At 40.4% G+C, this 204421-nt stretch overlaps 2 protein-coding genes across 34 annotated transcripts; one reads left to right on the forward strand and one right to left on the reverse strand.

Annotated features, from left to right (window-relative positions):
• The first annotated feature begins 941 nt into the window (after positions 1-941).
• On the forward strand, positions 942-71204 carry CD247 (CD247 molecule). 6 transcript variants are annotated; one of them, XM_005502614.3, is made up of 8 exons: positions 951-5480; positions 51395-51501; positions 54619-54672; positions 56121-56204; positions 56918-56953; positions 57967-58023; positions 59313-59354; positions 60821-71204. In XM_005502614.3, the coding sequence occupies exons 1-8, from the start codon at positions 5423-5425 to the stop codon at positions 60884-60886; spliced, it is 504 nt and encodes a 167-aa protein (XP_005502671.1). In that variant the 5' UTR covers positions 951-5422; the 3' UTR covers positions 60887-71204. The 6 variants fall into 6 exon arrangements, with proteins under 6 accessions (XP_021143473.1, XP_064933229.1, XP_005502671.1 ...); XM_021287797.2 differs by having other exon boundaries at positions 953-5480; positions 59316-59354; XM_065077176.1 differs by lacking the exon at positions 951-5480 and adding an exon at positions 5529-8178.
• On the reverse strand, positions 64020-186728 carry POU2F1 (POU class 2 homeobox 1). 28 transcript variants are annotated; one of them, XM_065076930.1, is made up of 17 exons: positions 186609-186685; positions 158044-158102; positions 118738-118803; positions 111186-111280; positions 108101-108154; positions 106251-106460; positions 104410-104589; positions 98233-98359; positions 91119-91213; positions 88688-88861; positions 84832-84973; positions 82724-82869; positions 81652-81831; positions 78938-79043; positions 78173-78512; positions 77238-77326; positions 64020-76067 (listed from the first exon to the last, which is right to left on the reverse strand). In XM_065076930.1, exons 3-17 carry the CDS (start codon positions 118793-118795, stop codon positions 75757-75759), a joined length of 2307 nt encoding a protein of 768 aa, XP_064933002.1. In that variant the 5' UTR covers positions 118796-118803; positions 158044-158102; positions 186609-186685; the 3' UTR covers positions 64020-75756. The 28 variants fall into 28 exon arrangements, with proteins under 28 accessions (XP_064933002.1, XP_064933058.1, XP_064932988.1 ...); XM_065076986.1 differs by having other exon boundaries at positions 98233-98350; positions 106341-106460; positions 186609-186683; XM_065076916.1 differs by lacking the exon at positions 158044-158102 and having other exon boundaries at positions 98233-98350; positions 186609-186728.
• Between the last annotated feature and the right edge of the window lie 17693 nt (positions 186729-204421).

A 204421-nucleotide genomic window follows, 5' to 3' on the forward strand; every position in this document is an offset into this window, starting at 1 on the left:
GTTTCTATTTGTACAGTGCAGCTGCAAGGAGCAGCGGTAGTCAAGTGTTTTTGCCTTGGAAAAGCAGCATTTTCACACACAGAGAAAACAGTTGTAGTGAGACCAACATCTCGTCTCCCTGTTGGGAGCTGAAAAGCAAGACCTGTAGTTAGACGCTGTCGTCTCTCCAGCTCTCAGTTTGCAATACTGGCAAAAGTGCAGGGCTGGGACTAATCCTCTTGGAATGCATCAATTATCACTAAATAAGTATTAATTGCTGCATTCCAAGGGGTTTAGCACAGTTGGACCCAATTATAGTGAAGCAAAGCTTTACTGTAAGGCACTACAGTGTATTGAAATGCAGTGAAGCGGTGTGGGACTGTCAGTCCGCAACATTTTGTCAATAAAAATTGTGGGCTTGCACACTGTAAACAGCAGACTTTCTCTTTGGTGTATTAAGTCTACTGTGTGAATGGCATACCTTGCTGGGGGCTACAGCTTGCTTGCTGGAGAAAATTATTGCTTATTTAACACCTGTTATCTTTGCGTGAATGTCTCCAAAAATTGTTTTGATACTTGAGTTAGTTCTAGCACTACAGCTGTCACTCCCCGCTGGAGCGGGGCAAGTCTCTGCAGTCTGTCTGGATTCTCCTGTTTCTAAAGCTGGCCATCTCTTCCATCAGGTGATACAGGCATTAATTTTGCCTGCAAGAACTAACCGTATCAAATAGGCTTAGGAGAACTTGTGGTGACCGACCTGTTCTCAGTCCCAGCAGTCTGTGGGGATGATTACAGGCAAGCTCTCTGTGGTAGCCATACAGGAGCCAGAGGGCAGTGTGTAGTTATTTTTTTTTTTTTAATCCTCAGCTTAACTGTGGTGTGGGTTTGTTTTTTAGTTTTCATTTATTCCCTTTTAAAACTGCAAACCCAGCTTTTTTTTTTTTTTTTTTTTTTTTTTTTTTTAAATAGTACAGTCAAAGCATAACCTGTAAGCATGAAAAGGGAAAGTTTTCTGGGCATGGATCAGCCCTTTGCATTAGAGCTGTTCCAGGACTTCTTGTGTCCAGAGAAAGAATGGTGTATTGATACACAGAACCAATTGAATGCACACCTTTGTATTTTATGAAAGATGTTATCCTCACAGATAATGAGCTGCACTGCAACCAGTGTTAAACACAACTGAGTTGTACTTGGAGACCACTTCAGTTCCCTGACCTATTGTGTTTCAGGAACCATGATCCAATCTTGCAGTCTTCCCAGTGCAGGTCATTCTTAAAATGGCACTTTCCTCCACCTGTATGTTTAAAGAGTCAAGTTTAGCTGAGAGCTTTTCTTAACCCAGCAGGGAGGGTTTTATGTCTCCACTGTATCCTTGTCTGTATTGAGAAAAATAGCTGCTGGTTCAGCTGAACTGGTGTTGACATTTATTTCTAGTCTAGTTTTAACAAAGATCTTATGATCTGGCTGAAGGGAGTAAACTGAAACATCAGTGTGGTTTAAACTGTTGGAAAAATGCACGTATGAGATTGCCTAATACACAACTTGGGCTGGAGGTGCTGAAGTTTTTGCTGCGTGGTTCCTAGCAGTGCAGTGACCAAATAAGCTGAAACGGAGACCCTAAGAAAATCATTCCTCATCATGTAATTGCAAGCAGTATGAACACAGAAAAGCTTTTTCCTAGAGAGGAGACCACTTCCTCTTATCTTTTTCTGTACTCCTCGACTGCATGCAATTTGCATCTCCCATGTGGTGCTTGTTGTGAGAATAACTCATAATACAGACATGATTGCTCTTTTCTATACTTTCATTGTACTTAGATTGTAATTATAAACTTGCTTTATTTCAAAAGCTGAGGGATGGGGAGGAGAGAATTTCTAGAGGCACTGTCATGCGAAGCCTTTTTCTGACTCTAGCCACACTTGTAGATGAAGTCCATATACTCTGTTCTGCTGACCTTTCCCTACCTAGACATCAAAACACAGTGGCCCAACTGCTGTTCTCCCAGTGTGCCTACTGCTGCCATTAATCTCCATTTCTTATACAGCTCTTCATTCCTTTTCCTTACCTTTGGCCTCAACTCTTTATTCCAAGTGATAATTTGCTGGCTTTCGGCTGAAGGGAGAAGCTATGATCAATAACGGGAGGAGACAGGGGTCAGCAGAATAGTGATGAGCAGTGCCATTTGCTCCTCTGAAAATACTGTTACCTAAAAATATCGATAACTAGTATGATATTATTTTAGCTTTTGGATAAGGTGTCAGTGAGATTTAGGCAGCCTGCAGTGGGAGCACAGGGGTCTTTTTCCTGTCACTAATTCCTTATTCCAGCCAGTCTTCCGTTACATGGTGAAGTGGACAGAAAGGGCTTTACTTGGCTTATGTCGGGCTATGGATTGTGTACCTGAGCACAGCCATTTCTGGGACTAAAGACACCTTTCAGCTTCGAGGCGTGGTTGCTCTCATGGGCAGTGCTTTGCCTTCTGCCTGGCGGTGGGTCAGAGTCCATCTCCAGGCTTCCCTTGCAGCTTTTGAGGTAGAAGAGCCACAAATGAAAACCCCTCTGAGGCTAGGCAGGGAGCAGAGGCTCAGTAGTGCTGTCTAGGTATCACAGAATAGCATGCAGTGCTAAGTTCTGGTACTAGTAAAATGAATAATTTTTATATTGGCTGGTACAATATACAATAACTATTTTTTTAAAAAGCATAATCCTGTTATATCAGTGTATTAGCCTTCGTTACTCCAGACAGAAAGGTGGCAAATTTATTGGTCTCTTTCTTCCAAGAACTTCAATTTACTTTGCTTTCAAAAGACTATAAATCCTTACTTCTTATATGCACAATAACTCTCACCCTGCCAGTAGTCTTCATACTATTGGGAAATAGTTACCACCAGTCCTGTTCCTGTGCCTGCTGGGAATGCATTTTCTTCTTTCTTTTGGAAAAATGTAATTGTTCATCAAGATACTTGTGCTTCTTCCCAGCCTAAGCTCTGATCCTGAAATGCATTAGTAGTATTACTGTTGTCATCACTCAGCAATCTTCTGTTGAGCCAGTTATATTTTGATGGGGAGGAGGCTGAGATTTAGGATTTAAGGTACATACAAGTAGTGTTTCCAAGCTTTTCTAATTCATTCTAAAATGAACTAGTTTCTTCTGTTAACAGAAGTGAAAGTTTTTATTCACATTTGAAAAGAGCACAATAATGTGAGATTTCTTACAAAATGAGAGTAGGCATCACTGTGTCAAGTGGTGTGATTTTCATATAAATGCTCTAATGCTTTGCTAGAGAAATCAGAGAAATCACTTCTAACACTTCTCAGGAAGATTTTCCTGAAACTCGGGGTTTTACCTTTCTCAATTTCATCTCATTATGCTGGGTGTCTTCTCCGCTCTGTTGCCCTAAATGAATCCCTTTATTAGCTGTTGCTGTTTCTTAATAATGCAATAAGAAATGTTGAGGAAGAAGCACCCCTAACCACACCTTGGCTCTCCCCTTCTTTTCTTATGCATTTAAAATTTCTGTTGTTGTAAAGAAAACCAACATAAAAACCCCCAAACAGAAAAACCGAAAAACTCCTAGATGTCCCTGATTCTCTTCGCATTCTAGTGTCTTGTTTTTCCCTGTTTCCCTTAAGACTTAATTTCTTTATCTGCAAAAGCTTAACTGCCCTGTCTTTATTAAAGCTAATTCGAAAAGCATGGCAAGGTCCTCGGGTAAAAGCATAATGAAATGATTTAATATTGTTAACACAAATCAGATTGTGTTTTTTCCTGCTCATAGCGCGCAGTGTTCTCCAGAGTGACATTTGCTGGGTTGCTGTTAAAGTGTGCTTGTTCTGTTGCCTCTGTGGTTATCCACGGCTGCCTACAGAGCGCTGCTTTAACACCACCTGGTTTGATCACTGGCTTGGCTTCACAAGGAAAGAAACCTTGAGATTCTCCTGGCTCAGCCTGCTACCCCAACTACTTTTGGCCTGGGGGGGTCAACATTGATTCAGCTAAAGAAAGGAGACTCAAACATAACCTGTTTGTACTTGTGGTTGTATGTAGCTAGCTGCAGTGATCTTCGTTTCCTCAGAGCAGCAGAAAAACTGGGGCATTTTCACTTTCATGCCAAGCTAGTCAGTCAGTACATATATGTGCTACCCAGGGCTGTGTGCCCAGCCCCGCAGAGCCAGGTTCAGGAGAGCCAAGGGGTGGCAGGGGCTTAGGGTGACATGGGAGTCACTGCAGTCATTGTGCTGGATGGAGAACGTGGATGCATGAGAAACCAGGCTTTGCCAGTGCGGCTGCTTGGTTTTGTGTGGCTCTGAGGACTGTGTTCATGGGCGAGCCTGCAACTTGGGGTTGGAAAGCCTTGTTAGCTCCCAGACCACAGCCACCTTCAAACTATTCCTCCTACTCCTGAGGTGCGCTGGTCTGACGTGGAGTCTGTGGCTGGAGGACAGCTTCAAGCAGCAAGAAGGTTGAATCCTGTGGCCCGTTCCATGGGAAGGAGTGGCATGCATACCTAAAGGCTGCCAAGCTCTCTGTTCCAAGCCGAGTGAGGAGGAGATCCATCCTGTGCTCTCCTGCGGAGATGACACAGGCTCCCTTCCCTACGGGCTGCAGTGGCTTGGAGAACAAAATGGCTCCAGACCTCTGCATGCGCTGGCACCCTTTCAAAATGCAAAGGTGTGGTGTGTTCACATCAAAAGACATCTCCATTTCATAGATGGGTATGACTGAAGTGAGCCAGGCAGGGCCAGTCGTGTTGGTGTTTTAGGTCCTGCAGACGCTGTCTGCAATGAGAGGCAGAGCCCAGCTCTCCTGGTGCTGGCCACCCCACAGCCCTGAGAGAGCAGCTAATTCTCAGTTGCTCCTGGTAAGGCCATATTCCAATTAAGCTTAGAAATGAGCTTTATAACTTTACCACTTTAGCTAGCTACTGTTTCAAGAGTGGCTGTAACTTACAATTTTAAACTTCTATTTATGCCCCACTGCACGGTGGGCATAGTTATCTAATATCTGTTTTGAAGTTGGACTCTATGTTCTTGAGGATCTCTTCCAACCAAAACGGTTCTGTGGTTCTATGATTCTAAGCATGGCCAAATTTGACACCGGATAGGCTTTCTAGTCCCTGGCAGCTGCCAACAGGGATGACCTAGGAACCACCAGACAAACTGGGAAAACAAAATAAAACCAAAACCAACAAAAAAAATCTTGCAAAGAGGAAGAAGAAAGGAAAAAAAAAATACAAAAGGAAACCCCAATGTAAACCTCAGCGGCAGCCTGGCTGCGAGGCAGAGGAGGGTGCGTGCTTCGGTGGCGCTGCCGGCAGGTGGACTCCCAAAGCCCTCATAGGAGCTGAGCTGAGCTTCCTGCAGGGCCGGCAGACGAGTGAAGCCTGTGGAGGTGCCCCTTCTTGTCCTCACCCCACGGCCTCCTGCTCTCCAGCATCGCAAGATGAAGTGGAGGAGGATCGCCATCTTCGCCCTTCTGCAGGCACGGCTCCCGGTCACAGGTAAGGCAGGCTTCTCTGTTACAAGGAGCTCTCTTAAAGCTCTTCTGAGGAAGGAGCGTTTTGTTTCTGTGGTGTGTTCGCCACCATTTTGGTGGGCAGGGAGGAGGAGGAGGTGAGGACAGCCATTGCTGGCAATGTGGCCTCTTCTCCCACCGGAGCGACTGCCACAGCTGAACAACTCATAATTAAATAAGGCTCTGAGCAGCTTTCCTTGAGATTTGAAAGGGGAAATTTGAGGCAATAATGAACATTTAGTCACTTCTAGTAATCTGCACAAGAGAGGCTTTTAGTTTAGTTAGGTAAAATTAGAGCTGGTGTGGCTTGTAATGGTATGTTTGGTGGCTGGTTTCCAGTAAACCATATGCGCAGCAGACTGGAAAGAGGGGCTTGTAGGAGATAAAAGAAAGGACAGGGTCCTTCCTTTTGTGTCTCTGCCTTCATGCTTGTTCCTGCTAGACGGTGTAAAGTGAACTCATTTTTACCTTTATGTATTTACTCTTGGTGGATACACTGGCTCTGCTTGGGCAGAGAATGGAGCAGCTTTGGCATGCACACATCTTCAAAAGTCACGTTAACTTTGGGAGAGAGGAAGGTACTTCTTAGTAGGTTTGTGGGGGAAAAAGAGCAAGAAAATTAAGTTTACATCCAGAAAATGGCTTAGCCTTTGCCTAAGTTTGGAGAAGTCAGACAATATTAGGAAGCTAAGCTTGAGCATGTATTAAAGCAAAATTCAACAGAAGAGTTTTCCCCACAATGTACACCCTGAATGTACTTAACACACCACCCTTACTTACACAGAAGAGCCTTGGTTACTGCCACAGCCTTTTTATTTGAAAGTTTTCTGGAGATTAGCGAAGGGTTTCTTAGCTACTCGCTACTAGTGCTGGGGGACCAGTTCTGGTAGTTTGTAGAGGTTACATTTCAGGAGGATTTTAATCAGGGCCTTATGCTGTGTGGTAGGCATGCCTTCTGTTCATCCTCCACCCAACCTCTGGGCCTTGCTCCCTTCCTAAGACCGAATTATGACACTGCGCTTTAGTATGATACTTCTGGTACTTATGTTTTTCACATTGCTCTGTATCCATAGATGTGTATAAGGCTATAAAGATATGGAAATTAGTTTGGGTCAAAATGCATCTGTAAAAAGAAAACACGTGAAGATTTTTTTCTTCTGTCACAAGATATCAGTAGTTCAGGCTCTTATTTGTACATTTTTAGCTTAAAACTTTTATTGAAAAAGATGGATAAAACCGTTTGCAGATGGGTAAAGCTAGCCCTATAGGCATATTGGGGGCTAAGCCCTTAGGGGTATTCACACTCACAAAAAATATGTGGGATCAAATTTTGCATGGGCTACAGTTACCATTGGTTTGGAAATCGTTGCCTGTCGATTTGAGGGGAAAGTATTTTTGATTGGATACCTGTAATAGTTTGAAGAATAATAGTATTTAGCTGAAGAGTATAGGTAGAATAAAAGAAATGTAGCACGAAACTTGTGGAATTGTTGCTACATTATTGTTGTGAAATGTACAGTAATAAAAATGTAAGATCACCATGAATTTAGTTCAAATATGAGACCAAACAGATTGCTTCTCTTCATAGCTCTGAGCTGAAAAACCAAAGATCTGCTGCTGCCTGGAATGTTTTCAAGCCTTCTTAGGGTGAACTTTTTTTTCATAAAACAAGGTCAAAGTGGACAGAGATTCAGTAAGCTGTATGCCACCTTAGAGTGAGTTCATTCTACTTCACTAAAATGTGTTTTATGCTTATTCTTCAGATGGTCAATTGAACAATGCTACCAAGATTGGGACTGATGAACTTGCAAAGCCTTTCATTTTGATCTTTTGCGTACTGAAGTAAATATGCCAGGCATGAGAAAACTTTTGTTTTAAAATAAGTAATTCTAGAGATGGGCCACAAATTCTGATGTGAATTTTGAGTTATTGACACCAGACCACAAATTTCAGAATGCTCAGACTTGGCCTTGGAGCAATTACAGAGGGAAGCCGTATCGTATACACATTTAGTTTTCCATGTTTCCCCGCTCAAAGGTATGAAAGTGTTTATCTGGAAGTTTAACTTGATTAATCATGTTGTTTGTTGAAACATAAGAAGAATATTAAAAGACTTCTACCCAAATATCACAATTAAAATGGGAAAAATATTTGTATAGTTTACAGAGCTTTTAGTCTCAAGTATGACAGACTTCAATGGCAATAAAACAATGCTGTGGGCAATATTGTAGAATTATTTTTTTTAAAGCTGTTGAGATTACACTTCGATTTGTATAAATACACAACACACATATGTGTATAAATACATCTGTGAGGGTTCTTCAAAGACAGTCCTTCCCTGTTTCTCACTAATTTACAAAATCACTTTTCTCGGAATCATCTGCTAAACAGATTTGGACCCTGTCCTGTTTTTTGCTAACTCTGCGGAAACTAAAACATGTCAGCCTTTGGCTGATATTACTTGCACGGCTTATTTCACAATATCTTGCTGTTCTGCATAACTGTGTCTTCTGCCCATTGGGCGCCATGGTGCGAGGAGCCTTTTTTTAATCGGTTCATGGACGGGTAATGGGTCTTGGAGTTCATTTGTTCCTTCCCTTTTACCAGATGACTTAGCAGGTTCACAAACTACCAGATTTGTAAACTGGAAGTTGTTTACAAGCTGATGTGGGAAATGTGAACCAGTAAGTACAGGCTATTTTGGCTAACATCCCTATGTCCTTGTGTACTGTCTTAGATTCTTCTAGCTGAATTCTTGTTAGTCCTAGGGAAGAAAAAAAAAATCTGAAGGCTTACTTTTACATGTTTTATTTCCTTTTTCTCCTGCCTGTTCACAATGATTCATTAATAATTCATGGAAAAAACTATTAACTGACATGTTGGTGAATGGAACAAAATGTAGGCAAATGTAGCCTTTCTTTGTAATGGGACATTTGTTGAGCTCTTGCAGTACTATATTCAATTCTCCAATGCTTGTTATAGAGTAAGTTTTTCTCTCTGAACCCTTCAAAACAAAATTCCTAATGAGTGAAGTAACAAGTTAACAATTGCATTCCTTTTGGTTTTTCATGTGCGCTAGATGGGAAGTATATGCAAAATAGGGAAAGCTATCTGAAAATATATTTATATTTTTCCTATGTGTGTTCTTAAGTAAGACTTTGTGGATAAAAAGCCAAAGTGGGGTAAAAATAGCAGGTTCACTAGCAGCTTAGAGGGGATGAGAACTTGATTTATAAGTGAACGTTCATGTGAGGAACGCTTTGGACAGCCATTTTCTCTTATTCACACAAACTTGAATTGTGACTAGCACCATGAGAAAACCTGCAAGCAAGGAAAAAAACACATATATCTATTAAAAAATAAGTTGTTTTCTTACTAGCTCCAAACTGTTAACAAACTCTGTTTAAAAAAGGAAGAAAAAAAAATACATGGTTGCATAGCTGCAGATAACCATTGAATCTACCTCCCCTTGTCCAATTAATCGTATATTTGAATGTCTATATTGTGTGTAGAACTGTAAGATGTGTCAGCAATTCTGACATGACAATATGTTTTTAGGGTGGCATGAATGGAAGATACAACTTCTTAAAAATACATAAAATATTTATCCTGTTAAAGATATTTACTTGTATACATATTGTTGATTTTCACTCTCCTGCCGATACGATTTCGTTTGATAGCTAAATTAAAGTTCTGCTGATGTTTCTTCTTAGCATTAAGAAAGCAGTTTATGCTCTTCCAGAGTCTTTGAGAAGCTGAAATTCTGCAGATTTTTCTGATTTCATTATTGCATAACATAATATTTTGAGCATTTCTTAATATTGTTTTCTTAATCAAATTCCGTTCTGCTCCTTTTAAAAATATACGTAATATTTTTAGCTTTTAAAATATGAGAGTCCAAATCAGATTATTGTTTTTCAGGAAAGCAATGAAGGCATTAAACTCCACTTTGTCCTATGCAACGGATTTATAACTTCACATATAACAGATAAAATGTGCAGGCAAATGAAAAGCTTAGTTTGCAGTTCTCCAGTCTACTGAAATGCACAGATCTCGGGAGACAGCGCAAAGCTGTGTATTTAGCCACATACAATGGGTATATCCATCTTTATGAAGGTTAGACTTACCCATGTGTAGTTCTTTCAGTCCTTTGACAATTTAGCTATTAAAAATAGAAGTGAAAACTTGTAGCTCCTAAGCCTCAGAGATGACAAGCGCTGGTGTCTATGCAAGTTCTGTTTAAAGGACAGAAGCTGTCGCAGGTTTTGAACCATATAGATTGGCAATACTTGAATCCCTACAAGCTTCCTCAGAATAAACCATCAAGCTTTGGAAGCCCTTTATTAATGTTGTTCTCAATACTTAGTTATATGTCTGTCAAGTCTTACGAGAAGAACAACAAGTTTGGGATTTTTCGTCTTCATGGACTTTTGGTATGTGAGAGTATATTAAACATTGTACTTCTGGCAAGTGGGTTCTGAAGCCTGATGAAATGCTCGCACTATTTGGCCTATTCCTTTCACGGGATGCAATTGTAATGGAAACATCTATATCCTGACTCTTTCTAAGTAGCAGAACACTTTAAATTTGTTATATTTTTAAGTGAAGGAGAAGCCACAATGGTAGCACAGCTCTTTGAAAACTCAGAGAATATGGAGGTGAAATGTATACCAAACCAGATTTGATGGACTCGACAAGGAAAAAATGTTGGAAAATTTTCAATGAATGAGAGCGTAAACTGTAGTAGGAAACACTGTAGAAGTCTAGTTTTCAACACCTGCGTTTTTGTTTTTCCTTCTTGTTTGTTTGTTTGTTTGGTTGTGTTTGGGTGATGGTGGTTGTTGTTGTTTTAAAAAATCTCACCATATACAATTTACTTAAAATTCAAGCTGTTGTCTTAAGTGAAAATCTTAACTTACACCATAAATATATTTTTCTAGTTTCCTAGTCACGTTTTCTAACCTGTAAAGGAAGCCTGGAAAGTGCGAGCCTGCATGGCCCCAGAAACAGAAAAGAGCAAACCATCTATATATAACTTGTCACTTATAATTATTTTTCTTTTTAAGACAATTGCCATTTTAGGGGGTGATAGGCCAGACTGCCTCAGGATGCTGCAATGCTTGTGGTTGGTAAGCATTGAAAATAGTTTCTTGGTCAAAAAGAAAAGTGCATCAAGTGTTCAGAATTAGAGAAGCTTTCCTAAGAGCCTCAAAATTCGAATCATAAAAACAAACAAATTTTATTATTTTAAATAAAAAAAGTAATGGGTTGAAATGCTTTTCTAATGGGATAAGGTGCGATATCTGTGAAATTAATGAGGCAATACTAATTTAGGTGGTGTTTTATTTCAGGTAAGTGTACATTGGACATTGAATAAAGGAAAGAACTGTGTGACTAAAAAACTGTTTTCTAGTTGTTCATCCAGATTTTATAAATGGTTTGTTTGCATCCAGGGGCATGGGTGTTTTGCATTCATTTCACTAACAGTGTTCCTGTCATCCGCGTGACAGCCAAACCTGAAATAAACAGAGCCAGATATTTATAAAAATGCTTCCCAAATATTTAATGCATGAGTATGTACTGTAAATTCATTCCGATTCTGCATGATGTCTGTCTCCTCACAAAGAGAACTGAGGCTCAGGAGGGGTAAAACAGAGCAACGTCCAGTTGGGAGCACTGGGATGGGTCGAGCGACCCCTCGTACTTGCACAGACCCTGCAAATGGATTGAGGCTCTTTGCGTGGGGAACCACATTTGGTTTGAATTAGTTAATATAGGATTCATTTCAAACTAAAATTTAATAAACAATAATTTATTACTTGCCAGATTGATTTGAAGCAAGATTTTGGTGTGGTGTGACAATGTCACTTTTTGAATGCTGTACGGCAAATGTCATTTTGGTGAAAGAGATCAGCTTCCTAATGTTAGGTACTGCATGTTCCTAGTTATCAAATGCTTGTTTTGTTATTCAGAAATAGCTGAATGGTTTGAATGATGTCTATGAAAAGTATACATAAATTGGATTCCTGTGTCGGAACCTGATAGCTCACAACAATACAGCAGAATTTTAAACTTTTGCAAAGGAAAATTTTGGCTCTTATCAAATTGTACATGATAGCTATATCATTACTAAAATATTAGATTTCTTTTTTTGGTTGCGTGTCAGCAAGCTTCAGTCAAAAAACCCAACATCAAATCTTTGGTAGGAGAAGTCATTTTGGTATCCACCTGCTCTGTGTTCTTGCAATTTACATTGTTTCCTGTCCAGCCATCAATTGCAAGAAAGAAGTCTTACTGGAATTACGTGGAGTCATCTCTCTTTTTCTCTCTATTTCTCTCTCCATGATGTGAATTTGCATGGTATCATCATCTTGGGCTTTTATGTAAGTAAGGAAACTTCAGCAGCACTTGGTTTAAGCATGCAGGTGCATTTCTGGAGATTAGAAAGTAGAATAAGGTCTTACAAGTTGTGTTAAGAATCGTGTTCTGAAGGAAGGGAAGATATATATCTATATATATATAGAGAGAGAGAGAGAGAGAAATATTGTGTAATTAATATCTTACAAAAAAAGTCTGCCTAAGCTAAAGACAGTTTCTAAGAAACAGACAATCCTATGAATTACTTTGAGTATAGTTGCTCTGTTCCTAAAATGTCTTGTATCGAGTTAGTTTATTTTGATAATTTTTTAAAAGAATGTTATTTCAAGTCTACAGATTTCTTCCTAACAACTTACTGCTAATTTTCAGGATTCATTTGCTATTTTATGTTATTTTATGGTTTATTACCCAAAGGTATGATACTGAGTTAGTGTGCACAGGTGAACTCATTCTTAAAGTCTCAGTCATTATTAGACTAGAACCTGTTAAGGGAATTTGTGATAGAAGATTTTCAGGCCTGGTACTATATGAAGCAATGTGAGTATGCATTTTTCTGTTTGAATTTTTTTTTAATTAGAACTTTTTATTTCCATATTTCTCAGGAAATGCAAAAAAAATATTGCTATTAATACTGGTTCAGCACTTAGTCTGAAATTTGAAGAGTTACAAATGCAACACAAAGTAATCCATGTGATAATTAGCTGGCTTTGGAGGCTTACAGTAGTGGTAGATTTGTCCTCATGCTTGTTTGTTACCTGCAATTTTTTCTCCTCATTTACCTGTAACATTTACCTTCATTAGTAATGAGCTTCTGGGTCTTCCAGTCTCTCTCTGGACATGTAAATTCTCTGCTTAAGTTTTGCTGGGTGGTTTTTCTTATGAATAAAGTGTAAGAATAAATCTTTGCATGTGGTAAACTTAAAGAGAATTGGTGAAAGTAAAGGACATAAACCCACCATTTTCAACAACCGTCCTCTGATTTCCCTTTTCCTGAGAAAGAGAGGGAGTAATGCCCCATCACAAGTTGCCTCATTTGTAACTTCTTGAAACCATTGATCTTTTAAATGTAAAACTGAGCATTCATGTATTATGAGTGTTGTTATAGCCAGTGGACCAGAGAAGATAAGCGAGGTTAACTCATCTGAATTTCAAGCAGAAGGCCAAACACCATTCCAGTTTTATTAGAAACTGAGCATCTAATATAAGCCGTAAAGCCTTCCTGGAATTTAGCTTTTCAAATTAAGCATCTAAAAAGAAAAAAAATAAATAAAAAAAATCTAAGTCTCTTTCAGTAAAATTAGTTTTAATTATGCTTTCAGTAGGGCCCGTGTCTATTTGAGCAGGGAGGTGATGGGAGCTTTACCTACACACGCACACCATGATGTGTGTAAGCAGAATTACGCAGTGAACGCCGGCGCTCACCGCACAGGGCAGCAGCTGGTCTGTGCGCCGCAAGGCACAGAGGGGTGGCCATGGGCTGCCAACGAGCCCTAAAATGCACTTGCTTGAAAGCCCAAACTGCTGCATGGGGTGATTGGTTTTTTTCAAACCCAATTTTGATAGATGGCTTCTAATTTCTGCATCAAGCTCAGTACAGTTTGCTGAGAATATGGATTTATTTTTTTCCCTTGCAAATTAGGAATAATTTTATTGACAATGGCACACAACATTGTAGATTTTCTTTATACAGCAAGTTTGTGAGAGAAGTCAGATTAATTTGTTTTAAGGCAACTACCCTTCCAGATGATTATCAATGCTGTCTTAGATGTGATCTAAAGTTCTGATGAAGACAGCTTGTAACTTCAGAATTACGGTCCATCCCCAAAAGTTTGAAAATACCTACAGATCTTCAAGAGTTTTGTTTTTTTTGCAGGAGCCTGGCCTAAAATATAATGAAATGTGAAGAGTTATGCATAGTGGGTTTGTTACTTGACTGTTTTTTTTAAGCATGCATTTTGATCACGTTTCCCACTGTTTCTCCTTGACTTAACTGTTAAAAAAATCCCAGGAGATTCTCACAAAAATTACTTCTCTCTAGAAGAAGCAGCTTTAATTTACCTCATTTGGAATTCTCTCTTAAATTTCGGGTCTCCAGCATTAATGTGAACTAGACAGAACTGGAATTTCCCCTCTCCTGTCTATTCGTGCAGCTAAATTAATGTCTTGTCTTCTAGTAACTTGAATGTTATTTTACTACTTGCCTCAAAACCAGCAGTGCTGTAATGCATTTGTTGCTGCTGTTAGCTGTGTCTCTTCTGATGGAAAAGCAGCGGCAGCAAATTTTCAGGCTTGAGACAATTTTTTTTTATAACTCTCTTAACTTACAGATATGAACCTTCAACCTTATCTTAATGTAGCATCTTTTCTAAGATGTTTTTATCTGGTTTTATCTTTCTCAGCTGCAAAGTGGTATCTAACAGGTTTGCCCCCTTTCTCGGTTGCTCTTCTTTTTACATCTTGGGCCAAATGTCTATTTGTTAGTCAAGATGGCTTTAGTGGAATGAACATTGGGTTTAAAATAGAGCTTAAAGGGAAGAAACTTTCTGTGAAGTTTCTTTCTTGCAAGATTTTTTTTTTTGTTTTCCACTGGGGTAAACCAAACACCTCCAAAGCATTTTTGTGAGACACCAAAGTCTGTGAGCAATTAGTATTCTGTGTTTGTGAGGAGGGAAACCTAGATTCAAATTCTTGTTGTGTCTGACTCAGATCAGGAGCTTGAACAGGACTCCCACGTGCTGAGCCATTCGAGAAACACTCACTGGTTTACTGGTTTTGATGAGAAATTCTAATGTGAGTCTAGAAACATTCCCCGATTAATATGCCATCAGAATTTGTGCTGGGAAATGTTTCTGATGAACAAGTGTTACCTCAATAAACCTATACAATAAAAAAGAAAATTAATCTCAACTTCAATTGTAGTATTTTATATGGTCGGTTTAATCCTTTGCAGTCAATTAATGGAGTATGTGTATTTTTGTTCTGCAGAAGACTCAATTATGTTTTTGTATGTTTTGCAGAGCCTTATAGTAAGGGCAGCGCTACAGTGCGGAGTGTCTATGCAAGTTTCCCCATCAATCCTTGCAAAAATTGTTGTGCTCTCTTTAGTAGTGACTGCATTTCGGCAGGACCCGAGTCCCTAAGCAGCGTCCTGTATGTGAGACTGTCGGCAAAGTGGGGCGTAGAGGTTGTGCTGCTCTCTTATGCGTGGATATGTAAGAATAACATCAATACAAGTACTGATAATATATGATTATATGTTGATGATTCTGCCACTTCTGAAATCGTGTGTAATTATAGAGAACTGGAAGATTTAGAAGAAGGTCCTAGGCTACTAAATCTTAAGGATTTGCAAGGATGTGAGGGAATCAGCGATATGAAATATGATCAGAAGAGGCAATCTGAGAAAACCCAGCACATGTGCTGACCTTTCTTGAAGAGGATTATCTGGAGACAGAAAGGAGGGATTCAGGTAGTTAAAAATATTTGGCAAGTAGCTTCATCTCTGAATGTGCTGTCTACCTGCTGCAACTGTAATGTGGGGATAGTATTTAATTCCTGTCAAACTTTCTCCTTCTAATTGGGTCATGTCAGTGTTTCAGTAAATGCTGCTCATTTTAACATACCTAAACTAGCTTGAAATAGTTGTCTTGTTTAGGCAGGTCCCCAGTGGTGTCAGTAGGAGTTTTTCTCCAGGCAAGCTGCTTGGGCATTTACCAAACTGCTCGGTGAGATTTTTGCAGCTCACCCAAAGACCTATGCCAAAGGAAATACACTTTTATCAGCTACTTGAAAAACAATTTAACTATGTTTTTGTGAGCTGCTGCTGCCTCCATGACTGCAATGTATACAAACATTTTGGAAAGAAGACGGTTTCCCATTCTGTGCCTTTGGGTTCAGTGGGGTCTTCACCTCCTTTGAAGCTTCAGAATCATACTGTAATAAAAAGCATAGTAGTGTTCAGCATCGTGCATAGTTAGAGGGTGTCTTATACCCAAGGAAAAGAGTGCCTCTAGCCATACTAACTTTTATTTGTCAATTTGCATATATGAATGATTTTACAAAGTGGTTTTATTGAAGTCTGCAGTTTAATAATGTTTTATTCCTAAAGCAGTTTTGTTTTGAGGTTTTCATTTTCATTGTTTTCTGATTAGCTCCTTATTATCATGTTTTGTTGTAGTTCTGAATATTTGTAAAGTATCTTCTGGTGCTTTTCAATCTATCTGGTTAGGAAGATTGCTATTACAATTCTAAGAAAAATCACTATGAACAGATGTAAGCTTTTCAAACTGTGAAGTCTGAACTTTGGGATCTTGTCTGAAGGGTTTGTAGATAATTCTGACAATTCCTCTCATCCTTACTGCTCTATGAAGTCTTTCTCCCCTTAGTGAAACAGTGCTAATTTTTTTAGATAAAGCAAGAAAAAGGAAAAATGGGGTTGCAGGCTTTGTACTTTTAATTGTGGCTGATCTACAGTGTAACCTGTACAAAACCACTGGAATGTGAGTGGGCTTTCCGATAAACCAGTGTCCAAGCTTAATCAAGATGGGCTGCTCTGTTAGCTGTTTCTGTTAAATTTAATTTGCTTATCTGATTGATGATATACAAGTAACACTTAGTGTTAACACATGGTCCCAAAGACTATACTCTATTTTAGTATTTGATTAATCAACGAAGAGGTTTATTTGCGTATTTCATGGTGGCGGTTTGAAAACAGATCTATTAAGTATCCTTAAGGTCCTCCAGTGTATTGTCTTTTATATATAGGAAATGAAAATAGTGGCTGTGTCTAATTTGCTACTACATTCACAGTGACCTTTACTGCTTACAGGACAGCCTTTGCTTGCATTGGGAAAATGGCCAACCTTTTCCCTTCCCTCTCTTTGAAAAACTTTTATCATTCTAGATTCAACTGAAGGGATGAGAGAAATGAAAAAGTAAAAGCGCAGTTAAGGACACGCCATTAGCCTTCCTGAAGTGGAGAGAAGGAGGAAAAATAATGTCCTGTACAGGCTGTGTGTTATTTCACGTTTACAAAGCATCTTGAACTCTTTAGGAAATGTGTTCTATTGATGAAAAACATTTATTGTGTTCCATGCAGCACACGCATGCTGTCACTCTTCATGCTAGTATGGCTCTTAATGTGTTTAAGCTATTTGGCACCTGAGTGTTATTGTTTAGAGACTGCAGTATTGGGATTGTGAATACATTTGAACAACTATTCTAGCCACCTTTTACTCCCATGAGAACCTGATGGTTGCTGTGCCCAAATATCTCATTTGAACTAATTAAAACATTATTTTTAATGGAAACAGTTCTTGCTGTTTCAGTAGACATTGGAATTCAGCTCTCAGCAGAGATCCTATAACTGCATGCTGCATTTCTCACAGGTTGCTCCTGGCGACGGAGGACTTGCCCTGCGCATTAACTATTAACCAGGCATCAAGGCAAGCGCTCCCTTTGGGGGCTGGCTGCAGTTTATTTGCTCGGTGTGCGTAGCCTCTTTTGCCTCAGGTGCCGAGTAGAGCACCTTGGTCTTGAGCTTCCTGGTCTTTGGCTTCCGAGAGGCAAAGCTGCCTAAGGGGAGCTATACTTCAACAGAGCTGAAATGTCTGTAATGTGGCTTGGAAAATGCTCAGTGCATAGCTCTTATCTATTATTTGTGTCATATGTGAAAACCAGAGGGGTATGAACTTGTCTGAAAGCTGCTTTGAATTTATTATTTTTTTTCCAATGCCTTTCAGTCTTGGGGTCTCAAGCTGAGAAGGGTGGAGGGAAAGTGAAATATTTGGCAATAGAGCCCTAAAGGCAAGCACCACATTGGAGCTTATGTATAACTCGTCAAAACATTGCCTCTTCAACATCTGTATGTAGCATGTAAAAGAACACCCACTTGTGTATTTGTGCAGAGGGCTTGGGAGGCGGGCTGATTGCTGTCTGAAATACACCATGAGGAGAGAGGATGAATTGAAAATGAGAGTACACAATATGAAAAATAGCTATGAACTGGTTGCTGAATTGCTTCAGGGAGATCAGCAGAAGAATTCACAGTATCAGAATAATTTTGGCATAGGTTATTCTTGGGGCAAAGGGGTTAGAAACTGAGTTCTTACTTGGGAACAATTTTTTATGGAATGGGCTTTTTCAGATGGCTTACTGTAGGAGCAAAAGTCAGTTTGCCAAGAGGCCTTCCTCAGTCCTTTGTTCCTATTTACATATTTGAGAGGTACACAAGAATACCCAATGTTTAATCAAGCATAGCACAGATATATTTATGCAATATAAATTAATGGCTAGATACAAACACAGATACTATTGACATTGCACAAGTGTGTGTGTGGAGACCAGGACAAATGCATGGATGGGTTTGTAAGCACATGTCACAAGCAGATCTGCACAAACCCATTAAGTTCATATGTACTATTTGGTATATTAGCATTAAAATGTTTTGCCTCTATTATTGAAGCCATTTTTAAATGTAGATTTAATACAGATCAAAGATGATCTTGAGCAAGGGTTTCTTTACCGCTATATGGATATGTATTAAAATTACAAAATCTATTTATAATCTTTCATCTTTTATCAGATAAACAGCAGTTATAAAAAAGTGAAGTTCTGCTATTACACACATGCAGCCTGAGGTGGGGGGAGCAGTATTTTCTCAGCACATGCCAGGAATAATGGACTATTTATTTTTTTAAGCTTGACATTATTATTTCAAAGATAGTGAATGCCATTGCTGTTGGGACCTCCTCTGTTTGTCTTCCTTTGCCTTGCTGAGTTAGTCACAAAATCCACTACCTGGATTTTGTCTTTTATGAGCCAGAGGTGTGGGAATATCTTTCTAGTTGTTTTCTTGCCCACCAGTGGCATATCTGAGATTTATTATTGTTTCTGTAATAGTAAAGACAAATCCAAACAGAAATCAGGAAATCCGGAAGTGTGAATTCATAAATACCTTTTAAAGTTTCATTGTATTTGTCTTTTTCTGACCACACTATGTGTACGTCACTGGGTGTTCTACACATACAGGTGTAATGTCTTGCATCTGTCCAGTGCAAGTCAGTTATTCCCAGGTATCCTTCCAACCTGACATGCTGCTCATAACCTCATCACTTCTTGAATGAGCAACACAAACTTCTCTCATCTGATCCATTGTGTTAAAGATTCTTCTGTCCTGATTCAGCATCCCAGTATGAAATTGCAATTTCAATATTTATTCTGTCAGCTAGTTTCCAGATGCCTTAATCACCCTATCTGAGGAGAAAGTCTTGTAGACCCTGTTTGAGTTGTTATTTATTATTCATCTTATTTATTCACTTGCTATTTTTCAATACAAATCTGGGATCATGGTAACTGACCAGTTACCTTATCTAATTCACACAAGAGGTGTAGTCTCAATAAGAACTACTACAATTAAACCAAATTCTTTAAGGTATTTATGTATTAGAATGATATGCAGGTCTTGACTAAACCACAAGAATTTTTGCTTGGCTAACAGAAATATTAATGAAATGGGAAAGACTGATAACATCCAGTTTACCCTGGTCTGTGAAGCATAATGTTAATGTAATTGTTGAAAAATAAGATCAGATACAGTACAACCTTCTAATATAAAAAAAAAGGCTTTATGTGTGTTCCTGTCACCTTTTAGAATTGCATTATTGGAAGTTAAGGTCTGGCAAACTTCCTGGCTTTAAAATATTGAATTTGTTGAATAAAAAGAGCCTGCTAGGAGTAACACCTTTGATATTGTTTTAGAGAAATGTGTAATTTCCCTGCTGTAAGAAAGCTTTGAGAGAGAACAAAATTGTCTCAGTCTCTCCGTATGGTCAGATTTGCTTTATTATCCCTGAAGGACAGATTGGGAAATGAAAATACAAAGAATCAAAACGGCTTTCCTCAAACCTCATAGCGGAAGAATTTAGAATGGAAGAACTAAATTATTGTTACTGAGGATAAAATAATTATTTGACCTGCTTGCTGGGTTTTCCGTTTCAGATGATGTTCATATAATCTAGTGAAGTACATTCAATAAAGTGTGTATTTTAGGTGAGAAGAGTATTTGAAAGTGGTTATGTAAGCAGTTAATTTATTCCTCTAAAGATGCAGCTGTCCCTTCCTGTGTTATTTCTCTCTCCAATTTTTCTTCCTTTTGGTGTGGAAGTAGGTTTTTTGTTGGTTGGTTGGTTGTTTTTTTTTTTTATTATGGTTGGCTTCATGTGTCCCAGTTTCTAGAATCTAATGCTGTATTTCAGTAGCTATTTATTTTTAGTGGTGAAAATAGTAAAGGAAAAATAACTGGTTAAAACTGCTGCTTCAGGAGAATTTAAAACTGAGAGTGGAGAAAGGAATAGTACAGATTTTTTTTAATGGAACTGTGAGACACAGGGTTTTTTTTTCCTTGCAAAGTCCTTTGATATACAGGCTCTCTGAACTGTCAGTGGTGCGGGAAGAGCAGTGGTAGTTGCAATTAAATTTAAAGAAAGAGCTTTTCAGCAGCCTCTTGCTTGGCTTCGTCAAACAATAATAGACATGAATATGTTTAATGTCTGAATTTTTATTGTTGATGACCTTTGTTCAACAGCTTACAAGTAGAACATAAGGCAGCTCTGTGACATGCAGGCTCTAAAATTTACATCAAAACCCACTTTCCTGAATCATAACAAGTCTGAAGTCTGTAGCATAGCAGTAACTGCCTCTGCAGTTGTAATAGCATCAAATGCAAACAACTTGTCTGTTGAATTCAGAATGAAAAAATAAAAAACAAAAAACAACAACAACAGCAAAACCACAAATTTTTTTCTGTACTTATTTTAATACTACTTCAATAAAATGTTTGATTTTATGACAGAAGATACCTAGGCAGTTGGTCACAACCATGGCAATTCTGTCAGCTCCGGAAAGGTGTTGATGGGTCGGTTTCTTAGAGGAGAACGAAGACAGGAAACCATTAAACAAGCACCATCCATCTACTTGGCTGTAGGTATAAGAACTGAGACACACTGGGCTACAAGGAGGGAGACGTGTCTCATGCGTTATGCCATCTGATAAGGGAGGAGTAGGGTGATGCTCTGCCATAAAGAAATACACCTTTGATGTGTCTCTCTTGATCTGAGAGGCCTGTTCACATTGCTTGCCCCAATGTGTAGGTCATTGCCATAGTTGCTTTCCTTCTCTTCCAAGTGGACCACTGGTGGTAGGTAGATTGGATGGGGTCATGGAAAGACAGAGGCCTCAAAGCCATGTTCTTCAGTGTGTGAGATGTCACTTTCACACCCAACATCAAGTATCAGAAACTCTGTGAGTGTTGCACCTTGTGTATGAAATTAGTCCAGATTGGCTACACTGGACTTTTGACCATTATTAGCACCTCAACACGTATCAGTGTTGGAATAAGAACGGGAAAAGCAAACAGGAAGAAGCCACTGTGTAAAATCAGTCAAGCTATGCTGCAAAATCAGCTTTTTGATAGTCGTCATTGCAGTGTGACTGACACATTTTGGTCTTGCAGTATAGACAGGGCTGTGAATTGTGTCTTCACCTTGTCCCTGAATTATGTGATAGCCTTTGGTTTTGGTTGGGCTGTAACATGATTTGGGAATGTGGCTTGGCACCATCTACACTGCAGAATAAACTGTGTTCCTAGCAGGGTTGAGCAATTATCATCTCCTAGGTACCTTCTCCTCCCCCAGCATGAACTTTTTAAATCTTTTAATGAATCAGCACTTGCTACTAATCATACTACTTTCGTTAAGCTAATGATTTCTTAGAAATCTGAAGTGCTTCGTAAGCATTAATAGGTCCTCGCACTACTCTTCCGAAATAGTATGTTCCTGTAATTTCTATTCTAAAGTGGCAAATCAAGGCACAGAATGGTTAATTGCCTTTCAGAAAATTTCTGCCAAAGCCAGCAATAAAACTGCCAATTGTTTTAGCCATTAGCTGTCGTATGTTACCATGTCTGAATTCATGATGGGTAATAGAGTGGAAGACTAGACTAGAGCAGACAAGAAACTGTTTATGAAAAAGTGTATTTCAGGACCCTTGATTATGAGTTTTCAGCCAAAGCAAAGGGAGGGTTTTTCATGTTGCTATTTGTGGAGGAAAACACCAATATAAATAGAAACCCTCGTTAAGATAAGAAAAGTATCTGCACACTATCTGTTGCAGCAAGAATGAAAAGGATTGGAAGATAAATGAAGTGCTGAAGCATGTAGTAGATGAGTAGTAAGATATTCTACGTATCTTTTAAACCATCAAATAAAAAAAAATCAGCCAAAGCAAAACCTGATTGGCAGAACATAAGTACCACACCCAGCATGCAAAGGCCCAGACGTAGCAGCGTGACCTAGAACATGGTTAAAATCCATTTGGTGCTTCATAACAGGATGCTGGGGATGCTGAAATGTTACTATACAGAAGAGTACAAAGGGACAACTGTAAAAAAAACGTGGAAGTAAGGAGCGAATGAGATTCATCAGTTACTATTTAGGTTAAAATAGAAAGGGCATGAGGAAAGGGAAGCCTTACCTGGCATCAGATAGAAGATTTGAGCCATTGCTAAAGACATATCTTTCTATGATACTTTGTTACTGGAATGCTGGAAACCACGAGAGTAAGGCAGTGTGATTTCTCTTAAGCAACTGTCTGTTGGAGGGAATCAGCAAAGTTGGCTTTTCCTTTAAAGAGCTGGACATCAACAACTGACATTAAAAGGGGGTCAAGATGAAAATAACCACCAAAAAACCTGGCATGAATGTCTTCTTCTGTAGCAAAATGACAGATTGTTGTGTTATGGCCAGAAGGGAAATCTTTTTGCTTTGAGTCTGTTATTCTCTTGAAATGACAATACAGCAACTGCTGCATTAAATTAAAGGCTCCAGTGGAAGGAATTGTATCAATCCACCTTTTTGATTTATTTCTTATTTCTGGCAGCATCTTAATAGAGGAGTGTGTTTTTGTTTTGTTTCAAGCAAAATACATATGAAGAGCAGTAATAAGGTCTTGAGTTCCCAGAGGATTGCCATGAGACTGGATAGTGAATCTGCATCAACCCAGCATTAGTGTGGGGCAGCAAACCCTCAGCAAGGCTGCTGCTGATGCTGCCACAGGGTGATGTGCAGTTGACTACCTCCATGTTGGTATCTGTAACTGAAAAAGTAGGTAAATTTAAGATGATAGGGGTTTTCCAAGGTCTTCAAAAGGAGTGGGGAGAGTGGGAGGTGGAGGAGGCACCATAAATTTTCTCCTGGCACAGAGGCTGAAAATGCTTTGAATGTCTTCCCCGTTAGACTTGCTGGGCTAAGTTAGTGGCAAGAACCAGAGGGGCTTTCAGGAAAGCTCTGTGTGGGTGTAGCAAATGCAAACACGGTAAGGCCACAGTTTTCAAATTCGTACAATGGATAAGTTCAATAATGTCATAGGGTCTGAAGTTTTGACATTAATTCCCTTCTTACACAGGAAAATAGCAGTGTCTCCCACTTCTGGGTGTCACACAATGCTGTCACATACCTTTCCCGTTTGTGGTGGGTTTGGATCGAGGACTGTCACTGATCTGCCACATGAACTTCAAGTGGCCGCTGCCTCTTTCTGCATCTGTGCCCCTTACCAGCCTTCATCACTTGTTTATTTGAATTCTGACTGTGTAGCATCTCATACAGTCCAGAAACTAATGCACTAATTTAAGCTAAGATTAAACAGAAACACAAGTCTTTGCAGGACTGAGGTACTTTTGGGGGCAATTGCTATATTTAAGCAGTTACACTGTCTGTGGTGTTACAGGTCTAATCCAAAAACTACAGTGACTGAGGACTGGGGCCCTAAAGGCTATTTAATGACTTATGGTAGCAATCAAGTCTCGCTGTTACCATTTTATGGGCACTGAAGAGCCATCAGTGAGCTAAACACAACCTCTATAGTAAAGTAGGTTGCTACTGGGAGTTTCACATGAAGGCAAACCAAATAGCTGAGTACCTCTGTCGAAAGTCTCTCGGTAATTTAAAGCAAGAGAGCTCAATCCATTTGTGTTTCTGTTTTAAATTTTCTGTGCATCTCCAGAGACAGCGGTGTTTTCTTGTAAGAGCACCTTAGAAACATCTTCTCTTCCACTGCTGATTTGTTTAGGGCCAGAGAGATGTTTCAGCACTGAGGCTGACCCCTTTTGTTTTCAATGTCTTTTGTGCCCGGCCTCCGAAATGCATGAGTTTCAGGCTGCTTTCCCCTCAACTCAGCAGAAAATATTAGCGCTGCTGATCTCTGTGACAGAGCAACGGGTGACAAACTGCCTTGTCATTTCAATCAAAGCCACCCACACTTGTCATTAGATTTATCCAGGGTTAAACCGTTCATTACGCACCAGCCTGGGCTGCCTGGGGTAGCTGTTTTTCTTAATCTCTTGTCATAACTGCTGTAGGTTGAAGGCGGGAATGAAAGCACCTGCTGGCTGAAGTGACAGCTTTATTCTAGGAGCTGGGGACTCTGCTGAAAGAAAAAAACAAATGAGGACACGAATTACTGGGCATGCAGTTCAGAAGGATAATGAATTTTGTAGAATCAAGAGTTTGTTTAAAAGAAATTATATAGCAGTTCGCATCTCTTAGTTCCTCTATACTGTGCTTTTTGCACATTTTTTCGATGTTCCTTGTCTCCTTTTCCCATGTGAAACTGCCTTTTAGTGTTGTGGTTTGTTTTTTGTTTTTGTTAAGAGACTTTGCTGTTTTAATTGGAATATATTCAACAGCACTCATTACCAACTCTTGTGCCAGTTTTTGTTTAAAAATGCAAATGTATAAGAAAAGATGATGTAGACCCAGCCGGTATAATCGGTTCCACATTGTAATAGCACAACTCCAAATGCGTTTTATTTTTAATTTTGTCATCTATGTCTCTGTGTTAACTGTCTCTGTATTGTTAACTTATTTTTCTTCATCTTGTCCCTATAGTGTTAGGGCAGTACAGTTCAGTGCCTTATCTCTTGAAAGTGCAAATCTTGTTTTGAGTCTGATACCGACTTGCTTTGTCTCCCGCTTACCCCACAGCTAAATGGAAATAAAGATTTTTTTTTTTTAAGAAATTACTTATTTTTCATTAAGTACCATGCTATTTGTGGTAAAAAGCCCAGCTGTACCCCAGGGAGACAGCTATTCCCTGAGTAGCTAAGAGAGAAAAGAATAATTAGATTTATTTTTTTTTCTTTCCCCTCAGCCACTGGAAATAAAATGGCTGTACTTGAGTTACTTTGAGTGAATACATTAGACTTTATTTTTATCTGATAAAATATACTACAGATACATTAGACCTTTAATTGAATTTTCATAGTATGTTCAAATGCTAGGAATAGTGCACATATTTTTTTATCACTTAAACCAACTAAATTCTGGTAAAATTACTAACTATTTGTTGCTACTGGATAACTTTTGATGACTCAAACAACCTGAACCATTTTAATTTTAAGGGGGATTGGACTAGATGATCTTTCAAGGTCCCTTCCAACCCCTAACATTCTGTGATTCTGTGAATTTCAGACACCCAAGTTTTAAAACAATATCACCTATTACAGAGTGTTTTCTTGTTTTCTCCTAGTTTGGCGAACCCTGTATAGATAAAAGAAGCATTTAAGGTAATAAATATGTATAATTATATCTATCACTATACATCTATTTTAGACTATTTTTAATATATATTATTGATATATATATATAGTATCTATATATGCTGTAAGCTAAAAATGAGTGTATTCTAATATTGTCAAAGCTTTCCAAGAGAATATAGCATGCATCTCAAAGCTGTGCTCTGGAGTAAGTCTTTATGATTATGGCCATTAAAACAAGGGCTTCTTTTCATAGGGAAAAGCAGCATTTGTCATCTGACATGCATCTTTCCCTCAGCACTCTGCCCAACAGGACTTGTTACTAGTGAAGTTTCTCTCTGCAGGTGGGAACGCAGCAAGTAGACTGGCATAGTTTTTAGGAATTTCCTAAAATTTTTCTGTCGGGTACCTGGTTTGTTCAGATCCTAGTACGGTGTAGCAGACATATGCAGAGAGATTTTGGAGCTGTTTGCTTCAGATCAGCCCTCGGGGCACTGTGCGTAGCTCAGCATGGTGGCACTGCCAGCACATTGGATGTGTCCTCTCCCTGTGCAGCCTGCAAATACTTTGGGGCCTTTGGGAAAAGGACAAACCGAGGCTGTGCAACACTCCTCCTCTGCAGGTGTCCTGCAAGATGACAAGTCCAGGGTACCCTCAGAGAGACTAAGGAGAGCGAAGTGCCAGGAGAAATTGTTATAATCACTTTCTTTCACCAGGAGAGAGCTTGTGAGGACTGCTAGGGAAGAAGCGAAGGAGAACAGAGTAATTCCAAAAGATTTATACGATGGTTGTCAAGAAAAAGGGAGGCAGGAGCCTCCACACCTGAGGGGAGGTGAGATAGTTCTGAGATACAATGGGTGTCATCAGGTACCTGTTAAATTATTTATAAGGTAGCAGCAGGTGAATCTTTTGGCCTGATGCTGTGAGGAGATTGGACTTAGACCTTCCATTGAGAAGAATAAGGGCAGTGAGACTTGGTGGTTACTCAGAATCAGGCCTCCTGCAGTTACATGGGATTATGTGGCTACTGATGCCCTGTTTTGAGTTTGATTGTAACTTATTATTGGGTGATTTAAAGTTGGAGAGCCTTTCTGTAAGATGTATGTGGTGGGGGGGAAGGGGAAGATGAAAAGAAGGGGAGGAGAGAATGAGGCAAATATTCTGTAAAAGGTTAAACTACTTGCAGAGATGGCCAATGTGGGAACAAAAGAGAAAGCATCAGAGGATAAGCAGCAAAGCATAAGATTAAGGGGAGAATTGTAGATATGATGGCCCAGTAACTTACCTTTATATCATCCTCTTCATGTTAGAAATGATCCTGGGAAGCCAAGCTGTGATTCAGAGACAAAATGCAATTCAAACACTGCTTTGATTGTGACCTCTAAGGCAAAAGTGGACATGACCTTCCTAAAGTTTTGCTTACATAGATGAGGATGAGCACAGAATCCCACAGAGAGCTCTGGAGTAATTTCATACAGATTGTGGTGGTTGAATTTCACACAGCATGAAGCTGTGGTAGCAGTCCCTCCCTTGCAGGTAAGTACGTAGATTTGAATAAACATCTCTGTTGTCCATCTGAACTGTCCACACCAGGGTTTGTTTTCTTCCCTTTTAACACTTTCTGTCTCATTAATGGTGTCAAATATGAAGCACTCAAATATCACTAATACAACATAGAATCCCGTTCCTTAAGTGTGCTGCTCAATTCAGAGAGAGCAGGACAAGAGTCTTAGTCAAAATTGGCATGTGTGGTGCGTTTTTTTTGTTTGGTTGGTTGGTTTTTTGTTTGTTTGGGGTTTTTTTGTTTATTTCTTTTCACTGCTGAAGGCACAATAAGTTTGCAGGAAAACATGGTTCTTGGAAGGAAGGTGATAGGTGAAAGATGGTAAGTTGTCTTTATGTCAGTGCCTAAGACTGATATTAATCCCAGTCTCGCTATCCGCATAACTACAGTCAGTCCTGGAAAATATTTTTACCTGGTTCTGTTACAGAACTGTCAATATGTCCTAATTTTGTCAAGTATCCTGTGATTTTGTTTTTGTTTATTTCTGAATGCAATCTAATTACTTATATAATCCTGACTCGTTTTTGTTTTCCAAGCATGCAACGTTAGCAATTCAGCAGCTCTACTGTTTCCACCATGTCCCGTTGAAACTTGCTTGTACCTTGTCAGTAGCTGATCCCTGCCTGCCTCTGTAAATGCTTTCTGCCCTCCTGTAGCAGATGTTATGAGTCTTTGCTGCGTACGTAGCTTTAGGAAGTGCTGAGTGCCTATTAATGGTCACCTGCACTGTCTCTCTTTGACCTGAGTGCATCCTCTGGTTTTTGATCTGAAACTTGCAGATGTGCTGATGAGCTGGAAAGCTTTTCTGCAGTGGGCAGGGGTGTCCCGGCAAACAGGCTGGCCATCAGACTTGGGTGGAAGAAAGTACTGGTGCCCAGAGCTGTTCTGTAAACACCTCTGCGTGTCACAGCATCGCCAGGTTGCGACTCGGCGCTGCAGCTTGGGCAGCAGAACATACGTAGCTGCACCGCGGGGACGGAAAACAAGCAGAAGAAAAACCCACGTAGCGTCAGAGAGACGGTGACTTCTGTGAACTTGTGTGTTTCCGCGTGCGAGGCTGCCTGACTCCCGAGGGGTCCGCTGGTGTCTTTTATCGTAAACGGCAGCACACAGCTGAGCTGGTGCTTGCCAGGCAGACCCAAGCCACCGAAAACTCGGTTTTGACTTGTTGGTGAACCAGCTGGGTCATGTCTACAGTTTGATATCCTCTGCCACTCATATGGTTCTGTGCAATAGAGGCGAAGGTGGTATATCCCCCACAACAGACGCTTGTTGGCTAAATCAGGGAAGTTTTTAAGTAAAATTTATTTCTGTGCTGTACAGCCATTTAATTTTCCTCCATCTGAAACTTCAGAGACTAAATTTAAAATTCAGGCTGTTTTAAGCCTTGTGTATAATTGCAATGAATTAAACTGATAAATATTGATCTTTTAATACCAGTATAGCAAAGAGGTGTTACTGAATGATACCAGAACAAGAGATCTGATACTGAGGCTTAAAACTTTTTTTCTGGAGTTACCTGGAAATCTTTTATATGTTTTGTTTTGTTTTTCAAAAGAGTTTCCTCATAACAGCCAGAAGATGATTTGATTTTAAAAAGAAGTAGTGTGATATTTTAAAAAAGACTTGATGATAATTACAAATGAAATATTACGTGAAAATGTATATAGTCTTATTTGTATTTCTGAGATGTTAGGAAACCAAACAAAAATGATAACAACAAAAATATTTTGGTTTTAATTTTTCAGAAAGAAAATGCATGTTAGTTGTAATCTATTCAGAGTTGTTGTGCTCTATAAGGAGAGAAAGCTTTTTCTTTACTTTATCTTTTTTTTTCTTTTAAATAACTCAACTCTATGGATACAAGTTAGCGGCATGAAGTATTAAAACTATATTTTTGCCACTTTTTTAGTGCCGTAAAAGCTTGTTTCTTTAAAATACAAAACAACTGCAGTGTTAGCAGTGAAAACATCGTTTTTGTTTATAGCACGTCTATAAATGTAGCTTGAACTTTTTAGCATGCAAACTCAGCTAACAGTCTGGGGCACCAGAAGGTATGAATTTCCATCACTAGAGTGACTTAGATCACCCATACAATTTTCTTCAAAGTGCACTAAGACAAAATAATTCAGCTTTTCAGCATTTTTGGATGAGTTATCGGGTTCATCTGATGGTTGAAAAGGGTGTTCAAGCAGGCAATTAACTTACTAGTGTAAGTTAGAGTTTCGGTTTGCTGCCTTGAGGAGGTTATAATCTGAGCCCTGGGCAGTTCCTTCTCTTTTAGCATAAATGAACATGTCAAGTATGAAATTTAACACGTTCTTATTTCTGCAGAGAAAAATGTTCTTGTGGTAACATCGCATAAATATCAAGTGCAACATTTGTCCTCGCAATCGAAGACTTTAAGATCAACAGAAAATGTAAAGTAAATACTTTATTTTAAAAAGTTTATTATTTTGAAGTCCTTTTTGTCTGCTCTCCTGTTAACAAGTTAGTACTTTTTATTACAAATGTTAACAGGTTGTACTTTATGTACTTTATCTTCTTGTTTTATGGGGCCCTGTAACTAACTTTTGATGTCTAAGGCTTTGCTATCTGTCAAGGCAGTTTTAGGTTCACATACTGCACTATTTTCAAGGAGAGATGCAACATATGGGAACACAAAGACTAGTTTTGGCCTATTGATTAACTTCTTGGCTTCTGTGACTGTGGTGACTGGGCTTTATACCTGGAAGTCAGGAATACTATAAATTCTCAGAGAAGGAAGCAAGCTGCTGATTTTATAGCTTTTTTCTCCACACAGTTAAGATATTAAGCACAGCTCTCTCTAATGTACCACGCACACTCTCTAGTAGCCTAAGATACCATATGCTGAATTCATTTATTAACCTGTTTGGGTTTTATTTTAAACTCTGAAGAGTATGTTTCTGACCTTTCATTAATTTCTCACCTTTCTCAAAAAGGTGGTAAGTCTTCTTCAAACCTTGGTTAGTGGGGTTCCTGCAATTGCCTGTATCTTTAGGGTTTTTTCTCCAGAAAAATGCAGACACTGTTTTTTAACTTCTCAGTGACAGAAAACCTTGAAAGTGTGAGTGGCAAAGACTATGATTAGAGAGAAGACAGAAGATGGTGCTCTCTGTCATGATCTTGTGGTGGGATTGGGAATGTAGTTTATAGCATATGTGATTGCCTTTCTTAATATATGTCCCAGATATCATATTGCTGAGATACACAACAGCAGATTAGACAGGTGTGAGTACTAACCCATGCATGTTGTTTTAACTGTAAGCGTTGTCCCTGACATGCTCTAGCTGGCACTCCAGGAGCACCCGCCAAGCCCAGGCAGTATGCAAAAAACCATCACACTCTCTTCCAGAAAATTACACATTTTTGGCTGGGGAGAATAGCCCCGGCCCTCTTCATGAGTCGTTTCCTTACTGTGTGCCTTGGGCATTAGCTGTGCCTGGGCTGTGCAGGCATGTTCAGGGACTCTTCCCCAGCTGGAGGCAGGGCTTGCCCACTGAAAGGGGTGATTACCAGCAGCCAAAACATGACAGAAAATGCTGAACAGATGAAACAGTTTAATTTTCCACTGTTTTGTCTGCATTGCTTGCGTCTCTTCCTTTAAATACAGCAAGCAAATTATAAATGAATCTGCAGTACCCTCTCCACTCAAGCGGAAAAGATGTTATTATCTGTTTTTTCATGAATCCGTTTAAAACTGCTTATTCTTCTTTTCCGTAGCTACTTTCTGACTCTCTCTTCTGCTGTTATCCAGCTGTTTATCACCCTTTCCCAAACTCCCTCCACTCATCTCCTACCAGACACTGGTGTGAAAGGATGCTGAAGGTGTTTTCACGCTCATGATGGGCACGCTCTTCCAGCACAGACCAGAGGGGAAGAGACCCTGCAGAAGGAAACCCCTGGGGAGGTGGGAGCCCTGTGCCGAGACCCCTTTCAAAGGTGGCGTGGCTTTCTCTGTGCTGTGGTCCCCGACACCCTCCTTTGGTGATGGGGAAGGCAGCGAGGCTCACCTGCAACTAGGCAAAGCAGGGCAGGTGGCTTCCTTCTTGCTGAACCTTTATTTTTCCTTTCACACATGCCTCTGTCTGACTGAAAGTCACTGGTGTCACACAAGTGTCTTGTCTGGCTGAGCGTCGTGCCTGCTCTGGTCTGTAACCCACGGAGGTAATGAGAAATGGCTGGGGTGAGTGTATGTAGATGTATCTATATATATGCACACATATGGATACATCACACAACCCTCGTGTGTGTGTATATATGCACGTACACCCTTGGTATATAACATTGCATGTATGTTTATATGAAAGGGAAAGACAGTGAGCATGTTGCACCTAAGTGAAGAGAAAATGGCCATGGGTGAACGAAAAAGTTTGAGGAGCTCATTTAAACTGAACAGTATAGCTGGTTTAGCCAAGTCCTACAGCTCTGGAAGATGGCATCAGAGTAGAATCTTATTATAACTCTGTATTCATTTCAGTATATCTGTCACTGGCTTATCAATAGTCCCTTCAGGAGCAGAATGCTATGAGGCAACATAAATGCAAAATAATAAGAAAAAGGCAAAACCAATGTTGTGGAATTGAAGATATTTATCAAAAGTTCAGTATAGATTTTTATTTTGATTATTTCAGCTCCACCATGTGTTTGGAATGAGGTGGCATAATCTTCTTGAATAAGTGGAAGACCTTCAAATAAAACCATTTTGTGATGCTAATACCAGAAGTTCTAAAATACTCAGCTCTGCAAGCAGTGCTGTATTTTGTGGTTACCTAGAATTTGTATTTCTTATGAGAAAGATATAGCCTAACCTTGTAAGACTTGAAGTTAAACTGCTGGATGTTTATTTTGACTTCTGAATGACAGAAGCCGTGTTTTGTTGCTTGCTCATGGGAGCCAATACAGTATATTCCAGAGAGCACAAACAGGGCTTTTTTTGCCCTTTGACGTAGTAACTTAACTTATTTTTCCCTAAATCTATAAAGTCAGTTATTCAGATTGAAACCTTCCAGTTCCTTGTTAGGAAGGAGTGGGAGTTGGCAAGAAATATTCAGAAAATTCATGCTGCTGTTCTTGGTGCCTCTTATAAAAGAGAGGGAGAATTTGTGTATCAGTGGTTGCTCTATATGGATGTGAATTTGGTTTTCCCTCTGGCAATTTCATTTTTCAATTCCAGAGTCGAAGCTGCCTTCTGAAAACAGATCTGTGTTTTGCCTTTAAAAAAAACCAAACCAAAACAAAAACCAGCCTTGTAGCTTTCCCTTTCTGTCGTAACCTGTCAGGCAACATTTGCACTTACGCTGCCGTGTTGCACCTTGAGTCTAGCTGTGCAACACAAGATCGTTTAGTGTGGTTTTCTTCTCCAGGCTCCTGGGATGTGCTGAGAGCTGAATTCTTCAGCTTGGGCAGCAGAGGTCCAGGATGCTGTATGCTGAGGCATTCGGTTCTCTCTGCTGAACTCTCCAGTCATGTCCCATTTCACTGATGAATGCAACAACTCCTGCAAAGACAGCCATGTTTTGAAAACAAAAAACCCCTCACTACCACCATCTTGCTTTTAAAAAAAAAAAGGTGTGCGTTGGTGTATAAGATTGCGTCATATACGTATTGCCTTCAGGGTGTCGAAAGGGCTTTCTTCAGAGCCAGGTACTTCAAAGGAAAACCAGTCCCCGCGTATGCTGTAGTAGTGGGGTTGGGCTATGCCTGTGTTTGTGTGTTTGTCTGAAAACCTGTGCAGTCTTTTTCCAAGGTCTGACACTTGACAGAGGTGGGACATTGATTCCAGATGTTACTGCTGCTTCATGTGTCAGTGGGCTCACCTGTCTGATCATTCATGGAGTTTTTCAGGGGATCGCTTCCTCGCTCCAGTCTCCTTTAAGTCTGAAGTTTGGGAAAAGGATGCCTGTGATCCAGATTTAAGGAAAACACGATGTTGGTGTTGCCCTGTTTTTGTCAAGCACTTCTTTTTGTGTTCCCTCCCGTAAAAAGAGAGGCTGAAGAGACCTGAAATTACAAAGCCCTCTCGTACACTTACTTTACTGTGAGGTAACGATTTCTAGCTTGGTTACAGCAGCTTTCAGCTACTTTGAGCAAGTGCTTTCTCAGACGCACCTGGTATTGCCTGTCTTTGCTATCAAAAGTCTCAGATGTGTGTTTGCTGGGGCGGGTGTGTAGGGGGTAGATTCATATCTGTCTAAGGGAAGCGTAATGTCTCGCTTTGGGGCTTCAAAGGGGCTGGGGTGTACGTGAATGAGGGACCAGGAGCTCTATTTTGTCGCTGCAGCTCATAAGAGAAGGGGACTCAGGTCATGGATGTTGTGGTTGCTGCCAGAGAAGCAAATGGGGCCCCCCATGATTCTCTCAGAGCACAGGAACAAATCTGTGTAAAAAGGATGTTCAAGCTGATTCATACTCGGCTTTACAGGTGGGTCTTGGAAATAGTGTAAAGGCTGCTGGAAATCGGTTGTCCTGAATAAGGAAGAAAGGTTGAAGAAGTGGAATAGGAAAAGAAACACACACACACACACACACACACACACACACACACACACGCACACACACACACACACACAAAACAAACAGACAAAACCCAAACTACTTGCCCTTACCAATATTAACATGTCCCAAGAGACAAAGAGGATGGAAATTTCTAAAAGAAGCAGCCAGCTTGTGTTGTGCTGCTGGGGTGCAGCGGGTTGTGCAGCACTGGAGGGGGAGCAGGCTTCCTCTCTCCCTGACCTATTGGCCAGTGAAAATAAACCAGAAAAATCACAGGCAATCTGCTGGACATACAGTTCCTGAGAGGTTCCCAAAGTGGCCTGGTAGGCCTGACCAGAAATGATTCTGTGATTCTATGACCCTTGTGCTAAGGAGAGCTGCTCTCTGTGCTAAACAGTGGGGGATTTTCTGAGGCTGCCCCAGGATGCAGCAGCAAGCTGTTGGAGCAAGAAAACACATTTCGTTTTCTGAAAGCATGGCGTTGAGCTCTGATTTGTGTGGTTCACACTGAAATACAGACCTGATCCTTTCTGATCAAAGTACAGCATATCTAGAATATAAAAGATGGGCAAAGAGAAGTTATTGAGTGTCTATAGTACCTATAGAGAAAAGCATCTCGTTAACAAAATCCACTAAAAGGACAATTAGTGGGCAGGATGGAAAGCCATAACACAGAGGTGAGCAAGTTTGATAGGTGTAAGAAATGTTATTTGTCTGTCTGCAAAGGATAATAAACTAGTCGTTTGCTACTTAACTATGGCTATAAAGCTATTATTAAAAACAGATTGGAGAGTATCTAAAGTGCAATGTCCGGCGGGCCAGCAAACATCAAAGGGTGTCCTTGGTTGATGTCACGGCTCTGCATTTTCTGTTCCTCTCTGAACTATCCTGATCAGTATTGAGAGTATCGTTAAACTGCAAATACTTTTTCATGCTTAGAAGTCTTTTGTCTTTTTACAGTACAGTTTAAAAGAACAGGAGAAAGCCTGAATGGTCTGTAGGTAACTACAGAAAATAATTTCATTGAGTCAGTTTAATGATTCTCTGTCATTTTCCACCATTGATATTGTCTGCATAAAGCACTTGGCCTTTTGACGAGTACTCAGGAGGTTTGTGCATCAGTTGTTTGGGTAGAATTGTTCGAATTTCAACACATAATAAACGCCTCAGTGCTTGTTCTATAGATTTCCATTCCTGTGTAACCTAATAAGCTTATAAAGTATATTTAAAAATAAAGTCAGACATGATTTTGCTGAAACTGCTAGGGTTCTGCTGTTTTGACTTAGAGTGGTGCATTTGTAATTTGAGGAACTTGGATTCAAACAACTGTGAGAGCGTTGTCAAATTCTCTATAATATCGCAAGCAGCACGCGGAACCAACTTTTTTCACTTTTACTCTTTTGCTTAATAATAAAAATAAAATACAATTGTTGACTGAAAATAAGTATATTAATTTTGCTTCATCAGCTGCAAAGTGGGTAATTACTGAACAAAATGGCTATGTATGGATATATATATATATATATTTTTTTTTTTTTTCCCATGAAAATGCTGGTGTCATCAGCCACACTAGAATAAGCACAAAACATTTCTGTGGTAATTTGTAGTCAATCAGGGTTTCTGGAAGTCAGAGTTCACAAGTTGACCCACATGTGTTAATAACTTTGATGACAGCTTTTATTATCAATGTCAACACTGATAGTGTACTGCATGGATGGTAAAATTTAGCCGCTCATATGCTAGTAGAACTTGATCGTATGTCTGCCCAGAGTTTGCAGAAGAGGAATATGACCCTGATTAGAAGAAAGTTTGTATGCAAATGGACAAATGCAATCCCTTCACTAGAATTGCACTAATACCCTAGGATGAGTTCAAATAGCATAGTTCATTTTGTTTCTAAAATACGATTTACTGACACTTCATAAAAAAAACTGAAAGTGCAACCAACTTTGAAATATTTTATTTTAGTCTTAATTATTCAGTTCTGCCTTGAATCACAAATCGGTTGTGCATGAATTCTAATCGTGCCTGATGGCAGGTTGTTCTGCAGAATTTAATCTAATCTCTTAAAAGCTGCAGAAAGTACTAATCTCTGAATAACCCATCTAGAGCATATTTCCATGCCATAGTCGGCTGAGAATTTTAAGTGAAACAGGAGATACAGTGTGATACTTTATTTAGCTGTACCCAAGTTACAAATCTCACCATAAAACTGTTATCCATTTACTGCTCCGAAAGAGCACACACTAATTTTGCCTAGGATTTGTTAAGTATTTTTTTGCTTTATATGCTACCAGTATTATAATAGTGCTAGAAATGTGATAGGGGAAAGAGAAGAAATATCACTTCCAAGCTTGTAAATGATGTCTTAAAACCGTAGGGTGGATCGCTGATTGTCAGCACAGTAATAAAATACCTGAACAGATACTTTCCCCGTACCTGGTGATAGGACTTTTTTAGGGACTTCAATTGTTCTGATCATAAACTCAAGAGACTGAGATGTATAACAGTGGGGCACTGGAGGAGAATGAGGCTTATAGTAGGAAAATTTGGCTTTAGGGGGCTTACAGCACTAGTTTGCTGAACAAAAATTATCTTAAGTCTATGCAGTTTTGCTTTTTATTTCTCTGTTGAAATTTTCTTCAGTATTTTCTCTAGTATGTCAAATGCAAAGTAATTGTTTAGTTTAAAATCAGTTTTGTTCTATAGCTGTATTTAGAGTTGTATGTATCTATTTAATTTAAATTAAAAAACCACTATGTGACAGTGTCTGCCATCATATTCTAGAAATTTCGGTGACTGCATGGAATCTGCTAGGCAATGACTTTTTATGTCATATTCAAGCCGAAAATTGACTGACAGGACAAACACATAATGAATTTTCCCCCATTATTTCATGTGAATCGGTTTTGTATTTTAAACAATATCAGAGCAGGTGACAAAGCTGCATTTCTTTTGCTTCATGCACAAGGACTTCTATCTTAGACCTTTGTATCTTATGCATGTGCTGTCCTCTTCCTTAATGAAATTGTTTGGAGAGTTGTACGCGTGTATTCAGTCCTGTGCGATCTGGTTCTCCCTGCTTATTTTTGCCTTGTAGTGAATCATTCTCATGTAGCTCTTGTAATGAACTTTGAGTAAATCATTGCAAATTTTTATTGATAAAATAGAATTATACACTTTGGTGTGCACTTCTATAAAAATAACGAGGGCTTCAGAGACAACTTATTCTTTTTCCCGGCTTTGATGTGTAGGCATTTGAAAGTGAATTGCAAAAGAACAAGTTGTAAAGTTACTCTGAAAGCAGGGTAGAATACAGCAAAACTAAAGAAAAGAGTAAAGAAAAGTTATTTTCCAGAATAAAAAAAAAATAGCATAATGACTCCCCAAACTTAAATTTGTTACAGTAAGCAAAGATTTCTAGTATAATGAATATTGTGTTAGAAAAAAACATTCGTGTCTATCTTTTAGTTATTGCTTATCAGTACATGTTTCTTGTGTGTCCTTTAAGGTATGTGCATGTCTGCTTTGGGATTAAACCTATTCTCATGGAATTAAATAGCCTATGTTGACATCTGTTGAAATCAATGGTGTGGAGAATTAATTCACCCCATTACAAGATCTGGTCTTTAGGGGGAAGAGAACCGGGCCATTTATTTACATTCACTTGTGTTTCTTCCTCCATTTGGATGCAACAAACCTGAATGTAATCCTCTTGATTACTATTAGTTTGAATAGCTTTGCTTTTTTTTTTTTTTTTTTTTTTTTGGTATGTAAAACCAGGGTAACTTCTCCAAACAGTTTTCAAGGGGTGGATTGAAATAATTAATGCACATCTAATGGATAATTTGGTGGGATAACACTTTGCTTAATGGGATTAATTCCATGGTTGCATACACGAGAAACTCCCTGGAGGCACAAATGAGGCTACTGCAAAGCACTTTAAAGTAGTATTTGTTCCTAGTCCCTTCCCTCTTCCCATCTATCATATAAGGAATACACACTAAATCCAGATGTGAAGGAATTATGGATTAATCTAAACTAATCTCAAAAAAATTCTTTTGTATTAAGGGGGAACAATGTTTTGTTTTATACAAGACCATGCATTTATCTGGGCAGCCCAGCTTTTCATCACATATATTAAGCAGTGCAATATACTACAATATACAGTTCTGTGGCAAGAATAAATTTTAACAGATAGAAATAGATGAAGGATTTTCATAGAGAGTACAGAGTAAAAGTAAATGTAATGCTAAGGATCCTTTTCACGTTTAGGAGGAAACTTATTCCCTGTGGGCATTTGATCATTTGGCAATCTTCCACTCCATCCAACAGTTCTGTAATATCACTTTCCAACTTTGTGCTTTGAATAAAGCTTACTTAAGTACTTACTTAAGTGTTACAAAAAATGGAGCTCATAGAAATTTCCTTTGCATTCTAACTCTGTGTCAGCTGCACACAGAAAGTAAATAAACACAGTTTCTGGGCAGTCTTTTTTATCCGTCTGCACATCTCAAAGGCTTCCCGATAAGGCTTTTTGTGGGGGATGTTTAAAGTAAATATAACTTTAAAATTTAAGTCCATTTTAGAAGCAGCATTAAAGGCCTTAAAAACCCCGTGGTTTATGAGACTGATAAGCAATTAGATCAGTGTACCGATTGTGCAATGCATAATTCTACACTTAGAAAATTAGTCGGAGTGAGAAAAATCAGAGTGAACATAATATCCCATCTTAAGTGGCTGTTTCAGATATGTGGTTTAAAACTCTAAGGTATGAACAAAACTGCTCTGTAAATTATATTTGTTAAGCGACTGAGAGCTACTAGTCTACATTAATACATAAGTAATAAATACAAGGAATCTAAATGCTGTAGAAATGGCACAGACATTTCTCCAGGAAACCCCAATCAAATGAAACCTAGTCATAAACAGCAAGGTGGGATTTCTGTGTGCGGTGTTTCCGGAAAATCTTTTCCTGAAAAATCCCAAAGAAAAAGCAGTGCGGGAAATTCAGTGCTGTAGGTGAAATTAGTTTAAGTCGCTGATGATAGCTCACCTTCCTAGGTTACTTAACCTGATTTACATGATCAAGACAGAGCTTTTCAGAAAAGGTCCCCTCCGTTTCTATGTGCCTTAGAAAATACGATGTGTGCATAGAGTGAACTTCACAAATAAGATCATTGTTCCAGCTTGTAGCAACACGCACGTTCTTACCAGGCTCATTTCTTAATGAGATCAAGCATCTGCACTCACGGTCTTTATCAGTTGGCCAATTTAAGAGAGAGGTTGGGGTGTCAATAGGCGATGCAGTTTCTCCATGTTTCACGAGTGGGGATGGCTGGACGGAGGGAGAAGCTCAAGGCGGTGCCCGGGTGGCACCAGTGGGAGCTCGGCAGGGAACAGTGGGGCTGGGCTGCTGGTGGCTGCCTGGTGGACCTCCCCAGCAAACACCACTGCTGGGCAAGGCTGGAGCTGGGTGACCCATGGGGGTATGAGGCAGGGAGGAGGTTTGAGGGGTGTTAGGGGACGCTGGGATTATTCATTTATTTATTATTTATTTATTTTCCATGTAGGCGTAAAAACAGAGGGAAGAGAGGAAGCAGAGATTTGTATCTGGGGATACAAACCATTCAATACAAATGAGTATGACCAGTGATTTCTATAGCCTTTTTTTTATTCCCCCCGCAGCTCCCCCCCGCCCTGATGGTGCTGACTTAAAATGTCTATAATTGAACCCCATTTTGGTTTAATGCAAATATAGATCAACCTCTGAAATCCCATCTCTATCATCATATGTGCTTGACAGTGTAAAAATAATAGATCCTGCAGTGTTTGTTTTGGTGGGCTGATGTCAAACTCCAGTACTCACTGGTGGATATAGTGTCACAGTAGAATATTACCTTTTATTTTTTTCTTTACACAAAAGATCTGTAAAAATCCAAATGTGTTAATGTTCAAATACTTTTTTCTTCTGCCCCTCTGAAACCAGTACATTCAATAAACATACAAAATCTCAGGGTCTTTAGTGCATTCCTGTCATCATCCTGTCCTTTATTAAGCATGCAGAACATTAGATGGTTATTTCGTCATGAAATGCTTGCGAGAATTGACGGAGATGTTCTGAACAGACGGAGAGTAGAATCTGGTCTGTTCTTTTCAGACAAGCTGACCCAGAGCTTTGCTATGGGTCACTAAAGCTTCGTGCAATATTGTCTGTAATTACTGGTAGCAAATGAACTCTGAAGTTGATCCTCTTTTGGAAAAGGATTTAATGTTATTAATATATCTGCGATGTAAGATAAATACAGTGTGGTCACCTGGACTGTGAACCACATATAGCATTGAAAAATTAAAAACTGAGAAAAGAAAAAGGTCTTTCAGAAAGCCTGCAATACTGAGGATTTTCTGCTTTACAAAAAAGGCAATTTTAGTACGCATATTATACATCAACAACAGAAATGGTGATTATTTTTTTTACTAACCCTGCACCATTATATTCTTGAATTCTTACTAATTTTACATAGCTTTGCTTGGAAGCTCTCATATTCCCTTTCAGCACAGTAGTTATGACCACTGAACAGTTACAAAAATATAATTAATACAACAGAAATTAACTACCAGAATAGATATTAGGCATGACTGGAGACTCTACTTAATATTTGCATTTGATGGCTAATGGATACCTCTGTTAACACTTCTAATTTGTTAGTGGTGATGTAGACATATGTTTTACATTATACATTGAATACTGGAATTAACTTGATAAATTTTAATATTAGCTGCATGCACTGTACGTATGGGTAGAGCATAATGGTTTACTTTCAGTCACAAATACTGACATAGGAAGGTTTGAATTCTTACTGTAAATATACAGGAAATTTTCTTCGTGGCAAGAGCTTCAGATCCTTTTTCTGTCCTTGTTTTGCTTTTTCCACAAGTCTATCTCTCCACAGAGAAGCAATTAAGAAGGTATTAATTCATAGTGTCTGAGATTTTTGAGAGCACTTAAATATTTTGACAGCTAAAAATGTAACTTCTGTTAGTCTTATGAGTGGCAAAATAAAGGTATTAATGATAAGGAAATTCTTTCTTCCTATTTCCCCCACCCCAATGCACCCTACCACAGGAGTGCATTGCTTTTTAACAGTCTTTAATTCAGTCAAAATCTATAAAGAGACTTTTCATATTTGCCATTTCCTACCTATGTATGTGAACGTGTGTCTCAAAATATAACCTTTTTTTTTCTTATCATGTAATGCAATCTGAGATAAGGCTTTCTAAAACTGGTTGTAGTCCCTTAGGTGGCTTGTAATAAAATGTCGTGATGGAGGTGTTGTAGCCACAGCTGTATCACTTGATAGAGCAGCACGGGCCTCAGCAGCGACGTGTTAATGGGGAAGTCAAGCCACGCCCCTGCACCCCACTTGCAGATCCACAACTAATACTCTTTCTCTTTATCAGCGCTTTACTTTGCCACAGAATTTTAGATCTACAGTTGCTGCACACTATGAAAATGTGAACCCTCCCAAATTAGGGGAAGAGCAGTTCAGGGGTGGAAGAAGTGATCCCATGTTTTCTCGAGGGGAATACGTGAAGGTCCATGGAATCATAGAATCATAGTTTGGGTTGGAAGGGACCTTCAAAGATCATCTGGTCCAACCCCCCTTCCAGGAGCAGGGACATCTTCAACTAGATCAGGTTGCTCAGAGTCACGTCCAGCCTGGCCTGGAATGTCTCCAGGGATGGGGCATCTGCCACCTCTCTGGGCAACCTGTGCCACTGCTTTACTGCCCTCGTTGTAAAAAATTTCTTCCTCATGTCTAGCCTGAATCTGCCCTCCTTTAGTTTGAAACCATCACCGCTTGTTCTGTTGCAACAGGCACTGCTAAAATGTCTGTCCCCGTCTTTCTTACAGGCTCCTTTTAAGCACTGAAAGGCCACAATAAGGTCTCCCCAGAGCCTACTCTTCTCCAGGCTGAACAACCCCATCTCTCTCAGCCTGTCCTCATAGGAGCAAAGTGTGCTGAAGAGTTCTGTCGAGAACCAGGCGAGGTTTGTTGTGTGTCAAGGTTTAATTGCAGGTTGACAATAAACCATGGCAGATGCTCTCTGTTAATCTCCCCACACCCTCTCCTTATAGGAAAAAGTGATAAGAAGGATAAGGAAGAGAGACTTCAAGTTGGAAAGGTTTTAAAGGCTTTACTAATGCTACTAATAAATAGAGAAAATAGTACAAAATATACAAAATCACTCTTGAATGTCCTGGGGTAGAGCAGCTTTGCCTGATGTGGAGTTGGTGTGACTCCAGTGGCTGCAGGGTAGGCACCTGAAAGTCCCGGGTGGGACTTCACAGAAAACCAGAACTGAATTCAGGGATGCAGGGATGACAGGCAGGGTGCTCTTCAGATGCTGGCCATGGTCAAAGAGAGCGAGACCCTTGCGATCTCCCTCTTTTATAGGGTGTATGATGTGTATGGGATGGAATACTCAGTCAGTCAGTTTTAGTCACCTGTTCTGTCCGCCCCTTCTTGTTTGGGATCATTTTCAGAGAAAGGCGCTAAGCTTTGTGGAGCAATGCTGCAGGGAATTAATATTAAAATGAACCCTTAATCAACTTTTATTTTCTCTTTATTCAGTACATGGGTGCTGTTGGATGCTTTTTTTGTCAGTGCATCTTCCAGCAGAGGCAGGACAGGACACACATGGCTCTCCATTAAGTGGGTCAGCAGCAGGGGACTAAAAGCCTGCTCTGAAACCTCTCCCTCCCCGATGCGTGTAGCTACTACAATGATGTGTGTAGCTACTACCAGGAACAGAGCCTCAGCCGTTGGGGCCGGTGTAACCTTCTTCCTGCCTGATAACCTGAGGCCGCCGCTGCATCTGTAAGATGATTTAACTATTTCTCTGCTTGACACCAAGCTTCACTAGTTATTTTTCCACCCTCAGAGGCCTTCTTGCAAGTGGATATCTATACAGGGACTGCAATGAAATCATCTTGAGACTTTGCGAGACTTGACACAGTTTGCTCCCGGTTGTCCTGCTGGATGAGCTAAGGGAAATCTTGCAACTTTTCCGTGGCTTTGTATATGTCTACCCTCCTTACGATTCAGTCACGATGTTTATCTGCTGGAAAACAGTATATGAGGAATGTGTTGAAAGCCTTGGATGGCAGCCACCTGGGTTTTGCAAAATGTTGCTATAGGCTTTACCCAAAAATGTGGATGGATTTCATTATTTGGGGTTTGGTGGCCTTCCTGGTACTGGCATTTCTGTCACGGGTTAGATCTGGTGCTGTCAGTGATCACAGAGAAAGGAAAACTGGTTTCATCCCAGTAGGATTAGCTGTGATGAGTTTACAGTCACAGCTTTCTCTGACTATACGTCAAGGACGGCTCCTGTAGTTGTTGCAGCTTTGGTCCACATTGCCTGCAACAAAAGGAATTGCTCACAGGCCAATTTCCGTCTATAAAAACTGCACCCTTGTAGCTGCAACTCTGGCTCCAGCACCTCTGCCCCCAGCCTGTGTTGTTGTGATGGAAGAGTTTCCTACTTTTCTTCTCTGCTTGCAGCTGACCGAGAGAATTGAAATTGAGCTCAGCCTGAGAAAAAACAGTCCTGTTAAGTCTCTTGTTGGGCTTGTGCATCTCTGCACTTAGGTTAATGTGAGCGGTGAAATCAGAGTAGTCCCTCCCTGCACTAATACAGAGACAAGAAAAAAAAAACACTGGTAAGTCTGTGCTTGCTGACTGACTTGGAATATTTTGTGCACAGATATTTCTATTAGTTTATTAGTCAGCTAATAGAAAGTCATTTCCCGCCAATAGCGATAGCCAGCATAAGCTGGTCTTTGGAAGTCTGAAACAAGGATAAAAGGGAGTGAGGGATACCTCATAAATCTCCCAGCTGGAAACTATTCTTCATGTTATGAGTGTATTTGATTACTGGAAGCCGTTCTTCATGTTATCAGTGTATTTGATTACTGGAGCCATTGGCAGTGAGCTAGCTGCGAGCTATTTAGCATAACCGTACTTCCACTGCTTTTTGTAACCGTACTTCCACTGCTTTTTGTAAAGTCTTAACTAAAAAGTGCTAATTTAAAGCACTAGGGGAATGTCTGCCATGTCTGTGAGGTGCTCACTGAGCAGAGAAACACATCTGATTGTGATCAACAGCATCTTGTGTCTGACTTGGTGTCTCTTTCTTCAGCCTTGCAGCATGTAGTCTCTTTGGGATTCCCAGTGAGATGTGTAGACTGAATTCTTTTAAGCAGTCCTCTGTGATGTGCATTGGGTTGTAGAAGCTAAACATGAAAAACCCACCTAATAGTAAATCAGTCTGGAGTGAGTTACTGTTGTGGGATGTGCGGAGAGAATTGGTGGGAGAAGGGAAGGGTAAGTGCCCTAGAAACAATCTGCTGGATCATGTGTTGTCTCTTGGGACATTTAACACCAGGTCAGATTAGATAATAGAAAAGTTACAGCGGGAAACATCTTTTGCATTAACTAGATTAAACTGCTACTATCCCTGGTGAAGACAGGTACAGTAAGAGCACATGTGTCCAATCTAAAACCTCTACGCAAGCTGGAAGAGCTGCATGGCTTGCATCTGTCACCCAAGCTTGTTGGATATCCAGGTTCTGCAATTGCCCTACACTTCAGGAAAGCCCTTTGCACCAAGTTTCTTGCAAAACTGAGAAGTGAAACTAGTTGCTTTTTCTGAGAATGACTGACTGTTTTGATGAAGCGAGGAGTCCCCTTTCAGAGATGAGCAAGGCACTCCTTTCCATTTCAGATGAGGCTCTGGAAAGATTCAGAAGGCAGAAAGATTGCCTTATTTAATGATATGTTCAAAGTTCATCTTTTTCACCTTCAGAGTGGAAAGGTAGACCATTTATTATTGTTTTCTGCACAGACCGGGTCCTGTTTCCACAAATCAGACAGCTGTTGGAGGTACCCTGGACTTTTTGTTAGAGTCTTTATTCCATGATGTGCTAGAAAACATTTGGCCCTTTCTGGTGTTATGATTTTTCCTTCTTTCGAATCTATTTCTTCCCAAATAAACCAGACGGAAACTTGCATTATTTGAACTTTGTGATAGTGCCTCCCTGAAAGGGATGCTAGCAGGAGCACGAAGGTCTAACCAGCATCCTAAAGCACCTTAACTCAACCTCATGTTTCCATAGTACTAACATCCTTTGGCATGAAAAAGTGGAAGTTAATGACCTGAAATATTTTCCTTTTCTAAATGTAATTTTTCTGGCTGCCTAATGTCTGGTATTGTAACCTGAATCCTGATCATATCAGCCATTTACTCCTTGGCTTTAAAGCTGAGGACAACAGCAAACCAAAATGTTGAACTTCATGGGCACAAGCTGTGCTTTTGGCCATGTTGTGTTTCATAAATATGAGATGGTGTATTGATAATAAAACCAAGAGTCTTCCTTAGCTCTAAAGGAGATGGTGGTGAGGAAAAAAATCCAAACCAGTAATGTGAACAGCTTTTAGCTTTTTTATTTTTTTTTTTTTTTTTTACCAAGGCAAGTGGCTGGTGTGAAAAGACAAACCTGGAAATTTCTTTAGGCAGCAAGCTCAATGGCATTTTGCTGTGGTGCGGTTATCGTATCTTCCTGTGGCAAGAACCTGCTGGCTTTCCTTGGGTGTCTTGGTTTTTCAGATATGGTAGTGGGAAAGTTTTACATTGAAAGTGTTACTTGGCCCTGTAATCTTAATGTAATATAATGATCAGCAGCACTGTATTTAGTCTCTGCACAAAGTGAGAAGGCTACTGACTTCACGTACTTGGTTTAATGCAAGGGATGCCTTTCATTTCAACTATTTCTGTTAACTGGTTACAGTGTATGTCCGACATGTTAATATACCATGCCTGGTGTGGTCCAGGCCTTTTCTTCCCTCCATTGTTTGTGCTCAGATTTTACCACTGATGTCACCAAATGATGGCTTGGAGGAGCCACTCCTTCTGCGAGGGAAGGAGGATTTGGCCTCTGTTTCTTCAGGCTCAGAGTATTCCAGGTTTGTTGATTATTTATATCTATGAGTAAAAAAATATAAATGTATAAATAGAAATAAATAAAACCCAGGATAGGTATGTTCTTTACGAACAGGATAGTCTTTCATAATTTTAGGTGTCTTAGGCATTTACTCTGGGCTGTCTCTTCAGATACACAAACCCCCATTGAGAAAATCCAGTGGGAGCCTGATGTGTGGTGTGGTGGCACCCACAGCTCTGAAAGTCTGTCCCCCAGGGGGACCTGCAGCAAGAGGTTTTTGGAAGATGAGCGGTAGAAGCGAGGTGAACAGCATGCAGTGACCGTGAGTCCCTCAGATCACTGCTGATAAAGGACAATGGCACCTGAGAAATGCTGTCTGCTTCGCCTTGGCGTGTAGCTGCGGTAGCTCTCGGTTGTTTAGGACGAAGTTTCTACCTTTAAACAGCTTTGTATGTAGCTGCAGTTGCATCGATAAATCTCTTTTGTTTGAATTGGTTTTCATGGGCTTCACTGAGAAACTCCATTTTAGGGAAGATAAACCAATTCATTTATAACTGTGTTACTGAATTTTGGTAACCCCTAAAAATAAAGCTCTGAAATTAATCATTTAATGGGGGCCATGGGAGAGACAAAATTTTATGGCAGACAGATTTGATCTGAATTTACAAGTCGTTCAGCTTTTACAGTCTGTCTCTCTTAAACTATTACCAGGAATGATGGTCTAACTTAATCCAGATGCACGTTAAAAATGTCGAAGGGGAAAAAAATCCTATTTAAAAGAAATGCACCTGTGTGTTCCAGTGTCCAGGCTGAGTTTAAGTGATTCACGTCATCAGATCCCCATTGGGGCTGGCCACACTGAGCCAGCAGTGGTAGCCAGCCCAGGGTGCAGCATCCACCCATCGTGCCAAGTTTTGGAGTGGGTCAGATGCCTCTGGACATGGGTTTTGGGACTCTCCATCTGTCTCTGAGCCTGGAGCCAAGGAGTGGCCGGCAGCACATGCAGGCAGCGGGCTAGAGATAAACCCACATGCAGGAAAGCTGGTGCTGGGCCTGAGACGGGGTGGGGTGGTGAAGCTGCTCTCCAAAACCACAGGTGGGTGCTGCAGCGTGGCCTCCCTCACCAGCCCCGGGCTTCCTCTCCTCCAGCTATCGGCGTTGCTCTCAGTCTGGTGCTGGAGGGGATTTTTCTCACTTGCTTGTCACTAGCAGCTGGCATGAATTGCTTTTTTTAAAAAAAAAATTGTTTTTCATTTTTCAGTCTCCATCTCCCATAGCTTAGAACCCAAAAGGCCGCAGCGGGTTGCTGCAGGGGTGCTGGCAGTGGGACGTATCCCAGATTGTGTGCCTGGAGCTGCAGTGGCACAAGAGAGAGCCTGGGCACAGAGAAGGGCAGGGCTGCACCGCTGGGTGGGAGTGGAGAAGTAGAGGGGAACAGAAGCGCAGGCTTTGGGAGGAGGAGGTGTTGGAAGGAGACTTCTCAGCGGCAGAAGCCCAGTTTGGGAAAGAGTCCCAAATGTGGTGGCAGCCACCTGGGGTTTGGGACTGAGAAGGGCTGGCAACCTTGCCACAAGGTGCAGCAGTGCTCCCATTTCTGAGTCCATCTCCTTCCCTGCTGCCTCATCTGCTGTGGCTCTGCCAGTCCTTATTCAGCCCACGTCAGCTCCTTGCACAAAGCTTTCTGTAGCTTCTCCTGTACAAACTCCTAATGCTGTAAGTTCCATGATTTCTTTCTGGTTTTCCTTAACAACCCAGTGGTCTGTAAGCAAACGTTACCCCTGTTCTACAATAGGAGGCCCAACTGTGCAGCTGCTTGTGTAGGAGCATGTAGTGAGCAAGAGTTAGTGCAAACTTTCTAATTGTTGCTCCTTCAGAGCTGGTTTCCCTCCCAAGCAAGAGAGAACCACTTTGACCTCATCCTTAAGCCCTTGTGTATTTGTGTACCTAGATGTTAACTTGTGACTCAACTCCCTTTCCATGCCCGGAGAGACACTGTTTGTCTGAACCACGTTTAGGCAGTAAGGTTGATGTCATTTACAATGCAACGTAACTATATTCCCTGCCAGCCCGTGCCTTGACATTGGCTGTGCCAGGTGCCTGTATTTACACATCTTGCTTTAAAACCCTGCTGTATTTTACAGGACTGCTGAAATTTAGACTGGTCAAACACCAGTATATGAATATTGAAAAGGCACTGTGCAACTCACAGCAAGTGCTGGGTTATCTGTAAGGTTGAGAGGGAATTACCAGTGAAATGTTTATGATTATATTTGTGCTTTGCTCTGTGTGGGGCAGCTGAGTGTGACTGCTCCCTCAGGCCCATCAGCCACCTTGGCCTCAGCCCCCCAACCCTCAGGTGGTGCCTGAGGGACTGGCTGCCTGTTTGTGCCTGTTGTGCAAATAGTGAAGAGGCAGTACCGCCTCCCCTAGCAATTCAAAAACCTAAACTGTTAACACAAATAGATGCTATCTGTTTTAACTGCTGCTTGTTCATTACGCTTCATATCTCTTTGACCTTTGTTTCAATAGGCTTTGTATCTTTGGTCTTTTTCTCTCTCTCTCACTTTCTAATCCAGAAAGCTGTTGCAAATGTTATTATTTAGAAAGAGCTTTGTACCTTTTTTTTTTAATAAAGAAATCAAACACATTAAGGAAGGAGAATACATGGACTAATTAATTGTCTTGGTTTGCTTCTAAACGTTGGACTTCATTATTGTCTCAATACGTGTTTTTCCAGGAACCATCACATCCAGACCGCGTTTAGCGGGACTTTCCTCATTGAAGAGCTTCAGTCCATTACCTGGAGTGCAGGAGGCCAGGCTGCCCCAGATGAGCAACCTGTAGGCCAAGGGTGTCAAACCCATGTTCACCAGCAGCCACATCAGCCCCGTGGTTGCCTTCAAAGGGCCAGATGTAATTTTAGGACTGTATAAATGTAACTACTCCAACATTTTAGGACTGTATAAATGTAACTACAGTCCTAAAATTACATTTGCCCCTTTGAAGGCAGCTGTGAAGCCGATGTGGCCCCCAGTGGAAATGAGTTTGACACTCCTGCCATAGGCACTCAGGGGGCTCTGCAAAGTCAGCCAAGGTTGGCCACAGCCGACATGGAGCTACAGCTAAGTCCCTCACACTCCTGGCTTCTCCATAGTCCTCTGCTTCTGCTCAGGTTCCTCCTGGTCTAGGGAGTTTATTAGTGCTGGAGGGCAACTGGGCTTGAGTTGACAGATGTGAACATGCCCTGTTCTTGTACAGAAGAGGGGAGTCGGGGCCAGGATCCCCAAAGCCACCTCAGCAGCATCGCAGCCACCTCAAGGCTTCCTGGCTCTGGCTGGCCCTGTGCTGGGCTACTCCCCTTCCTTACGTTGTATTTCTGATCCGGCTACAGCGCTGGAAAACCCTGAGCTGCTTCTGGAGACATCCAGGTTATGCTGCGGCAGGCTGCTGAGTTACTGCTAGAAACAAATGGCCTCTGGATGCTGCACAGCTGTGTTCCCAATGCTGCATTTTAGTTACGAGGTCTAGTGTGATTCAAGCTGGTTTTGTGTTGAACCAACTCTAGTGTAAAATATTGTCCTGTGACTGTTTAGAAGGAAAACCCTAGACAACTAATCTCAGCTTGTTTGTGGCTTTAGTACACATTGTCAGGCAAATAACTTCATCTCTCTTTATCCATTTACCACATGTATATGAGGTTTTAGAATCCTGAAAAAAATGTGGTGAAGGCTATTGTTTATAAAGTGCTTTGAAACTTATTTTTTAAATAAAAGAAATAGAAAGGGAAGAAGGAAAGCCTTCCAGGATCTTACTTTATTTCCACGGATTTGTTTCTAAATACATGATTTTTTTAAAAAAATGAATGCAAACTCCTAGTTCAGACAAGCAAACAAATCTACTGTATGGAAATGTGGTGGTGCGTTGTCATTATTCTTGTGTGGTGGTTGTTTTTGTTTCTTCTGGCTGTGTTAGGCTCTCAGAGGGAACAGTGATTGTATCATCATCTGCTTGATAATTTACAATTGCGTTACCAAGTGTCCAGGCACGGCTTTTCAGCCGTGATTTATACAAATTGCACACTTGAGCAGCGCGACAGGCCGTGATCATTAACTTCATTTCTGTGAAGGAGACTTCCCCGCGGTGGTGAGGGCAGACTGCCTGCCTGTCACCTGCAAGTTGTTTCTGATGAGATCACCGGCGTGTCCCGATGGGCCGAGGAGAAACCCCAGCGTGCAGAACGGCCCCGCTATCAGCACCCTGAAGCGCTGCACCCAGCGGTTCGACAACCCCCCCGGCACGTGCGGTTAATGGGAATTGCCGCGCTTTGTTCACCTGAGGAAGGACATGAATCATACCCATTCTTTTCAATTTATCTTCATTGAAGGGCTTTGCAGGCTCTTGATCATTCTTGTCTTTCTCTTTTGAACTCTCTCCAATTCTTTGTACAAAGCACATCTCAGATTCATTGTTAAGTGATTTTTTTTTTTTTAATAACTGTACAATACAGCTTTTCCTTTGAGGATGGACCTGGAGCTGCATATTTGATGTATAGTTACTTAGGCTTCTAGAGCTGTTTTGCTTTGATTTTTTTTTTTAAGCTACATTTGTGAACTTGCTACATGTCTATGAACTGACACAAGGGCAGTTTCATCAATTTTAGATGCTGAAAACCAACACTATTACTCTGCCCTGCTTGATGCAATCAGTGTATAAACATACACAATGTTGGTTAGGAAATAAATATCAACATCTTCTCAGCAACAATTTTATTGAGTGCTTAATTAGGGTAGTAGTAGATTTTTCTCCCTCCCATAAAAGTTTTAACAGTTATTTTAAAAACAAATAAAAAATAAAATTATTCTGGGGGTGACCCATCCAAGAAGAGGTAGCCAGTTGTAGTTCCTGTACAGGGAATTCAGGTTTAAAACCTTCCTCTCAAACAGAAAGCGCATCAGGGTGTCTCATGAGTATCTCATGGATGTGTCCTGAACATCTAGGGTTAAAAGTCTGTTTCTCCTGCCCATAGTTCCCGTCTCATGATTAATGGTCTCCAGCATCCCCAAACTGGGAGCCCAAGGTAACACTTGCAGAGAAGACACTGCAGCTTTACAGTTGTAATATATAACCTGGAGTATGAGAGGCACATTTTCAGATTCCTCTTCTGAACAGAGCAGTGATTTCAGCCTGGAGCTCCAGCTGACAACAGTGGTGTCAATCGGTCTTTACATTTAACACAACATTTTGTCCTGAGAAGCCCTTCCCTAAAATTTTGTCCAAATGGATGTATTTTCTTGCCCCTGCCCCCCCCCCCAAGTTTTAAATGATGAAGGAATCCCTAACCAGGCCCAGTAATGGATCCCTGCAGGAGGTGCTACCGCGTTTTCCCAGAAAACAGATACTCTGTGTGAGGCTTCTTTGCAGTACCTGGGTGTTGGGGATCCTGGGTTGTGTCCCTGCAGATCCTGTGCTCATTCTCTGACCCGGTCCTGCCAGCTGCAAGGAGTGTAGCCTGGATTCTGAGAGTGTAAAATGTCCTGTATTGGATGAGGGAGGTTGCAAACGTTTCCATCCTTGGAGATACTCCAGCTCAGCTGGCTGAGGTCCTGGATAACCTGGTCTAACTGACCCTATTTGGAGAGAGAGTTGGACCTGCAGTGGTTCCTTCTGACCTAATGAATCCTATGATTCTTATTCAGATTTCCATCTCCTTTGCAAAAGGACAGACTTGCCCTCATACTGGCTTTTTTTTCAGGAAGCACCATGTGGCATTACCACATTTATGCCATCAAGCATGCAGTGATACAAACGGCCTTGTTTGTTGATGTATCTGATGTTTCTCCACAGATGCTGTACCAGTTCTTGGACTGACAGACCCGAGACTCTGCTACTTACTGGATGGATTCCTCTTCATTTACGCAGTCGTCATGACAGCCCTTTTTGTGAAAGTGAAGGTCAGTCTATCCAAACACAGATGCATTTGGCTTTGGTGGTGTAAATAAGCTGGGCTTAGTGGGAAAGTGGGGCTGGAGAGGAAGCATGTCTCTTGGAAGGAGACCTTTCAATTTATTTTTTTTTTCATTTTCTCTCCTTTTTTTTTTTTTTTTTTTAAACTTACTTTCTTTCTTCTACAGTGCCAACCTGAGCAATCTGGGGGAAAAGAGATTATGAGAGTATTTTCATAGAATCATAGGATAGTTTGGGTTGGAAAGGACCTTCAAAGGTCATCTAGTCCAACCCCCCTGCAATGAGCAGGGACATCTTCAACTAGATCAGGTTGCTCAGAGCCCCATCCAGCCTGGCCTGGAATGTTTCCAGGGATGGGGCATCTACCACCTCTCTGGGCAACCTGGGCCAGTGTTTCACCACCATCACTGTAAAATATTTCTTCCTCATGTCTGGCCTGAATCTCCTCTCTTTTAGTTTAAAGCCATTACCCCTTGTCCTGTTGTAACAGGCCCTGCTAAAAAGTCTGTCCCTTTCTTTCTTATATGCTCCTTTTAAGCACTGAAAGGCTGCAATAAGGTCTCCTCAGAGCCTTCGCTTCTCCAGGCTGAACAACCCCAGCTCTCTCAGCCTGTCCTCACAGCAGAGCTGTTCCAGCCCTCTGATCATTTTGTGGACTCCTGGCCCCTCTCCAACAGGTCCATGTCTTTCCTTTACCGAGGCTCCAGAGCTGGATACAGGACTCCAGGTGGGGTCTCACCAGAGCAGAGCAGAAGGTGCTACAGTTATGGGTGCAGTCAAGGATTCTGGATACTGTAGCTGGGAAAAGCCTGATGTGGTTTCTTCTACTGCTTTGTCATTGGAAAGAGAAGAGGGGATGTACAGAAAAATCAGGATAAATGCCAAGCTTGCAAAGGATGTATTAAAACATCTCAAGAAGTCAGACATCTTTGATAGTATGAATGTGATGATGTGAATAATGTAATTCCAACAACCACAGGGAATGAGTCAGGGGAACAGGACAGACAGAACTTGCTGGGCTGTTGTTACCATCCAGCAGTTGTTCAACATCTAGGGAAACACATGGTGGCTTTAGTGCAATTCCACAGAAGAAGACAATGCAATGCGATGGAGGCATGTGCGTTTCCAGATGTGTCCACGCTCTGAGAGCTCTGCTCATCCAGCAGAGGAGCTGCCTGCCTCTCCTCGGCACAGGACACTGATGCAATGGTGCTTTCAGGCCAAAAGGTGCCTTGTCTGCCCTCGGTACATCTGGCTCAGCCACCCCCCAGAAGCAAAGGCTGCGATTGCTTCTGACCAGGTGGTGTCTGGGCTCACCAGCAGGAGCCCTGACAGGGTGATGTGGTGCTGCTGCTGATGCCCCAGGGGCTCTGGGATCGTTTCTCAGGGCAGCAAAGCCAGTGCTGAACCCAGAGGGAGGGATGTTTGGAGGAAATGAGCAGAACTCGGTAACGGTGAAGGAGAAACCTTTGTTGTTGCTGGTGTAGATCCTGACTGCAGATGAAAGCACCGCTCTGGGACTGGAAGCCTTTGTGAGGCTGCGGGAGGGACGAGCCGCTGGGGGACATGGAGCATGATGGAGCCGTGCCCCTTGCCTGGAGCAGGGCGAGACCACCACACTTACGGAGGGCTCAGCAAAGCATCTGAGGAGGAGCGTGACCCTGGCACCGGGAGCTGCCGCAGCTGCGGTGCCCTTGCCAGCCACCCTTCCTCCTCCACCAGAACCTGTCGCTGCTGCTGCACGGGCAGAAACTCTGTGGTTTCTGCTTCTGGGGCTCCCCACAGGGGCAGAGCTGGAAATGGCCCCTGGTGGGAGGCAGCGGCCCTCACCTTTCAGTCTGGGAGTGCTTGCTGTCCTCCTGGTGCTCCTGGCTGGGAGCTGGCAAGCCAAAAGCAGCAGAGGCGCTGCAGCTGAGACACCACCATAAAGCACCGAGAAGCTGGTGGGGTGTTTTTCACAGGGCCTCCCTCTGTCTTGTCCCAAACCTAGGACTTTTTTAGAAATCTTCCAAGCTGTGTTCTATCTCTAACCTCACCTCCTGGCCAGAAGAACTGTTTGTGGAGGCTATTGCCAAGGGCAGAGCCTTGTCTCTGTTGTGAGCCTTTTATGGACCACATGGATGATGCACATGAACATTTAGGCAAGAAACGTGAGTTAGATGCTTGGTAAATTACTGGCCTCACCAAAGCTTCAGTGGTGATAAAGGCACTTTCACAGGGGAAGTAGTCAGGTAGGTAACTTGTAAATACTACAAATGTGATTTTAAAAAACAAAGTCAAGTTTATCCTATGCCTAAAAACAAACCCATCTAGAATGTTGCTTTTAAAAAAGATTTTATCATACAATAATAAATACACAAGGTTAAAAACAGAATCTAGTTTGGCACTGTTTTTTGAAAGGACTGGAACACAAAGTATCTCCTCTCACTGGCCTAAAGCTGCCCTTTTTCCCTGAAAGTCTAGCTCAGCAATTAACTGCTTATGAATATTGTGAGGAGCACAGTCAAAGACTATCTACAGAAGGGAAATCCTCTACATACTCCTTTACATACCTTACCATGGTGGTCCTGCAGGCCTGTAAGCCAGGTGCTGCTCCCAAAAGGCGTGGGGAGCCCCAGTGCCCTCTGAAGCTGAGGGCAACCAGGAACTTTGCAGGCACCACTTTTGGTGGAGGACCTGGGGTCTTGTAGGGGTGCTTTTGGCTGCCAGCAGCACCAGATAACCACATTTTCTTAATATAGGCTGAAATTACGTTTTTATAGCCTGATGGAGCTACTTTCAATAGCACAGGTTTATGATATACACAAAAGTGGGGGGGGGGTGAGAGGGGGCGCAAACAAACCAAACCAAAACCAAACAGATGCTTCGAATAGTAGTGAACTGGTGTTATGTGCAATTAAAGTGGCCTGACTTCTGAGAGCATCTTGGTGTGTGGATGGAAGTGCCAGTGCAGCAGTGGCTTATGTGGTCCGTAGCCACATCAATCCACATCTGGCCACTTATAGGGTGCCCTGTTTCAGAGGGGAGTAACTTCTAGGAGAGAGGGAAGGAAAGGACTGACTGGAGCTGCTGTCTCTCTGCTCACAGTATGGTCTCTCTTCCAGCTTAGCCAAGCCTCTGAACCACAGCTGCAACCAGGCCAGAATGATGTGTATAATGTAAGTAACTACTGGTGTTTTTGTTTGTTTGTTTTCAAATCTGCTTCCCAGACAGACCTTTTTTGGCCCTTATAGATGGTGAACAGCCCGTGGATCAGAAAAACTCGACGACCCAGCTCATGAAAGCCATATACCCAAGTGTGCAGCACAGCAGCTGTAAGGAAGAAAAATAAAACCCGACAATGGCAACTTCTGTGGTCACTTGTCTGGCTGTATGCTGGGTAGATACGTGGGCTTTAGGTTCCTCATTTGATCCACTGGGCTGAAGCTATACCAGGAATCCAGACCATTTTGGAGGCAGTGCTCAATGTGCTGCACCGTGTAAGATGCCTGCAGGAGCTCTGTGTGTCTGTCTATGTTTGTCTGTCTGTGTGTGCGTGTAGCCACCAGACTGTCATATGTGACGTGCAAACCCCAACTCGGCAGCTGGCTTGCAGCTATGACCCATTGCCGCTCCTCAGGTGACTTGCAGCCACACCTCCTCCCATGTTGCCAGCGGTATTTGATGTGGGCTGGAGAAAGGGCAAATGCCCAGGGATGCTGTGTTGCTGACTTAGGGCGACTCTTGTAGCATCGGGTGTGTGGAGCCCGAGTCACCATAGCACGGCTGTCTCTGTCCCTCAGCTTTCCTGTTTCCCCCCAGTGAAACCTGTGGTACCAGATGGGACTTGAGGTGTATCTGGTCTGATGTGCCCTGGTGGCACCCGGCATCAGGTGGCTCCTCAGGCAGCGGCAGAGGACAGAGAAAAGACCCTGTCTGTCCTTCCTAGTTAAACTGCTCACTCATGCTAGCATTAACTCTGGCTATTTTCGCTATGTCTACTTGGCTTTTGATTTTAATTTTTTTTCCTCTCACGCTTTTGACCATAGCCACATCCTGTGACAAGTTCTACTCTTTAACCATGTAATGTATGAACACCAATGCACTTTTTTTTTCAGTTTAAGAAGTGTTGCCTGACACCTTTTCAGTAGCGCTCTGTCCGCTGTGTTACTCTGACCTGAAATCTCTCCTTTGCGCTCACCCAAGGTAGCCGTTCCCAGATGAGAAACGTGTTGCACGTAAAATTTCTGCAGCCAGTTGATATGAATTTAGACAAGCTGTTCTGCAAGAAAAATCAAGTTCGTGGATCTTCACCCACCAGTGGGAAAGCATGAAAGTCAGAGTCCCACCCCCTCGTGTGCTCTCATTTTCAGCTCATTTCTACTTAAGAAAGGTTCTTGATGCAACGGCTTGCAGTTTTGTGCTGCACAAACCACTTTTTGTTGTTTGCATGGCTTGATTATAGAAAGTTTTATTGACAGTTGCATTGAGGAGTAAAATAATTTCTAACTCTGCTATACTACTCATGAAGTCGGACAACAAACCGAGTTCCCATTCTTGTGTTAAGTCGAGAGCTGCTTTCTCACTATCACAATGTCCGTCACTGCTTCTCGCTTTCCCGTTTCAGCAACTGTCTCGTGGGCGCAAAGATGAGTATGACGTTCTGGGGGCAAAGCGAGGTGCAGACCCTGAGCTGGGCGGGAGACACCAGGTAACTTCCATCCACACGTGCACCTTTTTTCTTTTCAGTCTGGTTCCTTCCTTCTCACGTCTAACCGCTGCTCAGACATGCAGGCATCCACCACGCGTTCGCTAAGCATCAGCGCCTTCCTGGAGAGGGAACGACAATCTGTGTAGTAACTCAGGCGGCTGGCGGTGTGGCGGGGACAGGAGCAAAGCTTCCCCCCTCCCCTTTGATCTTGGCCCCTCGCCCTCCCCCTGTCACTTTGCTGAGCGCCTGCAGCCACCCAGGGTAGGAAGTGACACCCAGCCGTGGGGCGGATGTGGAGCAGGCAGGGCAGGAGTGGGTGTTTCACGAGAGCCCACTGCACGTGATGCCGCCAAACAAGTTGCCAACAAAGCCAAGCAGCAGCCAAAACAACTTTCTGCTGCAGGGCCCAACAGTTTCAAAGGAGAAGGGAGGGGAAACCTCCTGCATCAGCAAGTAGGGCTTGCCTGCAGGTGACAGCTGTAGGGATTGTGCAGAGAAGAGCCAAGTTTTATCAATTATTTAAAGTAAATTGATTTTCCTGAGAACAAGTTGTCTTAACAGAACCTTATAGGTGGAGGCAAGATGGGCTGTAACAAGCGTGGCATGTCCATGGAACTATAGCTGTGCCTTAGAGCAAATGTACGGGCACATGCAAGGTGGTGGGGAATGCTGGCAGGGCAACACATGGGCAACTTTCTTATTTTGTTTTACAGCAGAGAAGGAGGAACCCTCAGGACACTGTCTACACTGTGAGTAGAGGGAGAGGAGAGGGAGGGATGGCTGGAAATAAATAAGAGTTTCTATTTCATAGGAAACTTTTTTTCTCCTACCTAATTGCAGCTTTGGTTCAAACTTAAGAGCTGCTTTCCAAGATTTCTCTTCCATTCTACCCCCCCACACACACTTTTTTTTTGCTAGAAAATTTCTGTTTCCTTCTCCATGACAGAAGAGAAACATTGGCAGCTGGGGGAAATCATTTGGATTGAGATACCGGCTGATCTTTTTAGGTCAGCCATTAGTGACTAACCAACCTTCCTCCCATGTCACTGGTACTGCAGTATTTGACGTTCATGTTCTCCTGCTTCTTTGACAAAGGCCAAACACCAGAGCATCTGAGAGTGACTGCTTAGGAGCCTCTTGATTTAATTGAGTCAAATCTGACTAAATGTGCTCCGAAGGATAGATACATGACTGATAAAGCTTGCGTCTTGACTCGGAGCTTTCTGGGTGTTCAGTGCTTGCTGAGAATGAGCTCATTTCCAAGACTTGCCTTCATCCTTATTGAATCAGACACTCTGATGACAGCTGGTCAGAAGCATTTAGGAACTGCTTCCCTGGGTGGAGGAAGGAAGAGCTCCTCCTTCTTAGCCTTCACCCTGCAATGTTAGACTTCCCTTTTCTCTGGGCCTGAGTTGCATGTTCAGGTTTGTCCCCCCACCAAATGCTGCTTAAAGTTCTTTTTGGACAGCTTTGACTGTAGCATGTCGCACCAGTCTGGATAAATGACTTGGCCAAAGCAGAGTTATATTAATTTAAGTGTTTGGAGATGAGGTGGTATTGATGTGCTAAGCAGATTTGATCATGCGTAGCATTAACTTAAATGCACACTGGTCAAGTCCCACCGCTGTGTCTTCATCTCTGGAATACACTGAAGCTCTGAAGGCAAGGTGGGCCCAGAAGCACAGGCTTGAAGTGCAGCCACCTAGGGGCTGCCCTGGCTTTTCTAGTAGCATGCTGACTCTTCCCCCATCTCTGCTTGCAGTCACTGCAGAAGGACAAGATGGGCGAGGCATACAGTGAAATCGGAATGAAGGGGGAGGTGAGTCCTAATTTCCTTCCTGCTGAAAGCGTGGGATGAAAAGCCCCTTACTGCTGCCCCCTCGCAGAGCTGTAGCCCTGGCTGCACGTCGCTGCCTTGCACAGGGATGTCCCTGTGTTGCACAGCACCTACAGGCACAGCTGCCAGCAGTTACCTACTTCCTGTAGTAACCCATGTGTTGGGTGCAGCAGTAAATAAGACATATATAGCTATGGCGTTGTAGTAGCCATAAACCAAGTTGGAGAGTGGAGAGCTTTGTCCCGTCAATATTAGACACACAGCCTGTATACGAGCAGTGTCCATGTGCGGATTCAATAGTGTCAGCTGAAAACATTTCAACTTTTGGACAGAAAACTTCCAACAGCTGCCCCAGCTGAGGAGGCAGAGGGTATGAGGTGGATGAGGAATAGGGGGGAGGCTGGTCTGCTTTATAGACACAAATAAGTGTTTGCAAACTCCTCCTTGTGCCTGTCTTCAGAAAAGTGATGGGGGGGGAAACATTCTCCTTCCTCCACTTCCACTCTCAAATATTTAAGAAGGAACAGACCAGTTATGTCTAAAGCCAGCAGCAATTGGATACTTCCAGCTCTGTGCACCACCTGCTGGGGGAGGGAAACGTGTTGAAAAGATGCCGGCTGCGGATGCTGTTTATGGCGAAACGAAAAATTGCTGTGACCTACACAGGTTCTAGATAATGTCATGGTGTCTTATATATAAATTTTCCCTCTGAAAAGTGGAAAAAAGGGCATTTCAAAATAAAGTTCAGCATTGAGAAATGCTGAAGTGACACCAACATTTTTTAAAAATTATTCTAATGCCCTTCTGCCATCATGAAGCTCAGTTTACAAGCTATGGGTTTATGAAGTCTCACCATGTTTTTTACAAATGTTTCTATTTCTGGAGGAAGGGGCTGGGAACACCAAGACTAGATATGCAACCATCCTGCAGTTTTAACTGCAGCAGGAGCTACCTCTTGCCACATGTTCGTGTCACAGTCAGCACCCTGGTGCAGCAGGGCAGCTGTGACCAGCCAGGGCTTGACGTGCCAGGCTCCGGCCAGGGCTGCCAGCTCTGCTGTCCCTGGTTCTCTCCTGCAAATCGCACTCGGCCGCTTTGCCTGGCAACTCCTCATGCCCCTGGGAATGCAGCAGCTTTCCCTCCTGCACAGAGGGTGTCCAGGCCAAGCACGGCTGCTGACCCTTGGTCCAGGATGGGCAAAGACAGGGTTATTTTCTTTCGCATGATGGGAAAAGCACTCATTAATCGATGCTTGTTTTTCTTTCCCAAAGCAGCAGAGGCGGCGAGGCAAAGGGAATGAAGGTCTCTACCAGGTAGGCAACACATCCAGCAACTGGTCCCCTCATCTATCTTCACGGCTTAATTGTAGCCTCCAGTTTCAGATCTCAATGCATGATGAAGCAGAGCTTTCAAAGCAGCTTTCTGAGGATAGTCACACAGATTCAGGGCAAAGACCACACCACTGGTACTTTACCAAAGTGGCACCATATTCAAAATACAACTGGCAGAAACACTTGTTTAGCTGCGCTGGTGGGAACCTTTTCCACAGTCCTACATCTTGGAGAATCACCTTTTGACTGGGGCAGATGACGCATACAGTTCTGTCTCCAAACTGATTATTGCTGAAATGGAAACCTTCAGGTTGCCAAGCAGCTGTTGTAATGCAAAGCATCAGTGGTTCAGCCCATCTCACTGTCACATACAGAGAACAAACTGGTCGGCACTGCCAGTCCCTTGGTGCGCTGGGGTGTTTCAGCGTTGCACACATGTAATGGAGGGCAAGGAGTCCATCAATAAGGCCTTATTTGGGCTGCCATGCATGTTCCAAAATGCACTTTGCTGTCTATAGAAGCCTGTACATTGCCACCAACATCTCAAAATGACAAAAATAAAATTTATATTAAAAAGTCATTCTGATGCAGCACATGCCCAGGAGTTTTTCCTGTAATACGGCATATTTGTCACTAATGGCGCTTTTCTTTGAAACGTGCTCTACTGAGATATTCCCATGCAGCTGATAAGCAGCAGTATCTGATCAGGGTACTCAGTATGCTGCTAAGTAGTCATGGCAGAGGAGTGAGGGGGAGCTGGAAGTTTTACAAGCAAGCAGCACGTGTCTTACTAAATCCTCACTCTTGGAAGTCTTGGTCACCTCCTAGGCTGAGCTGGGACTCTGCCACATCTTCCGCTGCCTCAGTCTTGGAGTAGTTGGTTCTGTGGCAGCAGCAGAGATGTGCAACTCACATGTTACAGCTCACTCGCCCTGCTAGCGCAGGCTGGAAGGAGAAGGGGTGCTGAGCCTCAGGAAGGGGGTGGGAAGAGATGCTGCCTGGGGTTTGCAGCCATCTGAAGCCCTGCTGGCAGCTCACCTGGAGTTATATTGTTGGACTTCTCTTCCAAATTACAGAGAAATCCAGAGAACAAAGTTCCTGAGTTGATGGCTGTTCATTCAGCAAAGTTCACTCAAGCATCAGTTTGCTCTTAATGGTCAATAATATGCAAATAAAATTTACCCTAACACTCTGCGTAACTGGTCAGGATGAGCTGCTGTAGTCACACGTTCATAGCAGTTATCCAGGATACACCTTGCCTTCAGGCAAGTGGCAGCTATTGACACTGTACAAAGACTGAGTCACTCATGAGTAAAAACCTATTTGGGGGAAGCAAAAAAATAATAAAAGAGTTATGCTACTGAGCCCCTGCTGCCTTGTTCCTGAGTAGTCAGCTGGGGAGAAGTAACCTCTCACAGTGGTACCTCACCTGTTTTTCTCTTTTTCAGGGACTCAGTACAGCAACCAAGGACACGTACGATGCTCTCCAAATGCAGCCTTTGCCCCCTCGCTAAACAGGAGTCATGGAGGGGATGGGCAAGGGTGAGATGCCCACCAGCTTTGGGGAGGAGAGGAGGGAAAGCCTTGTTCATCCAAAACAGGCACTGTGTATTTTCTCACTGCAACAACCTACTTCAGTTGGTGCACAGAGGGAATATGTCTGGACTTGGTCAGTGCCTTCTCCCTTCCCGCTTGAATCATGTAACTGCAAGCTTTAGCCATTAAAATGTACATACTTGTAAAGTTATTTCCAATAATAGGGGTTATTAGGCCGATTTCTTGTAAGATTTGTGTTGTGGGACCAGACCACGCCTGCTACCACAGCTGTTTCATAGCTCTTACTTGCCTTCCAGGGCTATCAGGATGTCAGTATGAAAGAACTTGGAAAGATAGGGCTATAGTTATTTCTTGTAGTATTTATCTTAAGGCTGTTTGACACAGACCAGCTAAAGGGTTTGCTTTAAATTTTCCCTTTAAAAACTGCTTCAGTGGGGGTTGACTTCTCAATTGTAGAAAGTGACATGATGTTACTATAGTGAAGGACAGAGGCTAAACGCAGGCTTTTCAGTCTGAAGAAAACAAGCACAAAGCTCCACCAAAAGGTCAAGCGGTGGCATTGCCACTCATCCAGCACCTGGAGCTAAACACAAGTCAGGTATAACCTGCATGAGACACCTCAGAAGGCAGAAGCTACCCATTGCAAAGAAAATAAGGAGAATGGACTCTGCTACAAAGACAAAAATACTGGAAAAGCAAGAACTCACCACAGAGAATCACATCTTGGCTGAAACTACTGCCTCCCTCACATAAGCAACACCTGCAACTGTCACTGCAGAACAAGCTCCCCCTAAGAGTTGGTGCGGTAATTCTAATGTCAGAAACAGACAAAACCGATTGTTTCTGGGCAAGAGAAACTGTACAAAAGCCATTGTCAATGCAGTTTCTAAAACAGCCTATCATCAGGGTACCTCCAAGAGATGATGCAGGTACCATTCCAAACTGATAAGAGTTCAATAATGTAATGATTTTTGATTAATTAATAAAGCTAGTGCCAAAGACCTCTGTGTGTGCGTGATCAGCTGTAGGAGTGGTACAGGCTCATCAACTGCTGCAACAATTCACACCCAGCAAGCATCAACTCCCAGGCAAGCTGAGGGGGATGGAATTCTGACAAAAGCTTCTAAACACATCCTGGGAGGTGGGATGGGATGTTGGGAAAATGCTGTGAAGCCAAGTACAAAAAGGACACTCACCTCCTGCTGCATCGTCATTTCATCAGTGACTTGCACGACTGTGCAATGAAGCCTGTAAGCGACTCAGCAAGGACAAAATTAACTGGGGTCAGGAGGTGACCAGTGTGTTCCACCAGCCCTGACGGAGGGAGCAGCACTAAAGCACAGCTGGGGGATGAAAAGCTGCTGCTGTGGGCACTGCCCAGAGGAGGTTACATGTTTATTTCTTAAGGGACTGGGTTAGCAGCACAAAAACTTGCTGAAACTGCTGCTATTTGAATTAAGCAGTAAAACTGTACCTGCAGTATGTGCTTGATACTTTTAAATAATATTTCAAAGACACTAAGTTAGTTGTTTTTTTAAAAAAAAAAAAAAGTAAACCAAGATACTCCATGCATGGCAATGAATGTTCCTTGCCAAGAATTTCCTAGATCGTTCACTGTTCTGCAATAAGAAAAATCTGAGAATTGGGTGATATCTCAAACAGCTGAGCTGAAATTTACAGTGAAGTTCCTACTGCAAAGCACTCTTTTTTTGATGCAAAGAGTACTGATTTTTCTATTTTTAAATCAGGATAACCATATTTAACCAATATGTAGAAGTCAAAAGTTTTGTCAGTCATAAAATACCAACTACTAAACAACAGGGAAGAAATTCTTAGGAAAAAAAAAAAAAATCACATTTATATCACATTTATGCTCTTCATATATAAATGGATCTTGATTTCAAAGAGCATCCAGCATTTATTTCAGGGACACTCACTGTCCTTATGAGAAGAGTCTTCTATCTGCATTCATGGGAAAACTGAAGCTACACCTTCTTTTAGGAGAGGAGCTGATAATACAGAACAAACTAGTAGAATGAAAGCTTCAAGTAGAGTGCAAAAAAACGCTGGGCTCTCCTCAGTTTTGACAGGACGAAGTGCATGAACGAACAACCTTCCGGCCCAGTTTGATGCAGCCTGGGGGAAAGGGAGTTCGCCTGGCCCTGACACATTTAAAGAACCGCAAACAAGTGCATACATGTTAAAACACTTGGAAAATGGTTTAATGATGTTTACAACAGAAATGAACTGTACAATTACAGTAAGTTTAATATATATAAAAAATTACAGCAGACAAATGCATCTACACAAAATCTACCTTTCCATTCTGATTTACTGTAATCTACACAATCTCGCAATGCCTACAGCTATCTGTAGGCAACCACTGGGAAAATAATAATAATTAATAATAATAATAAAGGACATCTTTAAAGAGACAGCATTTTGCCTTCCTCCTCACCCCTAGTGTGATCAGCGAGGTTTTGAAATGTGTGGGACTCTCACATTTCAGTCTCAAGAAAAGCCTGGGTTGCGTTTGGGTGCGGGTACTCCCATGTAGCCCTCGATTTCAAGTGTTCTGCTGACCTGAAGCGTACAAATGCAGTACGGGAAGAAGGGCAAGAGCAAAAACCTCCCAGCCAGTGTAAGCAGGCAGTTGCACAGCGTAGTGACACCGTTAAGACTGAAAATTTCTCTTCTTTAGAAACGAAGCAAGAAGGGACTGCCCAGACGCTACAGACTTCGTTCTCTCTGAAAACTATTGCCAGATTTAGAAGAAAGGGCTTGTTTTTCAGCTCCCGATTCTTCATCCAACGGGTTAGCTTTCAAACTAATGCGTTCAGTATTTTTTCGAAAGACAATTTAAGCTACTTCGTCTTTGGCCCATCCCTCAAAAACACTGAAAACCCCTTGATGCTGAGAAAGAACCTCAGCCCAATGGGGAAAAAAAAAAACATGCTGTCTCTTTAAAAAGAAAGAATCCCAGTTGGGAGCGGCCATCAGTGAAAATGCGATCCAAATTGGCGGTCTGGTGGAAATTCCTCATGGAATATTATGTACAGTTTAAAAACCCTTAGTTTGTTGTGTCATTTTTTTTTCCTTTTTTCTTTTTCCTTTTTTTTTTATTTATGAACACCTAGGCAGTGAAAACTGTTATGTTAATACATACATAGACACACCCAAAACATACAAAAATACTATTATTTCAAACTACTAAGAATAGGACAAGTTCAGTTTTCTCCATGCTATGACTTTAAGAGCATTACACTGAAACAAACAAGAATTTAAACGACAATTTTTTAATATCCCAGAAATATACCAAAATATACATCTAAGCTTTGGAATTACTGAGGTTAGACTAATGCAAGTGCTGGGTAATCGTACTTAATACACAAGTCTAAGGTTCTGCAGGAAAGAAATTATCTTTGGTATCTGCATCAGGCTAATAATATTAACATTTGGATTTTGCTTTGGGATAGAGCTTGTATGACCCTAGAACCAAACACCCCCCAATCAACTGAGATTAAAAAGATCCATGTAAAAAGTTCCTCCATTTGCAATCCCCCCCCAAAAGTTAAAAAGTCACAGGCATCTACCTAGCATAAAAGGTTGAGAAATACAATGCATAGTTGCACAGTGGTGCTGCAAAAACAAAAGAAATCTAGAAAAAAGGAACTAGAGGAGAAATGAAAAGCTGCTTTTTCTTCTTTCAGGGATTCCTCACAACAGGACAGCCTCTTCCAAGCAGTGACGGGGGGAGGGGGGAAGCTCAGAAGTGCACCTCAGCGTGTATTAATCAACATCACCCAGCCCCCAGAGGGTTAAAGCACCCAGCAGAGCAGCCAATCCTGCACCCAAGTCTTCAGCTCCTCAACCCACCTGCGAAGCCCCGGCCGCCCCCTCCCAGCGCCCGCCTCCCGGATTTTGCCCCAGGGTGGCGAGTTTCTTCCAGGGGCATCGTCCCCTTGCCAGGGGCAGCCCAGGCCCCAGCCCCTCCAGGCTGGAGGGCAGAGCCCTTGGCCCCGGGGCAGGCCGGCCTCACAGATGGGCTTGGTGCTGAAGACGCCCTTTGTCTTTGGTTTGTTTGTTTGTTTTGAGTTTATACAATCATTAGGAAATCTTTGGTTTTGGCTGGAAATTTTAAAAGAACAAAACAAAACAAAGAAACCGCCCCCTCCCGACTTATAGCAGCCACCGTGACCTGACAAAGCTTCTCTTTCCCAGGGGGGTAGGGGAACTACATTCAAATAAAGATGGACCAGGTTAAGGATGCAGCTGCTGGCCAGGCTGGGGAGTGGGGAAGGAATACAGGATTGTCAAATAATAAAGAAGAAAATAAAATATTTGGAGATCTATTTTTTTTTGGTCATGTTAAAAAGCGAGTAGCATGTACACGGCACTGGGACAAGAGTGCCTCTGGGCCCTGGAGTTCAGCGCGGCCCCGGGGACGCTGCCCTGGGGTGGGGAAAGGCAGCGCAGGGCGACCCTTTTCCATGGGGAGTGGAGGGGTGGGGGTGGATATTCACAGACTAATCAAGAGGACCCCTTGTAACCAAAGGAAATAAGATAAGATTGCAATTTGCCCTCACTTTGCAGTAGCTTTAAGCAGCGACATTCAGAGGCGTTGGGGGGTCACTCCCCAGGTTGCAGGTCACGGGGTGCTATAGGCCAGAGTTCAGTGTTAATCAAAGGAGGGAGGGCAGGACTTGGCAACTCTGTAGGGTTTGGAGAAAGTTAAAGCAAGTTACTCAGTTACGAGTTAGAAATGAGGTATACGACAGCTCCTGTACCTGTGGCGGATAAACACCCCACACCTACTCACACCTAGCCTTAGATACTACCACAGAGGAAGGAAATGGAACAACAGCACTGGCACGGACGAAGAAACTACTGCCCGGGTCCTTCCCACCGATCGCTGGCACGCCAGGTGCCCCATGGGGACCAGCGCTGCCCCAGACCTCTTCAAATTGCCTGCGGGGGGCTCTGCAGCTGTCCCATCCCTTCTTGGTCTTGCAGGGAGGCCCAGTCCGGCTCCCCAGAACTCATGGGGAGCAGCACTGATCTCCACATCTTTCTCATCATGTTTTCCCCTCAGACTCGCTCGGGTGCAGGGAGCACCAGGGTCACAGAGGCCGATAGAGTGAATGGGGGAAGAACTAAAGGGTTTGTCTCAACTGCCTTGTTCTCAGGACACTGCCACGGGTGCTCTTGTTCCTAAATTGTTTCTCAAGGGGGTTGTGTGATCTCCGTGATTCACCCCTCGGCATGCCATTTCCAATATCTTAGGATTCTTTCTTAAGAGTTTCAGATTTCTGTAGCACCGCAACATGCCGGCTTCATCTGCACACGACATTATCACGTTCAGGGAATAGGGCTTAAGTAGCTGCTGCTGCTACGAAATTCAGCAAAGGCAGTATGAATCCTGAAGTGGGGTCTACAACAGATAAGAGAATTTTGGGAGGAAAGGGGAAGCTAACATGATAAATTAAGTATCTTATGGTTTTATGTAAAGCTCTGCAGGAGAATATTCACCAGCAGACCGACACAGTTTTAAGACAGATCAGCATTTTGGTCTGAGCTACTTGACAATGTCCTGTTTGGTAGAGAGATGAAATAAGGCAGAGGGGGTATGTTCCAGTTCTGGGGCTGAGCCTCAGCAGCACTAAGGAACGCCAAAGGGTATCATCTTCCCTCGCCTCCCACAAGCTGTTTCATTTCCTTCCTCAGATTTGTTTTCCTTAAAGCACACCTTGTTTTCCACTTCTTTTGTTCCAAGTGCTCTTTTCTTTGAGAAGTCATTTCTTCAATATCCCTATTACCTATCTATAAATCTAACTAGCTCTTTGAAAAGTCACACAATATTAATACCACTTTTACATAATGTCAGAACAACAATTCTATTAGTAAAGCTTTCAGTGAAGTTCTGCAACCCGATTCGTGTCCGGAGGAAGAGTAGCTGGACAACCCACCTCTCCCCCTTCCTCCCTCCCTTTCTTCACAAGAGCTCACCAAGTTCACCGATAAAACAACTCAGCCCAATAGCACGATACATGAACATGTACAAGGCTAATTTGGGGAGCAAAGAAGGGAGGCTTCAAGGTCCCCCCCTAAAGAGAAGGACCATAAGCAAAAGCTGTTGAACAGACTCTGACCTTGGACTACACTGCTTCCACATTCGAAGGAAAGAAACAGTTTTTCCCTGACTGTATCCCAACATCAGCCTCAGACCTGCAGCACTGGGCAAGCCCCACACGCCGTTTGTCTTCACAGAGCCAAGGCAACTCTATGCAGAAAAGGTGGGAGTACCCACGAGAGACGAGGTCCTTACGGAAGGGACACTGACCCAAAGCTCAACAAAACCCCACGCAGCTCCTCTCTTACCCACTCTGAGAACAGCAGAGCTGACAACTATCAGTGCCTTTGGTTCCCTACGAGGCCACTGGGAATTCTCCCGCCCCAGTGGAGTCGAGCTCCTTTAGAAAGCCCCCTCTCCCAACCACCACGCACAGCCAGGCGCACGCGTGTGCGCTCACACACCCTTGCACACGCACCCACACACGCCCCTGCCCTCCTCCATGGGCCTTGACGGGAAACGAGAAGGGAGCCTTGGGGTCCAGGCGGAGGGGGCTGCAACACTCTCCCAAGGCAACAACCACTCACTCTTCTGCTACTCCTCCTACTGCGACACCGAGACGTATGCCAGGAGGACAACCCGCTCCCTCACCAACAACCCCTCAAAGCTCCTCTCCCACGACTGTCTCACAGTATGTCGACCCTTTCAGGCAGACCAGCCAGGTGTTAGGAGTAGGTTAGCTTTCACTTCTCAGTTTGGTTTTTTTCTTTCATAGTTTTTGGTCTAGACAGGATTAGCATTGCTATTAGAAAAGGAAGTGTTTAAAAAGTTTTCCACCTATCATCAAGCACTACAAGCCCTACATTCAGTAACAAGACAAGGGGGATAAAAGGAACCTGTTTCACTTTTGCTCTCCCAGATAGATTAAGATGCGACAACCATTCTTCTCCCTCCCTGAAGTCAAACACAACAGACTCAGTTCAGCTCGGGTGCAACTCAACTAACTGACATGGATTTACACCACCCAGGCTGATGTCAACCCAGTACAGCCACCTTCTTTCCCTTGAGCCTCCCGGGTACGCGTTGCCTCATCGTTAGATCCCAGCGAAGGGCAAGGAAAGGCCAAGAGGGAGGGGAGTGTGCGCACACTCGAAAGGACCCTGAACAGCAACCCCGATCAGTAACCTGCATGCCACCACGTGCTGTGCTGCAGATTAGACCACAGATAAACCAACCAAACAACAATCCCAAACCCAGGAGCGACAAAATGTTTCCTTTGGCAAGACAGATACAAGGAAAAAAATTCATGAGCAAACATTTTCCTTCTAACACAGTCAGCCCCCTTCTCTGCCCCCAACATCCACCCACCCCCACCCAACCCTATAAAGTTGTAACCTATAAACAAGATCTCAAATACATACAGCATAATCATGTTTATCAATCATAATAAACATCAGTTCAACTAAACTCTACAGCTAGAATTATCTCCACTATTTATAAAGTTTGCTTTTCTCTTCTGATTTTTTCAGTTTAAAACCAGTTCTGCGACAATGCTAAGCTATGCTGAGGTATTTTATGAAGGTGCCAGAAGCCAGCTGCTACCCACAAGTATTGTTCTCAGAGCCATATGGTGCTACCTTTTGCTGAGGGAAATGGGAAGGAACGAGGAGGGAGAGGGGAGGAGGAAGGGGGCCCAGATTATTCCAGTTACGGACAGTTCTTAGCAGGGTATTGCAGATGGAGCTGAAAGCAGCCCCAAGACAAAGCCTGGCAGTTGCTTCAGTTTTGGGAATTTGGTCAGAAAAGTAGTACCTGATACATTCTACATGCTGACCTTATCTGTCTGCTCAACTAAAAGGTGTCTCTTCTCCTACAGGTAAACTATTTGTAATTCCAGTGCAATCTTCCTAACACCCTTCTATAACAGGGTCCCATGGGGGTAAAGGCTCAGAGCATGTGTCCACTACGAGTGTCCTGGGAGAAGTGGCAATCAGATCCAATGAAGACAGATAAGCCAAAAAAAAATATCAAGTTCTTTTTCATGCATTCCTCTGCGTGCTTGTCTGTGAAGATATACAAGTACAGGAATCGCTTCTTTTCATCCTTCCAAAAGCACTGAAACCACCTGTGCTGACATACAGGGAACCGGGTACCATTCAGATCACAGAGCCAAAGATGTGAGTATTTTAAAAAATTGCAAACCATGACTCAGTAAATCTATGACAAAGCTGCCTCTGTCAAAAATTGTATTTTAGTATAAAGTCTCTCTGCTGGAAAGAAGAGAAAAACAAGCAGCAACCAACGGCAGTGAGATTTAATGACTGAAAAGGGTAGAACCTCTGCAAGGTACGCATCTCGAATTCTATATTGCTATAGCATTTTGAAAAGGAGGGAGAAGTAAAAGGTATGCAAAAATATCAAGGAATTTGAGTTGGCTATGTGAGGACTGACAACCATAAACCCAGTGGGGGGCAGAGGGCTGCCTTACTCCTTTGGTAAGTCTCTACCCTAGACAACAGTGTAGGTGTATGTCCTACAGGTACACACAGGCTCTGTGGATACACATCACTGAACCATTTCAGGCAGACAGGAATAGGGAACAGTGATTCTGAATAAAGTTATCCTGGCAATAAAGAGATCCACATTTTAAACTTACAGTTTAAAACCAGCTATAATTGAAAGTTTGGATCAGATGCATTAATTTTGTCTGTCCCAAAACACTCTAATGACCATGAGAAGCTACCTGTCTAAGAGGATTTTGTAAAGCAAGTTTTTATCTAAGAAAATATCAACTGATATTTAAGGTAAATTAGATGTTGTTTTAGTTTAGCATCTGTGTGGTTCCAGCTCTAACAGGTGTTCTGCTCCCATTTGTAACAAAGAAAAAGCAAATTTCTGTTCTAAAGTGTTGCTCTGCAGGAATGTGCACAGAGGGAAGGAATTAATGCTTCTGTCTCCTTCAGTAACTCAACTGCAGAAATGTGTGTTAGCCAAAGCACACTGCAAGACTTACAGAGGGGACATTTAAACACTAGAGTGAACCAAATCATTAGGTTATAGTTCCAATAAAGGTGATGTGTTTGGTTTTTTTTTTTAAAAAGCAGCCATTTTCTGTTAAACAATCACTGGCATGGATGTACATGGAGAATTTTCTCTAACATGTTTTGGTAACAGCTATTCTCTCAACTACTCCCTGAGCAAAACTGGTTATTAAAAGAAAAAAAAACAAACAAACCTAAAATATTTTGGCAAGATACCAAAAGATCAGAAGTATAAAAATTCTGTCTTCATTTAAATGATGACTGCAAAGTATGTAAAATTAAAATAAGGGCTAAAAGTAGAGGCAGTGGATTGCTCTTGCTCAAATGAAAAGATACCATACTATGACAGAACATTTTTATCTTGTGTGTTAAGATCAGCAGATAGCTTATTTGCTCAGTGTTAGCATCCTCCTGATTAACCTAAAAGGTACAAAAATCACAAGCCGTAACTCCAAATACATCAGGAACAATACTATTGCCACTGAAAGTCTCTTTGTCAGCCTGCTCATTTAAAGGTAGGATTCAAACTTGAAGCTTCCATGTCCTAAAAGGTCTCTAATTCAAGCCACCAGAAAATGTGTCTTCCTTTTCATGTTCTGGCATTTTAGTTTTGTCTGAAAAGACAACCTCACTAGCACTCTAAAAAGAACTACTGAGCAAGAGAAATAACAAATGCCCACATGAAGACCCATCCAACTTTCAAGCACGTTCTATGAAGAAATTTTTTACACTGACGGTGGTGAAACGCTGGCACAGGTTGCCCAGAGAGGTGGTAGATGCCCCATCCCTGAAGACATTCCAGGCCAGGCTGGACAGGGTTCTGAACAACCTGATCTAGTTGAAGATGTCCCTGCTCATTGCAGGGGGTTGGACCAGATGACCTCCAAAGGGCTCCTTCCATCTCAAAGCATTCTAAGATTCTATGTTCTCCTTGCTGGTTCAGCCAAGCACAAATTTCCCATTCACCGTAAAGTGGCTTTTTCAAATCAATTTAACTTGTGTTTCAACAACTATTTATTGAAGCAGAGGATCTTCAGAAGTAGCAGAGCAATGATGTGTCATCACAAGTCACTCAAAGAATGAAAAAAAAAAAAAAAACAACAAACCAAACTGAAGTCACATGAGACTTATAGGTTAAAAAAAAAAAAAAAAAAAAGAGAGAAACTCTTAAAAATCAGGTACTTGTGCATGTAACAAGCATGGTATCTTCCCAGCAATCTTCTGAGTGCATGCACATAGACATAATCTCAGAGCAACATGATAAAAATGTACTTAGACTAAAACATGCTGCACAGTAACTCAGAAACAAAATAAATCCTCTTAAGGAGATTTAAATAGACTGATGTGACTCTTGTAAGCAGCCGTATCTATTTGCACTTTCTGTGAGCTGTTCATGAATCATTCTACAGTGCCTGTGGAGAGTATGTTCTGAGGAGACCAACTGTGCTAAAGCCAAACTGAAATACATTCTTTTAACATCAGAAAAAATTTCATCAAGCCTGCAACATCTCAACCTGAAACCATTTCCTAAATTGTTCTTGACCTTCAGGGCATATCTGTATTTGCGTCTCCATAAATCTCTTGCTTTTTGAGTTCACTGTCTTTGGCTGCAATGAGAGCTTTTCACCTTCTCTTTTCCTACATACGTCCTTTGGCATGCTTGCAACTACAAAAAGCAACCCACACATCTTTAAATATAGAGACATGGAGCTCTGAAAAAGAGATGCTATTATCCTTTTCTAACGTGCTACAAAATTCCTGGCTCACTAATCAATATAGGAGCAAATATGCCAGCACACAGCTAAAAGGCTGTCTAGAAATTAGCATATGCACAGAAAATCTTCCCTTAAAAAGTACAGTAAGGATTAAAGACTGTGAGCATGGAACAGAAAATCATCTCCCTACAACATATGAACCCACGGATACTGGAATCAGAATGTACATTTGTGCCACTGGAGGAAAAAGGCCAACTTGTTTGCTAAATAAATGCCCTGGGTCCGTCAGCAAGTTTGTGATGATGCATTTCTCCATTTCCAATACCCATCAAGTCAGACCATGGTATTTACTAGGTCTGTATACAATTGTTATTGTCTCTTTTCAGATACATCAATTTCTGCTGCAAGCATGATTATGATTTAAAAAATGAACCTGTGCTAAATTCTAGTACATGATCTCATATCCCTTTCATGCTCTGAAGAAGCGTATGTGCTCTAACTAGGCAGACGCACAATCACTGCCCACCTGATTTCTGTCTTTCACCTAAACACTAAGCCAGCATCCACGAGACAAACACTGCCAGGGATGAAAAGCAGGCTCCAGGAGTGACAGTCAGTCACTGGGATGTTTTAGGACAACAAATCAGAGCACGCTGGTAGAGGACACCGTGGTGGGATACATGCTGTTCAGGTATTATGTCAGCTCCAGCAAGGAAAACCAAGCCCTTTCTGGATATATGGCTACTCTGAGCTTCCAGTTTTTCTCAGAAAAAGACTTGCTAAGAAATTCCCTGGAATCTGGGCCCCAGAGAGGGTGACGGGATACAGAGGAGGAGGGTAAAAGGGTATAAGGTGCTCACACCAAAGCCATGTGACCAATGCAAAGGTAGTCAGGAAAAAAAGCAGATTTTTTTTTTTTATAATAAATAAACCATCCAAGCTGCATTAGTGTTCCAGATATGTACTCAACAAGACCCTCTCCCAACCACAAACCAGCAAGAATGGGACATGACAACTCATCCAGACAGCTAATGGCACAGTCTCTTTTAACTGTGGAGAGAGGATTTTCTGCTGATTTAAGGCCCACCTTTCTTTGTGTTTCCTAGATATATGCAAGGACCATGTCCCCTGACCCCGCCACAAAACCTTTAGGGAATAGAGGATACAACAGAGAAAAGACCGGTTGTATCCTCACTTCAACAAAAAAAGCTTCCTGATAAATCGTATTTTTGCACAGGCATAACATTAAGCAGGAACTTAGTTAGGAATGAACACTATAGCTGCATCCATCCTCTTACTTCACTGAACACAAGCCCCAGGGACTCGCATTCCTTTGGTAGAAACTGTGATCTGTGCTACGGCCTCCAGACCAGCATAGTGGGTACCTGCATCTCCTCTTCCCTACTCCCCTGAAGCTCACCCAGCTATACCTTTTACTGCTCTGAAGCTATTACTGTGGGCCATTTCCACTTCTGCAGTATTATTCATAGCCCTAAAAGTCTCCTGCACAGCCTGAAGTCACATAGACACATCAAAAATACTTAGATTTACCCATACCGGTGGGATGAGGGTGGGACCTGTTGGATTAACAACCCCCGACATTGCCATTCTATTTACACATAAAATAAAAGGAAACAAATTAAAATCAAGTTAAGAGTCTGCCCCAAGGATAACACAAATTACCAACCAAAAAAAAAAAAAAAAAAATTAAAAACAAGCAGCAACTTTTATATAAAATTAATAAAAACAAAAGACAAATGAAAAAGAAATTGTCAGTAGCATCTATCGCCTCTCTGCATCTGAACTGCACTTATACAAACTAGTCCATTAGTACAGCAGCTTGCTAGAAATTGACTTTGGTTCAAGCTTAGTTTTAAAAAAATAAAACATAAAAAAATCAAAAACACATCAGAAACGGTGGACGGACATTTGTTAGTTTCCCTGCTTGCAGTTCACTAGTTTCGAAGTTTTAGGGATAATTGGTTTAAATATTCAGTAAAACAGGAAGGTGGAGAGTTAGAGATGAACAGAGTAAAACCATGATGGTGGGGGGAGAGATAAGGGGTTCTGCCACTTGAGTGCAAACACAAATCCCACATGCTCGGATCACAAACCAAAGCACATGTAGGGTTTAAAGTTGCTGCCTTCTGGATCTTGGATGAAAAGCTCCAGGATCCCCCTGAATCATCAACAAAATGAACACAGCTTCATCAGCTCATCATTTTGGGACACTCCAGTGACAAAAGAAAAGGGGGTGGGGGAAAGGGACTCTTCTAATACCCTCACTAGCTAAAAGTAATTTAGTTTTATACACATGGCAGAAACCTTTAAATCCATCAAGAATGGAAAGTTCAAAGTGAACTGCATTGCAGTGATCCAGTCTTCTCTTCTTAAAAATCTTTTTTTTTTTTGGTTCAGATACTACACTGTATATTTAAGAATATACAGATCTAACTTCTGTACAGTTCGTTACTCTTCCTCATCCATGTAAATATCCTTTGCCACATGGATCGGAGTCAACCTTGAAAAGATGGTTACGGTGGCAGGCAAGCCCTGGCACTGTGGTCAGAGATGCTTATTGCCGTTTTTAGATATCTAGCAGCATCACAGCTCAGAGACTACATGAGATCACCCAGCTATGTGCAAAACCCCAGAGTCAGCTCTATTGTGTTGGCATAAATGATGGTAACTTCTGCTCTCCTAACTGTGGGCTTCTGTGTTTTGCCACCAGAAGCACTTTTTTACTAGAAAGTTTTTCTAAATACAATGTTGGAAGCATTAACATTAATGGAAAAGGAATATTGCTATGAATAGGGATAATCTGGCCTTTTGAAACCCTGTACCAATTCGCCTGGTGGGAATACAGGACTGTAAATGCTGCTTTACATACTGCCAATTAGCTTGCGTAACTTTGACATTTTAAAAATATTTGTGTATGGTCTTAGCAAAATCCATTTAACAGAACAGAAGAACCATCGGTATGTCACACAATCTGGACTCAGAAGGTCAAATCCCACTCTCTGAAGTAAAAAGGAACCAAACACATGAAGCTAAGAGCAGAATTCGGCCATTTTGTCTAAACGACTGAGAGAAGGATAACTGCAGTTCGGAACGAATTCCTACCTCTGCTTAAAGAGCACAGACCAGCCTGAAAGTTTGCACACAATGATCTCTACTGCTACACTGAGCTTCCTGCACAAATGACGAACATAAATTCTTCTGACCCCTGCAAGTAACCATTAGACAAATTCAAGGATGAGGAAACTGTTCAGAACGTTCCCAGAAGATTAGGACAGAAAGTCTATTTGTGCTCCATTCTTCCTCTCCACCCTCCCGCCCTCCCCCCGTGGTGTGGAAGCTCGCTGAAAATACTCCAGGAGCAAAAGACAAACGCGTCCAAACTATATATATAAAAATAATAATAATAATAATCATAATAATAATAATAGAGATACACCAGTAATACAGGCCTGCCTAAATTGTACCAGTTAAGAAAGGAACCCCCAACATGATTGATACGATTATAAACACCTTGTATGACATAATGGCCTGTACAACAGACCTATAAAATGATAATTAAAAAAGAAAGATATTTCGATATTTTGACCAAAAAGAAAGAAGAAATCCCCTTCCTATGTTTGAACTGATAACCCACCTTAACTTGTCATTGTGACTGCTGGAAATGATAAGTAGTCCTTTCACTTTTTTTTTTTTTTTGGTTTTTTTTTTTTTTTTTTTTTTTTTTACATTTTTGGTTAGAAAGTTCTCCGATCCATGAAGCGATCCTGAAAAGACAGTGTTTATTATAAAATTAGGCAAATGTCTGTCCCAGCTTTAAATCCTTCCTGTTTCGCTTTTGTTTCTTTCTATTTTTCCTTCTCTCCCTTGTCCCCAGCAACACGGTGAGAGGATGCCCATCACATTTTCAGTTTATAAACCCCGCTGGCAGCCAATCCCACTGCACAGTGAAACAGGCTGCTGGCAGCACAGCTCGGCCCGGCTCACTGTGCCTTGGAGGCAGTAGTGGTGGTGGACGTGGCCCCGCTCGCTGAGGCCACCGTGAGGAGAGAGTTCTGGATGGACTCAGCTGAGGTGGAGGTGGCATGAAGGCTGGCGACTGGTCCAGAGGCCCCTGCGGAGGCTGCAGCTGCAGAGACCAAGCTAACCGGGTTGCTGGTGAGCAGAGAAAGGTTCTGAGGGTTCAGGAACAGAGGGGCAGTTACGATGTTAGGAGTACCTCCAGCATTGGCAAACACCAAGTTTCCAGTTGCATCCAGTGATGTTATTGGAAGAGAGCCACCAGATGCAAGAGCTAAAAAATGGAAAATTGAGCAGGAAGGAGAGAACATTAGCAATAATCAATAATGCAAAATGTGCCTAAAAGTAATCCGTCTCTGCACTTCTCTTTCTCTGATATGCGTGCTCCCTACACCACTAACAACAGTAATCTCTTAAGTTGTTTTAAAAAAAACACATCTCTTTATGAAGAGTGGACAAGACCTTGCAGATACTAAAATGCCTCTGCTGTTTACTCCTAAACTAATTCCACCATGTCTTTCAGATCTTTAACTGGTCTATGCCTCCTGCCACAGAAAATCTGTACTGGAGAGGGTTGAAACAAGTGTTCACATGAAATGACAGCTATCACAAGATGAAGAAGCTCATTTAACCTTGAATATAACACTTTAAATGATGACATATTACCACTGCTACAACTTACTGTCACCAGTCTAGAGGGTTCAGTCTGCCTTAGATTTTGATCTCCTAAATTTATTTGTGACACTTGATGAAATGGTTCTTTCCTGTACCCTGGAAATAAGATTTGTTAAGCTAGTTTAGAGTGTACTTGAATACATAGGTTAGCTAGCTCTTTAGGCACTTGCATTATTTTATTTTTAGAGATGACAAACTATGAACAGAGAACAACTCTTGCTAAAGTCAGTGGAAACTTGTGGCTGCATGGCACTTCCAAAATAAATCTTTACTCCTCTGAATAAGGATTATGGATTTAAAGTTCTACACAAGGACTTTAGGAGGTAGACTGTTGTGTAGTTTTTTAAAATACACATGAATACAAGAATTCATGATCAAGTCTTGTTTTGGAACTATCCTCCTACAGACCTCGAAACAGCACAACTCTGCTCAAGCTTATGCTAGAAGAGCTATGAAAATCAAATCTCTAATCTGCTGGAAATATATGCCAAGAGGGCAGGATAACAAAATAAATTCCAGATCACATTTGAGATCTTAGATGCCTCCTGTAAATCTCTATCAGATCACAGTTTTAATCTCCTTTCTGCAGCTGTACCCGCTTTAAACTGTGATACATTAAATGTATTTTTGCACTAAATTTTGTAAAACCTTTACTCTCATAACACTTATGGCCAGTGTTGAAGAGTCAGTGTGCTTTGTTGGTACACAAAATCAAAGCATGTAAGCTCAAGTTGTATGACAGAAATGCATTAAAAGGAACACTACTGACCTTGAATAGTTGCCAGTGTACTGTTGCTCATCAGGGCCGGGCTGAGAGCACCACCTAATGTCCCTGGATTGAGACTGAGTAAGGCACCTCTGCAGGAAGCAAGATTGTGGAAGAAGAAAAAAAGGGAAGGAGCATTACTTTTAAGAAAAGGTTGCCACTGTTCAGAAGTATACCATCATATTAAAAAAAAAAAGGGGGGGTGGAGGGGGATGTGAAGAGGGGGGAAAGACCACTGATTAAGGGTTAATTTCAGTTTATTTCCATTTTTCCTTCATGATCCTCTGAGTAGACATTACCATTCAGCTGTGCGGTTAGTAACATGCCTGAAGTACAGGCACTGTAACTATATGACTTGTATTGACTGTTGCTGTAAAATATTCTTGTAATGTATTTTGGGGAAATCATCGTTCATTAGAGAGATACCATTATCTGCCCAATCCAGATAAGAAAGATACAAATGAAGAGGAACTGAAGCAACAAAGAATCATCTCTCAGAGCAACATTTTCAAAACTAAAATTTCAACAATACATCATCATCCATCTTTTACAGTTTCTTGCTCATGACGGAGAAATGAATACAGAGCTATGAAGTGTGTCTAGGCTAGCTCTCAATTTTACAATTACTAGAACAGATTCTATGATTCATGGGTAAGTTGCAGATCTTAAGTCAAGCTCGGCAGTGGGATGGATGACATGAAATCACAACATTGTTTCAACACAGTTTTTTCATCTGTTAAATGAAAAAATTTCTGTACATTGATGGAAATGGCCAATCACCATCTATAAGTAAACCTTCAAGATCTAACATGACACAAGAACCACAAAGTGAGCTACCAGAAAACAGTGATACATAAAAGCCCACACAATTTATCCCAAGAATTCTCCTTCCCTCTTCTGCCACCTCACCTAAAAGGGTGTGCAAAATCCATCCTTACCCAGCTGCAAACTGCGAGGATGCCATCAAGCCTGGGTTCAGTCCTGCTGCAGCAGCCATGGCAGCAAGACTTGCATTTGCAGGCAGTTGTGCAGCTCCTTGTAATGCGGCTGCTGCTGCCGTTTGCAACCCTGATGCTGTTACCATCACCTGGCTGGTCCCAATTGGGGAGGACAAGGGAGCAGAGGTTGTCTGTGTTGTGCTGGTCTCACTGGCACTGGATGCCTCTGAAGCTGAGGCAGAAGGGGAAGGACTCAGGGAGGGTGATGTCACTGCTGAAGAAGCTGGAGGTGCTGTTGAAATCACTGTTGCCGTGTTGTTGGAGGTGGTTTCTGTTGTGCCTAGAAGATTGATTCAGGTTAGATCAGTACAAAACACAGATATGAATGAACAGAAACCATGACCCACCTGAACTGAACTGCATATCCAACTGAAAGGGAGACAAATACACATTTCTGTAGGACCAAGAAGCACTAAGTGTCTAAATAAGAAGTATAGACTACAGTGAAATGATAATTCCCAACAAGAGGCTGAGGAGCTCTAGAAGCTAGCAATGGAATATAGGATATTTCATTTCAGCATCACCTGTGATTTTATCCCCAGAAAAGTCAACTGAATGGTCAAAAAGACTGAAGTTTCATATCAGAGTAATGAGGAACAATAACAAGAAGTCCCCAGGATACCAGTGTGACCAATACTGAATGACTGAGTTTAAAAGGGGAAAACGGTAGAAGTTAATGTGGGGGCAAGGGAAATCTGCCCTTACCTGTGACTGGCAGACTAGTTACAGCAGGACTGGTCAGAGGGAGCACAGGATTGACAGTCAGGGTTGTAGCTGCACTGCTAGTCACAAGGCTTGGTGTGGTTGCCACCTGGAGGTCAAAAGAGAATACAGCTGTTCAACTGTTAGGACACAAGGAGTTCTTAATAGCTACTAGACTTGGATTTCTTTCTTCCCATCCTCAGCTGAGGAAGTCACCAGGAAAAACACTGCATGTAAACTAACTGTGTTGCAATTCCACTACTTTAGCATTCAGTACACCAACAAAAGTACCTTGTCTAGTTAACCGCAATATCTTTATTCTTAATCATTCAGTATTTGAAGGGAGATATATCCATTACATCTATGCTGTCTCAGGACTACAAGTTAGCCCTCCCTCTCTGTCTCCCCCCAAAGACAGCACCTTGTTTTAACAGTCACTCTTATAGAAAGAGTTACAAAATATATTATTTCTGCATGGGTGTTTTTCTTGTTTAAAAATCTCTTCAGCTCCAAATCTTTTTCTCTGATAAAATTAGCCCCAGCATTACCAGAGGTATTTAGGGTAACGTGTTTACATGCATAAACAGAATAGAATTTCACTTCTACTCATCCAACCTACAAGCTCTACTTTGATAAATTTCCTTGTGCCAGAGGAAGAATCTCTGAATTTTAAAACATTCAAATGACATTAGCTAGTTTTACTTGTCAACAGTTTACTGCAAGAAAGCTACAATAAACTGAAGACATTACAGATAAACACCAAAGATTTAAGGCTGGAGGAGCTAGCTTCTGAGGAAAAATAAAATATAAGGAGAAAAAGGACTTTCTATGGACAAGAAATAGTGTCCAACGGTAACATTTGGAGGCTGTTATACATCAATGAGAGAAAGGAATTCTTTAGAATTGCCCAAGAGAACTCAGCCAAGGATATAGGCTGAAACCTTCTTCCTTTTCCCTCTCTTACCTTAAGTTTATTATCAGAGAAATCTCTCTCATGCTGCATATCCTATTACAGGAAGTCAAAAGCTTCATGTATTTTAAAAAAGACCAGGGCAACTGGGACAGATCTAAAAGCTTTCTGCTCATCTCAAGTAAGTGTATGAAATACAGAAGAGCTAGATAGCACACTTGCCACTAATGCAGCCCAGACATTGTATCTGTCACCTGTCCACCGAATGAGTAAGGCCAAGGTCACAATCCATATTTCAGGGCAGTGAATGGCCTAGAATCAATATGGCTAACGTTGTGGTTACAAGGACTGACTTCAGCCCATGCAAAAGTAGGCTGCCATTGAAAGGAGCATCCCCCTCCCATCCTGCTTCAGAGCCCTAGCACTTGTACAGCCAGGCTACAAGTGAGATTGGTTATCTAGCCCTACTGAAAATTCATAATTGTTCTTCACATGGTTAATTTCAGCCAAACTAGTAAACTAAGCCAAATCATCCTATAGACACAATCTCCAGAGCTGACACAAGGAATCCAAGAAGCACAAAGCCAGTGAAGGCTGGGGGTAGCAGGACTGGAACATCTATTTGAGTGGTAGCACAGTCTTGAAAGAAGCTTACAAGGATTGGAAATGCTTAGTGAAACATCACTGAAAAAATGGAGACTGTGGTTAGAACCTAAATTTTTAAAATACAATGGTAGTTTTTAAAAAAAGGGAAACTTATGTAGGAAAGCTTTCTTCAGCTGCAGTCTGAGTAAACTTGCACAGTTACTAGAACACACTATCATAAATCTCACTATGTTCTGTTTTGGCAGCAAGGTGTGCAACTTTGCTTTCCAGTTGGGGGAGAGGGGGGAAGACTAAGAACATTTAACACATCCCTTCCCTTGAAACAAAAGGTTGCATGCACACATCCTGAGACGAGGATGACAGGAAAGAATGACATGTCATCAAAATCAATGATTTAATGAAGTACTGGAAGATATTAGCTACTACAGTGATGAGGGTGGAATCAGTACTACAAAATGACAGCTACAGGCTACATAAATTCCACCACATTCCTATTAGCATAGCTACTATGAAATCTAATAGCTACTGTTTCTATTTATGTAAACAGACCTCCATGGACATTGGTAGCAAAGGAGCTGAAGGAACCTTGATGCATGTGTTTTGTTACTCTTACTTTCATGAAGTTTTTGTTTACCTGAGGCAAATACAAGTGTGGGAAATTATTACATGAGTATTAGCTAAATTGTTCCTCTGTTCCACGTCTTTTTTAAATATAAATCATTCCTGAGTAAAAGTGACAATAACAGTATCATTGGATTTGTGTGACTTAAGTCTCCAAATGATACTGCTGCTCATTTACTTATTAGAACAAAGTAAGAGGGAAGGGGTAGAGATGTTAAGCATTTTTGTATTTTACAAAAGAAGTTTTGGCAAGATAAAGTCCAGATACAAACTGGAGTTACTATCTGGAATATTTTCAAAGCAATAACCCCAACTGCAAATTTGCTAGTTAGAATATTTACTCATGAACTGACTAAATAAAACACCCAAACTGAAGGCTCAACTACTGCCTGGTTTGTAAGTATTATCTCACTTATATAGTATGCAAGTAGGATATTGATATTTAAAATGCCAGTAGAATATAACTTTGTGAGAACAAGTCTGCTGGGCAAAGGTGGTGCAGCATATGCAACTTCTACAGTGAGCACAGTAGAACTGTCTTTTCCAACGATCTCTGTCAACACAGTTTCTTGATTCTTACCAGCGAGGTTGGGCAAGGGAAAATTGCTTTGATGGGCGAGCTGCTGGTTCCACCACTGCTGGGTGGGTTGATCCTTTTCTCCTTCTGGCGCCGGTTACAGAACCAAACGCGGATCACCTCCTTCTCCATGTTCAGCTGGTCAGCTATCATGGTGATCTCATCCGAGGTAGGCTTTTGGTTCTGAGAAAAGGAAACAGTACTTGAAAAAGCTGTGAAATTACCTTCTGAAGTTTTACATTATAGCTGCTTCTTCACTAGGCAGAAATCTGGATGGGACATTTATATCCAGAATCTGGTCAGTGGTACAATAGAGACAGACTATAATAGGTACGTCTGCCCTCCATTTTCCTGGTTTTGGGAACATTTTTACAAATAATAAGCTGTGTTCCTCAGAGATGGGTGACAAAGACTAAGCTCACATGCTTCAAGACAAGGAATCTGACTGTGAGTTAATGCTTCAAGAAATTTTAGACCTCCACAGGAAATTTTTCTTTCAGGATCTCTCAAAAAGGTATAGGAGAGATTAACTATAGCAGTAGTGAAATGAACTCCACGTTGTCTAGAGCCATAGTGAAAGACAGATTGAATAGGCTACTTCTAGCAGCTATCTGCTCATACAGCTGCTCAAAGTGCGTAACAAGAGTAACATAACGCCAGCTATGAACTTCACATCATGTATGTTTAGACTATCACCTCATTTATCCATTCTCAGAAAGTGTAATCTCTTTCTTCTTTTTGATGTACAGCATATCAAGCTCAGATCTATGGCTCAGTGTCATTGAATGTAAAATCACAAACTCAGCAAACTGCAAAAATCAATGAGGTTTTTTGAGGGGTTTTGTGTTTTTTTGTTTGGTTGGTTTTGGTTTTGTGTGTTTGTTTTTGGTTTTTTTTTTTTTTTTCCCTTTAAGTGGTGTTGATGTGCACTTATTCACACAGCCTTTGCATTCACCTTGTTTAGTACAAGCACTTTCCCAAATAGCACAGTAATGGGTTCACTCCAACAGATACAATTGTTACACAAAGTTTCTTCATTTCTTTATAGGCTGAGCAGAGCAACAGGATCACTGACCTCCAGGAAACTCTTCTCTAAGGCCACACGTATGTTGGTCTCTATGCTGGTGCGTTTCTTCCTCCTACGGTTCAAGCCTTCAATCCCCAGCCCTGGAGAATTCAGGGCACTTGGGCTGGAGAGAGTTGAATCAGATGAGAGGTTTTCTGAAAAAATAAAGTAATGCAAATCAGGAGATTTTATTTGAATGCAGTGCAGTCTAATGAGAGTATTCTTCACCTGTGCATGGTATATTAAAACTCACTCTGTATCTACTCCAGATATATAGAGATGGCTGAAGATCACATGTATTAATCGTTGTACTTTTAAGTTAAAACGTACAGTTGAAACTTAAAAGCTACAAATAAGCCCAGAGGGCGCTCTCTGCTCCTGTATGCTACCACAGTATCCCTTCCATAGTACCTACAAAGTTGCTGCCTCCCTGATCTCACTCCACCCCACACTCATTCATTGCAAGTCACAGTTACAAAGAAAAAATCTGAGCAGCCCAAAATTTCTTACCCACTCTGCAATATACTAGAGGAAGGGAAGTTTACAGCCTGCTTCAGAGTGTTCAACCTCTTCTCTCTGGACATCATAGCAGATACTCATTGCTATGCAGTTCTACAGAGCTAGCAGGTACCCCTTACGGCTGAAGATACCTCACTGAACTGGGATTTGTGGGTGATAAGCATATGTCAAAGTTCACAATGCCTAAGACCATTCTTAGGCTCAAATGGGAAAGTACCTTCAGCTCATAATTTTCTAGGTTTTTATTTGTTTAGGGTTTTTTTCAGTAATGGTTCAGTCATGTGCTTAAATTCCTCTCCATCCCAAAAACCCCACAGAACAAGCCGAGTTCTGTAACAATAAATTCTCCAACACTCCAATGTGATGTAATGGAAGGAATCATCAGTATGCTTCTCCTGCCTGTTTCACCTAAAAGTATCTGAATGGCCTTTAAAATCATCTGAATCTTTCCTCCAAAGATTTTCATGAAACTGAATCAGAGCCAAAGACAATGGCTTCCTACAGGCTGTGAAGGACCCTGGCACTGTTTACAGCCCTTAACTTTACAGATCCAAGTATTTCTTCAGGCTAGCAAGAAAAGCAAACTACGCCATTCCTTGCAGCACTGAACTCATCCAGTGTTGCTGAAAGATTTGGGGACCACTGGCCTGTGGACTAGAACACTCACTGTGAAGATCTTTATGTTTTCTATCACAGATAGAGATTACCTAAAGATAACCCCTGTCAGCACAACAGAATGACACTTGCTTGTCTCAACGCAGGACAAATTTTCAACACTGCATCCCATTACTTTCAAAATTTCAGAGCATACTGTAGGTGTCAGCAAAAAGCTCTCTTAATTTTGCTAAAAATAGGCACACCCTGTCCCTGCCATCTGTTTAACAGATCCATCAGGTTTTATACTGTGTAGAGTTGTATACTTGGAAGAAAAAACTGTCTGACAGCACTCTTGAGCACCTTCTATCCTAACACCTAGCACCACTATCCAAACTCCTTTTGCTGTTGGGGAAAAAAACAAACACCCAAATCAACCAAAAAAAGAACACTACCAACGTTGGCATTATGAATAACTTATCTCCCAGAAAAAATTCTGGAAGGAAAAACCAGAACAAACTCTTCCTATGGGGAGAAAGAGAGTATTGAAAAGGACTATTGGAGACAGATGAAAAGAATGCACACAGAGGTGTGGGAGGAGATGAATGCAATAAGCTCTGCCTACTGAAACAAACAACCATGCAAGCCTGTCTCTACTATACATCTGAAAAAGAAAGCTAGAAGAGGATTAGAAGTTATATGCATTAACATACGTGAAGGAGGAAGAACATGACACATATTATACCTCACCCCATGCAATTATCCAGCTAGTTGCAGAACACAAGTCTAAAAGTTCATATTAGAACAATTTCGGATGTGTATGGGCACGCAAAAAGGGAAGTATGGACACTTATTATTATGGACACCCTTTATTATTCCATGGACAGTAACAAAGATTGGTGGCTTCATAAAACCATAAGGGCACAAACGAAGCAGTTTTTCAGGGTTCTTCAGAATCCTACTGATTTTGGTAGGCTGGTGAAGAAATACACAGACTTGTTCACCTGCATCATTGAGCCACTTTTCCAGAAGTGGCTTTAACTTGCACATGTTCTTAAAGCTGAGGTTCAAGGCTTCAAAGCGAGAGATGGTAGTTTGGCTGAAGTCATTTCCATAGAGTTTGCCCATAGCGAGCCCAACATCACCCTGGACAAAGAAAGAGAAAAAAGGGATTCACTAACATAGGCACTTCCAACGCAAGGAATCCTGTCACATTCTTGTGTTCTCCTAGTGACTTCACTGCTGTGTGGGATTTCAGTTAAACTTGCTCGATGCTATCAAGATTCACGCTAAAGCAAATAATCATAATGAAATGTCAAATCTCAGTCAGTTTAACCATGTAACTCTTTCCAGAAAATCCCTGATGCTTTGTCGTCTTCACATTATAATTGAGCAGAACATTCCACTTAACATTAACTTGCAATTTTTTTCTTAGTTCTTTAAAATAAGTAAAGGCCAAGCTCTCTTTAGGAGCAGATTTGAGTATCTGCATATTTCACACCAAAGAAGAAAAGTTCAAATAAACAGAAATGCAGTGAATTCTTGTTCTCCAGTTAGCAGAAAAACACTCCTGAAAATAAGTCTACAAACATATATCACATTTAAACAGATGCAAAAACATTCGAACTTTTAGTATCTTCTCAGGTTCAAACCAAACTTCTCCCCACAGATACACATTTCAAATGGGGAAAGAAGTTGAACTATTTCAAATAACAATTAACTGTAGTCTTTCACTACCATTACTTATCTGCCAAAAAGCTATCCAGGAGATTTAAAGAGAGATGGTCATCTCTTACATCCGTCACTGCTTTTCAAAACTCAGTTTTAGCTAGCTACCAGACATTCTGCTTACCCTAATGTTTTTATATATATATATATATATCTACACACATACACCTCTATCTGGTTTACACTTGGAAAGCCTGCCTTAAAAAATAAAAAAAATCAATCCATTCTTGATTGTGGCCATTAAAAACACCATGATGTTTTCTTGTTCTGTCTTAAAGCTGGAAGGTGCTGCTCTTTGAAAAAATGTAACTATTTTTTAAGTCTGTTATTTGGGCTAAAGTAGTTTAATTTAGGTTTTTGGTTTTGTTTTTGTTTTTAACACAAAAGAAATATGAAAAGTCTAGAAGAACAGACTGCAAAGTTTGAGCATAGTTAGTGGAGTTTAATTGTAAGCAAGTTAGTTAGATGGTGCATAACATTTGCTGTCTTTCCTTTTAGGTCAGATCCACAACCACAGCTTGATAAAAGGAAACTAACACCATGCAGAGTGGCCACATCCAAGCGGGGAAGAAAACAAGCTTTAGCAGGCTTAGCAAATTGTGCAGGCTGTGTAAAGAAAACAATTTCCTTTCTAGAAGAGGACCAGAACAATTGGTTTGTACACCCCTCAATCAAAGGAAACATGTGGGAACTTAAATTTATACCTCTACCCATATGCCAGGATTCTGTGCATTTTAAAACTCATAAATCATTCCAAGAGAAGTAACACGGATGCTCTACTGGGTTTATGAAGAAGAAAACCTGGCTATGTAAACCATTTTAGAGGTAAGTTGATTTATGTCTTGGCAGGAAAGAGTTATGAAATTTGCTCCAGTCCTCCAACTAAATTTAATTCTGGTATTTATGCTGTTCTTACTAACATTTGCCACCTGATTGAAAATGAATAGTAAACCATTTCTTTATCGATAGTTTTCAAGCCAAAAGGTGGCAGCATTTCAGCCGTAGGCAAAGGAATTTACATATTGGGGTGAGAATTCTATAAATTGGGACGGGCCACTGAAAGGATAGCTGGAACAGAGGATAAGGGCACTGTAACCCATCTGATCTACTCTGCATGTTGAATGAAGCTCCAGTACTGAATTGAAACTGATTGTAAGGTACATCATTGTTGTGTGTACTGGTCTGTTAAGAAGCTTTACCTTTCACAGAGTAAAAATACCATTGTCTAAAATACTGGCTCACATAGCTTGAATCTGTACTGACCAATTAGTCACATACCTGCCGTAATGCTAAGATTCAGTATACTCATTGTGTCAAACATGTCAAAGATGAAAATAATTAAACAAAAGGATGTAAATCCCTCACCCACTTTTCATGGTGGAGAAGAGGCAGAACTGCTGAAATTCAAAACCTGTTATATTGCTCACAAGACAGAATGTAGTGAGAGATTAGTTTGCAATGCAAACTAAATATTTCAATTACATTTGAAAAGCAAGGGTAGTGTGAGTCTGAAAAAGCTTACAGCACTACTGGAAATAAATTTCTTTTATCCTCTGAGAGGCAGTCTGTTTATCCAACTACAGGAAACCAAAGTAATAGGGGTTTCTAATTAGCATCCAATTATGCAATTAGGTAGAAGTTATTAGAACTGCCTTATTATACACATACAAACTCAGAGTAGGATAGGAATGAACAACTGCAATTTTATCACTTTCTCAAGATTCCCTTTTTTAAGCTCAAAAGCAAATTAATGAAATGTAAGCCTGAGCAGCTGTATTCATTTTTCCTCACCATCAAAATTCACAACAGGGTCAATACAGAAGGGTTAACCTATAACTTAAAAAGGCTACTTGAGCTTTTATAATCATCCCACAGTAGGGCAGATTAAACACAATATCAAAGATCTACATGAACCTCCTCAGACAGGCTATAGGGAAGCTATTGTATTTTGCTCTATTCTGTTCTGCTCTATTCGAGCTTTTGTGTGTGTCTATCACTTGTATTTCTGTGCCTCCCTCTAGTGGAAAGAAGGGAGGGAAGGAGGCACACAGGCCAGCAAAATGCACTTCATTTTACCAAGAACTCTCTTTTCTTGGGTTGTAACTAAGATGCTGCCAGAAACATTCACTATGAATCCTGATTTTTCAAACATTTAGGACTTTTGTGCCAGAAAAATAAATCTGAATTCAGTGCATACTTTCAGCTAGAGTAGATTTACATATTCAGGGGGGACAACAATGACACCAAATTACATATGCTGGATTGACTGCTCTGAGCTCAGACTTTTAAATACCTACTTTGATTTTTGTCTGCTATTTATTCTAGCAAAAACACGCCTAAGCTTACCACAGATTCCTGCCAAACCTAACTGTTTACCTGGATGGACATTTTAAATTTCTGGGGAAAAAAATCATTTTGATGTTAATAAGAAAGGATTCTTGGATCCAAGCAGCATTTCCCTTCAACAGAATAATGGAACACATAAATTCACTTTGTACTTTTAATTCAGCCATTTTCCCTATGTTCAAGACTATTTTTCTCTAGCTCTATGGGTATTTCTGAGCTTTTAAGCAAACCAAAATAAACCACAACTCCAGTTCACCTCTGTAAGGAAAGAACTTCAAAGCAACAGTCCTTTCAGGTTTTGTTTAGGAACCTTAGCGAAAGCATTAAATACAGAAATCATTGATGTTTAATAGGAAAATACGCTTGAGAGATAAAAACCCTTTGACATCCAACGCAACTCCACGGTTGTGACATACTTTTTAAACACACAGAGCAGTTAATTGTGCTGTATGATTTCTAGAACTTTGTACTTCTGAAGGCAGCTTTAAAGTGCTTTGTCCCATTCATTTTCTACCCTACAGAATGAATAGTGCACATGCAATGACATCTGGAGCTGGTAAATGCACATACCTGCTGGGAAAATGGCTATGCTTTAAAACTAACAGAGAAGTAAGATGGATGTATGGCTTTTTCTGTTATTTCTTAGAAATCCCCTACATAAAGGCCAGAGCATAACCCTATTTAAGAAGGTTCTCCTCGGAGAAGGTGGAATCGCAGTCTCCCTCCAGACTTGAAAGATGAGACCTCAGATTCCACACTGGCAGGCACTGAGGTACACAGTCTCACCTGAGTGAATCCAAGTTTGATCCGTCTTTGTTTGAAAGTCTTGGCAAACTGCTCAAGCTCCTCAAGGTCACTGGGCTCCTCCAAGTTGGGAGTGTCTATTCGCTTTGGTGTTGACTGGCTCTGTGGAAGTGGCTGAATGGGGGTCGCTGCTATTGTGCGTGTTGGGGTTGCTGGCTATTAAGACAGAGAGCAAGGAAAAGATGAAAATCAGACTTAAAAGAATAATCAGCAAAAATCAAATTCAGAAAAGGCACGTGAGGTTTCTGTGAGAAAGATCAATGAATTTGACATTTCCAGCAACCTGAAAGTTCCTTCAATTTATTTACATTCCTCTCAAGAATAAGCAATCACAATCCAGAAAACTGTATTAGTATGACAGCCTTTTAAAGCTCTGTCAGAACCAATTAAAGAAAAGTATGAGATGTTCAATGCAACAGATAACCAACAACTTTTGTTTGCTACAGAGGCTGCTCAAAGGAAGGCTGAACACTCTTACTTGATATAGTTCTATCATTTACAGACAGCTTGGCATTCATCACCTTTTAATCATTTTAAAATTGAATTTACTGCTTGTGTGAGGTGGCAGATTGTCATGAACCCAAAAGATTCAAGTCTCCTATTTAATCTTGGAACAATGAGCACGTACAGGAGCAGAAAACATGGCAAACTGCCTCTAATGCCATCTCTTTCGACTGACTCAGCTCTTCCAGTAAGAAAAAAATAGATCACCCTCTGTTGATACTTGCAACAGTGAGAATGAATGTACTGGTGATTTGAGAAATTAAGCAAAGGCAATGTACAGAAAATAATCCCTGTTAGGTGACAGTTTCCAGTCCAGACAAGGTTCACTATTCCTGAACACTGGCATACCAGAGCATTTTGCTACACAGCAACAATAAGAACCTGAAAAAACTTAAGCAACATGGAAAACAGTCACAGGTGAACAAAATCTATTAAGATCTGGTATTGCACTGTTCAGGCTTTATGCACAACAGGAACATTGGAAACATGTTTTAAGTGTGCAACTCCACCTTCTTACATGCCATAGATGAACGCAGATGCAGAGACAAATTGTCTGCTCTAGTTAAATTCTATTCAGTTCAGCTGAGGCTCTTAAATAAAGGCAACTTCACGATTCTATGTCCTATGGCCAATTCTCAAATGACAGACTCCTTCAGGGCAAATAAGAACAGCCTCAAGTCTGTGCAACATTACAGCACTATGCAAAGGTCCAGAAACAGCTGCTCAAAAGGAAAGGGCCTACATATAACTGAGTCTTTACATAGCTCCTTATGTTGTTTTTCTCCTGGGTTAGTGAAGTATTTCGTAGTGCACAGCAGATGGTAGAGGGAGGTCAGATCTATAATTCCATTATTTGAGAAATAACGTGATCATATAGGATCTTTCTAGGATTGCAGATATATGCGTCACACTAGAAAGGTTTTTAGTATTTATTAATTTATATTAAACATAGTGAGTAATCGTTGCAATACATCTTTACTGACTTCACCCCCTTTATGTAATTTATTTTCTCTTTGTAGTTTTGATACTTTTCAAAATCCAGTATAATCTTTAGTAGGGAGTCATGCTGCTGAGATATGAACTACAGAGGTGAGACAAATTCCATTTTCCACATGGTGCGTGAAAAATACTATAGGTGGTATGAGACTCTGATAGACTCAGCATCATATTACAAACTAAAAAATTCTAATATGTAATCAAGTTGGCAGGAAGATACCATATGATATTATATGGTATCTAAGAAACAGCAAGTAGCCATGTAACTAAACTGCACAGTAAAACCCAGAGTGAAGCAAAATTAAATTTGCAGGCACGTGCAACCTTAAAATTGCTTTACTTACAGTCTGAAAACTTAATCATAGAGCTTTAATATTTTAACATATATCTAAAAGAAAATTTTAATGCATTTCTAAGAACCTCTTCACTTTCACAGAAGGTAACTAGTAAGATCAGCCACGACTTAGCAATAATACCAAAACATTTAGTCTACAATAAAGACAGATTACCACTGCAATCTTTAAAAAAAAATATACTTGTCAGTCATCTTTTTGAGCTTTTTAGGTAGCCCACAGCTTGCTCCTCTGAATCCACAAACTTGTAAATTGCCCAAGAAAACTTTACAACAAATCAAATGATGCTCTAGTGCCATTAACTCAAGACATCAATCGTAGAAATTTCAATTAAAAAATAAAAATTTAGAATATTAAATGCATGAAAGGAGGCACATTAGGGTGGAATTTACAAAACTGAAGCTACTAATAGTTTAAATCTACACTGAATCTATCTAGAAAGAAAACCCGACTATTAAAGCTACAGTAGCTATTCTAGTAACTAATGTATATGGTCCATTCACTTGCAATAGTTTAAATCCCCCCCAAAGCAACTCATGAACTGTAGAAATAAGCCTGACCTGCGAGGCAAGGGTGATGCTTGGCTGAGACTGCAGGAGGTTGGCTTGGCTTTGCTGAGGTAGTTGCGTTAAGAGATTCTGCGCTTGCAGGAGACCTGGAGAGAGAAAAGGGTGCATTTGGTTTGTCATTTTAAAAGACTAAAACATGAAATGAGGTAGAAAAAAGGGTCTTGCTAAATAATGAAATTTACAAAAAAATGAAATGCAAGCCTTCATTTCAGTCCTACATAGGCATCTTCAGACTTTGGACTTTTCAGTCCAATATCCCCTTGCATCTTCCTGAAGTATATGCAGCGACAGAAGGGTGAAAGAGAGAAATCTGTACTTGTCTCCTCTGCAGAAAGTTTGTAATGATGTAGGTGTGTGCAGGCATCATTTACTGCTGCTTTTATCTTGCAGATTTTGAATCAACCTCTTCCTGTAACCAACAGCTGACCAAGAATTAGGGAGCATATAAACATAAATAACTGAACATTAATTAGATCAAATCCAACAACTGAATACTAAACAAAACCACAAATTTGGCCCCTTGATTAACCTTCTTCCTCTCCGTATCGCCCCATGCCAGCTGCCTAACAAGAAGGCAACTTGTTCTGGTAAACTTAAGCAGACCACACCAGGAGATGAAACTAGCCCATATAACCTCCTCCTGGCTGAAATAAAGAAGGAATCTTTTGGAAAAATAATCAAAACTTGAAGTTTAGGTAAGATACTGAAAACCATTTACGTTGCACAAATAGCATAAATATTACACCGAATGTATGAAAACCTCTGCTATTATGAAAAGGCAACAACATTAAAGAACAGTTGGAACTGATGCAGCCAATATACACAAAGTGCTGTCATTAAGAAATTAATTCTTTTACAGTCCACTGTTTGTACAGTTTATTAAATCTCGGGAAATTGAGACATATGTTTGCATCTATATATTTTAACTAGAAGCTATCTTTTTTTTCATTTCTAATACTAAAATTTATATGGTTTTAAGGGTAAGAATCTTGACCAAAATATGCCTACAGTTAGCCAACTCCCTCGATTTTTATTGTGAAAAATATTACTGCTATTCTTTAGGCATCTTCTGGCTATGATTTCTCAATTTCCCCATAATAATTTAAGAACCTGACTAATTAAACCTACACTTAGTAGGCACCAGGTTCCTAAAACCAGGGGGGAATGATGGCATGACAACAGATGAACACTCTGGCCATTCAGAGGACAGAACACCAAGTACGGCTTAAATTCTGTAATTTGAGTTTGATGTGGTCAGTTCCGGCTCATCAGCTGGTTGATCAATCAGGGCAGACTACTCATGACCTCTTAGCAGAATGTAAGTAGGGGACATAGAAATTTAGGACTTGACAAATACTGAGTGAAAAACTCAATGTTTTACGAAAGGTTAAGGCCATAGGAGACATAATTGTCTGCTGACATTGATATTACTGTTACTTTTTTTCCCCTCACAAAATATTGAATACCTATTTTAAATAGAACGTGCTACTATCAAAATGCTCAAGACCTACAGAACAAAGCCAGCTGCTTATGCAACATAATAGCACAGCATAGATGTCTAACTAAGTAAATTTGCTTTGCACCACATAATCAACATGTTCCAGCTGTGTTTTTGAAAAGCCACAGCGAGGGAATGGATCAGCTTAAGGAACTTCCAAGACCGCCAACTACTACAGTTAGAATGCAAATATTTGTTCACTTGAAAGATTATTTCAGCTGCCCAAATCTAAATATTCATTAGTGAACAGTCACCTCTAAATGAAGAGGTTTTGACCTTCATTTAGTGACAGCAAACTTTAACCAACAACTTGAAATAGAAAGAGGGAATCCATCACACCCACATTATAGAGCAGCTGATCAACAATGAAACGAAAAATAGGCAGCTGACAGTGACCACCTTTAACCTCCAGTCTACTTGTAACATCAGTGGTCACAAGTTACACTGACTTATGACTGTAATTAGAGTAATTAGGACTGTCCTGTTGTGATATTTTTTTTTTTAATTTTTTTTTTTTTTTATTTTTGTCCTCAAAGAAATCCCTGAGGATCTCTTTCTGGTAATAGTTAAATATGGCAGACAAATCACCTACATGATGGTCCAAAAGGATGACTGCATGGAGGTAGATAAGGATTTATGAAAAAGTATGATGCTTTTGAGTTATTTACTTTTTTTTAATAAAGTAAATGCATCTGCCATCATCCAGGACTTTTCCTGTAATGTCTACAAGTAACATGAATAATGGTCCAAGCCAAAAAACTCTTCCTGCCAGCCAACAGTCCCCAAGGACTGATGCTGGGTTCAGTTGTTACTGTCTAAAATTAAACAGAAGATAAAACAAACATTCATTCAAGTGCAGATTTTTTCAGCATAATTTTAAAAAAGTTGGCCCAGAAGCATAATACATAATTCATCCCTAACTGATCTCCCCAAAGAGTGAATTTTTTCATGTAAGAACTTGATTGCTTTTTCTCTGCCAAAGCTGTTCTTCTTCTTACAAACATACCCTGCAAGTTAGCTCGCAAGACAAAGCAATATCATAATTTGAGTAACTGGAAACAACTGAAATGGAAGAAAGAAGAGTGTCATACCACTTATTACACACTATGCCATTTGATCAACTTTGTTGATCCTGTTGATGCAAAGAAACTTCTTCTGAGTACTTTGCTGCACCTCATTTTATCAAATTCCAATCTTTCAAAATGGGGACTTGTACTTGGAATATATTGGAATCCAATAGAGAAGAGAAAGTACTACCTTATACTTTTCTACAAATCTGTTCTACTGAGATGTCAAACTGCTGCACCTTTTGCAGTATGCAGGTACCCTTTAAGATCAGTTCAAGAACATGATACAAATGTGCTGAAGCTGGTGAGCTGCAGTTTTGAAGAGTACCAGTTCACTGATCCATGCAAAGATGCTGCCACACTACTTCAATCACAGTCAAGATTTTTACCCACTGATGCTGTTTGGATGGTGAGAAGCAAAGACTTGATTTCAAAGAGGACAGTAAATAAATATTAAGCATTTAATTCACGTCTTGGTAATGAGTATTGGCAGCACAGAGGGAGAAGTCACTATTTAAATCACTTCTTCCAAGTTCTTCAAGGTTTCCCACCTTATTTGGGGAATGAGTTTGAGTCAGCTACATTTTATCCAACTGCTGTGTCAGCAAATACACTGTCACTGAGAGTCTCTTAAAAATGAAGAGCTGGGTCTCCTCATCTGCATATTGAGGGGACCAAAGCACTTTCACCTGGTTCACACAGCATATTATTAACAAAATGAGGAGGAATCTTACAAGGGCATTGCATGTGCACAATCTCAGATGAGATGAACACTTGTCCAGTACAAATTTGAGGCACCTCAGAAGAAACACAGACAACTTTGGACATCCTCCTCCATCTTCACACTGGGTGAGGGAGAGGCACTCTGATTTATGGTACCAGAGTCCAGCAGGGTCAGTACCCAATGCTTAACATTCATTATCTTTTTTTTTTTTTTTTTTTAAATGATACCAGAAGAAAACAAGGTTTCATCTGCTATCATCTTCCCATGTATTTTTACAATTAAAAAAAAAGAAATCACAAACAAGGTCTCTAATAATAAATAGCAATAGCTTAAGAATAGGTAGGCTCAGTTCCAATGTTTAAAGCTAATTAGTAGCTTGTTTTCCACATATGCCTTTCTGGGTAAGTATTGTTTCTAAACCAGTTCTCTCTCCTCAACAACAATGCAGTCTCTTACCAGCACCATTTCCCCTCTCCATTCAGATTTTTACCGATATGATTTTTATTGGCAATACCTTTCAAGTAGAAAGGCAAATGGTCATCTGATGAGGGTAATATTTTAAAGCAGAAGCTATAATTACATTAGAGGATGTTGAATTGATTATTCTAGAGACAGATCTATTACTTAATAGAGCAGATACAAGAGGTTTTAAGACTGTACAAGGTGCTACATTCCTGCTTGTGACTTTAACAATAGTAAGAGGACAATAACTGCTCTGAATAAGAAATTGTTCAGGATTTGTTTCTGAATATGCAAACCTTCTGCATATTTGCTGAGGCTTGAAAAAATTCCATCAGTTACAATGTTATCTATTACAAGCCATGAAAAATGGGAACTTTACAATTTGTTTCAGGCAAGCCACTGAATAACCAGAAATCACGTGGAAAAGGAAGATGACTATATGAGGCACGTGGCAGTGGATTTACAGGGAGAATTCCACATCCACTGCTGTGATCTGTAATGTGTGTTGCAGAAGATAGCAGAATAACATTCTGATTGCTTTAGTTACTGAATTTTCTAAAATTTTTCCGAAGTTGGATGTAAGCCATGACATTCAACCCCTTCTAAATAAAATTGTTGATGATTGCATTACTCTGTAACCCATCACTTCTTTAGGTAAAAGATGCTTTTTTCTACCAAATGTTTACATTTTCTACAATCTGGCTTAGAGATAGTGTTCTTCGCTTATTTCCCTTGAAACTATCCTCCTGTATTAAAAACAATGTTTCTCATGTACATGACTACATGGCATGTACAAAATACGTAGTGTAGTCTATAAAGCAATATATTTCTTCCACAACAGGAAACCTATAAATAATTCTGAATTTTCACTTTAGTGATATATAAAGCTACATGCAATACCAATGAAGCACCCTCAAAAATCTGAATGCTTTTGCTGTTAAAAAAGCCCTATGCTAGTTTCTTCAGAATATTTATTATTTCATGAAGTTGACTAATGGAGCAATAAAAGAAGAACAACATGAAAAAGTCAGCTGCAACAGCAAATAACAAAACGAGAATACGCACTTTCTCAATCTTTCTCATAAATGATAACATACTGTTTGAGATCTTCCAACAATAACCACAAAATACTGCAAAACCCATACTAAAGAATGAGATAAGGGGTATTATGACATACATGTTGCTTTATCATTGAGTGCTCATGAAGAAAATTAGATCCATTCAAGCATTTCAGTTTGGAACATTGTCACACATTAATGGTCTATGGTCAGAATACAGAATATAAATCTTCTTACATTTTTGAGCTATTCAGTTGTCCAGGCTGCACATTACTGGTAAAACGTAGTGTTTCTACAAACACTGCGTCCCTGATGACAGCAACATGCAGGTCTGAAATTGCAGTGAAGAAACAATTTTCAAATATGCCCTCGGAAAAGGTACTAGGAAAATCTCTTCTACTTCAGAAGCTTTTAAACAAACAAAAAGCCTTCCTTTCTTTTTATAACGCAAACAACTCATTTTAGTAGATTAATGTAATTTGCTTCTGTTAGTTTCCTTCTTCGTGAAGCATCTTCAGAGATATTTTAGAAAACCAGCAGAAGGCAGCTGAAAAATGTAGGCAGACAGCAATACCAGTGAGTTTTTCAAAACCATGTTTTTGTGCTTGCTGTTTCCTATTTTTTAATTTTAAAAAAGCCTGTTTTAAAGAAACACTGAACTAAATTTTGGTGAAGTTTGATTTCTTATAGAAGAATACTTAAGCTTATAAGCTCTGCTTCATTTTAATAAACCAGTACACCACAAAATGCCTTGAAGAACAGTCTTTAGCCATTTTATACCAGTGTTGATTAAAAAGCTCTCCTAAATCAAGTCCTATTAAAATAAAGTTAAATTTGATCAACCCTTTCTTCAAATGTGAGAGCATTCAGAAAGTGAGAGAGCTTTAGCATAATGGAAAGCCAGTTCTATCCAAGTCATAGTATATAAGGAGGAATGTTGCATGTAAAAAATGGAAAAAAAAAATATGAAAAAAATAGGTGCAAAGAGCTGCTTTACAGGACAGCCTGGCTCTGGAGGACTCTTCAAGCACAACAGAGTTCACCTTTTGAGCAAGAATCTTTGGATTACCAGACCTGAACAACTGAGTAGAGTTCACATAGAAGACAAAGGGGGCAAGAAAGACCATATATCGATATAGCCTGGAGGAGACTCAGGGGAGACCTTATCACTCTCTAAAACTACCTGAAAGGAAGCTGTAGCCAGGTGGGCGTCAGTCTCTTCTCCCAGGTAACAAGCCATAGGACAAGAGGAAATGGCTTTAGTTGCACCAGGGGAGGTTTAGATTGGCTATTAAGAAAAAATTCTTCATGGAAAGGTTTGTTGGGCATTGGAACAGGCTGCCCAAGGAAGTGGTTGAATTGCCATCCCTGGAGTTGTTGAAAAGATTTGTAGATGAGGTGCTTAAGGACACAGTTTAGAGGTGGACTTGGCAGTGTTATGCTAACGGCTGGACTCAACAACCTTAAAGGTGTTTCTCAACCCAAACGATTCTATGATCAGCCTAAGAGGTCATGGCAAAATGCAGATTTCTGTAGGCATCAATAAACAGGGGGCAACGGGTACTGTGATGTACTGCTACTTGAACATATCAGTTCTCAGAGCAAAGATCCTGTACAAGATCTCAACTGATCTAGCACACTACAGCCTACTACTGCCTTGGTTTGCATTTAACATGTAAGGCATACCCACTGTAACACCAAAATATTATTTCCAAGAGTTGTTATACAAAAATCAAGCATTCTAGCTCTTTTCCAAAGGTGTAATTATTGCTTCAGCTTATGACAAAATTTATCATACCCTCTTTAGGCTTAAAGACTTTTTAGTCTCCTGCAAGGACTCCTGATTTCTTTCTTTTCCCAGCCTTAGAATTTTGTAGCCCTTTTAGCACTGACCTAATCCAGACAGCCCACACATCATCCTGGCTTCTACCTCCTACAATCCTGCCCTTGAGTTCTGGAGAGTTGTCTTTTAGAAGTTTTCTTCCCAGCAGGCTTCCTTTTTGAGAGCCTGACCCAGAAATTCAGATGCTGCAGTATTTCCCAAGATAACTTGTTGTTAACAAATGTTCCCATGCCATGATCTCTGGATTGATCCTCCCTGAGAAGCTACACAAACTTTGACAAGGCTGATGTCTAACACCCAAGAAAGGGACAACTTGTTAGAGTCTCCTAATTGCAATACTGTTATTTCTCCTAGGGCATATCAACAGTTAGTGAAGGTGTATGAAGCACCTCAGTTTCACCTGTTCCTCTTAAAAGGTATGTACGATTTTCTGTTCTGGCAAGGAACACTTACCCTGCTGCCCCTGCGGTGTTTGTGAGATGATGAACTGTGCTGGCTGCAAGTTGGTTGTTGGATGCACCAACACAAACTGCTGCAGGTTGAGATTCTGCTGCTGAAGCTGCTGCAAGTGCTGCAAATCCTTAAGGAAACAGGGGAAGGGGGGGGGGAAGGAAGAAAAAAAAAAAAAGGGGGGGAGAAAGGAATTAAAAAAAAAAAAAAAAAAAAGAAGGAAAAGAAAGAGCTGTACGTTAGCCATTTAGGTCAGCCATGAATCCCAATTACCTATCAAGCAGCTACATTCTAAAATTTAGAGACAGAAGTGGATGTCAAACACAGCAGTGCTACTACTGAATATCCTTTAGGCTGGCAATTTGAATTTCACTGTCCTTCATAAAACCAAACAAAAATTGTTTACCAAATAACCCAGCAAAATACTTCAAGCACTGTTACGCTTTAAAAAAAAAAAAAAAAAAAAACAAACACACACAACCAAAAACAAAAAAAGACAAAAAAAACCCAAACAAAAAACCCAAAAAACCCAAAAACCACCAAAACAAAACCAAAACACACAAAACAATAAACCCCCCCCAACAAAACCAAAACAACAAACATACAAAAACAACCCTAAACCCTCTCTTCTTCAAGTGCAGAAGTTTCCAAATACTTTAGGCTTATCAGCACCCAGATTTCTCAGACTTATGTTTTGAGGATGCAACTCTGCTACAAAATTAATTGTTGACAAATCAAGCATATCAGCTGGGAGCTATTTCTGTTTATAACAACAATAATCTGCAATTAGCATTCTATTCAGTAACCGGAAAGCAAAAAGAAAAAAAACAAACAAACAAAAAAAAAAAAAAAAAAAAAAAAAAAAAACCACAAACAACAGATTACTAGTCAGTAGTCTGTTCAGGTCAAATTTCAGGAAATAGCTAACTCATAGTAAATAAATATATTTGGTTAGTACCGAAACAAACTGCAAAAGCTTAGTAGACATGGCTATAACTAAGGTGAAAAGGAATAAATCAAAACTCACCACTATTGTAGAACCCCACTTTTATGTATTTAAACCATTCAGAACTATTAATTTCTATAATTAAATGACTGGTCTCAATGTAAATGGTAATTTCTGAGAAACTGAATTATCAAGAAAAATGCTTAAACTTGCTGTTTATCTGCAGAATGAAAACCGAGGGAACTGCTTAAAAATATTCTCCCCAAATTAGCTTTTTCTTTTAATCTTCTCTAAACAGGACAATATCAAGAGTAACTGAAATTTGAAAACTGAAGTACAATGGGAAGCCAGTCAACATAGCATAGCTAATCTATGAAAACTATACAGATGTGCAGAATCTTTCCATCCTTCTGAGAAGGTGTTTCAAAATAGCTGCCAAGCCGGTTGATAAAAGATGGAAGTATTTCCCACACTTGGAACCTCCCATTAAACCCACCACACAAAAAACCTCCCAAAACACTATTTCATGTCAGTTACTCAGATACCAGAGTACCTGTGTGCAGACAGATACCCTCTTCTGAGTCCAACTGTGTCAGAGACATTAACAATGCCACTTCACTCCTAAACCAGTGCTCAATCTGGCTGCTTGAATGGAGCTGCTCATTCTAACATACTTCCTAACATACCTGAGTTAAAGTAAGCCAGACTAACAAAGATGAACTTCTTAAGGTAAATAAAGTAGCCTCCATGCATTTTGATTGATGCAGGTTACTAGGCACTCTCACAAGCTGCTCAGCCAGCAGATGTGAAAGGCCATTAACTGCCAGCAATGGAGATAGCAATGGAAAGTCAAGACAGACTGACAAGGATAACTTTTTATTTACACAATACCATTTGCAGAATATAGTTATCTGCCTATCACCTTACATCATTTTAAAACTGTTAGACTCAAAAGGTGCAACTTCTGCAGAAGAGGGGTGGTGTGTGTCAGTGAGTGAAAAGGAAGACTATGGAGGAAAAGAAAAAAAGAGAGTCCATTGATTTATGAGACCGTAGACATGCATTATAAGAAAACCACTACTTATCCTGCATTACTAAGACACTGGCCATCAATCACTTAGACAACTTAGGCATGTTAAGCCAAAAGCATGCAGTGCAATAATATGGTAGACAGACACCAGATGGATCAACCAAGCAATGCTCCTTAAGAAATGGAAACTTTCATATTCTAAGAGAATGCTAAAATTTCTAAAAAGTGCCCCCCAGCACAGAGTGTTTTTAAAGTTGATAGTATTGTTTGCTTTCAAAAAATTTGAGAAGTACTACAACCATTCCTATGAAACTGCAGGAAAAAAGCTCTCTTCCTAAAAAAAGAGAGCTATAACTGCTCCAGTTTTTTATGTCATGTTTCTTCTGACTTCATATCATTGAGTTTCATTGGTCAGAACTACTACTAAAACCCCTTACTTCTTGAGCCCAATGCAACATGGACCTCAGTTCTTTCTTTCACTAATTTTCAATGCTCTACTGGTTACCTGTGCAGACTGAGCAAACCCTCCAGCACAGCAGGGCTCATACTGAACTGGATGCAAGGACTAGATGCAGAGGAAAAAAATGGAAATAGAAAGAGTAGGGCAAACTGACTGAGGCTGTGAGCGGTGGGTGGGAGAAAAAGAAATGCAGAGAGGCTGAAAGACAAAAATAGAGGTGGATAAGAGAAAAAGTAGAAATACAAAAGGAAGAGCTGGGAAGAAATTTTTGAAGGAAAAAGTGCAGACAGAAAAACAGGCTGAAGATCTTCCCGACCAAAAGCAAATGAATGAAATGTTCCCAGATGACCAAGTAGATTTTGGTTGATTTGAAAAAGCACCAGAGGAGAGGAAATTACCTACAAGAAAGAATACAAAGAAACAGTGGCAGTATATTTGTAAGATCAAAGAAGAGCTTTTTGTTTAAGACTATAGTATTCATAACACAGGGTACCTAGCTAAGACATGGCAGTTCTTATCATCATGCTCTCACACTTTAATATGAGAAAACTGCTTTTAAATTGAGGCCTCAGGGATAACTGGTATAAGCAATCTTATTCTGTGCATCTGCCTCAGTAAATGGTATCTTGGCTGAGTCTTGTTTAAATACAGAAATATAATTCTGTAATGTAGAATGGAAATGATACCTCCAAGGCTAATCACTCTTAAATAGCCGTATCAGCCCCTCAAATTCATTCGAAATCCAACTTTATTTCTACCTTGGGAAAGTTTTATTATTTAGTTAATTGTAGTGCTACAATACATCTCCCACTAGCAACCATGCAAACAATCCCTGACACTGTTTTCCTATACTTATCTTTGTTTTCTCAATGGTAAAATCTGTATACTAGCACAAGCACACAGAAAGAGATGTAAAAACTTTTGGGGAAATATGCATGTCTTCTGATGCTGCCTAACAATTTATAGGGATCAAAACTAGTCAGCTCCTACCTCAGCAAAATAACCTGCCAAGAGAAACGATACATCTTGACTTAAGGAAGTTTTTTGGTCTTAAAGAAAATACCTAAAGTTGTAAACTCAATGCCATTAACTCTAGTTACAACTTCACTACAAACGTAAGCATCTCTGTCATTTTGAGATTTACCTCATATAAACACTGATTATGGATCCTGAAAACAAATAAAGCTTACAAAAATCTCCAAAACTTGCTACAACTGTTTAGTGACAATTCAGCTTCAGTGCAGCACTAACATCTTATCAGATTGCTGCGGCAGATACCTTACATTAACTGCAGCACACATTTAAAAAGTCATGCTTCTGCAATTAGTTAATTAAAATAAATATGGTAATCCCCCTCCTGCAGAGACCTGCCAGTTAATCAATTATTCAAAAATCATCAATTAAAACAAACATTCAACTATTTGTGTAATCAGCTATATGTTTACAATAGCAATGCAAACAAAGCTGAGCACTGTTCATAAGTCATTATCAAGATGGATCAAAGAGCATGGTGTTATCCACCTACTAAACTAGGCACTGGAAGTTTTCCATAAAGTATCTCAAGTTATATCCAACACCCGCACAAATTATGTCCTGCACTTTCATCATAAGAAGCAGCTAACAAGATTAATCTATGCTACATTTATATATCAAAATAACCTATCCTAAAATAAAGTAAAAAATTTCAATAATTAGGAATACCAGAAAACAAGTTAAACTTTAATTTGTTCGCCTTGTGCTACAAATACACATTTTATTGCGGCAACTACATTATCACATACTATTTTTCACAGAACCTTTGGCTCATTCACACACACATACCAGACAATGCTCACTTCAGAAGCTCCTATTTGATGACAACTGTCTGATCTTTTCCACTTTTCCCAAACACCACTTGGGAGATTTTGTAATTTCTGGAGAAAAACCCAGTACTAAATTATAACTGTAAATGCTTATCAAATTTTCACAGCTTCCCACTGAAGTGGAAGAGCTGGATTAGAAGCAGGTCACACATGTACAACAACGCCTTCAATAGTATCCACTAATTTCATGGCATATTTGACAAATGTAAACCCAGGAAGTTCAAGGTACAGATTTTATTAATAAATTTTTATTTTATTAAGTCCTAATGCTCCACACCTCACTATCTTAAACTGCACACCTGGAAGACAAAAGGCACGCACTTGTGGATCACTTACATTTAGGTTAAAAGACTCACAGAATATCAAATCGGAAGTCTGTGACAGATGCATTGAGAGAAGTTAGAAGCTAACCATCAACTTCCTTGACAAGGACATTTCATTTCCCATTCTTGTCTTGAAATCTGTCTGTATTATTGGCTACAGACAAAGGCTTAAAATTAAGAGATGGTCTTTGTAGTTACAAGTTTCTCTGAATGCAACAACCTTAAGTCATTTCCAGATCATGCCAGTGAAGTGGGATCCTTTGCTAAAAGAAATACTGATTTCTGGTCACAGGACTTGTCACCAAGAAGCTCAGTGAGAGGAGTCTGTGGGCAACATCAGTTCTGACCTTTTCACAGTGGGATAGCATCACTGTGGCCTCTGTAAGGATGGCCAGAGGGGTCGGAACTTTTAAACCAACACCATGGATGTTTGCCACTTCAGCTAATAAAATCAGTCTGTTATTCAGCTACTGGACTAGCACAACTAAGGAACAGCACATTACACCAACGGACTCCACAGATAACTGTGACAATTCCATTCTTCTATTTAATCGGCCATCATCCTCACTTTTTAAACACTTCATCCCAGATGAATGCAAATGAAAACTGCCTGAATAGAAAGCACCAGACAGCATCAGAACCTACTCACTGCAAGACGCAGCAACTTTGGAGATTACATACCCAACATACTTTGTGGAGCTAGACTAATCAAACCAAAGTATTACGTACTGAGAACCTTAATCTACGGAAAGCTGGACCTCAGAATCAGCAACACAATCACCTACTAGTAGTACTCAAGATGCCTACGCTGTACATTTGGCTACCCTTGTCCAGAAGTCTAAGGAGTTTCCACACTACAAATGCTAAGCATAGAGTCAATGGTGCTGTGTTCTCCACACTGCATTAAGCCAGTCTTGGAAGACCCGGGAGGATCTCTGAGGCTCCCAGTAAGCAGAACTTCCTTGGCAAGCAGTTCTTCAGAATGAAGAATTAATGGGTCTTTAGCAGCAGACCGTAAAACCGGACAGATTCCGACACCAGACTCATTCTGCCAGGTTTTTCTCCAGACACACAAGAGTGCCCATTCTTTGTCACTGAACTCTGAGCATTAAGCACCAAGCCAAAACAGCACATGAATGTGTCAAGTCAAACTGCCTTTCTTCAGTCTATCATTTTGCTGTTTGGATCAAACAAGTATCCTTTGTGCTAAGTACGTATCCCTTCTGATCCATACAGGTATCAACAAGTATAATTTCTACAGGTACCTTTCTATACCTCTTCTCCTTTCTCAAGCTAACTGTAAGGAGGAAAATCCAGAAAATACTGCATCTGGTCAGATTCTGGAACAAACTCAGAAGCCCAATGGAACTGATAAGCAGCTGGTACACACTCTTTGCTAAAACTATCAGCTTCAACCTCATCAGCTAAGGATGCATAAGGAAAGACTAACAGTACTCAAAGATTCTAGAAACTCACTGAGTAAGGAATAAAAATATTATTTGAGTGATGCAATTAGTCAAATCTCTTCATTTTCCACCCTCTCAAGCCTCAAGGCTCACCTGTGCAATCTGTATTGGCTGAGATAGAGGGATCTGCGTCATCGGCGTTGCAGCAGAGGCCGAGATGGTGGCACCAGCAGCGCTGTGCTGCTGACTGGCTGAATGCTGCACTGCAGCCGCCAGCAACTGTGCCTGCGCCTGTTGTAGCAATAACTGTTGCTGGGCTGGCGTCAACGTGAGCTATAAATAATTAGAAAACACAGCCATTAATGATGGAAAGAGCCACTTCAGCTACAAAGTCATTAGCTAGCTCATTACTAGTTATATTAACCAGGCATTCCTAACACTATTACCACAGTTCAGCCATTAACTAGCCAATGACTTCAGCCTTAAGTAAGGACAGCTGGCTACTCAACACGGTGCAGGAACCAACCTACCACAGACCTGACATAAACCAAACCGCATGGAAGCAAACATTTGCACTTACTGGAACCTACAGAACCTAACTTAAGTTTTCTTCACAACCCTACCAGGAAGTTCAGGAAATAGGTAATTAAGTAGCAAGCAAAAGAAAAGAATCAGTATTGCCAGGATTTGAAAGGAAATTTACACCCAGCAGAACAGCAAGTGATTAGTCAGATGAATGAGAAGCAGGAATGCTGGCTACGGCTACTGAACAAACTGATAACACCCCAGCTGCTTCACATTAGCAAGAATCCCTGCCATATTCCATCATTTCCATTATGCCCTAAGATATAAGTAAAGAACATGAGCTCCATTTGTTTCTCTCCAAGTCTCCCCATCTGCTTTTTTTTCTTTTTAAATAGAATAGAGCTGGCAAGTTTACATCCCTTCTCAAACACGCATTATCTCTGTGAAACAGGTGGCAGCAGTCTCTCCTTTACATGTAAATTAATCTTGAGGCCCATATTTGCTGCAATCCATATCTGCATAGGCCTGGACTTTGGAGTGTTTCCCTACTGCAGACAGTCACAAATTAAAAAAAAAAAAAAAAAAAAAAAAAGAAAACACCACAACACTTTGAGAATAAGAAAATAATAAAATATGCTGGGTTTTAATAATGTATTAAAACAGTCTCGCTTTTACAACTTTCAACTGTAACTACCCAAAAACTAAATAGGATGGTTATTTATGAGCATACGAGAAGATTTAACAACTGAACGAGAAATTAAGACACTGCTTCATTCAAGTATAGAGATGATCTAACCTAATACTTCAAATCATAAACACATTGTTAGAGCAACTGCCCTAAATTCCTTATTAACATGCGAACTCTTAAAACTGGAAAGCTGATTAAGTGGAAGCAAACTCTTTAACCAAACCATCCCATTCACAAAACTTGCTCTTTTTTTTAAATGACTGAAAGCATTTACAACAATTCAGAAACACCAGTAATCCTAAAACAACAGTTATTCTACAGTTACTCCCAAAGCCTTGCAATTAAAACATCTCAAAATCAGTAGGTTAAAACAGAAGGGTTACACAGGCTTAAGGTAACCACTAATATAGTTATTTAAAAATATATGTGTTGAAGAAGAAGAATTAATGCCAGCAGTTACTATCATTTTTGTTCTTCACTCAGCTATCTGATAAGATTTAGTCTCATGCTCCCATGCCTCATTTTAATCTTGAAAAAAAAAAATTCCTCTTTATGACATCAGTAACTTTCTTATTTGTACCCACACCAGTTTTACATTTCATTGTAGAGCCAAGACAGATACTGAGAACAGGGAGAAAGAATTTTTTTTTTTTTTTAAAGCAAATACTTTGCAACAAAACCCAAAGATTAAAATCTACTTATTTTTTTTTCTTGTAGGAAGATATTTTCCATCCCCTCTTTCACTCAAGCTTGTCCCTATGTTAAAGGAAATGACAATAACCTTCACTGACAGTTCTGTGGGGACTGCCGTAGATACTGCCATCATTTGCCGGACAGGAGGTTTACTGCAGTATGCTCGGGTAAATCTTACCCCAGTGATCTGTCCTCCGGCCAGCATAAGCTGGGTCTGGGGTATGGCCGCCTGCACTGAAGGCTGCTGGGAAGGCTGGCTTGGCTGCTGAGAGTCCCCAGATTCTTCATTAGATTTAGACTAGTCAGAAAAAAAATACAACTCTTTATAGTGTAAAACAGATGTTAATGTATAACACTGCTATCTCAACACACAATAAAAACCTTTCATCTGCATACAAAAAGCCCTTGGGTTTATTTTAAGAGTGTGTTTAAGCAATGGCTCTATGTGCCCATCATCTCAGCTACAACTGCTCAAACATGTCTGTAGGTAATGCAGTTTAAACAAGACAAAAAGACTCCCAGCTCTTTTGTGACTCTTTGACATTATTTTCAGGTCTCATTTCACTTTATCCCATGCAACTGAAGCTGATACTACCTTTCACCATAAAGGAAGAACAGATTGTTAAAATTATTCATTGCCTAAAATCCTAATCAACGGAATGAGGGAAAGGAGATTGTGTTCCCATTTTCTCTATCTGCATCATGCACCTCTAAGTCATCACACTCTTCGTTTATACAGAACTGGTTTGAGAATCCTCACAAGTTTATCTACCTACAGCAAAACACAAAATTTATACAGTGCTTTTAAATAAAGTTTAGCATTTATTTAATTGCATGATGCTTTATTTTAAAAGATGGGGGGGGGTGATTTTTTGTGTGGTTTTGGGTTTTGTTTTTTATTTAAACAGAAGAAATTGTGAAGACATGAGGGAGGAAATGCAAGAGCACGAAGAGAGGGAGAGAGTTTTATGATAATTAAAACTGGTTATGCAGAACATTAAAATTCTGCATAGATTTGCATATTTTCCACCACCTGTTTTGGGGACTGCAGAGCAGGCTAATTAACATAAAGGCTCTGATTAATTCTGCCAGTCATTGAGCGATAATTACAGCGCAGGACTGTAAACATTCTGCACTGGAGATACAGCCTGTTTGCCAACATCTCTCTCAGGGATGGAAGTTTACCATGGCAACCAAGGCAATTTTCTGCCTCCTTCCTCTTAGAAAGGAAGGTCACTTTACCTCGTCTTCTTTCCAAATTGTTATTATGTATAAGTGGGTCCACATTCTATTGCATTTCATGTAATGCACTACCTACATTCTTTAATAACAAGCAATACTGAAACCAGTTTTCAATAAAACTGCATCCCTTGCCCCTTAATATAATGCTGAGAAGAAGTGGCATGTTACTGACACACTAAAGTGTTCGGAATCATAAAAAAGTTTGAGACCTTTGTTGTCCCACGTACATTATTAAACAACAATTACTCTGGCTTATTTTTAAATCACTGTGTTATTTACACAAGCCATCTACACTAGGCATGTTACATAGTTAATGATACATTATACTCCCATATTCAGCTACCAGAAGTAAGGACAAATTGAAAAGCAACACTTGCTATGTTTAAAATAAGGGAATAAATGGAAGAACATTAAATATTCCCAGAGTTTTACAGTTTTCATGATACAACTGCTGAATGAAATTCAGCATAAAATTATGATCACTGCATGTTTTAAACAACTCCAGGTTCTGAATGCTTACAATCCTGAACCTGATTCATGTTTGTAAAACTATTATTCTTTCATATCTCTCATTTGCAAGACCAATCAGAATGAAAAAATAAAGTAACATATCACAGGTTAAAAACTATCTCTAATGGGACCATAACGCTGTTTGGAATGCAAGTAGGACGAGGAGTGGGAGGCAACTGTCTTTACCTGTACATTTAAGGACTGAGCAGCAACCTGTAAACTTGTTCCAGCGAGCTGGACCTACAACACAGTGCAAAAATGGCAATGAAATAATGTAGAATCCATAGAAAACTTCAAAAACGTAAAAAGAACAACCTCCCCACCCGCACCCCAACAAAAACTCCCCCAAGAACAACACATGCCTCCCTGACACCTGAATCAGTGAAGCAGGGGTTGTACTCCAGGCTGGAAAAAAAAACAACCAAAACAACAAAACAACAAAAAAAACCCAAAAACCAACCTGTAAGACACTTCCACAGTGTTACTTGTCTACCTCTTGTTGAGCATATTCCTGCCTAAGGATCTAGATGTTATAATGAAATTGAGTAGAAACAGAGCATTTTGGGGTGGACAGGCTAATTATTCCCATTCTTGTTAAAAAAAAAAAAAATCTAGGCTTCAGGGGAGGGTGTTAAGCTCTATTCATCATCATCCTTCCAATATTTCGGAATGGGTCTTACCCAAAACATGAACACTGCATTCATCTGCTTCCTTGTATGACAGGAGCAATCACCTGCATAGCACAAACCCCACATCATAAACACTCTTTCTCAGAGCAACCCAGAGTATTTGCAGTCCTCAGCCACTGAAACCATCTTGATACAGAGGACCAGAGACACTTCACAAAAGCTGTATTGATTTAGGTATACTCAAAACTTGAATTCAGTGTTTGTGATTAACATGTCCGAAGAAGTTTTGGTGGATTAGCAGTGAAGAAAAACTTATGCTTCAGAAATAGAGATTTTTAAAGAGTGTTATTTTATCTCTAATAAGGATTTTCTCTGTACAACAAATGCTAAATTTTCATTTACTAAAGTCTGGTTTAATCAGTCTCGCCTTCTTTCTACCACCACTCCTATTACAAAGAAAGAATGCTATGTAATTAATTACCAGCACTTTCAAAGGTCAGTGTTACAGCCTGTAGTGAATTCCATCTCTGGCCATGTTTGAAAACCACTGCTCATTTGAAAACCAGGCAACACATAAGGATACAATAAAGCAAAGTAAGATGTATAGCACTCTTGCCTTTACAAAAAGAAGCCCCCACATAACATATATCACAAAAGAGAGTCCACATATCTGCAAGTACAGGAAGGAGAGGTTTAATTTAAATTGCTGTACATGAATTTAATAACTGAATATTTGAACAGGCAACCTTTAAGAGTCACCTTGGAAATTTTTCCTACCGCTATAGATGAAGGTACTAGACCCACTAAGCATGTTCTACATCTAAGAAAACACTCCCAGAAAAGCTCTTCCCCATCACAAGCAAAATATAGTTAGACACAGATGATGTAATCTGAGCTTTTAACACAAATTAACAGCAGAGAATAATCTAAACAATAATAGCCTGCCATTCAAAAAAAAAACCCCAGAAATAATACTTTAAAAATCACACAGCAATGAAAAACAAACAAACAAAACCACATAAAAGACTACAAATGTATCTCACTCAGGTACAGCAAGCATATTCCTGAAAATCTCTTTGAATGCAATTTGGAAACCCTTTTCCACCACACAAACATCTTTTAATTAGAAATTAAACTTTTCCTGAATGTTGCCTACGACTTAATATTTGATATTAGTCTGGAAGAAACCGCTGCGTGTTAAGGCTGAGTAACACCCCACTAACAGCAACCACACTAGAAGAGGACACTTGGACAACAGATTCCTCACGCAACTGCAGGTGCATAAGAGAATAGCTGAGATTTTCCTTTGAACTGTTTTCAAGAAATGAATCACACTTTATCAGACATGAAGTTATAAAGATCTTGACAACTGTTTAAATAAATACATCTCCAAAGCAAGATAAAGTACTGTAGTAAATACAATTACTGTCCTGGATCATATATAATGAAATGAAGACTAAAACAAACACACAAAATTCTGCAGAACAGCAGTGTTTGTCTCCATGTTAAACACACACTGACATCCCATGTAAACTAGTCAGCCTCTCTCAATGTAAAAGCAGCCTACAATAGCCTGTTGGTTCAGCAAACTCAAACACTGGCACTCCCTAAGTCCTATATAGCCCAATCCACTAGTAAAATTGTAATTATGTGACAAGACATATGAAATGTTCTATACAATAAAATGGCAGTTCAGAGCTCTTACAAGAGGGCATAAAAGCTTCAGTATGTCAATTATACCACAATAACTGTGCAAGCTCAGACCTCAAACATTCAAGGTCAGCCAATTAGGTACAGTATTTTAAAGTTTAAACTTAGTGCGGAGGAAAGGAAAGAAATTAGGACATTTGTTTTCATACATCAAGTACAAGCAGAAAAAAAACTACAAAAAAATGCCCCTTATATTCTCTTCACCTAGGGATGCCCCACTTTGCTTCAGCCTCCATCTGAAGTTCAGCTTTGATTCCCTAAACCCAGCAGCAGCAGAACAGAGGGATAACAGTAGATGCCCGAATATCACCTGACAAACAGGTCCTTGAAATAACTTTAAAAAAAAATAAGAAACTCACAAACCATACATAAGTACAATTGCTTTATATTTCTAGTTAATGTGTAAGACCTTGTAAGATTGAAGCATAGTGCTGACTACCGTTCGACACTACTTCTTGTTTCTTAACTAGATAGTGAGAGTTTCAGAACCTTTGCAGCTATTGAGCCAATACAAATCCTTTACTGAAAAGATTACGTTTTACCTGGCCTTCAATTTGGTATCTCCATTAAGGTAAAAAACAACCAACACATCACGGACCCAAACAAACCAACCATAAAACCAAAAAACCAACCAACCAACCAAGAAAAACCCCACCCACACAAAAAAACCCACAAAACTTTAAGCATTTCTAAGCCCCCTAAAATGGGTTTTCCAGTTCCCCTAAATAGGTGCCACCCTATCTTGACATATTCTGCAGATTAATGCAATGAACTGAGTGCCACAACAAGAACTTTTTTTCCATCCAAGCTACTTAAGCATGTGGTCTATCACATGACTACTAATCATTCACAGAGAGAACACAGAACATACAAGAGAAGCTGCATTTGTACCTGCCTGAGTCTCTCCTACGTTAAAATGGGTCTTCTCTTACCTGATGAAGGTGCCCAAGGAAGGCCTGGGCCGTGGAGATCGCTCCTCCGACAGGCACAGGCTGCTTTTGAAAGTCCAGGCCATTTGTTTGTGTGCCTGGAAGAAAGAGAGATATTAAGAACTATTAGTTATTACTTTTATGAAATGGAATAAGATTTAATATTCCTAAGTCTCCTGCTATTCCCTCAGTACTATGTAGTAGAAAAATTAACAAGAATTGAAGCTTTTCACTGAAATGGGGGTGGGGAAGGAGCCAGGGAGAAAGTGTCACTTCCAGACTTCTATAATGTAGCATTTGTCAGCTAAGCAAAATCAACACCATGTTGTCTTTAGCTTCTACCATCTCACCTACCCTATGTACACTATTGTAGTACGACCATTCTCTGTCATGGTCTGAGAACCAAATGGGTGCATGCTGCCACAGTTAAACTGTGTTTCTGTTCTGCATGCACTCTCTATCCAGCAGCTGAAGACTATCTTTAAATCCAGAAAGTGGCAAAAATATGGTTCATGTAAAGTCACCCTTCATTATGACAGGTAAAGTACTACTTGAGGAAAACAGAAATACCAAATACATCACAGTTACTGGTCACAGTTCTCCTCTTTTCAAAAGAGATACTTCCACATTCTCAAGATAATTGTGCAGAGCTCTTGTCACGTAAGATAACTGCTGGGTCTTGCTTTTGCTCTTACCCACTTTCATATAAATAAAAACTGATTATTTTCCTACATTTTTGTTGTCTTCTTCCTCAACAGCTTGGAAGACATGAAAACCCCCAAACAAATCTGGTTGCGAGGAAAAAAAAAAAAAAATTGAATTTTTTTCCACATGAAACTACCGTGGAATTCTCTTCTGCCAAGAGGAACTGCAAACACAAACTTTTGAGGATCCTTCTTTGGTGAGATGATAACATCAACATTAGGGATTATTAACAACTGATTTTGTATGTTGGGTATTACTGCCTACAGGGGGTAACAACAAGAAGGGAGACTGCGTTTATCAGGCTACATGGAATTTCTAGAACAGCTGATGCAATCTTAAAAATCGCATGACTGAAATGAAGTAAAACCAGCTTTTAACTTGCATGTTTACTCTTCATCACAACTAGATTTTGTTCAGTGCCTACAGAGAGGTGCCCAACTAACTCCTACTCCAAAATTCCTTCCATCATGTACATTTTTTGCCACAAAAATCTCTGCTTTAGGCCAGAGTTTACAGACTTAGAGACATATGTGCAGCCAAAGATTAGACATGTTAAAACTACTCAAATTTTAAACTATGTAAAATGATTTTACTTAAGGAGTTTATAACTCCAATCCAAAGTGAATGGAAGGACTATCACTGGTCTGAATTGATCATGAATGAACGCTACTTGGTTGCACTTCTCCAAAGAAAGGTAGTAGGAAGGTATGCAGGCAAGAACTAGAAGAATCTCATCTATTGTCATTCTTTCCAATAAACTGCAGAACTCTCTCAATGCAGAAGGTACAAAGAGAGTGAGAAGATGACTGGATAAATATATAAAAATAATTCCTGACAAACAGCTACTGTAGTTCAAAGGAAATAATCTAACACTTCCTCATTTAAGCAAATGCTTTATATCAGTTTTCAACCTATAGTCAGGGACTCTCAAGTAGGGAAAAAATACAGGTAAGAAAACCTACTTTATGTCAGATATCCTTCATTCCAGTTGGAAACTTGCAGGAGTCAAAAAAATTATCCATTTCTGGGACTAGTAGTTGGAAGCCTCACCTTAAATTAACAGGTGAAGATGTTCCAGACAACTACCTTCCAAAATGAGCATCAAATCACAATACCATATTAAAAAGCACTGCTGCGCATGTGTGCGGAAGAAATGCTCCAGGTAGCATGTCTGCTGACCCTTAATACAGAAATTTGAAATGAGGCTCCTAGGGTTTATAGTTTTCAACAAAGCAAGTTCTAGGACCGAGCTTAAAATCTCCATGGGTCACAAAAAGTCATTTAGGCACTTAATGACAGAACACAACATTTTCTTTAAATTCGACCTTGAAGCACTCCAACTCCTTCTCCCTATGCCTCCACAAACCAAACTCAGGAGAAAAAAAACACCACCACCACAAACAAACCCCACCTGTTCACTCTATATTCTACTTGCATCTTAAGCTTTCTTTGATATTCAGAAGTACAGTGTCCCTATCCTTTAAGAGGCAGCCTTAGTTTTGGAAGGAATGCTACCAAGGTTGCTTGCATTTATCACAGGATGCCTACATCTTTTTGAAGAACGGCAGAGAAAATGAACTTTGAGTCCAGCATATGAGAGGCCTTGCTTTTAAGGTGCTCATAAGGATGTGACACCATTCCTGGAGAATCCAGGAAATCTGATAAGGACACTAGAAAACGGAGCTGTCAGAAGCAGAAGGTCAGCACACTGTAAGGACATGAAAGGACCAGAATGCCACTTCTGCCTAAGAGTTAAAAGCAAAAAAACATGACGATTAATAGACATGGCAGATGCAACCACAAGTACTTAGACATTTTCCATCTCCACCCCAGATCCTGTAACTGCTGCAGCGGATCTAACAGCTCACCAACACCAAAAAAGCAGGAGTGGGAACTCTGCACCTCCTTTACCTCCTTGGTTCCAGGTACACTGTCTCTTGTCCCACCCCTTCTGATAGTTCATGCACACAGCAGTAAGCCAATTCACCTTTCTAACTGAATAGAAAGCTATTCATGTGAACTGTTCCATTTTTCTTTTAGCCAAGTTAGTTTTCTGTCAGATATGTGAGTATGCTGGTTTGACTGAAAATGAGTTAATTTTCTTCATGCAGTTAGGAATCTTTCTTTTTTGTAGCTAGCACTTTCAGTATTTGGATTTAGTTTGAGAACAAGTAAATAACACCCCAGGATGGAGTCAATGTTTTTAACTGCTCTGGTCAAGGACATTCTGAGCACCCTGCCCACAGGTGTGAGGCATTGAGGAAGGGGCGCATGGACGGGGCAGAGTTTGACTGACATCCAGACTGATCAATGAAAGTATTCCATCCCATTATTGCCATGCTTCAGATTTAAGGAAAGTCGGGATCTTCCAGTCTCTCTCTCATGCACGTTCTTCTTCGCTCTTTTTGTGGGAGCCCGGGAATTCGGTTCACAATGTTTAGTTTGGCCTTTTGCCGTTTTGCAGAGGTCTTTGGGCCTTTCTGCCTTTTTCCTTTTTTTCTCTATGGGATCAGCTGTTCAGGACCAGGTGTTGCTTCTTGGGGCTGGCTGCTCAGTGCGGATGGAGTTCATGAGGAATTCCTTTGAGTATCTTTTATTTCTATTTTTTATATATTTATATTTATGTATATATATTTATATATATTTACTAGTAGCATATTAGTATTTTGTTATTTTATTCAACAGTGTTTATCTCAATCCAAGTTTCTCCCTTCCCTTTTGATTCTCTCCCGTATTTGGGGAAGGAAGGGGGTGGGGGTCAAATGGGGGTCATGGTTGCATTGTTAGCTGGGGTTAAACCAGGACAGTGAGATTAATTAACTTGCTTTAGGGCACAGCAAGCAGCAGATAATGCAAAGCAGGGGAGTTGAGACATGTCATGGTAGGGAAATAAGTCTTCCCCATCCCCAGGAAGTTGTTAAGACTACATCAAGCCGTCAGATGGTATTTCACCCTTAAAGACCAAGTCCAATGCAACTTATGCACATTTAAATTCTTGCACAAATTTAGCCATGTGGTTAGCTACTTCATGGAGTTGGTGTGCATGAAGAGTAGTAGTAAGTGCAATTAATTTTCAGCCACATCAAATCTCTGAACCACCTCTCTCAGTGCCATTCCAGGGAAAGGAACAGAACACTAAGTACTAGGACACCCTGAGTGTGGATTAGTTTATGCTGTCTTGGAATTGTAGCTGCAGAGGGTAAAGGTATGACAATATGGAGCAGGCAAAGTAACATTGCACCCGCAGCCAGGAGAAAAACATACTCTCAAAGTCCAAGATCACCATCATCAGACTTTGCTCTGAGTTTACAAACTGTATAAGAAAGGAAGAGGAGTGAGGAACTAAGGGTCTGGGGAGATGTAGAATAAAGTGCAATAAAGAACTAAGGAAGGGAACACAATCAAGGAGAAGGAAAATTCTGAAAATAACTTGAGTGGGTGTCCACACTATGCTCTGGGAGACACCTTCCAGCACCAGCATTATATTTCCCCATCTCTGTGTGCAGGTGTGTGTTGACAGTAAGAAATCCTCAATACCCAGAAATTTTTGATTCCTTCTCAACATTGCTAATAAGAAGATTAGCACTGATATTTGCCCAGAAATTTAGCAGTTAAAGAATATTTAATGGTCCCTCTCCTGCTCCTCCAGAGACTTGTTATGGAAACTAGAAAATCAAACTCTAGAAATGAAGCAATGCAAACAAGAATCCTTAGAATCCTTCCAAATACTACACTTGCAAAAATTACTATTTTGCTGCTATGTCAACGCATGTCATAAAGCTACAGTTCCATCAACATTAGAACCTTGCCTTTCATAGTACTGCATTCACACAGCTTAAAAAAAAAAAAATGTATTAAACAAACAAACAAAAAAAAGCTGAGTTTTGGAAAAATTTCTGCTGCAACCTATGAAAATGAAACCAAAAGGGCTGTTTACTGTAAGACGCTCTTCTTATTTCTCTCTCTTTTTTCCAGTAGACACTAAGTAGACTGTCCACCCACAACTGAAGGTTGGAAAAGATTTGTGTAATTCTGCAAAACTGATGATCAGTCGATCAATTCATGTTCTTGAGAAAACGGCCAGTCAGCAACTCTTGTACTTAACAAGACTTCTTTTGTTGTTTTTAATTCATCTGAAATATAGGTTCCTTTTTCAGATGCTTAAAAGAGGAGTCCTGTTAGCACAAAAATTTGAAAGCTGCAATCTGTTTCAGGCATTTCATTGCAACCAATGTATTCAAGAGACTTTACTTACGTTCCCTAAATAGTCACAGTTAGAAATACAAAAATGCTAATTTGTTAACTTCCACGAAACTTAGGTGTTATCTCATAGAAATACTGATGTTAAGTCATCTTTACCGGTGGCAACTATATTTTTTTTTCTTAAGAACACTAGCTCTGCCAAATGTAAATTCCATGCCCTACCGTAATTTCTCTTATAATTTTCAAGTTGTATCAGCTTACTACAGTTTAAAACAGGATTGACCCAAACAAATATTCATTGAGGTTCAAAAAGACAGATAAGTAGTGCTTACACAGCAGACTGAAGTGATCTACAAATGCCAGTGGAAAACAGACAGTCACAAAAAGTTTCAAAGATAATATCTCTCCAGTGTTTATAAAAATAAGCTTCACATATTTTGCTTCAGAGTCTTTGTTCCCCAGACAATCAGTGGCACTTCCAGTTCCTTAGTATCCAAGCTGAAAGCTGACTTATTTTCATTAAGTAGGCACAGAACCCTAATCTATGTACCCTGATCAGAAGCATAAAATTACATTCCATGGGTATTCCTTTCAGGGTTTAACATCTGCCAGTTGCCTAATGCAACTGGTGCTAGAGCCCCCAAAGCATGTCACAAATACCATTAATCACTACCTCCAGTGCACTTTATTTAAAAAACAATGGCTGCAGAACAAAGGTTCCCCAAAAATTCTATATTATTTTAGTTAGCATCATTTTTAAAAGTCAGGAAACAAAACAAAGCAATGACTGGGAACATTTAAATTACAGAAACTACGTTTGCAAAATATCCAAATGCCACTAAGAGTCAAACTTTCGTAAAAATTAACCTTAGTTAGCAGAGTATCCACTTTTATGATCGAAGTACCTACATGCAGCTTTACAGTCCATCAATTTCTTTATACCATGACCACCAAACTTCACACTGATGAAGTATTTGTCCAGGAGAGCAGAACAAGGGTTCTGCTTAACCAGATGCAATAGTTCTGTGATAATGGACTACCTTTGAAAAAGCCAAACCTCTCTTTAACAGCTCAGTTTAGGTTGAACCGCTAGTTAAAGCCGCATTTTAAGAAGCACATCAGGAGTGTACTCTTTGGAGAAAGCATACACAGGGAACTGTGGTCATACAGAGCAGGAAGCCTGAATCTTCTCAGAACTTTACAAACACCCTCCAGCTACAAGGATTCTATAGGGATATTTAAAACCATTGTCCTCTTGATACTGTTTATGATAAGGAAGTATTTATGGTCCACATGTTTTTTGAAATAATGTTTTCAATCACCCTAAATCAGCATTAAATACATAATAAATCAGGTTTGTACATAAAAAGAATTGATACTTCCCCTATTACAACAGAAATCATAAAAACTGAGATGCCAGTAACAAAACATACATTGATAAGTGAGCTGAATTCCTTTTGACTGACTCCATGGGTAGGCAGAAAAGATCCAGACTCTTAGATGAGTATCAGGAACATTCAGTCACTCTTAACTGTATTAAAGCCTCACGCAATGAATGTGGAGACAGCAGGATGAAATGAATAAATTGTTCATTTCATCACAATTTCAGAGCTTAAAATAAAACTCTTATTATTGAACCAAGAGGAGGCAAATTAACTTTCTTCATACAAGGTAACTAGACTTCTCTCAAAGCAGTAAGAACAAGTTCCTTCTCATCAAAAGTTTCTCTTCCCAAATGCTATCCTGAACTTAGGGAAAATTCTGAGTTAGGTTAAACTATTTACTGTCCATTCAGAGTTGTCATTTCTCTTATTTCCAAAATGAACATTAAATTACCTCCAGAAAGGATTAAAGCATGAGACAGCATGATTGAGTTACAGTGGCTTAACAAGCTTCTTCAATGGCTTAGAACTTGGCCACATCTTAAGGATGTGTCAAAAGAGATGTTGGCCCTGACACAAAAGCTATCCTTCCCCAAATTTTACAGTTCTGTTCTAACACACAACAAAATTACAGAAAAGCCGTTTTCTTTTAATGTTAAGAAGTCATGCTTTTTCTCCTTGCGTTTTTCTTGTGAACTGTTGTGAAAGCTTAAATGAAACCTAAAATGGAAACAAGATCAGCAGTGGCCCACATCTGCTAGGGAAAATTTCAACCCAAAAATAAATGACAAAGCATGCCAAAGATACGTTCTGCCAGGAAAAAATGAAACTACCTATGGAGAACTGGTGCTGCCAGAGCTTCTGTAATATCAGAAACATCACAGACAGAGGAAGAGCGGAAGGGGAATCTTGTATGCATAAAGTGCAAGTAGTGCTCTGATACAGTAGATGTGAATAGTGCCCTGTGGACAGTACGGTTAATGACAAGGCAAAACTGTTCCCAAGTCTCTACGAACAGTAGATGTGGGTCAGGGTTTGGGTTGTGGGATTTTTTTTAATTTGTTGGTTTTTGTTGTTGTTTGCCTTCTTTGTTTCTGGTTGGTTGGTTGGGTTGGTTTGTTTGGTGATTACAGTGTTTGTGTTTTGTTCAGTTTCTTTCGTTGTTGTTCTTTCATTTTTCAATTCTTGTAAACTGGTTAGTTTTGCTTTAAATATCCATTCAGTTCCACCAGAAAATATCTGTGTAGCAATTCATAATTTCTTACCTGTGTTCCCATCTCCACTCTCCATTGATGGTTTACTGGTTTCTGACGGATTGTTCATTCTTGAGTCTGCATTAAAACAGAAATAAAGATAAACTAATACAGCAAAAAAGCCCCAATTCATACTTTGTCTAAGGGAAGTAAAGAACATCAGAAATTTGATATGTACTTTACCCTGATTCAGATTATAATGCAAAACGAACAATCAGAAGCGGAACATAATATTGAACCTTCCAGATAAATATAGTTTCAAAATTTTATATGTCATTATTGGCATATGCGAAAACACGGTGTTAAGGGAATAAAAGACAGCATGCTAGAGGGCAAAGATAGGTAGGAACTTAGTTTTCAGTACAATGTAAGTCATAGAAGCAAAAACTGGGGCTGGGGGGAAGGAAGCAACTACTACATCAAGATTCAAAAACATTAAGTCTGACCACCAAGGCCTCCATTATTCTTGCTGTCATTGGTGTCTGGTTGGTTGGTTTGCTTTGTTTTCACCTCCCCATAATTATAATGCCTGAATTTCCTTCTCTTAAGTAGATGCCATTTTTCTGATACTGCATTTTTATTTTACAGGAATGTCACTGTTATTAAGATATTTACATTTCCTATATATTCATGCAAAATCATACAAATATAAAATAATTATTTATCCTCACTCTGCATCAGTCTATTGAAAAGTCTGCACTTGGTTTCAAAGCTTGTCAGCTGAATGTAGTGCAACACAGAGGGCCTCTCCAGATGGCAGACAGAGAATATAGTCTCCTTATACAGATGTTCTGCATACAGCATCAGTTCTCAAGCTTACTACCTCCACATTCCTTGCTACCAACCTCAGCGTGCCACATTATCACAAACCAAAACTACAAAAAGAATCTCAAGACAGACCTGTTCATGAAATGAAGCATAAGAATGTGCTGAAGGATTTGCTTATTTCCATTCCCATAACTAGTTAAATGCAAGTTAAATAAGCTCAAAATGAACCCTTTACTCCAGGATATTCTCTGCTAGGTACCTGCTTAAAAAGGTTACCTCTGTCACGTACTTTCATCAAAGCAGTGATTTCCAAAATACTAATGGGCTGCAGAATACAGTAAGAGCATTAACTGCCACATCTTTCCCTCAGGTATTTCCAAGAATTCCCAGATGCTTTCCTGCTTGGCAGTGTGTGACAGCTGAAAATGAGAAGCTGGACTATTGCCATGTACTACCACCAGCTACTGCCCAGAGGGACCAGTGTCACCCTTGAGCTATCAGAACCAGGGGCCACAGCAGCAGATGAACCCAAGCACAAGCCAGGGGGAATGAAGTACATGGGCAGGGCCTGAAGGAAGTCACAATGAAGCCTGACTGGGAGTGTGGGGTAGGAAGAGGAGGGAAATATAATAGTTTGAAATGCAGCATGTGTACAAGAAAAGAGACATCACCCCAGCAATTACTGGCCTATCAGCCTCACCTCTGTGCCTGGGAAAATCATGGAACAGATTCTCCTAGAAGCTGTGCTAAGGCACATGGAGGACAGGGAAGTGATTTGGGACATCCAGCAAGGCTTTACCAAGGGCAAGTCCTGCCTGCTCAACCTAGTGGCTTTCTGCGGTGGAGTAACAGCATCAGTGGACAACGGAAGGGCTACTATGGCTTTTGTCTACCTGAACTTCTGTAAAGCCTTTGACGCGGTCCCCCACAACACCCTTTTCTCTAAACTGGAGAGAGATGGATTTGATGGGTGGACTGGTGGACAAGGAACTGGCTCGATGGTCACACCCAGAGAGTAGTGGTCAATGGTACAATGTTTGGATGGACAAAATGAACCTGAATGACACCTGAATCCCTCCGGTATCCGTACTGGGACCAGTACTGTTTAATATCTTCACCAATGACATAGTGGGATTGAGTGCACCCTCAGCCAGTCTGTGAAGACACCAAGCTAAGAGGTGCAGTTGACACACCTGAGGGACAGGATGACACCCAGAGGGACCTGGACAAGCCTGAGAAGTGGGCCCAGGCAAACCTCATGTGGTTCAACAAGGTCAAGTGCAAAGTCCTGCACCTGGGCCATGGCAACTCCCAGTATCAATACAGGCTGGGGAATAAAGGGATTGAGAGCAGCCCTGCAGAGAAGGGCTTGGGGTATTGGTGGATGAAAGATTGGACATGAGGTACAAATGTGTGCTTGCAGCCCAGAAATGCAGTCATATCTTGGGCTGCATCACAAGTAGTGTGGCCAGCAGGTCCAGGGAGGTGATTCTGCCTCTTTGCTCTGCTCTGGTGAGACCCCACCTGGAGTCCTGTATCCAGCTCTGGAACCCTCAGTACAGGAAAGACATGGACCTGTTGGAGAGAGGCCAGAGGAGGGCACAGAGATTATCAGAGGGCTGGAACAGTTCTGCTGTGCGGACAGGCTGAGAGAGTTGGGGTTGTTCAGCCTAGAGAAGAGAAGGCTCCGAGGACACCTTACTGTGACCTTTCAGTGCTTAAAAGGAGCCTGTAAGAAAGACGGGGACAGACTTTTTAGCAGGGTCTGTTGCGAGAGGACAAAGGGATAACCGTTTTAAACTAAAAGAGGAGAGATTCAGGCTAGACATGAGGAAGAAATTTTTTACAATGACGGTGGTGAAACGCTGGCAGAGGTTGCCCAGAGAGGCGGTAGATGCCCCATCCCTGGAGATTTTCCAGGCCAGGCTGGACAGGGCTCTGAGCAACCTGATCTAGTTGAAGATGTGCCTGCTCATTGCAGGGGGGTTGGACTAGATGAGCTTTGAAGGTCCCTTCCAACCCAAACTATTCTATGAACCCTGGAAAAACTACAGTAAGCAGTTAGGAAACACAACTGAAGATGCGTCAATGTTTTTAAAACTCATATAATTTTCCAGGTAAACAACTGTCCTTGAACCCAGTAGGTCCTAGAAAGCCCAGAGGGCTGTAACAGGAATCTTCCCCCCAACACGTAAACAGAACTTCTCCAGAGCCTCAACTTTCTGCGAAAGTTCCTATGATTAAATATTTCAAATGTCACCCACACGTGAAAGAGATCTAAACTATCAACGTCACTCTTAGTATAAAGGCAGCCATGTTAAACTGGTTTTTTTGAGAGAGAGCAAGCAACAAGAAACTTTTCCAGCTGAGCACTGCTGTCCCACACTTCAGCAAAATGCTGCAAGTTTTGCCTCGCTTTTCAGAACCTCTGCCAAGCAGATTCAAGCTACAAGTTCACAGTCTTGAAAGACAGAGGTCTGCTAAGGATGCAGGTACAGAACCTATTGCTTCCTGGCTCCTTATTTTGTCATTTTCCACATTTGGGTAGCATGATCCACACTCTAGAAACAGGATGCCCTTCCACTGACTACACAGAAGTGTTTGGTTTTGATGTGCCCCTCCCTGATGATAAATCTGTGTGCAAAACAAATACAAGCATGTTCCTATCTAGAAGTTGTCTGTAACTTTAAATTGAGTTTATTGTTGTGGCAACAGCACATTTATTTAAAGTGATTATAGGCAACATTCATTCGATAACCAGTATTAGTTCCCTCCTTTACACACAGCTGGCTACTGAAATCCGTTTAGGTTCTGAGAACACTGAATGGGAGAATACAAACATGAAGAGTCCTCATCCAACAGGAAAACAAGACAAGAGGGCTTAGAAGTCCAATACATTTGTATGTGGAAACTAGGCTAACACACGGGGCTCCTGGACATAGGATGTATTTCTTAAGACCAGAACACAAGGATGGACTGAGCTCATGATAGTACTGACCACAGAAGGGAAAAATCACAGGTTGTAACGATTGTCTCTCATTAACATAGGATCCATTCACTGAACCACTTCAGAAAGCCCTTGCAAGAAAAACACTGGGCCTCCTGTACTAGTTTGTTGCAAAACTGAAGTATTAGAGCCACCCTGCAGGATACTAATGGTAGAATAGACAAACTAAACCCAGAGACACAACTGTCCTGTGCACATAATTCCAAGCAACACAGTAACTGTTCCTTCTGTATGGGGATGCACATACAACAAATCTTCCTGCATGACCAGAAAGTTTGTTAACAACCAAGTTACAACTGCACAGTCCATTTTTCATAAAACCACCAAGACCTGTTTTTCTTTCAGCCTATGCCGCAAAATAAATTCTTTCTTAAGAGGTTTTCCGTGTTTCCTAGTACTACACAAAGTTTACTCAACTACCAAAAGCATGTCTAAATGAAGACTGTTTTACTGTAAAGATTCATCCTTAACAAAGACCTCAAACATGGCTATTGCAAAAAAGCAGCAAGCTGGATGAAGAAACATCTTTTTGGTACAGCTCAGGTTCAAATGAAGGATAGCATCCATTATTTCACCAGCTGACAACTTCTTGTTCAATCTGTGGGCCTTCTGCATGTAAAGCATCAAGAACAATGGCGCTATTTCCATTGCAAATGGTACGACATACATCTGAAACACAAAACTGCTACCAGCAAAACAGACATATCCGCAGGATACTAAACCTATGGATTCATTATACGTCAAATAAAGAGATTATTTGGTTTATACATGCTCATACAATTTCTGCTTCAAAGTTAAAAGAATAAACAAATGAAGTGGGCTAAAAGCCCAAACCATAATGCCCTCACCTTTTCTTTTTCCTTTAGATCTTACTTGGGTTTTAAATAAAGGCCCTGGGCTACAACTTCTGCCAACATTATCTAAAAACAAACTCCACAGAAGGAAGGATCGAAAGCAGCAGGTGCATGATTGAAATCAAACTCTCAGGAGTGAATATATTCAGAACTACTATTCTGCTAGCAGGGCTGCAGGCGCCGCAAGGCAGTGCTGTGCCAGGCTTTCACACACGCCCAGTCACATTTCAAAAGGTATTCAGAAGACAGAAGCGGACACTGGATCAACCTGGAGTATTAGGGACTGTACACAGCTATTAAAACATACATTTCATCTTAAGATTTTGTATCATTAACTACTTCCTTTCACCCATTAAAGTGAAACTGCCTAATACTTCATCAGCCCTAGCAAAAATGATTCACTGACGCATACGGAAAAACCGAAGTTGAATGTGAGTGAAAACAGGTCAAGAATTCATTAGAAATTAATTTTCAAAAAAACCCCTTCATGTTCTGAAACAAATATTCAGATGTCTGCTTTAAAATTTACCATCCAAAAATAAATTCCCTTACTTTGACATATAAATTCTTACATGAGCTTATATAATGGAATCAAAAGAATAATAAGAATAAAAAAAATTTAAAAAAAAAAAGAAAAAACTATCTATCTATATATATATATACACACACATTGAGCTTTGGGGAAAGAGCCTTGGAAAGAAATAAAACCTATTGTAAAACCGGGATGTTCAATTATAAATAATTTTAAAAGACATAAAAAGAAGAAATTATGGCATGTCTGTTCTGAAGACCTGATGGAATCTCAGCACAGGAAATACATTATCCCGGTAACCTTAGGCACAGCTTGCAACGGTATCAATGGCAACCACTGTGGACTCCACGTTATTTTCTCTCACGCATGAAGAACCTTGCTTTACACTAAAAATACATAGATATAATATACATTCTGCTGGGGACTGGCTCAATACAGCTACTAAATTCTTTGACACTGGGACTTTAATTCATTTCAATGCTTTAAAATTCATAACATACAGATATGCAAGTCAAGCCCAGTATTTGTTAGAAGCCCGATGCTTCTCAGATTGAAATCCCGAAAGCAAAAGGTCTGTATTAATATAATCCAAGCCTAGCAGCAAATCTAGCAGCAGTGCAGAGGAAACAAATTCTACTGGAGCGATAGAAAGAAGAAAACAAAAAATATCACACAACAAACCATGTATTTCCCTGGCACAGACCTATCTATCTACCTACCAGGCAGCTACTTGCTGCCGATTCACTGGTGAGCTTCAGCCTTACAAATACCTTCTCTAGCCTCTGCATATGTGATTAAGCTTCTATGCATAGTCAACCTCACAGCCTATATTTCCATATTAAACACTTATAAGAAAGAGCTGAGCTGGTACCCACCTAGAACGTAGTCGCTGCAGTCCAGCATTGCTGTGGTATCCTCTACAGGTTCAGATAGTCCAAGGAAAGGGAGAATGGCAATTTCTATCAAATCTACACTACTGCTCTCGACTGAACAAGAAAGGGAGTGGGGAGGTGGGGGAAGAAATACAACTTCAGTTACACCATAGCAATCTTCAACTGAACAGGGAAACTTCAGTTGCTCTGTGGAGTTTTAGTCTCTCCTACTAGCTGTGTCTGACATTGTCAAGGCGACTGAAGCGTGAAAAGTTCCCCTTTTTGTAATAAAATAGAAACAAAGATTGCAGCTGGCAGTTTCCATAATGAAGCTTAATCAGTATGCGCCTGATTAGGGCCTTATGCAAATCTCCCCTCGTTAGCACAGCAGCCAGCACTTTGAAGTCCATGAACAATTCATTTGCAGAGTACACTGAAAGCGCTCCCTGCATAATTTAAATCATGGTATAAATATTTATCAGCTCATTTGCATATTAATTGGCAGTGCATGAAGGGAAAAATTATCTCCCAAGTGCCAGCATAATAATTAGGGAACAAAATGAATTTTCTTCCAATAGCTTGGCTTCTCAGCCCTAACTCAAGCACAGTACCACAGGGGAGCAGGGAGGGGAAGAGACTGAGTTCTGTTCAAATGCCACTGAAATGACACGTACAAATTAGAAACAACTCTACAGACTTAAGCACCTTTAATCTTATTCCTGCTGGCAACAATAACTCCAGTAATAAAGGAGATTTGGGAAAAGCTTTCTACACAATCCAAATAATCTCACGAAAACAATTAGCAAGGTAGAAGCTGAACACAAAGCCGTCAAACTGGTGCTTGCACATCTGCATGGAGTTTTCCACATGCAAACATGAACTGTCACAAGAAGGTCCTGGCCAGGAAAGAGAGTATCACCAGGGCAAGGAAGTGGCACAATTCCCTTTAAATGGCTAAAGAGCTTGGCGATTCATTATTGGGTAATCCCTTTGCCACAACTAACTTAACAGCAGTGGATATGTCAAGTATTGTGTAACATTTGACACCCACTAATCTATCCTGAGTAAAATCAAAATAGATTCAGTCTATTGCTTTCCAGTGACTGCCAAGAAAGAAAAACAAAAATCTATTACTAATCCCTTCCACAAGCATACACAATATAGCTAAACAAAGCTTACTGTAGAGCTATGGCTTTTGAAAGGGACACTTTACACCCAGGTTGCATCTTTGAACTGCTCAATGATAACCAGAACACACTTGCTGCTGTGGCCAGGAAGTATGCTGACGGACAGAACTGGGAAGAGGATCTGGCCTGTGGAGGAATAAATTTTCTTTTCCAGAAGTGATCCACAGAACTAAGTGTACTGACAAACCATGAGGCTAGATTAAATAATTTCAAATAGTTTGTTTACCACTCAAAATACCAGTGTCCTAAACAGCAAGAACACTTACATAAAAATTCAAGTGTAATGTGGACATCACAACATTTAATGTTCCATATTCTGATCACGAAAAGACAACGTGACGATCTAGGTGACTACAGGGTTGAATTGCCCCCTTCCACATGTTAATGAGAATTTAAAGAGTATGTTTCCTTTTTTCTTTAAAAAAGGACTTTTTTTCTCCTCATTTCTGAAGTGAATTCAAGCACCGCCTCTCCAAACAAGAGGGAGAGAGAGCAAAGGGACTTCTCAATCATCCAGTACTGACTGGAATTTATTTCCACGCTTGACCTCTTCTTCTGTTCAGGTTCATATCTCTACTTAACACAAGATGTTCCCTGCTATATATTTAACATGAGTGATCTACACTTGAAAAAGATTGCAAGAGGGAAGGTGCTCCCAACTGCAGGGAAACAACTGCGTGTACTGAATAGGTTTTCCTAATACCTTGTTTTCAACTTGTTTTTCTACTCATTCACGTGTCCCATTGAGACCTCTGAGGCACATCTCCATGGTTTGCAGACCTTCAGTAAACTTCACTCTTCCATACATGCTTTCAGTGTGCACTGGGAGATAATCCGTTTGCTTCGTTGGAAAACTCTGGACGCACACAAGTATAACAAGCCAAGCACTTCTCAAAGCAAGTGCCAGTTTAAGTTATGACCGAGCTTAGGCAGCCAGTAGCACAGTAAGAGGAAAGCAGTGTTATTCTTTCAAATGAGAATCTGTGTTGAGCTGGTATAACACAGGTGCAGCATTAAAGCACACTACCACAGGAAGTGACCGTTAAAAGCAGGCACGTGTGTAGTGATGGATGACTTGTACCAAACAACAGGACAAGTAAACAGCAAATAAGGGACAGGGAAGAACATGCCTGAAGCAGTGTTAGCACTTGTGCTGGTGGTACCACAGTGCTACTCATTGTCCATGCCATCAACACTGCATTGACAGCTAACAAGGAGAAAGCAGAAGTTTTCTCCCACTCCTGACTGTGCCAACCCATCTGCCTCAGAAACACTAATCCCCACACATATGTTCATGTGAACTGTAACTTCCACCAACCTGCTAATTGAAATAAAACCTTATACATTAACTTTCCAACCTAAGAATGGGGTCGTGGCACCGAGAGAAGAATAGCCTTCTTCCAGTGACCATTTCATTCTTTGACAATATTATTACCTTCCCTTTCATGTAAGTTCTTAACTTTTGCCCAAAGAAAAACTACTGTTTCATTTAGGCCACACTACTGCAACTATTTATCTGGTAGGCTCTTGAAGGAGGCCTGAAAACACAAGTAGGAAAAGGCTTGAGGAAGAACAGTGCATGCCATCCTGCTTCAAAAACAACTGTGGAATATGCTAGCTTAATTTTCTGTTCAGTTCTGCCATGTCATTGGCCATTCTTTTCTTTCTTGATTCTACTAGTAAGTTACTCAACAATCTGAACTGAAGTCTTATCTCTGGAACTCACATTTAAACAAAATACCACTCTGGGCTTTGCATACAAAGTTTCACATTTCTTCCAAAAGCACCTCTAAGAAGAGAAAGTGTTACACTTTGTGATCATCAGTGCAAAAAACTCTCTGCATCCCACACAACTACAGACATCAAGCTACTAACATGGAGCCAAGTATGACACAGGTAAATGTCCTTCGAACACTTCAGAGTCTGCAGACGAAGCTTCAGAAGACTCTTTTTCTACTCCATTCTATTTCTTCTCTTCACTCCTTACGTATCTTTCATACCTTCCCACTTCAAATGAATGCTTTTGCTTTGCTGTTGTTCCACCAATATGTTACCTCATATATTCAGTTCTAATGATTATCCTTGATATTTTATACCTTACTTTTTGGAAAGGGAACCTCATTTTCCCCTGCAGGTTATGCAACTCTCAGTGGACCTCCTTTTGCACTTTCTCTTTTATCTTTCCTCCTGTTTTTTTTCCCTTTATTATGTCAAATTGACAGACCGTAAACATCACAAAATTATTCCCTAATGACATCTATTGTAAATATTATAGATAGGGAAAGTTGTTACAAACTCGGGGGAAACAATGTTTAAATCATTGTCTTCAGCTGGTCAGTCAGACTCTTTCTTTTAAACTACACAAATGAAGCAGAATTAAAGGGATAATGGGCAAAGTTATTATCAACATTATTCTATTCAACACCTTTAGGGGGGAAAGAATCTTCGTTTTTATACAGACATGTTTCCATATATCAGTAAAACGTCATTTACTACCTGTCCTCAATGACAGCTGGGAAATTTCTGCCACTAGGCAGCTCTGTGACAAGCATGACCTTTATAAACTTCATGGGCATTATTTCTGATACAACATGGGAAGATTACCCAATAAGTCAACACCACATTATTTCCCTTTTGAATGGTGTACTTGGAACAATACAATGAAAGGACATATGGTATTAATGGTCACATCTTTGCACACCACTTTCATTAGTGTACCAGTGTCTAGTATATTTTATCTTGAAGAACCACCAAAGACTGGTCAGCAAAAGCTTTGAAAACAGTGTATGACTAAGCACAACGTCAATGAACACTGGCAACCCTTGCAATAAGGCTGCTTTCTGTATGCCACGCCAGCCAAGACCATAGATACAGCTACCCCTAAACTGACACTCTACAGAGCTACTACATTGTAACTCGGGACATTTCCAGGTCTCCATGCCACAAGCTGAATGAAACCTAATAAAAATTTCATCAAACAGAACTCCAATATGCTATTAAAGAAAAAAAAAAAATCACATACTTCAACAAAATAATCTGTTATTAAAGTTGGCACAATCCTCTTAGAGTAATTATGGACAGACAGACAGCTGCCTGTTTGTAGTTAGGGCTGCAAAATAAGCTCTAATTTTAGCCACCACCTTTGACATTGGCTAACAAAATTGATTTTATCTGAAAATTGCTAAGTTTGCTCTGAAAGCCAAAGAGCAGTTGTCTGGAAAAGTCAAATAAAATTGGCCTGTTTTAGAATTACCAGTCATTACGCAATTGCTATGAATTGGAATTTTAGTCTACATCTAATTTTACTTCTCTCTCATAAACTCAAATCATAACTATCCTTTCAAACTTTCCACTGCATAAAATATCTTTCAAAATTATTTCATGTACCTTATTTGGAAGAAAATTAAGTATGCAGACAGTTAAGCAGGAATGCTAATTCGTCTTATCGGTGCAGGACAGCAGATACTCATAAGCACCTGACACATTAATATGAAGAGTTTGTTTGTGGGTTTGTTTTTTTAAGTGTCTCTTTTTATTTTTTTTCCACAGAAGGTAGCAATTATAATGGTTTAAGCATTTTTTTTTTTTTTTTTTTTTTTTTTTTTTTTTTTTTTTTTTAATAGTAAGAATACTCTGGTACTGTACTATGAGTTTGTCATGACCACCATATGAGCAGGGGGAAAAAGGGGGAGAAGAAAAATTACAGCATTATAGCTTTCACAAGCAAACTGAGCCTTATTTGAAATCCATGACTAATACTACCATTCCGGTGCATCATACGAACAGTTTTGCCCTCCCCTTATTGCCTACAAACCATACCGTTTAAGAAAGGACCCATATTATATTTAAGCAGAAGTTTTTATTTCCTTCCATTAAGTGTTTTCTTCTCAAAAGCAAAGGACACAAATCCAGTCCAGTCAACACTTGGTGTTCAAAACCACAACTTTGATCCATGAAATCATCATACACACTTACTTGGAAATCATGGGATATTTTGAAGAGTAGCAGACAGTAGATCTTTACATCTCGTGATTTAAGAACTCATGTTTCATTCATATTATGTTTTCAAGGTTTTCATCACTATTACATAATGGCTTGAGACTTTTAAAATTTATTTCCATGCACCAAACATCATATCATAAGCACCGACTCCAATAAATGAATTCAAAAAACAACCCAAAGTGTCACACATTTGAAAAAAAAAAAAAAAGTTTTGTTTAACTAGCATGTTGCATCTGCCATAGAGCTGCTGCACAGTGGCACTTTTTAGTATTTGCAGGAGAGCTCTCACCTCCTTGCAATTTAACTAGAAGTTAGCATAGAAAATGAGCATATCATGTTTTGATTCCACCATACGTGAGGTATGGTTCTATGACATTACATATTCATTGCTCTAGTAAAATGGCACAGGAAAAGTAGTTCCCTAAGTTAGCAGCATTTTTCATAAAACACACTCAAACCATTTTTAAAATGCAAATATTTCAAGGGAGGCACCCGTTTGGGATTTTATCTACATTTATCTACATATATGTGGCTTTTACCTTCCTCTAAAATTATTGGTTTGTCAAATCTGAAATATTTCACACTGACACACTGACAAATATTGAACACTTGCAACAGATGCATACTGTTTTATTAGTAAACACCTCTTATTGTTTTATTACTTTTACAAGATTTGCATGCCCTAATCGCTTTTCAAAAAAAGTACTGCAGGAAATAAAGACTGAAATGAAGACAGATGTGAAGTTACATGAACAAAACACAAGGGAGAGCTGAAGAACACAATCAGTAAAACTTCAAAATCTATCAGAATAAGGGGGGGGTGGGGGGGTGGAAGCAATCTAAGGACATAAGTCTATGTCATAGCAGTACTGAAATAACAACAACAACAAAAACACCACCACCTTGAAAGCTTGCAGGTTTTTATGGGATGCTGCAGCTTGGGAAAACTGGAGAACCTGGAGCACAGCCGGATGCCAGCCAGCACACGGAGCGGGGCAACCCTGAACTTCTACTGGGCAGGAACTCCAGTCCCTGCTCATGTTATCCTCTGGACCTAAAGTGGTCATCTCTTACTAGTCACATGCTGGGATGACATTTATGGGAACACACCTTCCACACACGCAGTACCTGCTGAAACTCTGCACGCATTTGAAAACGTAAATACAGTTCATACTACCAGAACCCCAGACAATGAAGATTACATAAATATTGCTAGTTTCAAATTGTTACCACTATACACATTAAAAATATCAAGTATTAGAATAAATATTCTCTAATAGGTGACTCACAATACAATTGATCTGACAACATATGAAGGCTACTTATGCCAAGCTCAATTATTGAATGGCAGTATTTGTTTTAGCAGTTGTATGACCTACTGTATTTAAAAACCACCACTTTATGTGCTTTCCAAAAGCATTAGATTTGCCTCTCCACATCTACCCACATAAAAGAGACAGGTCCTCAGAACTTAAATACATTATTTTTAAACTCACCTGTAAATCAAAACATAACACCTTATGCAAACATGCTGTTTCACTGTACTCCACTTTGACGAAGTAGCAATTACTAGTCTAGCCTGACAAATAGAGGCTCTACAAAGAACGGTCTAATCCAGTACATAACTGTGCAATTCAGTTCAATTCAAATCCCAGGGTCTCCACACCACTTGGCATTGAATACCCTACAGGTCACTCTCAAAATACCGAAATCAAAATCAAAGATTTAAGTATATTGTTATTTCCACTAGAGGCAACTGGATTCATCAAGATCATAGGTAGTATTTAGCTCTACTTTGCATTACAGAGTTTGGCAAATTAATAGAAAAAGGCACATGCAAAACCTCTACAGTTCACGGTAAGAACCAAAGTTGCATTACTGTTATCACCATCCTGTGCAGAAACGGATTTTGCTCTCTCTTCCTTAATAACTACCTCAAATCTGAAGGAGGATATTGCTTTAATGCCCTCAGCACACCAATGCAGACACTACTAACACCTGTAGGAACCACAAGACATGTCATGAGCATGCTTATTTCTGAAGCTTAAATTATTTGATCTCAAAGAGGAAAGGGCCAAATTCCACACAAGCTGCTTTGTATGTTACAAATTGAACAAAAAAGTCACCAGATGCAAGATCTGAAGAAAGAAACAGAGTTATTCACGTTGCAGATATGGATTCCATCCATCAGCACACCTAACCAAGTATCTGTCATTTTGGATGGCAGGAGCTAATGAGACTACATTTGATACCAATCAGGAAAAAATAAAAATGTAAAGTTCCCAGGTACCCGAGTCTTCAATTTATGATAATTTAGGAAGAGTAGAAAGTGAAAACCACAGTGTAGCTACACATATGAAGTATTACCTACACAGCTTTTCCAGGAAATGATCATAATACGGTTTTGCCCACTTTTAGCAGCTATGGTGTGCTAAAGCCAAAAAGGTATTATTTAGCTTTTCCAGGACATAACCCCAAGAACTTCAGCAGCCGTGCTGATGTGCATACGCAGTGTGATACCACCCATGGTTGTGTTTACAGAGGATTTGCTGGGAAGATATGCACACTTTATTCACAGACCCATGGACACACACCATTGAAGACAGGAATATTGTGTTTACTCTCCAACAAACTGGAGCAGACAAACTTTTCTGCACTGTCCCACTTCCCATAACTAATTTTGATTGGAAGTGTTAGGTTGACAGACACAGAATCCTCTCAAAATAGATTAATGATCTCATCACAAACTACAGGGTAGAAGTAGTAAACTGAAAAAAATAGGTCAAAAACCTCACACAAAAATGTTTGAAGTGATAGCCAGAACATTTTAATTCTTAGTTGCCAACTTCTCAATAAAACACAAGTTTCATATATGCATACTTCACCTTTTTCACATAGAAATGAAAAGATAAAACCAGGACACTAAATTTAGGACCTTAACTAAATGCCTGTCAATACTACAGCTACGGGCCACGAACACTGAGCCAGCAAAAAGCCACCAGAAGCACCAGTATCTGCAGCCCTACTTACCCCCACCTCCATACAGCCTTCTCCCTGGTGCTGCCACAGACAGAACTAGCCCAAAGAAAAGATTGTGTTAGAACTACTAGGAGAATCACAAGGAGAAAATACTAACCCAAATCTGCTTCTTCATCCAAGGGGAGAACTATTTACCCTGCTGAAGCACAAAGACCCCAAGGAGGCAAGAACAAATCGGCAAGAATTTACAACAGTAGTATTTCCTTAAAACTTTTATTGTCTACAGCTTAAATCCACTCCTAAATTACATATTCATCTTATGAACCCTACTAATGCAACTTATGTGACAAATAGAAGAAATTAAAATCTCACAACAACTGTTTATTTTCTCTTTGAGACACTGACTCTCAGACCTAATGTTGACAGCTCTTATCAGTTAGTATACTTACATATGCATATACCCCTCCAATTCTTCTCTTGAGAATACTCCTTTTGATTTCTGGTCTCCATGCACACACCATTTCCATGCTCAAAATTGGAGATGTGATTCCTACATTGCAAGACTTAAAATCACTTACTTTCATCAGATGTGGTAAAAAGGCATTAGAACTACGAGGTTTTGAAAGAAAAGAAAATGAGGGGTGTTGACAAGAAATTAACAGAAGCAGCAGCAGAGCAACAGCTAAAACAACATTGGTAAGCAGTTTAGCATAGACCTGGCTGAGTTTAGCATAGGCCTGAGTGCTAACCTCCAAATTCAAGGAGTTCTTCACAGAAGAATTTAAAAATAACTACTAATAACCTTAGTAGACCAATCGGTATCAAATAAATAAAAAAGTACACCTCATAAATGTCTGAAGCACCTATAGAAAAAACCTGTATGTTGGTCTACAGCATCACTACAGGCTGAATATTTGAATCGTCAAGAGACACCAAGGCTCTAGTGACATTACAACAGATGAGAACAGAAAACATTTACAGGTAAGTGACCACTCATTAACCCTCAGAATTATTTTATTTTTATATATATATATATATATACACAAACATGAACTTTATATGTTTTATATATAAACACATATACTTTCTATATATTCAGACATACTTTGTGTTTTATATAAAACATATATACTTCAGTATATACAGTATATTATACATACTATACAGATAGTAAAAATACATCTAAAAAGTACTGAGGTAATCCCAGATTTCTCAAAGCTTCTAAGCTTCCTGTTCTGAAAACAGTTTACAAGTTCCTGTAAGACATTCCTACAGAAATGTACCAAGGCAGTCTGTTAATTTGGCATCCAGTGCTGTTTTAATCCATTTTGTCCAGTCTTGGTCAAAAGGCAAACAGACATAGTGAGAATGAGCAAGCAAGAAGCGAAACACTTAGTGTCAGATCACCATCTTCCACAAATATCCAGCCACAAACAGCCTGAGAGCTGTGGCTGACCACTGCAGTGCTGACTTGAATTACAGTTTTTCCACAGCCTTTTTAGGAAGTCAGTCACTGCCAAAAAAGCGGGGGGGGGGGGGGGGGGAGATCAAACTAAGCTCTCCAGCAACACTCTCTATTGCACAGAGTCAAATTAACATGCCATTTAAAAAGAATGACTGTATACCATACTGCCTTCACAATCCCCAATCCCCCACCATCACACAGAGATTACTCATTAAAAATGCAGAGAAAGTTAACAAATTCTCTGGGATTTAACTAAGTTAGAGGCAATAATACAAAAAAAAGAGAAGTCCCCTGTGACATCACGTTTCCAACAAGCCTCACAACACTGGGAAAATGCATGGAAAAGGCTACAAAATTCAGAACCCTGCACGAGTCTGCAAGAACCATGAATACGAGCAGCTTTTCCAGCCAATGTGACAGTCTCAAAATGACAAACCCTTTTCTGCCTGCCTACTGGCTAGTCTCCACTCCTCTTTCTTCTTTTGAATTTTCCCCAACTTAAATTGAATGCAAATAAGCCAGGTGTGGTCCCCAGAGCAGAAATCTGCAGATAGTCCCCACCGAGTTCCCATAGCAACTTGCACAGCTGGCCATGAGAAAGAGGTTGTATCTGCTTCATATTGGCTACAGAGTTTAAACACTCAGTGAGCAAAATACCAATTACAGCATCTTGTAAAGGAAACATCTACTAAAAAGCACATCCATTTTTCCTTGATTAATACGGGAAAATAAAACTCTGGATAAGCTCATAGTTCAGCAACTGCTCAGCATGTAAGGCGGGTATCTGTTATTTACAAGAGATGATGCCTGCGAAGGAAATGGCTTCTCCTGCCGCAGAATACTGAATATAAGGAACACTACACCATTTAGAAAATCCCTGTCATTCCACACATTGCTATCAAAAATAAACAGCTCAAAGAGAGAAGTCAAACCCAAATACAAATCCTTCTGGTCAAGTTAGACTTCCACAAGACAGTAGCTCTCTGATAAGGGCTTTGTAATATTTCCAATTTTAATTGTACTTCTTTCTGTATCGGCTTTCTAAGTCTCATTCTAAAAATCTGAAGTTACCCTGTGACTAACAAAAAATAGTCCATCACATACAAATGCTTTCCTTGCTCCTTACCTACAGACACGTATCTCACCTTCTATTCATTTCACTCCTTTCTGTGTCCTGCACACGTAGCTGGCTGCTTTCACCCACATCCAAGCCTGCAACTCTTCTCCTTTAAGCTGCACCCCAGCCTTCTCACTGTGTCCCCTTCCATATCTGCTGGCTGAACAACAGGTGGAAGGTACTGAGGCTCATTTGGAACCATGAGTGTACTGACTGGTCATGGGCATGTACTTATTGGTCAACTGACAAGGGCAGCACTTTCTCTGCTTTTCATTTAGCATAGCCACGAATGGAACATCTCTCCTCATACTGTGGTTGCAAGTAAGAACCTCACAAGCTTAGGGAAAAGGGCTCGTGTATTCCAGCTAATAACCTATAGCTAGATGGGAAGCAGAAACCAAATCCTGATACTTAGGTAGAGTAAGGGAACACAGAAGGTACATAAGACACTTCCTCTCCAAGTTTTCTTCCTCCCACAAATTACAACTCAAAGACTTCTAGGGGCAGAGGATGTTAATAAACACTAAGCAACCCTCAAAGGATCTTTCTTTCCCATGAATCTGCATCAACAGGAGCCCCTGTAAACTTTCAGGAGCCAGCCTGCAGCAAGGAATCCCACAGCTTAAGTACACATTGAAGAACTTTTTATTTGTTTTGAATCAATCTTCTTCTGTAGCATGACTTGATTTCCCCTAGTTCTTGCACAAAACGAGACTGCGAACTGTAAGCTTCTATTCACCCCTCCATGACACCTCACTGACTTCTGCCACATCCCCCCTTAGCTCTATCTTTTCTAGGATGAAAATCTCTAGCCTATACAGTTGTTAATAAAGGGCATCAATGGCTTCCTTACAATGCTGCGTAATGCTGTTTTTCTACATCTTTTTCATGTAGGGGGAGAAGAGCTGCAGAGTACAGTACCCAGGAGAAAGTAGCAGTAATTGATTGTGGTACTATGCTATTTTTTTCTTGTATTGCTTTGCACTCTGTTCTTTTCCTGGCAAATTCTAGCATTTGATTTGCTTTTTGACTACTTGCTGAGCATGAAAACGCAGTAGTTATTTCCATGAAAAATCATAACATTAAAAAGATCTCATATCTGGGATGTTAAGAGTGCCTATACTACTGCATATAAAGTCAGGATCTTATCTCTAACTTAATCACCTCTTCCAGGAAAACTACAGGAGCTTAGTGTCATTGAAATATCATTTGTTCAGTTTGGTCAAAATTGGCCAACTGTTTATAAGGAAGAGGGGAAAGGAAAAGTCTCCTTCCTTATGAAATCTGACTAACAAAATAACAACATGATGCTTATCTGTTTCCCAAAAAAGCAGGCAGCTGACAAGAAATAGTATTAGTCAGTTCTGTTTGTGCCGACTTTACAAAATGCCTGTTCTTGAACCTGTACATCTCCCTGCAAGCAATTCCTAATTTTCAAGGAGGGCAAGGCAAGCTTACCCAGGAACATTCAGCTTCTAACTACACAAGAGGTCACCATTAGGCTAGCTGTCAATTTATGTATGAAAGGGGAAATACAAGCAAACAGGAGCAGTTTGTGCATATTGGGAGTTAGCGATAACTTTTATTCATCCATCAACAGACTTTGCACACCTGTGAGCTTTATCCATTATCCCACCTTAATCTATCACTAACTTGAAAACTGCTCATTTGCTCAAGCAATTTTAGTTTTCTTCTCTACCCTTTCTGCATTCCCTTCCAAACTTCTTTTCAGACAAATCAGCAGTACTTCAATGAAACAGCTGAGCTGGTGGCATTAAAATGACCAGGGAAACACACAAAGCTTTAACAGGGTACAACCACCAAGCAAGTGAAACATGCCATTTAGTGTTAAAAATTACGACTGTTAAGTCCACTCAATTGGGAAAAAAAAAAAAAGACAATTCATTAGAAGGAAAAAGAAGCAGTATTTCTCCACAGGCCTGGCATAGTATAAGCTTTAAGAACCATATATATGAACATGAACAGACCATCGTATGTTAACAAAAGCTGAAGAATTAAAACCCAAAGGCTCTTGGTCTGTATTGCAAGCAACAGGTTCACACAATTTACAGAAATAAATGAAACAGACATACAGATGACAGAGTCTGAAATCTGAAAAGCTGAAAAATGAAGAGATTTTACACTGGATGTGAACACGTCATTTTGAAAGAATTTCAAGTGTAGTACCAGCTAATACTGGTCTGACAAATAAATATGTAATGTCAGGTGTTAACGAGGAGATACTCCAAATGCAAACATGGATGTGCGCACACACACACACACACACACACGTCTTCTATACCAAAGAGGCATGTTTCATACATCTTAAAAATACAGAAGATTTAAGCACATATTGATTCTGTCCTCTACAGCTCTTACCTCTGCTATAGCTTCTATTCATGACAGCTGATGCATGCTGAGGACAAAGTTACCCTGAAATTGCCCACAGATAATTAGAATGTCATTTGGACAGATCAGCACTAACCCTACACATGGTACTTACTTCCAAACAACTTAAATTGGGGGTGGAGGGGAAGGGAAAAGGTAACAGGGAAGAGGTTATAACATAGGTAATAGTTTTGACTTCTGAAGAGACTTGGAGATGAACATAGCATTTTGTAATAACAGAAGACTATTAAGCTCTTCTGTGTAATTTAGGCCTCAATTTCCATGTGATGGATTAGATGAAAAACACTGTATTCTGATTAACACACTCCAAGAGATGGTGCTATACCGTCTTCTCAGCATTAGCTGTTAACTTGAAGTCCCTTTTTTATAAGTATAAGGCATGCTTTAAGACTGAACTCACCTAGGATCAGTTTCCAGCAACTGGAACTTGTTATGCACCTTCGGCTGGTTAAAGAGGCTTCCTCAAACAGAAGTTCCCTTATGTACTGTGAACAAGTCCACATGCACTCAGCCCAGCTTGGTTTAACCAAAGATTCTTAATTTAAATTCAGTTTGGCAGGGCTTGCATACTCTGAATCCATCACGACTGTTCTCAGAAACATCTTTGGTTTTGTTAGCAACTCTTCTGATGTTACAATTTCCTAGCAGCACCATGAGATTAGTCCCAACTATATTTATAATTCAGGTATTGTAATTGTTATCATAAGTACAGTCTCACTCTAAAAGCCACTCACTCCAGATTGCAATTCATCACAATTTAATTCATTTTTAGAGTCTGTGTTTCAGAGTACAGGCTCCTCTTCCAAAAGTGGAGTCTACATCTCTTTTGCTAGATGTTTAGCAGACACTGTATTTGGCTAAATTAAATACATGGTTCATTTCACAGAAAAATCAGCAAATCTTAGATCACTTTGTAGTAACTAATCTGATAGTTACCACTCCAATCTTTGCATCCTCTGAAAACTTTGCCAAAGTTTCTACATTACTTCTTTAGCACTGGCAGATAGAGAAGAGTACTTCCTGAAGAAAAAGACACAGCTAGTAGGTTTTGACTTTCCATTAACAGCTATATTGAGATTTTTCAGTTATCCCATCCTTAATCCTTTTAGTAGGTGTTACTATTGATTTTGTAACACTTTAATTTGATAATCAATGAAGTAAGCCATTCTAAATCAGATACATTATAAAAGAGTGCATTTTATCAATACAATTACACAACAAAGCTTTAATCTTAACAAGAACTGAGAAAGCTTACAGCAAATTCATCTGAAAAGACTTTCTCTCCTACCCCAGAAAATCATATAAATTGACATTAAATTATTTTTATTGACAAAAAATTGTCTATGAGCAAATAAAATTACCTAGTCACTCACATAAGTGCAACTGGCCTCTAGCTTTTGAAACAGACCTGCCCCATTTTTTCACATTATTGACTCACTCATTTTTCCACCCCTTCTCCGCAGCTTCCTTGGCCACTTTAAGATTTACTGAATGACATCAACAAATAGAGAAAATCCTTTCCAGTCACTTTATATTACTAAATGCAAGCTGCCTCATGCTGCAGATTTTAGAAGTTCAACTCAAACAATCCCAAGCACTACTCTCTTCCCCCATTCCCGTTTACTTTGAGAACAGCATTTTCTCTGTTTTTAGGAAACACTTAAGGTCACTCAAAGGAAGGTAAGTATCCAACCAGGTTCAAAGAATGCATTCTCACTTGTGACCCTGATGTTATGGAGTTAAGAACATGTATGACCCTTTCCTGATGAGCAAACAAGGGAATTTTCAGTCATGCCAGTTCAACTCAGTAAACTTGTGGGGGAGGGATGGAGGATCTCTTAGAACAAATTAAGAAGTGTGAAAACTCGTGAGTGATCCATGTCAGAATGTAAGGTCTCACCTTTGCATATTTCAAAAAGTGCCTGTGGACTACAGCTCCAGGGGCTGGTCAGCCCACCTAAGAGCAAGCTCTCACCAAAGGCCAGGGCTGGAGAATCTCACTGTTTCCTCTTTTTTGGAGTTGGTCAGGTGTTTTGGCACTGCTTCATCAGGCCATAGAGATGTTTAACTAGTTTAAGAACTTGCTAAGACAGAAGCAGGGGGTAGCTGAAGAGCAGAGGAGGAGGTGCTGCTTCTTTTGACAGCAAGCTGCTATGGTGGTTCACTTTGCCTCATGAAATCCTATCTGCATAAATACTCATCCTTTATCTTACAACCGTAATTATGTGTGTTATATGTAAATTTTGCAGCAGAGGAATTTATTGGCACTGCTTTAGTTTTATCAGCTGCTAAATATCAGTTGGAAAAATAAGGTAGGGTATTGTTCCAAACAATTCCTTGTGTACTTGTACTCCCAATAGCCTGAGAAAGGTAGATACTGTAATTTCACATGACTACATCAGACAATGCTTCCCAAACCATGCTACTGTCTGTGCTCCTTATTTGCTAACCAGGACATAACCATCTTGGAGAGAAAACACAGACTGCTATCTCAGAAGGAGAGTACAGTGAGCAACTAAGCTGAAGCTGTAGCTGGGACTCCTAGTCTCCCAAGCCAGCAGAAAGTTATTGAGGACCAGACCCCCCAGCTGGACTCCTCTCTGACTCATCTGGGTGGGCTGGGGGTGAGGGGGAAGCCATGTGAAGAATTTACTATGTTCATCATACAATAAACTTCTTTTATAATCTACAGCATCCTTTTAAATAGCAGAGTTTGGACAGTTACTTGTCTGTCAAGTAGCTTTTGTTGATGGGAAATAGATACCAAGCAGCAGAGGTATAATTTAAATAAGCCATAATCACTGAGCTTATTCTTTGATTTCCCTTATTTTTATATTATTTAACAAGTATCAGCCATCAGTATTTGTGCATTTCATTCAGATCTGTTCTCTTATGTATTTGGCTACAATAGTCAACAGGTACACTCCAACATCAGGAAGGCCCTTCAAACAGTGTTCCTCACAATTCCCCTTTCACTCTGCAAGCTGGGAATCTTAGAGCATTACTTCAGCTTACATCTAATCTATCCTACCTGCAGAATGAATCATCAGTTTGACTATTAAATTAACAGTCACAGTATCACAGTATGTTTGGGATTGGAAGGGACCTCAAAAGATCATGTAGTCCAATCCCCCTGCTGGAACAGGAACGCCTAGGTGAGGTTACACAGGAATGTGTCCAGGCAGGTTTTGAATGTCTCCAGAGAAGGAGACTCCACAACCTCCCTGGGCAGCCTGTTCCAGTGCTCTGTCACCCTCAATGAGAAGAAATTTTTTCTCAAATTTAAGTGGAACCTCTTGTGTTCCAGCTTGATCCCATTACCCCTTGTCCTATCATTGTTGGCCACTGAGAAGAGCCTGGCTCCATCCTCATGGCACTCACCCTTTATATATTTATAAGCATTAATAAGGTCACCCCTCAGTCTCCTCCTCTCCAAACTGAAGAGACGCAGGTCCCTCAGCCTTTCTTCATAAGGGAGATGCTCCACTCCCTTAATCATCTTTGTTGCCCTACGCTGGACTCTCTCCAGCAGTTCCCTGTCCTTCTGGAACTGAGGGGCCCAGAACTGGACACAATATTCCAGATGTGGCCTCACCAGGGCGGAGTAGAGGGGCAGAAGAACCTCTCTCGATCTACTAACCACCCCCCTTGTAATACACCCCAGGATGCCAATTGGCCTTCCTGGCCACAAGGGCACAGTGCTGGCTCATGGTCATCCTGCTGTCCACCAGGACCCCCAGGTCCCTTTCCCCTACACTGCTCTCTAATGTGTAATTTCCCAACCTATACTAGAACCTGGACACAGTCACATTAATAATTTATTTATTTTTGTCCTACCTCATTACAGAAACATACAATATCATAGTATGGCCCCTTTTACTGCTGCTGAGCTCACCTTGTTTTTAACACCAATTTTTACTAATAGATTTTTATTATCACACTTAAAACTGGAGATTATGTTCAGTTCTAAATCATGCGCTCACTATTTTAGCTGTTAAAATTCTTTAAGTGGTAATATTAATACCACTGGCCTCCTCAGCACAGATTTCACATTCCAAAATCTCACCTACAATTTTCATCATACACTCCTATTGCAAATAACCATCCTTGCTACTGTTTCTTTGTCAAGTTTCTGGTTCTGCTTTGATTATGGTAGACCCTATCCTTTCCCCAAAGGCTCTCTCTGTTGGAAAGAGATCTTGTGCATAACTAAATTCAAGCTTTGCTTCCCTAAACAGTCTTTTCATCTACACATTTATACTCAAATCAACAGATAGCATCTGTTTAAGTGGTCATAAGAACTGCTTCAAAGGGATGAATTGCCTAGCCTAAAACTTGCCTATGATTAATACTAGGTACAAGAAACCTCACAGTGGACACCCATGGAATAGCCTACTTATGAGAGAAGTTTCTTCCTAATCCCCTTTGGTTAGCACTTTATTTGTTCCCTGTTGTATAATGGTTTTTCAATTCTATACAAAGGCTTTACAAAGCTTTCATTTAACCTAACATAATGTACTGTAAATGAATAATCCCTTTTCTTTCCTGATCCTGTTAATCTTTTGGCCTCAGTTACATCTCACAGCAGTGAGATGCAAATGTTAATTATGCAAGAAGTATAAGATCTGTATTTTGATTTCCATCTGTCCAATACGAGTCCAGCACAAGAGGCGGATAACTGAGTGCTTTCCAGTCACCATGGGAACATGATTGCCTGGAACATACCAAGAACAACATTTCATATTGACTCCCGGAAACCCCAGTCAAGTACCTTCTACCTGTTAGAGCCTCCTTTATCTCCTTTGTTGATGCACTTTTTTCACAAACTCCTGATTATTCTCACTGTAACTCCATCTTCCTCAGCACTGAAGAAACATTGTCTTAGTCTAACTCATGTAACATCTCATCCTTTTTAGCATTATGTATGTTGTGCTGGTTTGACTGAAAACAAGTTAATTTTCTTAATGCATTTAGAAACCTACCCTTTTTGTAGCTAGCAAAGTTGTCATTTGAATTTAGTTTGAGAACAAGAAGAGAACACACAGAGTTAATGTTTTAATTGCTCTGGTTTGAGAGCCAAGGACATTCTGAGCGCCCTGCCCACAGGCATGAGGTGGCTAGTAAGGGGGACATAGTTGGGGCAGACCTTGACTGACATCCAGACTGATCAAAAAGAATATTCCATGCCATCAGTGTCATGCTTCATATTTAAGGAGAGTCAGGTTCTTCTGCTTTATCTCTCTGCTGGAGCCGAGACAGAGACCTATTGGGAGGGAGTTCTGTTTGGGACTTTCTTTAGTTTGGCCTTTTGCCATCTTGCTGTTTTGCAGAGGCCTCCAAGCCTGTCTTTTCACTCTTTTCTCTCTTTGGAATTGGCTGTTCGGGACCAGGTCCTGCTTCCTGGGAGTGGTTGCTTGATGCGGACAGAGTTTGTGAGGAATTGCATTGAGTATCTTGTATTTTATATTCTATTATATATACATACATATATATACACACACACACACATATATATACACATATATGTATATACATATATATACATATATCTATACACATATACATATATATGTATATATATGTGTGTATATATATACACATATATGTATATATATGTATATATACATATATATATTTACTAGTAGCATATTAGTACTTGTTTATTTTATTAAACTGCGTTTATCTAAATCCAGCTTTCTTCCTTTCAATTCTCTCCCCTATTTGGAGGGTGGGGAGGAGAGCAAGTGAGTGGCTATTGTGGTCGTATTGCTAGCTCAGGTTAAACCACGACAATGTCAATTATCTCATCTACGTAATTTATATGGCTGTGGAAGTAGTTGAAACATTTTATAAACGTGACAGTGAGAACAACCAAAATTGTAAGCCGACCCTTTTTTCCCTGGCCATATCTCCCATAGGGCCATACCAGCATTAGACCAACCTCACAGCTGGTCAGTTTAGTGAGTTCAAAGAACTGGGTGGCATAAAATTAACCCTTCTGAGAAATAATTTCTGCAGGTCAGCTCTCCAAACTGGATGACTATGGGGTCAGATGACTGCAACTAAGCAAATGCTGCTGAGGGCGGACCTGGACAGAATCAATCTAATTTGGTTTAAACTGTTTAAACCACAGCCTCACAATACATGTAGATTTTATAAGCAAACCAATATCATGACTGTCTACTACTGAAACAGAAAGTCCTCATTTTCCTTCCTTCCCCTAGTCACAACAAGACAGCTCTACCTCTTCCCTCATGCTGGCCCTGATGCTCACCTAGCCAGAGGGAGAGACAGCTTGACTTGGCAATCCAGAAGAAAATTAACTTGATAAAAAGCTAAAAGAAAATTATTTTCCTATCAAGTTAAGTCAGCTATGTATGAAAGACAAAGACTGAAAACAGACACAAGGACACGGGCTGAATCATGAAGCAGTGCGAGACAGGCAGGAAACGGTGTGTCCTTCCAGTGGCATGAAACTTTAAAAGGTTTGTGTTATAATTTCAGCGTGAGGGTGAAGAGACGGGGGTACAGCAATGTGATGGCTCACCTCTATTAAAAGAAGGCCACATTCCCCACCTGGATTTCCCACCATTACTGGCTATGCCACACTGGCTTTGTCACTAGTGAGCCCCTTCCAGAAGGGTATATAACTTGCCAGAATGGTAGAAGACTTTCCAAGGGAAGAGGAGTAGGCAAAATGAAGAGGCTGAGGGTAAGGAGTAAGGGTAGTACCATTTCAGCTACACAGAGCTGTTACATTGGCTTGGCTGTGCTTGGAACCATAACTTAAGCATATACACTTTCAGAAACAGCAGAGTATTATTATACTATTAAAGTGCCTAAAAAATAATTTTGTAATCAGATGCACGTATATAGGACTCACTCAAGTCACCACAGCTGCTATTGGTAGCAAATAAAGGATTGGACCACTACAATAAAGCATTGGACTGTGACCACCCAGAAGTCTTGCACTGCAAAACACACTTGTGCTCCTTTATGTTTTCAGCTTCTTTCAAAGAGAAAGCAATGTGCAAAATCCAGTGCATCAAACCATGCCAAGAGAAAGCAACAGAAGAGACTGCCATAGTATCAAGACATGCTTTGTCAATACTGACTCAAGACAGCTGAAGTAATACTCATCTCTTTAAATTACTCATTAGGTTTTACTGATCAACAGCTGATAAGCATGTTAAAAATCGGTTGATATATTGCCCTGACTGCAAAATAACACAAGGCTGAGTTCTAGCAACTCTCTTACCAGCAATGGAGAATGAAAAGGCATCCATTAACTTTTTGTTTTTTCCTAGGATGGTTCTACTGTCTACCAAGATAGTGAAGAACACGATAGGGCCCACCATATTACGAACACATTTATTTTGGGTTGAACTATTCTAATAGAGGAAGTTCACAGAAAAATGCTGGCACAGTACTGTTCAACTTCAGAGTTTTACTTTACCTCTCTATTTACATACTATCTACTTTCTCAGATCAAAAGCTTCCAAGAAAATTTGATGGATAAATATTATTTCCACATTCTGGTAAAAACTTTTTTCCCTTGAAAGGACACGAGATAGAAATGTTCTTAAAATACAGGCGGTGGCAATGTAATTCAATGGACAACAAAACTAGCAAAGGTTATTTTCCCAAGTATTTGTATTTTGCAGTTGTTGATTTTTTTTTTTTAAACCAGATTATGATTAAAGCAAGAGTTTGACCATTTTGATACACCAGAGACTCCACCTACAAAAAAGCTGTTCTGCATGTCCTAATTTCCAGAAAAGCTTAAAATCTGTGTTACCTCAAAACAAGAATCCATGTGGCAGAGAAGCCATCTTTTCAGCAAGCATTTCTTTTGGCAACCATGTCTTCTGAATCAAATTCCCTGACCCTGCATTTGTTTCCACCCCTGCTCCACTCCCTCAGTTCTACCAGTCTGATAATTTGTACAGTCTCCCAGGAACAGGATTAAAGAACTGACCGACGTTAAAAAAGTAACCATACAGTTCACTATACAAAAGATTTGCCTACCTTAAGGGCACGTTATGTATGCACACGACAGATTAAGGATGAGATTCTCTGATTTATTGAACTTCTGCTGTGATAAGTTTGTTTATAAAGGTCTCTTCTCTGCATTAATTTTCCAATAAGTGATTAGTCATATTCTTTCTGAATTCCTTCCTTGTATGAGAACAGTAACAGAATTTCTTCTACTTGGCCATCCACTGGGGAATACATAGAACCCAGTCTCCTTGAGATTTCCCCACTCCTGACAAATGTGACCAACTAGACAGCAGATGGAAAAATTTCAAGAGATGGGATTAACAATCAGCATAATCAATCTCAACTTTCTTTCGAAACCAGGCTTAAACATCCCCTCGCCCAAAAAATCCTGCCAACCTATGAGGTTTAATAAAGCTCATAGGCTTTTAGTCTAAAATCTATGATAGAGCTAGTAAACAGCTTAAACAACAAAAATATATTTCCAAAGAAAGAAAATATGACCTTTTGTCAATACGTCATCTGTTTCCCTGCCACCTAGAAACTAGGTAAAGGCACATTTATCCTCCTCTTAAATACTTCTTTCTGTTCTCTCCCATTCTGTAATACACTGTGAGTTTATTTCATAGCCTCTCACACTCAACTCGAGGGACAGGCCATTCTCTTAAATCTACCTTATTAGCTTTCACAAATGCATGGTACACCAAGGTCAAGGCATACGGAAAAAATTCCTAGGGCTCAAAGCAGGTACAAAGAATGGAAACGCTTGAAACAAAGGCTGAAACAGTATGTGCTCTAGGAAGGCATGACTCAAAGAACCAGATTCGCACAAAGGGGAAAAGAAAACGTTGCACTCCAATTTAATCAAAATCCACTGGACACAACAGCTGACTCCACAGCCCTGGTGACCTGAGGAGTAATTTTATTAGTTATACGGAAATAACCATTTTCAAGTTCCAGCTTCCATTCCTCCCTACTTCCCTACCTTGCCCATGAAGAGGAAGAAGTTTATACAAGCAATATTATTACAGTTTCCTCCTCAATAAATTCTCTCAAAATGAATAAGAAAGTCCCCTTCCTTTATTTGGAGCAACACACTTTTTAAAATACTGCACGCTGAAGTACAAAAATAATCATTTTAATTTTAAAGCAGCACTGGTACTTGGAACTTCAACACACATCACACAAACTCAAAACACATCTGAAGAAACAATATTGGAAGCTTCATCACACGCATTTCCACAAAATTTAGATTTCAGTACAGTTTACATAAATTTAGCAGGAGTGGAGTAGGCAAAGCTGTCTCAGTAATGCCTTCAGTATCTGCTGCACAACACTTTGGCTGTGTTCAATTTTCACCTGAAAAAAATATAGCTACCTGTGAAGGCGAACTACAATACATTACACAGTATATTTTACGCACCAGTAAACAGTAGGAAATGTTTCTATTATTTTAATAGTATTTTGCCCATTTTTATACAGCATACTTTCAACTTGTGCCTTATCAGCAAAGAGAGAGCATAAAAGTGATGCTACTTTTGTTTAATACACAAATAAGTTCTGACTACCTGCAAGTTCTATTAACTTTGACACTAACTAGCAAAACTTTTGAGCAGCACAAGCATTTAAGCAGCTTACTATAGGCAAAGCAATACAAACACTATATAATACACATCTGGTTTGTATTTGGAAGATTGTTTACCATTACGAGTTGGTTTTTATGTTATGAAGAACATCAGTTTTAGTAATTTATGCTATTCGTACCTCTATCTCAGCCCAGAAAACCTTCATTTCTTCAAAATAAAACAAGACAGTGAAAACTTAAAGCTGTCCCCTTATTAATATCATAATACTTCAACAGAAAACAAGACAGTAACTTAGCACAGAATACAACCACATATGCTCATGTTCTCTATGAAACACAAGGTAACTGAGCTCTGCAGTCTTCACCGGATTAATTATTTCTCTACCCTTGCCCTGTGCAAACTCCAGCTTCCTTTGAACCAAAGACCTTTATGGTTCGAGTCCCAGGAGATGCTGGGAAGATGTTCTCAGTGGAGCAAACATTTCCAGAGAAATCACACTCTGATTCGAGAGAATTCATTTCTTTTGGCCTTTGGGGGAACACTGCAAGTTCCATGTATTTGTTCAAGTCTTTACCTAGCAAGAGCTTGAATCCCTTCTAGGCTGTCAGGTTCATGCTGATCTTGCAACATCTGGCTGCGTACAGGCACATTGTTCACGTATTTTTAATTTTGTACATCAAGTAATCATAACCCAATCTTTTAAAGAACACTGGTTTACAGTCCTTTAAGAAATGAATTTAAGACAACCTTCAAGTAATACTGAGTCAATTCTACAGAGTTAAAATATAATATTTTGAGCAGCACAGAAACAGTTGACTAATGTTAAACAAAAAATATACATCTAGAAAGTCAAGGTGAGGTAAAGCTTAAAAGACTGGAGCGGAATGCTGCATTGGCATGTGAACCCCTTCTAATATTGACAATCACAAAAGGTATTAACAAATAGGAAAGGCGTACCCAGTGGCACAGAAACAATTTCTATAAGTTTGAAATATTAAATTGTTCAGGAAAAATGTAAAAAAAAAAAGTTAAAAAAAACAACCAAACAAACAAAAAACAACAACACCAACAACAGGATGCAGAGGAAGAGAAAGAAATTCACTTAAGAGCAACTCTTCCATTTTGAACAGCCACAAACATTTCAAGCACCTGCATCATAACTGCTCACATAATTAATCCAGCGTAGCAGTCGGACACAGCAATACTAAGACAGCCACAGTTGAGCAGTCTACAGTCTGGTATAAGGAAATTTTTCCTGAAGACAGATGCCACCCGGAGGAACAAAACCAGAAAAACAATCGGCTGCCTGACCAGAGGCAAGGCAAGGAGAGATGAGAACTGCAAGTCTCTCCCTCTCCTCCCAAGACTCCCAGCCTGTGTTTGCAGAACAAACCTGCACAGCAGACAGTGGCAGCGATTTTCCAAAGGAAGACAAAGCAAGCCGCACTCCGGCTATGAGACAAGTAAAAGAAAAAAACGACTGGCCTCTCAGAAAGGTCTGCAAGAAGAAAGCATGTGTGTTTCTAACAGAAAGCACATCAGCAAATGCTACTTTTTGGTCACCTAGGATCACATGAGTATTCAGTGTGCACTAGTAAGCTAGAATACAGTGAGTTTTGCTCACAGTGGTGTTTTTTTTTTTGTTTTTTTTTTTTTGTTTGTTTGTTTTTGTTTTTGTTTTTTTTTTTGTTTTTTTTTTTTAAGAGGATTGTCAGCACTGATTCTCTGTTTAGGAAACCTATGTTCTCTCAGCTGAGAAAATTATGCCTTCTGGGGAAAAGAAATGTTTGGGCCATGCCCATAACTCCAATGGAAAGCTGAGTATTTAGACTTAACTGATAAGCAGCCACAAACACGAGAGCTTCATTTCTTTTCTACTTTCTTAAATTGTACATTAATACACACCGGGAAACATAGATCAGTCTGGAACACTAATTACTTCTGTTAATTAAGGTCTCCAAGTATGGATATGGAAGATATCCACAAGACTTAGATGTGCAATTGCATACTGCAGGACTACTCTCTTCCAGTGTGGGCACTATGTCCAGAAATAGAATCCAGGACCAGAGTGCTGAATCCTAGACAGCAAATACCATGACGCAGTTCTGAAGTGCAAAAGTTATTTATACAACTCTCTAGACCTCACCAAGAATACTGAGAGTTACTTCAACACAATGTTACAATATCTGCTCATACAAATACATTAGCAACTCAGAAAAAAATCGGGAGTATGTTCCCTAAATGTAAACCACGGAGAACAGCCAAGAATAGACACCTCACACCTCTCAAGGTAACAGCTTAGGGCTACATTTTAAGAAGTGTTCCGCATTTGAAACCTTGCCTGAGAACATATTTTCCTGAATTCTAACACTAAAAACACATATCCAAAAAATAACGCAATAGACTCCTGGTCTGAAAATAAGAGCATAGGCAGGGAGATACGTACAGAACGAAGGATCCAGCTCAAAGGAATTCAGCATATGGAATTAGTTCTGTCCTATCTGGAAAGACTATTTAATGACTCTTTGCTATTGTTGTTGCTTTCAGAATGAAATTCCAATGGAAGGGTTTAATATTCCTATAAGATGAAAATCCTGATCTATCAAGAAAGAAGAAAAAAAACCAAACAAAAACAAAACACAAAACTATAATGCTCACTGTTAATAAAATTAATCAACTTTCAGGCACAGGAGACCTGGTTTCAGACTTCCTCACTTTAACATATGGGCATGCCATGGGAAAATCCACAAGAGATAATTAGGCACCCATGTGAGCCTGATGGTACGTTTAACAAGATAATTCAACAAGAGAGAAGTACTATATCTAAATATCTTTATAGACTTGCCCTTAGTGTCTCAGTTTATTATCTGTAAAAATCCTTCCTGCCTCACAGGATATTGTGAGGAAAGATCATGGGGCTCTCAGATACTACAGCTGCAGTGACAATGATCTAAACCAGGGACATGTGGCTTGATTCCAGTCCCAGAACAAAGATCAGCTAGAAATAGTTTTGAATGCAAAATAAGTCTTTAGAAATCTCTACATTCAGATGTGCAGCACCAAAACCACAGAAGGGTGGTAAAACCAAGCAGGGTGTAATGAGCAAGAATAACTTAGACTGTGTCAGTGAGAACTGATAAGGAAAATAACCAAAGATGAAGAATTATAGTCAGTGGACTGTTTTGGTATAGCAGTTTTTTGTTTCTGTTGTTTGAGGGTTTTTGTTCGGTTGGTTAGTGGATTAGGTTGGAGTAGGATTTTTTTTTTTTTTTTTTTTGAAGAAACAACTACATGTTTCACTTTCTAACAAAGTATGCAGTCTTCAGAATAGCTCACTGGATTTGACACAAGTAATCTGAATTGGGATGTCTGATAGTGCATTGCTGTAATTTTTAGAGACCACTCAGACCTGAAAAACATGGACAAGTACTGTTGAGATCACATAGTCAAGTGACTAGAGACAAAAGAATCCAAAATGACAAGACTAAATCAAGACTAATTTTAACAATTATGTCTGAAAGCTCCAGAACTGGCTGCCACTGTCTCTATCTCAAACAACAGAGAAGTGTGGGGAAAAGGAAGAAGGGATGCTGTAATGAAACAGCTTGACCAAGGTCACACCAGGAGAAAAAAAAAAAAAAAAACAAAACCAAACACACAAAAAACAAACCACACAAAACAACAACAAAAACCCACACACCACACCACAAACAAAACCATCCCCAAAAACGCACAACAGAGCTGGAGGCAGAAGCCAGCACTTCCATGCCCAGTCAGGGCAATGAACCTGTCTTCACATTCCTGATGACTCTAGAAACAGAAGCACATGGAAAACACAATGATTCTTTTGTTCTAATCCAGGGGATGGTATGCAAAAAAAGGCAAGTCTCCAGCACCACAAGTTACGGTGTGTCAACAACCTGTGTCAAATAGCTGTGTGCTTGCAGCTCTACAAAATAAATCACATTAGCTTTATCCTTTAATAAAGGCAGATTACAGTCAAAAAGGTCTTGACCATTCTTATACGTGGACAGTACTGTATGCCCTTCAAAATAAGCGGTTACCAGAAGGTAATTTATTTGTATGTGAAGTACTGTCATCTTTTTTCTAATGCCCAGTCAGAACAGACCACACTGTCATGGCAAAACAGACAGGCAGTAATTTCCTAAACCACTATAGCCTGAAAAATCCACCCACCAAAGAGGACTCTACTGAATGTGGTTGAATGAATTTTGCTACACCAATTTCTAATTAATTTCACTTTTTGTTTTGCCCTCAAAAACAAAAACCTTGTCAGTAGACAAAACCACCTCTTCACAAGCTTGATAAGAGATAGATTTAACACACAGCAGAATAGTAAGAAACTTTGAAACTTTTACTCAGTGTTCAAAACCCAACATGCAAGACTGGATCTTTTTGCCAAAGTTCCCATTTTATGCTGCTGCCTGAAAAAATGCTAAATACAGCAAACAAGTAACTTAAACATAAAAGGAATAATCTCCATGTTATAACTTAAAGCAAGCTGGTGAAAAAGAGCCCATTCCAGTGGCAGAGAACTCAGAATGCTTGCTACAGTGCATGGAGTCTTGCTTATTGTTGTCTGCAAATCAAAGAAAGAACTAAAGGCAGAAAACGGTATTTGCTTTAACTCAAATTTTATATTTTGTGTGATGAGGAGGAAAGTAGTTATACAGCTTCAAAGCTCTACTAGGAATCTAATATGAAATATTAGTCCTTTGGCAAGGAGTAAATGAAGTAATAGATCACTTTATCCTGGACCGATCCCATGAAAAGCTCAATGACTAGAATAACCAACCTAGTATTTCAGAGCCTTTCCTGAACAAGTGAGAGTTCAAAATGAAGACAAACCCAAGAAACTTTTGGCGGCATCAGTGCAAAAAAAAATCCACTTCACATTACAGAATAGAGTTTTAGTTATAGAAAACCCTTTTAATCAAAGTATCAAATATTCAATCTGTAGGGTTCAGTCACATATGGTATCTTAACACTCAGGAGCATTCAGGATATCACAAACATGCTGTGATCTTGAAAATGTAATGGCAAAGTGACAATCTTCACAAGAGCTATGCTCAAATTACAAAGCTTGAAAACTAAAACCTTCTTAGAAAAATCTCTTCTACAGAGTCGCAGGAGTTTAGGCAAAAAAACTGGCATGGAAGCTAGAGAGGTATTTGGCAACAGCATAACCATCTGCTGATGGCACCTATGACCCTCACCACTGGCTCAGCAGTGGGGGCTGCCATTCGAACATCTGACCCTCTCCCTCCTCCATCTCAACATTTCCCAATCAAGTTGAGGGACTGTGTTGTCATGAGGTCTTGCTCTGTATTCCAGGTATATTTCAGCTGGTTTGAAGATCAGTGTATCTGCAAGAAACATTCAGCACTTTCTGAAGCTAGGGCATGGTTCTCAACTGAAATGTGTCTGTGCAAGTGCCAACACGGTGGTGTAAGCATTCTGCAGACATCACCACTTTTTAAAAATGTTCAGCTTATTTCAAGAGCAGCAATGTAAGCCTTTTCCATTGTGGGGCTCCACCTCAAGACCTTATGGTTGAAAATCCACAGTACCCATACAAGTAAGGAACATGGTTCCAAGTAATTACAACTAAGCCTCTTGCTAGGATGGTCTTTCAACATTTATTTCAAGAAGTCTTCAAGGGAAGCCAAGTCTGTACTTTCTACTATGCATCACTGATCTTTTTACAGAAATTACCAAATAAAACTCAAAATTCAGGCCCTAAGACTGTTTTGTGCAGACATAAGATCAACAATTCACAGTGGTCCCTTCTGGGTGTACATTATGTTATCTTAAAGAAAAAAAAGATGAGGAAGAATATAATCTGATGGAATTTAAAACAAGTTATCTACAAGATGTGCCCAGGGTGGGGGGGGAGAAATAATTCTCCCATTAGTGTTGGAAGGAATACTCAGAAGCTGCCACTCCATTTATTGTGTCGTGAAATGTATTTCTATAAAAACTCCCTTTTCTTCTTAACAAAAATTCCAAATAGTATTTGATTGTATTACTAAATTGCATGATATAGCCCCACTTACCCCACAAACTCTTATTCTACCTAATGTGGAACCTTTTAATCCAGTGGTTCACAGACTTGGCAGTGGTGGTATGTGCATCATACTCAGGATACAGCACAGCTCCCAACAAACACATCTCCATGCTCATGACTGGTAGCTAACACTAACCAACATCTGCTGTAAACTATACCCTGGATGTGGCAGCTGCATCTCTTCACGCACTGTTCTACTTCCAGCAGCTGCTGTAACCATCCTGGCATGGTCAAGACCTGAATTTGCTGCTCAGCATCAGGGTGAAAATCTGCTCCCCGTGTCAGTCAAAGATCACTCTGATCAGTGAACAGAACATCCCTGCAGACACATGGGAGGGAAGGTTTGGCTCAGATTTGTGAGGCTGAGCAAGATGACTACAAGTACATCTCCACTATGGAGTATGAGGACTCGAGTTAAATGACAATAGGAGAGGCTACCATGACAAATGGTGCATGGTAAGGGGGAGGGGAAGACAGAACAGAGGTTCATCTTCTGTGCTCAGGCAGCTGTAGCCACTGCCATTAATCACCACATCCAAATCTACCACAAGTAGATGTACTACTGGTGCCTACACAGTGTTCTAACAGAACACCTGAAGTACAGATTCCATGTTACACAATCCATTCTCACATAAAATATGGATCATAATAAGCCAATTATATATGGAAAGTTCATTAAATGCCAGCATCACCTCCCTCCTCACACAGCAGGAAGCTAAGTAGGCTAATTACGAGTAGATGGGGAAGCAAGTTTAATTCCTTTGCAGGGAAGGGGGTATGCAAAACATTGCTTACATACAGAGTGAAGAAAACACTGGTTGATTATATTCAATAACATTTATTGCAAAATTTCTTATGCAACATGATCAAGAGAGGGTGGAAATAAAACTTGCCATGAAAAGTCAGATTTCAAGGTGGATTTTCCTTGCTTTGTAATCTACAAAATATACCGGTAAGAGTCACTGTTATTTCTTTAAGTAGCCTAGTCGACATTTTCTCTGGAATTATTATGTTCATAACAGTATACACTCATAGAAGTGTATACTCCAGGACTTGAGATGGTAGAATTAAGAAGCAGTGCCAAAAATAAAAACAGTGGGGCATTTTTCTGTTAATCATTACATATTTAACTGTGTTACACAAGCTAATAAGAATACTTCATGTCAGTGAAAATGCAGAAGATGAAAGCAAGCACAAATACCAAACAAAATACATATCCTTGAAAGTAAATTCTTTGGAAAGAAGAAGAAGTTGGGAGAAATTCCAAATCCCAAGAAATACTTGTATGCTTCACAATTTCCAGACAACTTAGGCAGGAATTATGCTACCCCACATCAATTATTTTAATTTTGTAAGACTCTGCCATAAAAAAAAAAAAATAAAAAAAAATCAACTCCACAAAAGGTGCCCTTTAAACCATTAGCAAATTTTGTCATTTAATTACTAAGAAGTTTAGTTGCAATTTTAGGTTTAGGATGCAGTGCTTAACACTAGGTTTAGCTTTTTGTGTATGCATGCATACATTTCAGTGCTATTTTTAAACTTCTCTAAGGGCCTGACTAATTTCTTTTTAAAAGGTAAGCACTACAAAGTTCACATTTTAAACCCACCCAGGTCTGAACCTTAGCTGATACTTTTCACCACAACTCTGGAACACATAGCTGTCCAAACCAAAGAAAAATAAATAATCAAGAAGGGTTAAGAGGTTTCTTAAATTCTTGTGGCATGCATTTCCTTATAACTCTGATTTAGCCCTATTTCCTTGCTCAATTTTTGAAACTAACAGGAAGAAATTATGGACTTCCCTGAGATACATAAGTGTAGCTGGGGCACAGAGGCAACATGTTGAGAATAAAAGAAAACATCTGTATTTCCTTCCCATTCTCTTCCACCTGAAATAAATTCTTTGGCTGCAGTTTGTCTCCTTTTCTGGAAGCATTTACACAGTATCTAATGCTATCCACCACCATGACTACCCCTGGGGCTTTTATGAGGGTGGGAACAATCAGTATAAGAATTACTGGGGACATCAAAGAGACAAAACATTTATTGAAGAGGGAAGAGGAAGAGAGAGTGTGAGGTAACGAGGGTCCTACTGTATTTACCTTATGTGCCAAGCATGTGGACAGCAATAAAAACCATGTAGGGAGCAATTTTGGTCAGAGAAAGAACACGGCAGCCTAATGGGAGGCCTTTGTTCTTCAAAAGGGTCTCCTTTTCCCCTTTTGTGCTTCACTTAATTCATGGCATCTGAGCTGCTCTTGAACTTGACAGACAGAGAGAAGGAGGGGGGAAGATGGAGAAATGGGGAGACAGAGACACAAAGAAAGAAAAAAGAAAAAAGGACTTCAAAGAGTTTTCCTTTGAAAATTCAGTTGTGCTGTATGAGTTGCTCAAGGTTTTAGATTCAAAAAAGGACAGAAAACATTTCATATAATTTCATCAGGGGGATAAATTGTCCAATGCTTCTAGCTTAAGAAAGCTAGAAGAAAGAAACAGAACAAAAACTTTTTTTAAAATAAATCTACCTGAGCTAAGGAATATAAATAAAATAGAATTACTCCCCTGGGTGATTTTTATTTATTTTCATGTTAAATCTTATTCTCAGTGGATCCCAATACATTTATCAAAACCTTATCAAAAACATCTGGTTTCCAGTAGTCACCTGAAAGGCATACATTTTCCATATAGCCCCATCAGAATTCCCAGCACAGCGATTCCAGAAGAGCCAGCGCCATCTGGGGGGCCAGCTCTCAGCTGAATAAGCACCCACCACATCTCTCAAGCCCAATACGATGCTGCTCTCTGCAAACTGCTCCACATCCACAATTTTCTGAAAAATCCTTTATCATTACTTCAATAAGAACCAACACATATTAATTCTTCAAAAGACAAAGTGGCTTGAGCTTGGTTTTCTAAAGAAAAAACATTAGGGTGTATCTGAGACAGGCTTCCAAGTTCAGTCCTCTCCTTTTTGAATTGCTTGAGCATGCTCCAATAGCTCACTAGCGGCAGTTAATATTAGCTCTCATAATATATTCGGCTTTTCACCTTCTTTAAATATCCATGCCATAGGCAATATTTATATGAAATAATTCATAACTGCAGACTGCACTTTTCTCAAGCATCTTCTTTTTGTCTGCCAGACCACCTCCTCCCCTCAATACTATGCATCAACTACATCCACATAATTTATATATTCCTTTGTGGTTTTTATCTAAGATGTGTATACTGGAACTGTTTGCCAATAGTATTTATAATAAAACATGACATTGCAAAATGCAGAGAGATTTAGGTGTCAATATCATAATAAATTATTAATAATTGGTTTAAGTGAATTCAATAAAATATTTTTAACTCATAAGGATTTTAAATTGTCCCTTATCGACAATTAACCCATCTCCCTCCTGATTTACATATTCTGACAACATAAGCATCTACCTATTGCACACTATTTCCAGAGTGCAGAAAGTAACAGTAAATCCATAATGCAACTTTCCTACTTGATAACACTCTTTTCACTACTTGACTATTCTAATTTGAGAACAGATCTTTTCTGCATTTGAACAAAAATCAACACTTTAAAACTCATTACATAACTTAAAACACTTCTTCCTTTCTCAGTTAGGACTATAAAGTACCTCATTTTAAGGATATGTATTTTAATGAGCCTGCAAAAGGTTAACTTAATTTAAAAGTCCACAGGCATAATTAGACTGTGCAAATCATACAAAAATCATGTTTATAAACTGACAAGCAAATAAGTCTCCAGCTGACTGTCAATGTAGCCATTAACAGCAGAGGTTGGTTGCCATTGTGCTTTGTAGAGAGGCTTCCGTCTCACATTGTCAGCATATTTATTAACTATTATGCTACCTGCAAGGTAACCTGGGAAAAAGCATGAAATAGAAATGGTAGAAATTATTCTTTATCACAAGCTTGTTTTCCACGATTAAAAATTCTGTTTTCTGAAGTAATTATGGTAGTTTGGTTTGTTTTTTAAATGGGGGAATTCCACTGGAGAGAATTGCAGAATCCATACCTATTACTATACATAAACTTTACAAGCTAGACTGAATGTATTTCAGATTATGGATACCGAGTAGAAGAAAAAAGCTAGAAGTAAAGAGCTTACAAAGCTATTTATCTAATTGGAGCTAAAAATTCAATCTGTTTTGTGCACCAAGAGTGTCTTTGAGTATTAATTAAATTCATAAAACACTTTGAATACTGACAGTGTTACAGCCATATAAAACAGACAGCACTGAAACACTTCTGATGTACTAATTATAGAAATGTAAAATATTTGAGACCATTACTAACTTAAGTTTGGGTAAGAGCAGAAGACTTGAATCCAAAGAATGTGCTGCCTTCCCTTGGAACTTGTTTGTCCCCACACTTGTTTCATTGCAAGAGGAAGTTTACCTTTGCCACCCCAAAAATCTCACACATACCTGAAGAGAACTGCAGTCACAAGTATCTGGTGATGCTGGACAGCATTAAGCTCCTACAGCTGGCAAAGCAAATAAGTTAATGACTACAAAGACTTCTGGCTGTTTCTGAGAATTCTCATATATTTAAAAAACAAACACACACAAATACGTTAAAATTACTTTTATTCTGCCCAGAATTAAACCCAGGGTTTCGACCATCTTAAATATGCCATTCTGTGAACACTGGCTTGTCTGCTAAGTTTTCATATAATTATGTTTGACTGAAACATTTCTTATGTTCAGGACATTTTAAAGGATGGATTTATTTATATTAACTCCTTAATGCCTGTAGCATGAGGCCATTTTATTGCCTTCTCAGAGCATTCCTAGGATCCCTCTCCTCCCCTGCCTTAGTGTCACAGAACTTGCAGAAAAAAATTCTATGTACATCTGTCTTTCTGTCAAATTGTCCAAAAATCAACCAGAACATTAGAAAGTTAACCAGGGAAGTGGAAACAAAGACACATCACTACTTATGAAACAAGTTAAAAATTAATTATTTCCTTCAATAACAGATTCAGTTCACATAAAACCTTTCTTCTGGCTTAAGCCAAATAGTTCTAACAACCAACTTCTAATAATTATCAGCCAAAAGAAAGATGAAAAACTAGCTTTACACAGCAGAACATTTCAAGTATATGATACAAAATATCAAATATTAGACAACCAGTACCTATCATGATGGTATTGACTGACAGATTCAAACTACTATTTTGGTAAACTGGTCCTGAATCATTTTATCACATGCACACTGGAAAACAAGGTGTTAAGCACAGCTTCTGAAAAAAAGACACTTCTAGAGTGCAGCTATCACTTAATATTTGGGGCAACAGGCAAAGTATAGTCATATACCACACTTGAACCAGACATCAAGAAATAGTTTATAAAGGAACCCAAATAAAATATACTCCATTAATCCAGCATACAGATCACAAAAGAGAAGTCATTCAACATGACACTGACTAGAGGCAGTAGTTGTATTATTTTAAAGTTAAAAAGAAATCTCAGCTGTTTATTTTGTTAGTGCAGCTTCCAGGCATATGCTCACTTAGCTTTCAGACAGCAAATATGTATATTGTGTAAATAGCTTTCATACAGTCTCCCTTCTCCTGTGACGTGGACAGCAGTCACCTGTCTACTTAGGGCTTTCTATTCTAGAAGTCACTATGTAGATTACGTATTCTATCTTAACTTACATCCCTTAATTGTGCACATCCACTGAGAATACTTCAGGGAACATATCCAGAAATACATCAGTGCTACCAAAACCAGGTAATTGCTCTGATTTTTTTACTTCACTTTAAGATACATCAGATTTCAGGGCTACACTAGACCCACAGTAAGAAGTAAAAATACCAAACCCTACCAATAATACTCATAATCATAACAATCATCATCATCCCTCCACATTCTCATCCTCTTTTTACTTCTCTGATATTCTTTCCTAATCAAACCACAGCCCCCAAAAGGTGCACGAGTATGAACTCAAGGCTTCCTAGTGGCGTCTGCAGAAAACACAAAACTACAATATCAAACCAGAACTGGAAGCAATCAGGCAAAACATTTCTTCATTCCAAAGATACTTTACTAATATTAGAGTGCTTCTTCAGGGAGAACCTCAAGCAGACCAGAAACAGCAGTTATGAACTGAAGCAAATAATAGGTTACTACTCAAAGTTCTTCATATTCCATCCTCTCCTGATGTCTGTACACTTGAGATTACCATTGCACTTGCCTAGCAAGTGGCAGCAAGAATCAGTCCAGCAGAAGCTTGGTGATGGGCAAGGGGCAGCACATTGGATGGGCATGGAAACATGAGATCCTGCCTTTGCAGCAGCAATCCACACTTGTGTTAGTTTAAAACAAACAAAACCACAGAACTAAGGGCATCATACTGATACCACAGCTCCCCAAAACAGATTAAGCTGCACAGAGATGATGTGAAGGGACAAGATTTCCCCAAAGAGCAAATGCTCCCACTGCTTTCCTCTGTCAGTTACGTGGCATCAGGAAAATTGGTTCCCCTAGCTGATATGGAGGAAAATCAACCCTGAAAAGAATAGATTTCCCCTCAATCAGCAAATTAAACCACCTTTATTTTAATTGTTCAATTACAAAACAGAACGCTTGGGGAGGAAAGGTGTAAAAACTAACAGTCAAAGGCAAGGGGATCCCCTTCAGCAGGGGCCAGATGTCAGACAAACATAAAACTGCACTAGAGGTAACACTTCTGCAGGATTTAAGAACCAGTGTACTTACAGTACAGATAAAACCCATCCAAAACAAACAAACAAACAAACAAACAAAAAAAAAAAAAAAAAACAAACAAAAAACCAAACAAAGAGAAGGAAAAAAGTGATTTCATCAAATTACAAAATACAAACCCCTCAACTTAACTGGTACAAGACACTGTAATACAACAAGGTTTATCACTGCTTACCTTTAGTACCCCATGATATTTACATGCACGCCTCTGTTAAACTGAGTTTTACCTGATAGATGGCATATATGCATGTCTTTTCCTCTCACTCCCATTATACTTGTATAAAACAGTATGTTCCATGGAGGCAGATTTGAGGGGTATAATCCACCCTTTTCTGCGGTTAAACAGAAGCATATTTACACTTGCTCTACCTGCTTCCATTCCCTGGCACTTTGCTAATTAGCAAGTCCTGAACAATCATGAGATTCTGCAGAAATATTAAGCCAGTTTGATTATTTCTTCTTCCAATATTTGTCTGTTTTAAAGTCAATATAAAAATAGTGTGGTCAAGGAATTGCCTGTGGCTTTTCCCATCCTTGCAACTTTTTCCATAAGGTAAGAGCATCTCAAAGAAGAAAACACTGCCTAGGCACTTCAGATTTTCTTATATGCATATTCGTATCCAGAAACAGATTTGCTACTGACACTAAGCAAGTGGAAGTACACAGGGCAGTTGCTTTATCAGTTCTCCCTAAGGCAACAGTGCCACCCACCTCCTATTTTGTGAGCTACCAGCACTCCCTTTTTTTTTCCCCCTGCCCCCCCATCCTCTCACAGCAGCTGCTGCTCTTGGAAAAAGAGTAGCTATTGTTTCATGACAGAGATACACTACTGCTTACACAAACACAGGATTAGATAGCACTTCTGTACCCCAAATAAGGTAAGGTTTGGTCCCTATAGAGTACAACTTGTTGTGTAGTCTCAAACTCTGCTGAGGAGTTCATGTAAGCTTCCCAAATCTGGTAAGGCAGAAAAACAAGGAACCATGTCCTTATCCGAAGGAGTCAGATGAAGCTTATGAAAACAGTAGCCTTGAGACCTATGGCTTCAGAGTAATCCAAAAGCTTCAGTTAAATGGTGCTATAAAAACTATATATTGTTTTACCGCATCTTGATAACAACACATTCTATTTTTTGTACTGGAAGAACACTATCTCGCTGAAACCTCCTTTAAAATTACCAGAAGCATCTACCTCTTGTATTGGCACAACACAACTTCCATGGCAACTAAAAACACCCTTCATGCTTATTTTAGAGAAGCTCAGAGACTCATAAAGGAAACTAGAGTAGAGGGAACAACCTGCCTCATGACAAGCCTTTGTGCATCATGCACAAATGGGTATTTAAACAAAGACTGACTCATATACTCTCAATTTATTCAATCTTATTTTACTATACTGAAATGGCAATAGCAAACATTTGACATCACCTTCATTTTAATGGCAACTGATTAAGATATGGACACATGATTATTGCTTCACAAAAGCAGCGGCTCATACCAGGCAGTTTACAAATATCACCTAGGAAGAGTGTTCCTTAAGTCCTTCTGACAATTGTTTACCTTTTGCAATGCACTATTGGTGACTCCTCAACTCAGCTGTCACCCTGTATTAGTAACCGATTTGGGTTAATAATGAAGGATGCTTTTAAGAGCATTCACTGTTAATTCAGTCAGAAAAGCATCCTGCTACAATAGCTTTTTTTATCTGTATGGCATTTCTTTTTCAAGAATCTGACATAACAGAGCCAAAGCCTTCTTGGTAGCCATACTTTTCTAGTCTTACTAATTCTTATTTTGGGGAATTCGAAACAACAAGATTCCTGTCATCTGTGCTGGATTACTACATCTGCAATCTTGAAGTGCTGATGAGCTCTAAAATATCCAAGAGAACTATTCAAAGCTAGCCGAATAGCACAAGGCAGATATTTGAAAGCCAGAGAGAAGATTCAAGCCTGAACAGACAGTGCAGTAAAAGCCAATGGCTGCAAAGGGTTATTGCAGCTCGAATAATGCTCTGTGAAAACTGCAAATAGAATATTGAATAATATAAACCAGACTGTGGATTCTGGAAAAAAAATAAATCCGAATCTAAAAATTAAATTCAAGACACTTGCTATCCCTTGGGCAGGAAAAGTAAAGGAATATAACTTTGTGTACCCCATCAGAAGTATCTTTTATTAGTGGGACAACAATAGGGATTACTCAAGGAATACTTAATTGCAGACTTAGGGAGAGAAAGGAAAAATTAATTACTGTGCATGTATTCAGTATATTTTATCTAATGATCACAAAATCCACCCCAAACATTAAAACCTTAAGCACCCAACAAGGCATGGAAGTTTCTGACTGTCTGGGATTTTGGGGTGTTTTGATTGGTGGTGGTTTTGTTTGGTTTTGGTGGTTTTGTTGTTGTTCTATAGGGTTTTCTGTGTGTCTGATTTCTTTTTTTTTTTTACTTTGAAGAACTGAGAGCAAATCAAAACCCTGCAGCTTGAGAAACTGAGGAACATGTACACTAGGAAACTTACTTAAGATACCATCTGGATCCAGTATAAACCAGTGAAAGATCTCTGAAATCCTAAACTCAGTCCCCTGAATTTACTCACACTGACATTTTTAAAAGCAGCATCCTAATATTTTACTTGGTAATCAATCCTTATTTTAAGGATGCGATTTCATTTTATGTTTTGTTACAGAAGGTAATATCTCAAAAGTTTCCCTTGCTCTGTCAAACACACCAATTTGTTGCCAAAACAATATTGCAAACCTTTTATTTAAATATGCACTCTGTATCTTATTTCTTTACTCCCCAGCTAACAGCGTATTTATTCCATTGAATATGTTTTCTTGCTATCTCACAATACCCAAAACCTTAAACAGCAAGTACATTATGTATAAGAAATATCTTCAGATGAATATGCACAAGGAAGACACATGCAACCTTAACATAGGGAAGAAACCACACCACCTCAGGGTGGAATTTTGTTCAAGGGAGAAGGGCAGAATCTGCTAATACTTATTAAACAAACCCCCTCAAGCAATCTCAATTGAGACATAAGAATCCCCCACCAACAATAAAATTAAAATTTGGTGATGGCGTCTAGATGCCAAGAGTTGCAATGTCCCTGCAACAGGCAGTGTCTCTTTGTTGCTGGTTCCAAGATCAAAGCCCAGAGAGACCTGGAAGCCTCTGACTTGGAAAGCAGAAAGACAACGGCTTTTAGCAAATTTCCACAAGCACACCAAACTTCTGATTTGGAAAAGCTAACATCCAGCCTCTTTTCATGGCTAATAGTGTTGTACAGTGCTACAAAGGAATCTTTATCCCTATTCATCTCCCATACCAGCTTTTATTCTTTCATTCACATAGATCAATCTTCAAGTTTCACCAGAATCCCAATGAACAGGTATGCTGGTCCCCAAGATCTACATGCAAAAATAAGTTTAACTATGAATTAAGTAAGAGCATCACCAGGCCCTCTGTTACTGCCACAATGACATTAAACTAATTTGAAATATTACAGCTAAAAATACATTCTCCTTTCAGGTGAAGAGCAACTGTGTACTTAATATTGTCACTAGATTAGACCCATTCATTTCACAGTGCTGAAGGAAGCCAAAGCTGTCTTTAAGTTTTATAATGACAAATTCCCCATTCTGAAATGAAACAAAGTAATTAGAACTATGGCTACTGCATAAAAGGACAATTCTTTACCTTGTGATATAACTTCCCCTCAGTTGCTGTTAAACAGCGCATTAAATATTTGTTGTAGAAGGGCATGCAGTCTTTCCACAGTGCAGCTGACACTCCACCAAACAGAAAAATAATTCAGAAAGAGTACTCTTCTCCTTTGCACATGAGGACTGCTGATTATGGGAGCCTTGAGAGAGAACAGAAGGCACCAAGAGCTGGGTTCTCAGAAGGAAAGTTAGGAAGTGCCGTATCATTTCTCGATATTTGTTCATTCAGTTTTACACTGAATTAAAGCATGTTAATACTGATAAGACACCTCTAACAAGCAGAATGTATTCTTCCAGCATTAGCTTCCCATTCAAGACTTCAGAAAGGTAGAGGGCACCTTTGCAATTGCTACTGAAAGATAATCTAACTGCCATCACCTGAAAACCCAGGGAAGGGCATTTCAAAATTACTGGTTTAAATACCAGAATGCCTCATTTTGCAGCAAAACCCTAAGAAAAATCTGTTTCTACTACTAATGTAAGTTCTGGGACTCACCTGCAGCTTTACACTGCTGCTGACAGTTTACAGTACCAACTTGTAATGCATTCCTGTAACTATTCCTGCAGAGACTAAGGGCAAAAAACTTCCCTGCTAGAACACTATAAATACAAAATAGGCTTTTATGACTGTAAACTTGGAGTAACTTTTCAAGTCAAACAGTCATAAGACTTTGCATCCAAACATTTGTTTCTGCTCACTGGAAGCACAAGCAGTCTGGCTAGCATGGTTTTACCCTGTGCTTGAGTCTCTGTAATAGTACCATCCATCCTTATCTGACCAACCTGTGTCTGGAGAACTTTCATGTGTCCACAAGTGTCAGGTATTATGCAACTTCCTGTCCCAACTCCCCTTTCAGAACACTATTTACTCAGTTATAAGTAGACCACACATCAATGTTGCTGCTCACGGTCATTTAAAAATACAGTTTTTATGAAAAGAAATTATATACACAAAGGCAACCATCTGCCTTAACCACTCAATGACTCACTACATAAAAGCTAGAGTTTCCTAGCACAAGCACTATGTCCCAGTGTTGTCCAAGTGGATCCCATTAAAGCCGACAAAGTCAAGTCACTCCAAACGGGACACAATTATCCTGTAGCTGGAAACAAGCTCTCCTGCTACTTTTTAGATAAAGCAATGTATTTCAAGCAAAGAATTTATGCAGGTATTCTTATCTAGCACCAGTTCCACTGTCTTCAAGATCACAGGTGAAAGAGCCAATGGCTCTTATGACCAATAAGCAAGGTCAGGAGCCAGTCACTTTGGACACAAAGTTTTTCATTCATGATTCTGCAAGCCTGGATGGTTAAGGACTTCCTCATCGCTGTCTCGTGGGTTTGACGAAGGAGAAAGAAAACAAACATTACTGACACTACTGATAGAAACATTTTCACAAAAAAAAAGTAGTCCACACCAAAATATTCAAACCATTACTTAACTGTAACCAGCCTCATCCCCAACACCCCAATTGCCAAAAGAAAACAATAACTGAAGCCTAACAATACAAATCTCAAGCTTGTTTACAGGGTGGGCTGGGGTGCTCTCTGCAAGCACTTCGCTGTCCTAAGCACCCTGCATCTACTTGGCATGTTTTTATTTTTGCGTTCAATTTACTTGGGACTCAGGACAAAAAATAATTAACTAGAAATAAAGTGAGACAGAGGGGAGGGGAAGAGCAAAATTGAACAGAAGAGATTGTGTCAACCAAACTAAGTTTGTGTCACAGAGGACAAACCTCAGAGAAAAGTCATCAGAAAACAAATCACATATTACATTTCTATTATAAAGATGAGGGGTGAACATAAGAGAAAAACGGTAGTAAAGCTGTGTAAGGTTTCACTCATACAAGCCAAAAAAAAAAAAAAAATATCTTTATTCTTTCCCTTCTGAAAGATCATAAAGAATAAAATACTCCAGCTGTTAATTTTAAGACGGCTTTACTTTGGTTTTTGACCTTAGAAAGTGATTTCAAACCAGTTCTTACAGTTTCCCTCCCCTCATTAGAAAATTCTGATCACACAAATAAAAGCACTGACACCTGGATGAACTGAACTGCTTGCCAGTGTTACAGCAGGAAGAAAAGAGGAGAATTCATCAATTACTACTACTGAATACAAGTTCCATTTATACAGAAAAAATGCGCATCTTATTGAGTGAAAGCAATATGAAAGGAAAACATCTCTGCAGTGGCACATAATACTAGTATCTATACAGTCAAGTCTTCAGGATTTTTTTTTTTTTAATATAAAAAGGAAGTAAATCCAATACAGCTTCTCAAGCAAAGATTCTAGAACAGAAAATACGAGGCATCCATGTTCTTTGTACAAAGTCCGTATGCCTTCTCCCTGTTGTAGGCACTGCACAAATTAAAATACAAACCCACCAACTGAGCTCAACCAGTTGAGTTGTATAGTTCCTCAATTTTAATTTCATTCTGGATCAAACAACAGAACTGTTATATGTGCATTTAGTAAAAAAATTATGGTAAAGGGAATTTTTTTATCTTAAGAAAAGATGTGTGAGGTACAATGCTCTGCATGCTCTCAGAACTGAAAACATCCCTAGAAATCACATATAGAACCTACTGACCCTCTCAGAGCCCAATAAGTGCTGTTTTTCTGCTGTAGGGACTGCAGAGAACAGTTTTAAAGAGAACATTTCAAGGACACTTTTCTCCAGTCTGACTAGATATCAACCTTCTATGTTTATTAGCTCCACTCTATAATTAATTATTGCTGTCTACATACGAAAGACAAAGTTTATTGTAAACAACATCATTTTCTTCTACTCAATCAATGCTATCTGAGAAGCAGAAGCCAGTGCAAACACTGTAAATTTTGGGAGACAGATGAAATGCCAATCTCTGCCTAAAATCTTGAGGCTGCATTACTCGAATTCTGCACTTAATCCAACTGTTCTTTTTTAATTACATACATTAAATGATAACTGAATGACAAAAGAGGAAGTCCACTGATACTAAGATTTCTTCTCCACAGTTCATGACTTTGGTCTCAAGCATTTACTTCAGCAATACTTTGCAATTACAATCAGGCAAGTATCTCCCTATATACACACTACACCATAGACATAGATGTGAAGTTCACTCACAAGATGCACTATTTATAAAGAATAAAGAATATGAGAGGTCTTAATTTCTTACAGAGCTGTTCTTTTCTGTTATATCTTTCTCCAAACACTTTCTGATGACTTATTCCCCTGCCTTTGTGCTTCCTCTCCCTTTCCCCAAAATCTCTTCTCTATCACAGTCCTGCAACAGAAGTAAGCAAGAAGTTTGGTAAGCAAAACATCAAAAAGAAAAGGGTGTAAAAATATGTCCTTTTCCAAGCCACGCAAAACCAAAATTATCTAGAGTAGGGGTGTCAAACTCATTTTCGCCCGGGGCCACGTCAGCCTCGAGGTTGCCTTCAAAGGGCCGAATGTAATTTTACAGTCCTAAAATCACATTCAGCCCTTTGAAGGCAACCACGAGGCTGACATGATCCCCAGCGAAAAAAAGTCTGACACCCTGGATCTAGAGTAAGCAAAACAAGAACCAAAAAAATTTCATCATAAAAGCTGTTAGGTTACTGAAATAAACTTTCCTTCTCCCCATTTACTACAGAGGCATCCCAAATTTTCCTGCAAATGCAGGATTCTACAAAACTGGATCATCTAACATCTGTAAGTGGGACCATCTTATACAAAGCTATCACCAGTGGTTTTGATACACAATACAGACTAATATTTGAAAGTTCATTAAGCTGTGCTCATTATGCATGGTAATCTGGATACACAAGCAGCACAGCTTCATGCCTACTATTTGGAACAAAAGTCAAACTTGATTACCTGGTCATCACCTACACTGACAGCAGATGAAGCCTCAATAAGTTAAAATTAGTTAGGGATACATCCATAAAGCTCTTGGTGGGCGGGGCGGGGGGGAAGAGAGACACACACACACACACACTTAACCTGCTTTTATCTTTTTGTTTATACAGGCAACTTTATCAAACGTTTTCTTGTTAAACACGCGTATATTTTACTTTTAAAATATCATTCGTATGCATTAATGGAAAAGTTATTTCCCAACATTTACATTTGTTTTTAAAGAGAAATCAGGAACTCAGGTGTTTATCCTAACACCATTTACATAACAGCCCTGAAAATTCCAAAGCATATAGCAAATCTTCACCTTTTCTTTCTATTCAAGTGGGATATTGGGACAGTTTGTTTCTTCAAGTCTGTGCCTTAAGCACAGTACCTTCTATTGTCCTTTAGGACAAAATAATATGTATGGTACCACAGTACTTCAGCTGCTAACGGTGTGCTTCTGTTTCAGTAAAATCGCAACTTAGTGCCAAAGGAAGGACAGGGAAGTTCTTTATCAAGGAACTGCTGAAAAAGAATCCCCATTTGAAAGAAATATATATACTGTATTTCTAGATTTCTGTGTGCAAGGTAATGTTTCACTATTAAAGCAGGCATACTAATTTCCCAAACTGATGATTCAATGTCTGTAACTTAATGATTACTGTTGAAATACTATTAATTTTATTAATGATTCCTTTTATTATCAATTCATTTAACATCAATATAGCAAGCAGGAAGAAACAATAGTTGAGGTCACCATGAAAAAAAACTCATGTAGTATGGATGCTGGCAGTTAATAGTGAGCTGAAAAACGATATGCCTAAGTACAACCAGGGTATCGCATCTGATGATTAAACTCAAAGAATGTCAGAGAACACTCTGGCAGTAATACATGAAATGAGGAAGTGTCAATTTTTTTGCTTTCCCAACAAGAGAGGGGAAAAAAAGGCATTTTTATTGTCATAGTACTTCCAGCAAGTTGATATTAAAAAGGAGATTTCATGCCAAAGTCGGCTGTTTAATCAGATAAAGAAGGCTTTCCTATTTCCCATTGTATAGATCAAGTTGGCTACAGGAGCCACACAGAGCTTTGAGTAGCACATTTTTCTGTGAGGGCTGTATCGTTTGATCATGGCAAAGGACAAGGACTGCTGGGTAATCTGAATCAGAGCGGCAGAAAAAGGGAGCCAGGCAGCCTGCTGAGGCCAAGATAACCATGTCACCCCAGCATCCCACAACACTCCCAATTGTGGACCAGGCAGGGGGAGGGGATAAAATAAAAACATCACTCATTTCCTTTTACAAATTTGTCATGGAAACTTTCACATGCAGTATGTTTCTCCAAAGCTCATTTATAAGTATTCTAATGTATGCTTGTTAAGGCCAGCCTCCCCGTACTGATGAAGATTCTCCTGATTGCTTTCAAAAACATTCCATTTCAAACCCTTACTGCTTTGAAAGGTGATACATAGGATTTTCTATACAGGTCTTTGCAAGCGACAAATCAATTTACGAAGCCAATAAAATCCTGTTCTCTAAAAACAGAGCTTTTATTAGAGGACCATGCACATTTAAAGATGTGTCTCTCCACCTGTTCATAGCCTGTTCATAGCCTCCCCAGCAGACTGGAAGCAGTAAAGGACAGGCGGGTTAAGTCACCTGATATTCAGAATGATGACATGAACCACTGATAGGTTAATAGGTCAGAAGGAAACCTCAAGGAGGACCAAGTTTAGAAGCCCAGCTTTTCACCAGGTACTGTCCCTGAAACACCTCCCTGGTATTTCAAGCCTCCTAACCTTTCTACAGACACAAGCAGCCCTTCAAACCTCCACCTTCTTCTATTAACTCCTCTTTCACGCACTCCGATTCCAAACCAAATTTGGTTCTGGGCTGTGAAGCAGGCACTGCAAAGTGTCCCATCCAAGCATTTTAACTCTTTTCCTTGAAATTCTGTTGAAGCTGCTGACCTGGGGACACCGTCTTCAAAGCTGCAGCCAAAAGAGTACCAAAACAACACTATTAGTCCTAGCCCCTGAACAGACACAAACTCAAGACTCTACCTGACACAGTATCCTGAAATGCAAGCTAATTACTTTGCTGTACTTCCACTAATATTGCCATTCCTTCATGAACCACCGGTACTAGTAATAACTTAAAAGATAGGTTTTAGTCTCTTTGTATAAACAAAGCATGTAGAAGCATGTAATGTGAACTAGGCACTAATGTACTACCTTGTGTTTATGATGTATTTTTAAGTAGAAGCAACAGCACTAACTGAGGCAATTCCAATTAGCTTATTTATTCTCCAGATCCCAGAAGGAAAGAACGTAACAAGTTTTCATAGGAGAATTTGGAGTGAAATAAAAGAACACTAAAAGCTTTGAGTGTTTCATTTAGTAATTCTAAAAGAAAACAGGGAGAGGTAAAGTGTTTTTCTGTTGTTGCTGCCCACCCCCACCCTATCATCCCATTCTCTTAAATGTTAAGTTTGAAGAAAGTACAGTAGATTCCTTTCTGATCTGTATCCTGCAGATAGGTCATATGCCCCATCCATTCACAAAAGAGAATAATAGACTTAGGCAGTGAAACTTATTTTTGCTTTCTCCATTCCCAGTTTCCTTTCGTTTTCATACACTCAAGTTTTGTAGAGGTGATCACTTTTCCTAAGCTTTCAAAAAAAATTCAAATCTCTCACTTCTTCAGAAGAATTTGCACAGCCAAGACACCTGCCATCCAGAGCTTTAAATTCCATATATATTTAGTCTGGTATTAACTGCCATAGTACTATTTCTAAATGCAACACTCATTCATATAAACACTGCTGGGAACTGAATGATCTAATCTCCATGTGACTAAAGTTAGAGTTAGCAATTTTTCATGCACAGTTATGTCAGTATGCCATTAAGAGAGCTGTTAGTTCATCCAACAACAACTTAATCCTAGAGTCCCGGACTAGCCCAGGCTGGAAGAGACCTTGAAAGATCACCTGGCCCAACCTTTTGTGGAAAAGGGAGCCTAGATGAGACTTTCTAGCACCCTGCCCAAACACATATTGAAAAATCTCCAAGTTTAAGAAAACCTTAATGCTTAGAGATTAACATAAACAACAAAAACACCACATGAATTACAAAAGGCTGCTCCAAGGATCACATAAACCTAGTCTAAAGACCAAAAGCTTTAGCAATCAAATCGTATCAGTACTCTTAAATTAATAAAACCTTCCACATGCACAGACATTACAGTAAGATAATATCTACAGTTTTGAAAGAGCATTTAGAAAACTTTAACAAAAGCTACCCCATCAATAGCACATGTATGCTGACTAAAGAAAACAGCTACTAATTATAAGCACAACTGTTACCAACATAAATTAGCCAATATTCAAGCACAGGACCTCTTTGCTTAAGTACCTGCAACAGGATTTTGCAGTTTGCTCCTAGATAGCAGCTCATTAACAAAAGCATTTCTCATCTATTCTTAACTCCAGTTGCAGCATGCCAGAATTCAACTTCCATGATATGCTCATCATAACTGACAGGCTACACAGGGCATTTTTCATTTTCTACAGAAAGACAACTGCAACTTTGATTTTCCTGTTATGTTTTTCATCCTCCTTACATGCCATCTATGACATCCTCCCACTTGCTACTGCAGGCTTTTCACATCTCCATCTCTCCATAGAGCAAGAAAAATGTGAAGAGGTCATTTAATTCTAACCTCACCTAAATGGATATATGCTCAATACAATTTAATGCAAATTATCAACTCCAGCAGTAAGCCACAGGAAGAAATCAGCACATCCTACATTTTCTCCCCTTATTAGAAAGGCTTTCATCACACTTAACATACTTAAGCCCTACTTATACACAGAAAGTACCTTTGTCAAAGGTGAAGGACCTTTTACCTGCGAGGCCAAAAAAAGCCTTACAAAAAATACCTGGCGTACCACTTTAACACACTTTGTGCTATTCATTGACAACATTGTCAGATGGCCCAGAAGTCTGAGGCAACCTATGAGTTAAGCCAATCAGACAGCTCTAAAGAGACACACAGTTGTATTGGGAAAAGAAATGCAGGGTAGTTAATGTTTTTACTGGCACTCATTTTGGAAATCATATCACTTTAAAAATACAGGAAAAAATGCTAAATACTTCTCTTTGACTATCAGAGGTCAACAGAGAACAGGGCAAGAGTAAGCACTGAACAGTCAGCTCTGCTACGTGTGAAATGGAGGTGCACAAGCCAGTGATAAATGGAAGTGCTCAGAGAGCAGAAAACAGCTGACCATTTTTGAAGACTGATGAGCAGGAAGCTTCCTGGTACAATTTGCAGGCCAACAGACCCTTGAAAAGAGACTAAGAAAACATTTCACCTGCTTCAGAAAAGAACAGGACTAAGAAAGGCAAGCCAGAATTGAGCAAATTATTCCGGGAAAAGAGATGTAATAGGACACTGCTACTCTCCCATTCTCAACTTTAAAAGTACATACATTCCTCTCAGCTGGAAAGAATCACACCTGAGTGATTGGGGTTTTTTTAAAGGTATTTTCCTATTCATTCCTATCAGCAAACTTTTGGGGCTAGTATAGCTGAAACAGGTCCAGATAAATAAAAATGCAAGGTCACACTTTCACAGGCTCTAGGGTGATTTTAAACGTAAGCAGCAATTAGGTTTACTTTGAGAGAGGGATCTGGATCATATTAGTCATTGTTATCACATCATAAACAAGTCATAGTATCACGCATAGATGCTTTTTGGTTTGCTAGCAACATCTGAAGAAAACTGAAAATAAAGATAAAATACACTGCAGTGAAGTCACTGTACTGAATTCATGACATCATAATTGTTGCCATGGCAACTAGGCTAGTATCAAGCACAGAATACTGCCTTCACTGCAGAATCAAGGAGCACCTGTGCTGCCACAAAAGAAATGTTCTTATTCAAATACAAATCTAGTCAACAACCCAGGAAATAAGACACTACTCTAAGTAAATTGCCTTGCAAATACCTCTTATTTCGTTCACCTGGTGTGAGACTTTTTAAACACTCAGGCACACATAAAGAGGTCCGATCAAGTATACATGCGATAAAGAGTCTAATCGAAAAAATGATGTTTTTCTTCCACAGTGTTCCTCAGTTTTCCCAGTACAGAGTAATTCTCTTTACACTTTCCTCTCCTATGCATATGACTGCAGTCATATACAACAAACCTCTGTTCAGACACAAAATAGAGGTTTAAAAACTCCAAAGGAAAAAAAAAAGTTTTCTAGTTCTCATTTCAACAAGCCAGAGTGATAGTCAAATTGGAACTGTCACACAGGAGCAGAACTAAGTGATAAAGAACATATTCCACATTTAAAGTCCACAACTGCTTTTGCTTAAAGACTGCCCCAACAGGGCCTTCAAATGCCAGTCATGCGTTTTTCATGCACTTGCTAAATGCAATGCTTCAAATCTGCAGGGCTTTGAGAACAGCCCAAGAATAGCTTTCTTGTAAATAAAAATGGCATCCCTTTTCCTCTGAAGAGTCCTCTTTTATATGAGGAATATCTGTTATTCCCAGCTCTTCACCATTCACAAACATAAAAGTTGCAGAAATTAAATAAAAAAAAAAAAAAAAAAAAGAGAAAAAAACAACTAAGCAGTTGACAACTTATCGGGTGAAAATTAGGTTTGTCACTAATGGCTAATTATTAAATGCACAAATGCTACATCTGACATCACAATTTCAAATATTTGTTGAAATAAATCACTCAGTATTACGAAGGCAGATGAAGGAAAACACACCTGAAAATTAACGTCAAATTAACTTGCTGAATAAAAAAAAAGCTATAGGTCAGAAGTACCAGACAGTGCTTCACAGCTCAACCTTAGAGTTGATTAGGGCCAAAGAAATTGGTTCAGAACAGATTTTAACAACTAGACCACAAATTTTAACAAATAGACCACACTATGTAGTTAAGTATAAAGTATACTTATTTGCTATCTCAATGGTTCTTTAAGAGTAATCCATAAATTATTGCTGGACAACAGTTCCACACAACCATATGTAATTAGTCAATCTGTCTAAACAGTTTCAGTATGCATTGTTGGGTTTTTCAGCTTATAAGAAAACAAAACTGTCCTAGTTATAAATTAAACAACAGCACCATATTTCTGTATTGCCTTCACGCCTTTGTTGGGACACTGTTGCTACTGCTATCTAGTACACTGATTACATCAAAACCAAAGGACAGAAGTACTGAAGTAAGCTGCCACTCCAGCCCCTGCTCTCTTAATAAAGACTGTCTCAACAAAACAGTATTAGACAAAATAGAGAACACAAACAACAAAATGGGGAGTTTCAGATATAGATGATTAGTAGACAGTTGCAGCCCATATGTTTCTGTCTTCAATGTTCTCCTAATATTATTTTGCAAAATGAAGAATGATGACGCCATGAAAATCCCCAGTTTAACTAACCTTCTGCAATATGAAGCGTAATCAGGAAACTACTATAGTTGACAACACATTCTAAGGAAATTGTTGAGTGTGTCAATCTACTCTCTGCCACTGAAAAGTAAAGAAATGGACAATCTTCTGCATGTTTAAAAAAAAAAAAAACAACTTAGGAACAGATGCTGCCTTTGGTGATAACAACTTGTGCATACGAGCATATATCCTAATACACCAAATACAGTTAATAGAACTGCCCTGAACTTAGAAAATGGAAAGAAGCAAGTTGATAAAACCTCAAGTAAGTTATGCATCAGAAATGCAGAGTTCTCAATTTCTCTACAATTCTGAGCATAAATTTCTTGAGGTGCCTGGATTACACAATTCACAGACTTGTATGTGATGTAAATACAGGACAAATGGCAATGACATTCCCTTTATCATTAGTAAACATAACTTTCCTAGCTCTAACCCACACAATATGAAATCACTACTTAACAAGTAATGAAAAAAAAATACCACTGTACTTGCAGTAAATTTTGATTTTTGAAAGACTGACATATTAACTGATCCTGTAAGTACCTAATGTGCCTTCTCTACGTGCACACAGAAAGTTATGGATTATCTCAAGGCTTTAGAGAGACTTTTATATAGCTTTAAAATGAACTTGTTGAATTAGTTTTTCCCCAACAGTCCTTCTGCTAACTCTAATTTTTTATTATGTTAACACTAGACAGAAGAGTGAGGAGATGTAAGTGCTGGCCCAGCTTTGTACATGGCAGTTTTTTCTTATATTATTAATTTATCATTATAACAGAAGCAACAACTGCAAATTTTCAGCTAGGATCTCCACAGTTGCCCATGACACTTCCAAACCTGACTAGAGACACCACAACACAAAGAAACACTACCTGTTACTCATCTCTCCCCCAGCAAACCAAAGTGAGATAGGCTAGGGGTGTTAAGATGCTGAAAAACTATTCTAACTCTTTATGCCTTTATTCAAACTTCCATATAGCAAATCCTTTCCACGGTTGCAGAGTTCATCATACACATATAGAGAATACTTAAGTGTACAAGCACTTAAATACAATGCTATATCCTTTAAATTTAGCTGTTATTTTACAACTAGTTATGTTTACTATAGATATTATGAAAATGTGTTACCAGACTTGTCTGGATGCATTTTCAATTTTAACTATGTTGAGAACTATATTAATGAAATGGATTTTCCCAACACAGGCATGGCTGAAGTGTGTTCTTGGGAAGTTTTAAGGCATTGATTTGGCTTCAGTCGGTCCTTAGTATATTTGGAACAAGTCCCTTCTACACCACTGAACTGAACCACAAAGCACAATCATATTGCAACTAGGTTCCAAACCAAATTATATCACAATAAAATACAGCATTTTTATCTCTCAGAAAGGAGAGGAGATATTCTTCGCAATGCCATTGTCTCACATTGTAACGAGAAAAGAAATAATCTTAAAATAAACTAAAAAATTAAACAGATTTCTGCAGTTCCTGACTGTAGTATAATTCTCAAACATGCTCACAACCCTCAGTGTGTCTTAAGGAGTTGAGAATCAGCTCAGTTGTGGATCTTTTTTATCAAGTAGGATCAGATGCTCAATTTTTAACAGCCATTCTCTTATCCTCCCTGCACCTTCACAAAGTAAGAGAGCCAAAGCAGCTTCCGGTCCTCTAGTTCCCTGTTTGGGAACTAGAAATTATTAAGAAAGCCCTTGGAGCAATCTCTCTGCTGTTTTCCAGAGCTAGAAATGTGCAGAGCAGACAAGGAACATAATCTTTCCTGAAGTCTTTCATGGTGCTCCTGAGCACTTTAGGATAGGAAAAGAACCACGTACAAAATTCAAGATGGACTGAGAAATAAGTGGGAAGGTGTTTACTTTTTGCTTGAAAGAGAATACTAAAATCACCATACTGGCTCAGACCAAGGATTTACATGACCCTACTCCAATAGCAGTCATCAGCAGACACCTAGGAAAGAAAGACAATGCCAAGAATTTGCAGCTCAGCACTTGCCTAAGCCAGAGGTGAAGAACAACATGCAACACTCTGCTTAGTCCTTCTTTGTACAACCTTGCACACACTGAAAAAATAAAAAAGGTAATCAGCAAAGTTTAGTTTAAAACCAGATACACCAAAATTTTCTGGAACTTCAGAATATCGGGGTCTGGTGGGTTTTTTTTTCCAAAACTGAGTAAAATCAACTTTGGAAAACAAGTGGATTTCTAGTTTACACTTTCCCCACTTAGACGTGCTCATTTGAGAGCTCTGACAAAAAGTCTGCCCTACAACTGCTGGTACTTCAGCACATCTTTCCAGAGCACTGGCTTGCAAAATCTGAGAGGCAGTGGTGCAGCCTGGGAGCTGATGCCTTCTTCCTTACTTTGGTACACCCATCCTAACCAAAGAGAAACTAATGCTGGCAGTAAAATAATAGTTGGACAAAGTTTGGCAATTATGCAATTCAAACAACTCACCACGTGAGACAGTGCGACTGCTTTAAAGGCAGAAGCTACTAGAACTCAGACTAAATAAATATACAGAAGTGTAAGTTCTCAACTGTTCTGAAAGATACTCCTAAATTCCTAAGTTTAGCTAGCTTTGTTGCCACAAGCTGTCTAAAGTAACTATATTATGACTGAAATGGAACAGCAAGTAAAGATAACCTCATGATAAAGCCCATTTAAGGGCAGTGACTTGTAAATCATATGCTTTACTTGAGATAGGGGACATACTCCTAACAATTTAAATTGTCTAACTCAGATCAAAATAAATTCAATAAAAACAGAAAAGTACCACTGGAAAGTTCAATAAACCCTGAAAAGTGTCATGTCTTTCTAACACTAAGAACAGACACTCTCACCCAGAAACAAACATTACAAGTAGAAAGTTACGGCTCCCTTTGCCCTTCTAGCTTCAGTTTCTCCACACAACCCCAAACCATTTCTGCCAGAAGCTAGGACACAGTTTTACAAAGGCTTTGTCAAAACAGACAATAGTCCAGAAAGTGACCACCCTATACTCTTCCTAATTCTTTCTGGTAGCAGCCCACCCTTAAATTGGATTAAGTGTAACATGAACTGGACCTCAGGTATGATGACAAAGCAACTCAGACAATCCCTCACTCACAGATTTCAATCAGAATTATCTGGACTACTTTAGGCAGCTTAGATCATAGTCTTTACTAACCCAGCTAATTTTAACTGAAATGGCTTAGACAGTACCCGAATGGGCAGACCCACCAACAGATACAGGGAAACAGAAAAATCGAACAGTCAGAAGCAGTAATGTCTTCTACATTCAGAGCTAAAAGAAACTGTCCCCAGCCCAAGCTTTCTGGTACTTTTTACAAGGCATGTGTGCATGCAGGTGTGCGTATATGCATTGGAGGATGGGGTGGGAAACACTCCCAGAGGAGCTGGTAGGGAAGGGAGGAGGCATTTGCTGGCATATCCATTTCTCCGCAGCCTTAGAAATAAGCAAATTCAAATACGTATTTAAACCTACATTTGAAAATTCAAATCAAAGCCATAACCTACTAAAGATCAGCAGGTAAGAAACAAAATTATGAATCATTAGAAAGATATCTTTGCAACACGACTGCTGGAAGAAACTTTAATCTTTTTCATTCAGAGGATGGTATTAACTAACAATGTAGAAATTAGTGATTCATGAAACATCTGAGTCATTTCTACCCATATTCATAGAATCATAGATCCATAGAATGGATTGGGTTGGAAGGGACCTTAAAGACCACCTAGTTCTAGCCCCCTGCCACGGGCAGAGACACCTCCCAGTAGACCCAGTTGCTCAAAATCCCGACTGTGTACTTCTCCCCCTCAGCTACACACAAGTAGTATAAAGCTACAACTTCACACTGGTATGGCTGGGCACAAATTACTAAGTCACATAGTATTTTTAAAAAAAAACTGAATCATCAAAAGGACAAAGAAAACAAACAGCAAAGGAGCTCACTGCAAAAAGGATGGTGGCTACCTAACAGCTCTTAACAAAAAGAAGGGAAAAAAGAAGCAAGTTACATCTCCAGTCTGATTCAATAGGTTTTTCTACACTCATTTTTAAGTCTTCAACTGTATTTACTGTTTTAGTAACCTAGATGTTCATATCTTCCTTTTACAAAACTTCAAGCCCTGTCATACAGTGTCAAACACACTATATGCGCTACTTCATTTCTATACAGCCAAATCTGATTTCTGAGAAGAAGAGGAAAAAAAAAAAAAAAAAAAGAGGAATGATGAGCAAAAGGTTCCTTGTCACAATAACACAATTTATAGAAAAGATAAATCTGTGTCAGAGCGATCATGTTAAATGGCTGAAGCAGTTACACTTGGCTTTTTCTTGTAGTTTGTTTTATTAGTTTTTTTAAAGGTTGCTTTACAGGGATATCAGTCCAAAATTTACCAGAAGTACCAGTGTCTGTAACTTCCCAAGTACTTTTGCTAATATGTCCTTTAAGCCACATCCCTCTTCAGAGAGGTGTCTCACTGTACACAGCACTAAAATAATAGGAGCCACTTAAAGGTCTCATTCACAGTTTTAAGATTTTCTGCTGTGGCTGTCATACCTATGACTGCATAACCCACACCAAATTTTCAGCATCTATTGGTTTCTTCTAAGCTACTCCTTTCTTTAGGTGCAGTTTCACCAGTGGCTTCAGTGGTCTATGTACAGCCTGCTGCTGGAATAAGAGGTCTGGCATAGTGCCTGTGGTTATACACATTCCCATCACTTCCTTTGGGCCAGTACCATTTTAGATCAACAGGAGTTCATCAACTCAATCAACGGTGGTTCATCAACGGTTCACGGCGGTTTATGTCAATCTAAAAGCAAAGCTATACAATACAACTAAGCTAACCAGAATGCTTGCTGCTGCTTTTGAAAAGAAGAAACTTCATTTCTCTTCCTTCTTTCTCCTTCCTCCACTTTCACTCGTATGGTTCTACCCTTTCTCTTGCACTTGAAGGCCTTCATTGAGCCAATTTCAACTCTGAAAACCAAAGATCTAACATTATCTGGGGCTAGTTTTCCACCAGGTTAACAAATTAAGCTAGAGCATCCTGGAAGCCCATAAATGCTAGAACAGGTGCCAAGTAAGTGGTAGGATCACATGGCTGAGAGCATGACTCCTCATTTATGCCAACACGTAAGTCATCAGAGAGAATGAAATTATGAGAAGACTTGGGTCAACACATGCGCGTCTTGTTCCCTTCTTTGATTGGTACTGCTATTTGTCTAATCTCATTGTAAGCCAGTTCAGAGAGCTAAACGAACAAAAAACCTATTCATTATTTTTGGCAAGACTTGTTTTCTGCCAATTTAATTCCTTGAGCTAGGTCAGCAAAGGAATCAGGCAAGCATCTGCACCAGTGCAGAGAAGGAGGCAGGAACACACAGGGAGATGAGGACAGGCTTGGGCTGATTTAAACTGTCATTGAACGGCATACCCTACAGCAGATCTGCATCACACTGTAGTTAGAACTGACAGTAATCTGTGCCTTTACAACAGGAGGCCTTCATTGCTGATGAGAGCACACGAACAGTACCAGCACTGAAACATCCTAAGCAAAGTTTAACCTGGGCACAAGCTTAGGTGATTACATGTAAAAGCAGAAGACTCACAGTTCTCTTACCTTCAGAAATACTGCAAAACATTAGCCAATTATTTCTCCAGCAACATCTATGTGAAAATGTGTTCTGTAATTCCCATTACACAGATTTAGCCCAGAACAGCAAAGCAAGCAAAACTGGTGACCAACTCAGGATTGGAACCCAGTAAATCCTCTATATAAAACCAACACTTCGTCACTTAACTGTGTTTTTTATTAACCCTAGAGTAATTCAATTAGCCAGCAAGAGTATAAAAAAAATGCTTTTGCAAAGACTTCATAATGCACTATAGAGCCCATAGTTTATAATAGTTAAGAAAAGTGGATATTTCCTAGCTAGTTGTGAGACAAGAAACTAGGGAAAGGATAATACTGAGATCCTGAGTAATTACTTCCTTTTCCACAGAGAAAGGTGTGCACAAAGCAGCATGAGGGTCTACTCACACAATTCAATAAATTTAAAGCAAATAATTACAGAAAGGAAAATACATCTATGTACATGTTTTTTCTCAGATTAGCAACTCACAGTTGAGTGAAATACAAGCAATTACTTAATACACACTAATCAAAAACAGTATCTTCACTTAAATTTATCTCTTGCACTCAGTCCAACAAATCCCATGCTTAGCTTGCCCTGGTATAACAACGCTACACAATAGGAAAAGGGGTGGGAAAATTTGCGAACACAGAAGCAAATCTCTGCAGTAGTAAACACCCAGCACTGTAAGTCTATCCAGCAACACAAGATAGTCAGTTCATGCACGTACTAGCGTAAGCACCCAAAGCAAGTATATCACATTTGGGGCACTCAAGTCATATTTAATTTTGTTCAACACTTTCTTTTGACAATACCTTTGTCACAGAGACTGAAAATACATATGTCATAAAAGACAGTCATTTGCCAAGACTGTCACAGATTCTCTCAAGATAAAAATAATAAAGCTGTAAGTGCAAGTAGCAGAGGCTGCCTAATTGTCAGCTGTATAAAATATAAGTATCAAGATTATTGTCCTACAAGCAACAGTTTGAGGGGAATAGAAAATAATGCTGGAAAAGAGACAAGAAAATTTACTGACTAGTTTTGCACATTAAAAATGCTCTAATCTGTTTTGAAGTCTTGAATTGAGCCAAAATCCGAGGAAAACAAAACTTACTGCATGCTACAAAAAACTACTGCAAATTTACCAGAGAACCAGGAGAGAAAACCAACATGTCTCTGGGAAAGATGAACCTATTTAACAGAAAGAAGCTGGACAAAAGATCAACCAAACAAAAACATTCTGGACAGCATGGGCAAAACATTTAGCCCAAATTTCTTTGCATCCTCAGACATCTGAATGTAAAGAACAGCAAAAATGCACCACTCTAAATGTGGAATTTACCATTTGAAATTTGACAAAGATTATTCAAGTGGCAATGGTGTTCAAAGTATTGTTTTTCTGTACAATACACTTTTATGATCAAGCAAATGTAGGAATAACACTTCATCACACTGCATAAGAGACTCCTAACACAGAATATACTGGTGCTTCCTATGTTTAACAGACAGACTGATTTGAAGGCTACCTCACTGATTCCATCAAGTGAATTGGCTCCAGACATCATCATCATTACTTGCTAAAACAAGCATTCAGAAGTTATCCACATTCAGCATCAGGAAGTCAGTATTAACACTTACTTGCTTGAATTATTACTGCAGGCTAATCTTTGAGAAATTGTTAGTGACAACAAACCTGAGATTCTTTTTTTTTCCTCTTAAAATGACAGGGTGAGAAGCTCAGATTCTTCCCCCTTTCTTCTAAGAAGCGATGAATAAGCTCCATCTCCTCTAGTGAAATCCCCATACCACACACCTTCCCAATTCTGCTCCACATATGGCAGCATAGCTACTGACACAGCCTTTCTTCCAGCCAGCTGTTAGGCTGGTTAAGTTCTGGTCAGTTTTGGAAAGGAAGAAAAAAAAAAAAAAAAAAAAAAAAAAACACCCACCACAACAAACTCACACATGCAAAAACCACACCACAAAATTCACAAAAGAAAGAACACCATAAAAATACCCACAACCATCACACACCAGAAAAAAGGCAGAGCTACCTTGATAACTGAGCAGAAGAACTATTTCATGGGGAGGACAACCCTTCTTCCTTCTGGCCATAATAACATAAAAGCTATAAGGTCAGCCAAAATAGTAGAACATATTCCCCTGGTAAGAATTAGAAAGCACTGCAACAGTAGCACAACCTTTACTCTCACCACAGCCAGGAAGATGATAGGGAAGAAAAAAAAAGTTTCTTTAGTTTCTTTTACTAACCCACCCACCACTGACAGAAGAAGGTGCAAGAAGCAGCTTAAAAATCTGACATTCACCAGTGATAAACTAGCACAGAATCATATAATTGTTTTGGTTGGAAAAGACCTTTAAGATTATCGAGTCCAACCATTAAGCTAGCACTATCGAGTCCATCACTAAACCATGTCCCTGAGAACCTCATCTACGCACCTCCCAAACACTTCCAGGGATGGCAATTCAACCACTTCCCTGGGCGGTCTATACCAATGCCTGACAACCCTTTCCATGAAGCAGCTTTTCCTAATAGCCAATCTAAACCTCCCCTGGCACAACCTGAGGCCATTTCTTCTCTTCCTAACACTCGTTACCTGGGACAAGAGTCCAACACCCTCCATGATACAACCTCCTTTCAGATAGTTGTAAAGTGTAATAAGGTCTCTCCCTCAACCTTCTCTTCTCCAGGCTAAACAGCCCCAGTTCCCTCAGCTGTTCCTCATCCAACTTGTGCTCCAGACCCCTCACCAGCTTTGTTGCCCTTCTCTGAACTCTCTCCAGCACCTCAATGTGTTTCCTGTAGCAAAGGGCTCAAAACTGAACACAGGATTTGAGGTGGGGCCTCACTAGCCCTGTGTACAGGGAGATGACCACTGCCCTAGTCCTGCTGGCCACACTATTTCTGATACAAGCCAGGATGCTGTTGGCTTTCTTGGCCACCTGAGCACACCGCTGGCTCATGTTCAGCCACTGTTCCATCAACACCCCAAGATCCTTTTCCTCCTGGCAGCTTTCAAGCCACTCTTCCCCAAGCCTGTGGCATTGCCTGGGATTGTTGTGACTCAACTGCAGGACACTTGACTTTGTTGAACCTCATACAATTGGTCTCGGCCCAAAGATCCAGCCAGTCCAGATCCCTCTGCATGGCCCTCCTACCATTCAGCAGATCAACACTCGCACCCAATTTTGTGTGTTCTGCAAACTTACTGAGTCCGTACTCAAGACTGCAGAGTAATATCCATGCACTAGTCTCGGCACCTTCCAACAAGTGAAGATGATGCCACAATTTGGGAAAAGGAGCTTCCCACAAACATGTTGCCTAGAGGCTTCACTGGTGAAGGCACATTTCTATCCACATCACGTTCAAGTAAAATTTTAAGCTACAACACAGGCAAACAAATATATGTTTGAGATAAATACATCTGTATTTTGGCATGTAAATACCTGAATTCAGAGTTATAAACCCCAGCTTGGCCATAAAACTGCAAAAAGCCACTGTCCAGTATTCCATTCTATAAAAATTACTAAAATGTCAGTGACAAAGAAATCTTGTTTGCAAGATGCAATGTACATTTTTATCATGCTGGATAAAATATCTACAGTCTCAGCAGTGGTTAAATTGCTGCTATAAAGGAAATTGTCCTCAGATAAATGGTTTCCCTATGAGAAGGTTTCAGTGCTACACCTCACCCCAGGTCAATAAATCAAATTAACTGCACCTTGTCCTCTGGCCAATGACATCATCGGCTTGACCACTTCTTGTGAAGCGAGTGCAAAAACATATGCTATTTAAGGCATGAAATCATATTACTGGTTTTTGTCCAGCCAGCCTTGTGCTGTTGGTCTGTGAAACAGTCAGTCACCTGAATAGTCTCATTACCGCTTCTACAGATTTTTTCTTCTAGTATTCAAGGCCTGTCTTCACCAAGGGTGAAGAAAAAGGATAAATAACCTGAGCCATTATTTTTTAAATCAAAATGTTTTTCATTAGTCACAGTATAGTATTTTGTGACAAATTAAATCTAGAACCAAACTACAAAATACCTTGCCTGCATTTGTATGTGAACTCTCTTCCTAGTCATGCTTCTAAAAATGTTTACATGCTAATCTGGCACAGCTACTTTGAAGTACCCTGATGTTAGGTCCTTTTTCTCCACAGGGTGAAAACAATGGTCACTAATGAAAACCTACAGAATTTTATCTGAAACCCATCCCTGCATAAATATTTTTTTAATTACTGCCTCTTTCTAATGAAGTAGTCCATTTGTTTTCTTTCTAAGTAGGCAAATATCTGGTTTAAAACTTAATTATTCCAGACAATTTAAGAGGATTAATTTCAATTTTCACTTGGTTTTCTTATGACACAAGCATAGAAAACTTATCTTCCTTTCTAGATCCTGTATTACCTAGTAGTATCTTCTGTTTTGAAAGCCAAATCTAAATGAAAGAGAAAGAAGAAAAAACCTAACCCAGAACAGTCAAAATACAAGCAGTGACAAAACCATCTGACACACTGCACTGTTAAACTGCATCCACACTAAGCAAAAAGAAGGTGAATAAGATTATCTTCAATGTATTCAATTCTGTTTGTGTTCAGAGGGAGGAGGAAAGCTGTTCAGATTTTTGAGTGTGTCTTCTATAGCTCTCAGTGCCAGGAAACGTAAATTAGAAGCAACTCTCCTTTAAGGAAAAGAACCAAGGACAAAGGGACCAAAAATGCCCAAGCCTCTGAAAAGCAGATATGAAAGGAACAGCTTTACAGTCTTGAGTTGCTATAAATTAAAAATAAGCTCCTTATTTAAAAGACATGAGTGTTTGAGAATCTATGAGAAGATGTGATGCTGCTCAAGCCCCAGGAGGGTTTTGTTTTTGCTGGCAGGGGTGGAGTGGAGATGGGGGGGTCATTTTGGTTATTAGTAAATAAATCAAGCAGCAGAGAGAGAGGCCTAGGCGCCTGCCAGAGGAGCCAGGGCCTAGCTCTTCCCCCTCCTCTCCTCACACAGCCTGGGTTTGATCTCGGGGCTCTGTGGGTTGCCAAGAAAATTTTTAAAAAGCAAGAGAGCGAGAGAGAAGAATCATATTGAACCACAAAAGCACATGGGGCGAATGTAAAATATAAACACGGCGTTGGGCTCTGAGTGGCTGTTATTAAAGGTCTGAATTACTAAACATGAGAGGCGGGGAAAGCCAGGCGGCCATTTCAATAATATAAACCTCCCCGAATTAGACATTATTCAAATGAGAAGGAGATGGAGAGAGAGCTAGCGAGGGAGAGGGACGGGACCCGCACCCCCAGTGCCAGCCCACTGAGGCTGCCGGCACCACCACCTGCCCCGATACCCATGGCGAGTGGGGCGGGGGGGGGAAGAGGACGCGGGTCCGGTGCCCTGCACCCAGGGGGCCTGTCCAGGGGCCGCAGCACCCTGCTGCCCCCGAGCCCTCGGGGTTGCGGAAACAAGAGGGCAAAGGGGGAGGAGGACAAACACCACCGGGGCAAATCCAGCTTAGGGGGTGGAAACACGCGGCCTTTCACGTCGGAGAGGGGCACGGAGAAACTCTGCCCGCGCACCCCCCAAGTCACCCCACACCGAACCTGCCCTTTACTAAGGGGGGAAAGGGGGAGGAGGGGGAGCTTAAATAAAAATGCAAACCACGCTGTCGTCCTACCCCTCCCCGGGGCCATCCGCACCCATACACCCTATGCCTGCAGGCCCCAGGCTCTGAGAAAATAACCCTTGTTGGGGGGGGACGCGGGGGGGGGGGGGGGGGCGGGTAATGAGAAGAGAGATGAGGAAACCAAGTCTTTCTCCCTCACCCGGCCCCACTGAGGGGCCAGCACCCCCGTCCCCCTTCGTCCTGCCGCCGCCGCGCCGGCGGGGGAACCCTGCCCCACTCGGGGGGCCACCCGCCTCCCCCAGCCCGGCGGGCCGTACCCCTCCCGCGGTCCCCGCCGGGACATCTCCAGCAGCACTCCCCCCCACCATGAATATGTAAAGCGGCTTTTATTGTGGGCGTGCGGGCCAGGGGAGCGGGGCGGGGGGGGAGCCCATCGGGGTGGCGGCTAACCACCTCCGACCGCTTTTGGGTGCGCGGATACCTCCCCCCTCCCGGCTTCCCCCCATCCCCCCGCCGACTCCCCACCCTGACCCCACCGCCTGGCCGCTGCGCTGCCGCCGCCCGCGCCGCCGCCCCCCATCGCCCCACTGCCTGCCCCGGCGCCGGTGCCCCGGCGTGCGAGCGGGTGCAAGTGCGGCTTCGTGTGAGGGAGCGGGCAGGCGAGGGAGGGAGGGAGGGAGCGTGTGTGTGTGTGTCTGTCTCCCCGCACGGGGAGGCTGCTTTGCTTCTCTTCCCCCCCCCCCGCTCCCTCCTGTGCCGTTAATTATAATAATCCTGAGTACTAATAAATTATGCTAAGCGGGGCGGGCGGGCGGCGGGGGGGCCGCGTGTGCGAGTATGAATATGAATATGTAAAATGCAGTAATGATTACCTGCCGCTGCCGCCACCGCCGCCGCCGAACTCTCATCTTGACTCGCTGCTCCTCCGTCCGCCATTTTGAATATTTTAACCAAAATCGGCCGCCCGATAAACCCTCCCTCGCTCCCGGCCCCCCTCCTTCCTCCCCTCCTCCTCCCCTCCCCCCGCCGCGCACCCCCCCCCCTTCCCCCGCCGACCTTCTGCGCAGCCGCCAACCGACCTCGCCGCGGCCTCGCTCTGCGCCTGCGCAAACTCCCCTCGCCTCTCCCCGCCCCCCCCCCACCCCGGCCGCTCTCCCATCGAGCGTGCGCTGCGCCGCCGCGCATGCTCCGAGGGAGGGGACGCGCTCCCTCGCCCACCGCCCCGCCCCGGGGCAGATTTCTCGCGGCACTGCGCAGGCGCGCAACTGCCTTCGCTTCACCTCTGGCTGGGGGCTCGTTAACGTGTTAACCGTCGCGCCGCGCGCGCCAGCGTTTCAGTTGACCCCCCACCACCCCCCATCCCCCGCGCGCCTGTGTGCCGGGGGGAGTAGAGGACGAGGCGCTTGCGCACTGGGGCCCCCGACGGGAGCGGGAGGGGGCGCGGGCCGGGTTGTGTCCCCCCGCCCCGGGCTGTGGCCTGAGAGGGAGGTTGGCGCAAGGCGCGGGGGGACGGGGAGTCTCGGCCTCCCCCGCCGCGGTGGCGGGCTGCCCGCCGGTGGCCGAGTGGGGCTCGGGGGGGGCGCCCTGCGGCGCCGGAGGCTTCTTCGCGGAGCTGAAGGCCACTGCGGGTTAACGGCGGCAGGGCAGCCGCAAGCGGCAGGGAGGAGCAGCAAAGGGTGCGTTTTTAGCTCTGCCTCATACAGCCTGCATTAACCGTTCAGCCGCCGGGTCGACACGGTAGTAGCGCAAATAGTTAATCGTGGTATTAAAAGATAGACAACTGCATGGCAATATCTTCAAATGCAACCATCGGGCTGAAAGGGCATTTTGAAAAGAGTCGTGTCTGCAAGTGGTTGCGTGAAAATAGCTACTGTAACTGCATCTGCACGACAGGTACTCCCCAAGCTCCACGCAAAATTAATCCCCTATGAATAAAAAGAAATTGCATACAGAGAAAATGAAATAACAGCTTGCCGTTGTGTGTGGAGGGTGGTGTGTGAGTCGTGGTCTGGTGTTCATTTAGAAAAGAGCAATTACAAGGTAGCGATTGTCTTCATAAGAAACCCAGTGTAACATGCTCCTCGGTCTGGGCAGTACAGTGCCTTTGGGGTGTCTTTCTCGATCAAATATGTTATTATCTTCCAATTTCCACATCAAATTTGACTAACCTGGAAGGAAGAGGGAGTCAGGCTTCATGCCCCCCTCATTAAAAGAGAGTGCAGTAAATAATAAGAGGCTAGAGGGACATAAAAATTAGCTTTGCATTCAAAACTTCCAAATCAGGACAAGCAATCAGCTAAACAGGCAAAGGAGCAAAACTTTGCTGATTCTTGACAAGCTTGGCAGAGTAAAAATAAAACTTGCTTGTGTTCTTAATATTGCATAAATATATGTTATCCCTGAGCTTTGTAATGTATATCCATAAAAAGAAGAAACAGAAGGTGGTATAGAATAGCGTTCATTAAGGACTCAGTCTTAATGTTTTCTACGAGTCATTAACTTCAGTGGGTCAGAGTCCAAGACAGACTTTCTTCTGGGGCTCAAAACCTTGTGGAATAAGAGAAACTGGCAGGGATCCGTTCTTGCATGCTCTTGCTGAAGAAATTGTGAGTCGTATTAGAGGTAGTCACTGGATTTTTTTTGCTGGTAGGGAAGAGCCGAAAAGGAAAGGCTGAGGGAGGGAGACAGCAGGGTTTCTCTCCAAGGGCTGAATCAGAACGGTAATTTTGCCATTTTTATTTAAAAATAAATTCATCTGGTAGTGGGATTTTTTTTCTTACTAAAAAATAACCTTTAGATACTGCAGAAAATACTAGAAATAGACTGCACTAAGAGCAAAAACCTTCCCCTAACACTAATTCTACTTTTGTGCATTCAGTTGATGGTATTGCATACCAGCAATTAAGCCCTTTACTAGCAAAGATCTGTGTCTAACTCGCAGAAGTGAACGTGTAAACAAAGGCATATTGTCGTGCTCCTCTTCTGTTCAGCCATGATCCTCGCAGGCCAGTTAATCCAGTTTTATGGCCAGGTTATACCAGCACTGCAGCACACAGTGGCTGCACCATGACAGATAAAGGTGTAGAGAAAGGGCTGCCTAGATTAAGAGTCTGCACAGCTCTAATCCTGCCCATGCTGAATATTCTCTCCCATATCTTTTCATCTCACCCGTAGACTCTTCTCACTCCTGCAAGCTACTTCCTAGTAACCTCCTCCCTGATAGTAGCAGCTTCTCACCAGGGAGAATTTGCTCCCATTACCACACCTGATTTAGCCTTTGCTCCTGCTCAGCTTCTGAACAGTTAGCAGGAACTCACAGCTGCCAAAGAAAAGCTGTCTGAAAACAAATAGTTGGTTTTGCTTTTCATGTTTTGTTTTTCCCTGGTAGTTAACTAACCTGCTCTGTGTTTTCTAATGGACTGGCTATAAAGAAAACTTCATTCTGTTTGGCCACATAGCTGCTCTCACTCTCTCTTTAAAGATTGCTCTGGACCTATGTCTGGACCTCTTCTTTAGTTTACTTCAAATGCATCTCTATCTGATGCCTTCCCCAAGGTGTCATACATCCCTGTGGCTATATATTCAGGAAAGCTGGCCAAATCATTAGTGTTGAATAATTTATCAGATAAATTTTACCTCTATTTCAGTTGTGAGTTGTCTGCAAACAGCTTGTGATTTCTGCAAACTACTTATTTGATGTTACTTGGCACATAGTGCCTGGCTGGTGTCTTACTCATGAGCAACTTGCTGGAAATACTTGAAATTTGAAATAATTGGAAACAGAGATGCTACAAAGCTTAGTCCTATGAGAAGCTGAGCACTCTAGGCTCATTTTGCATAAGGACTTGTGTGAGAAACTGAGTTCAGCTGCAGTCATTGGGACTGGGCTCATGCTGGTGGTTAAGAACACGCTTACATCCTTTGCTGAAACAAAGCTCAAATCAGCCAGTGCCTTGCAGGACACTGTGTTTCTGTTCTCTGACTGGACTTGTCAGCCTCTTAGAGTCACCTGTCACAGGGATTTTGCTTTAAAAATATTTTCTGACAGTGAAAAACAATACAGTGTTCAAAATGAACACACCTGTAAAGCAAAAAAATAATATTTCAGGATCTTTTAAAGCTCTGCAGTGTATTTGTGTCTGTTGTTTCAATTTTGATACAGATGCTTCCTCAATACTAGACCTCCTTGGCGTGCTCTATTTGAGCACAGAACCCCAGATTTTCTATTATAACTATATTACCTTCTGAATTTTCTAGTTCCTGATAGTATTAATTCAGTAGTGTTTCAGAGACAATATTTTTTTGTTTTTTTAAGATGGGGAGGCAGGGAACAAAAGAGACACAAATCACAATATCTAAGCAAAAAGCACATTGGGAAGGAAATGATAATTTTCCCCACACAGCTCTAGTGTATAGAGAAATTAAGAGAAATCTGCTCTGCTCCAATTCCACTCTGCCACTCAGATGTGAACCCCAGATGCTGCTTTTCTCACACGATGTCCCCTCTTTCTATCACATTTTCTTCCCATCAGATTTCTGCCCTCAAGGAGGCCCTGTTTCTAGAGCCATGTTTGCTTCAGCTTTCCCTTTTGTCCTCCAGGTACTGCAATGGAGGCTTCTGCCTCAAAACAGTCGTTCTTTGCCCCTTACGCATTCGTGTGTACCTCCCCAAAACCTCTCTCTTCCTTTCAGACTGCTCAGTTCATCTCACCTTTAATTAAATTCACCTTTTTGTCTCTGTCTGTTTACTGTTTTTACATGTGTAATACAGAGAGACATGTGTAATTACAGAGAGACAGATAGTCTCACTGTTACAGTCTCTGTAATAGTTACAGAGGTTACAGTCTCATTTTTTTAGCGGGCTACAGATATGAGCTGCAAAAGACAGTCCGTGTCTCAAAAAGCATGCAATGTAGAGAGATGGCAGGCAAAGAACGAGGGAAAAATAGGATTAGTACCTCCTTGATCGAGGAACAGAAGTGAAGAAAAGCAACATAAAGACCATGCGTAGTTCCCCCAGTTCCACAGCAGAGACATTTGCAGGACTTGGACCAGGGCCTGGGTGTTCTGAGGCTGTGCAGTTTGGTACTTAAACCACAAAGCTGTTTTTCCTTTCTCTCCTGTGTCACTCCCCACCCTTCCCCTGTTCACAGGTGTGGAGGAGACAGCCCACGTCTTGGTACCCACCAGTACCTTCTCTTTCCAGTATTACGTTCTGCCCCCTCTTTAGAGCTCCTTCCTACGCTGTCCAATGCATATATATGAAGAGAAGCTGCTTAATTAATGTACACTGTGGTTGAGTTATAAAAGACATACCCATCATTAACCAATCAAAATGATAAATGCTTTCTGACCACCTGCAAAACAAGGGGATATTTTTCAAGTTTTAGATCCTTCTGCATGACAAGAGGGAGACAGAAGATTAACAATACATTGTTTAGAAGCAGAGTGCTTAGCTTATATTTGACTGGTAATTAATAGATGTATTGTAAGAAACTAATCAATTATAACTAACTTCATACTAATGTTATGATTATGCAATTATTTCTTAGTATAGATGTATGTTAAAAATTTCCAAAATTTGTGATTACTATGCAATAATTGTGTGAATATAAGCAGCAGAGGAGTGTCCAGTCATTGGAGCACTTATGGAGGGTGATCCCCTAGTGTTCCCCAGTGCTTGTTCCCCAGAGCTGTTAATAAAAAATGCCTGCTTAACAGTATAATTTACTTTGCTGTTAAGTTTATTTCTTTGTTTCATATAGGCTGTTATTTTCCCCTGCACACTCCTCTGGCTGCTTTCACCAGATTGCTTTCTAGCTCTGTTTCTGTCGCTCTTTTGTTGCCTCTGGATTGGAAAAAGGATGACCCTGCATCTCTTATTTCTGAGAGTTGTCACAGATCCTCTGCATCTCCCAGCTAATGAAGCAGTAGCAGGAAAGCTGTACCATCATCCTGTAATATTCTGCCCCTCCCAGGTGCAGCTAACTGCTTTTTTGGAGATAAGAAATGGAGCACAGACAAAAAGAAACATGGTTTTCATTTTCATATTTTAAAAAAACCCTGTAATTCAGAACCTTCACACACCCTCAGAAAGGAAGAGGTAATCATTAAGAGGACACTTATCTTTTCAGGTGGGTTTTTCAATCTATTTCTCACTCTCTGCTGCTGTGGGTATGTTACTTTTTCCAGCTCAATTTTTTGAACGCATTTTAATGGTTATCATCAATGCAGCTTCTGAGCGCCTTCCAATTTTGATGAATTACCTCTTACAAATGACCCATTGATAAGATTCAGGAAATTATCACTGTGCTTTTTTAGCAGTAGTAAACTAAGGCTGAGGAATTAAGTAACTTGTCTTTATTTGTATATGTGGCTGGGCAGCCTGAGAAGAGGAGCTGATTCTCTCTATTGTGCCATGACTAAGAGGCTCTGTTTAGGTTGTCATCAGTCCTCTCCTGGAGACCCACAAGGCTGGCTCCATCTTCACCTGTGTCTGTTCTCCAAGAGAGACAACAAGGGCGCCCTGAAACTTAATTCAGATCTCTTGGGGAGTGGGATTTGCAAGTGCCTGATTCAAGTTGCCACTCAAAACTCCCACAGATCTATTTTCACTGGTTTTCTCTGGCTCTCCTTACTACAAGGGACTGCTTGAAAATACATAATGTTTTTTGTTCTGAATATTATTAGCTAAGACTTGGGAGATGCTCAGATATTACAGCGAGAGTGGCTGCAGCATGGGCAGACCCCACATAGAAGGACAAACTCTGTTTTGCACCTACGTGAGAAAGAGGACTGGATTCCTTTTTTCGACCAAATGTACAGCATGCTTTCTGGTGTAGACCTTGGGAATGCTTTGCTGCTGCTTGCAGGAGGAACCAAATTGTTTTTGACCTCAGTGAAGAGGGGGCCAAGAGGGACACGTCTGACACCTTCTAGCAGCTCCAAGGTTTTTTGTAGAATAGACATAGCCTATGAAACAAACACACAGCTGGAGTTAGGGTGCTTTTGAAAACATTGTCTTTATTCTCTACCTCCCTTTCTTCCAGGACAGGCTCTTTGCTTATTCCCTCTTCAGAAAGGGACTTTCTGGCACACAGCCTAGCCTAGCTGGAGATTAGGGATTCTCTCTGCCCCTTCATCCTTGAATATTTCCTTTTAATTTCACAGTTTAAATTCCAATTGTGTAATTACATTCTGCCTACCCCAAATTCCTCTGTAATTTCAATTGGACACGGTGTCCTTCACTCTCTAGCCTGAACTCTCGCAGTGCTGTGGGGCACTGTTAAAAAGCTGCCACGCTCCACTCTAGTCCCATTTCATGTAAATGGGGAAAGAGAATGGACCTAGATCCCTTTGAACTAAACTTACTGCTCCATACAGGCGAGACAGGGGTTGCTATAGAGTGACAAGGCAGTCTTACCCCATGGCAATACACTGGGCATTTTTTACAATGCCTCAGTCTGAACAGATTTTTGGAGTAAAAGTCTAAATCTGGCTGGAGGTATTTCTTCCCCACAACACCATACCCTTTGATCACAAATAAAGCTGTACAGGGACCCCCAAACCACTGCTTTGCTGAATTTATGTGACTTGAGAGTACCTACTCACACTGTTTAACATGGCAGAAATGCCGTAGTGATTTAATTTAGGTTCAGGGAGTTGTGTAGCAATAAGAGGCCCTTCGGGTATCAGAGACCTTTCGTATTTCCATCGCCTTCCACTGTGGTCTTCTGTGGAAACTCAGGGTGGAGAAGAGGAAGGAACATGTTTCAATGGGAGAATATTCCTCCTTTGTCTTGTCTTTTAGAACAAACTTCGTCTCTTCATATAGGTACTGTGGCAGGCTCATGGAAAGGAATTGCTTACCTGGCTTAAGGGATGCTCTACACAGCTCAGCAAAAATTAATTGGTTTACTATAGAAACTGGAATTATTTGATGTTTGACCACCACATGTACACCATTGTCAGAGGAACCTGGGGCTGACACCATAATGAGCAACAGTCCTTTGCCCAAGTTCATCCCCCTTTACTGCAAAAGTACCCTGGGTAGTCCTCCTACCACGCAGTGACAAATCTTTACCTGAAATAAACATCCAGCTCCTTGCTGGCAGTGCTGTATCTACATGGAGCCTCAGTTACTTTGAATTTTGATGGGACTTCCGCTTTATATATTCTGCAGGTTTGGTCCTGCTCCCAAGGGACATCTTTATGCCTGCTCCTGTGGTAGCAGACCCGAGGCTGTTGTTTGCATCTCTGGCCAACAGCAGATAGATCAGGTGAGATGAAGGAGACCATATTTCCATGTTTCCTTGTTTAGCTTATACTGTTAAAAGTGAGTTGTTGTTAGGAGGAAACAGAGCATGTAATAACTAGACTTGGGTTTGTTTGGCTTTGAGTCATAAATCTTGAAGGAAAGAGCCATCGTGTTCGTCCCCAAGTTTGTCATACAATCAGCAAGGGGCAAGGCAGTAGTATGGGCAAGAAAATGAAACATGTGAAGGTACAAGTGCCAGCGGGGGGAAGTCACTGTTGCTTATTGTCAGTTTTGGTGCGACACAGAAAGTTCAGCTAATCCTCTTAGTTACAGAGACACACGGGTGGGGGGAGATTGTTATCTCAAGCAATTTGCTGGCTCTACTCCTTTTTTCCTTCGAGTTTCTTTTCACCTAATTGAGCAGCATTTCTTCCTGGGACTGGTTTGCAATAATCCTGGGGCCTCATCTGGGAAAACACTGAAAAATACAGAAAGGAGAAGCAGCCCGAACAAGGCTTCTATCAGTTTCACTCTCCAGAAAGGTATCAGGTTTGGCTCCAAGTGCTGAGGATTAAAAATAAGATTCAAAGTGATACAGAACAGTCCGTTGGTCAGAGCAATGATCGCTTGGAAAGGTGTATCTCAGACATGAGCTAGAAGGGTGGGTAATTAACAGCCATTCAGAAAATGAAGAGCTTGACAGTCTGAGGTGGAGCAGGGGTGAGAATTCCAGTGGAGTGCATCACAACTGTGTTGATTCCACTTTCATTGCCAAAGGGTTATATCTGTGGTAAATCTAATCAAGAGTCAAAAGGTGAAAAAGAACAATAATAACTGGGGAGGTTTGTTTTTATTTATCCAGGAGATAAGGATTCAACAACAGGAATAGAATGAGAAAAAGATGGCTCTTCCTGAACAGACAATTATTCCACCCACGCTCACTCATCATCAAGGTTTTAGTATTCTCTTACTAAGGCTATTTAAGAGTTTCTCAGCCTCGGGGCTCGTAGTGTTTGTGCAGATACTCTGCCAGTTGCCACAGGTGACGTATACAAAAGGCCTGAACAATTAACATGGGATGGTGCTGAAGATGGCAGTAGCCAGGAGCCATTGTTCAGTAGACTCACAGCATTGTTCCTGGTGCTGGAGCAGAGTTGGTGTTACCAGTAGGAGGACACATTTGAAAACCCCATTTGCCTATGCAGACAGAGCCATAGTCCCTGAAGGCACCGGACTGTTTCCAGCACGTGATGTTATATCCCAGAGAAGGGCGGGTTCTGATTCCCAAGCCTGAGTGATTCACCCTGAAGAAATTTAAGATATTACTGTCTTCAGCTGCCTGCATTACTAAGGTGCTGGAGGTTGTTCAGCCAAAGAAGAGGCAGCTGAAGGAATGATGTCTCCATTGCTCACTGTTTCAGCTCATAGCCTGATGCACTAATGTAAATCTGATTTGAAGTGGTACCAGTTTACTCTGATATCCTGGACTGCAAACTGCAGAAATGAGGGATTTAATTCAAGATCATATAAATGTATTTTGCTGCTGTGGCTAAAGAATTTATTACCTCTGGCTGTGAAGATGGGTTACCTTTTCAGTTAGAGCAGCTAAATCCAACAGAGACTGTGAGTCAGAGCCATCAGATGAGAGAGAAATGGTCAGAGCAGACATCAGTCACAAAACCGTTGTGAAATGAATAGTATAGTGCTTTTACAAGAAAATATGTTCCGCTGATGTCCTGCTAGCACAGGACAAGGAAGTGCCGAGCTTGATATGTACGTCATACCTAGACATCCTTTTTGATTTGGCTTAATTCTTCAGTCTCTCTCTAGTGTTGACTAATCTGGGGCCTTGGAACACCTCTGAGCTCACAGGTCCAAAGGAGTGCCCCGGGTTTGGCCATGCCTGGATCTCTCCTGTTGATACACACGGCTGGTTTCCAAGGGAAACCAGGTTTCCATTTTTGGATCAAGGGTGGATCAAACAGGACTCATGGTGTGTTCCACCAGGTTTTTGACTCAGATACTTGAGAATGAAGGCCCCAGCATGTGCTGTGTCTTGTACCTTCAGAGCACTTCGGTGTGTCTCTACTGCACACCTACATCATAGATAATAACTGCATTTCCTTATTTCATGTCCATATTTTGATAATAAATGCATTAAGAAGTGTAATTACCAGATGCTACAGAGGCAAGGGCATCTTCAGTTGATTTCTGTTTTTTTTTTTTTCATTAAATATTTTGGTAAAATTTGATCGAAGCCAGAATTTGCCTTTTTAAACTGTACTAATTTATGGCTAGATTGTGTGGGGGAGGAGAAGAAGGAAACTTGTACCTGTGCTACGTGTGACCAGCAAAGGGCAGACCTTGGATCACAAGATACACAGGGAGTGCTCTGTGATGACTTCTCTGGAAGTCTGCAATGCTTCAAACAGCAGAAGGAGCAGTAAGGAAATGGCAGGAATTGCTGGATTCCTGGGTCTGTCCCTTCCTCATGCAGTTCTGCACAGCTAGCTAGTTGCATGCAGGACCATACTATGCTGTTTAACCCTCTCAGTGACCATTTCAATTTGTAACATTGAAAATCTATGGAAAAGTCATGGGTTTTTTTAGCCACAGATATGCTTCCAGAATCCTAGCCTGTAGTGTTAGACTGCAGATCTGACAGTGAGATAGCATTCACAGTTGCAGAGACTGCGAAGAAATTAGAAATTTATAAAATGCATACATAATGACTTTGAAAAATCTGTTTACTTTAATAAATATTCTCGTAGTTATATTTCAGATAGATGACTGTTATATTTCTGTTAATCAGAAAATGAATGTCTAAAACCACTGGAAGAAAAAGACAGAATTGCATCTGAATATCATGGATGAAAAAACATTCACCACTGTGAATAGGACTATCATATTTCCCAATGCCAGCTCCCTGTCTTCCCCTAATTCCCCCCTCCTCTTCCCCTCCCTCCTCAAACACGTACGCATACACTATGGGAGGAATGACAGCTGTTCTTCATGGAATGACAGCCCAGGGATATTGCATCCTCCCTTAAAAAAAAACAGGCAAGGTACAGAATAAGGTCAGTGAAGGGAGACAAAGGGGTCTCCCAGAGATGGCAAAGGGTAATTTATTGACAGATGAGATAGACGTTACTACAGAAAAATATTAAATGGATTCCTTTCCCCTGTCTTTGGAAGGGAAAAAAAGTGGGAAGGGTTAGGAAGGACAGATGCCAGAAATAGAGACAAATTTCCCAGGAGAGGAAGAAGAAATCCTGAAGGAAATTAGGATCAAGGCATAGGGAAAGAAAAAAAAAATCAGAGCATCTGAAAAGCTACAGAATTCTGTCCTAGAATCCTGTATGGAAACAACAAAAAAGGACGGCAGAGGAGGAACCCCACCACTATCAGCAGCCTCACTTCAAAGACACTCTGTGAGAGAAGGAAGTGCTGGTAAAACAGAGTGCCTGATTAAAAAGCCAGCGTTTGAAAAGGGCTGTCGGGAAATTACAGAGCTGTGCATGCACACGACGTCAGCGGTGAGGAAGACTCTGGGAGCGCTAATCAAAGGGAAGCTGAGGGAGCATATGGAGCATGGAGATTTTATTAAGGACAGGCGTGAGCCAGGGTTCATATAATGGGAGCAGCCGAGCTCAGGAGATGGGAGGAAAGAAAAGGCCAGGTCCTCTGCTGAAATAAACTGGCCTAGTGCTGTCAACCTTGACAGTATGTTAGTTCCCACTGCAAGAGTGAGAGGCTCAAATAGTGGGTGTTATGAGTATAGTTTCTCTGGCCTAGATCCATAGCTTTCCCCAAAATAATTGCGCAGGAGAGAGCAGGAGAATCCAGTGTACCAGTGCACTCCATTTTGGCTTCTGTAACTTCATGTCACCCCCAGCCAAGATAGGAAGATAGGACGTGTTCCTAGTGAGGAGAAACTGCTAAATTAATGTATACTGTGATTAAGTTGTGAAAGACATTAACCAATTGACATGATAAATGCTTTCTGACCACCTGCAAAACAAGGGGATATTTTTCAAGTTTTAGATCCTTCTGCATGACAAGAGGGAGACAGAAGATTAACAATACATTGTTCAGAAGCAGAGTGCTTAGCTTATATTTAACTAGTAATTAATATCTCTATTGTAAGTAAGAAACTAATCAATTATAAGTAACTTCATCAATTATTTCTTAGTACAGATCTATTGTATGTTAAAAATTTCCAAAAATTGTAATAATTATGTGAATATAAGCAATGCAAGAGCATCCAGTCATTGGAGCACTTAGGGAGGATGATCCCAAGTGTTCCCCAGCGCTTGTTCCCCAGCGCTGATAAAATAAAGAATGCCTGCTTAACAGTATAATTGACTTTGTTGTTAAGTTTATTTCTTTGTTTCACTAGAGCTTGTGACATTAGAAGAGTTTATGACTTTTACCAGTCAGGGCCAGACTGAGGACAGAGGAGTCAGCAAGGAAAATTTCCACAAAGATAAAAGCAGCAGAACAAAAGAAATATGAAGGAGACAAGATTTAATTTACATTCAGAAGCAGGAATAGATTTATGCCAAACAGTATTTTATTCTGCTCCTTTGTGCAAGGAACGTGTTTTTTAGAGTGTGTAACTCAGTCCATGTGGTAGAATGAGGGAATAGGAAGACTATTCTTTTGTCCACTGTAATGTGCCACATACAATATCTTTCTAATCCTGTCACTGCCTGCATAAATCTTGGCAAGACATTTCCCTCAGAGCAGGTTCTTCTGCCAGTTGGCTAATCTCACCTAAAATCACCATGGCCCTCCCATTCCAACAAGCACCCTGAGGTTACAAGATGATCTCTTAGCATGCAAGTCCAGCAGAAGCACAGGGGATTGAACCACCCTGTGTTGTCAGGCGACTACTTTCCAAAGTAAAAGTCAGGTTAAAAAGGTGACAGAATTAATACTAAGCTCTGGATGTAAATGATCTAGATGGGGAGCATTCATCCCATCTCCGTGACTGCCACGCTCACGGCTGAAGGAAAGAATAGCCAGTCTGCATCAGATTTGAAGCTTTGATACTCCAGATGCATTTGCAATCTTTTGAGCCATGAGCAGGTGAGTAGGACAAAGCAAAAATAAAAGCTGGGGCTTTGCTGGGTTTGGCTGTTAAATGCTAAGGAAGTGTTAAATGCTAAAGAAGGCTTGTACTTTGAGTGGGTGATTTAGCTTAGCTTTCAGCTAGAAGACAGCCGCATGCTGGAGTGCAATCTGCCACACAGAGCCAGAACCAATCTAATTGTTTATGAATCATTTCTCAAACAGAAAAACATAGGTAAAGCTGCCAGCTTTGCCAGAGAAGTATGCCCCATCCATGTGATGGCCTACATTTATATTTGAAACCATCTGCACCATCACAACGTGACCCAGATCCAAAAGATGATCTAAGCACTGTAAAATTCAGCACAGCGTATCTAGTTTTTAGGGAGTTGCCTGCCTACCTATCCGGCAGTTCTCTGTTAGGTACCTAACTTCCCTGTGTAACTGTCCTAATACCACCACATTGAATGGGAAATGTTTTCAGAAAACAAAGAAGAAATGCCAAGGACTAGGTCTGCTCCAGTCTTAAGGTGGGGTTTTACACGGGTGCATTTGAGGATTCCCACTGAGGTGGAGTCCTGCTGATGGCTTTGTCTTTGAGACAGCAATTTGAGTGGCCACAGGGTTGTCATTAACACCATAGCCCACCTCTAAAAAAAAAAACAGAATAATTTTCTGTCAAATCAACAAGTTAATCTGACAAGCCCCATACTAAGGTCATTGCTAGATCTGATGGAAGCAATGTAGTGTCAACGCCCTGCCTGAAGACTGGGAAAGGCAAGGTGAGGGAGATGGGACCACTACTTCTGGCAGCAGTCTGCAATTATACTGGATTTGTCAAAAACATGAAACTACAATGAAGCACTTCTTTCCAGCCTGGGCCAAACTTTACCTTTGATTCCTACACCAACCTTATCCACAGACAAGACGTAGCCCACGGGCAACAGGCGAAAAAAAACAGAGAGTGGCTTCTTTCAGTGCAGCAGCTCAGTGTTCAGGTCATCTCAGAAGATGTGAAATAGTACTTTAACTCACCGAGACAACTTGAATCTGCATCCAAGGAAGCGTCAGGCTGTTTCCCTGTGATGTTGGTTATTCTGGAGTGAAAGAGTCCCACATTGACTATATCCTTTTCAATTGATTATTTAAGTATTCTTAGGACCAGAAAAACAAAGCACAACTTCATAGATTAGCAGTCAGGAACGGTGTCTTGGGGGAAGAACCTGCACTGATGAACACTTAACTCTTTCACATTGTATATTCTTTAGAAAAAGGCCTGAAACACGTTTGCCCTTCTCAGGCAAATGCCTTAATCACTGGTTTAGAGAGCCATGCCTGTGCTCTCTGGAGGCCAGTGAGTATTTAATTGTGCCACATAGAGCTGAGTGATTGCTTGGGGAGAATGACTTTGCTAGCGAGATGAATTTAGCCTGATCTTTTGAAATTTTCCACAGACTTCCTCTGCTGCAGTGTTCGTGTGCAAGGCTGGGCTCAGTCTCTGTGTCTCAAATACACTGACAGATGCAATCTCTTTCTCCCAGCCTGGGTCCGTTTCATTCATTTAATTTGTAAGTCTTCTAGGGTGAGAATATCTTTGAATTGTGCTGTGTGCAGTACACACTGCAATGGGGTCCTGGTGCTAGTTAAGACCTCTGGATACTAATTGAGCAACAGTAAATAATTATATCCTTAGCTATTACTAAGCCCAAAAGGATGCTGTGAAAAAAGGGTCATAAAGGGGAAATATCTGGAAGCATTGAGCACAGATATCAGACAGAAAAGACCCTTTCCACAAAGGGCAGGAAAAGTGCAGTGTTTCCCTGCATCAAGGTCGGAAACATTTCTCTGGTAGAGATCTTCTGTAGCGTTACATTAGGCAGAGGCGGCCTTGCTCTGTGTGAAGATTTGTGGTCTTAAAGGTAAACTAAAACACCAGTTTAAATTGCCAGTTGTCTGCATGGCAAGGAAACTGTAAAAACTCTTGGGGAAAAAATTAGCTGAAGGCCAATTTCTATTCTTGTTTCTCCATGTAAAAAGTGGAGGTTATGTTCCTTATTACATTTGGCAACTAACACTGAAAAAAATATTTGGCATCTTCAGATAGAAAATGCATATTTTTGAAATTTGACATTTGTACTTTTTCCTTAATTGGACTAAACTTTTCAAAACATGGGACTGACTTGTCAGAAATATTTTTTATGGTCTCTGCCTTTTCCTAAAGTGCATTTGCAGTGAATAGCTATGATTATTTTGCAAAATAGAGTCTATTTCACTGAAAATTTGTAGGAGAGAAATCATTTCTACTTAGTGGTAGCATTAAAGCCCTTGAATTGGGCCACATTCTGCTGCCAATGCAGTTTCAGGGACACTTGGAAAATATTTAGAACAGCAGGGAAGAACAGTGATTACCACTACACAGTCTTTCAATGGTATGAATATTGTGGGTTATTTTCCTTTTGACTGTTTATGGCCTATTTACAGTATAATCACACCAAATCAGGTTATAACAGGGCACTTTTTTGGTTTGGTTTTGTTTTGTAGTGAAAATAGAATCCAGCATCATTTTTTTATTTACTCTAGCTCCCCATAAGAGCTAAGCAAGGATGATGTCTTCTCCAAGGCATTCATAGCTGAAGGAGCGACAAAGGGAAAAGTGACTAGGAAAAATAATAGGCTAGTTATTTATAATTTCTATACACTTGCAATAACTATACTGCTATCAACACGGCAAAAAAAGTAATTGTCGAGGGGACTTCATTGTGGACATAAGAGAGATTTGCTGATGAAGTGAGGGATTATTTTTCAGTGTGTGGCTGTCATCAGACTGAGCTTTGGGCACACATTTAAGGTCAGTTTGGTGAAATAATATTCTTCTCACTTCATCCATGCAGTGGCAATATGTTATGGGGTTGGAAGGAAAGACTTAGTTGTGTGAACTTGTAAATAGCAGCCTAAAAGGGTAACAGCTCTGCCATATTACACATCACCTGTTGTTCAAGTAAAAGCCTCACCCAAGTATTATATCTACTCACTAGAGAACATCTGGTGTGAGAACTAGCCAGCACTAAAGCCCTGGCTTTCTAGAATCCCTTGTAGCCAGTGGAGGGGAAACCTGCTCACTTGCACTGAGAAGGCCTGAGCATTGGTCACCTGAAAAAGCAGAAGACACAAAGTCCTGTCAGAGATCTGCTGGAAAATAATGTCCCACCTGCCTCTCCAGTGAGCTTATGGGAAAAACAGTATTGCTCCCCAGCATTAAGAAGGATGCATACAGATCAAAAGGACAGTTTATTAAGCTGATCCATGGGCATTAGCAAAGGAGATGGTTTCAAAGAGACAGCTGTGTTTTCTGTTCTTTACAAGAAATTACTTATTGGTTCACATTGTCTTATTAAATATAAATAACCCCTTGCTTTCTCTCTTTTTTTTTTTTTTTTTTTCAGGGAGAAAAATTTGAGGAAGAGGCAAAATCCTGAGTCGAGAGCCACTTCACAGATCCTGATTGTATTTGGCAGAAGTTTGCCATATGGTGGACTTCTTGTAAGTAAAGGAATGGAAAAGGGAAAATGCTATGTGCTGACTACTAGGCAGTTGTTGTAGGGCAGCAACAGATACGATTGATGAGTTGAAAGGGGAAAATTTTCAGTTGAAAAAGGAAAATGAGAAAAACTAAAATGGGAACAATACTTAGGAAGTAAAGTGTAAGTAATCAGAAATGCAAAATAGACTGCTTGAGTCAAAACTTCAGCCCCAAATCATTGTAGAAGTTGAAGAGCCCAGAAGGAGGTTGTTGGAAGCTGCTATAGTAGACCTGGTTAAAGTCCATTGTGCCATGTGTGGTGATGATTGGAATGGGGATATCTGGAAAGAAGCAGACCTGCACCCCCACCAGGGCCAGGTGATAATGAAGATGATTCTCTCTGCTCTGCCCTCTTGGCACCACTAATCTAGTCTGAACAACAGAGCACACCTGTTGGGGCATGAAACCCACCTGTCTACACAACAGGGTTTAGAGTTAAGAGGTTTTTAGAGTTAAGAGGACTTGGGGGAGAGATACATCCAGCTCTGGAGCCCTCAGTACAGGAAAGACATGGACCTGTTGGAGAGGGGCCAGAGGAGGCCACAAACATCATCAGAGGGCTGTAACAGCTCTGCTGTGAGGACAGAATGAGAGAGTTGGAGTTGTTCAGCCTGGAGAAGAGAAGGCTCTAGGGACACCTTATTGCGGCCTTTCAGTGCTTAAAAGGGACCTGTAAGAAAGATGGGGACAGACTTTTTAGCAGGGTCTGCTGTGACTGGGCAAGTTTTAAACTAAAGGAGGGTAGATTCAGGCCAGACATGAGGAAGAAATGTTTTACAACAAGGGTGGTGAAACACTGTCCCAGGTTGCTCAGAGAGGTGGTAGATGCCCCATCCCTGGAGACATTCCAGGCCAGGCTGGACAGGGCTCTGAGCAACCTGATCTAGTTGAAGATGTCCCTGCTCATTGCAAGGGGGTTGGACTAGACGACCTTTCAAGGTCCCTCCCAACTCAAACTATTCTATGATTCTGTGATTCATCCCATTGACCATGGGGGAAAAAGTGTGCAGCCCCAAGCCTTGGCAGCCAGCCTGCAAACTGCCCTACTGAATTAAAAGGACCAGCACCCACTGCCATGGGTGCCAGACAACTTTTCCCTGCAGAGCTGCATCCCTGGCAGGTGATTTGGGAGGCTGTACACTTCTGACCTATAATAAAGGCAGCTGATAGGGTGTTGAAATCTTTAGCTTTAGCCATTAAGACAGGCTTAAATTATATTACTTTCCAAGAAGTCCTTCAATGTATACAGATTTACCACTGTATGTACCACAGGATAAAAGCCAGAGGGGAGCTTTAGCTAAGCTAAATGCAAAAGAAAGCAGGCAACCTGTCACCATGCAAAAGACAAAAGCAAAAAGGGGAAACTGGGAAACACCCTTGGTTACTACTGATCGTAAGAGATGATGAATAATGTGTTTAGAGAAGGGGCTCTCTCTGAATCACTTCAGTGGGCTGGCAGCTCCCCTTCTGTGGCAGCTGGCCAGATTTCCCTCTTTCACTTCTCATGATAGCTCTCCAGGACCTATGTCGAGGAGACTGGGGTGACACCGTACAGTTTAAAAGGATAACAACTAGGGAGCCAGAAGGTGCTGGGGGTGTGAGCTCAGGGATGTACTCAAATCTATCAGCACTTAACCTAAACCATGATTATGTGGGAAACTAGGGTCGAGGCCTGGCTCAGTCCACTGCTGAAGATCCCAGTCCTGAGATGATGGTTGCAGTTAATGATCATTACCTTACAACATTCCTCATTGACACAGGAGCCCAAATATTGA

Source organism: Columba livia, chromosome 1, assembly GCF_036013475.1.
Source record: "Columba livia isolate bColLiv1 breed racing homer chromosome 1, bColLiv1.pat.W.v2, whole genome shotgun sequence".
Lineage (NCBI taxonomy): Eukaryota > Metazoa > Chordata > Aves > Columbiformes > Columbidae > Columba > Columba livia.

Bases quoted from the DNA above. Each gene is read 5' to 3' on its own strand.
- CD247 (XM_005502614.3), top strand. From the start codon at position 5,423: ATGAAGTGGAGGAGGATCGCCATCTTCGCCCTTCTGCAGGCACGGCTC. The intron at 58,024-59,312 runs GTGAGTCCTAAT...TCTTTCCCAAAG, and splicing joins AAATCGGAATGAAGGGGGAG to CAGCAGAGGCGGCGAGGCAA. The intron at 59,355-60,820 runs GTAGGCAACACA...TCTCTTTTTCAG, and splicing joins GGAATGAAGGTCTCTACCAG to GGACTCAGTACAGCAACCAA.
- POU2F1 (XM_065076899.1), bottom strand. From the start codon at position 186,672: ATGGCGGACGGAGGAGCAGCGAGTCAAGATGAGAGTTCGGCGGCGGCG. The intron at 108,155-111,185 runs GTAAGAGAAGAC...ACTGTGTTGTAG, and splicing joins TCCTTGGGCACCTTCATCAG to GTCCAGCTCGCTGGAACAAG. The intron at 104,590-106,250 runs GTTATTGTCATT...AATTATTTATAG, and splicing joins CCACAGAACTGTCAGTGAAG to CTCACGTTGACGCCAGCCCA.